The 267,991-nt window shown below is 42.3% G+C and overlaps 2 protein-coding genes, 1 long non-coding RNA gene and 1 pseudogene across 10 annotated transcripts; 1 reads left to right on the forward strand and 3 right to left on the reverse strand.

Annotated features, from left to right (window-relative positions):
- The first annotated feature begins 29,193 nt into the window (after nucleotides 1-29,193).
- On the forward strand, nucleotides 29,194-48,795 carry LOC144323054 (uncharacterized). Its single transcript, XR_013388600.1, has 4 exons — nucleotides 29,194-29,370; nucleotides 37,987-38,130; nucleotides 44,337-44,393; nucleotides 47,182-48,795. It is a non-coding gene; the product is annotated as an uncharacterized LOC144323054 (long non-coding RNA).
- A 40,648-nt stretch (nucleotides 48,796-89,443) lies between these two features.
- On the reverse strand, nucleotides 89,444-133,493 carry IL1RL2 (interleukin 1 receptor like 2). 4 transcript variants are annotated; one of them, XM_077914938.1, is made up of 11 exons: nucleotides 132,966-133,493; nucleotides 132,285-132,353; nucleotides 131,151-131,385; nucleotides 128,468-128,663; nucleotides 120,264-120,423; nucleotides 116,269-116,343; nucleotides 108,836-108,965; nucleotides 107,933-108,069; nucleotides 106,044-106,187; nucleotides 96,974-97,135; nucleotides 89,444-95,392 (listed from the first exon to the last, which is right to left on the reverse strand). In XM_077914938.1, exons 2-11 carry the CDS (start codon nucleotides 132,340-132,342, stop codon nucleotides 95,028-95,030), a joined length of 1,662 nt encoding a protein of 553 aa, XP_077771064.1. In that variant the 5' UTR covers nucleotides 132,343-132,353; nucleotides 132,966-133,493; the 3' UTR covers nucleotides 89,444-95,027. The 4 variants fall into 4 exon arrangements, with proteins under 4 accessions (XP_077771064.1, XP_077771067.1, XP_077771063.1 ...); XM_077914941.1 differs by lacking the exon at nucleotides 132,966-133,493 and adding an exon at nucleotides 132,674-132,890 and having other exon boundaries at nucleotides 116,269-116,340; XM_077914937.1 differs by lacking the exon at nucleotides 132,966-133,493 and adding an exon at nucleotides 132,674-132,890.
- A 9,276-nt stretch (nucleotides 133,494-142,769) lies between these two features.
- Nucleotides 142,770-214,697, reverse strand: IL1R1 (interleukin 1 receptor type 1). 5 transcript variants are annotated; one of them, XM_077914944.1, is made up of 13 exons: nucleotides 214,368-214,697; nucleotides 210,649-210,743; nucleotides 210,430-210,491; nucleotides 163,707-163,773; nucleotides 160,592-160,826; nucleotides 160,296-160,485; nucleotides 159,124-159,292; nucleotides 156,804-156,869; nucleotides 151,645-151,762; nucleotides 150,739-150,890; nucleotides 147,961-148,104; nucleotides 146,861-147,028; nucleotides 142,770-146,092 (listed from the first exon to the last, which is right to left on the reverse strand). In XM_077914944.1, the coding sequence occupies exons 4-13, from the start codon at nucleotides 163,765-163,767 to the stop codon at nucleotides 145,677-145,679; spliced, it is 1,719 nt and encodes a 572-aa protein (XP_077771070.1). In that variant the 5' UTR covers nucleotides 163,768-163,773; nucleotides 210,430-210,491; nucleotides 210,649-210,743; nucleotides 214,368-214,697; the 3' UTR covers nucleotides 142,770-145,676. The 5 variants fall into 5 exon arrangements, with proteins under 5 accessions (XP_077771070.1, XP_077771071.1, XP_077771069.1 ...); XM_077914945.1 differs by lacking the exon at nucleotides 210,430-210,491; XM_077914943.1 differs by lacking the exons at nucleotides 210,430-210,491; nucleotides 210,649-210,743; nucleotides 214,368-214,697 and adding exons at nucleotides 177,586-177,964; nucleotides 178,417-178,435.
- On the reverse strand, nucleotides 153,675-154,900 carry LOC144323956 (small ubiquitin-related modifier 1 pseudogene; annotated as a pseudogene).
- Nucleotides 214,698-267,991: the final 53,294 nt, after the last annotated feature.

Here is a 267,991-nt window from a genome sequence, read left to right on the forward strand (position 1 = left end):
CGAGGGAGAATGATTCCAGGAACAAGTTGTCCAGAACAAATTCTGTGGTCTTTTTCTAAAAAAAAAAATAAAAAAAAAAAAAAAAATAAAAAAAAAAAAACACTTTTAGGTAAATTTTCTCTCTGAATTTATTTTAATTTTTCTATCTAAGATTTTAACCAACCAGCTAGGCTTATTGGTCATGTCTTAGGTGAGAGCAAAGGTGATGCTTGAAATATTTGACAGAAGCAACATCACATAGGCACTGACCAGCTGCAAGGACACCCGCCACTGCAAAGGAACTGGACTTAACCCTGTGGTTTCTAGATTATGGGGAGGCCCCAGGGAGTACAGCAGAGGGTGTTATGGGGACTGGGATGCTGAGGTAGGGGCTACTGACTCATCAGTAAGAAAATATTTCAGTGTTTTAATAATTAGCATGGTCCTGTATACCGATTCTGCATCAACAGGGCTTGGAAGAGCAGAATGCTGAACCCAGACCTCCCAGTGAGGGCCTCTTAGATGTCTGTCAACTGCTTCAGATACTAGGGGTATCTAGTATACCAAATGCAGCAGACAAAGACATGCAAAAATAACTGCCCACATGGAATTTACATCCTGGCAGAGAAGAAAGATGACAGACAATATAAATAGTAAAAAAAAAATTATAAAAGATTTTAGATGGTGTTACCATTAGAAAAGGAAAGCAGAGGAGGGAAGGAAAGAGAGTTGGAGAAATGGAATTTTAAGTAGAGGGCCTGGGAAGGACAACAGGAAAGGGGACATGTGATATATAGGCAGAAGGGGCAGGCAATGTGGAGGCCCCAGCACAGCAGGCCTGGTGTGTCAGAGGGGCAGCAGGGAGCCATGTGGCTTGAGTGGAGTAAGAAATGATAGAGGTCTGGCAACCAAATCCTGCAAAGCTCCATGAGTCATCTTGAGTACTCGAACTTTTACTCAGTGAGAGGGAAATTGTTAGAGGGTTTTAAGTCAAGGAATGGCATGGGTGCTGAAAATACCCTTAAGGAGGACAAAGGATGAGGGAGGAGAACAAGTCAGGAGGCTCTATGATCATCCAGATGCGAGGCAGATGGGAGTGTAGGTGGTGAGAAAAGATTGGATTTTGGATATATGTTGACCCATTGCAGACAGGATTTCTTGATGGATAGGATCTGGGATGTGAGAGAAAGAGAGCAGCCAAAGGTGACTCCAAGGTGTGGCCTGAGCAACTGGACAAAGGGGTTACTATTCATTGAGACGGGGAGACTGCAGGTGGAACAGATTTTGGAATAAGATTAGCTCGGTATAGGACATATTCAGCTTGACATACAACTATTAGATATACGACTGAAGATGGCAAGTCAATACTGGGTTACTTGCTCCTGAAGTTCAGGAAACACTTTCAGGCTAAGGATATAAATTTGGGAGTTGTCAGCATATAGATGAAATTAAGCCTGTGAGACGGAGATCTTCAAGAGCGCAAGTAGATAAACCATAAGTGAGCAAAAAGAGCAACTTATTTTCACCATGGACTTCCCTGCGGAGAGTTATTCACCTTTCCCTAAAAGATAAATTTGGATCTTTCTGTGTAAAACACTGGGGAAGTGTTGAGAATTCAGCATAAGTTTAATAAGTTCTTAACTTAGAATTATTTCTTTGTTTCTTTTTCTTGTTTGGTTAGTTTGCTTGGTTGTTTTGTAAACAACTCGATAGAATCTGAACCCATTTTGGGAACACTGCATTACTTGTTCCTTTAAATTTCAATTTGTTAATAAATAGGTGAGATGGTAAAGGCATTATGCTATTGTCATTGTCAGTGAATACCCCCATGTCCTTGCTGAAGCCAGATGGTCTCAACACTACTTGCTCTCTCCAGTGTATGCCCTTGGAGCAGCCTTAGAGAAAGCAAACAGAACCCACATTCCAAGGAAAGGGGAAGAGGTGAGGAGCCTTTGACTTACAGCTTGATTGTCAAGCAGCAGTCACATTCTCTCCATGACCTCCCGAACAGTGTCCTACTTTCAAACATCACCTATACACTGATGATATGCTGGTAATCATTCTCCACCACCCCCCCACCCCAAAATTAACAATTTTCCCTACAGATCATTTATTTTAGGAAGTTTGATGACGAAGCACTGGCAAAGCCTCCAGTGGATTACATATGTGGGAGAATATGACTTTATTTTATTTTACTTTTTTTTTTTTTACTGTGAAATAACTAACACTCCATTAAAACCACAGGTCTAAATGTTGAATTTGATTTAATGATTATTCTCACTCATGTAATTACCATCCCAATACCATAAGAAAGCATTTCTTTTTTTTTTTTTTAAGAAAGCATTTCTTCCCAGAAAGTTCCTACCCACACTTTTCCCATCAAATTCCTACAGTCTCAAACACATGGTTTATGATTCCCAGCATAAGTTACTTAGCCAACTATTGAGCTTCATAGAAGTGTAATGTGTAATATGTACTCTTCTGTGTTTCATTTCTTCTGCTTGGCATAATTTGGTGGGGAATGGGCAGGGCTTTATTATTTTCCCCAACACATTCCTTCTAATCCATCAGCAAGTCCTGATGAATCTACTTTACAGGTATCTTCAGGGCCCAAGCATGTGACCCCATGACAAGGGGGTCATGGTCCTCGCCAGTAGTGCAGGCCATCCCCAATTCTTGCCTGCAGTTTTGCAGTTGCCTCCAAATTTATCTCTTTGGTCCTTCCCTTGGCTCTTAAAATCTATTTTCGGAGCAGAAACCATCATGGACACTTCTCAAAACTCCACTTCTCAAAACTTCTCTTTCATTCAATGAAAGCCAAGTTCTTTGTAATGGATAAATGGCCCTCCGTGGTATACCACCCTTTACACTTCTCTGATTTGGGTTCTTCCATGTTCCCTACCCTCATTCCACTCCGTGCACAACTTTCTCCTCCCTCTTCCTTGAACACCCCACACTTGCCACCACCTCCGAGCATTTGTACCACCTGATTCCTCTATTTTCGATTCCCTTAAACCAGGCATCTATCCACTCATTCCCTCACTTTCTCCTTAATGAGGTCTACCTTCTGCTTCCATTAATCCTACATTCCCAGTCTCCTTATTCTGTTCTATTTTTTCCATGGCTTTTATGACCTTCTCACACACAATATCCTTGACTTATACATCACATATATTTTTTTTTCTGTTTTGTTCCCTTACATATCCCAGAGTAGTTACTCAATAAATAGCTTTTGATTGAACAAATGAACAGACATAGTTAGGTAAGCATGAAGATTAATTTCCTCTCCAAATAGATTGATACTAAATTAAACCCTTTTATTTGTAAAGATGTCATATTTAAGGATGTTTTCATTATAGAGGTGGAAGTAGAAATAGGGAGTGGGGGGATGCCTGGGTGGCTCAGTGGTTGAACATCTGCCTTTGGCTCAGATCGTGATCCCGCGGTCCTGGGATCGAGTTCTGTATCAGGCTCCCCAAAGGGAGCCTGCTTCTCCCTCTGCTTATGTCTCTGCCTCTCTCTGTGTCTCTCATGAACAAATAAATAAAATATTTTTTTAAAAATAGGAGGTATGTGAATTAGCTCTGCATTTGGCTCAGAGGCCAGGGATGGCACAAACCCTAAGAAATTGAAGGAAGGGAGAATTAAAGTGGGAACACACATATACCAAAGGACAGAGCAAAAAGAAAAGCCAAGAGATTCATGTTTGAATTCAACCTCTGATTGGTTCAAAATAGTCCTTAATGATGGCAGGAGGCAAAGTCATTCTAAGGTCATTTGTTTGGCCACCATGATTTATTTTAAAACGTCTTTGTTTTATAAAGCTTAATGTTGATCACATTTGGAAAACGTTAATCTTTTGTTTTATCTTTAGAAAAGTAATTTCTCCGATGTCCTTTAAAAGTTGATATTTATGTTAGCAATGACCTAACAGAGACTTGTTGATCGTAACATGCTTAAATTTCCAGGAAACAATGCCTACCTCCTGCCACCCACCCCCCACCTCAAAAAAAATCAAAATGCAAAAAGATAAGGCACTTTTGAACATTCCAGCCCAGAAACTCTCAGAGCCCTGCACAAAGGGAGAAAAAAAGATGAGGGAATTCACAACTGAACACTTTGTCTTTACTTCTCTGCTTACCATTCCTACAGAGTAGTAAAATCCAAGGAAACTTGTCTCTCTTGAACTCAGGGTTCAAGAGACTGGTATTTTTTAGCATTGAAGCTTACCGCTCTGTTGGTGAATTGAAGACTTCTGCTTCCAGCAGAGAGTGTCTGATATTTTCTGGCCAACTAAGGACCCGGGGTGTGAAGAGGACTTTAGAAAGTGCTGGTTGGTCTGGAGTGGGCCAAGAGCATGAGGAGCACAGAGAGGGACCAGCAACCTCAGATGCATTCACATCACCTCATTTCCTTTCCTTGGGGATAAGCCTCCACCCTGAGATCCTCAGTTGCGTGAGTAGGGCTGAGAGTGTGGAGGCTCCAGTGCACAGAGGAGTCCAGTCCCTTTAACACCTTGACCACAGGGCTTCTGAGAGGAACATGGGAGGAAGTCTGGATTGCCAGCTTACAGTGGGCTCACATTGGCACCTAATATCCACACTGGAATCACTTTAAGGAAGTTGTCATAAGTAGTCTTGGGTAGGGTCTGCAGTTATTGACATTCAAAGTTATCCATCCATCCAGAAAATAAGGTATAAGGTCTTGTTTATATCTCAGTTACATTGTGGTGCACACCAACCAACTTTATGTAGTTTTTCCATCAGGGCACTGACCCGTTTCACCCGGGGCTGGGCCACACATGACTCCAGAGCCAATCCCACAGACTCAACCCAACCCTTTTTGTGCTCATATTCAGTCTTGCTGCAGTGAGCCCAAGCTCTCACCATCATTCACAGGGCATGGGAGTTGAACACACAGGATCTGAATCAGCCAGAGCTAGGTTTCTCCCCTACTTCACAGAACAATTATAAGGACAACAGGATATGGTACATGAAGAGCACTTGGCTCAGGCCCTGGCACAGAGCAAATACTCAATATATTATTATTGTTGCTGCTTCTGCTATGCTATTACAAGTGTGCTAAACACAACTATGTCCCAGACAAGCTGGAGCTTCCCCACCCCCTGACCCAGCTCCCTTTCATCACCTCACATCTCCAATCCCCACCCCCAGAGTCTGCACTCAGTTTTCGGGAAAGCTCCTAAAAGAAAATGCAAGGGGAAAGCTTTATGACATTGGTCTTGGCTAATGATTCCATGGATAAGACACCAAAAGCATAGTAATATAGACAAAAATCGAGAGAAAAACAGAGGGACTACACTGAACTAAAAACTTCTGCAGAGGGATCCCTGGGTGGCGCAGCGGTTTGGCGCCTGCCTTTGGCCCAGGGCGCGATCCTGGAGACCCGGGATCGAATCCCACATTGGGCTCCCGGTGCATGGAGCCTGCTTCTCCCTCTGACTATGTCTCTGCCTCTCTCTCTCTCTCTCTCTCTCTGTGACTATCATAAATAAATAAAAATTTTAAAAAAAAATTAAAAAAAAAAAAACTTCTGCATAGCAAAGGAAATGATCAACAGAATGAAATGGCAACCTATGGGATGGAGGAAAACATTTGCAAATCATATGTTTGATTTGCAAATGTTGGAATTGATTCCCAAAATATATAAGGAGCTCTTCCAATTCAATAGTAAGAAAGACTAACCCAATTAAAACATAGGCTAATGACTTGAATAGACATCTATCCAAAGACCTACAGATGGCTAACAGGTACATGAAAAGATGCCCAACATCGCTAACCATCAAGGAAGTGTAAACCCAAACTACGATGAGATAGCACCTCCCACCTGTCAGTATGGTTATTATCAAAGAAACAAAAGATAAGGATTGGAAAGCATGTGGAGAAATTGGAATCCTTGTACCCTGCTGGTGGGAAGGCAAAATGGTACGGTTGCTAAGGATAACATGAAGGTTCCTGAACAAGTTAAAAACAGAAAACAGAACTAGTGATCCAGCAATCCCATTTCTGGGTATTTATTATTTATCAGGATGTCAAAGAGATATTAGCCCTCCCATGTTCATTGCAGCACTACTCACAAGAGCCAGTGTATGGAAACAATGTAAGTTCATAGGGGGATGAACGGGTAATCAAAGTGTGGTGTGTACATACAATGGAATAATACTCAGCCCGAACCTTATGAGAAGTGAAATGAACCAGTCACAGAAGAACAGATATTACATGATTCCAGTGATGTATATAGTCAGATACATAGACTCGAAGAGTGGAATGGTGTTTCCTGGAGCTCAGGAGAGGGGGAAAAGATCGGAGTTAGTACTCAATAGGCATAAGTTTTCAGTTAAACTAGATGAATAGTGTCTAGAGATCTACTGAACGATATTGTGCTTTTAGTCAACAATATCGGATTGCACACTTAAAACTTCATTAAAATGGTGGGTCTCACATTAAAGATTTTTACTACATAAAATTAGAAAAAAAAAAAGAATTAAAGGCCCCTGTTTAGAATCCAGACAGCCCAGCTGGCCCTTTCCCTTCTTCTTTCTGAAACCTGGACTTGGTGGCTGTCAGAGTTTTGATCCAGACAAGAGGGCCTTTCTCCCCTTCACCCTGAACAAGCACCTGACTACCTGCACACACATACACACACGGGCTACACTCACACAGTTTCAGCATTCCCCTGCTGGGAGACTCCTGCCTTGTTGCCTACCCACCGCAGTGCATTTGTGTTTATATATCAATGTCACCTAGAACTTTGGAGACTCTCTCTTTTGAAGCTGTCCATCTCTGCATTCACAAAAAACTGGGAAGGGTGGAGGGGTGAGCAGAAAAAGACAGACCCTCCCAATCATAGGATGAGTATTTTGGAGGATGTAGATGAAGAGCTCCTTTCCCAGAGAAGCATGTGTCTGAAAACCAGACACCCAGGTCCCCTTGAGCTATTGGCCCATGTCTCCAAAATAGAGGCATCAGTTAGGAAGATACTTTGGGACCAATCACCGCATCTAAACAACCAGTTATTAAGAACAGAAAGAACCTGATGACTTGCTGGGGATTCTGTAAAGCCCAAATCAGCATCCCTGGCAGCTGGTCTGTAGGACATAGACATAAGAGATCCCAGAGTGGAAAAGGAAAACAAATAATGATGATGATGGGGGTTGACATTTACCCAGTTTTTACTGTCAGCTAGGTACTGAACTTAAGTACTCTGCATCCATTTAATCTTTAGAAACTACCCTCAGAGTCTGACAATAGTACTAATATGATCGTTTCATAGGTAAGGACTATAAAAATGAAAACAAGTTGGATGATTTGCTTAGAGTCATGCATCACATTAAGTGTAAGAACAGGGATTAAATCCAATTCTGTGCAACCCCAGAGCTTTACGTCTCAGATACTCTACATAGAATAGCAAAAATGGAATAACAATGTTCATACTGATATTTGGGGGACAATGACACACAGACAGTTTGACCTCCGAAGCTGGTAAAAGAACCGGCGCTGCCATGGGGAAACCCACCTCCCACGTCTCTGCTCCTGGAGGAAATTATTAGGAAAAGCTGACACTCGGTGGGTAAAACTTTAAAGGCCAGCTCTGCCATTTTTGGATCTACACACTTGGTTGGGCAGCCTTCGGTGAGAAAGACAATGGAGCCACCAAGCAAGTCCTCCAAACAGGCACCACTGATAATTGTGAACTGAAATCAGTTATTCACCCCTGCCCTCCTCCTTGTATCCACCACCACTTGTTTTCCAGGCTGTGTTTCCTTCACCCTGATGGCTGACTTCGCCTCCCACACCGTGTGTCTCTCCCTCACCCCCACGGCCCTAGAGCTCCTTCCTCCCTGAGTTCTTTCCCCTGTCACCATCAGACAAGATTCCACATCTGGATTTTCATGTACTCCAGAAAGAATAGCTGATATATGCACATTCTGTGTGTACACTGCAAGGCTCCCTTTGCTCTCCCACCCTCCACCAGAACTTTCCAACAAATGAGGCCAAAGTTCCATATTATACAAACAAGACTACCAAAGACTCTGTCGATCTCTAGCTTGATTTTCCTCATTGGTAACACTATTTTTCTTATAAACAAAAAATATGGATAGCAATTATTATTTTTAACGTAAATTTTTGCTTTAAAATGTCATTCCCTTTGAGATGAAAGTATTTAAAAAACAACCCAAGGGCACTTACCATCAACGAGTCGTACTCAAGATCTTTCTTTCCCCAACTTTCTCCCAACAGACTTTAACTCTGAACAATTTGTCTAATAGACCTCTGTTTAACACAATAGCCACTTTTCTTTAAAAATCTCCATTTTCTTTATCATTGAAGACATAGGAACCAGGTTCTTGATAAGCTAAAATTCATGAATAGTGCTGTTAACAAATGCACTACAGTTTTCACCACATCTCTGTTTTTCAAAGATCTCTGACGATGCTCCCCTCTTGATGTTAACACTATCTCTGTTGATGGTTACATTTCACCTTAAGTAGACTTTGCTTCCCTTGTGCGTGACTTTCTCAGCAAAACCTCCTATCTCCAAGTAGGTGGCAGGTCATTCAGTGCCTTGAAAGTGAGTTGGCAGCTGTAACTTCCTGAAAGCTGCAGGTCCAAAAGCAACTGTGCATGTTCCTGCAGCAAGTTTTGCTGCTGGTGCCTCGGTGTGAATGGCTTGAAAACTCTAAAACAGGAGCCCTGGATGGCTCAGCCAGTTAAGTGTCTGCCTTCAGCTCAGGTCATGACCGCAGCATCCTGGGATCCAGCCTCACATTGGGCTCCCTGCTCAGTGAGGAATCTGCTTCTCCCTCTGCCTCTGCCCCTTCCCCCACCCCCCGCTCATGCTCTCTCTCTCTCTCTCAAATAAATAAATAAAATCTTTAAAAAAAAAGAAAACTTTAATGTATATCAGGTACTTAAGTGTGCGCCTGTTTCTGTGTGCAGGCACTTTACACATGCAATCCCATGCATTTCTCACAGCGTTATTAGAGGCCAGAAAGGCTGAGGATTACTTTACCCAAGGCAACAGGCTCTACAAGGAAAACCCAGAATCCAAAGCCTCCACCATTGAACTTCTTCCCTGTGCCACCAGGGAATCAGGATAATCAGGATGTATCATCTACTAAGGAATTCTCTGCTATGGCAGAGAGAGCATGAGCTTTAGATACGTACTGGGTTTCCTCTTACCAGCAGTAAGATTTTGGGTAAATTCCTTACTCTCTCTAAAACTTTTGTGCAAAGGGTATTGTTATCAATATGAAGTGAAAAATCTGTAAAAAGGGTCAGTGATATTAATGGATACCAATGGCTTCCTGCCCTATCATGGACTCAACCTATTCCCACCACAAGTATACTAAGCACATGTGTGCACATGCACTCGTGCACACACACACTTCAAAATTTGTTTACTTTTTTTCATCCTTGCTTCAAGAACCCAGTCTCAACAAGGGAGTCAGAGTACCTCTTATCCTTACCTATGGTTACTATACATAAAAGATGAAAATTGACAGCAGCACTTAATTTCACACTACATAATCTTTATATGGAACATGCTTTTTACATGAGGTCATCTATTATTTCTTGGCCCCTGCTTGAGACCTGGGGAAAATATGCTCAAACAAGAAACCAAACAGTCCTTACTGACACACTCAACATGGTGTTGGGCACTGTGAAAGATGTAAGAGAACTGTAAGACTCACTCATGACCCTAAAGAAGTAAACTCTCGAAAGAAAAAATAAGGTGTGTGGGGGGGGAACGTAGCATTTTACAAATCTGAAAATTCTGAGCTTAAATTGGACACAAATTTGCAACAATCTGGATATATTTTAAAAATAGGGTAGGTTATTGAGAGACTAGCAAGCCACCTTAGGAGTGGAATTCTAAAAATCCTTCTGGCATGGTTGAGCTACTGGCTTCCCCTAACTCTAGATCTCTTGATATCCTTTACCATCACATGAGTGTTGAAACAGCTTTGTTAAGAAACTTGGGCCAACTCTGCTGTGGAATTTATCTTTCAAAGATCTCTCAGCATTGCTTACATATTTTAATATTATCAAGATGATTGATGGCATTTTCAATGTTTCTATCAACAGTTTAAGCAATTTGAAGTTCAAGGAGACCAATGTCTCTCAAGATGCAACACGTTTATGTGAAGGAAGATAGAGGGGTCTCACAGCCATGGCAGCTTCATAAAACTTCTCTTTAACCATCCATCTAGCTGCAAGGGCTCGGAAAAATGAGGCATTCGGAGATTCCTGTTGATGCCCTCAACTGACAGGGAAAGACTAGGAGACTGGGAAAGGCAAGAGCCCAATCCCCTCTAGACTCTCTTCCCCGGCCTGAAGATGGTGCACTCCAAGTATGGTTTTCCCACAGGCCACACTCACTAAAACTGACTGGACTCCTTGGAGGTAACTGCCCTAAACAGAAGCACCCCAGAACCAACAGAAGGCAGTGCTTCTCTAAGAGAAAGCAGAGCAACATCTGTGGCAACTCGCCACTCTAGGACATGAAAGGAAAGATAAAAATTGGCCAAACCCATTCTCTGAAAGCAGAACAGATTGGCACTGCCGGAAGAGCAGCAACGTGTTCGTTGCTTGTGGGTGTGCATGTGTGCGCACATGTGCATGTGCACACAGGTGTGCCAGTGCTTGTTTGTGTGTTTGTGGGTGGGTTTTGTCCACATGGAGGGGACATCTTTGCTCTACACCCAAACCAAAATGAGCTTTCAGATGTCAAAATCTCACCAAATGGCCCAAACCCAGAGGTTAGCTGGTCTTCCTTGCACCTTGGAGTCCAAGGAATAATTGGCTCAGACCCACTGCCAATTCCATAACCAAATGACAACCCAAGTCCTCCCTGTGATGTCCACTAATTCCTGGGCTCATTATGTCAAGGTTCCCCCTGTCCCTAACATGGGTCCCATCTCTGTTCTGCTCAGCAGCCTAGAACTAGTTCCTTTTCCAGTATGGACCCAAGAAATCCATTTATACCAAACAATTCTAAAATGCGGCACACCAAGCTAAGAAGATACCATGGCGTCCTCCCATGCTGGGGTTCTTTTCATCCTCCTCTCTCACATCTGTTCATCACCACCTCTTCCCTCCCAGAGGAGCTCAGAAGCCTTTCCCTTCTGCACACCCCAAATCCACCAAGGTGCTAGGCAGCTAAAAAGGCTGCATTCCCTTTTAGAAAGAAACGGAAGCTAGCTATAGATTGCCAATTCATTTTCTCTGTCACATCCCCCTTTGGTTTACCTTTCCCTCCTCATGAATACCCTTTCCCTCCTTCTCGCACCTTCTCACCTCTTACCTGCTTGCTACAACCCACTGAATATATTGACTGGTGAGCCTTGCTGCTTTATTCTCCCAAGGAGTAGAGAATTACTTGAAAAGTAGGAAAATCTTATAAATGCAAAATCCAACTAACTTATAAAGTAATCTCAGAATCTATGGGAAAAAAAACCCAGAAAACTGTAGGAGTAGTATTTTAACTCAGAAAACTCAAATCAAATTAAATATATAATCTGAAACTTTACTTCCTGATCAAACTAGCCTGGGTGTCTCTATCTCACCCTTCATTCACCCTGTATCCCTGTTCTCCTCCTCCTATTTAAGAGGAAATAAAAACTCAACCTTAATTCATAGTAACACTATACTAAGTTCTTTCAGATCTTTTATTTATTTATTTTTTTAATGATAGTCACACACACACACACACACACACACACAGAGAGAGAGAGAGAAAGAGGCAGAGGGAGAAGCAGGCTCCATGCACCGGGAGCGCGATGTGGGATTCGATCCCGGGTCTCTGGGCCAAAGGCAGGCGCCAAACCGCTGTGCCACCCAGGGATCCCTCTTTCAGATCTTTTATGATTTTGTATGTAGGTAAAAATTTTCTTATCTTCAGGACTTTAATTGGCTATTCATGATTTTATTGAAGCAATTACCCTTAATAATTGGCTCCCACTTATCCTTATATAATCTATGTAGGTCAGAAGCTTTGGGTCACAGTACTCTTTATCTCTTTCTTTCACATTAAAAAAGTAAAACCAAGCATGCAAGTGCCCCCACTATCGCCTTACTCCTATTCCAATGTTTTTAAAAAGTCCTGTTTGGCTGAGTTAACAGAGGTACTTCACTTGGGAATTGAGCAATGGGAGTTATGATGAAGCCGTATGTTCGACTGGAAGAAAAAACAATCTTGAGCTGAAAGATTCGATTTTTATATTCTCTCTCTGTCTCTTTGCCTCTGTTTCTCTCTCTCTCTCTCTCTGTTACACACACACACACACACACACACACACACACACACACATCCCCTACTTCTCCAAAAGAAAAAAATGAAAGATGTTTAGTCAATGACTTCTATAAAATACATTTAGATTGCTCCACACTTTAACAAGGTTCATGTGTTCCCTGTTGGACTTGAGTAGTTTAAACAAAAGGATGAGAAGTTAGGTAGCTAGAAATTGTGAGGGTCCAAGAAAATGCATCCTCAGTGGGTGTGGCAGCCAGCATCCAAGATGGTCCCTGAAGAGGTCTACCTCCCTTGTGTAGTCCTTGCCCACACTGTACCAGGTAGGTCTACATGGCCAATAAAATATGGGACAAGTGAGCACTTGCCACTTTCAAGATTAGGTTAGGGATCTCTGTCCAATCTCTCACTCTATGAGAAACTGTGCAGTGAACAGCCCAGGGAGTGGTGTATATGGAAAGATCACAAAGCCTCCTGCCAACAAGTCACAAGAGTGAGTTTGAGGGAAATCTTTCAGGCCCAGTCAAGTCTTGAGAGAAATGACAACTTCTGGTTGGTGGGTTGACCTCAACTTTATGAAAGACCCTAAAGTAAAACCACCCAGCTAAGGCACTCTCAGATTCTGGATCCTCAGGAAACGTGCGAGATGACAATAGTTTATGGTGTAAGCTACCAAATTTTAGAATAATTTATTATACAATAGTAGATAACTATTTGTTGACAATAACATGTCTACAACTATTTTCCTTCTGGTTCTATCAATGAGAAGATAGAAGTCGGGGTCCTGTTAGAATGAAATGACTTGATCTTCATAGATTTTTGCATTGTATTTCCCTTAAAAAGTATCAAAAATTCAACTCCTACTCCTACTTAAAGACTTTCTGCTCTCTGCATTATCAGACTTCCTGTCTGAGAGATTGTGCCACAGTTCTTGAATGCACTTCTCTCCTAGTCTTATCAGATCAACTACATCATCATCTATGTATTAAACAGATCTTTGCCCACTTACCAGAAGGAAACAAATTCTTTTTTTAAGCTTTATGTATTTATTTTAGAGAGAAAGTGCATGTGAGTGGGGGAGAGGCAGAGAAAGAGGGACAGAGAATCTGAAGCCGACTCCACGCTGAGCATGGCACTCATGGGGCTCTATCTCACCACCCTGAGACCAGGACCTGAGCCAAAAGCAATAGTCAGGCACTTAAGCAACTGCACAGGTGCCCCATGATGGAAACAAATTTGTTTTATCATAGAAAGCAATATTGCATGGTGATTTCCTCAAACTCTAGGGTCTATACCATGTCTGTACAGGTCAGCAAAGACATCTGAGAGGCCTCAGGGGACAGGTCTCTAAGGAAAGTGAGATGACCCATGAGGGTTACCAAGAGCACAGCCAGGGGCAGCATAAGTTGCAATAGGAAAGGCAGGGGTTGGCAAGAGCAGTGGGTGGGAGCCGCAGCCAGGTCTTGCAAAGGGGTTCTGTGATCGTGGACAGTCTTTGTCTTGATCAGAAATGTTCTTACCATGATGTGATGCCTTCCTCTTATGGTAGCCTTTGCTCCCTGGAATCTCAAGCAAATGCCTTGGCTTCTCACACAGTGATTGTGTAAGAGGAAAACCCAATCTATAGGTCATGTCCTCCATCTTTCCCTTGTGTGGAGGCCCTTGCTCTTTGATGTCTCAGTCACTTCTCATATCTTTTCATGTTGTAAGAGCATAAGAGGAAGGCCAACCTATAGTCATCTTCTCATTCTTTCCTCTCATCTAAATAAATGTCAATATTTTCCTTCATGATCCTAGGTGTCCTAAACCTAGAAACCCAGAAGCAAACTTCTATCTAGGACTCGTGAAAGCTTAAGCATGGACTTTATTTGCTGAAATTCTTCACTCCTGTCGATATTCATAACAAGTCCAGGTAATTTGAAGCATCCCAAGAGAATTTAGGTTTGAAAGATTAAGAAAGGAAAGAAGGGGATTTCAACAGAGACCATCCACATGCATTTTTAGGAAGTCACTTTACTTATCCACTCAAGAAAGTTTCTCTGCAGGATCCTGTCCTTTGCCTCCTGGTAAGTGGGTAAAGATTCTCCCAAAATTAACTTTCTTCATTGATTACATGTTTTAAAAAATATATATATATTGTTATGTTATTATGATTTATTATTATCTCTTCTAAAAATACAACAACTTCTCTTTTCCCTTTTTTTTGTCTCTTTCATGTCTTTTGGTCATGTATATATATATACATAATATTTATACATAATTATGTATATCTTGCACAATTATATTCATACACACTCTTAGAAGTAGGGCTTAGAAATATATGAACATGTTGGAAATTATTTTCTGAGTATTAGGGATAACACTCAGAAATACTCAAAATGTCTTCTCTGAACATCATTTAACATAGAAATACATGATTTTAATACTCTGTTGTTTTGGGCTTTAGACATAACCACAGTACCTGTTAGATGTTATGAGTTCTGTGTTATGCAAGTACGTTGGCAAATATATATATTTTTAAAAACATGAATTAACCAATTTATAAGTTTCTTTTTGTTATCATTGATAGGAAAGAAGCATCTTGGACATGAGATTGTTAAGCTGTCTCTGAGAAATTTCAGAACTTACTAGGTTGGCAGCAGAGGGGTAGAAGGAAGTATAGAGGGAGAGTTGTATGCAGATGTTTTCATATTTACATTTTAATGATAACTGTTAACGTGTATTAGTCTCTTTGGCTACAGGAATACATTAAGTGATTCAATGGAAACATACCTCCTTGCTAATTGAATATTATAGATTGGATGATGAATTCTTTTAGAAGCATTATATGTTGTGTACTCTGTTACTTTATGTCTCAGTTTTAATTGAACATTAAGGGAATGCAGTATTTTAATTGTAACTCTGCCAATATCTTTATCTAGAGGCCTGTTGCCATTTTTGTCACCAAGAAAGGCAGGATTAAAAATTTTTTTTTCAGATGGAGTTGGTGTAGTGTATTCTTGGTTATCAAAATACTCATAGTTTGGGGACTTTGACATGATAAATATTCCTGGTGTGTAAAAGCATGATATATAACTGTACAATCTTACATTAAAATGCTTACTTCTGTAGATAGATTTACACACGAGACCTAGAAGTCAAACTGTAAACTGCTTGTGATTATGGATGATTTTGTTCTTTGCTTCTTGTGTTTTTCAGTTTCCTTTTATGCACATATTAACTTTTAAAAAATAAATTTTTAAAAAACCAAAAAAAAATAACAATGTAAATCACAATAAAAATCACAATGAATTTTGTTGGACTTTGGCAAAATAATTCTAAAATTAAATTGGAAAATAAATAAAAATAGCAAAACTAATGTTTTATGAAGTTCTCATGTTTTCTTTTTTTTTTTTTTTTTTTTTTTTAAATTTTTTTTTGTTTTTATTTATTTATGATAGGCACACAGTGAGAGAGAGAGAGGCAGAGACACAGGCAGAGGGAGAAGCAGGCTCCATGCACCGGGAGCCTGACGTGGGATTCGATCCCGGGTCTCCAGGATCGCGCCCTGGGCCAAAGGCAGGCGCCAAACCGCTGCGCCACCCAGGGATCCCAAGTTCTCATGTTTTCTAGGTATTGGTTCCAGCCACCATACCTATGGTCACCATATGACCAATCATTGTCATAATAAACTTATCGAGTAAGGACTATTAGTACCCCTACTTTGTAGATAAGGAACCTGGGCCATGAAGAAGTGATTAATTTGTTGGGTCAGTTGGGGAGCTGATTTGAACCCAGGAAAGTGAAGCCTATACTCTACCCAATATCTGTGCTGCTTCTCAATTTTTCAGGAATACTTGAGAAAACGAATAGCATTCTCTAGGAAAATGTTAAAAATAATAAAATAATAATAAAAGGTTGAGAGAATGAGTGATTTATCTTTTCAAATATTTTTTCATGGGCCTACTGTTGTCCAATAAAGTCTCAGTAATTAAAATAATATGGAATAACTATAGGAGGAGACAAATTGCTTGATGGAATAGAATAAAAAATCTAGAAGCAGCTCTAAACATTCAGAACTTATCATGACATGACCAAAAACAGCCTAACAAATGTGAAGACAAGAATAGATTTTAAATAAATAGTGTTAAAGGCATTTAAATTTACCTAAGTAAGGTAAATGTTTTAATATAAGCATTATAAAATACAAGCAGTAGAAAAATAAAGTTCAATTGATGAAACAATTAAGTTCCAAATGAATTAAAGGTTGAAAAGAAAGAAAGAAAGAAAGAAAGAAAGAAAGAAAGAAAGAAAGAAAAGAAAGGAAGAAAAAAAGATATTTTAGGCTTTGAACACATAGAATGAAATATTAACTTGGTTCTGAGGTAGGAGTAATATTTGGCTTTCTGAGGCACAATGATAAAGACAGAAATCATAGTGGCAAAGGTCAAATTGATTTCATTACATCTGAATATACCATGATGGCAAGCAAAAGCCTGGGGAAATCTTCAAACTGTATATATTTATATATAGCTTATATAGTTTGTGTGTGTGTATTTAAAGAACAAGTCTTGTGATTTCCACTTCCAGACAAGATGGAATAACAGGGACTAGATTTATCCTTCTTCCTAAAACAACTCAAAACTGGACAAAGTGTAGGAGCCAACAACTCTCAAGATACCCTTATCAGGCAATGAGCAGCGAAAAACTCTGAGAGATGAGAAGCACACAGAGGAGCCTACGGTCACCCCCCAGCTGATCATCTGGACAGTTTCTGGGCTGTGGCATGGGACTGGGAAAGAGATGGGGCCCAGCAGTGACTCTAAGGTGAAGTATCGGAGCTGGGGCTTTGGGAGGACCAAGGTAACGAGTTCAGGGAGCACTGCATTGAGACTTCTACAGAGGGGCCCTTCCATTACTCAGCAGGGTACTAAACAGCTCACATTTGTGAGGAAATTAGAGAGAATAATCATCACAGCTCATACAGAACCAGAAATAGCAACTTTTCCTACTATCCAGGATGGAAAATGAGATAATTCATGAGTCATCAAATAACTTACTAGAGAGTTCTGTCTCAGCAGTAACGCGAATTAACCTTAGACTAAATATTTCCCTGCTTACACATGAGAAAACTTGAAGACCCAAGAGGATCAAATTGTTTCTGTGCAATTTAACAGTGAGCCAGAGCATAACCAATGGACAGCTACAGAAACACAAAAATATCTAGTACCCAGCAAGGTAAAATTAATGTGGTCTGACATCCAATCAAAAAGTATCAAGACATGAATAAGCTGGAAAATACTATCCCTGATGAAAAGAAAAGAGAGTCTGTTGAAACCTACCCAGGACTGACCCACATGGTAAAAATTGGTAGAAAAGGACATGGAAACTGCTAGTGTATCTGAATTCCATGTGTTTTCAAAAACCACATGAAAGATTGTGTTTAGAAGAGATATAATAGATATTTTTAAAAAATGACTCCTGCAGATAAAAATGAAAATACTTTGGAAAAAAATACATCATATGCGAATACAGATTGTACAAAATAAAACACAGAAAGAAAAAAGGCCAGGAAACAATAGAGCATCAGTGAGTTGTGGGAAAATTTCAACTCATGTATTATAAGTATAATTTGAATCTCTGAAGGAAAGGAGGTAGAAAGGGGATGGAGCGGAAGCAATTTGAAGATATAATGGTCCCCAGATATTCCAAATTTGATGAAAGGTATAGAAAACCCTAAGTCTAAGAAACTCAGTAGAACTCAAACATGAAAAACAATTAAAACTAGCCCAAGGCACATCAGAATCAAATCACTCAAAACCAATGATAAAGAAAAACTCATAAAAGTCATAGGGGAAATAAAGCATATGTTACTACAAAGTAACAAAGCTAAAGATTATATCAGATTTCCTGCAAGAAAGAACACAGTAGAACAGTCTTTAAAGTACTGTAAGAAAAAAATCACCTTAGAAACCTTTACCCTATGAAAACATTGTTCAAAAATGAATGTGAAATATTTTTTCAGACATATAACAGCTGAAAAAATTCATCAATAACAGAATAGTTCTATGAGACATTTCGGTGGAAAGTCCTTCACACAGAAAGAAATGATACCAGATAGAAATCTGAGTCTATATACAGGAATGCAGACAAGAAAACTTAACCATGTGGGTAAATATAAAGCTTATTTCTTACTATTGGAATCACCTAAAACTTAATGTGTTGTTTAAATAAAAAAGAACTATAATGTAGTGTGTACTATTGGAATCACCTAAAACTTAATGTGTTGTTTAAATAAAAAAGAACTATAATGTAGTATTTATAATACATGCAGAAGTGAAATATATGAAAACAATAGCGCAAAAGTCAGGAGATCTAGAGAAATGGAAGTGTCCTGCTGTAAATCTCTCATACTGTAAGTAAACTGGTAACATATCACCTGGAGGTGACTCCTATTTAAAGACGTGTAGTGTACGGGGCATCTGGGTGCTCAGTCCTTTAAGCGCCTGACTTTTAATTTCAGTTCCGGTCATGATCTTAGGGTCATGAGATGGAGCCCCTCATTGGGCTCTGTGCTGGGTGTGGACCCTGCTTGAAAATCTCTCTCCCTCTCCCTCTGCATTCCCTCCATCTGCTCAAGCACACATGTGCACTCTCTCAAAAAAATAAATAAAATAAAAAATAAAATAAAGATGTATACTACAAACCCTCAAAAAGCCACTTAAATAACAACAGAATAACAGTGAAGAGCTTTAAGGGGAGGAAAATTGCTTTCAAAAAAAAGTATGCAACTATCAAAAAAAGAGAAAGGAGAAAAGAACAAAAAAACAGTTGGCTCAAATAGAAAACAAGTAGCAAGATGACAGCTTTATTTTTTTAAAGATATGTATTTACTTATTTGAGACAAAGAGGGAACATGTGTGAGCAAGGGAAGGAGCACAGGGTGGAGGGAGAGTGGGGAAAATCTCAAGCAGACTCGGTGCTGATCGAGGAACCCAGTGCAGGGCTCAGTGTGGGGCTCAATCTCATGACCCTGAGACCATGATCTGAGTCAAAACCAAGAGTCAGACGCAACCTACTGAGCCACCCAGACACCCCCAGAGGAGAGTTTTAAACCCAACCACCTCAATATCCACCTTAAATGAAAATGATCTTAAACACACCAACTATTAGATTGGATTAAAAAATGAAAGCCCAGCAAAAAATACCTGTACAAATCCAATTTTAAAAACAGCACAAATCGGCAAAAAAATAAAAGGCAGAAAAAAGATATACAATACTGTACCATATTATTGCCATGAAAACAAAACTGGGGTGGTAAGCTTAATATCTGGCAAAGTCAATTTTAAGGCAAAAAAATATATATATTACCAGGAATAAGGAAGGTTACTTCATAAGGATATTAAAGTCCGTTCATCAAGAAAATAGAGGAACAGCCCCAGATATTTATGTTTTTAATGATAGAGCTTCAAAATACATGAAAGAAAAACTCATAATCTTGCAAGGAGAAATACAGAAATCCTGAATTAGAGTCCAAGATTTTAACATCCCTATTTTAATAATTTTTACAATAAATAGAACATCAGTGAGCATATAGGAAACTTGAAAAATATTGTCAATAGATTGGACCTAATTGACATCTATAGAACTCTCCACCCAACAGCAGCAAAATATTTATTCTTCTCAAAGTCACACAGGTCATTCACTAGGAAAGTCCATATTCCAGTCTCTAAAGACAAGTTTTAATAAATCTGCAAAGGTTCAAGGCATAAAAGGAAAGTATGTTATCCGACAACAATGGAATTGAATTAGAAATCTACAACAGAGGTATCTAGAAAATCCTCAAATATTTGAAAACTAAATAATACACTTCTAAATAACCCATGGGTCAAATAAATCAAAAGGAAAATTCAAAAGTATTTTGACCGAGTGGAAGCAAAAACACAACATATTAAAATTGGGAAAATGGAGCTCAGTGGCACTGATGGCAAATTTTACAGTACTAAATCAGAAAAGAGTAAAGAATAAAGTCCACCAATCAATAGTCGTGGCTACTACCACACCCCCGCGGGAGGGTGGGGGGGGGAACGAAAAAGAGCAAAGAAACACAAATTAAGCAGAAGAAAGGAAATAGGAAATAACATAAATCAATGCAAAAAAACAAGGAAATAGAACACAGAAAAACAAAAGACAAAAATCAATGAAACCAAAAGCTGGTTTGTTGAGAAAATGAATAAAGTCGCTAAATCTCTAGCCACACCGCCTGGGTGAAAAAAAAAAAATGAAAGAAAGAAGACACAAATTGCAATATCAGGATTATTGAGAGCATTGACATCACTATGAACAATTAAAATAATTTAAAATTTTTAATAAAATAACTTTTTAAAGGAATAATAAATGACAGATTGATACATGCAACAACATAGATGAATTTCAGAATCATTATGCTGAATGAAAGAAGCCAAGATGATTCAATTCATATAATATTCTAGAAAATGCGAACTAATTGATGGGGACCGAACAATCAGTGGATACCTGGGGATGAAGTGAGAGAGGCAGCAGAAAGGGACTTCAAAGGGCATGTGGAAACTTCTAGAGGTAGAGAATATGTTAATTCTTCTGATTGCAGTAATGGTTTCAAAGGTTTATCCATACGTCAAAACTTATCAGATTGTACAATTTCAATATGAGAAATGTACTATATGTTGATTATATCTCAATAAAGCTCTAAAAAAGGTTTCAAATGGAATGTAAGTTATGACCTCAATTTTTAATAACATGCGCATTTGCAAGTACAGATGCACACGTACATGCACGTATATAAGCGCACACACACACACACACACACACAGAGACAAAGCTCCATGAGACAATAACTTACACTCTTGGCAATGATTATCTGCATGAGTAGGAGGGTAAATGATTTTTGTTTTCCTCTCTTCCTCTCTGAATTTCTACTTTCCTACAGTGAAATGTATTATTTGTGAACTATATTATAGCAAATGTGTTTCTGACTTTAACTTGTGAATTTTTAAATTACATTTCTATATATTATGTCTACATAAGAGTGATGACGAAGAACTTTAGTCTCCACTCTAGGAAAATACACTTCGATGCCTGCAAAAGCAGACCCTAGGGTATACACAAATCCAAAAGTTTGTGCTGTTCAAAAGTCAAAGATATAGCTGTGGATCAAGGATATTACATGAGTTAAAAGGTGATTCAAGATCACATACTCTAAAGCAAAAGATAACCCTAGATATCCCTATTTACATCAGGGGGGCTCCTGTTTCACATACACACACACATTTTTATGATATTCTCAATGAAGGGGCATTGGCAAATTTCTGAATTTTGGCTCCGAGATGTGGAAGGTCCACAGGAGGGCATGTTCCAGATAAACATAAGAGGATATTCAATCCTTCTTCTAAATCCAGGCAAAATAATACCTAGACTAAATTCAGACAACAAATCTCCTTATTATAAAGACTCAAGATGAGGAAATTATGGCATAACAGATACCTCAGTAATGGCAGATGGGGTTTATTATCTGTCTCTGGGAAATTCCTCCGGTAACCTTCTGTCATCATTTTAAATCAGTTTACAAACTCTGTTCTCCAGTCTGCACGTATAATTTAAACCTGACGGCCAGTGGTCAACCACCTCTATTCCTGGTGGTCCAAGCCCACTTTGTTCAATACAAGGATGAACATGGATCCTAATTATTCAATCACTGCTAAAGTGACTCAGGAGACCATATGCAAATAGGACAATTGTTTCTCATGCACCTTCTATTTATTTACTAGACCAACTTTTACTATGCGTGTTCTATATATTTTAGGTCATTATTAGGTATGAAAAGAATAAGATGGTATAACAGGCATTTGCTATCTTCATGGAGACATATCTAGACTAGTAACCGTATAAAATGCACAAGAAAGCATCAGGGAACAGATATAGCTATAATCATAAAATTTTTAAATTGTATATGTCAATAAAACCTTAGGAATAGTGATATCTCCCCAAATTTCAGGCTTTCTGGGATGAAAATGTTAACTCTTTGTCATCTGCAATTTAAATAAATACATAAATCTTGAAACACATAAAAGGCAAATGAAAAACTGGAAGATAAAAAGATTCATTTTCCCTTTTTAAAATATTTTATTTATTTATTTGAGGGAGAGAGTGAGTGAGAGAGAGAACACCAGCAGTGAGGCTGGTAGTAGGGGCAGAGGGAGTCAGGCTCCTGATGTTGGGCTAAATCCCAGGACCCTGGGATCATGACTTGAGCTGAAGGCAGATGCTTAACCGACTGAGCCACCCAGGTGCTCCAAAAAAGATTAATTTTCTATGTCAGTCTTTACTGTCCTTAGTAAGAGATGTTACCATGACCAATAAGTGCATATAAATGTCTTGAGGCATCATATGAAAAATATAATTTAAATAATTACTGCATTTTTTTAATCTACCTGTGAGATAACAGAAAATATATATTTTGGTCTCTGCTCCTGGTTTCTGGCACAGAGTTCCTAAAACCCTCATAATTTCCTAAGTGAAAAGAACAGTAGGAGCATCTTCTGTTCTGTTGAGGTGGCTCTGAGTGGGCTCCAGGACGGGGACTGGTCATCAGAAAGATCAAGCAATGATCAGAAGTTTCGAATCTTCAGTCTCACCCTCTCCCCACATCCTTTAGAGAAGGGACAGGGGCTGGAAATGGAGCCTCCATAAAATCCTACTAATAGGTGGTTCAGAGAGCTTCTAGGTTGGTGACTACATGGAGTTTCAGGGTCAGTGGTGCACTCAGAGAGCATAGAAGCTCCTAGCCCTGTCCCCATGCATCGCTTCCATCTGACTGTCCTTGTCGTATATCTTTTTGTGATGAACCTATAACCTAGTAAGTAAAATGCTTCTGTGAGCCACTCTAGCAAATTAATCAAACCCAAAGAGGGGATCATTAGAACCTCTAATCTATAGCCAGTTGGTCAGAAGCACAAGGGACACCTACCTGGATTTGCAACTGGTGCTTGAGGGGCTGGTGGGTAGGGGTGAGGGCAGCCTTGTGGGACTGGGCTGTGTGATCTGCCACTATCTAAGAATCTTTTGTTGGTGTGGGAACCACCCCCCCACCCCCCTACACACACATATAGTGGTATTGGATACAGAATCTTGATCACTACCAGAACATTTTACTACCAAATTGATAAAGGTCAGACATTTTTTTAAATGTTCGGCTTAAGAGTAAAGTCCTTAGCTCTCCAGGACCCGTAAGTTGGTTAGAGGGCCAAATCAGAGAGGAAGCCCAGTATTTCCTTCACCAAAGCCCCCATCAGCCAAGTGACATTAGGGAAGAGACCTTCTGAGTTTTTCAACAGCCTCCTTTTACACTTCACATCGAAAGGACAACTGTAAAAACGAAACAGGAGGTTCTGAACACTGTTCAAAAAAAGCTGCCAAAAAGAAAACATTGCACTTTCAGAAACTCAGCTAAAGTGTCATCAGATAACCTTCTTGGTAAAATGGATTGTATCAGTTAGCATTTGCTCAAAATACTCAGTAGAAGTCAAAGGTGAGAAAATGGAGTAGAAATCTTGAACAGAAGATAATTCAAAGAATATCTACACCCAACTCTCTCTTTTATAATGAAGCCTGATGATGTGATAGGATGTGTCCAAGACCATATGCAACTACTTTGTGGCCAGTTCAAAGACAGACCCAACAATGCCACTGAGCCTGAGCTCTTTACTCAAAGTAGTTGACACATGTCTTTGACTTTCCCTTTCTCCTTAGGACCACTGCTCCACCCAGGAAGCTTCTAACCATCTATTCTGGAGGAAGTCATCTAAATTCCAATATAAGTCACAAATGCGCATCTATAAAAAGAATATGGTACCAAGCTGTTGGATGGTGTAAATAAGATAACGTGGAAAAAGCTAGCAGTGTCTGGCAATAGTAGAAACTTAACTGTAAGTTTCCTTTCCAACCCTAAAGACTTTATTCCCAAGTGACTGTAGACTAACCACTTTGGAGCAGAGATTATACGTTAGTAATTACATGCACTCACACCATTGGAGTGATAATGGAGAGAATTGAACACACAGTTAATGGTGGAAATTCATATGGAGGGGCTATTTTAAGGAAGAAACCACTTCTTGGTGTCCTCTCCAATTATGACACACAGATAGATACATGCTTTGCCTCAATATAGGATAATTCCTGTTTCTACAAGCTAAGCTTCCATCCTGATGCTTAAACAGTAGCAGAATAAAATTTTAAGTGAGATATTTCTATAGAAAGACAGGTCATATTATCTATAAAGTAAATACCAAGGTTCTTGGCTAACTTCTGTATGACAAACATCTGTTATCCATATCACAAGTTGAACAGAAACAGTATATATTCTCCTTTAGATGCGCTACAGAATCAGGGGCAAATCAGTTTCCTCCATGGGGATGAGGACTAGACCCTCTGGAGTGACGAGGCTGTCAGCTAGATAGAATCCAGGATTCTGAACGACTTCCTGAAGCAGATCCATCTTCAAGCCCCAGAGCACCTCGCTACCCATACTCAGTTATGTGAGATAGGAATAAATGTGCGTTTTGTTTGAGTCACTCTATTTTGGGAGCTCATTTTTCCATCTTGACTAATGCAAATAAATCATGTACACAGAGTGAGTAAGTCATGTTGATTGTGACTAACAATATGCAGCATAGCTTGCTTGGCAATGTTTACAGTCTCTTCCCCCAGACTAAAGATAAGGAGAGAGATAAAGGAGATGATCACAACAGAGAATTAAAACTACTTTTAAGATCTCTAATTTTCTTTTTTTTTAATTTATTTTTTATTGGTGTTCAATTTGCCAACATATAGCATAACACCCAGTGCTCATCCCATCAAGTGCCCCCCCTCAGTGCCTGTCACCCAGTCACCCCCATCCCCCACCCACCTCCCTTTCTACCACTCCTTGTTCGTTTCCCAGAGTTAGGAGTTTCTCATGTTCTGTCTCCCTTTCTGATATTTCCCACTCATTTTTTCTCCTTTTCTAGTTCAATTCCTGTTCAGTCTGTTCTTTTGCAACTAGCTTTTTGAACACCTGTTACTTACCAGAATCTCAGATGCCTTTAGAGATTATTTCATTTAATCCTTACCATAAAAATCTGAATTCTTTTTTATTAGAGAGGGGAGCTTGTAACACTCTAGACATCACTTTGCAAGGGAGACTGCTTGCCTCATTTTGCTTGCTCTGGGCATTGAGCATGGTGACCTTAAGATGTGAATACCATTGTGGCAGTACTAAGTGTCACTATGTAGCCATCATGGCTTCTCTAGGTCAAGACCTTGCATAGAATTCAAATAGATTCATTAACAAAATCTGAACACACATGCTGAAATGACAAGTATATGCCATATATTTTGTGTATTTTTTTATTTTGTGTATTTTTTATACAATTTGTCAATAGAATGTGGGACCATGTATCAAGGCACATCCATAAAGCGTAGCGTAAATAACTAGGTTGCTTTTTAATAATCATTAAGTTTTGAGGCACTAGAAACCCACCTCTGTGTTGGGTTCATCGGTATTTAGACCTGGGGAGGAAGATTCGCACAATGTCTATGTAATAAGAATCATACATATATAGTTTGTGTGGTAAGGAATCCGCATGCTTGAGATTATGTACTTTTAATCCTAAAAAATCAACCTATTGGAATGATGACCCTATAACTCCATTTTAAAAGATATAATTGAGGGGCACCTGGCTGGCTCAGTTGGCAGAGCTCATACCTCTTGATCTCTGGGTCCTGATTTAAATTTCATGTTGGGCATAGAGTTTACTGAAGAAAAAAGAAAAAGAAGAGAAAAGACAAGAAAAGGAGAGAAGAGAAAAAGGCATAATTGAGCAATGATTTAGACTAGCAATTTTAGGTAGAATCCTTACTAAACTTATTTATACATAACATTTAAGTTTATATGTAGTATTAGAAGCCGTGAGAGAGAAATTAAGAAATATTTCTTAATTAATTCTTCTATGTTTAAGTTCTCTCAGGGCTTCCAATACTACATATAAACTTAAATGTTATGTATAAATAAGTTTAGTAAGGATTCTATTTTCTTAATTAAGAAATATTTCTTAATTTCTCTCTCACGGCTTCCAATACTATATATAAACTTAAATGTTATGTATAAATAAGTTTAGTAAGGATTCTACTTAAAATTGCAAGACTCCTAACTCTGGGAAACGAAATAGGTGTAGTGGAAGGGGAGGTGGGTGGGGGGTGGGGGTGATTGGGTGACGGGCACTGAGGGGGGCACTTGATGGGATGAGCACTGGGTGTTATTCTATATGTTGGCAAATTGAACACCAATAAAAAATAAATTTATAAAAAAATAAAAATTTCCATATCACTCTAAAAATAAATAAATAAATAAATAAATAAATAAATAAATAAATAAATAAAATATTTAGAAAGATTTTAGTCAGAGAAAAGAAAGCAAGAAAATCAAATACATTAAATTTATAAATGCAGTTTGAAAATATTTGAAGATATTTAGTTTACTAAATTTGTAAATGGATTAACCTGGTGTTAATGTTTATTAAAATGTGCTAGACTCATAAATGGCATTATGTGATTTTTAAGCTGAACTCCACCCATAATAAAGTAGATTTTTAAAAAATTTCTAACTTTGACAAATTGAATATTAGTTTTAAAACCAAAAGCAACTTCCCAATAGACTTTATGCCCAAAACCACCTGCCCTCAAAGGCACTTGGAAAAGCACATCTGACAGAGTTGTAAAGGACGCACTTCCCATCACTAAGAATACGAAGATCAACCTAAGTCACCAGTATTTACCAGTGGGGCTGCTTTGCCAGTGCTGACAACTCAGCAATGCCCCTTTGTTCCTTCTTAACCATAGAGAACAAATGGATGGTTCCCAGAGAGGAGGCTAGTGGGGGGAAGGAGAAGGGGCAAATGGGTGATGGGGATTAAGGAGGGCACTTGCGATGAGTCCACCACAGCATTGTACAGCAGTGTGGAGCCACTCAAATTGTACAGTCGAGACTAATATTGCACTGCGTGTTAACTAGTGGAATTTAAATAAAACTTAAAAAATAAAAATAAAGCATTGCTACTAGTCTCAGTGAGGAATCTTTCACTGTTGACTCTGGTGGAAGTCTGTGTACACCGTACTTCTAAGTAGATACTATTTCTGTTCAGACTGCAGGGACCTGCTTTGATGACACATTCTGCAAGGAATACTACAAAGAGGGTCCTGAAGTCTTTTTGGACGAGAAGTGCCTCCTGCTGATGGCATCCATCACAGCTGCAAAGGCGCAGCACCTCACATTTCCCATATCACACCCCACCCTCATGTAACTACTTGCCCCAAGAGGCAGTTAAACCGTTAGGGTCATCCACTTAGAAACCCTCCACCTGCCATCGGGCAGGTACACCTCCTGGCCCCCTCCTGGAAGAAATCACTCCTCTTTCCTGGCTCCCTCCCTTCTTTTTCTTTCTCCTCCTTCCCACACTCCTCCTACTGTGATCTTTTCCTCCCTCTGACATCTTTAGAACTCCTTCTCTCCACTCCCAGACCTGCCAGCTGTGCTACTTGGCTCCTCTCATTCAAGTTCAAGTCTCACCCTCTTTAATGAGGAAAACCACGGGCATATTTTCCTAATAGAAACAAACGTGTTCTTTCTCAACATGAACCCAGACAACTGCAACAAATTTAGCTAGATGTTTACAAACCCTGGGAATATGACGCTCTCCTGTGGAACAGAAGATATCTGACAGGTTAAGTGGTGGCCTGGGGAGCACTCTGATGGAGGACTGGTCTGAAGAAGGCTTTGCGGGGGTCAGCTGTGATGTCAGGGGTCACTGTGAGACACCAGACAGATTTGAGGCTAAAATGAGAAGACAGGAGTTTGGGTTCTAACTTTACCACTTAGAGCAAACGGTCTTGCGAATAATCATGGTACTAATAGAATTGTTGGAGGATTTAGTGTGAACACTTTGAAATTACAGAGCTATGCAGTCCTAAAATGTGGTTTCTGTCTCAGGGATCTATTATGTGGCTCGATGCTCATTAAAAGACTTGTAAATCCACAAAGAATGTTGCTTTTTCTTTTTTAAGGAATGTGTAGTAGAAAAGCCTTTACACAGATAAACTCTTTAGAGTCAAGAGAACATTTACTCATTCATCATTTATAGAACACATCCCATTCGTTATGAGGACATGTTTCCTTATAGTCCTCTGCCATATGATGTGAATTCACAGAACGTGGGAAGACACCCCATCACCACTGCCATTCCTGTGAGTTAAATATGTGTCCCTGCTAAGACGTAACTGCATCCTGAGATACAGGAGGCTGAACACAATAATTTCTTATTAGCCACTCACATTCTAGTATGAATCAGTACAGTTTCCTTTCCCTGCCTGATACATAGGTGAGAGGGGTTTTAGCTGGAATGTGTGCTTACAGCAGTATTTCTCAATTGTGATTCCCACATATAATTAACTAGAATTTCCTGGACTATCTGTAAAAAAGAGATTCCTGGAAAACTTCTGCTTTGCAACCTTGCCTCAAGCCAGTCCCATACTTCTATTTCCAGGGTGAAAACAGTCCCATCAGAAACAAATAGAAATCATAACCCTAGGAGATTTAAGACTTTCCAAATGAAACATTAATTTGAATAAACAAACAAGAAGCTCTGAGGCCAAATCAACTTCCTCTCTTCAGAAATTTCCAGCCTTTCTGCCCATGCTGCTTAATTGGGAAGCACAGTCATTTTCCCCCACTGGAGTATGGGGGTTATGTGGGGTTTGGGGTTTATGGGTGCTGTAGACACAACAGACTTCTATTTCTGGTAAATGTCAGCTGGAAAAGCAACTTTATATCCCAGACACTCCCCCTGCCCCAACCACTGCCCAGAGAGTTCTCCCTGAGAGAAGCTGAATCACAAGAGAATGGAGGCTCCTTCCCTGACTCCAGCCAAAGGTTCCCTGTCCCCAACAGGCCTTCAGATGCTCTGGGTTTCAGGAACTGGCTGCAGAACCGCCGTTTGTTAGTGATGCCCACCTTGACCCTTGACAGGACTCTCACAAGGTGACTCCGGTCTGGACACCCCCATGCTATGGGTGAGTACTGGGCCCAGGGACTTGCTGACTCACTTCTCTTGCTTCTGTTTCTCTGCCTTTACTTCCCACCTGGAAGTTCCTACAGATTGACCCAAGTTCACCTCCAATGTGGCTGAGGCAGAGACATACCTTGGAACTGATCTTGACTGATCATCCTTGGACTTAAAACTTGATCTTAGGGATGCCGGTGGGGCTCAGTGGTTGAGCATCTGCCTTTGGCTCAGAGCGTGATCCTGGGGTCCCAGGATAGAGTCCTGCATCAGGCTCCCTGCAGGGAGCCTGCTTCTCCCTCTGCCTGTGTCTCTGCTTCTCTCTCTGTGTCTCTCATGAATAAATAAAATTGTTAAAAAAAAAAAAAAACCCTTGATTTTAGACCCCTTCCAATCTGCCACATGCCTTACTCTTCCCAAAGCTGCCATTGACCTGACCTTGGCCCTTCCCTTCCTCAGCCCGGTTCCTGGTTACACAGGCCATGTCACCTCTCCTTCCTTCCCACTCAGCCCTACACCTGCTTCCCAGCTCTTGCATGGTCTCCTTATCAGATTCTCCCCACTTGCATCCACACCATGCAGCTCCCAGCTCCCTGGAGGGCACACCCCACTCCCACAGTCTCTGCAGACCAGCTTATCACCCCCTTGACTCTGATAGACAGAGATATATAGTTCACTGCACTTTTCTTCAACTCAAACTCCCTTTATCTTCTTCCATTTGTCTCCTTCTTCCCTCCTTCTGCTGTGGAAAGGAAGTTTCCCTCCACCCACTATGTTTTCATCTCTTTGAAATCTTATGCCAGCTCTCACCCCCTCTTGCCTCTATTAGGCTCTTCCTCTCGGTCTACAAGCTTATCTCAGTCTTCCCTGCTCTAGAAAAGCCAGCACGAAGAAGAATGTTCCCCAGCCTTGCCACTCCCTGATCCCTTGAACTTTTCAAGACCCCACTCGCTGTTTAACCCTGAAATAGATTACCCCCACCTGCTTGTCTCTTAAGACTGTTCTCATTGAAGGTTGCAACGCCCTAAGTACAAAATCCAGGGGACTCTTCCCAGTCTCCATGCTCCTGAATCTGTCCTTGCCACATCATCCTTTGGAGCTTTCCTTGCATGTAGAGGAGCCCATGACTCTTCGAGAATAATGTTGCTGCTGAGTGACCCCTGTATTGCTATTATGTGGCAGGCACTGCCCTGAACATTTACAGTCTTTCTTAATCCTCATGATGATCCAGGGCAGGAGCTATTACTTCCCCATCTTATTAGAGAGGGAACAGGCATGGAGAGATGATGTGACTTGTCAAGGCATACACAGGGAGCCAAAAGGTAAACCCTAACCTATAGGAGTCCAGTGCCATGCTCCAGACCATCAGACAAGGGCACCCCAAGTCAAGTTGCTGCCTTTTCCTGGCTCTCTTACTCCCTCCACTGATCCCTCCTTCCTGGTCTCACTCTCTTTCCCTGCCCGTACGTGCAGAAGGTTTCTGTTTTCATTAATGGGCCCGCTGGCTCAGCACGTTGGAACTCTCTCCCTCACTCTCCATGTTCAACCAGGTGCCAAACCTTATCGATTCTAACAACACAGTATCTTTCTCATATGTCCTTTCACTTTCCACCACCAACATCTCCTCAGGCACTGGTCGTCCATCACCTGGGCCATCTCTGGGGCCTTCTCTTGTTTCCTGTATACCCTCTGCTCAGCTGACTAGTTTCCCCAACACAATCATTCTAGGGAGCACCAAAGACAAAAGACAAAGCTGAGTTGGAGATCCCCAATCTGAAATCAACATAAGGTTGACTGATGTTGGGGATCCCTGGGTGGCGCAGCGGTTTGGCGCCTGCCTTTGGCCCAGGGCACGATCCTGGAGACCCGGGATCGAATCCCACGTCGGGCTCCCAGTGTATGGAGCCTGCTTCTCCCTCTGTCTGTGTCTCTGCCTCTCTCTCTCTCTCACTGTGTGCTTATCATAAATAAAATAAAATTAAAAAAAAAAAGGTTGACTGATGTTTAAGATATATTGAAAATAATGTAAAAAAAAATAGTAGGACATTTTCTAACAAGCCAGTCTGGAAATCATCATATTCTTTCAAAAAATGTAATTTTGACTTCAAATTGGTTAGAGCCCAGCTATTTTGCAACTCTCTAAAGTAAGAGATTACTTTGCAGAAAAATGATAAGTAGGATGAGTGTTTGTTCCTATCTGGTATGTAAGATAACGTAATAAAAAAAATTTAAGCAATTTTGTATCCAGCTCACCAATATTATCTCAACATTCCAGCTTCTCATAACCTCAAGGAATTAATCCCGATGTTCTGTTGTTTCCCCCGTTAATTAAAATTTGACAGATATACCTACTTATACAAGAATTAAGACTTTTGCAATCTGACAATTACACTTTCATATTGGGCACCTACTTTCAAAAGCATTCTCACCACCCAAACTGCCAGCCATGGAAGAGAACTAAAAAGTCTGTTCGGATATTAAAAAGTACGACAGAAGCCATGAGAAACAACAGGATCTACTACTCAAGTGTCCCTGGTGTCTGCCAAACAGTCCTCATCTCCCCAGGACCCTGCCCGAGTGTTGGATACTTACATAAAAACACCTCAACTACATATTTTGAGAAATCATTCACATACTATTCTGGAACATTTCTCAAATACACCAGACTTTATACAAATTCATCTCTAAGAAGCCAATTTCACCTCTTCGTGTACTCTTTGACTGAAAGAAACTTCCTAAGCCTAAATATTTTTATATACAGAATATATTGTATTGAGTCACAATTTATATACATTCACAGATGTTAATCATATGATGCTATGAGTTTTTTCCACATATATATTAACCTGTATAACCAATGCCTCAGTGAAGGTATAGAACATGTCCGTTCCCCCTAAAAGCTCCCCTATGCCCACCTGTACTAGTCACGTCTCGTCTTGTTCAATAACAAGCTACCCCCTAAAACTTAGCAATGTAAAACAACAAGCTTTCTGTTTTATTGTCTCACATGGTTGCTGAGGGTCAGGAGTCTGGGTGTGGCTTGGCTGGGTGGTTCTGACTCAGCTTTATCGTGAAGCTTCAGTCAAGCTGGGGACAGGACCACAGGCTCTGGGGAACTTGACTGGTGCTGAAGGATTCACTTCCAAGCTCACTTAGTTATTGGCAAGAAGTTAGTTTCTTACCATGTGGGCCTCTCCTTAGGGATGTTCATGACATGATCCAGAGTAGTGGAGAGAACGAGAGAGAGGGAGATGGAGGGAGAAAGAGAGAGAGAGAGAGAGAGAGAGAATGAACATAAGGCTGAAGCTACAATGTCTGTAACCTAATCTCAGAAGAAGCGTACCATGCCTTCACTTTTGCCTTATTCTATTGGTCACCCAGGCCAAGCCTGGTATGATGAGGGAGGGAATTATACAACATTGCGAACATCAGGAGAAGAAATCATCCAGTGCCATCTTGGAGGCTGGCTACCATACCACCTCAGTCAATCTCCACCACTCTCACCCCCTCGCCCTAAGATGGAAATCATGGCTCAGATTTCTTTCACCATAGATTCAACTTGCCTATTCTAGGACTTCATATAAACAAAAAACAAATATCCAGTACTCTTTTTTGCATGCTTTCTTTTACTTAGCATAACCTTCCTGAGGTGTCTCCATGTTGTTATGGATTTCAAGTAGTTCATTCATATTTATTGCTGAGTAATAGTTCATTTTATGGATTTCCATCAGTTTGTTCCTTTGTTCCCCTGTTGATAAAGTTTGAATTGTTTCTAATTTAGGGCCACTATGAAAAAGGCAGCTAAAAATATTCTTGTACAAGTTTATTTGTGAATATATGCTCTCATTTCTCTTGAGTACACACCTAGAAATGGAACTATGGGGTCATAGGGAACATATGTATTTTGGATATACATTTTTTTCTGGATAAAAGAACTTTGTCAAATATAAATTTTGGTGAATATTTTTCCTGTTCTGTAGTTTGCCTATCCACTTTCTTTTTAAAAAATATATTTTTAAATTTATTTATTTGACAAAAAGAGAGAAAGTAAGTGAGTGCACAAGCAGAGGGGAACAGCAGAGGAAGGGAGAGGGAGGGAGAGGGAGAAGCAGACTCCCTGCTGAGCAGGGAGCGAGATGCGGGGCTTGATCCCAGGACCCCAAGATCATGACCTGAGCCGAAGGCAGTTGCTTAACTGATGGAGCCACCCAGGCACCCTGCCTATCCATTTTCTTAATGCTGTCTTCCTGTTTGAGCAGAAGTTTGTTTGTTTGTTTGTTTGTTTGTTTGTCTATTATCTGCTGGATCCAAATGGTTCTCTAAGAATGGGCACAACTAAGCTAGATAGGTCTGTGGGTCCAGATCTATGAACTGGATCTTAAAGGGTACAGGAGAGGCCAAGTCGGCTGCCCCAATAAGGGATGAAGGTATTTTGGCAGCACCTTCCTAATCCCAGGCTCATTTGGCTAGGGCTCTACCATTCCTGAGAAAGACCCAGAGATCCAAATACCTCCTAGAGACTCTGCAGGCAGGTAAAGGCTCTCAACACAGCACACCCATTTCACCCCAGGTGCTCCCCAGCTCACATTTGAGCCCTTAGCATGGATACCTCATGCGGGACACCTGGACAAGGCTGACAGAGATGTCGCCATACTCAGGGTCACCCCAATGTGACATGAAAACAGTGATGAGGATGAGGAGTACACCAAATCCTCTTCCCTGTATACTTAACCTTGAGTCTATACTTTAAATTTGCTTTTATTGAGTTGGCAGTAAAATCAAATTCAGTGAGGAGCCCTTTTCCTCATTTGTTCCAATATTTGAACCTGTTTCCAGACTTGAATCTTCTTATGGAAAGTGGTGTTTTTGTCCCATTGTATTTGTCCGTTACTACAGCAGTAACTTTCTGTTTAATACATAGGTGTATTTAATAGGAAAGATAAATTTTAGAGTCAAGTCCCTAGGTTTCATTTTTTAAAGTCTTTAGTATTTAAAAATAAAATAAATAAAGTCTTTAGTATTTTGATGTGGTTTATGGATTGACTTAGTGAGAAGGGCTATCTTTACAATGATGAGAGTCCTTTTCCAAATACTTGACATGCCATTCCACGCATTGTCCTCTTTTGTGCTTTTTAAGAAAGGTTTTATAGATTTAGAGATTTTAATCACAGAAGTCTCTCAGACCTCTTGTTCAAGCATTCGATGTGTATTTATATTTCATTGTTATCAATAACATCTTTTTTGTTTACCCCCAAAGTCATTGTTTTTTTTAAAAAAATATGTTTAATTTTTAAATAGGTTATACAATGCCAACTGTAAACATTTTAAGGAGTGCTTCCATTTATATCTTTTGTTCTATCTTTTCATTTCTTTCTTCTAACTCACTGTTTATACAGTTTTGAAGGATTTTTAACAATTGCATTGAGGAATAATTTAATTCCACAAAATTCACTTATTTTAAGTGTATAATCAAATGATTTTCAGTGAAGTTAGCAAGTTGTGCCACCCTCATCATAATCCAGTTTTAGGATATTCTCATCACTCCAACAAGACAGTTGAGGCCCATTTACAGAGTGAACCACTCTTCCCACTCTTGGTGCCAGCAACCACATCTGCTTTCTGTCTCTGTAGATTTGTCTGCTATAATATTTCATGCAACTGGAAGCACTCTGTGGTCTTTGTGCCTGACTTCTTTCACTCAGTAGGATGTTTGGGAAGCTTTTTCATGTTTACTGTGTATCAGAACCTCACCTTTTCTTACTGCTGAGTGGTATTCCATTTTAGGGTTAGACCACATTTTGTTACCATTCACCAGGTGATGGGCCTTTGGGTTGTTTCCACTTTGGGCTATTATAAACAATGATGCTGAGTGAATATTCATGGGCAGAAGTTTTTCATTTTGAAGAAGTCTAACATATTTTTTTCTCTCTAAGTTAATGCTTTTGGGGTCCTTTTAAAGAAATCTTTGCTTACTCCAAGATTGTAGAGTGAATTTTTTTCCTGTTTTCTTACAGAAGTATTGTATTTTTAATTTTTACCTTTAATCTCTAATCCATTGTAAAGTTTTTATGCAATGTAATATATGAATGTAGGTAGTTTTTTTATAGAGACTTGTAGCTCTTATATTCCTATTTCTTAAAACAATCTTTTTCTCAATAAAGTATTTTGGTGTCTTAATCAAAACTATATACATGTGGGTTTATTTCTGGACTCTATTTCATCATTCATTTGTTTGCCTATCTTTATGTTGGTATTACACAGTCTTGATTACCATAGCTTTATAGCGAGTACTAAAATCAGGTGTTTATGAGTCTCCCAACTTTTCCTTCTTCAAAATTATTTTGGCTTATTCTATGTTCTTTATGTTTTATATAAGTTATAGAATCAGGTTGGCAATTTCTGCAAAGGAAAAACATCTTCCAGAATTTTGATTGGAATTACATTGAATCAGTAGATCAGTTTGAAGGGAATTAACATTTTATAATTATTTAGACTTTCAACTCAAACATGTTCTATATCTCTTCTTTTATTTATACCTACTTTAATTTCTCTCAGCAGTGTTTTGTAGTTTGAAATGTAAAGAAAGGTTTTACACATACCATAATTTTTTATTTTCTAACTATTCATATATGATAGTATAGGAGAACAATGATTTCCATATATTGATCTTATATCTTACAACCTTATGAATTCACTTATTAGTGCTAGAAGCTTTTATGTTTTAGATTCCTTTGAGTGATTTTTTGCATACAGACTTATTTCTTTGAGAAACAGAGATAATTTTATTTTTCCTTTCCAATATTTATGTCTTTTATCTCTTATCTTATTATACAGGCTAAGGCCTCTAGTATAATATTGAATAGGAATGGGAAAAGCAGATATCTTGGTTGTTCTTAAGGAGAAAATATTCAGCTTTTTGCCTTTAGGTTTAAAGTTTGTGTTTGATTACAGTTGACCTTTGAACAATGCAGGAGTTAGAGACAATATATTTAGAGTTCTATGTTTTTATTACAAGAAAGCATGTATAAATGAACCCAGGCAGTTCAAATTTGTATTGTTCTTTTTCTATCTTCCTTAAGATAGATGTTCATTCAGTGATTTTAATCCTTCCTTATCTTCTACTATAACTCATGAGTACTATAAATCAGAGCTATGTATATCTCTTAAGGGCGCTTTAATTTTGTCACACAAATATATACATATAAACACAGGGATCCCTGGGTGGCGCAGGGGTTTGGCGCCTACCTTTGGCCCAGGGTGCGATCCTGGAGACCCGGAATCGAATCCCACATAGGGCTCCCGGTGCATGGAGCCTGCTTCTCCCTCTGCCTGTGTCTCTGCCTCTCTCTCTCTCTGTGACTATCATAAATAAATAAAAATTAAAAAAATAAAAAATAAAAAAAATAAACACACACACCTGAACACATTCTATTCCCTGTATGGTCTAATTTCTCATGTAACTTTTTCTTTGATCCATTGATCATATAAAAATGCATTATTTAATATCCATACAATTTAGGAATTTTTCAGATTACTTTTTGTTATTGAATTCCAATTTAATCCTCTCTTGGTCAGATAATTCACTCTGTATGATTTTAATACTTTTAAACCATTGAGATTTGCTTTAGGATGTAAAATATAGTCTATCATGGTGAATGGTCCATATGTACTTGAAAAGAATATTGATTCTGTGGTTATTGGGTGAAATGTTTGTTAATGACAGGTAGTTTGAGTGAATCACTTGTGTTTATCAAGCTTTTTATATCATAAAGAGGCTGGGGTGTTTTGGGTCTGTTTTACAGCTAAGAGTACATTACTAAAAGAAAATCAAAGCAATTTCCAACTATGTGTGTGGATTTGGTGATTTCTCACTTCAGCTCTGGCAATTTTTATTTACTGTGTTCTGAAACTCAGTTGTTGGGTGCATATACTTTTATAATTACTTTCTTTGATGAATTGCCTTTTTTAAAAACTATTATGAAATGTCTTTCTTGGCAGTACTCCTGGTCTTAAAACCTACGTTGCCTGATATTAATAGAGCCACTTCAGCATTCTGATAGAGTACATGATATACTTGTGTCTTTTTACTGAATGTGTGCCTTGTAAACAGCATATACTTGGGCTTTGCTTTAATAATCCCGACTGATGCTTTCTGTCTTAAATTGGGGCATTTAGTCCATTTACTTTCTTTTTTTTTAACTGCTCTAAAATTCTATGATTCTGTAGTATAATTTACTTTATCTTGAGTAGATCTGGATCCCACTCATTGGTAATGTTAAGAATATCTTAGACTCTCACAAGTCGATGTTGTATTTGCTTCATGCACACAGTGAACTGAATTCCCATTAGTTTCCTCCCATTACCATAAGCTTTTCTTTTTCCAGAAACTAGCTCCACATTATTGAGTCAACTAAGAATGTTTATTCAGGTTGTACTCAAAATGATTACCTTTATCAGATAAATATCTATAATTTACAACATCTCTTAAATTTGTTTGTTTTCCCAATGTTTCTATAGCCAAATGCTTTGTTTTATATATTCTCATTACTCTGAAACATTATTTCAAAACAGATGTGATAGCTACATGGAATTATAGACATTTCTAATTTTTTTCAAATATTTGCAGAATTGAATTACACAAGATTGGTTTTGAATTTGCAAGTTCCTATTTGCAGTAGAAGAAATCAAAAGCATTGTTAGCACAGAGATTTTCTTATTCAAGAGAAGCACTGTACAAGATGATAAGTGCCACCATGATTTGACTTACTTGGTAAGTAGCCAAATATTATCTGAATGACACCAGAAATTGATATTATTGGTATTGGTATTATTTATTATTTATTACCCAGTCTAACAATTTCTGTCTTTAGAGAATTAAATATTTTAATGTAAATACTAATATTGGTTTTGTGTCTACCATCTTGCTACTTGTTTGCTATTTGTTTATTACTCTTAATTCATCATTTTCTGGCATCTTTTGGATTATTTTAATGTTGTATTTTTTAAAGATGTTATTTATTTATTCATGAGAGACACACAAAGAAAGGCAGAGACACAGGCAGAGGGAGAAGCAGGCTCCCTGTGAGAAGCCCAATGCAGGATTCAATCCTAAGACCCCAGGATCACAATCTGAGCTGAAGGCAGATGCTCAACCACTGAGCTACCCAGGTGTCCCAATACTGCATCTTTTTCCCTTTTGGCTCCTTACCTCAAAGTCTTTGTTTTATTTTTATTGTTGCTACTGGTTTCTAGGGTTTACAATATGCCTTTTAACTTTTCATAGTCTACCTTCCAGTAGTTTATACCATATCAATAAAATGAAAGAACATTAAAGCAATATATTTTCTCTTCCTTTAGGCTATTGCTGTGATACATATTACTTGTACATGAATTAAAGCCTTAAATACATGGTTAGTCATTTTTTACTTTAACCAGTAAATTATGTCTTAAACCCACTATCAAACAAAGAAATTATTTTGTATTTCCCCACATAATTACCATTTTTCTACACTCCTCATTCCTTCATTAAGTTTGTTTCTACCTGGCATCACATTTATTTACCCTGAAGAACTGCCTTTAACTTGCCTTTTTCATGGAAGTCTGCTGGTAATACATTTTCTCAGCTTTGCTTTGCATACAAATTTTTTTATTTCACTTTCCTGTATAAAAGGTATCCATGAATATAAAACTCTAGGTTAACTGGGTTTTTTTTTTTTTCTGTCAGCATTTTACAGATGTTGTTTCATTATTTTTGACCTGGCTTTCAGGTCGAAAATATTTGACCTATTTATTGCTGGTTTTCAACAATTTGATTATGCATGCCATTGCTTTGTATTTATTCTATTTGTGGTCGTTGAGCTTCTTAGAATTGTGTATTTATTTTTTTCATCAAATTTTGAAATTTTCTCATGATTATTTCATTAAATATTTTTTGTATACAAATTTATTTCTTCCTTCTAAGACTCTTATCCTACAAGTCTCTGAATCTCTTTTCTTTCTTTTTTCCACCTTTTCTCCCTCTTTCTATGCTATAGTCTGTTTCTATTACCCTGTTTTCAAGTCCCTTTATTTTTTTCTTCTGCACAGTTAAATCTATTGTTAAGCCTACCGAGAGACTTTGCCAATGCAGATATTGTATGTTTTTTAGTTATAGGATTTCCATTTTTTTCTTTTTTATTGCCATTTCCTTATTTAGATGTCCTATTTGGTCCTTTACTGTGGTCCTATTTTCTTTAAAGTTTTGAAAGGAATTAAAATAGCTATTTAAAAGCCCTTTGTCATCTAATTCAATCATCTCTCTCATATCTGTTTCTATTTCTCTTGATCTGGGGGTCACATTTTCCTGCTATTCTGCATGTCTTGTAATTTTTTTATTGTATGTTGGATATTTGGGATGCTATGCTGTTGTGTCTGTATTTTATTATTTTCCTTAGATTATTTCAAACAATGTGAATCTCATTCTAGGAAGAAGTAATTTACTTGTGGATCTGCTTGATTATAAAGCTTTACTTGGGGGATGGGGGTTGTCTAGCATAGCCTTTACTCTTGGTGGATTAGCTCTACCTACTTCTCAGAGTTTCAACAAGATCTCTCCACTTTGACTTGGAGATACAATAAAGTATCTCCAAGTAGGAGTAAAATATCTCCTACCTCTTAGAGAGATTTGGACCTCATTTTTAGCTCATAGCTTCCTAGTAGATGTTCTTTGCTCGTTCTGTATTTATGTAGCTTAGTATTTAGCCAAATCCCCAAAGGACTCCCTTGCAGATTCCTGATGCTTCTCTATATAGTTTCCTTTCCTTTTGTATTCTTTTCCCATCTAGACATCTCCAAACTCAGATCACTAAGTATGACCACAGTAATGCTTGTGTTCTCTACCTTGCACCATAGTTCAGAAAGTGCCTGCAAGCAGAAATCTCAGATAATAAGGGAATTCCCTAAATAGCTTTCCTTCTTTAAAGTTATACAGTGCCTGCTGTCCAAAGTTTGGATGATATTTTTTCATAGGTATTGTCTAGTTCTCTAATTATTTGTGGTAAGAAAGCTAGTCCAACACCACTCTGTCATGATACTGAAAAACCAATTTTGATTACAGCAGTCTCCTGCACATCTTTTGGTAGATCACCACTATTTACAGAATAAACTCAAAATGCCTTAGCCTGAAAATCTGATTCAATTTACTTTATTTCCCACCTCTGTTCTTAAAATATTTTCTACCAAGAAAAATCTCATACTTTCAACCTAGTTTTTAGGATCAGAGCCTTTGGTTCAAATCCTGCCTGAGCTTTGGTTCTCTGATCTGTAAAATAAGGATAAGAACCATATGTACCCCATAGGAGTGGTGAAGAATAAATACCAGGATTTATATAAAGTAACCAGCATAGTGTCTGTCTTATAATAAAAGCTCAACCATCAGAGGTGTTGATGTACATATCCTTGTAATGCATCTCTCCCCAAGTAAACTGTAACTTCCTGAAGAACAGGCTTATAACTACTTCATCTCTTTACTCTTCCCATAACTTAAAGCTGTGCCATAAACCATAATGGTTAAAAACATTGACCTTGTAACTAAACCCCCAAGGTTTATTCATTCATCTTGCAAGCATCTACTCAGTGCTATATAAATTAAAGACCAAAGATCCATACAAAGCAGCAAGAATACCACTGCAAGCAAAAACAGACATGGTCTCTGCCCCAGTCAAGCTGACAGTCTAATGCAAGAAACAGACACCAATGAAATATTTACCAAAAACAAAAACAAACAACCACAACAAAATATGAAAAATGTATCCATGCTTCACTTAAATATATTTTACATCTCATTGCCAATTGCTTAAAATCATTCAGTGGCTTCCTACTGCCTTCCAAAGAAAGTGCAAACTCTCTGACAGTGGTAACTGTCCTGCCGAGAGGTACGTGGGATCAGTGAAAGCATGCAATGAGGAAATGTGACCTAGAGTTGTGCAGCCAAGGGAGGTCTCCCTGAGGAAGCATGACTGCTATGTGACAGACAGCATGAATTGCCCTTTTCTGGTGAAGAGAGGGAGGAAGAATAGAGCAGGCAAAGGAAACTGAACAGAGGCACCATGGCAGGAAGGAGGGTGGGGAACATAGAGAACCGAAAACAGAAGACAGAGGCTGTGTGTGCGCCACAAGATGAGGGTGGAGATGCCGGGTTCCGTCCTTGAGGTCACATTAAGAGTTTCCATCTTTAGGAGTGGCCAGGTGATTCCACCAGTGAACCAGGTGACTCCTGATTCTGGTTCAGGTCATGATCTCAGAGTCCTGGGATCGAGCCCCACATCAGGCGTTGTGCTTAGCAGGGAGACTACCTGCAGACTCTCTCCCTCCCTCTCCCTCCCCATCACTGGTTCACACACTCTTGCTCCTCTCTTTCTCTAAAATAAATAAATAAATCTTAAAAGCCAAAGAAGAATTTCCATCTTTAGCCTAAGAGCAGTGAGACACAGCAGTTTTAAGTAAGGAGACCAGTGTGGTTCTGCAATGTCAAGAGCAAAGTAGCAAAGTGCAGGCACAGATGGGATATCTCAGTGTTTCAGTTACTATTGCTGCTCAACAAAGTACCCCCAAATTTCTCAGCTTTTTTTAATCAAAATATAATTGACACATAACATTAGTTTTAGGTGAACAACATGGTGATTTGATAAGTCTGTACATGAGGCTACACTCCCGACATCTCTTACCAATAATGTGATTATGATGCCATTGACTATATTCCCTATGTTGTCCCTTTCATGCCTTAGAACAATCTTTTTATTATGCTGATTGACTTAGTGCTTCTACAACTTGGACAGATAGGGGTGAGGTGGAAGGTGGAGAGGGTAGAAGGCAAAGGAAGGACAGGCATGACTTGCCACTATTCTATGTGGCCTAGGATTTTTGCTGGAAAGACTGAAAACTGGGAGTGAATTGATGGCCAGGGTCTAGAACCATCTAAATGACTTGATTGCTCACTTGTCTAGGCTTTAGCTGAGATAGCACAGAAATTAGAACTGGCAACCAAAATGCCTACATATGGCTTGATTTCCTAAAAGCATGGGGATCTGAGCATCTCAGGGCTCTAACATGAGCATTCTAGCAAGCAAGATAAAGTTGCACTGCCTTTTAGGACTCGACTCTGATGTAACACAGTGCTATTTTAATGAGACTTTATTGGTCAGGGCAGTCCCTAGTGCAGCCAATTTCAACGGCACAGAACATAGACTTCACTTGTCAATAGGAGATATATCGAAGAGCTTCAGATAGAGGAAATGTTTAAAATAGTGAAATCAAAAATAACACCATTTCAGTAGAGATAGTGGCAGATGAGGGTAGCTTAAACTGATGTGGTGGTAGCTGAGGTAGAGAAAAGTACTAAAGAGGTTACATTAGCAGAACCTGGTGATTGAATGGATATGAAGAAAAAGTAGAGGCTTCTAGATTGTGCAGCAGAACAGATGGTGGTGCCACTTACTAAGCTGTGGAACACAGGAAAAGGACTGGGACATCCATAATCTGGTTTGTGGGGTAGAGAACTTGAATCTGGTTTTGGAAATGCTGGGTTGGGAGGGACTTTGAGACATTCATATGAAAGTCAAGTAAGCAGCTAAATGCATGGACTCAACAGAGATACTGGGACTGGCTATGCGAGTTGTTACCATTTCAGTGGTCACTGAAATCATAGATGCAGGTGGGATCAGAGAGGGACTATCCAGTGAAAAGGAAAGAGAGACAAGCATAAATCTTTGAGCAACTTTAGCGTTAGCAGCGCGAAGAGGAGACAGGAGAGCAGTTCCGGAGTTAATAGAAAACAAAGAGTAGCTTGCACAGCAAAATCGCAGAAAAGAGAGGAGTTAGGAAAGGTGAGTGGTCAACAGTGTCAGATGCTGATGACAGACTAGATGAGAAGAGGTCTGAGGATCTAGTGCAGGGAGGTGATTATTGTCGATCATGAGATCTTTTTTCCATAGAGTCATGGGTGCATTGTGGGAAAAAGCCTGTCTGAAATGGAGGTGGAAAGAGACCCGAGACTTTCATTCTGCAGTCACCGATGACCTCAGTGTGTTCAAAGCCAGTGAGTGAGTGCCACTACTGGCACTTTTAATCACTCTGCCTCTATAATTTCTCTTACTAAAGAGAGGCACCTCTTTGTTTACATTTTATGTTTCTCAGCAAACATATACCTCTCAGAAAACCCTCTTCTGTGCTTAATTTAACGGTCTTCCTCCACCCACCACCCACCTGCGGGCATCCTCCTGACTCAGTCTGGGCCCTCTGTCTCCCTCACAGCCTCGCTTACCTCGAGATTGCACACCTGCCCGTAGGATGGCGGCCTACATGCACATCTCCATCCCAGGTGTTTCTTCCTGTGCCCAAGGATTTCTGGCTGTTTCCGAGGCCAAATGCAGATGAGCTTGTTGCTGAAGCAAACAATGTCCCATACCCAAAGTTAAATTAAATTTGTCCTATATACTCTTCTTGCCACCGGCTCTTCTCTATTTCTAGTTCCCTATATCTCAAATTCTGACGTCACCTTCTGCTTTTTTGCTATCTTCTGGCTTCCTGCACTTATCTCTGCCTTTTTGCTTCTCATGGGCACATGCTTCCAAGGCAGTCTCCTGCATTCACCTGGATAGCATGAATCTCCATTTTCACAGCAATAACCCAGATCCAAGGATACACCTGTGTGGATCTAGGACCCACACATCAGGCTTCCTGATAATAGTTCTCCGAAGTCATCTTCTTGATGTGTTACTATCCTGCAATGTGATAGGCTGATTAAAATAGAAAGGGGAAGACTCTAGAAAATTAAGAATGACTAATAGATTCCAACTTGTTATCAAATCTGATCCTTTGGTGGTTCCCTAGACTGCTGTGTTAAGAAGAATTCTGAATCTCCATCCGGATTCTTGCAGGAATTCAGAGGTTGATTGGTGCTATTTGCTATTTTGTCATTTGTTTTGTTCTTTGTTACAGGATAGAATTAGCAGCCCTAATTGCAGGTCGAATCTTGGTAAGAACATTGGATGAAATGTAAGTAGGCCTATAATTTAATCTCAGTGAAATCATTAGGATATTCCATACAAATTCCAAAATTTCTACAAAATATGACTTACTAATAATGTATGTTAGAAGGTGATATGGTCCAACTTTTGCTCCTTTGCATCTTTTACATTATTAGTTTCATGTAGGTAGTTATCTCTTAGAGACCTATTTGTTACAAAGAGCTCTCAAAAGGAATGCCTGACCCAGAACATTTTAATGTATGGATCAATTAAGACCCACCAACACCTCCTCAGGTTGTGACACATAGCCCTGCCACTTTGCCTGTGCATTAAACAATATGGAGATGTAGCATCTGTCAAAAGAAGGCCCACCTTGGGAAAACACAACCTTGTTTTCTCTATATAGCTTTATATAGCTCCTAACACTTTCAGAGGTGATCATGTTCATGCACAAAATGGGCAAGACCAGGATGTACCACCATTAGACATTCTGAGAAAGTTGTTTCTGGTGATTGTCATATTTGCAGTATCATTGTGAATGCAACACGGACGCTACTGCATGGTGATATTATAGACTCAAATTTGGCTATAAAAACATTCCACATAAATTTTTAAAGATTTAAAATTAAGGTGAATGGTCCTACTGTGCATTTGCTCATTGTATAAGGATTAACTCAACTGCCATTGCCAGTGAAGCAATGGCTACTTTGGGGGGGAAAAAACATGTGCCATTAATGAAACCATATATTGACCTCTTGGTTTGACCCACCAGCCATTGGAGTTATTGGAATAATTTACCTATGGAAACTTTCAACAGATTTTCCAAAGTATTATATGAAGACTATATCAAGCACATATTGTCTGGCACATAGTAGATGCCCAAAATAGTTGTGCAAAAAACAAGCATGCTTTTTCAAAAAAAAAAAACCTTTGTCATTTACTGAAGATAGAACCATTCATCAGTTGCTTTCCTCTGATGAGAAGATGTCAAGAAGAGTTACCTGTTCTGCTTAAACATACTAATAAGAGCTACACGTAGGAGCAGTTGCTATGGGGCAGACACTTTGCTGAGCACTTTATAGCTATTATACATTTCTTTTCAAAGCAGCCGTAGGAGGTAGGCACTACAAGCACTTCATAGGATGAGGAATCTGAAACAGAAGTTAAAGAATTTCCCCAAAGTCACAGAAAGAAAAAGGAAAGAATCTCTAGCAGGCTAGTAAAAACTAGAGCTGGGACATGATCCCGGGCAGCCTGCTCCCAAGCTTCATTTAAATGCACCACTTCAAAACAGTCACATGTATCCAATGACTTGCACAGATTGTCTCAGTTAAGTGCTGATGGTGAGTAGAATCAGACTGAAACCAAAGGGTGAGGATGACACAGTAGAGGCAGATGCTTAGGTAAGAAAGTAAAGAGACACCTTCAGAATTGCATTCCCTTTGATTGAAAAGGGCTGAAATGTATGTAAAAAGCAGCCATAGCCAGACATGACAGGAACAAAGGGATAGCTTATGGATAGTAGTGAACAAGAGGCTTCCAGAATGTTCTAGAAGATTTTTTCCAGGCTTACTGAAATATAATTAACATGTAATATTATGTACATTTAGGGTGTACAACATGCTGATTTGTACACATATCTACTGCTCAGTGATTACCACAAGGTTACTACAAGAGCACATCCATCACCTCACATAATTACCTTCTTCTTTTGTGTGTATATAGTGAGAACAATTGAAATTTACTTTCTTGCCCACTTTCAATTATACACTACAGTATTTTTAAAAAGGTTATATATATATATATATATATTTATGTTATATATATATATATATATATATTTATGAGAAAGAGAGAGAGAGAATGAGAAGAGGGAGGGGCAGAAGGAGAAAGAATCTCCAGCAGACTCTACATTGAGCACAGAGCCCAGTGTGGGGCTTGATCCCACAACCCTGAGATCATGACCTGAGCCGAAACCAAGAGTTGGACACTCAGTGGATTGAGCCCCTACAATGTGGTATTTTTAACTATAGTCACCATGTGGTATATTATTAGACCCCCAGAATTTCTTAATTTTATATCTGGAAGTTTGTACTCTGACCAATGTCTCCTCATTTCCCTCAGGCTCTGGAAACTACCATTCTAATCCATTTCTATGAATTCAACATTTTTAGATTCTACATACGAATGATATCGTACAGTATTTATTTTTCTCTGTTTGACTTGTTTCACTAAGCAAAATGCCTCAAGGTCCAACCATGTTGTTACAAATGGCAGCATCACCTTCCTTCTGTGGCTGTATGTGTGATACATATACCACATATTTTTTTTATCTGTTCATCCAGATACATGGATGCTTAGGTTGTTTCCACACCTTGGCTATTGTAAATAATGCTGCAATGAAGATGAGGGTGCAGGAATCTTTTAAAGGTAGTGATTTCATTTCCTTTAAATATCTACCCAGATGTGGGATTGTGGTATCATATGGTTATTCCATTTTTAACTTTTTGAAGAAGCTCCATACTATTTTCCACAGTGGATGCACCAATTTACACTCCCACCAACAGTGCTTGAGGGCTCCCTCTTCTCCACATCCTCAGCAACACTTGTTCTCTCTTGTCTCTTTAATAATAGTTACTCTTCCAGGTGTGAGGTGGTTTTGATTTGCATTTCCTTGATGATTAGTGATATTGAGCATGTTTTCATGTACTATTGGCCATTCATATGTCTTCTTTAGGAAAAAAAAATCTGTTCTGCTCCTCTGGCCATTTTTAATTCAATTACTATTGTTTTTTCTATTTCTCTTCCCTAACAAGGAGGATCTGAAAATCTCCTCTGTCCCTGTGTACAGTGAGTCTGCCAAGGGGAGCAGCTCTTTGCACATCTTTGCACATGTGAGTTTGAACTCCTGCAGGATCACACCCCTCACCGCACCGGCAGGATGGAGGGAAACCTCACCTCCTCAGATCTCCTCTTCAGATGTATCCTCAACTGCACCAATGGCCAAGGAGTCTGAGCCTCACTTTGTTGTCGAGCCCCTTCTTCTATGTTGTTTCTTAGTTGTCAGATGTCTATGAATCACTAAACCAGATGCCCACTTGGAGAAAACAAAGCAGCAGTACGAGTTCTGAAACTGATCCACCTCTTCTGCTGGTCAGATTCTTTGTGAATTAAATCACATACAGATTGAACTTGAATGCCCTCTACACCTTTGACCAGTGATATTAGACTCCTCAGACCATTTTTGGATTTTTGTTTTTAAGATGTGCTTATTTATTTGAGAGAGAGTGTGTGTGTGTGTATACACATGAGCAGGGGGGAAGGGCAGAGGGAGAGAGAGAATCTCAAGTAGACTCCCCACTGAGTGTGGAGCCCAACTTGAGGCTCGGTCTCATGCCCCCCAGATCATGACCAGAGCCAAAACCAAGAGTCTGATGCTTAACCAACTGAGCCACCCAGGAACTCCCTCAGACCACCTTTGGAGTCATTGCCTGACATCACAGTTCGGACTCAACCTTATGCTCCTTCTTGATGAGGTTTCCAGGATACTAATCCTCTCTGGGTTCTAGTCATTGATGAATACATACAAGACATCTGCTATGGACCACGATATATAGCCATCCTTAACAGTAAATCTGGATTAGAGAAAAAAAATAGAACCTCTTACCTCCTTCCTTAACACAAGTCTTGGAACCATAAGACTCTGATTTACCCTCCTGACTCTGTGAGCAAGGAAAGCCTGTGTCTGCTATCTAAAAAGATGGAAAGAATTAAGGATAAGAAGGAGGGAACAGATGGGAGATAAAGAGTAATCCCACCTGATAGAATTTCAGGGCCACAGGTCCATCCTCTCAGTAAGGGGCTGCGTGAAAGTCAGACTCCAGTCTCATCAGTAACAGAAGCCCCTTAAGGGGAACATGAAGAAGGGAGGATAGAGAATTTCCAACCTTCCCTGGTTATGAGTTTCTCTTAACTCCTCAGACTTAGCAAGCAAGCACGTGACTTACACTTTTGATATCTTCTTGGGAAGAAGAGATATGTGGTTGATCAGGGAAGTGTTGCTTCCTGTTTTGAGACTGTTCCAGTACACTCTGTTCTTAGGAGAAAGAAGATCGGTTTGGGCACTCAAATAGGATAGGGGTCGGCACAATACATCAAATACATTTCTCAACCGAGGACAAAAACTCATGGCGTAACTTAATCTCCTTCTAGCCTTATGTTAGGCCAAATACAAGATCCATATAGATCAGAAGAAATACTCAGTAAGTCAGAATGATAATACAACAATATCCTAACTCCAACAACCAAAAAAGTTCCCAATTTATACTGGTTTCCATTATTACGATCTCAAGAAGAAATTGACCTTCAGGTCAATTTACCCTGAATTAAAGACCAAAAATCCAAATCATTTTTTACTTACTTTTTTTTTATCCTGATACTTAGCCAGGGAGCCCTGGATTCCTATAGTATGCATTTGGTTCTTTCCTATCTGATACCCCCCACACACACACACACACATACACATACACACAATTTATTTCATCCAGTGGTATCCTTTATGCATTCTATTTTCCCAAAATGCACTTAGGCCATATAGCATTTTTACATCACCAACCCCACTGATATCATAAAATTTAAAAAACAAATCTCAGCCACTACAACTCATATCCCAATCAAATACAAATGATTTTCATTATTCCCAGTAATTATGTTCTATCAAGTCACTGCAAGCACTGGTTTGCAAACACTTCTTGTGCCAGGACACTAGCCAACTTCAACATCAGGCTTAGAGGTCAATTTAAGCCATGAAATCACCAACAAAAAGCACAAAAATGTAAAAAATCTTGGCACTACCCTAGACCGCCAAAAGGACCCTTGTGTACAATAAGAATTGAAAGAAGGCAGAGCATTGCCTTGTTCCACATCAAGTGGGAACATGCACATTGGATGAATCAGATTTGTGCTGCTCTGTGCATGTCCACGAATTCTGCTACAGCACCAGGAGTATTGGGTTCAGGGTTGCAAATAAAGTTTAGCGAATAGGGAAAAAACACAAATCCAGGATCAGTGAATAAGGAGGATGAAGTGCATGTTCTCAGAGCTCAGCTCTCATGGTACATTATAGACCAATGTCACGTCACCTTGCAAAGACCCCAGAAGATAGCTAATTGGCCTGGAGGAAGAAACATAGATAAAGAAATGCGAAGAAAAGGAGAAAATCTTTTGTTAGCCTCACCAAGAGGCCTACTAGTCTGTGACTCTTTCTCAGCATCCTCGGTCCTCACATGTGATTGGAAGCTTTCCTCTAAATGGTAACTGGCACTGTGCTCACCATGTACTGGAGGAAAAGATACCCTCCTCTGAACCCAGCCTTCTCGCCGAGAGAGCTTTGGGTCGTTGGCGTCTTGTTATCCACCACATAGAACCTACCTAGGAGGAGGCCTGTGGGATAACATTCCCAAATGTCCAGCACATACTGTGTTTTTCAGGAAACTACCAGGCTAGCAGCAGTAGTGACATCTGAGAGGCAAAGTCCAACACCAAGAAACCAAACCCCCAGACTTCTGGCGGCAGCCACTTGGCTTCAGCATTCAGCTGAGCGGATTCCGGGTGCTCTGGATAGGTGGATTCCTGGAAATCTGATCCTTTAGCAAGACCTCACCTCTCAACTTCAGGTGAATCTGCAGGCTCCAAAAACAGTGTGATGGGTGGGTGCCTTAAAGACTAGGGCCCCTAGAGACTGGAAGGCCATGACTAGGAGATCTCAAGTGTGTGGGACTTTAGGCAGAAACCCATCTATTTTCCTCCCCTTCATTCTGTTTCAAATCTAGAAGTATAAATTGAAAACGTTCCAGGGCACATGTGCCTGAGACTTTTTGTTCTGGGATCATTACTAGGACAGGGCAGGGGGTGGGCAGTGGGAATACTAGATTTGCTACCCACGTTCTGTTCCTTTTTATAAAATACATGCAGAACTTTCTGATGACCGGGCTACCTTCAGGTTCGAGAGGCCTGCGCACGAGCCCTGAAGCATAAAGACCCTCTGCTTCAAAGCTTTATGTTCATTCTGGATCCACAGTTGCACAGAGTCTGATGAAGTTTGTGGGACCCAGGCCATAGGCTCAACCACTAGCGGTGGCTGGTTTTTATCAGAAAATTTTCATAAAAAGGATGAGTGATCTTATCACATAGTAAGTCAGCCACCTTTTTGAATTGAGATTAAAACAAACAGACAAACAAAACTTTCACAAGAACCTAAAGGACATCTCAAAAGATTTGCTGTTGACGTGGCACTGAAGAAGAATGGTGTTTGTTTCTTGAACAAACACCATTTGTTTGTCTTGAAATAAACAAACAAAACAAACAAACAAAAAAAACAAGTGTTGGTTCTGTAAGTCATAAGGGTAGTGTTCAAACGTTTGTTTTTTAGATGAAGGAGGACATATGAATATCAAGCTGGAGAAGAGAGGAATTTTGCTAGGAAGTAATGACCTTAAAGGAGAGGATAGACCTTTATAAAAGGGAAGGGAGATGCACTGGATCTAACTATTCCTGAAGACCAGGACATGCCCTTGACCCAGAGACAACTATGAAGGGGAGAAATGCAGGATCCAGGAGTAGACTAGGATGGCCACCTGGGAGGGATCCCAGAGTTCAGAACTGCCAGGAAGTGCTCTCTTAAACTCAAGATGGGGACCACGTCACATCTGGGAAATCCTCACCTAGATACAGACAACATGGTTTACACACATGTAGACAGATCTGGGGGTCAGAGAATATTTTAAATTTTTTTGAAGGGTTTCATGGTACCAGAGAACACAGAAACAGTCGTGGAATGTCCTCCTGGTAAGCATGCCAAGAGGATAGTGGGATGACGTCTTCAAAGAAAGATCCAGGGATGAGGAAATGAATCCCCAAGAGGTCCCAGCACGCCACACAGATGATACTGCTGCCCTGGAGAGCGTCCATCTACAAAGTAACTCCAGGAAGGTTAGTCTGTTTTAGCACAATATGTACTTGCGTGAAGAAGAAGAAACTCCTTAGATTACACCATCAGCCCCTTCAAATACAAGAATTCCATGATGCATGCACTCCAAAAATAAAACAAGAATTTATAGAGGTGTTTTTTTTTAGGATTTTATTTCTTTATTCATGAGAGACAGAGAGAGAGGCAGAGATGTAGGCAGAGGGAGAAGCAGGCTCCCCGCAGGGACCCCGATGCAGGACTCAATCCCAGGACCCTGGGATTACACCCTGAGCCAAAGGCAGATGCTTGACCACGGAGCCACCCAGGTGCTCCAAAACAAGAACTTTAAACCCCACTGGGGCTATTTGACTCTCTCTCTCTCTCTCTCTTTCTGTATGTGTAAATAAATAAATATAGATAGATAGATAGATAGATAGATAGATATATGGATATCTATATCTTTCCTTTCCTAGTAAAGAAGAGGGCTTTTAGGAATTGATCTCATCTAATAGTGATTTAAACTCTGTCACTGAACTTAAGAATGGACACAAAGCCCTCTTACACGAATGTGTCCTCTTGCAAGGCCAAGGCACTAGATGTAGTGCCAGCTATGTGAGCTGGTAATGATGCTTCTGTTATGTTTACCAAACAAGAAATTCCAAGACAATTCCAAGCTGTTTTACTAATACAGTTAAAACTTCTTTTAGAGCTTATTTTTTTTTGGCTTTTTTTTCCCTTTTCGGATTTTTTTAAATGTCCCCACCATCTATGCAAATTACATTATATCACATCCCCTGATCACATCATATCAGCAAACTGCCCAACCGATTTGTTACCTCGAAGGAGAGCATACCCTGCAAAATCTAACAGGAAATGTCTTAAGGAACTCAAGGCCTCAGATGACCACATAAGGACCCAGAAACCAGATAAGCACAGCGGTTAGGAACAGACTTTTGAGGCCAGACAACCCGTACATGAAACTCCCCTACTGCTTACCAGCAATATAATCTTGGGCAAGTTATTTAGCATCTCCAAACCTCAGATATTTAACATCTCAAAACCTCAGTTTCCTTATCTGTAAGATGGAGGTAACTATTACAATTTCCTAAGGTTATTGTAATATTGCATGAGAAAATATAAATATAAAATGCTTGGCCCATAATAAAAGTACCACAAATAGTAACTACTCTTTTATATGTAATAGTATATGGCTTGCTTTCTTTCTTTCTTTCTTTCTTTCTTTCTTTCTTTCTTTCTTTCTTTCTTTCTTACTTTTTTAATTCCCAAGATGTTTCCAGTCCCACTTCCTCCAGAAAATGAGTAGTTATCTTGGAACAGACTTTTTTTTTTCTTGAGTGAGGTCACTTGAGTGTACTCTGAGGTATGAAACCTAGATGAGTTGGCAGTCACTGTCTTCACAGAATAATATGATTGAAACTTTTAAAAAAGATTTAAATGGACAAAAAGGCTGCCCTCATTTCTTAATTTCCAACAGAGCACCTCATGTTCAACTAGAGGAGTCAGTTTTAGAGATTTACTACTAGGTCAATCTTTCAACGGATTCCATCTTATCTGAGAACTTGCAAAGAAGAGAAGTCTGAGGAGTATAGATGTCTCTCATGTCTACTTTCCAATCTCCACACCTATGGAAGTAGTCTTTCCAAGAACTAGGGAATTGAATTGAACTAGGGAATTGAACGAGTGACTTCCTGCTACCTTCTTTAGAGTCAGAAAGCCTATGATATGAAGACAAGAGTTTAGCTGATATGCGGTGCCATCAGCACATTGATCACCATGACATATGCCTTCCAGGGAAAGTTGAGAAGATCCACAGCCATTGGGAGCATCTCCTATAGAACCAGATATGTTGGCTCTTAAGCTACACCTGAGTATTCAACAGAGCCCCAAGGGAGGAATTAACATTTTCACTGTGATCACACCGTAGCTGTTGAAATCAATGCACTCGATATTTCTACATATGCTAGTTAAACACAAAGAGAATTCTGCAGCTTCTTACAAAAGAAATCAATGGAGAAAGAGGATGTTAACAGTTGCCTGAGAGTGGCTGCCATTTTTTTGAAAACTTTCTATGTTCCAGACCCTGAGCTAAGTCTTTATAATATATTAGCACATTTGTATGCTAAAGACAATTCTGAGATTAAGAAACAGAGATTAACACCATTCTGGTGTAGGAAACTGAGGCACTTAGAGGTAGCAGTCACATCATTAAGTAGAAAAGCAAGGATTGAGCCAAAGCTCAATCATCTGGACTCCAAATTCTGCTCTTGTGATTGACACTGTCTCCCAAATCTTTGTGTTTACTGTCTACTTCTCACCTGTCTTTTAAGTAAGTGCCTTTGGTTATAGAATAAGGAAATAGGGTATTGATTGTCTAATCAGTAACATTATCTGCACCATGTTGGCCTTATGTTTGTAACTGATGCCCAGTAACCCTGAGTAGATCACCGATCTAGACATGTTATGAAAATACACCACATGCAAGTTTCCTGCTCTCTAGAACTTTCTGTGCCAAGACAGATGTATTGACAGCATTTGCAGAGACAGATAAGATGTCTGAAGAAAAACACCTATGCTTAGAGAAGTATAAATATGTACCCCACAGAATAGACTATTCAAGAAATGCTTTTGGAAGCAAAAAGTTAACATGTTTCTGGAAATGACAGAGGGTCTCAGAGTTCTGTAGGTCAGCATTTTCTGAATTTTCTTCAACACAAAATGCTTGAAAATAATAATACATTGACCCAATGCTGTAAGGAGATATTTTACATGCTTAGAATAAAGTACAAAGCAAAGAAGATGTTACAGATGAATTAATTACTGAAAGAAATGTTGAAAAATTAATTTACTGTTTTTTAAAACAAAATTTAAAACTTAGTTGAATTGTCATCTTTTGTTAAAATAACAAAACATCATAACTAAATATAGAAAGTATGTGACAAAGAATACAACATAAAAAGATACAAGAAGAAAATAGTATATTGGGAATGAGGCAGGTAGCAATTTGAGCGCTCTTACCTGATAGCATCCTCAAATAAAATTCTAGCATGTTCAGGAATGGCTCCCAATTCTTTAAAAGTAGGTTATCTAAAGACTAATTTTTTTAAAGATTTTTAAAATTTTATTTAAAAGAAAGATGGTGAACATGAGACAGAGAGAGAATGAGCAGGGGAGAGGGGTTGAGGGAGAAGCAGACTCCCCACTTAGTGGGGATCCTGACGCAGGACTCAATCTCAGGATCCTGGGATCATGACCTAAGCTGAAGGCAGATACTTAACTGACTGAGCCACCCAGGTGCCCTAAACATAGGTTTTCTAAGAGAAATACATAAACAGAATTTAAGCTTTTTCCTTTTAATTTGATTTTAAATGTTTTACAGAGGGTACATATCTATTGCATTATTTATTTCTGTGTTTATTCTACTCAGTAGAATATTCAAGGAATAACAGTGACCCAAGGGATTATAGTTGAAGAGAAAGAGGTGTGCAGGGACAGTTGAATGTCTGTCCTTGGCTCAGGGTGTGATCCTGGAGTCCTGGGATCAAGTCCCTCATTGGGTGGGCTCCCTGAATGGAGCCTGCTTCTCCCTCTGCCTGTGTCTCTGCCTCTCTCTCTCTCTCTCTCTTCCCATCTCTCATTTCCCGTCTCTCTCTTCCCGTCTCTTTTATTTAAGAAATAAAAAGAAAGAAAGAAGTGTGCAGAGGGAATAAATGTAGATAAAGAAAAGAGAAATAGGGAAGAGTTCTCACTTCATCCATAGTGCTAAGAAACCAATCTTCATTGTAATTAAATACAAGTGTCAGTTTAGGTTCTAATTTTTTATGGTTAACAGCATAAAGGATCAGAGGTGACCAATGAGAAGGAGAGATACCAGTTAGAAGGCTCCTACAATCACTCCCACCAAGTAGTAGAAAAGGCTCAAATGTATAAAATGAGTTTTAGAATGGAGTAAGAAGGAGGAGAACGTTTAAGAGCAGAATCAATTAGGTTTATTTATTTATTTTGCATTGGAAGGAAAAGAGGGGAGGAGTTTGGGGGATACCCCTCAAGCAAGGTGGAATGGTGGAGAACTATTCACAGAGATACCAAATATTGGAAGAAGACCAGTTAGTGGAAAGGAATGGTAGTTTCACCTTTGGACGTGCTAATTTTGAGGTGCTGTCTTGACATGGAGATGTTAGAAATATAAATCAGTGAAATTATGGGCTAGATCTCTGAACTTGGATTTTCTTGAAATACAAATTGTAGTCAAGTCATGGGGATGATTGGGGTCACTCAGGAAGAGAGCACAGAGCAAGAATGCAAAGGCAAAGACAGAGCCCTGGGGAGCTTGAACTCCTTCCTGGTGGGCAAGAGGGGGAATGGCACTTACACAGGGAGGGAAAGATGGAGAAGGATGGGGAGGTTTCCATCAGCCACCACTGTAGTCACTAATGACATTATTGAAAGTGATTTCAGAGGTGTTGAGGATGGCATGGGCAGCACACTGCGGGCTGGAAAGAAATGCTAGGAGAAGTGAGAATGCTCAGTTTGACTTGTGGTTGGTTGCTTGCAAACAGCAATTGCCATTTGAATACAAAAGACCACCATCTTCTCCTCTTAGAGACATGAAAAGGGGAAGATGAAGAAGCCCCCACAAGAGACAGGGTGTATTCAGAGGAAATAAGTATAGGTATAAGCTATAAGGTATAAGCTAAGTCCAAGAACTATAAATAATGTTCTCTGAAGAATTCAGGGGTGAAGGCAGTGTATCAACAGTGGAACAGTAACCACTCTTTCTGTCCTCTCTCCCATTCCCCCAGCACCTCACAACTAGGTCCTTCCTCGGATCCTTAGCATTCAGCTTAAATGATTTCCAGAGGAATCAAGACTCAGACTATTTCCTTTTCTGTATAGCTTGGGATATTTTCCCTATTCCATCACCCTTCAAATGCATAATTTGTTCAAAATCTGTTTTTTCTAGACTGAGAGCTCCAAGAGGCTAGGAACTGTATGTCATATCTTCATTATTGTAACCCCACACAATAGGAGCTCAATAGATAATGTGTGGGATGAATGAATGAATGAGTCATTCTCTGGACAGAGATCCAGAGCTCACAGTGAAAAGGGCTGGCCTGGGGAAGGGGGTAGCAGTGGGAGAAAAAGTGAGCAGGGAGGTAAAATAAGGAAGTAGCAGGTGACTCAGAGGTATGTGAATCTTGGTTTGTGAAGGACTTGGATGAGGGGCAAAGAGGCAATAACTATTTTCAGGACTCTGCCTGTGATTCCAGCCTAAAGAAATTTCTGTTTTGATACTTAATTAGTAGCATTCCACTAATCATGGTGCAGGTAGCATCCTTAACCTTTGTTCAAGTGTCCAAACAAAAAGCTGGTGATGAAGTTCAGATCTGGTGCATGGGTAGCAAGTTAATGACCATCCATCCATCCATCCATCTATCCATCCATCTTTCTACCTATTCATTCATCAAAACTTACTGAAGGCCAGGCACCATTCTAGGGTGTGTCTAGTGAATAAGACACAAACCCCTCCACCCTCACAGATTAGTGGAAACCATGAATAAATAAGATAATTGGATTTTGGAAAGTGATGAGTACTAAGGAGTGAAATGAGAATTAAGCAGTGAAAAAGAATATTTTTCCATCTCTTTGTGTCTTCCTCAATTTCTTTCAGAAGTGTTCTATAGTTTTGAGGGTATAGATCCTTTACATCTTTCGTTAGGTTTATTCCTAGGTATCTTATGCTTTTGGGTGCAATTGTAAATGGGATTGACTCCTTAATTTCTCTTTCTTCAGTCTCATTGTTAGTGTATAGAAATGCCACTGATTTCTGGGCATTGATTTTGTATCCTGCCACGCTACCGAATTGCTGTATGAGTTCTAGCAATCTTGGGGTGGAGACTTTTGGGTTTTCTATGTAGAGTATCATGTCATCGGCGAAGAGGGAGAGTTTGACTTCTTCTTTGCCAATTTGAATGCCTTTAATGTCTTTTTGTTGTAGGATTGCTGAGGCTAGGACTTCCAGTACTATGTTGAATAGCAGTGGTGAGAGTGGACATCCCTGTTTTGTTCCTGATCTTAGGGGAAAGGCTCCTAGTGCTTCCCCATTGAGAATGATATTTGCTGTGGGCTTTTCATAGATGGCTTTTAAGATGTCGAGGAATGTTCCCTCTATCCCTACACTCTGAAGAGTTTTGATCAGAAATGGATGCTGTATTTTGTCAAATGCTTTCTCTGCATCCAATGAGAGGATCATATGGTTCTTGGTTTTTCTCTTGCTGATATGATGAATCACATTGATTGTTTTATGGGTGTTGAACCAGCCTTGTGTCCCAGGGATAAATCCTACTTGGTCATGGTGAATAATTTTCTTAATGTACTGTTGGATCCTATTGGCCAGTATCTTGTTGAGAATTTTTGCATCCATGTTCATCAGGGATATTGGTCTGTAATTCTCCTTTTTGGTGGGGTCTTTGTCTGGTTTTGGAATTAAGGTGATGCTGGCCTCATAGAACGAATTTGGAAGTACTCCATCTCTTTCTATCTTTCCAAACAGCTTTAGGAGAATAGGTATGGTTTCTTCTTTAAATGTTTGATAAAATTCCCCTGGGAAGCCATCTGGCCCTGGACTCTTGTGTCTTGGGAGGGTTTTGATGACTGCTTCAATTTCCTCCCTGGCTATTGGCCTGTTCAGGTTTTCTATTTCTTCCTGTTCCAGTTTTGGTAGTTTGTGGCTTTCCAGGAATGCGTCCACTTCTTCTAGATTGCCTAATTTATTGGCGTATAGCTGTTCATAATATGTTTTTAAAATCGTTTGTATTTCCTTGGTGTTGGTAATGATCTCTCCTTTCTCATTCATGATTTTATTAATTTGAGTCTTCTCTCTCTTCTTTTTAATAAGGCTGGCTAATGGTTTATCTATCTTATTAATTCTTTCAAAGAACCAACTCCTGGTTCTGTTGATCTGTTCCACAGTTCTTCTGGTCTCGATTTCGTTGAGTTCTGCTCGAATCTTTATTAACTCCCTTCTTCTCTTGGGTGTAGGATCTATTTGCTGTTTTTTCTCTAGCTCCTTTATGTGTAAGGTTAGCTTTTGTATTTGAGTTCTTTCCAGTTTTTGAATGGATGCTTGTATTGCGATGTATTTCCCCCTTAGGACTGCTTTTGCTGCATCCCAAAGATTTTGAACGGTTGTATCTTCATTCTCATTCCATGCTCATGGATTGGCAGAATTAATATTGTGAAAATGTCAATGTTACCCAGGGCAATATACACGTTTAATGCAATCCCTATCAAAATACCATGGACTTTCTTCAGAGAGTTAGAACAAATTATTTTAAGATTTGTGTGGAATCAGAAAAGACCCCAAATAGCCAGGGAAATTTTAAAAAAGAAAACCATATCTGGGGGCATCACAATGCCAGATTTCAGGTTGTACTACAAAGCTGTGGTCATCAAGACAGTGTGGTACTGGCACAAAAACAGACACATAGATCAATGGAACAGAATAAAGAACCCAGAAGTGGACCCTCAACTTTATGGTCAACTAATATTCGATAAAGGAGGAAAGACTATCCATTGGAAGAAAGACAGTCTCTTCAATAAATGGTGCTGGGAAAATTGGACATCCACATGCAGAAGAATGAAACTAGACCACTCTCTTTCACCATACACAAAGATAAACTCAAAATGGATGAAAGATCTAAATGTGAGACAAGATTCCATCAAAATCCTAGAGAAGAACACAGGCAACACCCTTTTTGAACTCGGCCACAGTAACTTCTTGCAAGATACATCCACGAAGGCAAAAGAAACAAAAGCAAAAATGAACTATTGGGACTTCATCAAGATAAGAAGCTTTTGCACAGCAAAGGATACAGTCAACAAAACTCAAAGACAACCTACAGAATGGGAGAAGATATTTGCAAATGACATATCAGATAAAGGGCTAGTTTCCAAGATCTATAAAGAACTTCTTAAACTCAACACCAAAGAAACAAACAATCCAATCATGAAATGGGCAAAAGATATGAAGAGAAATCTCACAGAGGAAGACATAGACATGGCCAACATGCATATGAGAAAATGCTCTGCATCACTTGCCATCAGGGAAATACAAATCAAAACCACAATGAGATACCACCTCACACCGGTGAGAATGGGGCAAATTAAAAAGGCAGGAAACAACAAATGTTGGAGGGGATGCAGAGAAAAGGGAACCCTCTTACACTGTTGGTGGGAATGTGAACTGGTGCAGCCACTCTGGAAAACTGTGTGGAGGTTCCTCAAACAGTTAAAAATATACCTGCCCTACGACCCAGCAATTGCACTGTTGGGGATTTACCCCAAAGATACAGATGCAGTGAAACGCCGGGACACCTGCACCCCGATGTTTATAGCAGCAATGGCCACGATAGCCAAACTGTGGAAGGAGCCTCGGTGTCCAACGAAAGATGAATGGATAAAGAAGATGTGGTTTATGTATACAATGGAATATTACTCAGCTATTAGAAATGACAAATACCCACCATTTGCTTCAACGTGGATGGAACTGGAGGGTATTATGCTGAGTGAAGTAAGTCAGTCGGAGAAGGACAAACATTATATGTTCTCATTCATTTGGGGAATATAAATAATAGTGAAAGGGAATATAAGGGAAGGGAGAAGAAATGTGTGGGAAATATCAGAAAGGGAGACAGAACGTAAAGACTGCTAACTCTGGGAAACGAACTAGGGGTGGTAGAAGGGGAGGAGGGCGGAGGGTGGGAGTGAATGGGTGACGGGCACTGGGGGTTATTCTGTATGTTAGTAAATTGAACACTAATAAAAAATAAATTTAAAAAAAAGCAGTAAAAAAGAAATAGGGAGTGTGTGTGTGTGTGTGTTGAACCTAGGGGAAGATGATTCATTTTAGATACAAGAGCCAGAGGAGACCCCACTGAGAAGATGACATTTGAGGGAGACCAGAGAAAATAAGGAAGTAAGCCACAAGGATAACGGGGTGAATAGCACTCCAGGCAGGAGGAACAGCATATGCAAAAGCCTTGATGCTAGGGGACTCAGAATGTTCAAGCCACAGGGAGGAGTCCAGTGAGGCTGGAGCAGAAAGGAAGGGGGGCAGGGAGGAAGAGAAAAGCAGGAAGTGTATCACAAGCTGACCGAAGCACAATGGGAGGTCTTGCTGGCTACCCTAAGGACTTCATTTAGCTTTTACGGTTGGGACGGCAAGCCTTTAGAGGCTTGAGGAGTGTTATCTAAAATCTCAACCAGCAAATAAATAAATAAATAAATAAATAAATAAATAAATAACATCTCAACCAGGTATTAAAATTGCTACTTTGGCTCATAGCTTAGGGAGGGGTCAAGAGTGGAAGCAGGACCAGCAGCGGGGACTGTAGTCATCTAGATGGCAGACTGGGATCTGGGTGATGTGGTGGGGATCACGAGAAGTGGTTCCATTCCAGATAGAACTTGAAAGTAAACCAACAAGATATGCCATTGGATTGGGTCTGAGTGTGAGGGCAAGAAAGAAGGGAAGGGAGACACTACACTCTTAGCCTGAGCACTTGAAAAGATGGAACAGCCTCCAAGGAGGTAAGAAGGGCTGTAGGGAGGGGAGATTTGGAGAGGGGCTGTTCTAAATATGTTAAGTCTGAAGTATTAATTAAATATCAAGTGGTGAGACACCTGGGTGGCTCAGTGGTTGAGCATCTGCCTTTGGCTCAGGGTGTGATCCCAGGCTCACACTTTGGGCTCCCCACAAGGAGCCTGCTTTGCCCTTTGCCTATATCTCTGCCTCGCCTCTCTCTGTATGTCTGTCATGAATAAATAAATAAAATCTTTAAAAATAAATAAATATCCAAGTGGCAATGTTGAGTAGACAGTTTGGATCTCAGGGGAGAAGTCCAGGCCAGAAATATAAATTTAGAGGAGTTTATCAGCGTATTGACTTGACCTAAGGCTTGAAACTATTTTTAATTCTGGAACTTTCATTCCATTTTCCACAGTGGCCTTATACCATCTCACATTCCCACCAATAGGCATGGGGTTCCAATTTATGCCAACACACATCATTTTTTTTGTTGTTGTTTTGGGTAGTGGTCATCACAGTAGGAGTGAGGTGATAGCTCAACATGGTTTTGATTTGCATCTTCCGGCTGGTTAGTGAGATCACAGAGGAGCTTCTGAGCCAGGGTACATCATTGAGCATGAGAAAGCCTCTTTGCTGCATCCAACTCTAGTCACAGAATCTTCTCCTGGGCCCGTGTGTACACTGCCCTGTGAAATCCAGTTTTAGCAAGAACCCAGCTTTCTCAATTTAACAAGAAACCCCCTGCCTTCAATATCTGACCACCTCAAAATCTATCCAGGTTGGCCACCCTGCACTCTTCCCAGAATGCTGACTGAGCCCCCTTAGGCCTGCCTTCAACAAGATTAGCCAGAACCCCCCTGGATCCTGAAATTTCCTCTTAATAATTTTCCACCCACTGACCTCTACCCTACTCCCTGACTCTAAGGCCCCACTTACCCTTGCTGTGTTAGAGGCTGAACGCCATCTACTCCCCCACTGCAGACAGTCCTGAATTAAGTCTGCCTTACCATCTTGAACAAGTGACATTCAATCATTTTTTTCTTTAACAGAGATGAAGATGAGTTCCAGAGAAACCAGGAAAGGTCTTCAAGGGTTAAGGAGGGGCAAGAGAAAGCAACAGAATTGAAGATTCATGGGGTTTGGGGAAGCATGGGTAGCAGACTGTGGGAAACAGGGAGATCTGGGGTATGTGGTATTCCAGCAACTGACTCAGGTCGGGGTGAAAGCATGAGAGGCTGAGACTTGGGGTCTCAAGGCAGTGGATGGAGGTGAGGCCTTGAACTAGGGAGATGGGAAAGCTGGGAGCCAGGCCAAGAGGCGTGGAGGCAGGGGAAGAGATGGTCTTACTCCAAACACATGGGTCCCCTCCTCATCCCTGGCAGTGGAAGTCAATGGACCTGGGAAAGGCCTCTTACCCTGAGGTACTGAAGCCACTCCTGACCCAAGGAGGACAGGAGGCCGGAAGGCCTGCAAGACCTGCCCAGTCATGCTGTGCAGATGCTGTCAGGGTCTCTGTTAGGTGTGGTATTTGGGGTTCAGTCCCAAATGCAGCCTCCTAGAGTCTCTACTAAAGCAATTGTCCTTATAGTCCCAGCCAGGTTACCTGGTCCAAAAACGTTAATAAGGAAAATGTGAATGAAGTGTGAAGCCAGAGGCATCAACAAGCCTAAAGCAGTGGACAGATGAGAGAAGGCAGGGTAAGCAGGGCCGAGAAACCTGGAGATTCCCCTGGACCAGCCAATCTGCGACCAGTGAGCAGAGCTGGGCTCAGCATGCCCTGAATGGAAGCTGGAAATTTGGATGGACCCGAGCACTGCAGGGAGGAACCAGCGGCCAGTGCTTACCTAGGTTCCCCACAGCGGTGCCAACTCTTATGAAGACAAACAGTGAGACAGATCTCAGAAAAGCCTGACTCTGCAACCCGGCCCCCATTCGTCTTCCCCCAGAATGGTCGGCCTCTGGAATAACAATCCTCAAACTTTATTTTTCACTTTTAAACGTCTTATTGCTCTTTTTCTATTTTCCTTCCCCCCCCCCTTTTAAAATTTAAACATATGGGTGGCCAAAAGAATTTAAATCCTCAAGCTTTGGTACAGATGCTCTTTGGTACAGAAATCTACAGATTTCTAAACTCGTGTTTAGAAATCACTCCTCTAGCACCAAGGGGAAGCTCTGGGCTGCATTCTTACTATGAGCAATTAAATATTATTATATCCCAATAAATGTCTAAGAGGGAATTGTGTCCAGGCCCTGGGCCAGCTTTTAGGGAACTCTGGATGAGGTGACAGTAACAGGCATCCGCTTAGGCCTGGGATAACAAAACAGCTCAGGGTTCAAGTTGTGCGCTACCCCAGGGTGGGGGAGCAGGAGAGCCAGGCCCAGGTCTGGGCTGATGAGGTGCTCCAAAGGCCCCGTTTGCTGGCAGGATGCCCGGCCTGAGGCCGAGGTTCCATGTATGACCAGCCTCCAGACTGGCCTAGCAGCCAGCAGCAGGGCCAGGGCTTTCAAGGATCTACCCCAAGCTGTGATAGTAGCCAGAAGCTGAGAAACAAGACAAGGACTGACAGTGTTTTTGTGATTCTAGCATGTTCTTCCTGCATCTGCTTAACTTGACTGCACGCATGAAGAAATATCGAGAATGCTGAAAATATGACTCCCTTGAAACTCTCTGGAGGGCCTTCCAGGCCTAGAGGCTTCAGTCTCTGAGCGCACGTGGTGCTTGCTCACTGACCCCATCTTGAAGCAAATCACTCAAAAGGAAATCCTGCCATACCCTGGAACATCGAATTTTCTATTTTTCTATTATTGTAACTATTATTAGCTGTCACCTGCTGACTGCTCATTATGTGACAAAGGCTTTACTAACCCCTTACCTTATCTCCCTTATCAGACAGTAGGAAATATTATCCTGCTTTTGTAGGTCAAAAAACTATAGCTTGGGGACACCTGGGCAGCTCAGTGGTTGAGCATCTGTCTGCCTCAGACAGATGGGCATGATCCTGGGGTCCTGGGATCAAGGCCCACATCGGGCTCCCCACAGGGAGTCTGCTTTCTCTCTGCCTGTGTCTCTGCCTCTCTGTGTCTCTCATGAATAAATAAATAAATAAAAATCTTTAAAAATAAATAAATACATAAATTGCAGCTTGATACAGTAAAATAATGGTCGGGGCAGGAGTGGGGCAGAGGCTACAGGTGCTGAAATCCTGGTCGCCTCGGCTCACGCTGTTTTTCTTGTTATTGTGATAAAATATGCATAAAGTAAAATTTCCCATTTGAGCTTCTTTCGGGTATACAGTTCAGTGGTATTAAGTACTTTCATGCTATTGTACCACCATCACCACCATCCATCTCCCGGAATTATTTTACCTCCAGACTCTGTACCCATTAGATAATAACTTCCTGTTCACCTTCCCTGTGCCCAGCAACCACTGTTCTAATTTCTATCTCTATGCAACTGACACTTCTAGGTCCCTCATATAAGTGGGATCATATAGTTTTTGTCCTTTCATGACTGGTTTGTTTCACTCAGCTTCCAGTCCTCAAGGTAAAGCGGAACCATAGCAGAGGGTGGTTTCAATCTCTTAACCCCTGGGTTCGCCTTTTACCCCCACTGTGCCACTCTGCTACGTATGTCCATCTTCTTGATTCTGCTAATAGATGGCATTCTGGTTGAGGCATCCGGGTGGCTCAGTGGTTGAGCATCTGCCTTTGGCTCAGGACGTGATCCTAGAGTTCCGGGATCGAGTCCCACATCGGGCTCCTGCTTGGAGCCTGCTTCCCCCTCTGCCTGTGTCTCTGCCTCTCTCTCTCTCTCTCTGTCTCTCATGAATAAATAAATAAATAAAACCTTAAAAAAAAAAAAAGGATGGTATTCTGGTTAAACTTTGCCCCCCCACAATTCATAGGTTGAAATCCTACCCCCAGGACACCTTGGAATGTGACAGTATTTGGAAACAGGACCTTGAAAGGGGTAATTAAGATTAAATGATGTCATGTGGCTGGGCCCCAACCCAATATGACTAAATGTGACCATTAGGAGAGAGACATCAGGAATGGGTGCATGCCGAGGAAAAGCCACGTGAGAACATGAGGACACGGTGGGAAGGGGGCCATCTGCAGGTCAAGGAGATCGGCTTCTGGAGAAACCAAAGCAGCCAGCATCTTGATCTTGGCCTTGCAGTCGCCAGGACTGTCCAAAAATAAAAGTCTGTTTATAGATAAACAGACCACCCGGTCTGCAGTATTTTGTTACGGCAGCCAGAGCTGACTAATACAGACGTGGCTGGCTGTGTTGGCAGACTTGAAGGGCTGGGGTCACACAGTGGCCTCCTCCAGCTGGCAGCAGCCACCACCCCGCTCCGTCTGACTTGGGGCCATGGAGCACAGTGGTTATTTGATCTACACTATGTATCATACCGAGAGGGATGTGGTTTCTGAGTCGGCCCGGGAGCCGGCAGTGGATGACCTTTCAACACTACGTCTCTAACACTGCACCTGGCTTCCATGGCAGTGGTTTCGCCCGCCCAGCAGGCTGATTTTCACCGAGGGCCACACGTCCCCAAGGCCAGCAGCACCACAGAGACGTCACGGCTTCACCAACTCTGAATCATTCCGCTCCAGCCACCTTGGGACGGTAGGAGGGGCAGAAAGAAACCCCACAGAGAAAGTCATGTAGCTGGAGAAATGAACCCCCACCTCCCGAAAGGAAAGTTACTAATCTCCATAATAAAACTACCAGACTCTTTGGTCTCAAATCCAGAGTCATTCTCCTACACTGTTCAATACCCTGTGTTTGAAATTGTCACTTTCTGGTGCCGTCATCTGTGTGTCATTTGGCTTTTCAGCCAAAGAAATAGAATTTGGGCGGGGGGGGAGAGGAAGGGGGAGATTCCAAGACATATAAATTCTAAAATGCAGCCTCCAGATAGTCCAGAGAAGCTGGTGGCCCCGAGAGAAGTTTCGAAGGGTAGAGAGAGCTGGGGGCGGAAGTGTGAGTTCAGGAGCTGGAAAGACAACCAGAGATCTTATCCAGAGAAGGTGCTACGGGAAGCAAGCAGTTGCTGGAAGAGTGTCACTGGGGACCACCCAGGAAATTCAATGAGGAAGATAACACCCCGCAACTGGTCTTGGAAATGTGTGATCCAACACAGGGAAAATGAGTAAGAGTGAGAACACCCATTACTAAAAATGAGATTCATGAATTGTCATGTTAGAAGAGCGCAAGACCCACCTTGTGAGGTCATGGGTTTCAAAACAGAGGTTTCAGCCAGAAGCCAAAGAGGGTAAAGACATATTCCAGGCGGGGAAGAGGTCTTCAGCCTTCAAAGAGAAGAAGAGAGGAACACCTGGGTGGCTCAGTGGTTGAGCATCTGCCTTCGACTCAGGGGCGTGATCCCGGGGTCCTGGGATCGAGTCCCTCATCGGGCTCCCCACAGGGAGCCTGCTTCTCCCTCTGCCTGTGTCTCTGCCTCTCTCAGCATCTCTCATGAATAAATAAATAAAATCTTTTTAAAAATTTAAAAATAAAAATAAATAAAAAGGAAAAAGAGGAGAAGTGAAGTGGCGGCAGAGTTTGGGGAGTAGTGAGGAGGCTAAAGAGAACAGACCGGTGTGGAATTGGAGGGCAGAAATGAAAAGTGAACCAAAAAAAAAAAAAAAAATCAAAAGGGAAAATCTTAGGGCAAAAAGATCCAGCCCGGGGCAGCAGCCACAGCCTCCGAGGAAGAGCAATCACAGAGCTGGGGTGGCCGAGTTCCAGGAGGCCTGGATCGAGGCCAGCCCCAGGTCCCCTGTACTTGTCAGGCATCGCCTGCGTGACAGGTGTCATCGGGGATCGTCGGGATCGTCCTCCCGCGGCTGGTGGCTGTGCTCGTGGACCAGCTGGAGACGAGGAGGGACGCAGAGAGGGCAAAGTGACGAATCTCCATGTGCCCTGGGCGAGAGGAGCCCTCTGGGATCATTTGGGGGTGACGGGGGAGGCCGGTGGGCACCCACACCCGCAGCCAGGGGACCCAGGGCGGCTCCCAGGTGCCCCCCTCCGCCCGCTCCCCAAACCCGTTTTCTCCACCGGTGACTGGGCCACGCGGGGGCACAACACTCATTGGCACATCGGGCCGCTCCTGCCATTTCACGGCCCAGACACCTTGGCGGGCACCTGCTGCGGCCGGGGCCTCCCAGCCCGAGGGGCGCTGGAAATGGAAGGGTAAGAGGAACAGAAGCTTCTCTTTACCAACCACAAAAAAGCAGTTCACTCTTCAGGTCTTGCATTCACAGGGCCACATTACCCAGCTGCAGGGGACGCCTGCCAGGTCCCCACGGACCCTTCTCCGCCACCCCCCACTCGTGGCCCTTATGTTCCCACAGCGTCTTCCTGGACCTGCCATTTGGCTGGAAAATCCATCTTGGAATCTCTCAGTCCACGTCACTGGTCCCCTTTCCTCACCTCTGAGGAAGCAGACACCATCTGAAGGGCCACTACCCCCCTGTCTTTCCCAAAGCAAAATTTCCAGGATTTTCACCCATGTTCTCCCTCCCCCAACCCCACTAATCCTCCCTGAGAAGGGTGTTTTTTCCTTTCTACCTATAGAAAAAGATGCTGGGTGTGAGCCCTCCATCCCTCCAGCCCTGAGTGCAGTCTTACCTCTTAAAGGCTTCGGCCTCGTCTCATTTGTATGGGCCTACGGGCTCCCCCAGCGGTCTCCATAGAGGCCCTAATGGAAGCCTCCCCCTACATTCACTTTCCTGTGCAGCTGCCCCCCTCCACCTCCCCTTCCTTTCTGCCCAAAGGCCCAAGTCCAGCCTTTGCCACCCCCACTGCACACCCACTCCTTGGACGCTTCAGTTCTGATTTCCAGAGCCCTACTTGAGCTGCTAATTAAAAGGTAACTGAAAGACCTTTCAAGTGGCATGCTCTCAATCCTCATCTGCCCTCCACTGGGACCATTTGACGCTGTGACCACTTCCTCTTCAAAACTCCAACCCACACCCTACTCCCTTCTTGCCCAGCCTCCCACCACCAGTGGCTCTTTTTGGATTTCCACTCTGACCCTCCTCTCCTCCTACAGCTCAAATGCAGGCATGCTCTCCAGACCTACCATCACTTCTCTCTCCAGGGACTCTCATGGGTTCCCACAACTGCAACCAACAGCACTAACCTGCGGCTTTCAGGCCTACATTCAGGTGGGCTTTTTTTCTCAGCCCACCCTGCTTCACCTAACTTACAAATCCTTGCATGCCTCCTACATAATAGGCATTGTGCTCACCCACTCCTTTTAGTACTCCACTGACGTTACCCCAATTCAGGCTTTTGTCATCTCACCAGGACTGCTGCAATGGCTTCCTAATTATTCTCCATGTTTGCCATAGTCATAGGGCATTCAATTTAGTTTCCTTCTAGAAAATCAACGATGATTGACACAGTCCATAAAATAATGTCCAAATTCGTTGCTTAAGAATCTTCACTCTGGATACATATCCCTGCTCCTAATGAAGCTGCGGGACTGTGGAGAAATTAGTTGCTTCCTTTGAACCTCACAGTGTTGCTATAGGAACAGTTGCTTAGGTTGTATACACTGCACAAGTGCGCCCAGGTGATGGAACAAGTTGAAACTAAAATCCAACTCATGCTCCAATCACCAGATCAGTCATCTAGGCTGAGTCTCAGTCTGGTCAGAGTGGGAAGAAGCCTTTCCCTAATTTCCCCAAACATTCAGTAAGGACTGGGACCTCCCAGATTTCTCTGCAATACATACATATTCCTGTTGCTACTCAACACTGGGACTCAAATCTTTTATTTTTCCCAAATATACCAGGTACTTGAACAGCCCCGTGTGTGCCTCCATCATCTCTGCAGCAATTTGTCCCCCCATCATGTACCTAGGGAATGCTTTTTCTCCAATGCCCCTCTGTCTGAGAAGGCTCTGTGCATCCTGCCCACTTGGAATTTCCTTTCAGCCACATCCTGGTAATACAGTTATTGAGGACCATGTCACTCTGGCTTGGATTGTGCTTGTGGTTGGGAATCTATCTCCTTCACTTGTATCTGGGTGACCTGAGAGCAAAACCCAGAGCGGAGCCCATTCACATTTGCTGTTTTGAACTCAGTATTCTGGGCAAACCTGAATTTATAGATAAGCACTATTGGGTTACAATCTGGAAAGCAAAAGGATAGAGCATGGTTTAAGGAGTAAACGTATATTTTGCGGGAGCCAGTTTAGAGAATTATTTTAAAATAGCTTTTTAAATTAAGGCAATCACACACAATGGCCCTAGGAAAAACACAGATATGTGAAACAAAACCAAAATCCCTTCTAATTCCTCCAGCCAGAGATGACTATTGTCCTCACTTTGCTCTATAATTTTATAAATGGTATTATATATTGGTGATTTCCCCCCAAAATGAGATTTATGTATTACCTGCTTCTTTGCTTAGCATATCATGAGCATTTTCTGATGACATAAAATATTTTCTTTTTTTTTTTTACATAAAGTATTCCTATGGAAATAATATTTTTAATGTCTTCATAATAGTCTGCTTGGTAATGGTACCATAATTTATTTAAATATTCCCTAAATAGGTAGACTCACACTTTTCTCTATTTCAAGTAATACTGCAGTCAACATCCTTGTACCTAACTATTTGATACAACATAAGTTCTCTTAAGAATAAATGTCTAGAGGGCAGCCCGGGTGGCTCAGCAGTTTAGCGCCGCCTTCAGCCCAGGGCGTGATCCTGGAGACCAGGGATCGAGTCCCGTCAGGCTCCCTGAATGGAGCCTGCTTCTCCCTCTGCCTGTGTCTCTGCTTTTCTCCCTCTTTCTCTCTCTTTCTCTCTCTCTCATGAATAAATAAATAAAATAGAAAGAAAAAGAAGAAATGCCTAGAGGCAAAAAAAAAAAAAAAGACACATAGATCAATGGAACAGAGAAGAGAACTCAGAAAGACCCTCAACTCTATGGTCAACTCATCTTCGACAAAGCAAAAAGGACAGCCTCTTTAATAAGTGGTGTTGGGAAAATTGGACAGCCATGTGCAGAAGAATGAAACTAGACCATTCTCTTACACCATACACAAAGATAAACTTAAAATGGTTTAAAGATCTAAATGTGAGACAAGAATCCTTCATAATCCTAGAGGAGAACACAGGCAGCAACTTTTTGAACTTGGCCACAGCAACTTCTCACAAGATACATCTATGAAAGCAAGGGAAACAAAAGCAAAAATGAATTATTGGGACTTAATCAGGATAAAAAGCTTCTGCACAGTGAAGGAAACAATCAGCAAAACTAAAAGACAACCTACAGAATGGGAGAAGATATTTGCAAATGACATATCAGATAAAAGGCTAGTATCCAAGATCTATAAAGAACTTATCGAACTCAACACTCAAGAAACAAACAATCCAATCATGAAATGGGCAGAAGACATGAACAGAAATGTCACCAAGGAAGACATACACATGGCCAACAAGCACATGAGAAAATGCTCCGCATCACTTGCCATCAGGGAAATACAAATCAAAACCACAATGAGATACCACCTTACACCAGTGAGAATGGGGAAAATTAAGAAGACAGTAACAAATGTTGGAGAGGATGTGGATAAAGGGGAGCCCTCTTGCACTGTTGGTGTGAATGTGAACTGGTGCAGCCACTCTGGAAAACTGTGTGGAGGTTCCTCAAAGAGTTAAAATAATAGCTACCCTACGACCCAGCAATTGCACTGCTGGGGATTTACCCCCAAAGATAGAGACGCAGTGAAACACCAGGACACCTGCACCCCAGTGTTCACAGCAGCAATGTCCACAATAGCCAAACTGTGGAAGGAGCCTCGGTGTCCATCGAAAGATGAATGGATAAAGAAGATGTGGTCTATGTATACAATGGAATATTCCTCAGCCATTAGAAACCACGAATACCCACCATTTGCTTCGATGTGGATGGAACTGGAGGATATTATACTGGGTGAAGTAAGTCAACTGGAGGACAATCAACATATGGTTTCACTCATATGTGGAATATAAGAAATAGTGAAAAGGACCATAAGGGAAAGGAGAGAAACTGAGTGGGCAAAATTAGAGAGGAAAACAAACCATGAGAGACTCCTAACTCTGGGAAACAAAGGGTTGCAGAAGGGGAGGTGGGTGGGGGGATGGGGTAACTGGGTGACGGGCACTTGATGGGATGAGCACTGGGTGTTATATACTAAATGTTGGCAAATTGAATTTAAATAAAATAAATTTAAATAAAATAAATTTAAATAAAATTCTTTTAAAGTAAAATGTCATGGTGAATAATTTTCTTAATGTACTGTTGGATCCTATTGGCCAGTATCTTGTTGAGAATAAAAAAAAATAATAATAATAAATAAATAAATAAATCCTCCAGGAAGACCAAAAAAAAAAAAAAGTAAAATGTCTATTTTTATTTATTCATGAGAGACAGAGAAAGAGAGAGAGACAGAGAGAGAGAGAGAGACACACAGGCAGAAAGAGAAGCAGGTTCCATGCAGGGAGCCCGATGTGCGACTTGACCCCAGGACTCCAGGACCACACCCTGAGCTGAAGGCAGGCTCCAAACCGCTGAGTCAAGGGATCCCAAAGTAAAATGTTCTAATGGATTTTTTTTTAAAGGGTAAATGCCTAGAGGACACCTGGGTGGCTCAGTAGTTGAATATCTGCTTTTGGCTCTGGGCATGATTCCAGAGTCCTGGGATCGAGTCCCACATCGGGCTCCCCACAGGGAGCCTGCTTCTCCCTTTGCCTATGTCTCTGCCTCTCTCTGTATGTCTCTCATAAATAATAAATAAAAATCTTTTGAGAAAAAGAATAAATGCCTAGAAACAGAAACACTGGGTCAAAAGCCAGGTACATGTTTAGGGCTTTGGATATCTGTAACTAAACTGGCCCTGAGCATCACAATACCAACCTCACCTTCTCTTGAGATCAGTGACTTCCCAATTTCACCACCCTCACCAAAATGGGTGTTTCAGATCACAGAGTTTTGAAGCTGAAAAATAATCTAAGAGATGATCCTCGGACAGGGTCTCATCCCTATCTGACACTGGAATCACTGGGGGTCCGGGTGGGGCATTATCTGCTCCCCAGGTGACTCTTTTGTGCAGCCAGGTTGAGAACCACTCATGGCGTGTGCAGAAACTAAGGGCCAGAGAAAATGTGTAACTGTTTTAAGTTGACCCATTGGCGGAACGAAAATGAAAGTGATCCGAAAAGATAAAGAAAAAGAAAAATGATGCTTTTAGATGGGAAATGAAGTGATCATTGTTTGTCGTTAATTATGGATAAGAGAAGCAGTAGTGACTCTGGGTTTATATTAGAAATCTCATTCTAAGTCTGCAGACTGCTTAAGAGCATAGAGTAGAAGGACTGCTAAGCTTTCTTCCATTCCGTGGAGAAACCATTCTCACAAAATCCGTTCATCACCATTTGCTCTTTTTAAAATCTGCATTTTTAAGAGTCTATCCTTAAAGGAAAGAGCATAGACTCCTATAGATAAACCCCGCGTGAATTTATTTTTACAAAGCAAATAGAGTTTATTTTTACAAAAGTTCCAACAAGTAAATTTGTTTGTGTCAAGACGAAGAAAAAGAAAGGCATAAAAACGCGTTTTTAAACAAAGACCAAACCCTGATAGTAGAAGTTAAGTAACTGTTCCTTTATTGGGAAAACAAAACAAAAACAGAACAAAACAAAAACATGCCCTTGCAAATGAAAACACTTCGCAAGAGGGAAAAAATACCGTAGCTTGGAGCCCAGAAGTCTCCAAGAGTCTTCTGCGAAAGGCAGTAGGGCATTTGGATTGTGTATTTGTTTTAGGTTACATTTGACTGAAGTTTAAGAACTGTCATTCCTGTGACTTGTCATTGCTGCAGATGTGAGCACGTGGAGAATTGTGAACGCGTGTGTGCGGATGTGTGTGTGCGTGTGTGCGTGCGTGTGTGTGTGTGTGTGGACAGGAGAAGCTGAGGAATCGTGCCTGACACGCATTATCTTTTAGAGACCAGCTGAATTAGCAGTTGTGACCAGTGGCTGCTCCCAGTCACCACTTTACAAGAAAGTGATTGTAGCACCTTTTTTTTTTTTTTCTGAGAAAGGAAATATTCTCAGAAAGGAAAAGAAAAGGGCTTTTTTTTTTTTTTTTTTTTTTTTTGCTTTGTTATTTACTGCTCTCAGGAGGTACACAGCTTGCGGTTTTGAAAGTTTGAGTTGCCTGTCACCATATCCACCTTACCACACCCACCAGAGAAATGGAAAGAGTTCTGTCTTTAGTATTGATCAATCGGTAAACAGCTTTGTAAATGAGCACCCCCTCTCCTGCCTTGCCAAGAGTGGCCCCACACAGGGCCTGGGACCCCAGGGAGCTTAGGCTACAGGATGGGGAGGAACGGTGGGGTCACTTCTCAGCCAGCAGGCAGGATTCTCACTTCCCTTAAGCTTTGCATCGGGGACAAAAAACAGGGACATTCCCAAAAGCCATTGGCTTGCTGGTGCAATTAGGCCAAAGGACAAAACAGCCAAGTGTCTGGAGAAACCAGAACATCTTCATCCAGGGGACGATCTTTTCCCATCCTTGGAGAGTTAAGATAAATCCTGGGCACATCGGGGTCCTTGGGTGACCGCACCTGGAGGACACTCCCCAGGTGGTTCTGATGGCTTCTTGATCTCAGTACAATTGACACGGGGGCCTGGTAGTGCTTCGGTGGGGGCTCTGTCCTGGACAATGCACGGTGTTCAGTAGCCTCCCTGAGCCCTCTAGGCACCGGCAGGTGAGGAAAGCATCAGAGGGGAGCACCTATGAAAGGCATAGACTGGAGAACAGGGCGGTTGTCTGTGGTCTTAGGAGGAGAGCAGGCTGGTAATAACTCCACAAGGAGCTACGGTGAGATTAGTGTGCCCCCAGGTCGGGGAGGCATTATTCTATCTCAAGGATCAGAATTTAAAAAGGCTAAGCTGTATTCTTTTTTTTTTTTTTTTTTTTTTTGCTAAGCTGTATTCTTAAGGTCACCCAGCCACTGTGTCACCAGGTTGGGACCTGAACCAGGTCACTCATGCTCTTTCATTACTTTATTAACAAGGTAGAGAACTAATGATCAGCTGTGGAATTTTGTCGTGTTTTGGTTTTAAAAGATTTTATTTATTTATTTGACAGAGAGGAGTGAGAGCACAAAGCAGGGGGAGCAGCAGGCAGAGGGAGAGGGAGAAGCAGGCTCCCTGCTGACAAAGGATTCCCAACTCGGGGCTCCATCCTAGGACTCCGGGATCATGACCTGAGCCGAAGGCAGATGCTTAACTGACTGAGCCACCCAGGCGCCTGTCAACTGTGGAATTTTGAGCAAAACAAGGTAAAATGGGGTCACACGAGAAAGGGCCCAGATTTTAGTATATGTGCCGCCAAAGTGAGCATGAAGGTGCCTACATTACCAAAATGAGCAATTGATTTTTTCAATGCAAGTGACATCCTTCTCACTAATCTTGACTACAATTTTTCGTAGGCAGTGGATGTCAGCTTTGGACAAAAATGGAAATTTTAGGGGAAAAATGTTCAGGGAAACATTTTTATTGGCTGGGCCCAGACAGTATGAATGGATAGCAGAGTCATAACAAAGCAACTAGTTACGGTCCAACTAGAAGCTTAAAGATATCAATTCGAGAAATTTTTAGAAGAGAGAAAATAGAAATTCAGTAGCCCTACCAGAGGGACACCCAACCAGAAATTAAACTTGGGTCTCTGTGCAAAGAATTGTTCTCTTAGCTGAGACACATTTCCACTCTGTCGTAATGTAAGTGAGGATAAGAAATCACTTGCGATTCCCTGTGAGGCCATAGTCATTTAGGAAGTCCTATCACCTTTCACTCACTAACAGTGTCTTCCCTTAGAAGAGTAGGTCCCAGGGAAAAAAATAAAAAGAAGAAGAAATAAACCATTTTCTTGGGGGTGGGAAGGTGATCGCACTTGGGAGAATGACTTATGGCCAAAGAGACCAGAGCACAGGGCGGCCCTGGTGCACAGAGTGGCATGCACGAGCAGGACACCTGATGCGCTGTCCATTGGAGCTGCCAGGACACTGATCACACCGTCACCCACGATGTTCTGGGTGCACACAGCTTTGCTTATGTGGGGAGCTTCTCACCTCCAGGCAAGGCTGTCCCTGGGTCTTCCACCATCCAATTGTCCCAGCCACCTTGTACTCACTCCAGACCCCAAAATGCCAGTTTACCTTCACCATCTCATGCCCCGGAGGTGACAGCACACCTACCAGTGCCCACTGGGCTGCGAAGGGCGGCTGAGGGTCCCTTCACATTTGGCCTCTGGCACCGGGTATGCTAACTCCACTTTGAGCCTGAGCCCCAGCGATGTCTGGCTGGGCATGGTACGGTAGACTTAACAACTGTGAGGAAAGGGATTCGAGAATGTGCAAATTGGACACTAACGTTGTCACAGGAAAACTATCATCTTGCTTCTCGGAATTACGGAACTCGGGTGATGAGTGCCCAGAGATTATTTAACGGGATATTAACACATTTTTCTGGCCAGAATGCACCAGAGCTAGGAATGATTAACAAAGTTGCATGCAAGGAAACTGAACCACTAAGGAAAAAAGAAAGGCGACCCCGTGGATCAAATGAAAATCAAAATTCAAACATCCCCAGATGAGTACAGTCATAACCAGAAGAACGTCACATATCAAATGTCTGGAATGCAGCCAAAGCAGAAAAACAAACAGAAGTGTGGTGACCTGTATACCTCCTGTATACATGGGAGGTACCAGGAAACTGAGTAAAACTCCCTGAAACAGCCCAAGGCCGTCTCCAGCTAAAGACAAAAGAAAGATGTTGGGGTCTGGGTGAGAGGGCAAGGGATGTGGTTATAGGAGGTTAGGAGAAAGTACAGAAAACAAGGGTAGGTGGCCTTGCAGACTCTGATAGGGTGTCTCCTCTCCTGGTGAGTGTTTCTGGTGATTTAGAGTCTCCTTCCTCTTCCTGGTACAGAGAGGGAGACTGACAGATGAAGATTCCCCCTAGAAACATAAATACTCCACACAGAAGGAGAACTTCTCCTGGGTTCAGGGCTTCTGTCATTTCTTAAAAATAATCAGCTCAAATAATTCTGGTGCCCAAGAAGCATGTTTGGGGTGGCCCATTCTACAAGCCCTCAGTCCTTAGCCTTTAGACCAGTTTATTGACCTCAACTCAAAATGCCTTTTAAACACAATGTGGTTCTACTACTAGGGATGTTTAATGTTCATAGTTTTGCTCTTCGGGTCCGATTCCATCAGTCCGCTTGAATATGGGCACAAAGAAACTTAAAATATGGAGATTTTTCAAAAGTCTTTGTAAGTCGGTCGTCTGTTTAGATTTCTAAGGCACAGCGGGTTCGTGATAGTGGCCTTCGCTAGAATTTCTTGTTTTATTGTTCAGAATACTCTGTGGCCCCTGCCCTTCAGCTTATCTCTAGCATCAGTGATCCAAATCTCTTTCTGACCTCTCTGATCTTCAACGGTTTCCTCTAAACTCCCCCCAAGGGGTACCTCGTGATTCTTCTTTCTCCTCTACAATATCTGCTCATCGACTTTAATTTTTATTTTCCTTTTGTTAAAGGCAGGGGACAGCTAATGAGTGAGCCCAGTGGTTTGCAACCACTGAAAAAATCAGCTCGTTTGTTCAGGAAAGACCAAGAGTAAACAAACTTACCTCTTCACATGTGAATTCACACATGGTAATGGTGGTAACGTAGTAAGCAAATCAGGGCTTCCGGGCCAGAACAAACAAGTGCATATCATCAGCAGAATTTTCTTGTCATGTTTCTATAATCGATCCTACATGTCTTCCACAGCAATATGAAACCAGGTGAGGAAGAAGGAGAGAGAGAGAGAAAGCAAACAAGCAGGCAAGCAAGACATGGCCATGCACCGATCATTCCAGCTCATGCTTCTAGCTACAGTAAATGGCACAATTCTCACCACTGACCCAGAAGGCCACTCCCCTAGGCTCCCTCCTTTCTAACACCAGAGAAAAACCCAAAGACCAAGCCACCACCACAATCAGAATTGGCCTCATTATGGAAAGCTGTTGTTGCATAATGCCACATCTAAATTCATCCCTGTAGAGTGATTCAAGCTTTGTAAGGGCAGAAAATGCTTTGCTTCTTCCTAAGTTTGTTGGCTGATGTGATAATGACACTGACATAAGACAGAGCCCCAGGAGAAAAGTAAATTGAATTTCATATGTGCAGGAGCCCCACAAAAATATGAGAACCGAAGAGGTGATCAAAGTAGGCAAGCAGCTTTTCTACCTTTTAGACCAACCATCACTCTGTGAAGAGCTGACAAGACAAAGGCATTTGGGCTTGGAGTGTAAAGCAGTGGAGAGGTAACAAGGCTTGTCGACACAGCCTTCTCAGCGGCGAATTCCCTACCTCTGGTGATAAGGATGCCTTCTAAAACCCTCCTACCTTTCATGGGGAACTTATTTCTCACTTTCAGGGGAACAAAGGAGGGTCAGAGTGTCCTCCTTACACTGGCTGTTTCTCAAGGATCTTTAATTTAAAATCATCGATATGGCAAAAATGGCATACTTGGGGATGGTACATTCTTCTCTCCTTTAGTAGTCTTTAAACCAGCTACTGGAGAAAAGGAAAGTGACTTCTCTTCCTTTGGATGTGTCAGATATAAAAAGAAAAACCTAAAAACATTCCTTCCCCCACCCCATCCTAGTTGGTACCAAGATGGGCTATGCTCACCATCTGGACATTCCACTTCTGGACAGATGAAGGTAGGAGGCAGTGATAGCAACCCTCCTTCACACCAATGTGTGCCTGTGCTCACCCCCATTTTTGTGGCTGCTTGGCTTGTTCCTCTAAGAAAGTTATTTGTGACTTGAAGCATTATTCCAAGAATCTAAATATGCTGTTCCCTACTCTCTCGCGGAGCCCACCGTCCTCAGAAGAGACCCACTGATAACTCGCCAGTCTCCTCCAAGCTGCTCCACTGGAAGCAGGGATCAGCTCTTTCTCTTTCATTTATTCTCAAAATTTGTGGAGGGAGGGGATCATGAGGGAGGGATAGGGAAGCATGACATTGTTGGTTCAACTTTAATTTTATTTTACTGAGTATTAAAAGCATGTATTTGACTAGGCTACATGAAATAGGTATATAAAAATTTGCTATTGTTGAATTATGTGCAGACCATACCGTGTTAGGACTGATAGAGCCTGGGTCATGGACCATGGCGTCCATATGTATATAAGAAGTAGTTTCCTAAAGGAATCAAAAGAAGGATAGAAAAATGTATGGATCGGGCCCAAAGTGTAGCCTACCGCAAGCCTAGACTTTGTCAAGGAATAAACAAAAATAGGAAGAAAACCATCACTTAAGGGCATCATGGCATATTGAATTTTGGGGTTGGCTAACCCAATATTCAATTCGTATGGTATATTTGGGAAAGGCACTTAAACTCTCTGAAGCTCCACTTATCTATCCACAAAATGTACCTCAGAAGGGTGGTGTGGGGAGTTGTATGCTAAGTGCCTGGCACGTAGTAGATGCTCAACCAAATGTTAATCCCTATAATCATCGGCAGTGCCATTTGAGACACCAGGTGTAAATTTCCTGTGACATGCTCACGTGTTTGTGCAAAGCACCTACGTTTAACCAATCTTGTCCTGCTCTCTCTTTATTTCAAAGAGTACATACACTGCCTCCAGTGTGGTACCCACTACTACCCTCTCCCCACAGCAGCCCATATTAAATGTCAGCTCTTTGTTCTTTTCCTGTAACAAAGCTTCCATGTCACCTCTCTGTTCTGTCTCAGCTACCCATCACATTGCAGTGTAATCAACTGAGTTGACGCCTGCAAGTGTGCGAACGTAGTTGTTGGAGATCTTTTCATTTAAAAACAAAACAAGGGATCCCTGGGTGGCGCAGCAGTTTGGCGCCTGCCTTTGGCCCAGGGCGCGATCCTGGAGACCCGGGATCGAATCCCATGTCGGGCTCCCGGTGCATGGGGCCTGCTTCTCCCTCTGCCTGTGTCTCTGCCTCTCCCTCTCTCTCTCTCTCTCTCTGTGACTATCATAAATAAAAAAAATTAAAAACAAAATAAAATAAAAAAAATAAAAACAAAACAAAACTGTACCCTTGTTGATATTGCATGCACCTACTCTTGTTTTCATTTAATTCCAGGAAGGTATGTGGTAGCAGACTGATGGAGAAGTTTTTGGAGCAACATAGCATTCTTAGAATCGCTAAAATGTTCCGAGGGAGCTAGTCTCCTGTGCAGAAAGCCAGATCTAACTGACACACAGGATTAAGTAATAGGCAACAAGAACATCCAAGAACCAAAGGTTTCTGGTGTCCACTGACATGCTGTTATCATAAGCTTGAGCCCACAAGGACATATGATGATCAAAAGATCCTCCCTGAGGGCTCAAGATGGATAAGATTATGATAAGCTCACAACTAAGGCTACCCTCTGCTTTGTTTCATCCACATACTATAGGAATGCCAGAACCATAGAGAGTCAGACCAATTTCAAGTTTTTCATTATGGTAACATGTACATGTGGGGTTTGCCGTTCTTAAGCATGCAGTTCTGTGGCACCAGGTATGTTTGCATCATTGTGCAGCCACCATCACCATCCATCCTGAACTTCTTCATCTTCCCCAGCTGAAACTCTGCACCCTTTCAAATCTAGTTTAATAATAAGTGTTTCATGCACATGAAAATACATAGAATAATATCATGAACATACATGCACCCGCCACTCAGCTTCCCCAAATTTTAGTTTGTCACGTTTGTTCCAGATCTCCTTCTCCTTCTTTATTTTTAACAAATGGAACATTTGTTGATACCACCAGACACTCCCATGTGGTGCACTCAGGCCAACTTCACTGTCTCCCACCACCAAGATAGCAACTATGTTCATAATTTCATAACATTTGTGCATAGTTGTAAATAATCTCTCTCACTGTTGTGTATGTTATTGTATCTTTACTAGGTCTAACTAGTATCACTAGGGTAGATATCCTTCTGAAACTTTCCATCAACATTGCTTTGAAAACTCTTGACTATGGGAAACAAACTGAGGGTCGCTAGAAGGGGGAATGGGTGGGGGGATGGGGTAACTGGGTGATAGGCATTAAGGAGGGCACACTATATAATAAGCATAGGGTGTTATATGCAACTGATGAACAGCTGAAACTAATCTAAATCTACATCTGAAACTAATGATGTAGTTTCATCATTAGTATATATACTAATATATATATATATATATATACTGGCTAATTGAATTTAAATTTAAAAAAAGGGGGAAAAACACCATTGCTTTGAATTTTACCCATGTCAGGGCTTCCCCCCAAATCCAGCTTCAACTCTCATGGTCCTTTTCATCTCCTTTCTTGTCCTGATACTAATTTGTAGGGGGGTAGGGTCAGAGTTCAGTGAACAGTGGGGGAAGAGAAACCATCTCTAGCCCTGTGCTTCCCTAGGTGATACCACAAAACACACTGGATCAAGGAACCTAACTCTCATATCATGGAATGCCAACCATGTCACTTAAAATCTTCTGTTCTTCTGTTCTTCTTCATCTGAAGATCTGGGAACAAGGTACCCAAGCAAGATTTTTTTGTCTTGTTCCTGATTTTCAGCTGAGGGTGAGACTGAGAATGTACTTAGTTCCCCATAACCTGAATACAAACTGCTCCAGCCAAAGGCCCACAGAGGGATCCCTGGGTGGCGCAGCGGTTTGGCGCCTGCCTTTGGCCCAGGGCATGATCCTGGAGACCCGGGATCGAATCCCACATCAGGGTCCTGGTGCATGGAGCCTGCTTCTCCCTCTGCCTGTGTCTCTGCCTCTCTCTCTCTCTCTCTCTCTCTCTCTCTCTGTGACTATCATAAATAAAAAAAAAAAAAAAAAAAAAAAAAGGTGGTAGTGTTAAAAAAAAAAAAAAAGGCCCACAGAGAAAGATATTGGAAAGGAATTGGTCCTATCCCCTCGCCACCCCCCAGCACCTCACCCCTCATCAAAAAACAACCCACTCCACATCTGCAGAGAGGTCAGGGGATGGGATTTCAACTCCTGCTGTGTCTGCTTAGCTGGTAGATTTATACAACTGCCCCTGTGCCTCTGAACTAGGGAAAAGTAGATCTGAGAAGAGGTGGTTTGGGGAGCACCAGGGCAGGTAGAGCAGAGCATGGATGCATGCCCCTCTCCTACTCCCACATAAACACAGGTCACCAGAGGTTGTGGTTTCTAAGAAGTAAGAACAAAGGATCCGCATGAACCTGCTGCCCTGAGCCTAGCCTGTGGCATGAAGCCAAGGTGGGAGCTTCATGGGTACACGGTACAAGGTCTCCACTGCTCATCCATAGGAAAAATAGCCAGATGTGAATTCCTGGTAGGTAGGATGTTGGAGTGTCACCATTCCCCCACCTAAGGCCCATGGGCAATGAGCGAGGACAGCAGTTGAGATGTCCCAGGAAGGGAACTACCACCATGTGCAGTCAAAGACGTAGACATCTTTCTTTTCCGTCTCTCGCTGCTCTGATTAGGGCCAGAGAGACAGAACAAGGACACAGATGCATGACAGCACCCCACATCCCGCTTCACTCCAGACACCAGAGGCTCATCTCCCATCTCTCCTCAGAGAGCAAAAGGAAAAGAAAGGCTTTGAATCAAATGACTCATATTTTAATATGGACTAGACCTGCATCCTATAAACCCAGATGACTCCAAAATACCAAAAGTGACTACGATGCTATAAAATCTAGCCAAGTTATCATTAAGGGAAAAGGGGAAAGGGGGCTCAGCATTGGGAGGAAAATATATTTGTACCACACTCACTGATCTCAGTTACCTGGATACACCTGCCTTGGACCTGCCGCGACAGTCTTACTTGGTGGTTGGGATGATAAAGTGAGGCTTCGTTTTACACTTTCCATTCCTTGATGAGACAGCTCCAGAACAGTCTTAGAGCAAGATACTTACCCGTTCACTCATACAAGAAGCCCCAGGCTGCATGTTTCCGAGGCAAGAAGAAGGAATGCAGGATCAGCGTGCCAATCTACTCCCCGTACGTTAGTCACCACTAGAGATTTCTATTGCTTTGTGTCAAGTCAGTTTTATTTAGAAGCCCTTTGAAATAGAAGGAAAAAAATGCTAGGACGCCCTCTGCAGGACACTTGGAGCAATCGCGGGCGTCTCTCAGGCAGCCTCCAGCCTCCTGGAGTTTAAGGGTTTGGGACCTCCTCGAGGCTCACCTGCAGGGGGGTTTAAGGACTTCCAGGAACTTAAGCAAAGCACATTTTTTGGATTCTCTGTCTCAGGCCACACCCTTGAGATGTGCGGAAGGCACAGCCCCAGTGTTGGGCTGCCCCCCTGCTCTCCCCGGAGCCCCCTGCACCAAGTCCTGATACCAGGTAGCGCAGCAGTAGAATAGAAGTCTGCTTCCCCTTTGACATTTGTCCTTCAAACCCCAATCTCAGAGTATAGATACAAATAAAATCAGGCCAAGTTTTCCTCACTTTGCATGGAAGCCATTATGCAGATTCACAAATCAAACTTGTACAAGAACGAGACCGGGATCCAATGTCACAGATGCTCCTGGGCCCCATGTTCCCATTATTCTTTCTTTTGGCAGACCCCTGTGAGGTCCTACTGCGGGGGGGCAGGGCGGGGGGGGACTATGCAGGGGCAGGACCTCAACTCCAGACAAGGCAATGGCTGTACCTGTTGGGACACAAACAGGCTCTTGTCAGAATTGAGAGATATGATGCTTTATTTTCACCTTGAAGAAGATAGACAAAGCCTATCATTCGCAGTCATTTGTGGGGATTTTCAAAGGTAGCTGGTATTGCTTGAAACAGAAAAGTTGGAAAACAGTAGGGAACTGATTTTCAGGCATGGAGGTAGGGGTGAAGGTGAACTTCCAGCTCTTGTCCACCCACCCTTAATAAGATATTTGGTTTTGTTGACTTACTTCGAGTAAGTAAGTCAACTCGATGGCCTTCGAGACATCGAGTGCCTACTAAGAAGACCTTCTCAGTGCCTCAAATATCTCTTCCCAAGAGTTTCTGTGTCCTGGGGGCACCTGGCTGGCTCAGTTGGAAGAGCATGCAACTCTTGACCTCGGGTCGTGAGTTGGAGGCCCATGCTGGGTGCAAAGATACTTAAAAAAAGTAAATGAACTTAAAAAAAAAAATCTGCATCCTGTCAGTTGTGGTATGGGAAGCGAAATCAAGAGGATGACATCAGGGCCAGGAACATCCTAAAACCCCAAGCCCTCTCTTAGGTTGAGGGGATCGACCTCCCCAGAGAAGAGCATCTCTCCAACGCCCCCTGCCTGCCTCAGATGGGACCTCTGTCCTTTTCCTCTCTGGAAAGAGAGGTCTTCCTCACTGGGTCTTTAATGCAAAAGACCCCAAAACATAACATGAAACTTTTTTTGCCCTGGGTGGGGTTTTGTCATCACTGTTGTTGAAGTAACTTCTGCTACCAGAGTAGTTAGTGGGAGGCTAGATGTTTCTCTCTTTCCATGTGGAATCCTGAGTTGTTCCTCACCCCTGTAGAATGGCCCTTCAAGTTTTTAAGATTCCCTCAACTGGCTGGAGGAGTAGCAGACCCCAAACCTGCAGGAGCACCCCAGCCACCATAATGAAGCCCTGCTAGAGAAGATACCTAATAGGGGTCACCAGGGACCGAGCATGCACATCTGACAGGTGCACTAGAGGGAGACAGGCCTGGGAATTACACAACCACACCCCAGCACAGAGACCAGAGATGGTGTTACTGGGTGCCACCATTTCAAAAACATCTTCCCGCCATCTTGCCGATCGTTTCTTCGAAATGTACAAAAACATATAAATTGAGAAGTTTCCCATTGTGGTTACCAAAATAAGAACTCAAGCATAAGCCTGAAATTCTTCACTGAGATACCTTAGATTATTTCACCTTCTGCCATCTTTAATCAACATGGTGTGAGTCACAACTAGTACAAGGTCTCTGGAGGGGAATTTGGAAGGATATACCAGATGTCTTAATCTGGAAATTCTATTCCCGGCAATTTATTCAAGACAAATCATCAGATGAATGCACCTTGTTTGCCAAAGTTACAAATGAGAAACAACCTAAACATCCACAAATCAAGGATTAACTAAAGTTAATATGTCGGTCCAATGGAATCCTATTAAAGTGATGTATGGTGATGATAGTTAATACAAACATATATCTGAAAGCTGCTAAGAGAGTAAATCCTAAAATTTCTCATCACAAGAAAAAAAATCATAACCTTGTATGGTGACAGATGTTGACTTATTATAGGGATCGTTTTATAGTATATACAAATATCAAATCATTATGTGGTACATTTGAAACTAATACAATGTTATATGTCAGTTATACCTCAATAAAAAGTGTAGTTCTAGGTTTCTTAGTTTATAACTATGTCTGTGTTATGCTGCTATGTTGGCATATTAGTATGTTACTGGAGAACAATTTGGTATATATTACAAGATAAAATCTTTGTATATATTCATATATACACTAAAAAGCTAATAAATATGGGTTTTAAATAATTTCCTGCTTTATGAGTTTTTCCAGTGAGCAGAAAATCATGAAAAAAAAAAGCTGTCTATATTTTCAAAACAAAACAAAACAAAACCCAGTGCCTCCTTCCCTAGCTTCATCTTACCCTATAGGACAGTGACAGGCAAATTTGCTCGAGTGTCTTAGAGTTGGGTTTTTGTTTTTTAATTTTTAAAATTTTTTAATAAAAAAAATGTTTTGAGAGAGAGTGCACAAGAGCATGAGTGGGCGGAGGGGCAGAGGGAGAGGGAGAGAGAATCTCATGCAGAGTCCCCAGTGAGTGCAAAGCCCGATGCGGGGCTAGATCCCGGGACCCTGAGATCATGACCTGAGCCAAAACCAAGAATTGGATGCTTAACTGATTGAACCACTCAGGCACCCTGGGTTTTTGTTTTTTAAAAAAATATCTTCTTTTTAACTACTTTATTTTTCAAACTTATTTTGGAGAAAATTTCAAACATATACAAAAATAGAGAAAATAGTATGCTGGACCCCCATGAACCTCATTCATGGCCATCTGGTTTCATCAATTCTCCCACACTCTCCACACCTCCTTGTATTGGATTATCTTGAGACAAATCTCAGACATCATGGTATTTAATCCTAAGTGTTTCAGCATATCACTTCTGAAACACAAGAACTCTTTTGGAAGCATAAAAATGGTACCATTATCATACCAAAAGCTTAACGGTAATGCTCCAGTATTATAAAACAATCAATGATAAATTTCCCTGGGGCCATTTCTTACAACTGTGTTACCCTGGGTGGGTTACCTACTCTCTTACATCTTTAATTTCTTTATTTTTAAAAAAGAGAAAGTATAGGCTAATTGAGAGTAGTGAATGAGATAATATACTTAAAGAGGTTAGCATGGAATCTGGCACATTCTGAACATCATTAACTAGTAGCATTGTATGCCTTGTGATGTTATACACTTTCTCACTCACTAGGCATTTATATGAATTAGTCCTAATGTTGTAAATGTCCTGTTCATTTCTTTTGGCTCTTTTTCTAGTGGGCATTAAGGATATTAATCTGTAACTTTATACTTCTGCATACAGTGTCTCAGGTTATTCAAAGCTTTTTTATTTTATATATGATTATGTAGTAAAATATGTCCATCTTTCCTTTCCTTTGTTTTGAGTCAATATAAAATATATCTATATTTTTTTGTATTTTGTATTTTCCTGGTTTTTTTATTTGGCACATATAAACATAAGGTGGAACTACTCTATAATTAACTCTACAAAGTATGTAAGATAATTTTAGGCTCGCCATATTCACAGCAATACCAACAACCAGTTTTTGTCTAGGGCTCAAAGTGCTTTTCACATATATTGGTAACCACACTACCAGGGAAATGTTATTCTCCTCTGGATTCTGGAACCGAAACACTGTGGCTGATGGAGCAGAGAGATCAGATCCCTTGAACCCATAGTCTGCCTCTCTTTTCTCCTCTGCAAAGTGGATCAACGCCTGCGAAGCATGTAGTGCTCCACAAATTAACCATCATCATCATGAGCATTAATGCAGTCATGACAATAAATAAGTGCAAAATAATAATTACAGTAAAAACGACACTACGGCTAAGAGGGTATTATTATTACAATGTAATAAGAGCCAATGTTCATTGAAGTCTTACTGGGTGCCAATAAGCATTTTAGTTGTTGGTTATCCTATAGCGTAGGTACTTTGATTCCCCCTTTTTACACACAAAGCTACTGAGGCACAGAGTTTGTGACTTGCCTGAGGGAATCGCCCATCTCCCAGGTGTACTCAGTTAGTAGGTGGTGGAGTTGTGACTGCGGCCCAGGCAGTCTAAGGTCGGGGCAACTTTCCGGAACCACCACGCTTAGACCCCTGGCTCTTGGACACAGAAGAAGGAGGACCTCCCCCCACCCCCGGCCCCCCACTCTGGGACAGGCTGCTGCTGTCCCAGAAGCCCAAAGGAGCGCAGTGACAAAGAAAATGGCCCTATCACAATTCCCACGGCTGAAGAAGAAGAAAGATATTCTTGGCCTTAAATTAGAGACCCTGGGGAAGCCCACGGAGTTCCCTTGCGTGCCCACCTGTGAACCCCCATTTCTGCCTCTGCAGGTGGGCTGAGCGAGTGGAGGGCATTGCCTCGGCCGCCAGCAGAGGGCGCACTGGCGCCGTGTGCGGTGGAGGGGAGGTGAGCTGTCTCCTTATTTTTTCGTTTTCTTTCTTTTTTCTTTTTTTCTTTTTTGGCCAGGTTAAGGCATGCGTTTCACTTTCTCCTTGTGTCTCTTGAGAAGACATGCTTTTCTCTTTCTCAGGGTTTGTCACCCAAGGGGCTGCTTTCTTTTCCTCTTGGTGTCATCCTTTTACACAGGCAGGAAATTATGTTCATTTCCAACTGCTGCTGGGGAGAGACTTCTGCTGTCCTGCAGTCGTTTAAAATAACAAACAAAGCTAATTGACCTGGAAGTTAGATAATCAAAGAAGAGCCATGATAAGTTCTCGATGAAGTCTTGTTGATTAAAAAAAAAGCAGAATGTCATGATTGACCGGGTCACCAACAGTCGGGGCAGCTGGAGCCACGTTTTACAAATTGCTTTGGAAACACAGAAGTCGGTCATTAAACAAGTTGGTGGGCTGTGACTTGCATTTCGAAAAACTGAACCAGACTAGAACAAAATAGAATTGAACCCAGAACAAGAAACAGAGTTTCTTTTCCATTCTATGTATATGTGTGTGTGTGTGTGTGTGCTGAGTTACAGTATAAAATGTTAATAATCCTGTAGTTTCCTGTAGTTTTCAATTCTCAAAATATTTGGTAGCATATGCCAGCATTTCACCTATAACCTAAGTTTAAGGACTCCAAGTTATGCACCTCTGGCCTGTCTTGCACGTGGCTCTGTCTGCAAAATGGTGAGAATAAAAGGTGAGTCGTTGTTCTGGCCACCTTTGATAGATGTATCGAAAAATCATCCACGGATACCTGGGTGGCTCAGCGGTTGAGCGTCTGCCTTCAGCTCAGGGCATGATCCTGGGTCCTGGGATCAAGTCCTACATCAGGCCTCCCACAGGGAACCTGCTTCTCCCTCTGCCTGTGTCTCTGCCTCTGTCTCTCTCATGAATAAATAAATAAAATCTTTTTTAAAAAAGAAAAAGAAAAATCATCTAGCCCATGTCCAAGCCTCATGTCTTACAAATATTTTCATTTTCTAGAAAGATGCTAACCAGAGTGGGGGTGGTGGTGATAAGGAGAAGGCAAGTACATCCCGCCGATAACATAGAAGGTAGGAAATAGGGAGCAAGGAGGGTCAGAGAAATGAGGGTGTGATGAACCACCACAACGAAACCTTTGGTCTCCAGGGTTCTCCAAATAAGTTCAAGGGCAATGTGAATAAATCAAATAAAACAGTAGGCGTCAGTGACTCAGATTAAGAAGTAATACAGCTACTGAATAAGACAAGGGAAAGTCACTATGCATCATTCTCACGTTTTTCTGTAACTATAATTACAGCTTGGGATTCACCCCGCTTTTCAGCTGGCACAACCACCAGGGTAGTATAATCAAGTTAGAAATATTTGAATGGTGACAAACAGGTTACTTGGTTGTAGTAGAAAAGGGTTTTTAATTTCTAGATTGATTTTGTTTAAATGTCATTTTCATATGAGTTCTAAACAAATAAAACTATGATTTGTATTTCAAAGGTGAGAATGAAATTCACTTGATGGACTTCTGATAGTTCCGAGACTTACAGCTTAGTGTCTTCATGTGGGCAGACAGGGGAAGGGGTATACACTGTACCAGTACAGGCTTCGGATAGGATTGAGCCTCCCATGGCCCATAGTGATGCCCCACCAGCTCTGACCACATCCAGGTCTCCCCCCAGGACTGAGCTACTAGAATCCCCACACCAGCCCCACTGCTCAGCAAGAAATTGGCATCACGTAGGAGAGAAGAAACAGAGCAAAACACAGCATACTCCGGGAAAACGCTTTGGAGCAAGGTCTTTCAGCTGAGTGGGAGAGTGCACTCCTGTCTCCCTTGAGCCCATTCTGGGCCTGAATTGGAAAAGATGTGCTTTCTCCTCTTCTGAAGTGGTGGGAGGTGAGGGCTGAGTAGTCTGATGGAGACAAGAAAACCTCCATCTTATAGTCCAAACCATCTGATGCTGTATCCCTGTGGATTCCATTCTTCTGTTATCCCTTCTCCTCCTGTACAAACTTTTGAGGCCTTGGCAGATGTCAGCTGTGCTCATAGGAATTAGTCAAGGGTCGATAGGCCAGAGCATCCAAGGTGGGCAAGTGGCAACTGTTGTTAATAGGAGAGCCTCTGAAGGACAAGAGCCGGGGCTACAAGATCTAATTTCCCTTCTTAAGGGGAAAATCTTTCTCTCTCTTTCTCTCTCGTCTCTCTCTTTCTGTCTCTCAGATGATCAGGGTTTGATTTTATTAAAGCAAATGACAGGATGCCTGGGTGGCTCAGTGGTCGAGCATCTGCCTTTGACTCAGGTCATGATCCCAGGGTGCTAGGATCAAGTCCCACATCAGGATCCCCAAAGAAAGCTCCTCCCTCTGCCTGTGTCTCTGCCTCTGTGTCTCTCATGAATAAATAAATAAAATCTTTAAAAAATAAAATAAAGCAAATGGCAGCACCCCTTCGAAGCTAGCTGGGTATGGAGGGAAGAAGGGTTCCCATCTGTCAAGGGCCCCAGAAGAATTCCATCTGAGATAGGTGGCCTCCAGCCATTCAGACCCAATGCTCTGCAGCTGTGAGAGCCAGTGCGCATCTCCTCCCTCACCCCCGACACTTACGCTAGATGTCATGGATTTGCCATTGATAGAAGACTCTTTAATTCTAAGGAAACCAGGGTAAATTTTTCTACTTTCTTAATTTTCCAGACATAGCCCTGGATAAATCAACCCAACAAAGTGTGTGTTGAAGGAAAGTTTATTGAAAAATGAATCGGCATCAAGAGCCAAGGAAAGGTCAATGGATTCCAAAGGCTCTGAGGGACAGTGGCCCCCAACCCCATGTAGGTCAGATGGCTCCTTATAGTTCTGTGAGGCACGCCGAGCACTTTCGCCTCTGTGTCTTCATCTTGTTTGACCTTCTGGGAAAAGACCAGACCTTCCTGGACCCTTATTTGATGCGACCCAGTCTTCACTCAGGACTTTCTCATGAATAGACTCATGGTATTTGAGGGGAGAAACCAAAGGAAGTGGGTTCTGGGCTGACTCAGTCATTATAGGAAGGTGAGCCAAAAGGTGACTGAGGGGTTTGGCACCTGTACTTCATATTTTCTCTGACCCATTCACCTCTCACCCCTGCCCCCAAGATAGCCTGAGGAGAACTGGGGCCCACACCCAAAGAATGGGGATAAGGCCCCATTTACCTCAGCCCCACCGTAGAAACATGAGAGAATTAGTGGAGGCCTTCAGCTTTCATATAATCCACCTTTTGTCAGTTATCCACAGACATCTAACCTTCTTTCTTATGCAGACTTAGACATGAGTCCATCAGCTGGCAAATGTGTCTTAACCTTCGAAACACCATTTCAATGGCAAAGCCGAGCTAATTCAGTTATTTATATTTTTACCACACGGTATCCCGTTATCCATTAAAAACTAGTAGAAATTAACAATGGAATGGTTGAAACAAGTAAACTAATACTAATAAAATTGAGGATGAGATGGGCATCACTGAGTATTCAGAATGGCAAATATTTAGTATGAGGCTTAACACTTCTTGATTACACAGCCTAATTATGTATCTAAATACTGAGACTAAATGTCAAAGAACACCTACAAAGCAGTGGAAATGCACATTTTGGGGACTGATTATGGATGAGATGGAGGAACCTCCGTGGAATTCCAGCACCCCTTCCCTGAAGTCTCCAATTGGAATCATCCCATTATCTGACATGAGTAATTAATGGTTTCTCCATTTTTGGCCAAGGCCCAGCTACACAAACGCTACTTCAAGCCCTTCTCTCTCACCACCACCACCCCAACTGACAAGTGCCTCTGAACCTCTGCTACAGAAATTCTGGAAGGCTCTGAAGGAAACAGTCTTCAGGACAAGTTGTCAAGTCTCATTTGAGGAGTGTTCGGATGAAATTATGGCAAGAAGTGAACAGTCCCAAGTACCATAACAGAGTGCTTGGAATCACAGCTGCTGAGTGTCTGAGGAAGAATTGAACATGGTCTGAGACATGATTGGACTGGCATGTGGCCAGGGGAGGAGTAACAGTGCTGTCCTCCGGAAGCCCAGGATAGGGACAGTATTATCAGTTGGGTCTCCTCAGCTCAGGTATTTCCTTCAAATACTCCTCTGGCCTGAGATACTGTGTGGTAGAATGAGTATGGCTAAAGGTTCCTGGCACCCACCTCCCAGGACCGGGCTTCAAAACTCTCTGAGCTCCCCACAATCAAAGCCAAGCAGTGAGTAAGGACAATAATCAAAAACTCCATTGGAATAGATATCCTGTGTGAATACCCAAGGATCAGGAAGGCTAGAGGTCCCTGAAAACATGGATGAGGATACATGGAAGAGGATACCAGCCAGCAGACAGGGCAGGGTGGTCTGGAAAGTTACTCCAGCCGAGTCCCCACAGCATGGGACATAGTCATAGACCCCAAAGATGCCAATATGGAGCACCCTGTCTCCAGGGGTATTTTTTTTGTGTGTGACTTTAAGAAGCTAGTAGAAAATTTAAGATGTTCCAAAACCATGAGCTCCCTAATGCAAAACATTCAGTGCCAATTGATTTTTTCCCCTTCAATTAAACCTCTTCCCCTGAATATCATGGCCAGAGTACTTTCAAGTATGTCCAATCTGTTCATAAATAACAACTATTTATCATACCCATACTCACATATGTTACATCTTTTATCCTCGTGTCATCCCTGAATGATGACAAGCTCAGAGAGGTTGACCAGATTCTCAAAAGCCCCACAGACAGTGGAAAAGTTGAGTTTCAAACACAAGCTTTTCCCCACGAGGCAGAGCCCCAGATCCCCAGATTCCCAAGTAGTGAGGCTCTGGGTAAGAGATGAAATTCAGTGAAATCCAATGCTAGATGTGATAAAGCTTTCCCAGGAAGGGACATAATATCCTCCATTGATGTCTCTCATCTAAAACCTCCAGCCAATCAGAAGGATCCATTCAAGAAAGGTAAAAGTTATTGAAGGAATTCTTAATCTTGAATGTTAAATTTCATGTGAATTTAAATGCTACAGCTTTGCTACCTGCTGAGCAAAAACAAGACCAAACAATGGGATGCCTGGGTGGCTCAGCAGTTAAGCATCTGCCTTTGCCTCAGGGCATGATCCTGGAGTCCCAGGATTGAGTCCCACATCAGGCTCCCTACAGCGAGCCTGCTTCTCCCTCTGCCTGTGTCACTGCCACTCTCTTTCTGTGTCTCTCATGAATAAATAAATAAAATCTTAAAAAAAAATACCAAATAAAACAAAAATATGTGCCCTCCTGACAAAGCCTTGAGTAAATCAAGGGAAATCACTCAGAAGTGATTATGTGTACTTCTAAAAGTCCATTCCCAGGTTTCTAGAAGTTAGTTCCAAAGAGTGGCAGTTGTCACAGGACTGAGAGGGTCAGAAAAGTTGCTGTAGGGTAAGAGCCACAGCACAGTGAAAAGGCAGAGTCATCTGTCCCAACTCTGCCCTCAAGTATTTAGTTTACTCCTTTCACTTTTCGGGATCCCATCTGACTAGGATCTGTTTCCCAATCTTTCTCACATCACAGAGCACAGACCGATAAGGCCTACAGCTCCAGACACACTGTGAGGAAATATCTCAAGAGTAACTGTCCTTGAAGACCTGCAACTCATTTGTGGAGGACCAGTAAGGCAGCCCTGGGCTACATGATGACTAAAATAGGATGAAAATCTCAAATCTGTGTTACTTTCCAAACAACTTTCAGGAGGACCCCAAAAGGCTCACTCAGTACATTTATCACTGGACCTCTACATAGAGTCCCATAAAATTCTGAGATCACATCTTATAAGTACAGAAGTGAAAGTCCCTCTGGGGAAGGGGTCCTTTTCTCAGGGCCTGTGGACCTTTTTCTCCATTGAGGAGTTTGAAAAATTCTGTCAACCTTCTCAAAACGCAGTCAAAATTTCATGTGTATGTGCATTTTTTTTCTAGGGAGATATACACATCATTATATCAAATTATCAGAAAGGGCCACTATTTAAAAGGACAGAATTTACCAAGATAAGGCAAGCCTTATCCGTCTTTTAATACATGTGGCTGTATTGTACAAATCCTGATTCAGAGCACATGGTCTGTCACTAAGAGAATATAGAATATATTCAAGCCTGAGAACACCAGCACCATGTCCAAATACATAAAATTCACTTGTTTTTCCACCTGTAGGTGTTTCCAACCTACATATGTAGGTTCCATAAAAGGCTGGAACCCTTGAGAAAAGAAGCTTCTTCCATAGGACACAAAACATATTTGATAACAATAAAATTGCAATGTGCTGATTTAATTCATTAATGTTATCATGTTAATACACTTTGGCATGCTTTTAAACAAAAAGAAACATAGGGCACATACTGGAGAGGAAGGAAGTTTTTGACTTAAAAAATAATTCCAATTAAAAAAAATTCACCAATACTGCTGGCCTCCCATCTGCCATAGATTTTTTTTTAAGACTTTATTTATTTATTCATGAGAGAGAGAGAGAGAGACAGAGACACAGGCAGAGGGAGAAGCAGGCTCCAGGCAGGGAGCCCAATGTGGGACTCGATCTGGAGTCTCTAGGATCAGGCCTTGGGCTGAGCCATCTGGGTTGCCCTGCCATAGATTTTCAGAAAATATCTTTGCCTCTGATGGAATGGCTTTTTTTTTTTTTCTGATAGCCTCAACTTGTGTAGATATAGTCATTTGTTTATAAAATGTTAGTCACTGGAGAATCCTGGAGAACCTTTTCCTAAAATTCATAGGCATGCTGGGATGGCCTGACAGAGGACACATTCTATGGTCTCACCCTGTCTCCTGACTCATGGGGCTGCTCTGCCTCTCTTCATCCTCTGGAGAGAAAGGGCTTGGAAAGAAGGGGGAGGCTGTAGGGGATGGTTTCCACATAAGACAAAGTGAAGAGCAAAGTGCCTTCTCCAACATCAACAGCGATCTCCAGGTACTAAGCAGAGAAGAGAAATCTGAGGGGTGAGGGGGAACAGAATGAGGAACACATCAGAGGCCTATAAAGGAGGACACAGAGCTAACTGTTTCTGTTCCCTTCCCCCCCCCCCCGCCCCACACACTACTCTTTCCTGCATGCTGGGGTCTCTGTTCTCCCAACTCATTCCTCCTGCTCCTCTTCTCCCTTCCCCATCTCCTATCTTGCCCATTGGTCGACCCCCATCCAGCCTCCATGGACACTTCATCAGGGCCATGCTTTAGTTTGGGCCACCATCATGAGATACCACAGGCTGAGTGGCTTATAAATAACAGAAATGGTAAGGGACTTCTTGGGGTATCTTCCATGAGAGTACTATTCATGAAATTTCCACCCTTCTGACCCGATCGCCTCCCGAAGGCCCCAGCTCCCAAAACCATGACATTGGGTGTTAGGATCGCAACATGTGAATTTGCAGGACACAAACATTTTGACCACAGCAGGCCACTTGTTAGGGCTTGATATCATCAACCACAGAACAAGAGACTTGGACTCTTATCTAAGCTCCTCAGGTCAGAGTCTTTGAAAGTCATAATGAGTTTACAGCTAATTTTTAGCATCAAAAATCCTTGGGCCTTGTTTGCTAAGCCATAAATTGACTTGTGATGAGGGGATGCTGAAAGATTAATTTGTTTCACATGGCCTAGAATTGCATCATGTCCAGGTGCTAACTGTGTCTCTCACATGTTGCTCAGAATCCTGGCGTTCATAGGCCAGCTGGAAAAACAAGTGAAATGTTACTTATTTTGATTTGACAGATAAAGTCTTTCAAGGGGGCCCAATGGGAAGGTAGTTAATGGGCAATCCCAGTGGGGCCACACTTGTATGACCTCTAAGTGACTTCCAGTATCAGTGTACTAAGATTGTGGTCATGAAAAAAGTGCTGTTCTCCCTGCCAACCCTCCCTAGGACCACACATTGCCTCCTGCCATCCCTTGGCTTCCCTATCTGGCCCCATGGGTGTCACACTGTGCACCAAACTTCTTGACATCTCAACTGCCACTCTATAATCCTCCCTGTCCCATCCCCCAGGGGCTCACATGCTATATCTACTTTGTGTTCAGGGAGGGTTCATCAGACCCCATAAGTGAATGAGGGCCTCTTGGAAAGGTGACATCTTCCCCTAAGGAGCTCTGATTAAAACGAGCAACAGACAGAGGCCCTGTTGCAACAAGTACACAATGGCAAGGTTCAAGTCGTCGGCCCAAATGCAATGCATCCTTGTCCAACCGTGAGCCACTCCATGCTGCCAACACCATCATGGGTAACCAACCCCACACCGGCCCCCCACTAGCCAGTCATGAGGTGTCAGGACGTGTGCTTCAGCAGCTGGGCAGAAGATGGTGGAAGCCTCTTGGGTGGCATGTGATACCTCACTTTTTTCCAGAACTTGGTCTTTGCACACTGTGACTGTTGGGTGATGTCCCCACTCCACTGGATGGCCCCGTGCTTCTGCTTGATGTACTGAATTGACTCCGGCATGGCTGTGTAGTCCTTGACTTTCTCCAGTTCAATCAGAATGACTTTCATCCCATCCTGGATGAGTGCGTTGTAGACTGCAATTTGTTCTTCTGACATGTTCTTTAACAAGTCAAAGCTCAGGGATTCGGGAACTAAGATGATGATCAGTCTCCTGCACAACTTGATATTTTCATCGATGACATTGGCCACAGCTGGAAATAAAGAAGATGTATACTATCTCATGAGTGAAACAGCCTCAATTCATCTCTGAGAATATTAGAAATGGGCCCTGGAAAGACAACATGGACTTCAGAATAAATGTGACTTAGGAATGGAGGACAAAAGCATTTTTTTTTTAACATTTATCATATCCTCTATGAAACCTTCCTGATTTTCCCTGAAGAATTGGTCCTTTGTGTTCGTAAGTCATATTTTTTGGTAGTTATTGACAGGTCACTTTCCTCTGCTCACTGGCTCCACCTCCAGACCACGACCTACTCAGAACAAGGATCTTATCATGCCTAACTTTGTGTCACCAACCTAACTAAAGGTCTAGTATATATTAAATAATGAGCACATTTTTTAAATAGATTTTAACAGGGAAAATATAGATAGCTCCAATGTTGTATTAATCTTATTTTGTGTTTTCCTCTTGTACTTTGTAGCTACTTAAATGCCCAAGATTTATAGGACTAATTTGAAACTAAATAACATTCCCTGAGAGTTCTTAAAATACCCAGCTATGGACAAAACTTGGTCTTTTTTAGCAATAAAGATTAACTTTTACTTCCTCCTTATTCTTCGAATACAAGACTAGACTGTGACCTCCCCAAGATCATGTTCTTCTCTTTGGTTTATTTTTACATTTTTAGTGCCTAGAATATTACCTGGCGCATAGCAGGTGCTCATTAAATATTTGCTGAATAAGTGAGTGAAAGAATATGCTGATGAAATGTGAGCTCTTCCACCTGTTTATGGCGAGCACTAGATCCAATTTTCATTTCCTAATGGAGGCTGATTTTATAACTTGAAAAGATGCGGGCTGAGATATAGTTGTCGCTCCCCGTGGATATGAGCAACCTACAAATCCAGCAACCTTTACAAATGACCCAGAACAGACCACTCTCAAATGTTGTACTCATGGTGTCCTCTTGACTAGTGGAGGATATTTATTTCAAATTTCAGCCATTTGTTGTATGGCATTCCAAGAAAGAAAACATGTAGGCCAAGAGGGAAACTTTATCTGTAGAATATCTGATATCCACTAAGCTCCATACTGGTCCCTGCTCAGGATTTACCTCATTTCATTCTCCCGCCCAGGTCAGGGAAGCATTCTCCTCCCCATTTGACAGATGAGACAACTGAGGTTCAGAGATGTTACCTGCATTGCCCAAAGCTGCACTCCTGTTCAGCAGGAGACGTAAATAAATAAACTCTATTTTATTTAGGTAGGAGAAGCCTGGGCAGTCAAGGTTTATAAAATCAGCATTAAACATGAGCTGATTTACATATTCAAACGGATGGAGAATAATCAGCTGTTAGTCTCAAAGACATGAGAGCAAATGACCTCTTTTCTCCTTTTGGTCTCTCAGCCAAGGCTGTCATCCGCCACCTGCTAATGTTACTCACAGTGAGAATCACATTATTTCAACCAGGAATCCCAGTTATCCTGTTACAGGCCTGAGTCTCAGGGACTGTGGGCTGAGCCCCCCACCCCACCATTTGTAAAGTGAAGGAAAAAAGAATTTCCCTTTCTTTTTATTTGCTGTTCTTCCATCTCACTCAAAGCATACCTTGTCCAGGAAACTCATCCCTGCCAAATATGAATAACTTATATCCACACTGCCTCTCCAGCACCTCGGGCAGGATCTTCAACACCAGCGTGTCCACATCATGGCTCTGGATTTCTCCTTGAGGCTTGGGGTATAAGACATAGGCATCATACAGCTTGCCATCTGAAAAGGAGAAGGCATTATTCCTAGCAAATTATCTTATTTTAACAGAGCACAACTGAGTGGCTACCGTGATGTCCTCCTCCCTTGGGTTCAATGACTTCAGAGCGCCCGGTGGGCTGACCTGGTGCCAAGCATTGCCACACCAGGCTTCTCATTTTCTCAACACTGAATATTTCACTTCCTGCTCTTCTGCTTGCGTGGTTGGTCTTTTTTAGCAATAAAGATTATTGCTGGGGGACAAGCTGAATGCAATTCACATCTTTGTATCTCGATAGGTAAGGTGTTATTTTTTCCCTCCCTTTGGCTTCTTTGAGGATTTTTTCCCTTATCTTCGATTCTTTTGTAGTTTGAAAATGATATGCCTAGGTTTTTGTTTGTTTCTCCTGTTTGGTATTCTCTGAGCTTCCTGGATTGCGGTTTGGTGTCTGACATTAATTCGTGGAAATTCTCAGTCATTAGTGTTTCAGATACTTTGTTCCTTTCTCTCTTTCTTCTCCTTTGGTGTTCCCATCACACTTATGTTACACCTTCTGTGGTTGTCCTACACTCATTGGACACTTTGTTCTCCCCCCCCCCCCCAGTCTTTGTTCTCTTTCTTTACATTTTTGGAGGTTTCTAGTGTAATATCCTCAAGCCCAGAGAGTCTCTGCTCAGCCAGGTCCACCCCACTAACAAACCCATCACAGGCAGTCTTCATTTTTGTTACAGTTTTTTTTTAATTGCTAGCTTTCTTTTTAGATCTTTTTAGGATTTTCATCTCTCTGCTTATATCACCCATCTGTTGTTGTATACTGTCTGCTTGTATGCATTAGATCTCTTGGCATACTTACTGATCATGGATGCTTTAAATTTCCAGTCTGATCATTCCAACATCCCTGCCATTTCTGGCTCTGATGTTTGCTCTGTCTCTTCAAATTGTGCATTTGCCTTTTAATATGCCTTATACTTTTTCCTGATAGCTGGATAGAATGTACTGGCAAAAGAAAGTATATGGATGCCGATACTTGGTGTCCCTGTGCCTGATTCAGCGGTTGAGCATCTGCCTTTGGTTCAGGGAGTGATCCTGGGGTCCTGGGATCGAGTCCTGCATCAGACTCCCTGTGGGGAGCCTGCTTCTCCCTCTGAATGTGCCTCTGCCTCTCTGTCTCTTATGAATAAGTAAATAAAATCTTTAAAAAGAAAGAAGAAAGTATAAACTGGCCTTTAGTAACATGGTGATGAGGTGTGTGGGAAGGGGAGGGTATGGTCCTGTGATTGGCTCTTTTAGTGACTCTGAACTATGAACATCACAAGCATTTCCCAGTTTTTTATCCCCACTTAGGTGGGGCAGGATGGCCAGATTGGGCTGGAGTTGGGTATTTCCCTCTGCACAGGTCATTTAGGCTCTGATAATACACTAGTGGGCAAGGCTTTCATTAACTAGTTTATCCTAAGGGCAGACCTTGTTAATAAGAACAATGCTCTAGGTAGGGTATTTCAGAATGATTTTTCTACTCCCTCTGCTGGAAGCACAAGGAAATTTTTCTTTTCTTTTTCTTTCTTTTTTTCTTTTAGATTTTATTTATTTATTCATAAAAGGCAGACACACAGGAAGAGGGAGAAGCAGGCTCCCTATGGGGAACCCAATGTGAGACTCGATCCCAGGACCCTGGGATCACACCTGAGCCAAAGGCAGACGCTCAGCCACTGAGCCACCCAGGTGTCCCCAAGGAGACTTTTCTTTGATATTTATGGTCAGAATCAGGTCAGGCTTCTAGGGGTAAAACTCATAAAGTGTGGTTTTTGACCCCTTCTAACTAGGTCCCCCTAAAGATTTTAAGTCTCAGATTTGTCTACATTGAGCCTCCAATGATTTGTCAGTTATGGTTGATTTTCCTGCCCCTTCATCTTTGACCTATGAGGAAGATGGTCCTATCCCTGTTACATAAGAAACACGTCTCCAAAGTCACACAGCCCCAAGTCTAACCTGACTCCTTTGACTCTAAGTCCACCCCTCCACATGGTGAAAATGAGAATTGAAAGCAGGAGTCTCCATCCATGTCGCTCTTGATGGGTCCTGTGCAAAGGACTGTCATAACTGCACCAGGCAAAATGGGCCAAGTCTCTCGTGATTCAGACCACCCATGAATTTCATCAGTGCAGTTGCACACAGCATTGTAGAGACCAAGCCTCTTAGCAAACTCCAGGAATCTGCTGTGCAGTACAGTGAGGTCCAACACAACAGCCCATTTCGTCATCACCAAAATGATCCAAGCACTCATTGAGCAACCCACCACATGTAACAGTCACTGTGCTCACCCCTGTACAGATGAACAGGACTCAAGGTCTAACTGGAAAGACCATTCAGAGACTTGGAAGTAAAAACACGGGGTGCTACAAAGATAACAAGTGGCTGAATGAACCGGAGAGACAGAAAGAATCCGAATTCGCTGAAGCTCTTGAGGAAAATTCACAAAGGATGGAGGCACCTCCTGGATTTTAAAGGGTTTGGGGGGAAATGAGACACTAGAAATGGAGGGTAAAGAGGCCAACAAAGAGAAGAGCTTGGATAGGGAATGCTTATACTCTGCTCCGGGGTCATAGAATGAGTAAGAAGCTGTAGCAGGGCTCAAAGGTTTGAGTGAGCCTCTATTAGAAAATGTGACCTAAAAAAAAAAAAAAAAAAAAAAAGAAAAGAAAATGTGATCTTTTTTGAGCTCCAAGCTATTTGAAAATTCACAGCCAACCTAATGGGACTCAAGAGGGAGCCATTCCTTTCTATTCCCTTTTTCTGAAAGTTTGTTTGATTGACCAGACCTGAAAAGAGGGCTGGCTCTGAACCCTACCACCCCCTGCCCCAAAGAAAAAAAGTAAAATCTTGTATACTTCTAGTTTTTGTCTAAATAATAGTACAGATGGTCCCCAACTTCAGATGGTTAGACTTAACAATTTTTTGCCTTTATGATGGTACAAAAGTAATACACATTCAGGAGAAACTGCACTTCACATTTTGAATTTTGATCTTTCCCACATGAGTGATGTGCAGTCCTATCCTCTCTCTGATGCTGGGCAGCACAAAAAGCCACACCTCCGACTCAGCCAGGCAATCTCGAGGGTCAACAATCGATATACAGACAACCATCCTGTACCCACACAGCATGCTGTTTCCCACCTTCAGGGCAGTATTCAATCAATCGCATGAGACAGTCAACACTTCATTAAAAAATAGGCTCTGATTAGAGATTTTGCCCAACTGTAGGCTAATGTAAGTATTCGGAGCACATGTAAGCCAGGCTGGGCTAGGCTGTGATGTTCTCTGAGTTACCTGCATTGAATGCATCTTAAACTTAGGAAATTTTTAAACGTATGATGGGGTTATCAGGATATAACCCCATCATAAGTCAGGGAACACCTGTAGTTATATATGTACAGAACTTCAGAGTTTATGTGTAGCCTTTTCTCATTCCGTAAATTCTCACACCAACCACCACTGACAACTTTTGAGTCTCTGCCCACCATTCCTGGCCATCCTATGGGAAATGGCAATGCACACACATGCGCACACATGCACACCCTTCCTCAGTCTCCCCACCCCCTATCATGACAGGAAGCCATGTGGGAATGGGGGCTCTTTTTGGAGTGGTTCCACCCTCAGTGCAGAGCAGGACCTGAGACAGAGGAGGTTCTATCGGTAGTTGCCAAATGTCTGAAAGGAGCTTGATTTTAAGAGGCTCAAAGAGGTTGTTATATCTACATGGGAAAGAGAGAAGTTTTAGACCACATGCAAATTCAGCTTTTTAATAAATTAGGGTCAGAAGGCAGGTACCAAAGGGATGATCGTTAATTTGGGTCTAAACTCCTTCTGTAACATCGTCAATGTGACTAGTCCATACTGCCACTCCGTAAGTGGATATTCTTCTGAATTAAATTTCATGTCATACACATGACTTTCTAAAGCCAAGGGAAACACGAAAAATACTTTTTTAAGATTTCATAAAGGTTTTGTTTTTAAACATTTGAGAAAAATTAAATTTCCTCACTTAAAAATATGATGATATTTATCCTTTTATGATAAAAGGTTGGTTGAGCTGGTACTCTCCCTGCCACATAGCAAAGCCTCCCCAGTAAGTACAGTATTTCTTGGTCTATAAACTATAGCAAGCATCCGTGTTCATCACCACCTCTGTCTGAAACCCTGCCATTGGTATCTCTCTTCTCTCAAGCTGTTTCTGTTTCTCATTAAAAAAAAAAAAAAAAAAAAAAAAAAGGAGGGGGGAAGGAACGTTTGTTGAGTGAATTTTCCCTTTTGACAGTGTTCCATGTTCTCTGTTTTTAAACAGGGTGTCTGAAAATAGAGGTGCTCCATGGTGTGCAAATGCAGACTCCGAGACAGAAGAGATTTGAGTAGCAAGGGATTCTCAAACCTTTTAGAAAATCAAACTATAAAATGTTCCCAATTGTTTGGTCATCTTTTTTTTTCTTTCTATGCTCTGGAGTAGAAATGTTACCTTTGTGGCTTGTTCTCAAAATGCAGTGGGTTCTCGCCAACTTGCAAATGATCAATTCCTCCTTTATTGACCAATAGAGAAAAAAAAAAAACAAGCTATGGCCATTTAGCTTTTTGAGTCGGCCTGTGGTTTGGAAGGGCGTTCTAAGACAACTGCCTGCCAGCACATCACGGCTCTGCCTGTCACGATCACGGTGAGTGTCACATTTGTACCATCGAATCACATGTAAGGAACTTGAGGCAGACAAGGCTGTGCTATTTCTCTGGTCTTGCAGCTGCCAAGTGCACAGCCTTGGTGCAGACCCAAGTCCACCACTCCCTGTGGTGTGGCTGAGATGAAAATCGGGAGGAGGAAACTTCACAAAGTGTGTATCCTTGATTAGTCCTGTGCAAGTGTGTTAGACGGCATTTAAAAAAAAAAAATAGCCTCAGCAGTATTTCCAGTTCCACATGCTCTTTCAGAAGTGACCACACCCCCCTCCACACACACACACATACACACAAAGAGGTGGAATCTATTTCCACTCCCTTAAAATTGTCTAGGACTCTGTAGCTGCCCTGACCAGTAGAACTGACATTAGAAATTTAGGATCTGAGTCATAAGAAAAAATACTGCTTTTCCTGGCTCTCTTGTTCTTGGAACGCTAGCGCTTGGAAGCCAATCAACCTGCCATGAAGAAGCCCAACATAGCCCACACAGAGACCGCATGGAGTGCTGCTGGGGAAACTGAGGCCATCAACTGATAGGCAAAATCAACTGCCTGTCCTCCACCTGGGTTCCCAGACATCATGGAGCTGGGACAAGCCATCCCCACTGTGACTGTCCACATCCTGACCCACAGAACCCACCAGCAAAATAAATGGTTGCTCTATGCTACAAAGCTTATAGGTAATTTGCTTCCTGGCCATAGTAACTACAAGAGCAATTGGGAAGGTAACAATGAATGGCATAGATAATGATGAGCTTGACATGCCCCCCAACTGTCTATTTCACCCAGAAAACTGTAGAAATGTAGCCCTACTAGGAAGTTCTTTGAGGAAATGGCCTGGGGGCAGATACTCCCACAGCCTGCCTCTATCTAGCAGTGGGGTGAGGTTTATCTAGGTTCTAGCCAAGCTCCTTCTATTTCCTGAGGGGATTCAGTCCTATTTTTGATAAAACATCTGCATATGCCTTTATTGGCCATTGGCAGAAATACAATGTATTGTATATGTTAAGGTTTATGAGAGATTGCTTTTAAAGATTATTCTATCCCCTCTTACTTTCTTTTCTTAGGTTATTGCTAAATTTCAAAAGTAGTCAAATCGGACCAATGGAAAAATCAAACAAAATCAATTTGGCCTTCACATGTTTTTGTTTTGTTTTGTTTTGTTTTGTTTTTTTACCTCAACTGCACGAAGTTTGGCATTTTAGCCCTAACATGGAAGACACTAGAAGAAAAGCCACATTAAACACGCTATACATTTACCACAGGAATGTTGTTGTAGACAAGATTCATTATATTCATTACACCCTTTAAACATAAACTTTTCCTTGGAAAATTGTCCCAGAAAACGCCATGTGCTGTCATGAGTAATTAAAGGGTATTTGTGAACAGCACACAACACATCCTGTCATTGCTTTTGCCTTTACTTCTAAAGCCAATTCATCTCGAAAAAGTGTCCAAGATTTGTGCTTAGTCCTATCTCCAAGCTTCATTTCACCATTTTACCTTCTGTTCACTCCACCTTCTTTTTGTTTTTCATCGTTCCATTCTAGAGGCATGTTCTCCACAAACCTGTTCGGAAGGTAGTGAGACATATGCAAATCTCCCCAGGAGATGTGCAAGCTCACCCTTGTATTTTGGGACACACAAGCATACCTAGAAGGAGAATTTTTAAAGTAGCTCCTATAATTTACTGGAGAACATACAGAACTCGTGGAGTAGGACTGTCAGTGACTCAACAAAACTGTGAGCTATTGTATCCACCTATTACTCATGTTACAAAGCATAACTAATCCAGTTGGAGAAATGATTTACCATAAGAAGGACACAATTGATCGATTTCCTCATTCGTATTTGCCACCCCTTGCTCCACAGTTTCCCCAATAAGCCAGGAAATATCCCCCAGGGTCACAAGGCTGGAAATAGCACCCGGGACAGATCTTAAGTCTCATCGCTAGCTCATTGTCAAAGCCAACACTCAGACAGGAATTACGGGGTAGTTCTCTAGGTGAAGCTGCAGAGATTTAGTCATAAAGTACGCAAGTACTTATCTGAATTAAGGGGGAAAAAAAGAGGAACCCTGGCTGACTGTGAGCCCCTATGTCCAAATTCGCAGCCTGAATTTGGGCTGGAGCCTGGTCTCAGCAGAGGGTGGGGCTCCCTGTGTCTCTCATCTGCTCAGCTCTGCTGCTCACCCCCTGCTTTGGGGTGAATCACTATTCCTTCTTTCTCTTCCTGCTAAACTCGACCTCACCAGCAAGCAGCTGCACAGGCCCTTGGCTCTCATGCTCCTGGGAGTCATGGTGAGTCAGGGAGTGAGACACGCACCAGGACCAGAGATCTGGGAACACCACTCACGCCCCTGCAGGTTCCAGTCAGTTGATAAGCAGAAAGCCGGCGGATTGCTCACACGCTTGTGTCAGAAAAGATAAGTGGTGGTGCACTGGCCTCCTCTGCCACAGATGCAGGTGGGAGCATAGCCACGGGGAGGCTCTGCGGGGACCCCCGCCCCAAAGACAGACCCCCACACACACCCAGCTGACTGTCCACAGCACTAGGCTGCTTCACGTTGCACTTGATGTGCAGTCGGGTTTCCACGACTGAATTTTGCCCTCAAAAAAGAACGCGTTGCCTCCTACATTGCTCAATGACTGCCAATTTTGAATTCTGAAATTGAACTTAAAAATAAAGCCCAAGTTAGGGCATCTGCTGCAATTTGCACTGTGTGTTATATATGCAAACCTGGCACCTGACGTGAATAATACCCTTCTTAGTGGTAGGTACTAATAAAACGTGTTTGGACACCCACTTCTCTGAATTCTAGCTCTTGTCCACATTGCTAGTCTCTGGATTTGAATGGCGTAAATGAATTTCCATGCACATGAAATGCATAGACTTCTCTCAGCCATGTATTAATTTTCCATCCAATCAGGGGACATTAAAGCAGACATAATACTTTTTTCAAGGCCTTAATAGATCACACCATTCTGAGACAACAAGAAAATAGCACAGACTTTTAAAAACCACCATGGTTGGCAGGGGTGGTGGCTCAGTGGGTTAAGTGTCCGACTCCTGATCTCAGCTCAGGTCTTGATCTCAGGGTCGTGAGTTCAAGCCCTGCATCGGGGCTTGAAAAACCCCACCACCTTGATGGGAAGTGCCTATTCCTCAGTTTCAGGATCACACTCAGGCATTTGTGTGTTCAGACGTGCTGCCAGGACGTCTGCTGAACAGACCACACTGAAACCTGGGGCAGAGTGGCAGAGGCAGCTGGCTCTGGCCCTCAGACAACAAGATGCCCCTTGTGCCCCAGGTCCTTGCTCAGGGTGTTCCTGGACTTCAACTCAATTGTGGCTACAAAACTCTGTGAGGCAGGGTCTGGTCATTTTCTACCCCCCACCCCTTTCCTCTGTCCCCTCTTCTCTTCCTCCCTTTCCTTCCCTCCTTCTTTCCTCCCCACCCTCCTCCCTTCTCTTCTTTCTTCCTTGTTTTTTTCTTTCATTCTATAGCCAATACTTCCTAAGATCATATGGAAGTAAGTGGAGAACCAGACGCAAACCCCAAGTTTCTCTCCAGCCTTGGGAGTCAGGGACTTAAATCTTCCAGGCAGAGATGCCTGAGTGGCTCTGTGGTTGAGCACCTTCCTTAGGTGCAGGGCATGATCCCGGGGTCCTGGGATCGAGTCCCATATCGGGCTCCCTGGAGAGAGCCTGCTTCTCCCTCTGCCTGTGTCTCTCATGAATAAATGAATAAAATTTAAAATCAATCAATCATTCCGTCAGGCATCGAGTACCCAGTCTAGAAAGAGCTGAGCCACAGGCAGCTCATCACTCTCCATACCATAAACTCTGCTTCTACGCCCACGGTGTTGAATATGTATTGCAGATGGAGAGCACACTGTTGCTCTAGGAGAAGCTGTCTTCTTTGGCAAACAGCAGAAGATGTGAGAACCTCTCTGAAATGGTCACAGTGGGACCCAGAAGATGATGTGCTCCTGCTACTTAGCAAAGATTTGCTCAGCCACGATTAGCCCACAAGCCTCATTTGACTAAACGATCCTGGTGACCGTGGAGATGTTCCAGGGAGAGCCCTTCTTCCAAATTTGCCAACAACTCGAAAGGCAAGCTAGTAAAATAGGATCAAGTGTATTTACAATGGTTATATAGATGAGCAGATGCCAAGTAGGAGGCATTCTTCAGTGGCTCCCCACGCTTACCTTCTTTGGTCCCAGGAGAATGGCAGGCACTCCGATACCAGAGTACAATGTCAATCTTAAAAATGTTGTAGATGTACGTGACAGACACCGCTGCACCTACCAAGGCGAGAAGCCCTCCTATCAAGTAGGCTCGAACATCTGGAGCTACAAAAGACAGCAAATAAATATATAAATAATCAAATGATAATTATAGTACAAAGAGTCAATTACATACTTTACTTTTTACAGATCACGTTACAAACGCCAAATGGAAACATATTAGAGGTCAATGAGGATACTGCTTACATTTTTTTTTTCTGGCAGTTAAATATGATAGGTACATGGGAATAGAATAATCTGGTGTGGCCCATGAATTTTAGGAAGCAAATGTGCCCTTGGGAACCTGGGGAGGGCAATTCTGCAGAACCCCAGCTCCCGGGGGTGGCTACGGCGTGACTCCGGTGCATGAGGACCGCTCACCAAACGCCCACGGCCAGGTCTCACTTAGCCAACATTGGACACTCTAAGGGTAAAACCTGAACACACTTATTGGAAGGCCCTCCCCGGTGGCTCTGTGGCACAATCCTGATTATTCCACTGTCATAACTGCTCTCACGGGCACTCAGAATTGAGCAGCAGGATGCCCGTCATAAATAAAGAGCCATCAGCTGCCTCCCCTGAAAGCCAACTCTGTCTTCTCCATCAGACCAGCCGCAAGCCAGGGTCCCCCCTCATTCTCTTTGTGCCAATAAGGTCTCAAAGTCCAGGCCAGACGCCTGTCTGCAAGGCACAGCCTCAGAAAGGGAGTCTCCTCTGCTCTGCTTTGCAAACACTTTGTGGAGTGATTATGGCAAAAGCAATGGGTGGGAGATGACCAAGAAGCAGAACCGGTTCCTCTGGAATGTCAAGTCCCAGCAAACAGGCTCCTACGGGTCCCATGGAGGAACAACACAGCTTTCTCCCTTGCCGCAGCCCAAACCGGTCAGGCCATGGAAGGAGGCTCTAGAACTTGAAAAGTGGAAGAAGAACAGAGGAAGAGAAAGTCTCTCCATTCTTAGAACCCACTGCACACACCACTTCCTTCATCAGCCCCTTCCCAATGCTTTAGTCTCCACTAGAAGGTGTCTATGAATGGGGGTGTGGTGGGAGTGGGGGTGGAGAGAAGGGGAAATTCTCTTTTCTTTGAAACTCCCCAGAGCACATTCACTTACAAAAAAAAAAAAAAACAACTCCCTAAAGAGTTTATCAGAACCTGCCCTAAGTCACATCATGTGGCAAATGGTTTGAGGTCAAAGATATCCCTATGCACTTACTGCACATCTTTAAATGAATGGCATGAAAAAGCATAATAACTAAAACACATTCTGGGTCAACAGAAATAGCAATCTGTTGATTAAGTCCCAGCACTACTCCGCAGATCTGCTCTGCTCTTCTCTGCGTGCGGGTGTCCAATCCCATCCTGACCACCTGTTCGAACCTCTAGCTTCTCACTGTTAGATGGATCTGCCCTTCCCTCCCATCCTCCACTTCTCTTTGTCCTTCTCCAGTTCTTGGAACCACAATGCCATCTATCCCTTGGGGAAGATGTGGGTCTGGGAACCTGTAACATAGAGACTTCAGGGATCTTGGGAATGCAATGGTCACGATAAGAAGACCGTGTCATGCAATATTTATGAGACTCATAAAGCCCCTGGTAAGTAGACAGGAGTGATGGCTGGAAATTCTTGAGTTGGTCATTCATTGCCTTCCGGAGCATGCCCCCTCACCCCCTGCCTCTGCAAATGAGCTTAAAACCATCAAATTCCAAACAAGAAACTCATGCCTGAATATCACCTTCCTGCCTCACCCCCAATGTCTCCTTGTCATCATTTTGAACCCTCTGAACGGCATGTACCCCACCAAACCACTACCTGGGAGTTTTAAGATAAAGTATGCTGCTGACACTCCAGCATGACAGATGAAAGGGTGGCCATAATCTTCCATTTTCACTTCCAAGAAGGTTATGTTCACTGTGTAAAAAATATGTTTCTGAAAAGGAATGTGGGATCTGTAAAAAAGAGAAGCCAATCAATTATATGTGAGTCACAGTTACCCAACACAGTGTATCATCTTCAGTCTTGAGAATAAAATTCTCTCTCCAGGGAACACTTGGGGCCATCCTGTTACCCTGAGAAGGCTTCACACTCTAGCTCAGCGAGGTGCATGGATTGTGCCGTTCCAGATCTTTATTTTCTTCTGGACTGTGACAGACGGCATCCTCAGCCTTCCAGAGCTTTCTCCTGCTCCTCTCTACTAATCCTCACTACCTTGCGGGACTCAGCACAAATTCTTCCACCCTCTGGCCTCACTGGTCTTGCTTTACGCCACCCAATTCGTGCCACCACAGATTGGCTTTCTACCATGCCAGTAGCCAATGATGAAATCCTGTCTCCCCGCAAAGCCCCCAGGCTGCTGCCTGCTTCACTACTGAAGTCTTGAAGATCTATGGCTCATGATAAAACCAAACAGGAGTGAGGCTGGTTTTGCGGAGTAGCTGTGAGTAATGGATTTTGGTGTGTGAAGGCCATGCTTGATGCTTTGCCTTCTCTGTCTAACTAGGATGTAGGAAGGATTGAGAACATGAGCACCTCACACTTCTCTGAACCAGGTGCTCTGCCCCGCATAGCCCTGAGGAGATCTTAGAGAGACAAAGCCAAAAGAAGTTAGGAGGCGTCAGTGAGAAGCATTTTTAAAAAGCAGGACTAGCACCAATGTAATATAAGTGAAGGAATTCTTGCCAGCTTTTAGGGAAGCCTGAAAAACCCAACACCTACTCAGATCCTTCTCTGATCCGTTTGGATTCATTGTAGTAATCATCCACTAAGGTGTTATTGACTCTCCAGCATCGGAGATTTGTGTTATCCCTTGTGTCTGTGATGTTGCAGTCCACAGTAAGGGCGGAGCCTATAAGAACGAATTCATAAATGTTACATGAAAAGCCTACAAAAAAAGCAATTGATTAAATAATATTCTGAATATCTTTTGATTATTAAAAATTCCCCCTGGAGGTCAGTGCTCCTCTATTTTATTCTTTCCCTGGACACAGATCATAAGGGACAAATGACCTTCCAGGGTGTGTATCTGTAAAGAGATATCCACATGCTGCCAAATATCACCAGCTTCTGGCCGATGACCTCTACAATATCAGGAACACAAATACTCCTACCAGTCTTAGGAAACTTAGCAAAGAACTTTGCAAAGTATTTCACACACATCATCTCCTTCAGTCTTTTAATCTTCAAAACAGTCCTATAATCAGGAAAGAGGAGGTGCAGCAGTGTCCATGTTACAGATGAGAACACTGAAGTTCAGACAGATTGGTAACTTGCCCAAGGTCACACATTTGAGAAGGAAATGAGACATGAACCCTGGTTTTCTATTTCTAAATCCAGTGAAATTTCAACTTCACCAATTGTGACTCCTATCCTGACTCCATCACACACATTCACAAATTATATTTAATAATTTTATATTTTTATATTTATTTATTTTCTATTTTATTTTGCTCCATGGGCCCAATATATTCCATCTATTTACTCTACCTTAAAAAAATACTGTATTTCTACACAGTATACTTCGTGTTTCTTTATTCTAGGTGGAAATAAGGTGTTTTTTTTTTTAAATCGTAAACTATGACACATATGTACTAAAAAAAGTATAGAAGATAAATGTAAAAGACACATCCACACCACCTTCAGCCCAAGAAAACAGTATATTGCCAGAACTCCAGAAGCCTCTCACCAGTCCCTTGCCTACTTTATACTTTATCGCTTACCCACTCATACTTGAACTGTAGCTTCCATTGCCTCACATTTTGTTTGTGATGCTCACCCATGCCGCTGCACGTACATGTGCTCCAGTCAGAGAAGAGAATATATTAGTATTTATTTGGCTGCCGCTAGGCACACATCTGCATCGTTGTAGTGTTTGCCTCAACGAGTAAGATTGCTAGGAGCTCCCTCCTGCGTGCCTCCTGAGGCTCTAGTGAACACCTTTCACGTTTACACACCCGTGTACATGACGGGTACACACACCTATCTACCGGTAAAATTGGTAGATCATAGATGACACACGTACCTTCAACTTTAAAAGAGAGGCCGAATTGCTTTCCAACGCAGTTGTACCAATTTACACTTCCACCAGCAGTATGGGTGAGTGCTGGTTACTTTACACACTCAACAGTGTGTAGTGTGGTCAGTCTATTTTTGTCATCTCGATGTATGTGTGGAGACATCACAAAGTGAATTGAATTTGCATTTCCCTAGATTGCACCTGGTCGAGCACTTTTTTATACTTTCCATGGCCATGTTGATACCCTCTGTTGTAAACTGTCACAGCGTGAAGTTTTTTTTTTTTCTAGAAATGCATCGTTTGGACTTCCATATTTAGATCTATAACTCACTTGAAATAATTTTTATAAGTAGTGTGAGAAGGGAGTCAATTTTTCTTTTATTTTGTATTCCCTCCCATTGTCAAGTTCCATTTATTGAAAAGATCACACCTTGCCTGGAGCAGCATTTGCTTTGCCAAAATCAAGTGCGTTATATGGTGGATCTATTTCTGGGCCTTCAATTCTAACCAATGTCTATCCTTGTGTCAAAACTACACTGTCTAAACTATGGTAGCCTTTTAATAAATTTTGAAAGCTGGTGGTACAGATACCCTCAGCTAGTTCTTTGTCATTAAAAATGTCTTGACTGTTATTCAGTCTTTTTTTTTTTTTAATTTTTATTTATTTATGATAGTCACAGAGAGGGAGAGAGAGAGGCAGAGGGAGAAGCAGGCTCCATGCACCGGGAGCCTGACGTGGGATTCGATCCCGGGTCTCCAGGATCGCGCCCTGGGCCAAAGGCAGGTGCTAAACCACTGCGCCACCCAGGGATCCCTGTTATTCAGTCTTTACCTTTCCATACCAACATTATAATCGACTTATCAAATTCAGCAAAAAATAAAATCTGTTGAGATTTTGGCTCTCCTTCAAAACAAAGGAAATATGTTTAATAATTCAGTCTTGAGTATGCTGTTTCTTCTATAGGCTTCTAAAGATAAATTTTTAAAAATCTGATGAAAGACATTCTCTTCAATTCCTAGTTTTAAAAGTTCTTTTTTTTTTAATAATAAATTCCTTGTTCAGGTGTTTGAAATGACTTTTTGGTATCTACAAGTGTATTATTTTTTCTCCATTAGTTTATTAATGTAAAATAAAAGGATGACTTACCTAATGTGAAGCAATTTGGCATTGCTTCAGGTATGCCCAACTTAACTGCAATGTATCACCCTTTGGGTTTGCTGTCAAATAAATATGCTAATAATGTGCTTAAATTTTTTCATCTATGTTGATGAATGAGATTGGCCGGAAACTTCCTTTGTAACAACATTTTTGTTGGTTTGAGTGTCAAGATTTTCCTGACCTAATAAAATGAGTTAACGGCGGCTGTTTCTTCTTTTTCTATGCTGTGAAACAATTTGTTTAAATATGTCAAATTTCTTTATTAAATGCTTTGCAGAATTCACCAGGAAAGCCAAGTGGATCTAGAATTGTTTGTGACAAGATTTTACATTTACAGTCATATGCCTATTCTGGAATCTGTATGTTCCTGTGCCAGATCCTATGCACTGGTTTTTAGGGAAAATAGCCCACTTCTTTTTAGATTTTCAAATTGTTTGGCGCTAGGTTTTCCAGAACATTCTTTTATGATCTTTCTCAACTGTATATGATCGATGGTGATGGCCTCTTTTTCCTTCAGATTGTGCCTTCCTCCCTTTCTTAATCATTCAGGGGGTTGGCAAATACATTCCACTTTTCAAAAAAACAACATCTTTCTCTGTTCATCATTCAATTGCATGTTCATTTCCTATCTCACTATTTTCTGCTATTACTCCTCACTTTGTTTCTTCCATTTCTGTTGGATTTATGTGCTTCTCCTTTTCTGTCTTCAGGGGTGAGCGTGCAGCTCATGGATATTTCAACTAACTTACTTTTCTAATTGAGACTATCAATCATGCTCTGAGCAAATCTTTGTATCCCACCAACCTTGGTGTAATCCTTTCATGAGTATTCATTCTCAAATTATTTTCTGATTTCTATTTTTATACATGGGCTAGAGGGTTTTTTATATGATTGCTCTCCAACCTATACAGTTATTCTAATTGTCTTTTTATTACATATTTCCAACGTCAGTGTCTTATGTCTGAGAATATATAGTTTACATGATTTCAATCAGTTGGATTTTTGCAAATCAATCTTTACAGCCAATACATGGTCAATTTTATTAAACATTTCTCCTTTCTTTTTCTTTTTTCTTTTTAAAGATTTTATTTATTTGAGAGAGAGAGAGAGCACAAGCTCGAGGCTCCATCCCAAGACCCTGGGATCATGACCTGAGCTGAAGGCAGATGCTTAACTGACTGAGCCACCTAGATGCTCCTTATTAAACATTTCATTGTACTTAGAAAAAATGTGTAATCTATAGTCATTGGCCTCAGGGCTCTAGAATATGAACATTAGGCCATTTGTTGGGCACATTTTGTTTGTCATGATAGGGTGTCTTGTTTGCTTTGTTCTACCAGCTATCTTACAAACTGCCATTATTATTATTCCATTATTGGTGTGGACTTAATTTCTCCCTGTAATCCTGACCTAACTCTCTCTCTGCATGTGTACACACACACACACGAAACACACACACACACTTTTAAGGCCAAGTTATTATGTGTCTACAGGTTCACAATTGACTTCTAATCATTATTAAGCATCTCTGTTTACCTCTAATAATGCATTCTACCTTCAGATCTACTTTGATATTAGCATAATTATGCCAAAGTTATTTTGGTTAGTGTTTATACCATATATCATTTTCTAATCTTTTCTCTTCCAGCATCTATAAACAGCCCAGAGTTATGATTTCTTCTTTCAAATCCAGTATGACAATCTTCATTCGGAGCATTTGGTCCATTGTGCAATCGGTAACAAATGTACACTTAAATCAACTATCTTAAATATTTTTTTATTTGTAGCATCTGTCCTGTATCAGTCTTTTTTTTCCTGCTGTCTTTTTATTCCTTCTTATCTTCCTCTTGATTATTTTTCATTGTTCCATATAATGCTGTATTTTTCAAATTATTACTATTTTAGGGTTACTGTAAATATTAAAACATAGATCTTTGAACTTATCAAAGTCTGATATTATTGATATTTATATTCTTTTCTCTAAGAGAATCTAAAGTCTTTGGATGCAATAGCAATTAACTTTCTTCCAGCATACAGGCAAATGTGGTTGTGAATTCCAATTTCATATATATTTTAAATTCCATAAACAGTCGTCATCATTATTGCCTTATGCATCCAAGATTCATTTGGATTTTTTCATATTTACGCCAACATTTGCTCCTTCCTTCCTTCCTACGCAGCTGATTCACAATCTGGAATCATTTCCTCTTGCTTAAAGAACACTGGAGTAGCTCCTTTAGTGTAAGACTGTGGTTGGCAAATTTTGCCACTTTTAGTTTGTCATATGTTCACTCACTATAAAATTAGCAGTATTTTTTTTTTCAGCTGACAACCTCCATTATTTCATGAAAAATTCCAACAGTGGGCGTATTGTTGTGCACAAAGGGCTTTTTTCCCTCTTTTTTCCCCCAACTCTTAAGATATTTTTCCTTTGTTTTTGTTTGCAGTTTCACTATGGTATTTCAAGGTGTAGCTCTGGTCTTATTTGTCCTGTTGAGTCTCCTTAGCTTCCGGGGCCTTTACATGAACATGTCTACATTTTGGAACATTCTGAGATTATCACCTAAATAATATTGCCTCTCCTCCCATTTTCTCTCTCTTTCTTCTGGGATTGCAATTATATTCATGTTAGCTCTGTGTAACCTCTCTAACTTCTGGTCTCTTGTCTCTCTGTGCTTAAGCCATTTTCTCTTGACCTATATTCTCACTCGGTAATTCTTTTTCAGATGTCTCATATGCTACTAAAGCTTTCACTGAGTTTTGGTTTTAGTTACCTGTTCCTTTCCAAACTTAATATTCTTTTTTTTAAAGTTTACAGTTGTCTTTTGAAAATTGCAATCATATATTTTCTTTTTTTTTTTAAGATTTTATTTATTTACTCATGAGAGACATACAGCGAGAGGCAGGGACATAGGCAGAGGGAGAAGCAGGCTCTCTGTGGGTAGCCTGACAAGGGACTCAATCCCAGGACCCCAGGATCATGATCTGAGCCAAAGGTAGATGCTCAACCACTGAGCCACCCAGGTGCCCCAATCATCTCTTTTCCTTCCTTGAACATAATAAGCACAATTAATATCTATCTATCTATCTATCTGTCTATCTATCTATCTATCATCTATCTATCTGTCATCTATCATCTATCTATCTATACCTGGGGCCCTGGGGATCTGTTTCTGTTGTATATGGCTTACCATCTAGAATTTACCACCTAGAATTTACATCACAAAAGTTATACATATTTGTGAAGGTTCTGAATACATACTGGCATTTCCTTCTACATAGTTTATACCAGTCCATTCATTTATTTATCTCACAACTATTTCTTGAACATGTTCTAGAAATTTTTCTGAGCACTGGTGATATAGGAAGGAACAAACCAGAGAAAAAGCCAGCTCCTAAGGAACACTGATTTAAATAGAATTAGAGATACCAAAACAAAATAGGTGAAGTAGTGAAAAGTACTTTACAAAAAATAGAGAAAGGTCAGGGGATAGAGCATAACGGTGAGTGATGTGTGCTATTTTTTTTTTTTAAGGATTTTATCTATTTATTTGAGAGAGAACAAGAAAGAGAGCATGAGCAGGGGGAGGCACAGAAGGAGAAATAGGCTCCTCACTCAGCTCAGCATGGGGCTCAATGTGAGGCTCAATATCAGGACCCCGAGATCATGAACTGAGCCGAAGACAGACTCTTAACTGACAGAGCACCCCAGGCGCCCCAGAGGTGTGCTATTTTAATGTGGTGGTCAAGTGAGATGCCATTCATCAATGATCTGATGGAAGTGAAGGAAGAGACCACGAAGCTGTGTGAGGAAGAGCATTTCAAGTAGAGGGAACAGCAAGTGCAAAGTCTCTGAGGTAGAACTGTGCTTGAGATGGTCAAGGAACAGCAGGTATGCCAGGGCAATCAAGTGTGAGCTTACCAATGTAAGCACTGGCAAGGGGAAGTCAGCCATGGAGAGCCATGTTGGGAATGCAAGGATTTTGAATTTTACTCTGTGTGAGACAGAAAATCTTTGGAAAGCTTTAAACACAAATGGTTTAAAGGGATTGCTCATATTCATGGCCAGTAATGTATTAGAATACCCTCTATATTATCCTTGGTAATATTTGGTATTATACATTTTTTAATCCTTACCAATTTCACAGATATCATTGTTTTAGTGCATGTTTCTTTTATTGTAGATGACTATATTCTCATATTTCGTTAGTCTTTTTTCTTTTTGGTCCTGTGAATTATTCATTTATCTCATTTAGCTTATTCCTATTCCTTGATTTGTTGGTATTTTTGTACAGAAATGATATTACCTGTTTTTTGATGTCTCTGTTCCAAATATGCTCTCCTAGTTTTTCATTCACATTTTAACTTTACCATTTTTCCTATATACAGACATTTACAGTTTTTATGTTAGTCTAATTTTTAATCTTCTGTGATTTCTTCTATTAATTTTATGTGTAGAAAGAACACCATTCAGAGGTTAGATATAGATTTATCTTAGTTTTTAACGGTACTTTTGTGGGCTTATTTTTATACATAGTTCTTTAATTCATCAAAAATCCATTTTTATGCCTCATATTCTTCACATTTAACAAGTTATACTAATATCACACATAAACTATACTGTTCTCTACACATTTTTAAACCACAAATCTCCTTTATGAGATTTTTGTATATTCTATTCTAGGATCTACTTATTGTTTTCCATTATGTTGTTTTAATCTTTCTATTTGTATGCAAATACCAGTATTTATTTATTGTTGTTTTATAATTAAATACACTTTAATATTTACTAGAAAAGGTCTCTTTATTTCTTCTATGCAATTATTTTCTTGCTAAATTTTTCCAACCTTTTTTACATGAATTTTAAAAATGTTTTATCAAGTTTCAGTACATTCAATGAAATTCAACTGGTTCTATATTAAACATGTATATTAATCTGCCCTTAGTGATTTCAATGACTCCAATAATTTTACTTACCAAGTTGTACTTCAATTGAATTGTTTTTCGGATAAATGATTTTAGGAATTCTTTCTGCATATCCATTTGTTTCTGCTAAGAAATCATATCCACGTGAAATTGCATTAGAATCATGTATGACACATTCCCAACTATTTATACCACAATTGTGTAAAGAAAAACATGACACTGAGCAGGCCTTCAATAAACATTAGTCAAGTAAAGAACAAAACCTATGGTGTGATGAATGACCATCTCATAAATGCATATTTTCAAACCAGAAATAATTAAATTGCTAAGGAAAAACCTAAAAGCTGGGCTACTGGGAGAGTTCACTTCTGGGTTTTATATATAAACTGCTAAGATTGTGTAATAAAATCTCACTACCTAATAATCTAACTATAGTTTGTAAGCAGTGGCCCTAGGCCAAGCTCTGGTCTAGGTCCTAGACAGAGAGAGAGAATGACCCTAATGTTTTATCTTTGCTCCTCACTGCTCCATCCTCCATCCCTTGCTTCTCCATATTCTTTATATCCTGTTCTCTTCTGCTTTTCTTCAGATCCTTCATTCCTCCACTCCGCTGTAGAGCTATCTCCCCTCGTGTTGACTTTCCAGCCCTTTGTTTTTCTACTACTTCCTTTCCCCATTTGCCCACCAACATCTAACAATCAACCACCTCACCCCACATTCTTCCTCTCTACTTGGGATGGGACACAGAGATGTTATCAAAGGGAAGGTTAGAAAAATGAAAAACCTTGTGTCCTTTATAATGACAATACTACTTGCACGTCCTACAAACTATTCAAATTCACTGTGTCCCAGACAGAGGTCATCACCAGCCAGTTAATGTATCACTTTGCACCAGATCACACACAACTAAAATCTGGAAGTCACTCTAGGCAACAGTTCTTCTCTCACCTCTTCAAATCATCAATCAGTAAGTCAGACAAAGTTCATCTCCTAACATGTCTCCATGAGTGCCTCCTTCTTCATGGCTAAACTTTCTATTTTCCACTTTCTAGTCCTTCCTTGGTAGTCTTGTTCATATCCACCTCTTCCATTATCATCTAGGCCAAGTTGCATCTCCAGACCTTTCTCTAGACCATGGCCATGGTCAACTTGACATCTCCATGTGGGCACCTCCAAGTACTCAACATAAACCCATGACCAAACTCATGATCTCACTCTTAAATCCAGTTTCCCTCTAGAGTTATATTATTTCATTGAATTATATCACCATCCAGTCTGCTGCATATGCCAAAAGGCCTAGCTCCCTTGACCTTGCCACATCCCTAATGCCATATTCAATCCAACACTAACCCCTGTGAGGTTGACCTCCTCAGATACCTTGAACCCATCCACATGTCTCCATCTTCAGTGCCACCATGTAGCCTGTGCCTACCTGATATCTTACCTGCATTTCTGTACCTGTCTCCTACCTGCCACTCCTGTTCTATAGGGATCATTCTGGGCACAGGCAGCCATGCTGAGCTTTCAGGCCTGCAAGTCACATGCTACTCCTGCTTGCAACCCCTCTGGCTACTTACCATTGTTTTTAGAATAAACTCCATACTCTCTGCTTTGGATTCCATGTTCCTACCAATTCTTGGTCCTGGATACTTCTCTAACCTCATTATCTAGCATTGCTCCAACCAACCTGCCTCCTTCCTATTATTCACATATACCATGATCTGTTTTTGTCACAGGGCCTTTACTTTGGTTGTTCCCTCAGTCTGGAAAAATCTCACCCACTCCATCACTCAGGTAATGTGTCCTGCCCGTCAGTGTCGCTGTTATCAAGAAGATTTCCCTGACCCTCTGCCTTCTCAATAGGTCCTTGTCTGCTCGATCTCACACTTTCCACTCCTTCATTGCATTAATCTCCTTGGTAATTACACATCTCATGAGCAGACTATCTGATTTATCTCTGCCTCCCTTCCCTGCTCAGACTTCAAAGCTCCATCAGAGCAGCAGTCATGGCTGCTTTCCTTCTTCTCAGGCTGTCTCTACTACGCACAAGATGGTGGCCAGCAAAGAGCCACCAAATTCCTGCCTGAAGAATCGCCTGCTACTTTCACTCAAGTTCAGATTATCAGCACTCTTCTCAATACTGGCTGTTGCAGCAGCTGCCAAAGCGGACTACAGGTTTCAGGACCCTCCTCAACTCTTGCTCAACCATCTCAAGACTGGTCTCATCCATCACAAACAAAGCCCCGTCACTCTTCATCCAAGGGCTCTTCAGCGGCCGCATGGCAAAGCCTCAGTGTAACTGGGCCTCTAAATCCTGACCCTGTTTAACGCCTCAGGTCCCAGCACTCTTTTCCCCATGCTTACGTATGCTCTAATAAAATTAGCTTTAAATCCAATGCAAACTATGCTGGTAGACACTTCTATGCTTTGTTATACTATACTCTCTGCCCTGCCTCTCACACTTTACTTTTATAAACTTGACTCCTTCAAAATTCAGACCGTTTCCTTGCCACTCTTGTGGCTATTCCTGATTCTTTTCCTGTTCCCCCAGACACTATCTACAACTCTATCTATAACTCTATCCCTACTACATAATGTGAAATGATGATTCATTTATATCTTTAGCTCCACTACCACCAAGCTGAGAGCTTCTCAAAAGAAGAAACAATGGTTTTGGTTTTGGTTTGGTTTAGTTTGGTTTAATTAACAGGTTCTAACAATTGGGGCATGAACTAGGTCATAAATAAGTGTTTACAGCAATAACATGAAATATAGACTATTTGAAATTCAATGACCTCTTGACGTAGTCTTCATTCTGTCTTTCAAAGAATTCCTTCAGCTACCAATGTAAAACTAAGCATGATAGTCAAGAAGAAAATCTTTTGTGCATATATTTGGAGAGATAACAGGTAACACAAAACTCAAGAGCATAGAAGTCATAAAATGTAATACAATTAATTTTCTTAATTAAAGGGTTCCAGGTGAGAAGTAGGAAGCCACTCATGCTGAACACATGCCCCAAGAGAGCCACACCACCAAGAAATTGCGAGGTACCACCCAGTATTATGAAGTCTGATAGAAATTAGTGACAGACAGGATGATCCCAGTTAAAGAAATACTCAGTCTTCAGTTCTTTCCATTTAGATGAGTAAACAGAAAAGACAGTTGTCTACTAACAAAGAGCAAAAGGCAACATAGCAAGAACTCCTCACTGAATGTGTTGAGAAGAAACAGTGCTCATCTGGGCACCAAAAGCCTCCATCCTTGTCCTGTTTCTTCACTGACCAGCTTTGTAATCTTCATAAGTCACCCCCTCCTGAGACTATAAAATTCATGGCTTAATGGGGCACCTGGGTGGCTCAGTGGTTGAACGTCTACGTTCAGCTCAGGGTGTGATCCCAGGGTCCTGGGATCAAGTCCTGCATCAGGCTCCCTGCAGGGAACCTGCCTCTCCCTCTGTCTATGTCTCTGCCTTTCTCTGTTTCTCTCAAGAAAAAATAAATAAAACCTTTAAAAAAAAATAACGGCTTAAGTTAAATTATCTTTAGGATTTCTTTTACCCTAAAGATTCTGTTTTCAAATCTCCAGGTCATATGTTTGAGCAAACTGGCTGCTCTGGGTTGAGAACGGACACTTCATGAGCATCAGGTATCCTGGAGCTCTGCATACCCCAGGCAGGGGAGGCCAAAGCTGGAATGGCCCAGCAAAGTGGTCATACCAGTGACAGCTGAGGAAAATAAGAGGAACAGTAATATCTACCACCTCCTGAACACCTACACTTTGCCAGGCACCCCAGTACCCACTTTACATACATGCTGTCATTTAATTTTCATACCAAGAGGGTTGAGTGTTGTTTTTCCAGATAAGGAGACTAAACTGCTCATGCCCTCTGCCCTCTTCTTTCTACCCTCTGATTCTAACATGGTAAGTTTGAGAGCCCACTAACCTTCAAGAAAATCAAGATTAAGAATTACCATTGCCCGAGAAGCCAGCCATCTCACACAAAGCCAAGAAGAAGCCAAGGCAATGGATATGAGCATACTTACTGATACGCACAGTGATGCTGTTTAAAACAGTGTAGTGTTTCCCTGTGTGTGTCAGTCGGGCTTGGCATGCATAGTTCCCTCCATCTTCTGCTGAAACATTGCTCACCGAAAGCTTTATTCCCCAGCGAATAAACCGTCCTTCTTTAATCTCTTTACAGTCCTAAATATAAATGTATATATACACGTATATTTTAATTCAAAGAGTATTTTGTGTATCAGTTATATTTCTAGTTAGCACCATCCTATGAATTGCAGGGAGATGCAAGAAACAAACATATGTGATCCCTAGGTCTTGGGTAATTTATAATCTAACTGAAGACAATATCTGTATCTAGATAGATAGGTAGATAGATAGATAGATAGATAGATAGATAGATGATAGATAAAAAGATATCTGCGGATTCGACAAAGGATATGCTACAGGCTACAGTGAGTGCTGTAAATATTAAGTCTAATGGAAGTTGGGAAGATAGAGGCATAGGTGAGCTAGAAGGGAGACCGCATGGAGGAGGACTACATGGGGCCCACAGAGGGGTGCGGTAGGAGGGTGTGAACAGGCAGGAATGCCCTCCACCCACAGAGGCCCATATCTCCCAGTGGACCACCATCTCATGGCGCCAAGCCCCTATGCCAAGATCGCAAGCCCACTTGATTATTGACTGCTTCCACTGCTTTCCAGGCCCAAATACACCTTCTTCACCTATTGGGTTGGACTTTACAGAGGTCCAAAATAACTCTTCAAGAACATTCTGCTTGAAGGCTTGAACAATAATAGTCAAAGTATGTCACTAGGCTTATGAGCAGATATCATGTAACTTGTTACATCATCTGTGCTTCCACCCCAATAACAAGAACACCAAATCAACTTGAGGCCTGATTAGTCTCAGGAATGCCTTTCTCATTTGTCATTCTCAGCAACCACCCACAGGGCAGGCCTCAACATCCATCTGTCCTGTCAGAACTCACATTCTCATGCTAATCGCCACTTCTTGCATCCCACAGACCCACTCTGAACTCTCCCAAAACTTTTCTCCTTTCCTCAGAAAGTGCCACTCTACTCAGTGAGTTCTTGGGTTAGAAGTCCATTTTATTCGTTCAAGCATTCAGGTTCCTGCTCTTTGCTAGGCTGTGAGAGGCCCTGTCATGCAGGAATAAGATGTGGTCTATGTCCTTAGAAGCTCACAATCATAATATAGAGACAAACTTATAACCCCTAATAAAAATTTAATTGTCCAACTGTCCAGCTCTCTCGTCACTGAGTCAGCTATAGCTAGCTCAGCATCAGAGCCCATTCTTCACCTTGGAATGGTGTGAATGGATCCATCTTGGAAGAGGAAACTCATTCATGCCAGAATGAGCATTTATTTACAATTCGAAATTCTAGGAGTCTTACATCATTCCCTATTTGGGAAACCCAATTATAATTAGACAATTGCTTACCAAATAGAATGGGAATTACTAGTAAGAATCAGATGGGTAAAGGCATCTGATTCCAATACTGTGATGCCACCTTCTTTAGAGTAGAGACAAACAAAAAGCATTAAGTCCTTTGACTATGAAAACTTCTTAAACTTCTTCTTTAGAGTGAGAGCTCATATAATAGCAATCTCTGAACCCCCCTTTCTATGTTTCTATCATTGATCAGTCCCTTTCTAATCAACTCCTTCTTTCTTTCAAGATGTACAAATACTTCATCATATTAAAACGCGGCCTTGATAGCTTAAGAGCCATTCTCTTCCTTCATGGTAACACAGGACTGCTTCTACTGTAATCCACCATGTGTCACTTCAGAATTTAAATTCTCAGAAGGCCTCGATGTTTATTTAAAAATTTGTGGGCAACATCCTATTAATAAGATTTAAACTTAAAATATTAATAATAATAGCAGCAAACATTTGAATGCATTTTGTCTTTCAAGCACCAAGAAGGACCACCTTTAACCCAATCTGTACAATGATTGGAAACATAAAGTGGCCCCAGAGCATTCTGGCTGACATGCAGTGCCTACAGAACTGGTTAGGCAACCAGCAGCTCAATAACAGAAAACCATGAAGAAGGGGATGAACGTTGAAGGTTTCCCAGCAAGGGAATAACATGATTATATTTGTCTTTGAGAATGATCTCAGCAAACATAGAATTAGCACAGTGGTGGAGCAGAAATCATTGTATTGAGAGGTAATTTGGAATAAAAAAAAAAAAATACTATTCCAAATGTGAACACTTCACTACCTCTGAGAATGGATATTTTAATACCTGAACCTTTCCCTCTATAACATCTCAATTTCAAGGACCACCTCTACTCCTCTCGGTCTTCAACTCTCCCAGCTACAAGCTGGACTTTTTCATTATCCAGAACCACTATGTCTCTGAATTCCTAAAAACAAATATACCATTCTGATGATAATTTCTTATTATTCCATCTCTTCCATGCCCTCATTTTAACCAAAGAATAATATCTGATATTTATTTATCAAGTAAGCACTATGTGCCCACACTGAACTAAGTGCCCAATGGATAAGTTATTTCACTAACTCTCCAAAACAAACCTAGAAGGCCATTTTCCTCAGACTGAATTTAGTTGCAGAAAACAAAAAACATTCCACCTGTTTCAGGTGGGAAAGGGATTTAAAGCAGCATGTTAGGGGCTTACAAAATTTTCAGAGGTATTCAGGGAGTGAGATCTAAGTCAGAATTTCACTGCAGACTTAAGCTCACAGGACACCTGCTGCCTCCACCACAGCTGTAAGGTGGAAATCAAGACTTGAAACACACCACACTCCAAGTCAGGGACCAGGGGTCGCCACTATGCAACTGTAGTGTGCAAAGTCATGCCACTTCTATAGGAGCCACACCAATAAACCCATCGGAAGCCATATGCACTGCCTCTCCACTCCCACAGAGCCAGACTCTGGGCCCTGGGACACGGCCACAGAAAATCCCCACATGCGTGCTCTGGGGCAGAAAAAGCAGGAAGATCTACCATACTCACGCAAGCCCTTCAAGGGAAGCCAGCTGAAGAAACTGACTCACATCCACAGCCTGAGCTGTAGGGAACTCTGGGAAAGCACAGGTGGTGTTTGAGTTGCTTTGTTCTTTTTTTGTTCTATTATTTATAGCTGCCCTGATTTAAAGAGGCTCACCATGGATAGTGAGCAGCTAGCCACCATATTCATTATGGACTTTTCTACCTGAACTTTCTATCAGACTCATTTTTCTGTCACCTTGAACCAGTCCCCTTAATCCCTGTCTTTTGTTTGAATTACCACTTTCCCTCAAGCCTTCCTTTCTTTCCCATCATGTGGCCATTACTTTGCTCCCCCCTTTCAGTTCCTCAGTACAGTCACCCTTGATTCTTCCAGTATATTAAGCCTACAAAACCCCATCTGTGTCAGTTCCATCACCCCCGCCTCCATGCCTACAGCCCGATGAGCACTACAGGAGACAATCCCATCAACATTCACCTTGGCATCTCAACAAGTTCATGATCTTCACCCTAGAAATTCTTTGCTTTTGACTCTCTCATTCACTTATTTACCTACGCTGTTTTTTCTAAATTTCCCCCTAACATCCCCTTCCAACTGGTGGAGAAAAGAGGGTCCACCAGGAATAAGTTCCCTCCACATACTCTCCCCTCCTTTCCCCTCACTCCATCACTTCTACATCATACACTCTCCTACATTGAGGCCATGTAGTCACTAAATTTCTGAAATAGCCTTAATGATCCACATGCCACCATTTGTAAACCCTTCTAATGTATTCATAGCAGTGACGACCTGAGGAGCTTAGCCTACAAGATCTACTTCCTAACATCACCATACTCCACTCTGACACGGAACCCAAACTCTAACCAATGCCCCCAAACACCATTCTCTCTCACCTCTCACCTGATACCTTTGCAACTGTTGCTTTTTTTTTTTTTTTTTAATTGCCATCCTTCCCTCTGCTCCCCACTGGCTTCATTACTATCTAGTCTTTTTTTTTTTTTTTTTTTTTACTATCCAGTCTTTAAGGGCACAACAGTCACCTCCTCCAGGAAGCATTTCCTGGCACAGATCCAGGCAGATAATAGGCTCTAAATACTTTCATTTGACAGAATAAAACACTGCAGCCCAAATAGCGACTCAACATCTGACAACTAGATCGTAACAAAAACAGAGCCCTAACTGATGTCACTGAATCTGGATAGGTTGGACAATTTCAGAATCTCTCCTCTTTATATTGCTTGGCTCCTAGCCTCTTGTCTTCTCAAGCTGAGCAGTTATTTTATTTTTTTTAAGATTCATTCATTTATTTGAGGTAGGGTGAGAAGGAGGGAGGAAGGAAGAGGGAGAAAATCTCAAGCAGAGTCCTCCCTGAGTACAGAACCTAAGATGGCCTGATCTTATGACCCTGAGATCATGACCTGATGCTCAATCAACTGAGCTACCCAGGGCCCCTGAGCAGTTATTTTAAAAATAAAAATGCCGGGCAGCACCGGTGGCACAGGGGTTTGGCGCCGCCTGCAGCCCAGGGCATGATCCTGGAGACCCTGGATCGAGTCCCACGTCGGGCTCTCTGTATGATGCCTGCTTCTCCCTCTGCCTGTGTCTCTATGAATAAATAAATAAAATCTTTTAAAAAAAAGATTTAAAAATAAAAATGCCTGAACTTCATCCGTGGATAATCTGATTCAGTGAGTAGAAGATTAGTCCAAGCAAGTGCTTTTAAAAAAGGCAAAAAAAAAAAAAAAAAAAAAAATCCATTCCTCTTAACACTGAGGTAGTAACAAAGTTGGTTCTAAAAATCTACCTCTCAGGGCACCTGGGTGGCTCACTGGTTGAGCATCTGCCTTTGGCTCAGGTCATGATGCCGTGATCCCAGGATTGAGTTTCTCATCAGGCTCCCTGCAGAAACCTGATGAAGTTTGCTTCTTCTGCTGCCTATGTCTCTGCCTCTCTCTCTGTGTCTCTCATGAATAAATAAATAAATAAAATCATTTTTTAAAAATTTACTTCTCTACAAATGTCAAATGCTTTCAAATCTATGACCACAACAGGTTTAGGCCAGGAAGAAAAAATTCCAGAAGAGTCCTACTGTCAAGAGGGTCCATTGCCAGGAGGTAAGGATGGCAAGGCTGCAAGGTGGGAGACAGGATGCTTGAGGAAGAGTCTACAGAAGCCACAGAGAAGAACTAAGACTCACCATAATCAGAGAAAGCCAAAGCAGGACTTGGAAAAAGGGTAATGTTCCAGTCAGAGCCAACTGAAGCTGAGGGGACTGTAGCCTGGAAGTCAACACCCTCTGAACAGAACAAGAATACTTTGAGGAAAAATTCTTTTTTCAAGTAGACTCCATGCCCAACATGTGGCTTGAGCTCAAAACCCTGAGATCAAGAGTCATATTCCACCAACTGAGCCAACCAGACGCCACATTGAACAGGATTATTGTTAATAATTAAATTGTGGTCAGAGCCAAGGCTAATAGGAGGGTAATGAGAGAGAGTATGCAGAGTGTTTACGATATATCTTGACACACATTAAAGGAATACCTGTGTAATTTTTCCACTGGCCCAATAGTTGATACATAAGGAAGTGTTGGGGGAAAAAGGTTATATTGACTCCTACAAATATAATTGTAAAGTGAATTTTTGCTCAAGTAAAAAGTGAAAAATACTGGAGGTAGAAAGAACTCAGAAGCCATCCACCTATTCACTAGAAACTTACTGAACTAAAGCTAATACCTAAGGGACAGGTATTATTAGCCTTGCAAGTGGAGAAGGCACAGGTGGTAACTACAAAGTCTATGAAGATGAACTTTTCATTAATGGAACAGTAGGTATTTAGAACTAACTCTCCCCAGTGATTCTGAAGGTGATGGCGGACAGACTGATCAGACCAGGCTTTTGACAGATCTATGGTGTGTCAGGGACAAAAGCTAGAGCCAGGGCTCCACAATGAGGAGCATCCTCACCAAACTCTCAAGTGGTCAACTGGGATGTGAAAGGGCCACGTGGTTTGGTCGAACCACTAAAAGCACGGCCCTAAAAAAATGATCAAACGAATTCTAACTTCAAATGATGATTTTCACAAATTTACTACAGAGCCAAGCAAGCCAGACACAAAATGCTACAAACAACAGGATTCAATTTCAATAAAGTTCATAAGCTAGCAAAATTAATCTGTGCTATTGTAAGTCAGGGAGGTTGGGAGGCATTGTTTTTGGAAGATGGCAGAAGTGAGCCTTCTGGTGGTATTTTAGTTCTTGACCTTGATCTTTGGAAGGCGTAGCCACAGGTATGTTCACCTTCTGATTAACCATCAAGCTTGGCCATTTTTGTTTTATGCATTTTCTATGTATATGCTATACTGCAATGAAAATGTTCATGCATTCCAAATATTGGTGCCCAGGATACACAAATATATAAAATCTCCTGTGAGTCGGTGATGAAATGGTAAGAAAAGTGAAAAAAAATAAGTAGGGCGGAAGATAAGAGTCAGAAGTTCAGAGGAGGATTCAAAAATGGTCAGTAAACATGAAAAAGTTGATCAATCTCAGTAATAATTAATGGAATTAATTAAGAAATTAATTAAGAAATTAATTAAGAAAAATTAAGAAATTTTTTAAGGAAAAGCAATTTAAAACAACAATAAGGTAACAATTGTACCCATCAAACTGATTTTTAAAAATACAAACCTTATAATGCAAAGTTCTACATAAGGTGTTAGGGAGCCCAGAATATTGCAGGAAGAGTATAAGCTGATATAAAATATTGTCAAGTAACTTGGTAGCATCAATAAAATTGAATACTTCATTCATATACATACCCTACAGTCTAACAGTCAGAAGGCTAAGCAATATGTACCCTAAAAAACTCTTACATTGGCAGATGTGCATTAAAAGACAGGAATAAAGGGTGCCTGGGTGGCTCAGTTGACTAAAGGACCAACTCTTGATTTCAGCTCAGGTCATGATCTCAGGATCCTGGGATTGAGCTCACCATCAGGCTCCCTGCTCAGCATGGAGTCTGTTTGAGGATTCCTTCTCTCCCCTTCTGCCACCCCTCCCTGCGCACTCTCTCTCTCTCTCTCTCTCCCAAATAAATAAATAAATCTTAAAAAATTTAAAAAGACAGGGATAAGGATACTCATTGCCATGGTTCTGTGAGACAGGAAAGTGGAAACAAAGTAAATGAACATGAAGCATACAATAGGATGCATAAGGCCAAAATTTGATTCTTTGAAAATAAATAATAGAACTGACAACTCTCTTATGAGACTAATCAAGTGAAGAGAGAGAAATACATTGTAATAGGGATTAAAAGAAGAATCTTACCTGCAGAAACAGACATGAAAAGAGCAATGATAATAAAAGTTGTATGCCGGAGTATCTGAAATCTTTAATGAAATGAGTGATTTCCTACCAAAAAAGGAATCTTACCAAAACTCCTTCTGGAAGAAATAAATTGGCATAAGCCTATCTCCATTAATGAAATTGAATCGGTAGATAAAAGCTTTCCACAGAGGAACCTCACCACCCAGATGGTTGTATGGGCAAGTGCTAACAAGCAGAGTGACAGGAAAACGAATCCAATCTGTAATAACCAGCCTGTGCTCCTCCGTGCCTAGGATTATGTCTTAGACACTATCATCTGCCAGTAGAGCCAAGAAAAGAGAATGTTTGAAGGTGAAAATCCAAGGTGCAGAAAGGTAGGTTTAGGGTTCTCTGTGTAAAACTAGAAGGACAAGGACACAGTTTCACTGCTTGTACAGCATTATACAAAAATAATGCAGAGAATGCAAGCACCTATTAACAGTGGCCATGTGTTAGGAGAGGTGTGATGGGTTCAGGGCAAATAGAGCTCAGAAGCGGGAAGGACACTTGCCACACTTTTATACTTTCTGATTATTAAATCATGGGCATGTAGCACCCATACAAACAAACTAATTAATCTATTCAGAAAAAAAAATAACTGAGGATGGTCTGAAAACTGTAATTGTGGAGAGGAGCTGAATACAAGTAACAAAATATCATAAAACTGTAATAACCACAAATTCTAAAATCAATAATTAGCAGAGTAAAATTATCACAATCACCTAACAAATATGTCTCAGATACACAAATCTCTTTACCAGTTCTGCCTTAAGAGATACGACTTAAAACTAAAAAGCAAGTGAGTTTTAAGGAAGAAGAAAAATACCAAGAGGAAAGTTATTTTGTTTCTTTACCTTATACCACGTTATTGAATCCAAAACACAACTCTGTGGGAAGTTCAGATGACACGTAAGACTATCGTCCCTTCCGGCATGTAATATTTGTTTGTATTCGTCTGATAAAATCAGTTGACCATTTCCAGAAATATCACACCAGTATTTTCGTAACACAGTTAGGTTTACGTGTATTCTGTGACAGGTGTTTGTACTGCTGTAAGAAAATGGCAAATTGAAACCTCATGAACTCAACCACAAAGTCAAATGAAGCCGTTCATTCTCAAACACGGCCACATCATCATCAAGATACGGTGAGAATGTTCTACCTCAAGCAAGGCAGGATGCCATCTCACACATCATTAATTACAAAAGGAATAAAAACAATATTTCTGTCACGGAAATGCTGGACCACACCTTAGCCAAGTGGTCAGGCTAAACACCACCAGTGAGGAGCAAATGGACACCGTGAGCCTCATGGTTTTCCAGCTGAGAAGGTTCAATCTCAACCTACTCATGAAGAGGTATCCGGCAAACCCAAATCAAGGGATAGAATATAAAACAATTGCCCATATCCCTTAAAAATGTCAATGTCTTGAAGAATGGACTAAGGAACCGTTCCAGATGGAAAGAGAATGGAAGTACCTGATAGCCAAATGTAATCTATGAGGCCAGATTGGCCCCCTTACCAGAAAGGAAAGAAAAAAACATTGATAAAGAAAAATCAAGACAATTGACAAAATTAGCATATGAGTGGAGAATTGACAAAAAATATTGTATGACAGTTAAATTTCCCAAATATCATAACTCTAATGCAATTCTGTAAGAGAACATTCTTATTGATAGCAAGTACCCATCAAACCACTCCAGGCAAAAGGAACATGATGCATGCAACTTACATGTTTTGGAAAAAATGGTTCAAAAAATATTGCATGTAAATCTACATATACAGTTGAGCCTTGAACAATGTAAGTATTAGGGGCTCTGGATCCCTTACACCAGTGAAAATCTGCATAGAACTTTTGATTCCCCCCAAACCAAACTACTAATAGCTCTCTGTTGGCCAGAAGCCTTCCTGATTACATAAACAATGGATGAACACATATTCTCAACGTTATGCACATTATATACTGTATTCTTATGATAAAGTAAGCTGGAGGGGAAAAAATGTTAAGAAAACCAAGAAGAAGAGAAAATACATTTATAGTAATGTACTGTATGTAAGTGGACCTGTGCAGTTCAAATCCACGTTGCTCAGGGGTCAGTCACATATGGAGAGAGAGAGAGAATTTTAAGGTAAATGTGGCAAAATGTTAAACAGTAAGGGAATCTAGATAAAGAGTAGATGAGACTTCTTTATTCTTGCAAATTTTGTGTGAATTTGAAATTAATTCAAAGTAAAAATATGCAGTTTACTAAGTATGCATCGATCTGTATGTCAAAGATTTGTGAGAATCCGTGTTTCTTCCATGACAGACAGCATCTATGTCTACTTTCTATGAAAGGCTTTCTTTCCTGGTTTCACAGCTCCCAGATTTAAGTATTTTAAATGCAGCCTAGACATCCAGATGAATTTGCGTGCCATACCATCTCAAGCTCTCGTAATCTAGAGTCAAACAGGACTGCAGACCTCCACAAGACATCAGCATCCTGATCCATATGGTGAGTGGAATTGTGCAGAGGAGCCAGGAAACAGGGGTTCGCAACCATGCTCCCTCGTGAACCACGGAGAGTCAGAGGCAAACCCCATGGAGACAAAGCAGCGGGGAGAGAGCAAGATCCCCTTTCTGGAGTACCAATTTCATACATCATCTCAGCCAACTGTCCCTTCAACCCTATCAGGCTGGCAATACTTCCATTTTACAGATAGGAAAACCAAGGTTCAGAGTTATCAAATAATTTGCCAAGGATGAGCACATCAGTAAGGGAGGGTAACAAAACTGAGGCCCTCAGCCAGAATTTGTCCACAGATGTGTTTTATTTAAGCCACACACACAAAGCTTACTGAAAAGTTACACACACACAGACACACACACACACACACACACACACACAATTTCCAGGTTCCCTTGAAAAATTAGAAAACGGGCTTGAGCGGAACAGACCACTGGTGAGGCATGTGCTTTCTGGCTCACCACAGCCCCCACCAGCCTCACCTGTCTCCCACCAGACCTGTGCTCCTCACTTACACTGCTTCCTAGCACAGGGCTTAGCAAGGGGGCTGGAACATAGCTGATGCTTAGTCGCTGTTAAATTCCTATCACAGAACCCTTACAAAAAAAGGTGCTCAAAAAAAAAAAAAAAAAAGGTGCTCAAAAGAGGTTTATTCCTATCTAGTTGCACGACTCACACACACTTCTGGCATTCCAAGAAGGAAGGCAGCAATAACACTGGGAGAAACAGGTTTGCAAGCCAGTCTGGCTTGTGGCCTCATTTTAATGGGAAAAGATGCTTCTCCTGTTCCAACAACTGATTTACAAATCTGTTCTAAAACATGTTCACTAGCTATCGTCTGGTAACAATTATAAAACTCTATTTTAATCTTCTCATTGAGTTGTCTATGTTTATTAAGAATTCTCCTAAAAGAATTGTATATGTATATAATCATAACATTATACATTTATATGAATATGTATACATTATACATATTCATATACATATATGAAACAGAGAGACAGAGTTTTATTTTAAATGAGAAACTTACTTTATAACACATTGGTAGATCCCTGAGTCTTCCAGGGTCAGGGGGAGAAACAAAATCCAGTTTTGCTCCTGGTGAATTCTAGACTGTGTGTTTTTGGATATTGGGATTCTGCTAGGATACTTGTACCATGTCACATGTACCTTCCCAGACGTCAGCGGAGGGTATGTACAATTAAAAGCAAAAGGCTGGCCTGCGGAAGGTGCCTCGTTTTGCATACTAACATTCTTGCACGCGTCTAGAGGAAGAAAGAGGGAAAATCAGGAACGAGAACTCTAGTGTTACTGATGATTAGTCTTAACAAATGCCTCCTTAATTTTCTAGCCAATTTGAAATTTTATTGGGGAGTTTTCTCAGAGTGGGAATTGCCTGAAATAGTCTGCTGATGTGAAAGCATAATTGGAAGGCCTTCAAATGTGTTCATAAAACACGCTGACTCATCCTCCCCACTTGGAATGATTTCTCTCCTGCCCGTCCTCCCTAGAAGCCCAAACCCCTTCATCCTTCCCTGTCAGAGTAAACGCTCCTGTTCTGAACCCTGTCCTGTTTCTTTCTGCTCTGCTCTCACTGTCTTTTTTTTTAAGGTTTTATTTATGTATTCGTGAGAGACACACACAGAGGGGGAGAGAGGCAGAGACCCAGGCAGAGGGAGAGCAGCCTCCACGCAGGGATCCCGACGTGGGACTCGATCCCGGGGATCCCGGGATCACGCCCTGAGCCGAAGGCGGCCCTAAACCGCTGAGCCGCCCGAGCTGCCCTATTTCACCCTGTCTTGACTATAAGGTGTTAAGTCCCCCGTCCCGAAAAGGAGCGTCAGACAATCGGCTCATTTTGAAGTTCGCTTCTCCGGGATTGCCTAGCATCGCACTGCCCTGCGCATCTTCTCGGAAGAAACCTGTTGCGCGATGGTTTCTTGGTTTTTACCCTGGGGCGTAAAATGACCTCCGGCCACAGATAAAGTAGTGTTCTGGCCGTCCGGGCATCCAGACCTGCCTCTTCGCACCCCCGCCCGCACCCCGCCAAGTCACCTCGGAACCCCACGGTGACGCCTGAGGCCCGCATCCGACGCCGGGCACCGAACCCGCATCGGGGCGGGCGACCGCGGGCGGCCTCGGGGCCGGGGGCAGCCGAACCTACCTGCTCGGACAAAGGACGGAAGCGCGACGGACACGCCGCAGAGCAGCAGGGCCAGCATCCCCCGTCGGGCTACAAGGGAGAGAGAAGGAGCGACAGGAGGCGGCGCGGCGGGGCGGGCGACCAGGCCTGTCCCGGGGGCGAGCCCACCGGAGCCTCCCCTCTGGGTGGGGAGCCCTCCGACCTGGGCCGCACACTCCCCCGACGCGTCCCCGAGGGGGAGCCCCAGAATCCCGCCTGGAGAGGGATGGGGGGGGGGCGGGGTGCAGAGCGGCCCGGGAGGGCGGGAGGGCGGCTGGGCCCGGGGTGCGCCCCGACCCCGCCGCGCCGCAGCGCACCCGGTGGCAGGCGCGCCCCTCGCCCCGGGGTCCGCTGCCGCCGCCGCCGCTCACCTGCAAGAAGCCAGCTTCAGCCTACCTGGCGGAGGCCGGCGGGAGAAGAGGGGGGGAGCGGGAGCGCCGCGGGCCGGGCAGGTGGGCCGAGCTGCGCACCTTCGCCGGGAGAGGGAATCCGCCCCCCGCCCCCTCCCCAAGGTCTCCCGGGCCGGCCCGGGGCGCCCCGCAGTCCCGATCCCTGGCCTCCGGGTCGCGCACACGTTTGCCCGCCGCCTCTTTCCCTCCACGCCCCCCGGAGGGTGGGCGCCCCGCCCGCTCGGCTCAGCCCACGCTCCCAGCAGGTGCCTACCTGCCCGGCGGGCCGGAGCGCGCAGGATCCCGAGCAGAGGCAGAAGCCGGCGCACAGGCCTGAACCCAGGCGTGCAGGCTGCTTCCTTGCCGCCGTGGGCAGGGCGAGCGTGGGAAGGAGCGGTGGCATCACACGAAGAAGTGGCTTTAGAGGCGTGTTACCTGGGTTTCTGGCGCCTCACAGGTCTTCCGTGGGCAGTCATGTCCGCATGCATCTATTCCGAAGAGTCCCCGTAGATGAATTCTTTCCTTTCCAAACCCCATTTGAGCAGTTATTGCGTGCCCTGCGCGCCCTGTACAGGATGCCCCGAAGTGGAAGCCGTCCCAAATGACTTCCAAGGAGCAGCGTGCATCTGCCTGAGTCGTGCTGTTCACTCCTGTAAAGCAGACGTCCCAGTGTGATCCTGAAACACCTGGAGCCCAAAGTCTGGTCCTGTCTGAAATTTCCAAATACGATGATATCAACCAGGACTGTTGCCCTGGCCATCGGGAAACACCCCCAGAGAGATCCCAGGGCCATACTGGGACTTAGAAAAAATGTATAACATGTGATCTCCATTCCGCACATTCCCAGTCAAGCTGTATCTGGTGGTGGTGGTGGTGGTGGTGGTGGTGGTGGTGGTGGTGGTGGTGGTGGTGGTTTTAGAGACGGTGAGACAGAAGCAACTGCAGAAATAGGACAGGAGTTCAGCGACTGCATTACTAGCAGAGCCCTCTGTGACAGGCTCGAGGCCAGTGGTTTGTTTGTACATTTCTCGGCTCTTAAACATTACTGGGGATTCCAAAGTGCTTGTTTATGTGGCTTGTATCTGTCAATATTTACTATATTAGAAATTAAAATGGAGAGCATTTGGAACGTTTATTTTCTTACTTATTTTAAATAACAACAATAAACTTAACATAAATGTTGCTGTAAGTAGTGTACGTTTTATGTAAAACAACTGACCTTTCCAAAACAAACAGAACTATTGAGAAAAGGGATATTTTTCTACATGCTACCACATACCCCTACTTAGTGTTTGCAAATCTCTTTGATGTGTAACGTAATAGAAGACAGATTCTCATACCTCCTTTTGTATCAAAGCTCTTACCGAAATAACATGTCAGGAAAAGTCCACTCTACTCAGGTGAGAGAATGAGAATTAAAAAGACAAGTAAGGTCTGAATATTACTGTGAAAATTGTTTTGATTTCACAGATCTTGAGGATCCTTGGAGCTCTCACACTTTGAGGACCCCTTTGTTAAGCTATAAATGGAGATCTTTATTATTTTCCGCTAATATCTGCATTCAATGAGGTTCCTCTGTACGGACACATTTTGCAAGGTTCATGCCCCCACCCAAAACAAAACAAAGGTGTGACTATAAAAACTGACAAGTGACACATATGGAACTATTGTTACAAGCAGTGTTAAGAGTTTATTTGCAAATTTTTCTTAATTTTCATTGTTTCAGTTTCTACCTTATGAACAAATTTGTGTCATATCTTATTTTTTTAATAGTTTGAGTATAGGCATGAGTGCCAAGTCCAATCAGTATAGTTGCCCCAAAGCTTATGAAGTTTCAATGGGCTGCCCAGGCCCCTGCAGTGCCTCTTTTTTGTTTGTTTGTTTTTAAGATTTTATTTATTTGAGAGAGAGAGAGCAGAAGCAAGGGGAGCGGCAGAGGGAGAGGAAGAAGCCAGCTCCCCACTGAGCAGGGGGCCCCATGCAGGGCTCCTGGATCCCAGGGTCCTGGGAACATGACCTGAGCTGAAGGCAGAAGTTAAACCAACTGAGCCACCCGTGCGCCCCCCTCGAAGCATCTTTCATGGGACATTTCTGGCATTTCCTTTTGCTGCTGAGGCTCTGGATGGAAACTTACACTTTCGGGGACGGTTTCTATGCCAACTGTGTTTCCTGATATAGGGAGAATGAACCTCATGGCTTTGAAGGCAGAACTGATGCGGGCAGGATTACAAACTTCACAATTAAAAACAATGGAAAACCAAAACACATATCTAGGATCTCAATTACCTTAAAAGCTTGGAGAAACTCCAGAATATTGTTCGCTAATGAGAAAGGGGGAGGAAGAAATGCAAACTATTTATTTATGGAGCTTTTAAGCTTGCTTTGTTACAGCCATGAGAAAATTGCTGTTTTATGCAGGAACTTCCTGAATTCAATCACTTGATTATTCTACTCTGATTTTCACATTTAAAATGTTCCTTTTAAATGTGCATCATGCAACAGTTAACAGCTAAGTAATTCAAAACAAGTCATAAGTCGTGTGAGCAAGACCCAGCCTCAGAAATCACAGTGACCAAGTTTCCTGTATACGTGTCTCTCCCACCACCCAAAAATTCATTATCCTATTTTGCGCTTACCATTCTGATGTGTGTGTGTGAGTGTGTACCCCTTAAGCAATATAAAGTACGACATGCAAATGTTTTGAGAAGTGTAGCTCTAGTTCATGCAAAGCCACTACTGTATGATACTCCATTGTATGAATGTACTGCAACTTATGTTTCAAACCATACCTTTGGGTACGGTTTCAAATTTATATTTGGTCTTAAAAATAGTGTTGTGGTCAGGCCCCTGGTGGCTCAGTCAGTTAGGCATCAGACTAGGGACTTTGGGATTTTGGCTCAGGTCATGATCTCAGGGCTGTGAGATGAAGCCCAGAGACAGGATCTACACAGGGCAGGCGTCTGCTTAAGAGTTTTTGTCTCTCTCCCTCTCCCTTTGCCTCCCCCCCTCTAAAAAAAAATAGTGCCGTGGTAAAGATTTTTGTAATGTTCTCGTGTGTCGACTCTTGAGAAGTTATCTAGCGAGTTAAAATTGCAGCATCATTGGGTAGATGCATCTTTGGCTATATTAGAAAAATCCTTCATTTTATCCACATTAGCATTCTTCAGAAGATAAAGTTCTCGTTCTTTCAATGTTCTTGTCAGTAGTTGATAATGTCAGGCTGCCTTTTCCATGTTGCCAGTTTTGCCAGTCCAATGATGTAGAAGCTCTCTTGTGATTTTATTTTACATTTCTCTAATCATTAGTAAGATGGGACATCTTTGCCTATGTTCATTGGCCATTTGTGTGTCTTTCTAGGAAACTTCTTTTTGTGTGTGCTGCCCTTTTACCCCCCCTCGTTGTTGATCTTCCTCTTGTGGATTTCAGAGAACTCAATAAATCCCACCTCTGGTGTCTCCTGCAGTTGCCTTCAAAAGGAGGCACAGGGGATCCCTGGGTGGTGCAGTGGTTTAGCGCCTGCCTTTGGCCCAGGGCGCGATCCTGGAGACCCGGGATCGAATCCCACGTCGGGCTCCCGGTGCATGGAGCCTGCTTCTCCCTCTGCCTGTGTCTCTGCTTCTCTCTCTCTCTCTCTCTGTGTGACTATCATAAATAAATAAATAAATAAATAAATAAATAAATAAATAAATAAAACAAAAAACAAAAGGAGGCACAGATGTACCTCACTGCCCTCTTCTTGAACCAAAATTCAAACCCCAGCAGCGCCCCTTATCTGGAAGGTAGGAATGATGAGACCCCCCCCCCCCCTTTGCAGAGGTAACATTTATAAAAACCTCCTTGCAGAGTGCCTGACAGCAACAGATACTTGATGAGCACGGAGTTTATCCTCATCCTCCCAGTGACTCCTCCTCTTTCCAGGCTTTTCCAATTGCAATGGGAACATTCTTGGAAGTTTATGCCATTAAGCACAAGCCATGAGTAATGGACTCTTTTCAATTGTTTTGTTGTTTGGTTTCGTTTGGTTTGGTTTGTTCTTTTGTTTTGTGGAGGCCGAGAAAAATTAAGGCCATTCCACCTCAAGTTTAGCATTAGCACAAGTACAGCCATCTTAGGACCCTGGGAATAAGAGCTGAACTTTACAGGAAAAGCTCAGAATGCCCTCGGCAGTGAATCCCATATCAGATCTTAAGAAAGCCTCCTACCCTTTCCCCCATATTGGAATGGAAAAAATTCCTCCACTCCTTCTGAAAATCCCCTAGACCAGCCCATAAAAAACCCAGCTGTAACCCACTTCGGGGTCCAAGCCCCTGCTCTACTGTATGGAGTATACTTGGACCCAAGCTCGAGCTTGTAAATAAACACTCGTGTACTTGCATCGGTGTCAACTCCTTGGTGGTTTCTCAGATTCACAATCTTGAGCACAACAGTTTGGTGAAGTGAAAAAATTCCTCCACAGATTCATTGCCTCATCCTGAGAACAGGTGTAGAGCAACAATCTATGGGTGATGGAGGCACTGCTGAGCCCAGATTGGTTGAGTTTCACCTTCTGTCTATTTGCTCCTCAGGCAAGGATATGATGTGTATTCAGAAGAGTAGCAGAGCAATGGTTTTTATTAAAAGGTCTCATATATAAATGCATATTTTATATAATGTCCAGTGGCTTTTCTGTGGTCTAGTTAAATATCTGATGATTTCCCTCCCACTCAACCTAACATGCACAGAAGGTTTCCCAGTGAGAACGAAGCGGAAATATGTTCACGTGTAATGGGCAAATGCTCTGGATTAGGCTGGGATGAGGGGGTGGAGGTGCTCCCAAGATCTTTATACATTTAAAGTTCTCAAAAAAAAAAAAAAAAAAAAACAAAGTTCTCAGATTCTCACATGTGTCCTCTCTGGGAGACTTGAAATGTGCAGCAGCAATTCTGTGAGAGGCTTTTGTGGCTGGGATGACATGAACCCCCAGAGATGGAAGGAGCAGCAGCCTTTGGCTTCCTGAGGTCCTGCACCTGCTGTCTCCCGCTCAGCTCCACGATCAGTCTGTTCACTCACCCGCTGAGTATCCACACAGCCCCTGCGCCCCTGCTGCACACCGGGTGACCTCCTGCGTGCTCGAAACAGCCGTAGAGAAGACAGATCCTCTCAGAGTTTACAGTCCAGTGGCTGGTATGTGGAGTGGAGGGACCAGAGATTGGGAGAAACACTGAGTAAGAGACGGTTTCAGGCTCATGAGAACCATATGAGGGTATGAAATATGGTGAAATGATAGGGTGTTGGGAAAGGCTTCACTAGGGAAGGGACCCCATAGCTGAGACCTGAGTGATGACAAGCATCAGGCTTCCTGGTTCTCAGGGAGTCTGCTTCTCCCTCTGCCTCTGCCCCTCCCCCTGCTTATTCTTTTTTCTCTCTCAAATAAACACTTTTTTAAAAAGTTAGTAATTATTTTTAAGTTGTACGGTTACGAGTGACTTTTTTTCTTACTTGTACTTTTTAGAAATTTCTGCATTCTCTCAAACCAATATTGTTTCCATAACACAAAAAGATTTTTTTAATTCATTTAAGAAAAGTGGTTCTTATACCATCAACTCTCAGAGGGATTAACTGTCCCCACTTGCTGACAGCCTCCCTAAACTTTTACTCCCTAAATGCCCTGCATCATCATGTCTCCCAGCCAACTTACTTTATGCCTCATGTCCTCCCATCCCAAATCTCAGATAGCTCCCCTATACCAACTCTGAATGATAAAGAGTAGGTATTTTACTCAGGGATTTAAGACCTTCTACAGCATGAGTTCATTCCCTGAAGTACTCTCTCTTCACTCTGTTCTCTGTGGCTAGAGTTAAGTGTTTTCTGACTTTGAGATTTTTTGTTTAGTATGGCATGAGGCACATAATTAGCACTTTTACAACAATCCAAAAGTAAACTTGAAAGCAAACATATTTCCCCCATGTTTGGGAATTTGAGGGAAGACATGGGGTCCAGGTTTAGGAAACAAGAAATTCGAGGAAGGCAGGATTATGGGATGTTCTCTAACAATCGTGTTCAAACAGATGGCCACTGGGCACAGCCCTGCAGGCGACGAGAAGCAGGAGACTGTCAGGCTAAGCAGGACCAGTGATGTAAGATGGCTGAGGAGAGAAAAAGGAGCCACAGCCTGGCGGGACTGACCACAGGGTGAAAGTGGAAGTGGGTTCCCACGGGAGCTGTTACACATGCAATGCCCCACCCCCGCCCCAGCCTGGCCCCAAAGAAGTCCCAAGAGTCTCACTCTCAGAATGTATTTAGTGAAAGGAAAACCAGGGAACCCTGTGGAATGGGGTCAGTGCAGCCCATCCCAGATCCAGAAGGGTGAACTAAGTGACACTTGGGATCACTCCCAGTCAACCGTTCTGAGGAAAACAAGCTTTGTCGACTTTCACTCTGGGTAAACTAATCTCCCAACTCCCAGCACAGGCCTAGAGAAGTCAACAGCATCCTGTGGGGCTAGACTCAGTGGTACAGGCTCAACTGGTCTCATAGCTCCAAATTTTCCTGACTGCTGTGTTAATGTTTGGGCTGCAGAAATAAGGTGAACGCACAGGGTCTCTGCACTTTCATCAGCCAAAACCTGAGCAATATGTGTTAGGATGAGCATGTTTTTGTTTTGAAAGGTTAATACTCACTTTAGATAACGTCCTGTTTCCTGTAATTCTTCCTCTCCCTGAAACTAATATGTGCATGTGCACGCACACACACACACTCATCTTTTGGGTGTAAAATAAATGTTGGTACATCAAAAAGAGGTCCCTCTCATCTGTCTCCCACGTACATTGTTTATGAGTAGTCTATTTTTGCTATTTTGTGAATTTTGGCTCCTGTTGTGATCCATTTGTGCAACTTATCTTGGCAAAAAAGGAACGAACTGCCCATTCCAACTCCGGAACATTCTCTCACCACCCGCTACCTCTCTGTGGCTTTCACATGAAGCCCTACTCACCGCACTCACAGATTCTAGCCTCAAAAGTGAAAAGATTTTCTTCTGACAATCTGATTTTATAACTCTATGGTACTTATATTTAAAAGTCCCTCGATTAGTATCTGAGAAACCTGCTACAGTTGATCCTGGAACCCCGCACAGTTCAAACCTGTGTTATTCCAGGGTCAATGTACATTAAAAATAACAAGCAGGGCAGCGGGATCCCTGGGTGGCGCAGCGGTTTGGCGCCTGCCTTTGGCCCAGGGCGCGATCCTGGAGACCCGGGATCAAATCCCACGTCAGGCTCCCGGTGCATGGAGCCTCCTTCTCCCTCTGCCTGTGTCTCTGCCTTTCTCTCTGTGTGTGTGTGTGTGACTATCATAAATAAATAAAAAATTTAAAAAATAATAAAATAAAATAAAAAAAAACAAGCAGGGCAGCCCCAGTGGCACAGCGGTTTAGCGCCGCCTGAAGCCAGGGGTGTGATCCTGGAGACCCGGGATCGAGTCCCACCTCGGGTTCCCTGCATGGAGCCTGCTTCTCCCTCTGCCTATGTCTCTGCCTCTCTCTCTCTCTGTGTGTCTCTATGAATAAATAAATAAATCTTAAAAAAAAAATGACAAGCAGATTCTGACTTGCTAAAATTGGAGTAAACAAAAACTATTTTCATTTCTAGAAGTTAACTCCAAGATGATCTGTCTTCCTCCCTGCTCAGTGGGGAGCCTGCTTCTCCCCCTCCCTCTGACCTGCACCCCCCTGCTGGTGCGCATGCAAATAAACAAATAAAATAAAATAAATAAAATCTTAAAGGAAAAAAAAAAAGATGATATGCCTTCCTCTCCCTCCATGCCCAAAGCCCCAGAATCTGAAAAAGATACATTTTGGATAAATGAATTTCTTGGTTTTATCTGATCAAAAGGCAATTTTATTTATTTTTTATTTTTTTAAGGCAAAATTTTTAAAATATATATTCTGAGATTCTCTCTCAGATACTGGACAGAGGCTTTCCGCACATAAAAACTTTGAAACAAAAAAAAAAAAAAAAAACTTTGAAACACAGTAAGTCTTATTTCATAGATGAGAAAATGGAGATAGGAAACAGCCAGGTGTTTTGCTCTAGCTTAAAAACTGTGACAGTACAGGAATTTATACTCAGGATTTTCCCCACCAGATAGCATCCTGACTGAGAAACATTTCCAAAGACCAAAAAACAAACAAACAAAAAAACAAAATGAACCCCCATTTCGAGGAAGCTATTTGGTAAAGAGTATAAAAATCCTCCTGACGAAAAAAGAAAAAAAAACACTTTTAAATGTTTTTTTAAAATGGTTGTTAGCACTGACTTTGTTTGCTAATACATATATATATACAGAATATATACATATGTATATATTTATATTTATATCACTTTATATATATATAAAGTGATTTATATATATATATAAAATGATAAAAATAACCAAAGTATGGCTCTTTGAATTTTTCCAGCGACAAATTCTGTATAAGCAAGTTTTCTGGATAGCTGATCCTGAAATTTTCAGGGGTTCTTGCATTTTTTTCATTTTTATTGAAAATCCCATCAGGAACCTGTTAAATCCCTTTCTTTAGAAACTAGGCATCCTTTGAGACAGCTGGGTGGCTCAGGGCATGATCCCGGGGTCCCAGGATGGAGTCTTGCATTAGGCTCCCTGGGAGGAGCCTGCTTCTCCCTCCGCCTGTGTCTCTGCCTCTCTCTCTGTCTCTCTCGTGAATAAATAAATAAAATCTAAAAAAAAAAAAAAGAAAAGAAAAAGGAGCTAGGTATCCCTTCAAGTCCCCCCGCCAACAGAGAGTCAGTGTGAATGAACATCAGTCCCTGGCCCTCGGGGACACAGGGCTCCTGGCCCCGTGTCACACAGCTTCATCTGGGCATTGACACTGTATTTTTCCAATTGCTTTACTTCCCCCCTCCGTGTCAGTTGCACTTCTGGTTTATTATTACTCTTCCCTTTGCATTCTATTTGCAGATTCTAGTATGCCCAAGCTTATTCACAGAATTGCTACAACCAATCTCCCGTTCTGGAAGGCCCGCTGTATGCTGGGCACCATGCCTGTCGGAATGTACCCCATCTTTCTAATTCTTACACAGCTCTACGAATTAGATAGTAGGCCCATTTTATAGATGAGGGAACTGGAGCTCAAATAGTTCGTCCCAGTTTGCACACCAAGTAGGAGGCAGGATCTAGGGTGGGCCCTCAGGCTCCCAGCAGACCTACCTCATCTGGTGTGCCCTCTGGGTGCTGCCAAAGCCACCTGCTTGTGGGAATAGCTCGGAGGGAGGTCAGAACAGAGCAGCGCTGACCGGGCAGGCCTCCCTCACCACTGGAGTTGGTGAGCACTGTGGACGCCACAGTCTGCTAATTTCATTCACCTCCTGGGTCAAAGGAGAAAATTCATGGAAACCTTTTCTAAAATGTAAAAAAGTTCATACAAATGTTGCCCTTATCTGGTAAAGGGTTAATCACAATAATAATAAACCTTCACATTTTAAAAGCAAGCAAACAAGTGGAGCATAGTTGAGGCTACAGATGGGATTCAGGGCTCAATGGTTGGCCAATGGCCTCTGAATTCCCCAGGCAGAAGGGGTCCTCACCTACATCAGAGCTGGGAGTGTGGCCTGGTAAGCCCAGGGCAGGGTCAATGCAGAAACAGATTTTTTTTTTTTAAGATTTTATTGATTTATTTATTCATGAGAGACACAGAGAGAGAGGCAGAGACACAGGCAGAGGAAGAAGCAGGCTCCCCGGGGGGGACTCGACCCCAGGACTCGATCCCAGGACCTGGGATCACTGCCTGAGCTAAAGGTAGATGCTCAACCACTGAGCCACCCAGGTACCCCCATGCAGAAACAGATTTTTTTTTTTGAGATTTTTTATTCATTTATTCATGAGAGACACGGGGTGGGGGAGGGGGGAAAGGAGAGAGAGAGGCAGAGACACAGGCAGAGGGAGAAGCAGGCTCCATGCAGGGAGCCCGACGTGGGACTCCATCCCTGGTTTCCAGGATCACGCCCTGGGCTGAAGGTGGCGCTAAACCGCTGAGCCACCCAGGAGTCCCAGAAACAGATTTTAATGAGAATACTCAATACCAGGTTTTGCCAATTTTATTGGAAAACTAAGTTCAGTCCATTGATTAGTGATACATGCTGTACATGAATCTGGTGTTTTACTATACAAAAATACTTGCTATCTGCTCAGAAGTATACAAACAAGTTTCTAAAATTCTTCATCATGAATCAGTAAAAATATAATTTATCAAAAATACCACCGGGAAAAAAAATGGCTCAATACCTTTTCTCTCCTCACAAATACACAAAGAGAGGTGGAAGAAGGAAAATACAAATTCTGCTAAGCCAGCTTTAAGAACTGGGAGTGAAATGCTTTGTGGCAAACTTCCCTTCAAACACTTAGGCGGACCAAAAAAAAAAAATCACCATCAGATAATGTGGTGAAATCTAATTAATGGGGAAGGCCTGAAAGGAAGGGCTTAAAGGAGGTTTTCAGGGAAAACAATAAAACAAAGGAAGTTCCCAGAGAACCAGGAGTGTAGCTCCTTCCTCTGGAATCCTCCCCTGGGAAATGGGAGTGACACCCGGACATGCACTTTCCGGTTGGGGTTCCTCCTGGCCCAGGACCCATCCCTTGACTCTTCTCCCTCCCTAAATTCCAAGTGCAATGCCACCAGTAATTCTGGAATGTTTTCCCCACTCCTTACTTTCTGGCCAACTTTGCTGCTAATTCTAAGTTTCAGAATTGGCTTTCTTGGCCTACACTTGCAAGTGTATTTTACAGATGACAGACTAAAAATCGTCAGCAACATATGTTTTGAGCATCTGATAGGTCTTTGGGGGGCATCACAGCCCCCCCACCTCCGCCCCAGCCCCGTGTGTTCTGCCAAATAAAAATAAGGCACTTTTTTTTTTTTTTTTTAAACAGCAGTTCCAAAACAGAGCCATTACTCAATGTTACCAGATCTGATCCAGGAAAAAGCAGGTGGTAAGAGAAGAGGCAGAGAATTCAACTGTTTTTGTCTAGCTCCAATCATTTTGGGGAGAAAAAAATATACTGTATAAGTCTGTGTTCACTCATAACATTAATCATTAAAAATATAAAGAACACAGGGCCTGCCCATGTTCGTTGCCATTTAAAATAGGGCACGTGGCCCGCAGCAAGGGGTTTCTTTCCAGGGTTTCTCTAACGACTATCATCAAGTTTAAAAAAAAAAAATTTCTTATACCAAAAAAACCAATTTGGTTTCATTTGTAATTCCCTAAGAAATATCTACCTTTCAGGGAAAGAAGATATGAAAGCAGAGACGTTTTTCATAAAAACAACATAATTTTCGTAAATTCCAACACACTAAAGTTTAGAATTTGCTTTCTTAAGTGAGAGCCTTCCTAGACTCAGCCACCATCCTAGGAAACAATCATTTCTTCTCACAAAAGCGCTGGGGGTAGGGCTGAAGGGGACATGGATTGACCTGAAGTCGAATGTTGAAGTCACCGCACCACAAGTCAGCAACTCAGTTCTAAGCCCTGCTCCGACCTCACGAAGAATAGAATTAAAAAAAAAAAAAAAAAAAAAAAGTCACTTACTTTATCAAATTACGATGATTGCAAAACTTAAAGAATGACAATCTGTGAACATTTTTCAACAAGAAAGCCCTACCCAAATCTCTGTCAGGTGGGCACACTCCTTGCAAAGGCACCCAGACCAAGGGACACACCCGCGGCCTCCGCGTGGAGAGCAAGGCTTCTGGCTGGAAGCAGAACAGCCTTCTCCTGAGTGGCTGCCAGCAGACCAAGTGCTACCAGACTAAGAGGAGAGAGCAGGTGCCTTAGGGCAGTTTCTTGGGGAGAGCTCTTGGAGAAACAAGAGTTGGAGTAAATTTTGAATTTCATAAAGCTCTGGTCGGCTAGAGAAAATTCGAGAAGGCGTTCTGGTCAGAGGAGACAGGAAGGAGAAGCAGTGGCGTAGGAGCACTGGGGGCAGGATGAAGGAGCACAGAGCTGGCCTGGGGATTCCCAGCATGGGCAGTGAGGGGACAGCTGTGCACACACACTGGGGGTGTGGGGCAGTGGTGGTGACATGTAAGTGGGGCATCTCGGGCTTTCGCTCCTCAACCAGGAGGAGCCCTGCCCAGGCAGGAGGCGCTTAGAGCAGCACTTTTTGAAGGGCGGCTAATCCGTGGGCCAGGTGTGTGACGGAGAGGAAGGAGGAAGTGACTTGGAAATTGTGCTTCAGAAAAAGCCATGAGTCAAGTGGAATGCAGAAGAGGAGGGTAGAACGGGATGATCACTGCAGGGGGAAGGCAGGCCGAGGTGGATCAAGCCTCTGCTACTCCCGCTTTTGAAATTCCCTCTCTCCAGCAGAAAGCTGAGGTTATTTCAAACACATGTAATCCTGACGAATCCCTTTTGCCCCTGAAATGGGAATTTTAAAGGTCTGTAAAATGAAATTCGGTCTCTGGAAACTGATGGCTGGCTGTCGATGCATATGGAAAGTGCAAAGCCGATGGAAAGTTCTCCAAGAATACTTCTCTACCTTCCTCTGTGAAATAACCAGTCTCACTTTGCAGGCAGCACCCCCGAGGGGAGCCACTGAGGCCAGGGGCTGTGCCATCCTCGGACTGCGCCACGGCCCCATCTGTGGACTGTAGACAACTTCGTAAAACCGTTTATAGATGCTAAATATTTCCTGCCTGTTCATTCCTCTCATTTTCTGTCCTGGCGCCTGTTCCCGGCAGGCAGTTCAAGCATTCAGACAGGGCATCTGTTGCCTTCTGAAAGGACTTCCAAGCCCTTGGTTCTGAATTGTGCTGACCTGCTACTGTCACCACATCCTGCTCCCTTAACAATCCGATTTCAGGTGACCTCAGGGGTAAGCGCCGCTACAGGTGGCATTTTACGACTATACAGTCAATGGGGGCACAGCCCAGCCTGCAGTGCTAGAAGACAAGAGTCACCCAAGGAACTCTTGGCCAAGCTTCTCCCTGCTACCCGAGAGGCACCTGCACCTCCCTCTGCAGCATCTTCGAGTCTGGCCTGGTGGCCAAGGACAGAGACTGGTGTTTGGATGAAGGTGGCTGCCGCTGGACCGGCATGTGGTACCTGACGTTCTTCCAGAACCTTGTCTTTGCAGATTGCAATCCCTCGCTAAAGTCCCCTGACCAGCGGATGGCCCCATGTTTCTGCTTAATGAATTTAATGGTTTCTGGCATTTTCTCATAGTCTTGGATTTTCTCCAGTTCAAGCAGGACAACTTTAATTCCATCCTGAACAAAAGCATTGTACATTGCTATCTGCTCTTCAGAAGAATTCCCCAGGCAGCCCAATCCTGATGTTTCTGGGACCAAAATGATGATCAGTCTTCTGCTTTTCCTTATGTTTTCATTAGCTACCTCAACAATGTCTGAAAAAGACAAAGCAGAGTAAGAGTAAGTAAAATTTCAATTAACAATCATTTTCTCCCAAACCAAAACCCCACAAGGTTCTTCCCATCCCATCTTTTTTGTGTTCTAATGCACTTTTTTTTATCATCTTTTTTTAAAGATTTATGAGAGAGAGAGAGAGAAAGAAAGAGCGAACACATGAACACGAGCAGGGGTAGGGGCAGAGGAAGCAGATTCCCCGCTGAGCAGGAAGCCTGACTTGGAGCTCCATCCCAACACCCCAAGATCATGACCTGGGCCCAAGGCAGACACTTAACTGACTGAGCCACCCAGGTGCCCCTTCTTTTATCTCATCTGAATTAAGATGAAAAAATTTCCAATTGTATAGACCAGCTCAAAACCTGACCTACAAGAGTTGAATATCTCATTTAGGACTCAGAATACTTCAGGTGGAAATTTTAAAACATTAAACCATTTGTTCTCTTCCACTCCCATTCCACTCTCTTGCTCTCTCAGTTGTAAAGAGAGAAAGTTGTTACTATTGGATCTAATGAGTTGTGAAGTTTTCCAAAACAAAATAAAACTTAGTTAATTCTTGCACCAACAAAATATGAGTAAAAGTAAGTACTTTGCATTTAATAGATGTGAAAATCTTCATCACGCCCCACAGAGGGGGTTCTTAACACTGCCACGTCTGAATACATCAAAATTCTTCTAGAAAGGTGAAACCTAACTTTAGCAATTATTTTCACAACAAAGACTTTTACTTTTTTCCATGACACACATACCTTCCCCAACATAGGCATCCCTTCCATAAATGAACAGCTTATATCCACACTGTTCTTCCAAGACCTCAGGCAAGACTTTAAACACAAAAATATCTGAGTTAGAGGTGGACCCTTCCCCAAGGGTCTTTGGGTATAGTATGTATGCATCATAGGTCTTTCCATCTGAAGCTAGAGGTGAAAACATAAAATATTTAGGTCCAAAAAAGAAGAGATTTGGTAAAGTCAGTATCCCAAACATGCATTTCAGGATGAATTATTAATTTTTGTGTGTGAGTATGAATGAAGCAGCAATACCAAAAATACAGTAACTTTTTAAAATGTTACTCTCCTACAAGTTTCTATTTATTACGTTTTACTGTGAAGGTATTCTTATATTACTGAATGGCCACCTCATGTGCAGAGATTCTTTTTTTTTTTTTTTAAGATTTCATTTATTTATTCGTGAGAAACACAGAGAGGCAGAGACATACAGAGAGGGAGAATCAGGCTTCCTCTGTGGAGCCTGTTGCAGGACTTGATCCCAGGACCCCAGGATCACGACCTGGGAGCCAAAGGCAGACAGCCACTGACCCACCCAGGTGACCTGTGCAGAGATTCTTTACCTCTTGCTCTGGGAACTACATCTCACTCCCTGGTCTTATCTTCTCCCCCGGTGTCTCAGCCCTGCAGTCTATCCATTCTTTCTTTTATTTATAATTGTAGTATTAATTTTTTTTTTTGCAAAGTTGAAACAAAAGAGAAAGGGAGAGTTTCCCTGATGCATGAAAATAGTCATTTCTTTCCTCTGAAAGCAGATCATGGGGTCATCCATGTCCTAACCAGCATGGAGCAGGCCCTCAATAATGCACATTGGATTTGTAAACAGACACTGTAAATGCCTGTTTATCCCACCGTTACGAACACTAAAGCAGCAACTTGGAAAACAATGCCATGCAGTCTATTCAGTCCCCAAACTCCAATTACATACAAGAATAACTACTATTCGTGTATATGCCATATTTCATTTTAAAATTTAAGTATAAACCCTCAGTTATCTTCTACATCCCTTAACTATCCCCTCTCTCCAACAAAGAATTATTGCATAGAATACAACATTGTACCTTTTTTGGGGAGAAACTCATAGCAACAATCCCTGTACCAAAGCACAATGTCAACCTTGAAGATTTTGTAGATGAAAACAGAGCATGTAATCACTACTGTTAACATGACAAATACACCAATCATGTGCTTCTTGAAATCAGGCACTATAGCGGAAAAGAGGAAAAAATATATTAGAACCAAAAGAATTAAAAATTGGGGCATACCAAATTAAATATTATTATCCCAGAGAAACTATTTGGGATTGGTCTGCAATCTCAAATCCCAGATAGTATCAACCTATTCATTATCATCACTTAATAAAGCATAGTAATGCACAGAGCCATTTAGAATTGATACCACATAAAACTGAATGAAGTGCACTGTATTAAATTTCCACCTAAATATTATAACACAGTTGACCCTTGAACAATATAGGTTTGAGCTGCATGGGTCCATTTATATGTAGTTTCTTTTTATAACAGTTACTATAAATGTATTTTCTCTTCCTTATGATTTTCTTTTTTTAAAAAAAATTATTGATTTATTCTTGAGAGACATAGAGAAAGAGGCAGAGACACAGGCAGAGTGAGAAACAGGCTCCCCGCAGGGAGCCCGATGCAGGACTTGGTCCCACAATCCCAGGATCATAACCTGAGCCAAAGGCAGATGCTCAACCGCTGAGCCACCCAGGTGTCCTTCCTTATGATTTTCTTAATAACATTTTCTTTTTTCTAGCTTACTTTATTTTAAGAGCACAGTATATAATACACATAATATACAAAATATGTGTTAACTGTTTATGTTATCAGTAATGTTTCTGGTCAACAGTAGTTTATCCATAGTAAAGTTTGGGGGGACTCAAGTTATACTCGAATTTTTGACTGGGAGTGGGGGTGATGGTTCTTCTAACCCTCATGTTGTTCAAGGGTCCACCGTATACAATGAACAGAAAAAAATGCCAAAGACTATAGGATAGAGCACTTCAGAATAAAGCAAGTCAAACTCACTCAAAAGCCTACAAAAGAAAAAAAGAAAAAGAAGAAAAAAAGCCTACAAAAGTTTCTGGAAGCAGAAGAGTCAGGTGGTGGAAGTTGAAGTCTAGGGAAAAGGAAAGAAGGCGTTTAGGGATGCCATACAGAATGTTTCACTCTTCCACATTCTCCTACCTTCACTCCCTAATCATTCACCCAATGATTGCAGTGGAGGAAGGGCAGAGAAGCAAGGTGAAGAAGAGGTAAGGGGGTATGGTGTAGAGAGAAAAAAAAAGAAAAAGTGCCTTCTAAATGTCAGGGGCCATGTAGGCACCCAGAAGAGAGAATCTAAAAGCTCTATTATTTTAATTTCCCAATCTGGGTCTTTGATCCATCTGCAGATTATTTGGGTATGAAATAGAAATGAAGATATATGCCATTTTCCAAACCAATATCCAATTGGCCCAATGGATAGTTCACCTTTATAGTCTTGATTATGGCAGTTTCACACAAGATCATGATATCTGTAGTGTAAATCTTCCAGATTTATTGTTTTTATTCAAGACTACCTTGATTATCCTTATCCCTTTCTTTTTTTAAGATTTTATTTATTTATTTGACAGAGAGATAAAGACAACACAAGCAGGAGGAGCAGATAGAGAGGGAGAAGCAGGCTCCCCGCTGAGCAGAAAGCCCTACAAGGCTCCAGCCCAGGAACCTGAGATCATGACCTGAGCCAAAGGCAGATGCCTGACTGAGCCACACAGGTGCCTCATCCATTTACATTTCCAGATACTTTTAGAATAAACCTGCCTACAACAATGCACCCACACAAACACATACCCCCACTTGCACAAATACTGTTGAAATTCATTTGAATTTTTTTGAATTTACACATTCATTTGGGGAGAACTGACATCTTTATAATATGGAGTTATTCAATCTATAAACATTATATATCCTTACACCTATTTAACTCTTCTCTAATTTATTTCGGTAATCTTTTTTTAGTTTGTATCATGGAGGTCTTGAAGAGCCTTTGCTAGATTTCTTCCTAAGTATTTGACAATTTTTGATACTACTGTAAATGTAATCTTTTAAATTTAATTTCTATTTATTGTTGGTATTTTATAGACATACATAGAAACACTGTATACATATATATATATATGTTTACATGTAGAGAGACTAGTGATCTTGCTAAATTTGTTTACTAATTCTCATAGTTTGTCTCTAGGTTTTAAAATTTTCTTCCATGTACACATCCATAAGGACCCTATATTTAATTCAATTACAAGTAATCACATTATTTAACAAATATTTTCAATATTGTGTCTGATTATATACTTGAAGAAAACCAATAACTTCTGACATCCCCTCTGGAATGTAGATATTTAGGCTTCTCCTGTACATCCATTATACTGTCATTTACCAAAAAATATTCATTAAATACCTATGATATAGCAGACTTAAGTCACTACTAGCTCTGGAAATAGGATGATTGGTAAGATAAATGGTCAGCACCATCACAGAATTTAAGTCAAGTAAAGAAAACTAAGTATGAAAAATATTGTGACAGGGACATAGAGTTCTCTGAAAGTATATAACAGAGGCAATAATCTCATCTGTGTGGTCAGAGAGTTTGTTAAGGGCAGGCAAGAGGACAGAAAGCTTCCTAGCAGAAGAAACAGTCCAGCTGACAAGTGAAAGAATAGAAGTTTGCCAGGTTAAGAGGAATTCAAGTGTTCCAGGCAAAGAAAACACTATATACCTAACGGTCATTGCAACAGTGAACCATAAATACATTTCAAATATTCTGTTGTTTACCTGGATGTATTAATTGGATATATGCTGTACTTATACCATCTGTATTCTTCGCTACACAGGTAAAGGGATATTGATAAAATCTACTTTCCACTTCTAAAATATTAAGCATGGTGATGATTGTACTCTTTCTTTTTTTTGAAGGATTTTCCACTCTGTTCAAAAGAGAGAGAATAAATAAAGTTATTTAAGTAAAACTACAACTGAGACACATATACATGGTTCATCTCTTTATCCACCACATGAATTATGGCAGAAATTATCACCAGCCCTATGCACAGGGATAATAATCAGGCTGTTAGCTATCCTGATCTGAGATTTCATAGCCCAAAGATCACTGTCAGTAAAAGGCCCAGTAGCAGAGATCAAAATAAAATTACCAGCCTCCGAGAAGAAAAAAGATGGATGGGCATTCTGGTTGTCATGGGGGCACAGAGAATACATGAAACAAGAGGAGACTGGAGCAGATGACCAAGGAGAATGCTAAGGAGTCAGGAGTTGATCCCTAGAGAGGAAACAGAAAGCCACTAGAGACTTGAGAGGTGGAGTGCCAGATTCTCCATCCCACTTAATGAGTCTTTCCTAAACTGCTTAAAAAACAGAATAACATGAAGGGTAATTCAGGAAAGTTGCTTCATTGGGATATTGTAACATACCTATCTAAATTCAACAGAAAGCCTTCCAAGTGGTCCGGAATTTACACCACAATGTCATGTATTTTTACCTTAAGTGTTTAAGAACTTATAAATCCTGTTTAGCTCAGCAAAACTCAATATGGGCAGTAAAGGATCAAGGGCCAATCAACTAACTTTTGCTATTCAATTAAACCATCAAGGCTGTATAAATTTCATGACATGAAATTTAATACCAAAATACCTCTGTTGTGTGAGTGGCTTTTAGCATACTTACGGTATATAATCCTCCTCCAGCACTGAGTCCTCTATATCAATTGATGACCCATTCCACGTCCAGTAGACAAAGTCACTAAAGTGGCCACTGACGTTGCACAGCAATTGTAGCTTGGATCCTGCGAAGCAATGTATTTTTAATCATAGCAATTGATTTTTAGCTGATCTACCTAGATTAATAAGAGGCTATTGAATAAAAATTTTAAATTATAAAAAAAAAAAAATTTTAAATTATAGAAAAGTACAAAGAAAACAAAAATTGCCCTTAAACCCACCTCTTGGAGAAAACCATGATTAGCAAACTTATGTATCTTATTCCTTATCTTCTCTATGTACACATGCAATTTTTTCTTCACATGCAATTTTTAAATGAAGTGTTGTCTACTATTTGTAAATATTGTATATTGGGAATTCCAGCTTACTTGACCAGCCTTCCAAAACAGGCCATTTCATGGCTGCTTAGTATTCCATAATACAGATATACTATGATTAACAATTTTTCTATTGCTAAACATAATTTGTTTCTAAGTTTTTCATTATTAGGATTAATATTCTAATGACCATTCTTGTACATCATCAATACTATACATATCCTGAAGTACTACTTTGAATCTGGAAGTAGAATTGAGTGAGATACATATTTAAAAAGCCAAATGAGGCTGTACATGCCCACACTTTGTCCAGTAGTGTATGTGATTGTCTTCTAACCCCCAAATCTCCAGATTCCAATTATTTTTGTCATTGCCCAAAAAGAGAAGGAAAATTTCCATTTAAATTTTCATCTGCATTTCTTGAAATCACAGTGAACGTGTCTTTTATAAGTTTGGTATTCATTTGCCTTTACGAATTGCTTATTATACCCACTGTCTATTATTTAGTTGATTCTCATTTAACTTCACTGCCGTGTGGGAGCTCTTTATTCATCGAGGATATTAACTCTTTATCATGCATGAAAACTATTCCAAATACCACTCAGAGTTCATTGCTTTCATTTTCATTTTTGTTTAGGGAAATTCTTTGGTGTAGATATTTTTATTTTTTTATTCAGTCAAATTTCTGTTTTATCTGTTCTCACAGTTTTTTTCTAAAGCTCTACCACCAAATCAGAAAAATATCCATGTATGTTTCACTGAGATATATAAAATGTTCCCCTTTGTTTTATTGTTTTGATTGTTTTAGTTCTTTACTCTGTCTAGAATATAAATGGGTATGGTGTGAGGGAGAGATTTAACTTAATGTTTTTATCCAAATAGCTGATTGATCCTTTCAGAACCACTTACTGAGTAACAATTTGTAATGCCACTTTTATCAGAAAATAAATTATTTATTTGTGACTTTCTTGGTTGATCTGAATGTATACACTGATTCCAATTGTACTAAAATCTTAATTATTTCAGCTTTGGGGTAAATGTTAGTATTACTTAGAGCTCTTCTTCCAAATATTGTTTTAATAATCTCATCATTTTAATCCTCTGGGTGATTTTTAGAATCTCTCGCCAACTTTTGAGCCCATTCATATTTTTATTGGAATTCCATCAGAACTATAATTTTAAGTCTCTGTCTTTACAATTTCCAGTTTTCCCTATAAGAAAAAACATACACTTCTATTACAGTTTTCCTTAAATTAGTGTTGATCAAGATTGTATTCATTATTGTTCCCTTTGGAGACTTTTAAGACATTTTTATCCTAATTGCCTCCCTCCCCCATGAATTTTTAATACCACAGACAAACAGTATATTGCTTTAGGTTTTTTTCCACTAAGAACCAATTTTCTCCCCATTGGAAACAACATAGCTCCCACTCCTCATCAATATATATGATTTAAATCTCAATTTTCCTGAGATATAGGTCAGAATTTGGGGAGGGGGTTTCTCCTCTATAAATTTTATATATTTTTGAAAGATTTTGCTAAGAAATGTTATAGACATCTCTATGACATGTTGCAAATAGGAGCTCTTTCCCCATTATGTTTTCTAGCTGGTTACTGCCGAACAAGTTTACCATTTTAGAATGGTAATTAATTTTACTCATTTGTTTGCTGTTACAAATATTTTGTTTATTTTAATGAAGTTGGCTTAGACAATGTACATTTAAAACCCACATCCCCAGATGAAAAAGAAGTACAAATAAAATTTAAAAAAGCAGTGTTCTGTTGCATATACTTCTGCATGAATAACTTTATTAACTGCTTATGAAAATCAGGAGTTTTCAGAGATCTTCTGAGAAGATTTTTCTTTAATCTTAATGTTTTCTCTTCAGTGAAGCCATCACTGGAGTCAGTCCCTATTCTCACCATCTTTCTGCCACCTCGACTCCAATCTGATATTCCTTTTCTTTGGGGCCAGACCCTCAGGTTTTAAAAGCAGCTTTAAGTCAAGCAAAGGCCATTTTTCCACAGGTCAGTTCTCTGAGGAACTTCCATCTCCCACCGAGAGCCATAAGTTCAGGAGGGAAGCGGTCAGGTATCAGATTGCCGTCAGGGCCAGTTAGGAAGCCATGATGAGCACTAGCACTGGTGGGTCTTATTTACCACAAGCCTGAAGACACATAGTCCTGGAAAAGGCGGCCCCTCTGTGCACACACGTAATTTGTAAAAAGGAGTGGGCAACAGGAAGGGTATTGAGGTTTCATCACCAACACTCAGCACCATGAAAACAAATTCTAATGACTGATGGACACCGGAATTCAAATCACCAGATGTTTTAAGGAGGTGAGGTGCCAGTCTTTAATTGTATCTTGAATAGCACATGACAAAAGAACTATTTTTAAAAATTAAAAAAAAAGGACCAAGGGGAAAGAAGAAAAGATAAAAACAATATCTAAACTCATGGGATGACCCCATTTGTTCCTGACAAACTTCCATCACATCTTCCTCCGCTCCAAACTCCCTTGGACTGTGATTCTCAGCAATCCTCTGACCTTCAAAGAGAAACCTGAGTGAATTCACTGGAACATCCAGTCTTTGACAGGATGGTTCTTTGAGTTTCTGGAGATGTGTCGTCTGCCATCCTCACTTCAAAGTGAATCTCACTGCCATCATGTCCGATGACTCTGAGTTTAATGCATGCTCTTTCCTTCTTATCCCTTAAATCCCCATTTGAAGGTTCTGCCTCCTGGTCAGACATGGTGATGATGGCTTCACCCAGAGTCTCATCCGCACAGCAGTGGCCTCGGGGAGGCAGGACCTCGCTCGGAGATTTACAAATCCATCTCTTCCCCACAGCACGCCACCACAGCCGGAGGGACTTCCACTACACCTAGAATATTAATTTTGTATCTGGCCCATTAATAATATACTAACCCTAACTTCTCCCCCGTAATGCTCTTGAGGGTAATACATACATTATGTGATCTGAAAATAATAATAAAGTCCTTTACAGTAGGCCTGCCTTGGTTCTTTCATGTATGACTGTATTAAGTGGGTGTTTCTAGAATATGTTAAGTAAAGTTATTTGGGCATCTTTGTCTTGCTCTTGGCTTCGGCAAGAGGGTCTATGCCTGTAGAAGGTCTAACACTATAGTGGTTTATCATTAAGAATGCTAGTGACTATTGGTTTCAATCGATGCTCTTTATTAACTTAAGGAAGTATCCCCCAGCTCCTATTGTTCTAAGTTATTTTATTGGTAATTGGCATTGAATCTTAGCAAATGCCTGTTTGAAACCCTTCAGGAGAATCATATGACAGGGTGATGTGTGCATCTCACCAACATGATATATTGAAATAATTGTTTTCTTATATGAAGCTATTTTTTTAGATTTAGAGATCACTGCCCCCTGAACTTGAGAGCTCCAAACCGTGTACCTCTAGAACATGAATTCTTAATAGAAGCTACAGCCAACAGGGCAAAAAGTGGTTCTTGGGGAAAGGGCAAGAAAATCCTAGATCTTGCAAAGGTTTGTGGCCCTTCCAAGTGCCACGATACATCAACAGATATCTATCTGGGCATTACAACTGAGGAAGGAGGAAGGGAAGAGGATTGGGGGAGGTAAGTGCCTTGTTAGGCTCTACAGGGGAGCATTAATGAGGAAGAAAAGGGTTGAGAAACACTACTCTAGATTCTATTGGTCTATATTTAATTGTGAGTTTTCACATCTTTGTTCATATCTACGAATGTCTTTATATTCCCTTCCACCAGGAATAACAACTTGGCCAAGTACAGAATCCACTCGTCACAAACTTCTACCTTCTAATCTCTGTACAATCATTCAAGGTATTCATGCAGGTACTTTTACAGAAGAGAACTTTGTATTCCAGCCTGGCTTTTGGTCCTCCAATAGGAAAATCTGTTTTTATGTTTGGACCAATGGTTTTTAATAGAATTTTCAGTGGAGGCAGAAATGTTCTATATTTGTGCTAATACAGAACTCACTGGCCACATATGGCTATTAAGCCCTTGAGATATGGCTAATGTGACTGAAGAGCTAATTTTTAATTGAACTAATTAATTTACTCAACTTAAATTTACATGTACATAGCCACATACAGCTATTGGCTATTGCATTATATAGTGTAGGTCTGGATGCTTCTAAGATTGTGCCTTTGTTCCTGAAATAAAAAAATTCACTGACTTGATGGTCATTCCAGAAAAATACTTTTCCTTTTTGGTCTGTTATTGTACACTTCTGTCTAAAAGCCTAACTCTGGTCTTAAGAAATCCATTCTGGGGATGCATGGGTTGCTCAGTGGTTGAGTATCTGCCTTTGGCTCAGGCTATGATCCCAGGGTTCTGGGATCGAGTCCCACATCAGGCTCCCTGCAGGGAGCCTGTTTCTCCCTCTGCCTATATCTCTGCCTCTCTATGTGTGTTTCTCATGAATAAATATATAAAATCTTTTTTTAAAAAAAGAAAGAAATCCATCCTGTGCCACTCAGATAAATTACATTTTTCATTTCTAGTTCTGTTGAACTTAGCCTTTGGCTGATGCTTTTATAAGGACCCACAGGAAAGTGAGGGTGGACAAATCAGACATGGTTAGATTTCTGCCATGAGAGGCAGGAAATCCAAAGAAAAATTTTAAGATATAATCTGTGCCACTTGCCCACTAATTATAGATCTATTTGGTAAACGGTTTCGGTTATGTGAAGTAAACGTAGAGTTTATCTTAATCATGAGTTCAAAATAATGATTTCAGCGTATCCTGACTGGAGCCCACTTACCCAAACTTGCTTCCACTGTCTCATTAGCTGGACTCACAATTATAGGCCTCACAGGTTTGTGTTCTTCTGAAAGACAAACATTCGCAGGGCTTCTTAGTCTGTTACAGATCAGAATCTCGACTGGTGACAACTGTTAGCAAAATATACCACATGGCATCTGGCCAGATATTCCCGCAAGTCCCCAAGGCATAGACAGTAGGAGGCAGAAGGTAAGAGTTGTGAAGGAAGGAGACCAACACAGGCGACAGCAAAACCACAAATACATGCTACCCAGCCTGGTGGGCTCTGCTGAGCCTGTCGAATATGGTGCTACAAACACACACCTCACCATGATTCCAGAAACAAGTGCCTCTCTTAAAGCAAATCAGGAAAAACAAATAGCTGTGGAAAGGTACCTCTGTGGATGAAGCATTCACTGGACGAACCATCCAGTGATATACCTGCTTGTATTTAGTAATTGTAGTAATGACCTAAGAGTGGAATGTCCAGCAATTTGGCATAATTTATGAAAATGGGCAGAAAAGTATCAAGGAGTTCCAGAAATTCATTTAAGTTTTATTTACAAGAAGATTGACTTCAAAGGTAGATCTGTGGCCAAGCCTGAGAAATTATGAACTGGAATGCCCAGTATTCCATCAGAGTCAAGAAAGAAAAGAAAGAAAAAAAGAAAAGAAAAGAAAGAAAAGAAAAAAGAAGAAAGGTAAAGGGAAAAGGAAAAGAAAAAGAAAAAGGAAAAGAAAAAGAAAAAAGTAAGTTCCATCAGAATGGGATACTGTCTCTTTTGTTCCCTAATGTATACCTAGAACAGTGCCAGGTGCATAGTAAATGCTCAATTAATATTTTAAAATTCCTTTATATTTGTTTTACAAAAACAAAATATGTTTTGTTTCCAATGTTCTAATACTCTCTTTTGTGATTAAATATATTATTTCTACAAAAGGGACCAAAAAAGAAGACAGAGAGTATTTAAAACATATTTGACCTATTAAAAAAATTCCCTGGGCAGCCCGGGTGGCTCAGCGCCACCTTCAGCCCAGGGCGTGATCCTGGAGTCCTGGGATCGAGTCCCACATGGCGCTTCCTGCATGGAGCCTGCTTCTCCCACCTGTGTCTCTGCCTCTCTCTCTCTCTCTCTCTCTCTCTCTCTCTGTCTTTCATGAATAAATAAATAAATATTTTTTAAAATAAAAATTAAAAAAATTCCCTAGTTCTCTCTAAAATTCTGTCTGCTGCTCTGGTTGCTGTATGTCAAGACAGACCAAGAAGAGGTACCCAATGGTCAGAGAGAAGCTGCTAAAAACTCAGGATGGTAGTGATATAAGGACTGTGGAAAATTATAATTCACTGATGCTTGCAAGACCCAGGCAAGGAGTTAATTTTGATTCAATAAAATTAATGTTTGCAAAATATAAATTATTAGACAATTGAGAAAACATAGCTATACATAGGGTGATCGTATTTTGGGTTTACCTGAGGCAGTCCCCATTTATACCTGTTGTCTCAGGATAGTTACTAATAAGGTCCCCTTTAACTTTTAAAGTTCTAGTTAAAGCAACTCTTCTATTACTGAAAGCTTACAAAATCTAATATTTACAGAAAGGCTGAGCATTTTGCCCATCCCCAGGTAATTTGTAGGAGGGCATTTTCTTATAAAATAGCTTTTAAGGTGAAACATAGTTAATAGAGAACTGAAAGCCTCAGGAATATTTACAAGAATAATTATCATATGTTTATTTCTTTCTTTTCTGTTTTGCACCAGGCACATGATCACAAGCTGAGCATACTTGATCTCTAATCTGTCCAATAACCTCGGAAGGTTGTATCATCTTAGAGGAGGAAACAGGCTTAGAGAAGTAAAGTAACTGAGCTAACATGAAACTAATAAGAGATAGAGTGCACTCTGGGAATGCAACATATTCCAAAGCCCATTAGTGTCCACCCCATCAAGTCAGTGTTCCTTACTGCTAGATACTCAGTCCTCCCAAGTGAAAGTGCTCAAAATTGCTCTTCGTCTTATACCAGCCACAGGGAACCCCAGAGCTCTCTGGAAGAACCATCGTTAGCCATACCAAAGAAAAAGGCTCTTACTTCAGTTGGAAAACACAGGTCCTAATGTTTGTCTAATCAGCTCTGCATCTGAAGCAAGAATGCAAAACATGCATATAATATTAGCAACAAAAAAGCTAAAGCCATGTGACCTTTGGCAAGTCATCGAGCCCCTCTTGGGTTTGGTTCCTCCCTGAACAATGAAGGTAATATTAGAATCATGGTTTCCAGGCCTTCCCAGATTCAAACTCCTATGATTGGAGTTATGACTTACCTATAGTAGTAAGTTCTATAACCCGGGTAATACGATATTGCTTTCCGGAGTATGTATAAAATGCTCCACAAGTATATTTCCCATTATGCGCCGTAGTCACATTCGCTATGATGAGTCTATCTGTCAGTCCAATAAAGTTTATATTGTCAAGAAGCAGAGGTTTGCAATCCTAGATGGAGGGAGAGGAAAGACATAATTAAAGCCAATTAATGATTTTCCCCAGCCTACCAGGAAAAGAAACTCCATTTTTTCACACTGGCAAATGTTTTATGTGGGTAGTGTGTGTAGGTGGTGTGTTCAGATACAGATATATATATATGTACATATATTCATATAAATCCAAACATATATGAATCAAAATCCTCAGGGGAATTTACAAGAATAATCCTCATACATCTGTTTATTTCTCCTCTATTTTGCACAGACACATGATCACAAGCTCAGTACATACAGGAATATATGACTATGTTTCTTGCGTACAAGTTTTAATACAGCATTTTTTTTGGCAATAGTCACAATTATATTCCCAGGATATTACATTCTTATGCCTATGAGACTTGCACTTTGAAGACAAGTGAAGACAAATTTACTTTGCAAGGAAAACATATTTGAGGGCAGAATGCTAATACCAGTTTCTTAGTAATGCTGTACTTCCTTTCTGCATTGATATTATTTATTTTGTATCTCTTTACCTCTACCAGATGATTCCCCATGTAAGCGCCAAAAAACTGGATATATCAAAGGTACCAAAACATGACGTGCTCCATGGACTGCTAGCCAATCCACTTTTAAGACAATTACAGAAACCACTCAGTTACGTAAGGACCATTTAATGTTTTTAACAAAACCAAAAAATAGTATCTTTAATAATAAATAGGGATCTCTCAAAAACTTTAAATTTATAATCAGCCTCATCTTTAAATATCCTTTATTTCTACTATACTTTTTTCGACTTTATCTCATTAAATAAAACTAACAGAAAGTAAGACTTTCCTTAAACTGCAAATTAAATGTACGCCGTCTTACAACCCTAAAAAAAATTCCTGTTAATTTCACCACGCAAAAGAAACAATACATCAAAGTAAAAGTAGTCTGCAGATTCACCTTATTGTCTAAGGCAGAAAGCTATTATTTGCTGCAAAAATAAAATATCATATTTAATATAAAATTACCTTATGCCACTGTATTTTGGGAAGCTCATTTTTTTCATTTTTAAAAGAATCCATATAAGGACACACAAGTTGTCCATCTGCCGCAACAAGTAGTTTCTGTTTAAATACTGCTTCTGTGTTGTAACACAAGTTAGGTTCATGCTGTACAAACTTAGCAGTTATTTTAATTTTGAGGCAGTCAGTTGAATTCCTAAAATAAATCAAAATAGGTGAATTCAGCATAATTAAAGATGTTTCTATCCTTAACTCTTGCAGGCACACAGAACACGTTTGCAATGCATTAATACCTTTCTTACCTTACGACACAATAGTAATGTCCCGAATCCTCCACCTTAGCAGGAACAAACCACAGTTTATCTTTGTGCTGATGAATCCTAGAGTCTACTTCCATAGATATAGGTGTCTTACTGTCATTTTTATACCAAATTATAGTGCCTTTCTCTTCATTTGGGTTTAAAAAACATGCACGGACATCAATTTCAAATGCAGATGAAACTAAAATTACTGGTTCTTCACGTTCCTCACATGTATCTTTAAAAGGAAAAAAGAGAAAGAAGCAACTTCTGTGAAAAATTAATGTAATATCGACATATAAACACAGCAATTATAAAATACATCAATTCATATTATGTATGAGTTTTAACAGCTCTATGATTAAAAGCATCCCTTTGGAAGTCTGAAAGATTTATATTCAATTCCAGTCCCGTCACTCACTATCTGTGTGCCCTTGGGAAAGTTACTTAACCTTTCTATCCCCTCTTTACTCATCTATAAATTGGTGCTAATGTAGCAGGAGAGAAATCTGCTTCAGTACAAAATGGACTGGATTTGCTCTCCCTCCTGAACAACTAAAAAAAGAAAAAATGGACCAAGTACATGAAACAATATTCAAGACATTGAACATCAAAGAACAAAGAACAGAAATACCAGAAAGATGGAAAACAAAGTAGGTGAGCCCTACAATTTTCCCAAATTATTGTCCAGAGAAAGATTCTAGATCATGACATTACAAGGAGGAAACACAGGCAAAGCCCAGTCTTCTCTCTGAATGGAGAAGATAGAGCTGGAAATCCAGGTAAATCACAAGTTTGCAGGTCAGAGTACCAAAGGGATTAGAGCGGTATAGATATATATAGAGAGAGTTTTAGAGATCTATACAGTCTCCCTCAAGGTTTCAGCTGAGTACCAATTAGTATAAGCACATAAGAAAACTACCCCAAGTCAAAGTGAGAATTGCCAAAAGGATTAGAGTGACTATCTGCTGGAGCACATACTGCTGTTCTCAACAGCTAGAATGGAAAACTTATTAATCATGGGACATCAGGGAGAGTACTCAGAGGGTTTTGACCAGCTACTTAGGCCTACAGTAAACCTTTTTCTGACTAATTAAGCTTTAAAGCAAAACCGGAAAGGATCAACTATTTCCAAGTAACAACCCTGTAGCAGAGCAGTTCAAGAACATTTTTAGTAATACAAAAATATCCAGCACCCAAACTGGTAAAATCTTCAATGCCTAGCATTCAATCAAAAATTACTAAGTATGCAAAGAAGCAGGACAATACAATCAATAAGAAGAAAATAATCAGGGCGCCTGGGTAGCCTAGTCAGTGAAGCATCTGTCTTTGGCTCTGGTCATGATCTCAGGGCCCTGGGATTGAGCCCTGACTCAGGCTCCCTGCTCAGGGGAGTCTGCTTCTCTGTCTCTCTATGTCCCTCCTCCAACTCATGCTCATGCTCTCTCTCTCTCTCAAATAAATAAATAAAATCTTAAAAAAAAAAGAAGAAGAAAAAAAATCAAAGCAGACCCAGAAATGACACAGATGATAGAATAGATTGAAAAAGTAAAATAGTTATTACTATGTTCAAATACTATATCAAGCATGATGAGTAGAGATATAAAAGATTTTTTTAAATTTCTAATGATGAAAACTATAATGTTGACTTAAAAAATACATTGGATATGATTAATGGCAGATTTGACACAGTAGAAAAAAGATTAGTGAACTTCAAGGCATAGCATTATTAAATCTCTTTAAAGATAACTGAAAAAAAAAGATAACTGAATGTTTAAAGCAAAAATTTTAAAAGTATTGTGAGATTTATAACATATGGAAAAGTAAGATATATAGGAACAACTGGACAAAGTTCAAGAAGGGAGAAGTGGATTTATATTAAGTTTTTTATGGCATATGTGAAATAGCATAGTATTACCTGAAAGTAGACAGAGGCAAGTTAAAAATGGATATCATAAGCCTGAGGGCAGTAATTTTTTAAAAAGACAAGTTATTAGTATAAGCCAGACAAAACAGATAAAGTGAATTATGACATACGAATGGCAAAAAAAAAAAGCACATGACAAGAAGTTCATTATAACTAACGAGAAAATGGAAGTTAAAACTACAAACAGGGCAGCCTGGGTGGCTCAGCAGTTTAGCGCCGCCTTCAGCCCAGGGCATGATCCTGGGGACCCAGGATTGAGTCCCATATCGGGCTTCCTGCATGGAGCCTGCTTCTCCCTCTGCCTGTGTCTCTGCCTCTCTCTCTGTATCTCTCATGAATAAATAAATAAAATCTTTAAAAAAAATAAAACTACAAACAGATATTATTCCTTTCAGTATTAAAATTTAAAAGGTTGGCAATATCAGGTGTTGGTGACATACTGAACTTTCATTTACTGCTGGTGAGGGTATAAAATAGTATAACCGCTCAGAAGACATTTTAGTAAGTTCTCAAAAAGTTTAATACAAGCCAACCATATAACACAGCCATTCCCCTCCTAGGTATTAACTTAAGAAAAATGAAAATATATGCCCATTCAAAGACCTGAACACTAACTGAATAGCCAAGAACTAGAAATTTCTGAAATTTCCATTAAATGTGAATGGATAAATATATGGTGATATACCCCTATGACAGAAAATTACCACGTAATAAAATAGTAATAATTTATACAATATGAATAGATCTCAAAAATAATTATGATGACTGAAAGAAGCCAGACTAAAAAAAAAAAAACAAAACAAACAAAACTGTCTCTTGACGGTTCTCAGCTGTGGGTTCATAATGACTACATTTAACACCTCTTCTGAATGAAAGTCAGGATCTCCCATCACACTCTTCAGTCAGGAACAAAGTCAGAGGAGGCCCGGCCTTGACATTGGAGGCCTGGATTTTATTTAGCTCCTGCTCTGACACTAGCTACATGAACATGAGTTCTTAGCCTCACTGGGCCTCAGTTCCCCAATCTGTAAATAAGATAATGTACAATACAGTTCTGTGACCAGGGCTCTCTGTTCTGGGATTCAACAGACACAGGTGAGAAAAAAATGACTCTGTCAGGGAAGGTACTTCGTGTATTTTAAACAAAAGAGTTTTTCAGCAAACAAGAACATGAGGAAATGCTTAACTTACCGGCTTCCAGAGAAGAAATGAGTATAGCTATGAAACAAACAAGCCTGAGTAACTCTTTCATATTCTCCTGGAAAAGAGAGGAATGGACATGAAACAAAAATGAAAATGTTACTACTTCAGAAAAATCTCTAAAACCATATACACTAACTCCCACCTGCCTCTACCCTCACCCCCAAGTCACAATGATGGGTTAGTCTCCGTACGTCAATATGATCATGTTTCTGGTCAGAACTGGGGACAAGTTCAAACAATTTAAGATTAACAAAACTTTTTTTTTAAGATTTTATTTATTTATTCATGAGAGACACAGAGAGAGGAAGAGAGACACAGGCAGAGGGAGAAGCAGGCTCCATGCAGGGAGCCGGATGTGGGACTTGATTCTGGGACCCCAGGATCATGCCCTGGGCTGAAGGCAAGCACCAAACTGCTGAGCCACCCAGGGATCCCCAAGATTAACAAAACTTCTATCATCTGTCCCAATATTCATTTCCAATCTTGTTTCCCATTCAAATTTCCCCCAAATCTAATCTACACTATATCCAAATTATCTAAACCAGCTTGCCTCTAACTTGTGTGGATTTATTCTCCAGCTGGAATGCACCCCACTGCTAAGACCCACTTACAAAAAGTCTTTCCATACTTCTAGGTGCAGCTCAAAGATCACACCTTCATTTTATAAGGTAGACAAACTAAATTGTTTGTACCAAATGATTGACAGCTACCTAGAAACACAACAAAGAAGACTAAAAAAAATAATAACAATATATAGAAATTGAATGGTTTTTCCCCCTCTCTGAGGCTTTTTATCTAACATTTCCACAGTGAGCCTGTACTCATCTTATCAAAGAGAACAATCAAAAACAAAGCCTCTCAGCTCCTGAGTGGTTTAGAAGGCCACATCAACATAGCATCAGCCTCAAAAGCTATCAGTCAGCGATAGGGCTATAGATTAAATTGAGGTCCTGGGGGATCTCTGGGTGGCCCAGCGGTTTGGCGCCTGCCTTTGGCCCAGGGCGTGATCCTGGAGACCCAGGATCGAATCCCACATCAGGCTCCCGGTGCATGGAGCCTGTTTCTCCCTCTGCCTGTGTCTCTGCCTCTCTCTCTCTCTGTGACTATCATAAATAAATAAAAATTTAAAAAAAAATAACTAGTTACTTTAAAAAATAAATAAATAAATAAATAAATTGAGGTCCTGGTAATTATGACCAACTGCATAACACTTTGCCCACATACATGGCAGGGGATGTAACCAGATTAGGTACTTGACTGATTCTAGAAGGAAAACGTGCCCATTTCCTATCGATAAAACAATGGCACTAAAATAATATCAATTATTGATGAGAAAAAGAAAAAAAAAATCTCAATTTTGCCTACCCTTCTAAACTGCTCAATCACAAATGAAGTTAAGTTTCAACACAGCCTCATTTTCCTTTGGCAAGTTCCTCGTGAGTGCTCCTGAACAGGGCCCTGACCATGACACGTTGTAAGTTCTGGACTCATACCCCCGGTGACCTTCTGCACAAATTGAGGACCTGTGAATCCCTCCTATTCAGTAGACCCCCAACTAAACTCATCTTCTCCCCACCTCCATGACAGGCACAGCATTGCCCCACCCCAGCCACACACACACACACACCCACACACAAAACAGGAGACCCAGGTTAAGGACCCTGACGCAGCCGCCCCCAGAGCTCCTCTCTTACTCACCCTAGCCAGCATGTGTCAAGTGGCCCGGTTCACTCACACACTGCTGACCCCTCTGGCTCAAGCAATCACCAGCTCTGCCTGGATTAATTATGGCAACAGGCCCCTCACTGGTCTCTTTGCCTGTGGACATACTACTTCCCTCCCATCCAGAGTCTACAGACTCACATTTACCAAATGATCTTTTCAAAACACCTCCACTAGCTCCCCAGCAAATTTCTTAGCCAGAGCATACAGGTTCTATGTACGGAGGCTCTGACTTACTTTGCCAGACTCAAGGCCCTGCCCCGCTGTCCCTCACCCAAGTCTGCAGTCACACTCCCCTTGCCCTGTTCTCCACCTCAGAGCCTCTGCCTTCACTGGTCCCCCTCCCTTCACCTGGCCACCTCCCTTATCTATCAGGTCTCAGCCCCATCACTGTCCTCCCACCCAGACCCGTGGCCCAGCCAGGCCCTCCTCCTAGCCCCTGGAATGTCTCACTGCAGTTATCCCAGGCCAGGAAGCGTCGTGAGGGCAGGCACCGTGACAAGCCTGTCACTGCCACACATGCCACTGCACCTGGAACCAAGCCCATGGGACGACAAATTAACCAAAGAAATGGCTATGCTCTCTAACCCAATCTCGGGGCAATGTCCAGACTAAACAATGTAGTTTCATGTTTTAAAATCACCTGCCCTTTAATTTTTTTTTTTTTGCCCTTTAATTTTTATAGGACATAAAACCTGTTTATATTATCTGTAGCCATAAGTCCATTACAAGCACAAGACATATTTTACTAAGACATCACTAATTCAGACTCTAATGGCGTGCAATCATTTGAGTATTAGCTGTAAAATGTTATAGTTAAGAAGTGGTATTAAAACACATAAAAGATGTCACAATGGGCTTTTTACATAAAGACAGAAAAGAGGAAAAAAAAAGACCTTCGAAGCATGGCAGACATCCCCTTTTATAGTTTCTTCGGTTTGCCCCACGCATGAGGATGAGATCCTTAAGCCTGGCTCAAGCCTTGAAGCCTACCTCAGCAGTAAGACCACATTCCTTAAATATCGTGTAACTCTGACATTTTATTCACATCAATTGGCCTTCTCCCAGGTTCACCCACATTAATTGCATTATTATCACATTTACTTCTAACCTATATTTAGAATATTAAAATAAGTCTAGCAACCTGGCTTACTAGCTCTTTCTGTGACTGTGTGGATGTGTATTTCAAGGCTCCACGAGAGAGAGAGAGGCAGAAAATAAAGGGTTAAAATATTTCCTGATGGCCAGTTCCAGGCCAATCAACTGCTCATGTTAGTTTATCTAAAACAACATAAAGACACCAGGAAACTAACTGAACTGTGCCAGCTGTTCGTTCCTGCAATCACAAGATCGGACTTGTTTGATTACTAAGCATGGGAGAAGAAAAGGAAGGTGCCAGGGTGAGTTTTATACAGATGATATCTGAAGATGTAATTCTGAAGTAATTGTAGGGAAATGCTGATTCGTTACGAGTCCAAGGCTAATGGCCTGCCGCTGCCGGGCAGTGTGATGTTCGACACAACACCTCCCTGGGCCTCAGTTTCCTCATATGTACAGTGGGCAAGGAGTCAGATGATCACTGAGCAATTCCCACTCTGATAGTCTATAAAAAACACAAAAGCCAAGCGCCATGGGTACAGGTTTTATTCCACCTCCCCCCAAACTGCTCTTAGAAAAAGCGGGGGAGAGAGTGGCTCCTTCCTCTCAACAGGGGACCTTCTGAATCTGTTATCAGTTCCCAGGACCTTAGGGCAGGAGATGGGGTCATATGTCCAAGGAAGGACAATGGGAAGGAAGGAGGTAAAGATACATATACCCAAGATCAAACTAGCCACACTCCTGACAAAAACAAACACAAGTCCCATTAGGCACCCCAAACAACACAGAAATTCCAAGGATGATGCCAAACCTGACTAGACTTGTACTGCCAGTAGTTGAAAGGGTGGCCAAGTAAGGAGGTCTCTCAAGAGCATCAGTGTGCTGCCGTATGCCAGGAAGAGTGCCAGTGCCAGAGACAATAATAATAATGACATAAAATAAGGAAATAAGAAGCCACTCTTCAAGATGGCCACAATTTAGGCATAAGCCACATGTGATCACAGATGTATCCCACACACCCCATCACTGGCACACTGGATCAAAGCTCAGCCTCCTTAATTTTAGTTCCGCATTTGACAAGATAGGGATGATGCCAGCAGTATCTGTCACAGACAGCTATTGAGGATGAAATGAGTTGTCACATGTGAGGGTGTAGGACATTGGCAGGTGGTCACACTCAAATGTTAGTGATTATAAATCACCCCTGGTGCTGATAACAAATACAAGTTTTGGTGAAATGTTTTCAGCTACCCATTCATCTCTTTATTCATTCACTGCTGAACTCAACAAATGTGTATTGGATATCTACCACATGCCTGCATCCACACTTGGCCCTGGGAGCAAACAGGAATGACGACCCTGAGTCTGGCTCAAGCAGGTCATTAGCCAGCAGGGAAAGCAGAAACATCCACAGAATTAAACAGTGATGCAGGGGTGGCTATGGGGAGAGGAATGCCCAGGGCCCTAAGTCAGCCTGGAGGAGGACTCCTGGATGAGGTATTACCTCAACCTCATGAGGTGGTGGGGAGCACTTGGGGGAGACCACTCCCCTCCAGTTCTGGAGCATAAACCAAAGATGGGAAGCCAAGAAGCAAAGCTGGGGAGGCTGACAGTGCCCAGATCACAGAGCCTGGCTCTGGAGTTAGGACCGCAATTTGTTTTTGTTTTTGTTTTTGTTTTAGATTTTTTATGTACTTATTCATGAGAGACACAGAGAGAGAGGTAGAGATGCAGGCAGAGGGAGAACCAGGCTCCATGCAGGGAACCTGACATGGGACTCGATCCCGGGTCTCCAGGATCAGGCCCTGGGCTGAAGGCGGTGCTAAACCGCTGAGCCACCCGGGGCTGCCCTAGGACTGCCAATTTGTAGGTAGCAAAAAAAGAAAATCACTTACAGGTGTGAAGCCATAGGGTGGTGTACAATCAGATTCCATTTTTTATAGAAATCTTGGCACCCATGTGGAATATAAATCAGAGACAAGAGGGTAGGCAGGGAGAACAGGCTGCCATGAAAGGGTGTCGAGATGAGGGAAGATGAGACCATGAGCCAGCCTACAGTAAGAGACAGACAAGAAAAGGGGCGTATCTGAGACTCACTCAGAGACCAGCGAGAGGAGGGATGACAGAGGGGGTCTAGGATGCACCAGCCCCGATTCATTCAGGTGGGGACCAGTGAGAGCCAGGCCAGGTAAGGACAGGTTCCAGAACCACAGGCAGCCCAAGGAGATGCCCTGGGTCTGCTGGGGCTAGCTAGCAGGGCTGCCAAATATCAAATACAAGTGTCAGCTGATAGCTGAGTGATGCAGACACTGGAATGTGCTGGAACTGGACAGCACACAGTGCAATGACAGCCATCATCACAGAGGTCACAAACCATAGTAGTAGGTTAGTGACCCCGGGAAAGTGGGTGTGCTGTGGGTCACAGACCTCTTCAGAAATCAGATAAAACCATGGAGCTAGCCCAGAGGAAACTGTATGGACAAACAGAATGTTCTGTACACAACGAGAGATATGCCAGGATCACCTGAAGCTGAGGTTGGAGACTCCACCTATCTGTGAGAAAAGGCCGGCAGGCCCGAGCTGGGGAAGTAGCCCTGTTAGGTTGAAGATGGCCCTTTCTTGTGTGAAGCAGTCCTGCTTCGCAGGATGGAGTCTGCATCTTCAAGGGGACAAGTCCACCTGAGGAAGGAAGTGCACTTGACGGTGTGAGCTGCAATGAAGAAGCTTAAAGTCACTGATCACTGTGCAGACCTCAAAAGGTATCCAAAAAAACCCAAAACAAGCTGACAAAAAGGAGTCACACTTTTAAAGATCAACATGTTCTACTGTCCTCTGAGGCTCAGAAAATCGAGTCACGGGGGTGAGGACTACCAAGAGGTTGATAATCACCATCTCTTTTGGAATAAACACACACGACCCATCACATCCCACTGGGCCCAGGGATGCAGAAAGGCTGAATCGCCTATGGGCAGCTCACCACTTTATGCACTTGGAGAACAGAGCTCAGAGCTCAGAGAGAAATAGATGCCAGGAAAAAATGAACAGGCCCTTTTTAAGAACAGGTCCACTGTGAGTCCTCAGGCTTCCTTATACCACACTTATCAATACACCGGCCTTCCCAGTTACAGAATTGGAAACTTCCAAAAAGCTGAGCTGTGACTGCCCTACCTGTCATGTCCTGCAGACATTCCACCATTCATTCCCTGGTTTTACAGTTTACTTTTAATATTTTGGAGCCTGTGGTTTTTTCCAGGTCTGATTCATTTCCTTGGGTCTTTGAAATGCTGGTAAGGCTGAAGCATAACGCCTTTTAATGTTCAATCAATAAAACAGCCTAAGACAACACCAACACTCTGCTTAGATTAAATGGATTAATTACCACCTGATTGTTCATGTTAGATTGATGGGAAGGTACACAGCATAACATGAGGGGGTCAGAGGCATAGTGGCTTATCTACAGGAATCATAACACAAAGTCAAAGACTCCCTGATGTTCCGGGGTTCCTGGCCCCTGTCCTAGGCACAGCGCCCTCCCCACCTCCATTAGCATGGCTGAGGAAGGAGTGCAGCCTGGGGGTGGGAAGGTATAGGGGATGGCAGAGAAATTAAGAGGGGGGGGGGATGGGGGAAGGATGACACGAAATGAAATTACTTGGAAAGTCCAGGAAACGCTTTGCAGAGTTGACTTCCCAAGCCCCCTAAACCACTTCATTTTCTCTATTCCTCTTTGCCCCAGAAAGTTTTTAAAAGAATTTTTATATTCACTGTCTCTTCTTCCTGTCCTCTGTTACTTGAGTCACGGGTTCTTCTCCTTGCCCAACTGCAAGCACTCTGCCATTCTGCCTCCATGGTGCCTCCATGGTGCTTCCCGGGGCCGTCACTTGGTTCTTCCATCTGAGTCAGCCTGCTTCTTCTGGGACTTCTGACTAGCTGTAAGCAGATTCTGATCAGAGGCCTCTCCCGGGGTGCCTGGAGACACCCTCTTCCTCCAGAGCCAGGAGCATCAAGTCACATAGGTTCTCCCTGGCACAGGGCCCCTTGCCTCAGACCTCTGGCTCTGAGACTCAGGGTTCGGGCAGTGGCTGTGGCTCTCCTAGTTGCTGGTCTTCTCTACTTGGGCCAGAAGAGAAAGATACAGAGAAGATCCTCTCCCTCTCCCATGCTCCAGTGAAGAGGGCCCCAACCTACTCATTGTGCATGTGGTAAGAGCTCAGGAAGGAAGGGAGGGAAGGGGGATTCATCTCTCCAACATCTTCACATCAGACAACACATGGACAAAAATCTGGCTTCGAATCCAGAGAGGAGGAAAGGATGGAATACGGGTACTGAGTGTGAGTCAGAGAAGAGAAATGCAAGGGCAACCATTATGAGGCTGGGAAGCACATTGGAAAAGGAAGATTACTACTTCAGGGGTTTCACAAGGGTGCACAGCCAGGAAGCCAGGGAGGACACTGAGGGAGAACAGAAGGAGGGAGAGCAGACGCTGGGAGCGACTCTCCCTGGCAGGGACACTGGCTAAGCTAAGTCAACCTCCCTTGTTCGGAGGCAACTGAGCAAAACCTGCTGTGATTTTTGAAAGTGGTTTCTGAGTAAAATTCAAAATATTTTTAGAAAGTATTAACAATCAAAAATGTCACAGATTTGGATGAATTTCCCTGCATAAAATAAAAGGATTAAGGAAGGGGAGAGGACCAATGCTCTCAGCAAATTAGCAAGCCCTAACACACTGCTCCTTTCCCACCCTGAGGTGCGGTGATGTCTGTTTTACATATGAAATTTCCCGCCCTGCCTACCATCTCCTCCATAGCAGATTCCAGCCCTTGTGTAGAGGCTTGGCGGCAGCGCCTTGAGGTATTGATGCCCAGTGAGGGCAGTCAGCCAGGGTCTGGCATGACAGGCGGCCTCGACTGGTCACCCCTGCCCCTTGTCCCTAGAGGCCTGGTCCACTCACTGCCGTGCTCTGGGGTGTGGAGACAGGAAGCACAGCTTTCTATGACAATCACATGAAAAGAGCTGGCCAATGTGAACTTCCTGAGTACAGTTCCCCTTGCTTTTCAGTGATTACAACACATCTGGAAACCAGTACATCACACCATGACTCTGTGGCACATGGAGAACCCTGCGAAGCTACTTGTCTGTTGAAAATAAAATGGAAATGCGAATGGGAGGCGTACAGCAATGTCCTACTAGACCTGGGATGACCTACTTCGACATGTACTAAATTACAGAAGCAGAGGTGAAGTCTAAGAATGAACAGTGAACACACAGGCCTCCAACAGAAGCCGCTTCCAGGAAGGGCTAGCTTCATCTGCTAGCTGTCCTGTCAGTCTGCAAGGAAGTCTATGCCCGGTGCAGACACAGGAAAAGTGACAGCTGGGGGGTGGGGGAGAGGGCTGCAGAGGGACAGTCACCAGAACCCATGTGGCTTCCACAAGGCCCAGGGCCCCAGGGAAGAGGGAAGAGGTGTTTATGCCCACTTTGTGGCCACACAGCATCTATTAACGCCTTCTTATTCTTGAAGAATTTCCTACAACCTTGAGGAATTTCCTTCTGATTCCTGAGGAATTCCCCCACATTGTGCAGCTTGCCTTCCAGGACAGCAGCCAGGCACAGGACAGAGGTGGCACGCATCAGACACACCCCACACATCAGGCACTGTCCCATACAGCATCTGCATGGAGCAGCCCCTGGCATGGCCCGTGCTCTTTCCGTCGACATTAATCTCCAAGCTGGACTCCCTGGATTGCCCCTGGCTTGGCCACACATCATGAGGGGCCCTGGGCACACATGCAGGCAGACAGCCCAGCCCACACATCCAAGGCTGAAGTCTGTCCTCCCCCCACCTGCACAGCCAGGGCCAGTCGGACCAGGGAGGCACACTGGCTGTGGCATTCATAGGGGCATGGCCTAAGAAAGAGGCCTGTATATGCTTTGCCCAGGCTGTTAGGCCAACGAATTTCGGGGACCCTAGGTACCTGGACCGTGGCCATGCTGATGGGCACAGGTCCCACGCAGGCACATCCCTTTAGCCCTACAGACTCCTGGCCGTGCTGAGGCATGCAACTGGCCAGGAGGCAGAGCAGAACCCTCCAAAGTACAGGGTCTGGACAGGACCTCTCTTGCCTGGCTCTAAGGGAAGTCCTGCAGCAGCCAAACTTGTAGAAACCCAAGAAGAAAGAGAACACAGCAGCAGAAGCCACCTCTTCCACCTTCCAGGGACTTGACGGGACTCACATCCGAAATTTAAACAGAAATCCTAATGGTACTTTCCACATCTCCATCTAATACCAGCTCACTCTTCACACTTACAAATATATACACAACATTGTTTAATACGACTTCTCATCCCGAACATTATTCAACATGTATGTAAGTGTATATTTGACACAGCAGAGAAATATTCAGAGAATCTGGCTCCAACTACTTGACTATAACTGAGAAGGGACTGTGGATAGTCCCTGGAAGAAGCAAAGACTAACGCAGGCTCCTCAGCTCATGAATCGTCACAATCTCCTTGTTCTACCGAGAACCACCGTGAACACGTAGGGGGAACGGGGCATGGCATTAAAATCAAGCCTGGAATTATGATCTTCACCTCTTATAAGGACTCAAACAGCAACTAAACAGTCTCCAATGCTGTTAAGACCAAAAATGTTAGTTTTAAAGACAAGGCATAAAGGAACTTACTCATAAAGCCATAGAACCACATGCTTGTAGAAAATACTTTAGAATTCTGGACTTACCACGAGTCCCAGTTTCTTAATCTAGAATCTGCAAATCCCCAGAAGCTGTAGCCAGCGAAGGAACTCAGAGTCCAACTTTCTGGTGTACTGATTTGACTCAAGGATTTTTCTGGGTGGAGTTATCTTTATATTAGAGAAAACGCAGCTATATTACAAAATGGAAAGAAAAATCTCCAAGATGTAAAACATGAGTCATCAAAGAAATAGCTCTTCAGGTGAGCCACTCTGGAGTGCTAGATGGAGCATTTTACTCTTCATTTCTCAAGAGGAGTCCTTTGGTGGTAAAATCTGAGAGGCACTGCCTTACATAAGCACCCACAACCATCTCTATCCGGTCCCGCGCATGGGAAACGGAACCATGAGGGCCACCCAAAGTCACACCTACAAAGGACACAAAAGAGCGCTCTAACCCTAACATTACTGAGCAGAGCCCCTAGGATGGTTCCACACTTGAGACAGGGAAGGCAGAACAAGGACGTGGCACAGTCTGGGGTTGACCACGGTATGATACGACTGTTTCTGTTCTACAGAGATGAGCGACGGACACCCCACCACACTTCGACATCCTACAACCCAACTGTGTGTTCAGCGTGGCTATGCCTGATTTTCCCCCAGAGAAAAAGTTATCCAAAACCATGAGTAACCAAAACCACTCCTTCGACAGAGGCAGTAGAAACACTCATCATCTCAGAAAGCCTGAGAAACACTGAAATTTTTGCAATTTTCCTATCAGATGATCCAAAAGCCTGCCTCATAGCAGATTCATCTGGTTTATTTACTCACACAAATGAGGCAAGGGAAATTTTTTAACCATCAAAGCCTATCGTGCACAGGGATTTGAAGATAAAGTAAAAATAGCCCCAGAGGTTTCAGGTGTCGCTATGCAGTCTAAGTTGTTCAGCTATGACAAGGCACAAAGCCACCAGATCGGTGGTTTCATGTGAATTTTCACAGCAGAGGGAAAAATAAGGCACAGAGGGTCAGGATTACCATCACCAGAGGGCCACAAACATGAATGGGCTCGATGGTTGGATTGGATTTTAACACAGTGTCTGTTTTTCCACAACGAACTTGGGACTAGATCTTCTCTAATAAGAATTTTTCTGTCCTCACTCCTCTGAGGTTTTTGTTTTTTTTTTAACCGAGCTATAATACGCATACAGTGCCACACACAGTAAAACCTAAGTGTATAATTCCATTTACTGTGACAACTGAATCCACCAGGAAGACCCCATCGAGACATGGATCATTTCTATCCTTCTCTAAAATTCCTATGTGTCCCTTACTAGCCACCCTTGACTGCACATGGCCCCACCATTCTGGTTTCTATCATCACCAACACAACCCTTTAACAGTTAACATGAGCGCACACGGACGGCTGGCTTACACCCCATCAGTGCCCTGCTATGCCAGCGCCCACTTGGCATTATGACCAAGTGATATGGGGAATGCACTGGTTCTCAAAGGGGTCAGTCTGGCTGCTAAGGGAGCACTTGTGAAAGTATGGAGAAGGGGATACTTTGGATGATCAAAATGAAGCATTTGGTGGTAGACTGACTTTCAGTACAATGCAAAGCAGTTCTGCAAAGTAAAGACTGTGCATGACTTCCAAGCCTCCATGCCCTTTATCACTGGGGAGCCTAGCGCCTAACTCTATCCTACGCTTACATAAAACATATATACTGGCACACTTTTCATATATACTGGATTTTCCAGGAATGTGATTACTGTGAAAACAGACAAGACTACCTTTGACTACCATTTGGACCTTAGACCGTGAGCAAAAGTCACTCATCACTCAGTGGTACTTGGATCCCCACCAAGATGCCTCTGTTCCAGACCACACTTGGAGCCATTCCCTGTGACCCTACATTCTAGTCTATATAGCACATTTAGCAGCCACACTGGGTTCCAGTTTAGCTCTGCCTAAGCATCCATCCACACTGTGATTCTTTACTACATCGAGCTAGTATACTGATTCGTTGGAAATTACGTTGCAGGTAAGTTTCATTATATCATTTTAGAATTGCAAGTATTTGCATTAAAGGGGGTAAGGGGTTCTGAATGAGCTGACAAGCACTGATCTAAGTGACAGCATGTAACTCTTGATTTAACTCAGGGTCAGCAGTCATGGGCTGTATCTGCTGGGGTCCTTACCTTCTCTGGTTTGGGAAGCCATATGTGCAGAACTTGGGGTGCACAGGCCACCTCCCCCACCTCCTACTAGCACCCTAAGTCCAGCTGAAACTCCGTTACCCGACTGCACTTGCAATGGGGAATCATTTCAAGAGACAGCCTAAAATTGCCCTTGCACCTCCTGAAAGGGGATCTGCACCACAGGAAAGGTCCCACTTTTCTCCATACCAGGAATTCTTTTTACTTCTCCTGAGCACTTCTTTGTGTCTTGAAGACACAGACAGCTATGCCCCACCAGGTTTCCTTTCTCTCACCACTGAAAGGAAAGTACATCAGTGTTGTCAACCTTGGCTACACGTGAGAACCACCTGGGGGCTTTAAAAACACCAGTGCCTGGGCGCATCCCCAGCGACGCTAGTTTGTTTGCTCTGTCTGTGGTCAAGTCCTGCCATTTGTCATCAGAGCGCCTCAGGCGATGCTATGGTGCAGGCAAGGCTGCAGCACCCGCTTACTGCCGCACCTGCAGCCCCACTTGGCAACTTTGCAAATCTAGAGTTCATGAAGGTTTACGTTTGACACCTTGCTAGGCTCATTGAGGGCGCCACTTCATCTCCACTCTTGGTTTTCTTTCATCCTATTTTTAATTTATGGCATCTTATAAATCCTTTCTGGAACAGGAGGAATGGGGTGGAGGAGGAAGCCTCCACTACTCTGCCTCGTGTAAGAGAAGGGGAGACAGTGCAGAGTTCAAAGGTATGTAGGTGACCAGGGACCTTCCGGAACCCCAGCCCCTTTCAACACGTGGTGAGATCACCCTGGTACCAGGGCTCCTCCACATACTCCCAAGTGCTGAGCGTGACCAGGAGGCTTTGGCAGCATTTCCTGAGGTCACAGCAGGCAAGGGCAGGGTGGAGGGAGGGAGGAACAAAGCTGCTGACAGCACAGATCCTGTGAGCCCTCCTGACAACCTCAAAGAAAGGAAAACACAAACCCAGTTCCTGCACGCAGCAGCAGACAGGGAACATCACTGGGGGGGGGGGGGTGAACAGCCTATGAGCGCCCCCCCCATGACCACTGTCCTTCAACTGACAAGTTCACAGTGGGTCCGTCATGTAACATAATCTCTGCACTTCCCCACCCCCTGTGCAATGGTAGTTCACTGCAATTGTCCAGCTTTGCCACGCTGGTTAATAAGATGCTCTGTTTACAACATCTCTACCTGTTTCCAGGTGGACGCGCCATATTCCACTGATGCATCCCAACTACACGTTCTCCATCTTCCCTCCAAGTGCACAGCCAAGCCCTAGGGTATATCTCAGCACCCCTACCAATCCTTCGGAACCACGGAGCTGTCTCTGTGTCCGTTACCTTCCTGCCCTCTCCACTGGAGACCCTGAATGGTGTCCTGCCTGTGGGCAGCCGGGGTGACCACACTCTATTCAATGAGACAAAGTTCAAAGACCCCCCTCTTATGCAAAAAGACAGCAGTTGTCCTGGGACTTCAACCAAAAAGATTCATATCCATTAGAGGACAGGGTTTTTAACCTATCCCATTCACGGCTCTACCCTCAGTACTTGGAACAGTACCAGGCACATAGTAGACATTCAATAAGCATTTGTTAAATAAATAAGTGTATCTAACAGTGTTTAACCAACAGTAAAAGAATTACTCAAAAGATACTATCTTAAAAAAAGCCATAAAGAAAGCCTTGCCACATTATGCCCCACAGGGCTGAGCAGAGCCTATTTAAAAAGAAAGGTTTAGTTTGGCCATGCCAAGGTCATGTGAGAATTCAGGTCAAATATCTTTCCGGAACTACACGGAGGCTACCCCAGGGTGGACAGGTGCAAGTGATGCTCCACACGTAGTACAGTGGCAGCTAGCCAAATAAGACTGAAAACAAATAAGGGGTTCCACATCCCAAAGGCCCTGCCTTTTTGTCTAGCATAAAACAAAATACAGGATGTGAACATAGAATAGTAAATGAAATATTAAATAGGACTCTAAATAAGAAATTAAAAGCAGTCAAGAGAGAAAAAGATGCCCACAGTACACAGTAAGCTGGTGGGAAAAGGGGCAGCAGACTTCCCCAGCACTCCCCTCACCCCGCATCCCCCGGCTCTCCGCATTTCACCAATAATCATGGAATTCCATTTTATATACTCACCTTCCAGAAGTTTGGTGCCAAGCCAGGGTAACCCAGAGAGCACCTTCCAATGATGGATGGATCTCGGCTCACCTTTTTCTCCATGGTATCAGTGGCCCAGACGTCCCTTACTGGGTTCCTACGCTGTGAGGCTAAAACCCTGGGACATGCCCATCTGCTGAGCATCTCCTGCCACCAAGAATCACAGCGGACAGATGCCGGGGGCGGGAATCCACACCACCTCCGCAGCACAGGCGAGAGAGCCCTGGTAGGCACTGACCATGGGAGCCATCCTGCCCTAAAGCAGAGGCATAGGTTTGGAGTCCAGAGGGGTCGCCCTCCTTCTGGGTGCCAGTCCCCCAGGTCAGTAACCCCGTCTACGCCTCCGCTTCACTCTGCCCTGAAAGGGAAGTCATAATAGCATGTGTCTCCCAAGACGGCAGGGAGGATAAAAGGGAAACGGAGAGGGCCTTTTAAACTGCGAAGTACTGGACCTGCCTGTTGTGCACGAGTGTCCTCTTGGCGTCTGTTCGTAGCTACACTCAGGGCAGCCTTGGGGGGGGGAGGGGCAAGTCAGCTCCCCCACTCTATAGACCCTCCAGGGTCCCTCATCTTGTTGACCAGACTGACCCCTCGGAGCCTAAACCCCCGAGCGGGGCCCTCCCGAACCAGCTGAACTTGGCCAGATTCCAAAGCATGGAAGCAAGTCACACACACACACACACACACACACACACACGCACGCACACACACACGCACACCCTGGAACTACCCTCCAGGACCACCAGCAAGTTCCCCCCAAAAGGATCTGAACAACCCTTATTCCGGCTTCACGCGGGAATAAAAACACACCAAATCCCCGCAGATGTCACCGCCGCCACCTCCTTCCACAACAAACTGACACGCAGGGGTGACTGGGGAAGGGCGCTTTCTGCGCGGGGGGCGCGGCGGGGCCTCCTACCTGGGCGGGGCCCGGCGGGGGCGGCGGGGGCGCGCTCCGGGGGGGCGCTCCGGGGGCGGGGGGCGCTCCGGGCGGCGCGGCGGAGGGGGCGCGGCGGTCACATGCCCGCGCTCCGGCTGGGCTCCGGGGTCCGCGCGGGGCCGGAGCAGGAGCCGCGCCGCCCTGGCGCCGGGGGACTGCGGGCGCGGCCCCTGCAGCGCGGCGGCTCCGCTCGGCTCTGCTCCGGCTCCGGCTCCGGCTCGGGCTCCGGCTCGGGCTCGGGCGCCGCGGGCGGGGACGGACGGACGGGGGCGGGCGGAGACGCCGGGGCGGGCCGGGCCGGGCCGGGCGCGGGCGGGAGCGAGCTGGCCGGGTGCCCCGCGCCCTACCCAGGGGAGCCGGGACGCCGCCCTGCCCCGCGCATCCTCGGCGGGCCCGGGGCGCCCCGCACCGCGGAGCGGCGGCCCCACCCGGAGTGACCCGGGACGCCCCCTGGACCCGCGGCCGGACTCCCCACCGACTGCGGGGCCCCGGGCACGAGTTGGCGATTGCAGCTCGCGCCCCGCCCCTGAGCTCTCGGCCCCGCTCCCCAGCCTAGGGCAGGACGGTGTCGGTCGGTCGGTCAGCCCCCCGAGCCCCCCGAGCCCCCGGAGCCCCCCGGAGCCCCCCGAGGCCCCGGAGCCCCGGCCGGCCCTCCCTGGCCTGCCAACCTGCCGCACCCACTACCTTCCCGGTACCTTCGTTTCTTCTTCTGTGAAAAGGGGTCAGAGCAGCACCCATCTCGTGGGCAGGGGACAGATACTAATGCCGTAAGCCAGCGCCAGGCCCCGGTTTGATACGACACGGGGTCCCCCGCTATTATATCGCTACTGCTATGTGCCCGGGTGCAGAAGCAGCTCACAGGTGGTACCATCGTGATACCAGGCTTCTCGGCCACACCAGGTATCCTTTTCAGCGTAAAACCCACTTACTCCCATCCGCTCGTTTTGCACCTGAGGCCTGGCCCTCGGGGAAACTGAGTGAATGGCCAGGATCCCACGTGGACCTTGGTGCGGGGAGGGAAGGACGCTGGGTACCGGCAGCAGCCAGGGGCTTGCAAGCTGCTCCTCCCTTTCCACGCCGCCGTACCTCCAGCAAGCGACCGGACCCTGACTTGCTTTGAGCGCCTAATGAGCCATCCTCCTCCGAGGACACGTTGAGTAAATGATGATTGCTTCCTTCCTAACAGAACTCGCACACCCCCTTCCTGTATCCCTTCCAGGCTGGGCAGGTCCTGGTTTCCCTAACCCATCCCTTGATAGCCGTGGTCAGAACCCCAAGAATTGAGATAACCCTGGCCTCAGGTGGCCCAGATAGAGAAATTACCAGCAATAATTCATCAATCCTAATGCTGCCTTGTGGATTGATATGATGACAATTTCTCTATTTTTTTTTTAATTTATCTGGTTCCAGTGTTTGCATCTGGTTCCTCTTTCTCCAAGGAACACACTCAACTCTGGGACCAGTAACATGGTATTGTGAGAATTCATCAGCTCTCCCCCATCTCTTTAGTATTCCTTTTTAGGGTGGTGGTTCTTGAAACCTTAGAATCACCAGGAGAGAAATCTGAACCAGTGATGTCCAGATCCATCACACAAAAATCTTTGAGGCTGAGGCCCGAGTGTCAGTGTTATCAAAACTCCCAGGTGATTCCACTGTGCAGCCAGGCTTGGGAACAACTGTCCCTTCAAGCCCCCATAGTGATGCCCTTTCTGTGAATCCTCCACCTGAAGCTACTTCGGCTCCTGTGTCCCCAGTGGTAATCAAAGCTAAAACAAGCCAGCCAGGCTGAGTGCTGTGGAACGAGCATTGTTGGTGAACATAAACATATCTTGCCATTTATATAGTAAAGGTTTTTAAACAGTTTACAAAAAGAGAGTAAAATTGGTCTGTGCAATAATGTAGAAATTAAAATTACACTTTTCCTTGAGTTTTTTTTTTTCTTTATATTCTGATGCTTCCCACCCACCACTACCCCAACCATCCTGCTACACACATGGGCCCATAGACTCGGAGAAGACACTCAAATACTCCTCTATACTATGAGGATGGGTTTTTGAAGACCTTCTCTTCTCAACTATAACCACGGTCCCATCTAGCACCTTAAATTCACCTCCTCCCTCACTCAGCCGTGCTGACTACTTTCCCTGACTTGCCTCTTCCCTTTGTTTCATTTCCTAGGTAGCTCATGTGTCCACCTGTCCTGCTTCATCCCAGAGTTGAAGACCCATGAGGTGGAGGTTGTCAGGCCTACATACTCTGGTCTCAACACCACACAGATGCTCTGAATGCAAGGGTGTACCTGCATGTGAGCCATATCCCTTCAGGAAGGTGATGACAGATGTGTTTGACAAAAATTAATGAGAAACAAAAATAACATCCAGAGTCTCGTGACACCTTCTGGAGTGTGTCTCCCTCCCTACCCTCCCGTCTCTGAGACTGCTGTCATTTGGAAGACTTGACTGTCTGCCACCCCCAGACAACCTTTCTTGGGAGACCATATCCCCCCAACGGTTTGGAGGCCCCTGGGTGGCTCAGTCAGTTAAGTGTCTGACTCTTAATCTCACCTCAGGTCTTGATCAATCTCAGGGTCATAAATTCAAGCCCCGCATAGGGCACACTGGACCACAGTGGAGCCTACTTTAAAAAGAGATAGAGAGAGAGAGAGAGAGAGAGAGAGAGAGAGAGAGATTGTATCCCATGAGGATTTTCAGTGTGTGCCCCTCTTGTCAAGCTGCTCAAATCATAGGACCTTCTTTAAGAAGAGTATCTAATGATGCACAAGAAACAAAGACCTGGAGATCATCAGTGTCATAGCAAAGCCATGTGTCCAGAGTGGTCTGTGCCAAGGGGCAGCTGTCACCGTAGAACTGCCTGGGTCAGAGGATGGGCTGTTTCACAAATGGTGACGCAACACCCCCATTGTGTTCAGAGTCCCCAGCCGCTCGAAAGGGACTGCTAAGGGGTAAGAAGGCCACCAGTGAGAGCAGCCCTTGCAGCTGGGGACATCGGGATAAACATGATCCAAGCTGGGGTCGTTAAGTCCAGAGGATGACCTTTAGACAGAAACCCTCCCCAGAGGAGCCATGAGCAGCCCACGTCCTTCACCTCCACCGCCCCCAAAGAACCCCAGTTACTCTTCAAAGGACAAAAGGGGTTGGCGAAGGAAAGAATTCTGAATGGAGGAGATGGAGTCTTGAGCCAGTGGAGACGAGGCAACTCTGCTGGAGAGATTTTTTTCTGGCGCTAGAGATGGAAACAAGGATCCGTGAGCTAAATTGACTTCCGTTGTGGAAAATAAAATTACATCTTTGCACACAGGGCCTCTGTGATTCTTGCTACGCCTATTTTGTGTTATTTATAGAACTGCCAGTAACTGCTCACAGAACCACAGTGTTCCCTGAGAGAGATTTAAAAACCACTGTCCTACATGGACTTCCTTCTACAACCTCGTTTTTCGTTCCTTTCACACATTTTCCACCTCCTGACCTCCAAATAACCACTCTTTCAATCTGTGTCTCTTATTACCACCCATCCACTTCTCTAAGTCCACTTCTCTAAGCAGTTTTATGTGAGTTTCTCTGATCATCTTTCCATTCAGATTCCTCCGATTTTACAAGACTTTTACCAGTCAGAAAGCTGCATGTAAACTAGAGATAGGAGTGGAAGAGAAAGTGTAGAATATCATAAAATTGCCTCGGGCAAGAAACTATTTCTTAACTTCCTTTATAAGAGGAGGCCAAAGAGATGGACGAGGAAGGCAGCCCTGCCAACTTCTTGTTCTAATGCAGCTTTAATCTTGCTCAGTGAAAGCCATTGAGTGCAAGAAATTTCTTGCACCTGGTTTTTTTCCATGCTAACAGCACAGAAACAGCACAGCAAGTTCCAGAGACCCAAAGATGTAGCGGCTTCTAAGAAGAGCTGCGCCTAAAGAAACCAGACCAGTGGCCTCTTTCTCATGAGCCAGATCTTGATTTGATGGTTGGTGCAACACATGAAAGTCAAAGCACCAATAACCAAATCAGCCATCATCATCCAAAATGCAGCGGTTACCAAATTCCCCACATTATCCAAGAAGGGCCCCTTAGAGCCTTCCTCCTCAGTCATGGACATGTGACATGTGACATGGACATGTGACAAAAGCAATGCTTTCCTTAAACTCATCTTTAAACATAACAAAAGTACTAGCTGCCTTAAACGTATTTCCTGGTATTTCCTACCCAGTCCCACCACCTTTGGTTCTCTGCAAGTTTCTGTAATTGGTCTCTGTGTTTTGTCAAGCACCACAAGCACCTTCCAAAATCCAGCGTTCGTATTGCAGCCTTTCAATTCTTCTCGATCTTTCCAAACATTACTGGCAATTTGTTTTCTCTAAATGGTTCCCTTTTAATATGATCGCTATAGTAGATTAATGATGGCTACAAATTCTTTGCTTCTCCTCCAATTAAGAAGTAAAGTCTAATTTCCCTCCCCTTGAATCTGGGCTGGTCTGGCTACTTAATCAATAGAATGAAGCGGAATTGACTTTCTGGGTCTCCTGAGGCCAGATCATCAAAAACCTTTCAGCTTCTTCTTAGGCTTCTTGAAACACTCACTCATGACCTCTTTATCTGTCAGATAAGAGGTGTTACCATCCTGAGGCTGCCATACTATTAGAAATTCTAAACCACATGGAGGTCACACGGAGACACTCCATCCCAGCTGGCAGCCAGAACCAACTACCACCATGAGAGAGCACCATTTTGGGTGTTAAGCCAGCCAATCCTGGTTAGCCACTATCTGCCTACATCCATTGGACAGTCCCCAAAGGAGAACCATCCAGCTGAGTCCCATCAATGTCAGAACCATGACAAACAAAATAGCACATTGTTGTTTTAAGTCACTGAGTTTGTAGCACAATAATAGGTAAGCAAAGCAATGACCCGACCCAGGAATGTGTCACAACTCTCAGTTGGCCTGTCCCCTACCATACAGAGTCAGCGGAGCATGCAAGGTCTCTTTGAATTAAAAGGATACTATCCTCCCTTCTCTGGCATCACCTCTGGCCACTGCCCAGTTACAGACTTCCTGAAGATTGTGATTATGATTATGTGATTATCTTACCAGCAAATAAAAGGAAATGAGAGTTATGGGATAAACAGGTTTAGCTTTAAATATGCTGTTTTGAGTACAACCTTGTACTTTTCAGCAAGTGCTAACTGCAAGAAGGATGTAGTTTCTAGTATTGTTATTCAATTCAAGAAACAGAGCAGCCCAGGAGAAATATAAGGTTCTAGAGACAAAGGTACTTGAAAAAGTAGAGAGCAGGCCACTACCTCTGACGATACAAGCAAAAGAAAATCTGCCTGGACTCGAGAGCGCTGTATTTGTTGAATCGTTTTCTTAATGTCCCAAGATTATGTTAACATCCATTCCATTCTTTTGTTTTTCTTCACAACAAACAATTTGGTAATAACTCAACAGCAAGTAGATTTATGTCCATCAGTAATTACTGTTACACATGACTGCCCTGAGAGAGGATGGGAGCCAGGAAAATTTTCTGTCCTGGGTCCAAAGGTTGGGAGAAGAGTCCATAATCCCGTTGATTCCTTCTTTGCCTCTTGCATCCTCATAGGAAAATCACTGAATTAAGAGCCTGGGTGGTGAGTGCTGAGCTGTTCCTACTCCGGGATAGTTACACCTGCTGTCCTAATAGGAGGCCAGTGCTACTGGGCTTCGAGTCCTCCTAAGAGTGACAATAGTAGAAGCCTATAATATCATTTCCAAAAAAAATGGCATAAAAGATTTAGGATCCAGACTAAACAAGACATTGGGCAGGAGAAACAGGAGGTTCCTTAAATGTGACTTATGCAAAGTTCTCAGGAGCTGGGTCCTTGTATGCTTCTAGATCTGTGCTGTCCAATACATGTGACCTTTAGAATCATAAAATTATTTAAAATTAAATAAAATTTAAAACTCAGCTCCTCAGTTTCACTAACTATACTTCAGGAGCTCAATAGCCACACATTACTAGCAGCTATCATATTGGACAGGAAGCCACAGAACATTTCCATCACTGCAGAGTGTTCTAGAGTAGCAATGTTGGACATACCATACAGAGTAGCAAAGCTGGACATTGCTACTCTAGAGTCTAGACAATTCAAGGCCTCTGGACCAGGGGCCCTTCTCCTGCAAGCTAGTTTTCATCCAAAATAAACAATCTGCTCATTTTAAATCTATATCTAAGGAAGAATCTTCTTTGTACTTTCCTCTTTCCTTCTGATCAACCACGTCATTATTCAGTCTATCTTCCATTGCTCAGCTAAATCATACTAGATCACGTTTTCTCCATATTTTCTGTGCTCATTTTTTATATTATTGTAATTACTTTACATTCATCAATATAATGCTTTGTCCATAATTGTTTTCCTATCTACATTTTTTATTTTTCTAATAAAAATAAATGTAAGACCTTCCTATCAAGGATAGAAACCATGTATAGGGGGGAGGGGTGGATCTCTCCATCACTTGTCCCAAAATACTCATATACAACCCTGAATGTCAGAAGTAGTCAACTGACCAGGTAAGGAGAAGAGTGCAGAGAGGTTTCTCTATGGTAAATGTCACCTCAGACTTTTGCTGCACTCACAATGATTTTTAGCAGAGGCAACACCATGATCCCCAGTCACAAGGTCATAAAATCAGCAACAGGATATTTATTACTTTTCAATTTAAAAAAAGAGAGAGAGAGAGACCAAAGATTTAAAATACAGTTATGTTAGCACTGTAAAATCTTACCACACTACATTTTTGTCATTCCTTTTTGTTATTCTCTAAGAAAAAAATCATTTATAGTACTTTGCCCTATTGCTTTGACATATTAACTGTGTGCTTATCAAGTAACTTGGTGATTTCCCAATCTGGACATCAAAATAATGACACAGAAAAACAGTCTCAGAGAAGGTGCCCAAGGAGAAGAGGTGTAGGTGGCACCCAGAACCCAGGCTTTCCTAAGAATGAGAAACAGGTCCCAATGCATAAGATTTTGAATACAAAGGAAAGCCCTACGTGTCCTAGGAAGAGTGTTTTTCCCCTGTGCTGTCCCAGGAAAAGGAGAAGTCAGGAATAAAACACAATGCTTAGAAAGTATTGAGCACTTTCTTCACTTTTCCCTGCTCTATGTATGGGAGTAACAAGGTAGATACCTGGAGGACCCGGGAAAAGCCAGCAATTGGGAAAGACTCTGAAATAGTATTTGCAGAAAAAGAAACCCAAGCCAGGCAAGGCAGGGAGAGGAGACCATGGCAAGAACACTGTCAAGCACACTGTGGGCTCGAGGGCAGAACAGCACCCCATCGCTGCCAACTCACACTCTGATCTTGTACATCTTCTTTTCAATTTATCCCAACTTTTTCATATTATTGATATGAAAATAATATCGATAATATTGACATGATATTATTGATTGTAAAGTGTATGGCTTTTCAATCTTGATGCCTGACTATACATTACTAGTATATAGAAATACAACTGATTTTTGCATTTTGATCTTGTGATCCACAAAATTCACTTATTACTTCCAATAGCTTTTTATTAATTTCATAAGATTTTTTATGTCAACCACCATGTTTTCTGCACATAAAGACAGTCTCTTCCTATCTGGATGACTTTTATTTCTTTTCTTGACTTTTGGATCATTTAGTACCATGCTGAATGGAAATGAGGAAAGTGAACATTTTTGCTTTGTTCCTAATCTTAGGGGAAAGCTCTTAGTCTACGATGTTAGCAGTAGATCTTTCACAGGTGCTCTTTATCCTGTTGAGAAAGTGCACTTCTATTCCTAATTTTCTGGGAATTTTTATCAGGAGTAGATGTTGGGTTTTGTCAAATGATTTCTCTGCATCTGTTGAGATCATTACATGGTTTTTCTTTTTTGGTTTTATTAATATAGTAAATTACATTTATTGACTTCCTATTGCTAAGCCAACTTGGCATTTCCGGGATAAAGACTTCTTGGCCATGATGTGTTAGCGTTTTTACATTTGTCGGAATGGGTTTACCAGTACTTGTTTAGGATTTTTATGTCTTTCTCCATAAGGAATATTGGTCTATAGTTATTTTCTCTTGCAATGTCTTATTTGGTTTTGATATCCAAGTAATACTAACCTCAAAAAGTTGGAGAGAACTCATAAGTCGGGAAGTATTTATTCCTCTTCAAATTTCTGGAAAAGTCTGTGCAGAGTTGGTATTATTTCTTCTTTAACTGCTTGGAAGAATTCACCAAAGAAGTTATCGGGGCCTGGAGTTTTCTTTCTGGGAAAATCTTCCAACTACAAATTCAATTCTTTCTTTAATAGATAGGAAGCTATTCAAGTCATCTATTTCTTTTTGAGTGAGGTTGGCAGTTTGTGTCTTTCAAAGGAATTATCCAGTTTATGTGTCAATATTTTTAGCATAATTTTATTCTTAATGTTCTGTCATTAGCTTTTTAATATTTGTAGTGTAATGCAGGGATGTTACCTATGCCCCAATATTGATATTTCTGTCTTCTCTTTTATTCTTGATCATGCTGGCCAGAAGTTTGTTCATTTTACTGCACTCCTCAAAGCATCAGCTCTTGGTCTCATTGATCTCTCCATTATACTTCTGTTTCCTATGCCATCATGCTCTCTGCTTTGATCTTTATTACTTCTGATCTTCTGCTTGCTTTGGGTATAATTTTTTTTCTCTTTCTGGTTACAGTGGAGGCCAAGGTCATGGATTTTACATTTTTCTGCCCATTTATTTATTTATTTCAGAGGGGAGCAGAGCGAGAGGGAGAGAGAGAATCTTAAGCAGGGTCCACACTCAGCACAGAGCTTCAAGCAGGGCTCAATTCCCACAACCCTGAGATCATGACCTGAGCCAAAATCAGAAGTCAGATGCTTAACCAACTAAGCCACCCAGGCACCCCAACACTCTTCTGTCTTTTTCAAAAGGCATTTTGTGCTGAAAATTTCTCCACAAATGAGATTTCATTCCATATGTAAGAACCTTACTTAAAAATAGAACTATCAGGGATCCCTGGGTGGCGCAGTGGTTTAGCGCCTGCCTTTGGCCCAGGGCGCGATCCTGGAGACCCGGGATCGAATCCCACGTCGGGCTCCCGGTGCATGGAGCCTGCTTCTCCCTCTGCCTGTGTCTCTGCCTCTCTCTCTCTCTCTGTGACTATCATAAATAAATAAAAATTAAAAAAAAAATAGAACTATCATATGATCCAGCAATTCTACTTTTGGATATTTATCTGAAGAAAATGAAAACACTAATTTGAAAAAGTTTATGCATCCCTATGTTTACTGCAACATTATTTACAATAGGCAAGATATGGAAACAGCTCAAGTGTCCATTGATAGATGAATGGATAAAAAAGATGTGATATATATATATATATAAATACTACTCAGCCATAAAAATGAATATAATCTTGCCATTTGCAGCAATGTGAGTGGACCTAGAGGATATTATGCTAAGTGAAATAAGTCAGTAAGAGAAAGACAAATACCATAAGATTTCACTTATATGTGAAATCTAAAACACAAAATGAAACAGAAACAGACTCAGAGATATGGAGAACAGACTAATGGTTGTCACAGGGGAGTGGTTGGGGTAGGCAAAACAAGTGAAGGGGAATAAGAGGTACAAATTTCCAATTTGAAATAAATAAGTCATGGGAATGGAAAGTACAACACAGGGTTCATAGTCAATAATATTGTAATAACTTTACATGGTGACAGAGGGTAAAGGTGATCATTTTGTAATGTATAAAATCATTACGCTATATTGTATACCTGAAAGTAATATGATATTGTATGTCGACTCTAATTCAATTTTTAAAAAGAAACTTGCAATACTGTAGTCCCATCTTTTCCTGTCTGGCTTTTTGTGCCATGTGTGTCATTCATTTCACTTTTATATATGTTATAAACCTCACATAGCCCTATCACTACTTCTATTTAAATAATTGATTTTCTTTCAATGAAATTTAAGTCATAATTTCATTGCCATTTCAAGGGCTCTTTATTCCTCTGGATAGCTCCAGATCTCTGTCATTATTTTCCTTCTGCCTAAAGGATTGCCTTTAATATTTTGTGGTATATGTCTGCCAGTGATGAGTTCAAGTTTTGTACATCTGAATCAGTTTAATTTTGCTTTTGTTTTTTGATATTTTCATGGTGTATAGAATTTTTGGTTGATGGTATTTTTTCTTTCAGTACTTTAGAGACAATCCTTCAAAGTCTTCTAGCTTACCTTGTTTCTGTGAGACATCTGCCATCTTATCATCCTTGTTCTCCTTTGTGTTCTTTCACTGACTGCTTTTAAAATTTTATTCTTCACCACTGGTTTCAAGTAACTTATCACAGAACATAATGTATTTTTCTCTGGGTTTCTCAGGGATCAACTTAATCAATGGGTTTGTCATTTTCATCCAACTGGGAAAAGTTCTGGCCATTGTTTTCAAATATTTCTTTCATAACCCCACCTTCTTTTGAGGGACTTCAAATATATGTGATCTGGCTGCTTGGAATCGTCCTACAGTTCACTGATGCTCTGTTCTTTTGTGTGTTTGATGTTTTTGTTTTTTACCCTCTGTGTTTCATTTTGATAGTTTCTATTATTGTGTCTTTAAATTCATTAATCTATTCTTCTATAATGTCCAATCTGATGTTAATCTCATCCAGGATATTTAGATCTCAGCCACTACAGTCTTCATCTCTAGAAGTTAGAGGTGGGTCTTTTTATTTATTTATTTATTTTTAGCATCTTCTACTTCTCTACTTACTGGTTTAGACATATTGAATGCAGGTATAATAACTGTTTGAATGTCTTGGTCTGCTAACTCTAACTTCTGTGTTGGCTTTTAGTTGGTTTTGATTAGTTGATTTTTCTTCTTATTTTTCTATTTCTTGGCAATCTCTGTAATTTCTTATTAGATGCCAAACATCATGAAATTTAACTTGTTGGATGCTGGGTTTTTTGAGTTGGAGGATGCACTGTAGTTCTTGAAAGTGGGTCTTGCCTTTATGACTCCTTAGGCAGGGCTTTACAGCATTCAGCATGGGGCTCATTTCATGCCACTGCTGAAACACTTGATCATCGTCCTCTACCAAATGCCTGCAGGTTATGAGGTTCTCCATTCTGGCTGGTGGGAACAGAAATTATTCTTAGCCTTGTATGCTATCTACTGTTTCATCTACTCCTGTAGGGTGGTTCATTTTCTGGCCTCAGCCAGTTCCCTCACACATATGCTCATCCATACTCTGCTAAATTCTTAAGGGGGACCCCCTGCAGACTTGAAGTTCTTCCTCATTGAAGATCTCCCCTCTCCGGCATCCATCCTGTGAACGATAGCCACCTTGGTGTCCCTTGGCCCTTGGCTCTCTCAATTCAGTTTCCTGGGCAGTTTGTTGAGTTCTGCATGGGTTTCCCTTCCCTATGCAAGTGGCTGGACACTCTTCCATAGCCTGGAAGCTTTCTCACATCAGTAAGCAGGAGCAAACATAGGGCTCATCTCATTTTTCACCCTGTCTCTCAAGGGTCCCTGTCCTTCAATGGCTGATGTCCGATATCTTAAAAATCCTGGTTTTGCGTATTTTATACAGTTTTTTGTTGTTGTTGGCTGTGGTGAGAAGTAAATCCAGACCCTACTCGTCAGTCTTGGCTGGCAATAGAACTTAGGTACACAGTTTCCTGAGTTCATAACTATGGCAGTTGGCCATGAACATGTCTAAAATTCTCTACACAACTCAAAATTTTTTTCTTCCAATTTTGTTTGGAAAAGCTTTTGAAATATTTATAAAACATAACCCAGAATTAATAAATGTTAGCCAAGACCGAGACTTTTGAAGAAGGAACTAAATTGTGAATGATGTCAAGTAAAGGACAGTGTGGCAATTGTCAGAGGCAGAGAGACCAAAGCTGTTCAACAGGGAGAGAAAAGGAAGACTAGTGAAGGGAGGAGGGGGGGAAGAAAGGAAGGATGATAGAAGGAAGGAGGAAGGAAGACATATAAAGTCCCAAGAACCAAGTTATCTACCTCCAGCATTGCCAAACCCAAGAATTTCAAAGGAAGAATTATTAGCAATTGTGATTGGTTGAATACAGGTAACAGGAGGAAGAAGTTGAGAGGAAATTCTATGAGTGTTCCAAAAAAAAATTGTTAAAGAGAAAAAATATTTTACATTAGTGGCTCTCCAAGGTCTCTGAGATCCTTTTAGAGGCCCAGAAGGTCAAAACCACTTTGATAATGATTCAAAGATGGTATGTATCTTCTTCACATACATTCTCTCTTAAGTATACAGGGGTTTTCCAGAAACTATATAATGTATATCTCAAAGAGTGAAAGCAGAATCAGATATGAGAATTCATCTGTTCTCTGTTGCGCCAAGTATTCAGGAGATTTCCACAACAGCATAAAACAATGATATGTTTCCTTTTTCATTTTTTTGTTTTGTTTTGTTTTCAAAATATATTTTTGTAAAAGAAATGTTGTTTGTGTTAATAAGTAATGAATTTATTTTTATTCTTAAATGATCAATAATTTTTTAAAAAATATGTTATTTATTTATTCATGAGAGACACAGAGAGATGCAGAGACATAGGCAGACGGAGAAGCAGGCTCCCTGCAGGGAACCCAATGCCGGACTTAATCCCATGACCCCAGGATCACGACCTGAGCCAAAGGCAGACGCTCAACCACCAAGTCATCCAGTGCCCCAATAAAATTTTATTTTTTAATTTGTTTTAGTTTCTAATAATTTCTAATCAATAGAGTTCACCACATAAACAAATCTCTTTAAAGTTCTCAATAATTTTTCAGAGAACAAAGGGGTTTTTAGCCCACAAATCTGAGAATCTCTGTTCTACCTAAAGCTTTTTCAGCCTTACAGAGACCCCTGTGTACTTCATGGAAGGGTCTTCCCAGGAACAAGGACGAAGGGCAGATCAAGAAGTCAGAAGGGAGAATCACCTCCAACACCACCTGCTTCATCTGTTGCCCAGAATTTGAAATGATAACGCACAGGTCAGCAGTCTCTATAAGCTTCACCCACAAGGAAGGAACTGAGTGTTAACTCATCACTGAGATCTCAACTGCTCTTTTAGGTGGTACAAGTCCCACCCTGAATTTCTTAGAAGGTTTGCAAAATTGCCAGTGCTGTTTCCAATCTACTTCACCATAATGTTCCTCTGCATCTGGCCCATGCCTAATAATTGATTGTTTATGGGACACCTGGGGGGCTTCTGCCTTGGGCTCAGGTAGTGATCCCGGGTCCTGGGATCGAGTTCCACATCGGGCTCCCTATGGGGAGCCTACTTCTCCCTCTGCCTATGTCTCTGCCTCTCTCTGTGTGTCTCTCATGAATAAATAAATAACATTTTTAAAAAGAATAATTGATCATTTATGAAGGAAGGAAATGTGTTAACTATCAGGCTCCTATGACATGTCTGACAGTAAGTTAGATGCTTTAACAGGACATAATGTTTACGCTCACCATACTATGAACATTGTCACTGTCCCCTTGTTTTCTAGACAGAAACAGGAAGCTTAAGGAACTTGCCTAAGATTATCCAGTGAGTGGAATAACCCAACAGGGACTCAATCCACTCTCCAAAGCTGATGGTCTTTGCCATTCACACTATGACCTTTCACTGCCCTGCCATTTGTCACTCTTGTGGTATCATTGCTTATAAAGTAAAAAATGTCCTAAAATATTCTCTCTCTACAACTAGAGGGAGAACAGCTTAGTGGTTACAAGTGTAGACAATGGAGCTGGACTGCCATAGCTTGGATCCCAACTCAATAATGTATTAGCTTTGTGGTGCTGAGCAAATCACTAAACTTCTCTGTTTCCTTGATGGTAAAATAATATTACTAATAGTACCTGCTTTACTGGGTTATTGTGAGGACTGAATAAGTTAATATGTAAAGAACATTTAAATATTGTCTAATATATAGTCAATTGTAGAGATGATCATTATTTCCCATACATTAGTTAAATTTGGGTAACTTACTCAGGATCTTTAAACCTGTGAAATGGGTATAAAATATCTGCCCAGGGACATCTGGGTGGCTCAGCAATTGAGTGTGTCTGCCTTTGGCTCAGGGCATGATCCTGGAGTTCCTGGATCAAGTCCCACAGCAGACTCCCCACAGGGAGCTTTTCCCCTGCTTTTCCCTCTGCCTATGTCTCTGCCTCTCTCTGTGTGTCTTTCATGAATAAATTAATAAAGTCTTTTTTAAAAAAAATAAATGAAATAAAATAAAATACCTGCCCAGTTACACCAGAGAGTTATTGAGAAAATCACAGATAATGAATGTGCCTGATAGTATTTTTAACTGAATAACATGCAAATAAGCAAATATTACAGAAGCTTTATTTGGCATAAATTCCTAATGTGATGTCATTTTTGAATAGGGAGTTTTCTGGTAAAGAGTACATTAGTATTTCTGGTTAAAAGAGTAGGTACTTATCACCACAGCTGATAAATTCCTCATTCCAAAAACACTAACCAAAACCACATTTGAAAAGTCAGATATTTCTGCACAAACACTCAAGTCTAGAGTTACCAAGTGTGAAATGTAGAAGAACTTGGTCCCTGTGTGATAGGATGATGAATTTTGTCAATATCGTGAGGAACTATCAGACACTGAAATCTAAGCAGTCCTCAAAGATAGTGAGGCACTTAAAACAAACAGAAGGTCAGTTTGCAACCAGAAATTTCTCAACATTCCTTACGTAAACTCAGAAATTCAATTATTGCCATGCCAAAGTTGTTCTGTTTCTCTTCATTTTTCATTGTTAAAAAGTTCTACCAAAACTTGAATCATTTCCTGTCTTGACAACCGCAATATCTTTTTCCTCTTCTTTCTACACTACTAAACTCCAAATCACTGTTGCCAAAGAAATTCTTCACCTCATTGCCAAAGAGGTAGCCCAAGCTCTTGGACGTTACATGCATTTGTGCACACACATGAGGATACACATACATCCATCCGTATCCTATCTGACGTCCCTACCGGTGCTTCAGAGCACATACCATCTTACATACTGTTTCTATTTGTGATCTTGTTTCTTAACCATCTATGCCTCTTAGCAATGTAAGCACCATGACGGTAGGGTTTGAGTCTGTTTTGTCCACTGTTGTACTACCATTGCCTAGAAGAAAGCCTAAAGTGTAGTAGGTGCATTTTCAATTATTTACTGAATGAATGAATGAATGAATGAATGAATCACTTAATGCTGCAGGCTCCTGTATGCTTGATTTCAGTATTTTTCATCCCTCTCATTTAACAATATTTTATCTTCATTGCCCTAACTCTTCCACAACAAGTTATAGTTCTCTCAACCATCTTTGTATTGTCTCACCAGGCACTAGCCATGAATATGCAGGTAGTTAGCATGAAGACAACTTATCCATCCTGGATCCTTCTAAGGATAGGTGGGACTCAGCCAATGGGCCTTCACATTATGGAGACCTGGAGCAAAGTGTTTCTCATTTTTGACAAAATCAGGGTGTCTGAACATGGGAATGAGCACAGTAGAGAAGGCTGAAGTCCAAATCATCAATCAACCATCTCCTGAGCTACTGCACATAGGGAAGGACCCAGAAAAGGGATTTCCATAGGAACTTAGACCACCATTCCAATTCAGGGCTTGCATTCGGAATAATAAGTGGGCTGGAAAGAGAACTGATGTTAAAACCCTCCCCCTTTGGGCAGCCCGGGTGGCTCAGCGGTTTAGCGCCACCTTCAGCCCTGGGCGGGATCCTGGAGACCTGGGATCGAGTCCCACGTCGGGCTCCCTGCATGGAGCCTGCTTCTCCCTCTGCCTGTGTCTCTGCCTCTCTCTCTCTCTATGTCTATCAAATTAATTAATTAATTAATTAATTAATTGATTTAAAAAAAAACCCTCCTCCTTCAAACCTAGATATGGGAAAAGGGCCTCATGAATCAGATGGAGAAATGGCTGAGTCAGGGGGCTCCATACCTGGCTGTGCACCAGTGTCTCATGGGCATTCTAGAGCCGTACTTCCTGAGCAGAATCTCACCACAGATAGTGCCTGGAAATCTGTATGACTAAGGATCTACCAACTGCTCCCTAGGTCAACACCTATTAACCAACAATTCCCCCAAGGGCTTTTCCAACCTGCGATTACGAGATAATAGGTCTTTGAAGGGGTGGAGCATGCCCTAGGGGAGTTTTAAGTCTAGGTGGAAGTACTTAGGGTTATCTGTTTGGAAGGATACTTTAGTGGACAGAAGGTGGGGGGATACAGAAGGTTCTGTAACACCCAGGATAGCACCATATAACAGAACATCCTCCATCCTACAAAACTTTCAAATATCCCACCAGAATGTGGGTAAAGTTTGAGTCTGGCGCCTAACTCTGTTTTTCACAGAAACAGAGTAATTTTTGGTGCCATTTTAATATGTGTTGAATTTTCCAGAGATGCAGCTACCACAAAAATCAAGGGGAGCTAGAACTTTATTTTTTTCTGGAACTTGAAAAAAGATGTTTCACCACTGGGAAAATCTCATGATGGAAGGCAATGCATCTAACAATAGGTGAATCTCTGGGGACAGTTTCCACAGACAGGTTCCAGCTGCATTTGCAGCTGCCACATTACAGACATCTCTGTCTCACTGCAGGCATCTTACAGGTCCTTTGTGCCTTCCACTTCAGTCACAGCCATGTACGACACATCTAATTGAATCTGGAATAACTGTGATGTTTCTCCTTCATATTACAATTAGGGTGATCTAGTTAAAAAAATTTTTAAGATTTTATTTATTTATTTATTTATTTATTTGGGAGGGCTACAGGGGAGGCAGAGGGAGATTGAGAAAGAATCTCAAACAGATCCAAGCTGAGCTGGACATGGGGCTCAATCCCATGACCCCAAGATCATGACCTAAGCCCAAATCAAGATTTGGATGCTTAACCGACTGAACCACCCAGGCGCCCCCGCCCCCCATAGTTGAATTTTTATTATCACGTGTAGATAGGATATGTTATCAGTGAATTTTATTGTAGGATAGTAAAGAGGAATTAAAAAATATTTTTTAAGAAAAAGAGCATTAAAAAAAAAAAAAAAGAAAAAGAGCATTAAGTCCGTTGAAGTTAAGAACTACTGATCAAAACCACCTAATTCATCCCTCAAATCAAAGCTACTGGCTGGAGATGACATCACTACAGTCTTTGACTTGTCCTTGGTGTCTCCTTGCTCACCCTTGACTTCATCCCAGTTGGTGGCCTATTCAATGACAAGTCTTCTAGGAAAACCACTTCAAATTCCAAGTTTTGCAGAATCCAAAGCATCACAAAAGAGGTCTTTTTTTTCATGGGCAGCCTCTCACCCCCACCCCCTGAGAGATCCTCTCAGCTTTCCTTGTGAGCCCTATTTTGAAATATTATACCCAAGACCATGAGAAAGTTTTGATCCAACCAGGTTGGCTGAACCTCCTGAGCCATAAATGCCACAGGGAGGCTGAAACTTCTTAACATTTTGTGATTTGCCTTTTTAAACATCTCCCTTATTCTCATTTCTCACCTAAATGCCACCAGGCAGATTCTAGCTGCTAAATGTGACTTAATTCTGAACTCACTTTTGTGACTGCCCCCAACTCCCTTCGCTTTCAATCCAAGAAACAATAATGTTACTGAGACTTATGACCAAGGAAGGATAAAACATTGTGCCAAACTGAATCTCAGCTCAGAATTATTCCCTTATGCAGAGACAATGAAGTTGCAAGGGTAAATCTTCTACTGTGGTTTTCCTATCAAGTTTCTCTGCAGGGAGAACACAACATTTGCTAAGTGATCAGTAGGTTCTAGATAGTTGGGGAGTAGCTGGGAATGAGGCTCCAGGAGATCCTCCCAGCCTCAGCCTCGAGAGCTATGAGGGTGGCCACTCTGCCCTCTCCTGCATCACCCTTGTCAAACCTTTCCCTGCTCAATAGTGGGGGTAGCATCTGAGACTGAGACAACCTCACTCAAAAAGCTCCCCTCTCTCCCCCTCCCCCTCGCCATCCTCTCCCCCAATTTCTCTCCCACTGTAGTTTCTTCCAAGTTCCCTTCCTTGCTCTCTATCAACTAAGAACGATACACATAAAACACTCCACTCATATTTCTATATTTTCTTGGAATTCTATTAGTGCACATTATCTTAAACCGTGACATTTTATTGTTGCATATATGTAAAGTATATGTGGAAAGCACATATGTGAAGTATTTCCCCTGGCCCTTTAATTTACCATTAATTGTGGTAAATGTGCCTTTGATGTACTCAGATTTGCTTTCAGCATGGAATTCTGGGAATACTTCATTCCAAAGAAGCTAAATGTACTTATGAGAAAACTCAGCTTGCTTCTCAAAGTGGGGTTCATAATGCTTTTCTCAACAACACAAAGAACACAACTTGAAATGTAACAAGAGTAGCATGGCATTGGTATATCTGTGGTTTAATGTCTTTGACCTATGAAACTTGACATTATATTATATTATCCTTTGAATCAACACACCTTGGATTGGGACGCAATGCCACCTTAAGAAAATAGACTAAATATACTTGCATACTTAACTCAAGGCTATATTCAGTCTTTCTGTACTTATGTACATGCCTTTAAGTTGGTGTCTACTCAGGGTATAGCATACCCCTGTTTCTCAGGAAAGTAAACCAACTTCTCTGAACCCACCTCCAGCCCATAGGTGTGGGCCTAAGGAAATACTCTTGTCCATGGATGCTTGGGTCGAGAGTATTCACTAAACTCTCTCCCAAGACTTTTGTATCAAGCCTGAAATACACAGAGCTAATTTCTATGTGTCGTGGATGGAGTCAAAACAAAGGTTTTGTTCTCCTTCAGACTCCTTTGGGAGATGCAAAGTGGACACCCTCCAAATGAACCAGAGAAGCAAAGAAATTCAGTTTTCAGAGAAAGAAAAGCGAGCAGTGGAGACAAAAAAAAATGAGAAGGGACTCATTCAGATGCTGGGAGACAAACCCCTCAGGTTGGTTCAGCCCTTCTAGGAGTCAGACTGCTTCCTTGCCCCTAGGTTCCCAGAGGCACTTGTGAATGTTGACTAAATTTCTTCCTTTCTGCTTGAGCAAGTTTAGCTCATTGAAACATGCCAATGGCTCTTGCCGCTGCCAGCTCCTATTGCTTGTAATCAACATCTAGCTGACAGCCCTCATTCTTATCAGATTTTTTTTTCCTTAGAGTCAGTGGTTTTTGCAAGATTTGGCTCTTCTCTATTTCATGCCCACTTGTTCATTATCGTGTGTGTGTGTGTGTGTGTGTCTGTATCTAGATATAGATATATCTAGATATAGAGATAGATGATAGATAGATAGATAGATAGATAGATAGATAATAGATAGATATTCTTGATACTTTGCAAAGAGTTTACCATGCCAGAGTACTGATTTTGATGAAAAACTTCCAGGAAGTAGCAGCTTTGACACTTTTACAAAGTCTTAATAAGTGAGAATAACCCTTGAAACTCAAGTGCTCGGAACAGAGTAAATGTTTTTGCCCAGCAGTGCCCTCTACTAACAAAGGCTATTTCCGAGAAGCCCATATTACACATCCCTGAGAGGCCAAACAGACTTGGACACACATTAAACACGCAATAAGCCTCCTCAAGTGCCCAAGTCACAAAGTGAGACTCACCTACACAAATAAATAAGCAAGGAACATACCAGAGGAAAGTTAGATGGAGATTCAAAGATAGCTTTTTGAGTACAAAAGTAACTGAAGAGAAATGTTGGTGGCTGTTTAACGGTCTGAGAAAGAAGTAATGAACAGTAACCTACACAACCACTTTATTTTGTGATGTGAACAAGACAGTTAAACAAGAAACAACCATGCATGGGGTGCCATAAACAGCATTAACCCACAGATAAGAGAGGCCAAGATGTCTCCATCTCTACTCTTTCCAGATGTGCTACATCAGCTTCAGTGGCCCTTCTATCAAGACTTTGCCAGGATGGCGAAAACACAGATAAAATGTTTATTGTGGTAGTTGGCATGGTAGGTTCTTTGTGTTGCTACTTTGGGTTCCCCAAAGATAAATTGAGAAGGTGCTACGATTTCAAGTGTAGAGTTGGGATGTCTTCCCCATTCAAATTGGACATGTGGTTTGATAAGATATGGGATATTACTGCCCGATATTTAAAACCACAATGTTAAAACTAATATTTACAATTTACAATATTTACTATGTCATGTATCTAAGATTCATATGGAAATAAGCATTGTTTTTTTTAAGTGTTTTTTTCCCCTTCCCTATTTACCACTAGATCCTTTCAAACTGGGTCAAACACTTATTGCAATGGGATAACAAATAAACATGAGAGCAATAAGAAGAAGAACTAGGAAAGTACAGATGTGCAAATTTTATCTAGAAAAATGTAGTCTGTGTAGTCATTGAAACAGGATAGTATGGGCATAAAAACAAACAGATGGAACAGAATGGGAAACCCAGAAATGGACCCATAACACTATGGTCAACTAATCTTTGACAGAGCAGGGAGGAATATCCAATGGAAAAAAGATAGCCTCTTCAACAAATGGTGTTGGGAAAACTGGACAGCCACCTGCAGAAGAATTATATTGGACCATTTCCTTACATCATACACAAAAATAGACTCAAAATAGATGAAAAACCTAAATATGAGTCAGGAAACCTACAAAATCCTAGAGGAGAACACAGGCCACAACCTCTTTGATCTCAGTATTGCAACTTCTTACTAGACATGCCTCCGGAGGTAAGAGAAACAAAAGCAAAAATGAATGTTGGGACTTCATCAAAATAAAAAGCTTTGCACAGCAAAGTAAATAGTTGACAAAACCTTTGCAGTCTGCAGAATGGGAGAAGATATTTGCAAATGACATATCTGATAAAGAGTTAGTATCCAAAATACATATAGAAGCTTATAAAACTCAACACCCAAAAAACAAATAATCCAGTTAAGAAATGGGAAGAAAACATGAACAGACATTTTTTCAAAGATATACAGATGGCCAAAAGACACATGAAAAGATGCTCAACATCACTCATCATCAGAGAAATACAGATCAGAACCACAATGAGATAGAACCTTCACCTATGAGAAAATTAACAAGACAGGAAACAACAGGTGTTGGTGAGGATGCAGAGAAAGGGGAATCCTCTTACGCTGTTGATGGGAATGCAAGCTGGTACAGCCACTCTGTAAAAGGGTATGGAGGTTCCTCAAAAAGTTAAAGATGGAACTACCCTAGGATCCAGCAATCGCACTACTAGATATTTACCCAAAGGATACAAAAGTACAGTTGTGAAGGGGCACATGCACCCTGATGTTTATAGCAGCATTATCAACAATAGCCAAACTACAGAAAGAGTCCAAATGTCTAGTGACTGATGAATGGATAAAGAAGATGTGGTCTATACACTCGATGGAATATTACTTGGCCATCAAAAGGAATGAAATCTTGCCATTTGCAACAATGTGGATGGAGCTAGAGAGTATTATGCAAAGCACAGTAAGTCAGAGAAAGACAAATACATGATTCCACTCATATGTGGAATTTAAGAAACAAAATAGGTGAACATATGAGAAAGAAAAAAGAGAAAGAAAATGAAGGAAACAGAAGAGACTCTTAACTATAGAGAACAAACTGAGGGTTGATGCAGGGAGGTGGGCAAGGGGTGGGCTAAATGGATGATGGGTATTAAGGAGGATACTTGTTATGATGAGCACTGAGTGTTATAGGTAAATGATGAATCACTAAATTCTGCTCCTGAAACCAATATTACACCAAATGTTAATTATCTCGAATTTAAATAAAAATTTGAAACAAACAAGAAAAAGAAAAATGTAGCCTGGTCATAAACAATTTAGGATCAAGTATGTAAAGTCAACTCTCATGATTTCCTGATTTCCCCCATTTCTTCCAGTGGGAGAAAGGGAGAAAAGAGCAAACTCAAGAGGTTTTCAGGACAATGACCATCCCTATTTTATTTTTATTATTATTATTTTTTTGTATCCACCAAAGAGTCTCATACAGTGCAAAGCACTCATGAAACACTGTTGACATCTTACAGTCAGACAAAGTGGTCTCAGCTCCAGGTAGGGTGATGTCTACCCTCATTGCGGCTGAATCACGAGCAGTACTTACAAACTTTATTATAAAAAAAAAATCCCAAAATACACCGAAGAGAATTCAGATGCAAAAAATTAATCCAGAAACATCATTTGCAGAAGTGTGCTGGCCATTTATTCCAAAATCTAGTTTACCTTTATACTTTATTTTTGTATTTTGAAAAGAAGAAGAAAAACAGCAATTGCCATATTTATTTTTTTAAGTCAATGTGGCCCCGCATTGTTAAGTAAATACCATGCTAACCATCAAATCTCTTAATGATCATACCAAATTTTTTTTTCACTGCCAAGGAATTAAATATTAAATATTTAATTTTAATGGTTGGTGTAGAAGTTTGGATTCATATTTCCACAAATGACAAAGAGCTTAAAGTTTATCCCTTCAAGAACAAGGTGTAATGTGATAAAATTCTAATATCGACATTTTATGGAAAGAATATTCTTGGTTATGTCTTTACAAATTGTGGTTTACTTCTTCAAAGTTGGAGCAAATCACAGAAAATAGTCTACCCGAGTCACCTTCACAGGTCATATGCCCCTGTTCTTTCTCCCATCCATTAAACAATGTTAGTTTTTCCCAGAAGCAATACACTCCAAAGAATCTCAAGGGAGGGGCACCCGGGGGGCTCAGTGGTTGACAGTCTGCCTTTGGCCCAGGTCGTGATCCCGGGGTCCTGGGATAGAGCCCCAACATCGGGCCCCCGCAGGGAGTCTGCTTCTCCCTCTGCCTGTGTCTCTGCCTCTCTCTGTGTCAAGAATAAATAAATAAAATCTTTAAAAAAAGTAAAGAATCTCAAGGAAAATATACTTCACCTTTTTACATTCAGAGCTTCACTGTTACTACTTTAGACAAGATTGGGGGCAGAGGGAGTTTCTTAAATTTCTTCCTCAGGAGGACTGGAGAAGAACAAAGGGAGCATTAGAAATCAGAGAAAAGAAGGTTAAGAAGTCTGAACTATCTGACTGCAATACACCCACCTTGTCAATGCTAAACTGGCCCATGTGACCTACGTGGGTTTCTTTTTCACCTCGTCAGAATGGATGGTTAGACCAAAATACATGTTTCTTCCAAACAATCCATGTTAGCTGAGTATGTAATACTAGGCAAGCCCCTACTTGCCCTTTTGCTTCAACATTGGCAGTCAAATCCTGCCATGCAGGGTCCCCTCACTGCCTCTGGGAAGTAGCCAGAGCACTCCATTTGGGGTCACAGACCCACCTTGATCTCCCCTGACTACCTTCTTGCACACATTTGCCTCCTTGCCGGCTTCCCCAGGGGCTACCTCTTTCCCTCCACAGAGAATGTCACCCTTCCTTCTCCAGCTCATGCCCTCCTCCCTACCCTTCCCAACCCTTCCCAATACTGTGCATTCCTTCCAGAAGGCCTTCTAGGGTTTCCCCACTCCTTCGACCAGGGGAAACAGGTGACTCTCACCTCCTCTGCTGAGCCTTGGCTTCACCTCCCCCTCTCTGATGGCACTGGCAACCATCACCTTCATTTGGCATGAGTTCTTCACTCCCCTGACACTCAAATACTTAAAGATAGGCTCTTTCTCTGACTAACTCTAGCTTGAACTGAGTAGCTGTTTACATCTTTGCCAAAGAAATGACAGTGGCTGCATTTACACGAATGCCCACCATGCCTTAGAAGATTCAAACTACACTCACAGGACAGAGAGAACCTTTGATAGCTTCTGGGGACAAGGATTTCTGGGAAATGGACCTAAATTCCCCCCCACAGGCAGGATTTGGCAATCTCCCTGGACAGCCTTGTTCAAGCCAGCTTTTTGTTTACTCAGGTCATTTACTGAATTTATGGCTGTCTACTTCCCAGGTCAGTGGTTCTCAACCCACATTACACTGGCTGCATGGTATGACCATCTGGTGAGTTTTTTTAAATCCCTATGCTGAGACCCAACCCTATCACATCAGATCCTCTAATGGTGGGGCCCAGGCATCAGTATTTTCTTAAGCTCCCCAGGTGATCCCAACTCACAGCCAGGATTCGCGATCACATGCCTAGATCATAGAAGGTGATCCTATTTAGCAGATGTTCCTTCTGTTTGTACAAAACTATGTAGTTCACTCACACAGCAAAACCCATTTTCTATGGGGACCCAGCAGACTGCGGCCAGCCAAAGGAAGAGAGTTCAGCCTCAGGGACTTACATACAACAGGTTTCCCTAAAACAATAATTTATAATTTGGACATCAGATCCAGACCAAAGGAAGTACCGGTCTCTACCACCCCAGTGCCCAGCATTTTTCACTTTCCTGTGAACATAGTTCCTGTACACTTGTCAGTCACATTATCTTACCAATGCTCTTAAAACTTTGAATGCAGAAGAAGTGTAGAACTCTGATCTTGCAGTTACATAAATCTCAGAAATTGAGGTTAATAATACTCGAGCTTGGTGAGTGATGTTGGGTGTAATTTCCCACATTATTAACAATAGCAAAAATATAACCTCCCTCTCTCCTTGTGAGTCAGCTCAGTAACCCACTGTGTTAATCTAGAGAAATACTCGTTGAGGGAAATTTATTCAAAAGAGGTAGTCATGGCAAGTTCACATGAGTTTTTTTTTTTTTTTTAATTATATCACCACTGATTATAATCAAGTATTTTCCTTCCAGGAAGGAAATCTATGAATCTTTGCATTCCCAGCTTCATTCTATCTATGTATATGTATATCAATATAGCATTGTGTAAGTTTAAGGCGTACCAGGTGTTGATCTGATACATTTACGTATTGCAAAATGATTACCACCACAGCCAGAACTAATACTTAACCACCAGACCATGAGTGAACACCTCCAACCCAACACATAATTGCCACTTCTTTTTGTGGTGAGAATGGTGAGAACATTTAAGACCCACTCTCTTAACAAGTTTCAAGTATATAAATACAATATGTTAGCCGTAATCGCCATGCTGTACCTTAGATCCCCAAAATTGTTCATCTCATAACTGGAAGTTTTTATCCTTTGATCAAAATCTCTCCACTTCCCTTGCATTTCCCCTCAGCCCCTGGCAACACGACTCTACTCTGTTGCTCGGAGTTCAGCATTTTTACACTTCACATAGTAGTGATATTATACAGTATTTGTCTTTGTCTGGCTTATTTCTTCTAGCCTAATGCCCTAAAGCTTCATCCATGTTGTTGCATATGGCAGGATTTCCTTCTTTCTCATGGCTGAGTAATATCCCGTTGCACATATATATCACATCTTCTTTATCCATTCACCTGTTGATGAACACGTGGGTTGTGTCCATACATTAGCTACTGTGAATAATGCTGCAATAAACATGGCAGTGCAGATTATCTCCTTAGGATCCTGTTTCTATTTCCTTTGGATATACACCAAGGGGTTGCTGGATCATTTGGTAGTTCTATTTTTAATTTTTTTGAGGAACTTCCATCCTATTTTCAATAGTAACTATACCAATTTACATTCCCACCAACAGTGTACAAGGCTTCCTTTTTCTCTACAATCTTGGCAACACCTGTTATCAGTTACCTTTTTGATATACAGATTATTCTTTAATGGACAGATAATACTATTTATGAAACCAGGTTTCTCCCACCTACTCCAGGCAGGATCTGTTCAATCATGCCAGAGGAATAGCTATAGTCATTGTTAATGTGTACCTTAACAGTTAATGTGTACCTTATTAATATATATATATATTTCATTCGTATTCATTTTAGTTTAAATATTATCTACTGACCATTTCAAAGAGTAGAAAATAACCCTTGCACATAATATTCTTTTTAAAAACTACCTTATAGGGCCACCTGGGTGGCTCAGTGGTTGAGCCTCTGCCTTCAGCTCGGGTTGTGATCCCGGGATCCTGGGATCAAGTCCCACATCGGGGTCCCTGAGGGGAGCCTGCCTCTCCCTCATCCTGTCTCTGCTGCTCTGTATATTTCTCATGAATAAATAAATAAAATATTTTTTAAAAAACTAGCTTACAGATAGCATGTGCCAATTTGGATGATAAATTCCCATTGGAGGTAGAAGGAAGGAGCCTTAACTGCATGCTTCATGTGAACCATCTCTGAAAAATGTCAATGCTCATAAAAACATGACAACTTCAACTACATCTGAAAAAGAATGATGCCATAAATTAGCGTTTCCTTCTTCAAGTTCTCCTATCATTTCAGCACAATGAAATACAAAGTAGTTTGGGAATCCAACGATGCATGTTCATAGCCTGATTCTGTTAATCATCCACTACTATCTTGAGAAACCACCGACTGTCCCCGGGTCTCTGTCTCCCTCGGTCCAAATCTGTGTAAGGGACACAGGTAATGCACCCAGAAATCATGGGGAGGAGACAGTTTGGGGCGGGGCGGCAGGGTGCTGTGCGATGATACTTCCAGGATAGAGCAGCTGCTAGTCAACCTGTAGCAAGGAGATCAAGAGGCCACTAAATGAAGTTGCAGATTATAAAAGATCTAAGAAAAGTTGCCCCAGAATTTCCAGTCAAGTTCTACCCTCTCACTAACTCCGGGAATAGAATTAGGGAAGCCACATCAGTTTGGGGGGCGCCCGCTCATGGCTTTGGAATGTCTTGGTTTTGTGGTCCATGCTGGAATACGCTGTTGGCAAAAATGACTGAGTGACTACAGTCATCAAAAGCACTGCTTACCTCAGCCAAGAAAGGACTCATTGTCAAGAAGTTCAGCATCTTTAGAAACAACACAGGATAATTTATAAGCACATTCACGTCCAGTAATTTCCCCTCAAACTATAAAAAGTGGCAGACTTCCACAAAAGATACAAACATGCGATTCCTTGGTTCTAGAGCAATGCCATTCATTCACTCATTAATTCGTTCCAGGAATGGCTGAAGGCTTCAGACATCAAACTTGCTAAAATATTTTCTGAAATTTTAGTCTTTAAAGCAAACCATGCCATTGTTATGGGCCAACTGAACAGAGATGTAAGAAAACCAAAAGCCTCAAAATCTAGGAAGTCTAAAATATTTATTTCAATCATGATTAGCACAGACACATTTCAAATTTTACAAATATGTTTCTGGACTTTTTTTTGGTAAATATTCCTTTTTGTTGTCATTTTTACCCAACATTCTCACTTAACAATCACCTATCCTACATTGCTTTCAATTGAACAATTCTGTCTGGGTTAAACACCTAGAATTCACCTAAGGACTCCCCTTCTTGTCAGAAGCAAACCCTGCCCTCTTTTCCCTGGACTAAGAGGAGAAGCTTCTTGAGCTTAAGAAACAGACCTCATAGCCTTTCTGCTTCCTACCTACATGTTCCTATGTCCACAGAAACTTGCACCTCTTAGTCCCTCTTCAGGGCCAGCAGCTTCTGGAACCTTCATCCCAGATGCTACACACACACACACACATTAATCCCCACCTTGCTCTGGCCACAAATGACCAGTTGTGCCATGAAGATGGATCTGAGTGTCCACCTAACCATCAACACTTTCTCTTGGTTCCCTGTGTTTCTTCACAAGATAGAAGCACCTCTCAGCTTCAGGCCTTACCATCAGGAACCCGAGGCTGTGGTCCATCCACATCCCTTCTGCAGAGAACCTCCCAGCTCTGCAGACTCATAAGCAAAGCAGCTCCATAAGAATGGAACCAGAGGGACCATAATGAAAGAGGATACAGAGTAGAGAGAAACTCTCTCCCCAGGGACTTCCTCAAATAATAAAACTTAGGAATTTATTCTATTCTGTAGCACAGAAAGTCACGGCCTCAGGGCTTAGGAGACAGTCCCACTCTGCCCCATGCCCACTCAGTGGTCCTGAGGAAAGCTCTCGATTCTTCACCTCTAAAGTTAGAATAACCCTACTTGCGCCTCCAGGGAAGGATGTAGAAGCTCCAGTCCCCAGCGGGCTCCCGAGCACCAAGCAGACCCTCACGCATACAAGTGGCCCACACTGCATGACCAGAGTTCTCATCTGTAACTCACAAGTGGCGGAGTCCTTTGGCTGTTTCTTTCTTGCCTTCCTTTCGGTGTTGACATTTGATTCGGTCTCAAAACTAGACTGTAAGCTGCTGCTCATTTTCTGAATCCTCCTCTTTTTCCCTCCTACCTCCTCTTCCTCTTCCAATCTCAGGGGCACCGAGAAACAGGGCTTAGCCCAGACTGGACACACAATCATGATTCATCAAAAAGGATCAGTTAATTTCGTAAGATAAAAAAATGAAGGAGAAAGATCTTTATAAGCTGAGTTTTATCTCTGGAAGAGATAGAATGTGTTTCTGTGGAACGTTTCCACGGCCATGTTTCGGCTAAGCTTTTGTCACTTGTCACACACACAGAATTCAGGGCTGGGCAAGAGAGCGAAATGTCCTGGGTACCAGTCCTCTACCAGATGTCACCCATGTCACTATCTCTTGTGGCAAATACAATGACTTCTCCGTGTGACATCCATCATCCAGGTGAGCATTTATGGTCAACAGGGAAAGACTTTACAGATCTGTCACCATCTTTCTAGCCCATGACTGAAGACTACCTGAAATTCATAATAAAATCCAATCTCCTGATGGTGACCCCAAATGCCCACAGTGATCTGCTCCCATCCCTGTCTCCAAATTCATCTACAATCCCCCTCGATACAGTTGGCCGGCTCTGTACATCTTCTTCTGGGCTCTACACTGCTGTTCCCTCTGCCCTCTACCTGTGTGCCTCAGACTCAACCTTCCCCCACCAGAGCTCCCACCACCAGGTTAAGGCAGATCTTGGCTCATCAGTCACCAGCTTAGCACCAGCCTGTTTCTTTCACGGTGCTAATTGCTATGGGTGTAATACCTGCTGTTGCCTAGCTGTTTTGTGTGGCCCTTGCTGGCAGCAGCCAGATCACCCTCACCCACTATGGCATCCCACAGCTAGACATCCAGCAAGCCCTCAGAAAACAATCATTGAGTAAACCAGAAGTTATGATCGCAATTTTTAAACTAATCTCAGTGCCACTACAGACCTGTTAGAATGGCCAAAATCCAGAACACTGACAAGATCAAATGCTGGCAAGGATATGGAGCAACAGGAACTCTCATTCATCACTGGTGGGAATGTGACATGGCACAGGCTTTGGTAGACACTTAGGCAGTTTCTTATAAAACTAAAAATAGACTTGCCACACAATCTAGAAACTGTGCCCCTCGGTATTTATGTAAAAGAGTTGAAAATTTACACAAGAACCTAAACATAGCTATTTGTAGGAGCTTTATTCATAATTGCCCAAACTTGGAAGCAACCAACATATTATGGATTAGATGCATGAATAAACTGTGGTACATCCAGACAGTGGAATATTATTCATCACTAAAAAGAAATGAACCATCAAGCCATGAAAAGACATGGAGGAAACCTAAATGCATACTACTAAGTAAAAGATGCCAGTCTGAAAAGACTATACATTGCTTGATTCCAACTATATGACACTCTGGATAAATCAGTAAAAATATCAGTAGTTTCCAGGGGTTGTCAGGTGGGAGTAGGGAGAAAGAATAAGTAGGGCACAGAGGACATTTAGGACAGGAAAACACTCTGTATGATGCCATAATGATAGATGCATGTCATTATATACTTGTCTAAACTCATATAATGCATAATACCAAGAGAACCTTATTATCAACCATGGACTTGGGTGATAATGATGTGACAATGTTGGTTCATCAATTAAAACTAATGTGCCACTCCGGAATAGGGGAACATTTGATAATGGGGAGAAGAACAAATATAGGAAATCTCTATACCTTCCCCTCAATTCTGCTGTGAACCTAAAACTGCTGTCAAAAAATAAAATCTAAATAAAGAAACCTGTATCATGAAATAAGATATGAGAACTTTTTTAAAAAAACGAGTTAACCTCTTTAACCAAAAGACCATGAAAGTTCAATAAAAAACCAGTTGGCCAGCATGCCATGTTGACAAGTACATGGGGAAACATTCTCTCAAACATTCCCAGAAGTATTATTTGGTACAACCGGGTAGGAGGTAAATGGGCAGTTTTGAAATACATATCAAAATCACAAATGCACATGGTCTGTGACCTACAATTCCACTTCTAGGAATTTACCCAATAAATATGCTTGTTTGCACTTCTGCAAAATGACACAGGCAAGGCTGTTATTCATTGCAACACTGGTTGTAATAGCAAAAAAATGCAAACAACCTAAAAGTCCACTGTAAGGTGAAAAATGCACCTCGTTAGATGCAGATATGGAACACGGTACAGGAGAGTGTATACCATTGGTGTGTGTGATGGCTAATTTTATGTGTCCATTTGACTGAGCCCAGATAGCTGGTTAAAGATTATGTTTAGATGTGTCTGTGAAGGTATTTCTGGAAGAGACTGGCCTGCAAACTGAAACTAAAGTGGATGGCTCACTCCAGTGTGGGTGGGCATCATCCAATCCCTTGGAGGTTGAACTAGAACAAAGAGGCAGAGAAAGGTTGAATTCACTCTGCATGACTACTTGAGCTGAGACATCTATTTTCTCTCCATGTTCCTGGTTCTCATGCCTTCAGACCTGAACTAGAATCTACACCTTTGGTTCTACAGCTCTTGGGCCTTGAAACTATGCCACCTGCTTTCCTGGGTCTACAGCTTATAAACAACAGATGCTGGGACTTCTCAGCCTCCATGATCACATAAGCCGATACTTTATCATCTTTTTTCTCCCTCTCTTTATATATATATCTTTCTCTCTCTCTCTCAAAATATACCAATGATATGCCCAATTTTATATATAAAACCTATAGGAGATTGATGTACCTATCTCCTGTTGGTCTTATTTCTCTGGATAACCCTGACTAATACAGCATGGAAAAGGTAGAAATAACTATTAACAATTACTTAGCTACTTGTTGATGAGAGAGAGGGAAAGCGGTATCTGAGAAAAAGGAAGAGAGGAAGGACTTTACTGAATAGGCTTTTAAACTGTGTGTTATCTACTCAAAAGTACACAAACTATATGTTATTTGTTGAAAACAAAATTGTTTAAGCAGTCACCCAACATGGGGCTTGAACTCACAACTGTGAGATCAAGACCTCTACTGAGATCAAGAGTCAAATGCTTAACCAACTGAGCCACCCAACACTCCTTGTTGAAAAAATTGTTTAAATTCCAAAATCTTACTGAAAAGTTTAACAGCAAATTGTGTAAAATACAATTTTAAATTATATTCCTATACCCATATTACTGGAACAACTAAACAAAGAGAAAATAGGTAAGTTGCCTAAGAGAAAACAGAACTGAGTCTCCTCTCCCAAGCTAGCACTTGCCTTACTCGGTCCCAGACTCCTTGGAGATACTCTTTAGACATTCTTGGTGCAGAATTGGGGGCTCATTTGTTAGAACATATAAGGAAAATGTCCCCACATATTAAACACTCAACATGTCTAGGATGAGGTGATAAATTGGATAATCTGCCAGGAAATGTCAGCTTGAAAATCAACTTCAAGTACCATTTCACAATGGCCCACACAAATTCAGAGACCAAGGCAGAGACCCCACCTCCCCACAATACCCAAGTGAAGGGATGAATTGGTTGAGTTTCTAGGCCCAGCACCTCCAAATGGAGAACTGGACTCCGCACCTTTGGATGAAGAACCAAGAACATCAGCACTCAGCTGTCCAGGCCAGTGCAGCACATAGGCTAGGAAGTTTAATAGACTTGGTATAGATTGATGGGCATTCCCTTATCATTAACTCATCACCTCTGGGCCACTTACTGAGTTCAGAGTCTTAGTTGGTTTGGTCCTTGAGCAGGTAAAATGACACCAATCTTGTAAAGCTGTGAACAGATTAGACATAATGATATAAGAACCCAGATCAGCATAAGTTCCTTAGTGGGAATTCAATAAATGGTGACTTATATACCCGAGTGAAACAGCACAAATACCATCAGTGGTCCCAAACCACTGAATTCAGTAACCCCCACCTTCACCAACCTGTGGACTCTAAGTAAGTTTGTGTTGTGAATCCCAGCTGTGCACTGCCTACTGGTGTGACTTTGGCCAAATCACTTGTACTTCAGCTTCTTAATCTGCAAAATAAAATCATAATAATGACTGCCTCATACATGAGGCACTTAGAACCAGATCTCACATATAGTCAAGTACTCTTTAAGTATTGGCCATTGGTATTTTTTATTCAGTACCAAGTTCAAACCATTGCTAAGCATCACTTTGGTCCTTATTTTAACAGCCTAGCACTGAGCTGTTAAGAGTGAAACTCTGTACCCCCCGTAAAGCTTTTCATACTCATACCAACTCCATGAGACTTACACTTACAAGTCTATGATCTCCATTTTCCTGATTCTACCCTTGGCTTGTATTCATTTGCTTAATATCCATTAAGAGCTTTAAAGTGTCACTCAATAAAAATGGAAAACAACCCAAATGAAATTAAACAAAATAATCAATTTGCCCCAGAAAATCTCCATTTTCAAAATCTACGATTTTTTTTGAGATGATTCTTTCCCTGCAGAGTTAGGTAAAAATGCTCCTAGCTCCCTTTTGTTGGCTCATTCAAGAAACAGTCATTGAGCCCCCACAAGGTATCAGATCCCAGACCAGGCCCTACAGAAAGAAACACACATAAAACAAGTCCTGCCTTTGAGAAGGGGAACTGAAGAAAGCAAGTGGTCAATCACAATGCAATATAAGAAAAATGGTGTGCTGTCCTGCATGCAAGTGAGATAAGTAAGCAACAAAATAGAAACCATGTTCAACCTATTGTATGTCCATGCACAGCTAGAACATACCAAACGCTAGCACTAAATCCAAGACTTAAGAAGTATGTTGCAACATGCACACACATTTTCATACACACACACTTTCTAGTCTAGAATTAGAACACCTTGTCAAAATTTCAGCATGCAGTTCTCCAAAACTACATACTTTATAAGGTGACAATATAAACTTCATAATGACAACAATCGTAATTGTACCATTTTGTATTTTTCACCTTTTTTCTTTTCAAAGAACTTTCCTCTGTCTCATCTCTGTTCTCCATATAATCGCTCAGTGGGATGAAAAGTCAACCCTTATCTTTAAATTTTATAGACAAAAAGGAAATAAAATCATAAAGACTGAGTTTTGCCCTGGGTTGTTCAAATGGTAGAAAGTCAGAGCAAAAGCATCTGATTCCCCACATTTTCAGCAGCCCTGCTGAGCGACATCAAATGAGGTCAAAGTCCCCAGAAATTAGGTTGCCATAAGTTACTGTAAGAAATGATTGCTTTGATGTGAGTAACCGAAAAGACAAGAAGCCAAAAGGTTTTACAAAGGGTTTCCTTAAAGCAGATCAAGACAACAAAGTAGCCGTAGCCAGTTATCAGATTAGCACATTTATTTTAAAAATGACAAAACACAGCGTTGGTGAAAGTGTGGGGAAATGGTGTTCATACAGTGCTGGAGGGAGTATAAATTTATAGCACTTTGTTAGATTAATTTAGTAGCAGGGATCAAAAGCTTCAAAAATCCTCAGGTGCTTTGATGCCACAGTTTTCCCTCTGGGACTCTAGTCCAAGGAAATAATCAAGAAGGGACGCAAAGCTTTTATTATAAGTACATCGGTTTTGTAATGTTGATAATGAAAAAGGAAACAATCCAATATCTACCAACATGACTTAATAAATTCTCTGTATAATGTGATCAAACAATTTTTGTAGGAAGAAATTCATTAGTGTGGTGAGATGCTCCAATATATTGTCAAAAGGGAAAAGCCAACACGTACAGCTCAATATGGTTTGTTGTTGTTGTTTTTTTTTTTAATGTAAATGTACTCGGAGAAAAACATACCCACCAAAATGTTGACAGCATTAATCCCACAGTGATAGGTTTTATTTTTCATCTTATTGACTGATCCGTAGTCCTTTGTTTTATTTCTAACCATGAGCACGTGCAATTCATGTCAGTTTTGCAAGGTAGATTTTAGGAGTGAATCTCGGCCTCTGCTAGACCATGCCGGGCAAGGTTTTCCCCTAAGTAAGCAAACAGACATGTGCCCAGAAGGGATTGTGGGATAGAAGATTGATACCCCCATGCTGACTTTGAGAAGGGCCACACGTATCTCCTTAAACTCATCACCAATGAATGGATAAAGAAGATGTGGTCTATGTATACGATGGAATATTACTCAGCCATTAGAAATGACAAATACCCACCATTTGCTTCAACGTGGATGGAACTGGAGGGTATTATGCTGAGTGAAGTAAGTCAATCGGAGAAGGACAAACATTATATGGTCTCATTCCTTTGGGGAATATAAAAAATAGTGAAAGGGAATAAAGGGGAAAGGAGAAAAAATAAGTGGGAAATATCAGAAAGGGAGACAGAACATGAAAGACTCCTAACTCTGGGAAACGAACTAGGGGTGGTGGAAGGGGAGGTGGGCGGGGGGTGGCGGTGACTGGGTGACGGGCACTGAGGTGGGCACTTGACGAGACGAGCACTGGGTGTTACTCTATATGTTGGCAAATCAGACACCAATAAAAAATGGATTAAAAAAATAAAAATAAAATAAATTCATCACCAGAATTAGGAAGATTAAATTCATCTCCAAAAGTGCTCCCTGCTCCTTCTAGACAACATTATTTCCTTCCTTTCCCCAGCAGATCCACACGCTTCCAAAAAGCACACACCCTCCCTTGGCCTCCAGCACACCACGGTGGTCTCCTGCTGCCCGTGCGTGGGTAGCGGGATTCCCAAACCAGCTGCACCATCTGAAGCATCTTTCCTCTACCTGGCTCCCCACGCCCTCCTCCCCACAGCGTCAACTGGCATTTTGCAGAAGAGCAAGGAGTTGTCAGATGAATTGAACTGAATTGAACAGTAAACCTCATTTTGCTCTCCTTTTTGTGTTCTCATTTCCTGTCTTTAACCTTCCAGATTCTTTCCATTTTCTTATTATTCTTTCCCATAACAACGCTACTGATGGGATTATGGAAGTCAAGCATGTCCAATAAAGAAATACCGGACAATGTTTATAATCTTCTCAGAGTTTTTCCTTACAGCTCAGGGTGTAACGTTTGTAAAGCCTTGGAAAGTAACGCTTGTGCTTTTAAGATGACAGTTTAAGCCGTATTGGAGGAAGCGTGTCCGAGCACTGCTACTACAACGCGTTGTAACTTTAACTGCAGCCGATGACACCCACGGTTAATAGTCACGCAATGCCTTGGGTCAAACATCGGGCCAGATTGTGCCCCTCTAAGACTGACAAAGCTTGATGGAAAGTGATAAAATAAGTCTCCGTTCTAAGATCAGCAACAATATTTTTTAAAGATTCTTATCTACAATACCCTCCCCTTGAACCTCACGATTTACCCAAAGTCACGCAACTATTTATGGCTTATAAGTAGTGCACGGCTATAAAATATATTTCCCATATCTTTCATCGTTAATCTTCCATAGAGTAAAACATGCATCATCACAGCTGATCTTTTAATATAACTCACAGACACATCTTAAGGCTGAATATGCCTACAGAGCCGCATAACGCCAAGAAATTCTTAAAATCCTTTTTTCCACAAAGCAGCATAACATTATCAGTTTTTATCAAATTCCATTTGTCTCTCCAAAATACTTCATCCATGTAGAAGTAAACAAAAAAGAGAACGAGGGAAAATTACAGGAACAAAAACCAGAAGTGCAATTAATCATCTTACCATCTCCTTTCTTCGTCGTGGGGACATTTGGGGATGGCTGGCGTCGCGGGAGGCGATGACTCTGAGGGTAAGCCCGCAGCCTTTCTTCCCCCAAATAAGTCAGCTGAGTGGATGTTGGTTCTTAAAAACAAAAGTGCATTCTGAAGTCAGCCCTGGATAGACTTGCTAATTCCTCTTTTCTTTTCCCAAAGAGCTTTGGGTCTGGTCCGTGCAGCAGGAGAGTGTCCCTCACATCTTGTCAACCGACCCAGTTTTACTGAGGCTGAAAGAAGGAGACAGTGAGTGACGTCTGTGTCAGAGCCTATGGGGGCTTTAATCCTCAGCAGTGACACATATGGGGAGCTATGAACAGGAAACTCAGCGCTGGGCAGCCAGCCAGAATCATTCCGAAAACGTGCCAAACTCTTACGAAACACCAACACGCTTTACCGCACACTTGCACCAAATGCTTCACAAGCCTGGGTCTCTATCCCCATGTGACTTCGTGTTAGCCCTCGACAAGGCTTGCCAGCATGTCCAGCCTGGCAGAGGTCCCCATCCGACGAGTCAAGGCCGCCCCCTCAGTTGCCAACCTCCAGGTCCTTCTTGTAACGACAGCCACAGACCCGAGCCTGGAGGACCCTTCGCTTCTTTCCATCTTCCAGCCCTGGGCCTCGGGGGGTGCGCCCGGCGGCCTGCCCCGCGCCCTGGGAACCCCGCCCGGCTCTCTCTTGTCAGCGTCCTGGAGGCGGGGGACCCAGGGCTCAGGTGATGACTGGGCAGGGGCAGGCAGGAGGGGAGATGACGAGAGCCACCTGTCCGGCTGCCCCTTCACTCCCTGTGCTTGGGCCCCTCCTCGGCCCTGCGTTCAGATTCATGTCCTTCACATGACACAGGGTCCAGCTTTGCACAGTGCTGCTCAAAGCCCCGCAGCAAGACCAAACCTCCTATTTTGGCCTTCGGATTCCTCCACCCAGGGCTTCAACATGCCTCTCTGCCTTGTTCCCCCTGCCCTTTGCGAGAACCCCTGCTGCCCGTCTGCGTGACCACCCACCGACTCTGGAAGACACTGCTCGCACCTTTGTTTGCATGTGCTCTGCAGCCACCACCCTCCCACTGGCCCTCCTTATCCCCTTGAGTGTGACGACACCCACATGCACATTTCCCCCTCCTCAGCGCCCACTCTCCTTCCTTCCCATCCTTCCCACCACGCACTCAATCAAACCCCGCCTCCCACTCCATCCTGGGGTGATTTTTCCCACTCGGCACCTGTGTCTTGCCTTCATAATAATAACAGAAGGCAAGAGTGGTCACTGATGTGTTGGGCATTTTTCTAGAAAATTTAAATGTTTCAGAACCCTTCTAGAAAAAAAGTCTAAAGGGACCCCTGGGTGGCTCAGTGGTTGAGCATCTGCCTTCCACTCAGGGCATGATCCTGGGATCCTGGGATCGAGTACCCTGCAGGGAGCTTGCGTCTCCCTCTGCCTGTGTCTCTGAGCCTCTCTGTGTCTCTCAGGAATGGATAAATAAAATCTTAAAAAAAGAAAAGATAAAAGTGTAAAAAAAAAAAGTGTAGAAAAAATAAATACCTTCCTTGAGATCCCTTACGCTGACAGGGTGGAACCCAGATGAGCCCATCTGGCACTGCTCTTCACTTACCCAGAGCCAGTGCTCTCCTCTCTGGGAATATATGGACTCAGGGACAATGCAGTTTCCTCTCACTCAGTATCCTTTCCAGAGTGTGTCCTGGAATGCCTTCTCATTTGAGGTAATTACCAAACAGCCGTGATTAATTGGTAGATTAATGGCATTTAACTGAGATACCAAATGTTCTACTTTAGTCATGGGCAGGGATGTTAGCAACATTAAGAATGAGCAGAATGGTGATGAGGTTTAAGGCAACATTCCTGTAGCAGTTTTGCTGACATGTTTAACCTACCTACAGTGTGAGTGTTCAGGTCTAGGCCATCTGGTAAATCAACAGACTGTTAAAGACAAAACCCCAGGGAGAAAGCTGAGAAGACCCTCAAAGTTCAGATTAAACTCTCCACCTTTCCTCCAATGTGGAGTAGACATGAGCCTTGAGGGACTCACTCCATCCCCAGCTCTAGATTTGGCCCCACTGGTCTGAGCCAACCAGGGTCATCCCACCACTCCTCCCAAAGAGATTGTGGGATGGGCACAACAGGGCAAAGCCAGGTGGCAGAGCATCCTCCTGGCCATAGAAAGGACTCAAGAGTGGGCCAGTCAGAGCAAGGCTCAGGGCTTCCACCTGAGTGGTGGCTGGGGAGCCAGAGGAAAGGCATCTCAGAGGAGGGAGTCTGATCCCCTTACCTCTGCACAAGCAGGTTGCCATCTTTCTGCCTCCAGGTCCTCCCTGCTCCTCCATCTCTTCCCATTCCCCTTCCCCTCCTCGCTTCCCCACCCCCCTTCCCCACCAGTCCTCTCCCTCCTCATCCTTGGCCTCCTTCCCTCTCTTTCTTCTCCTCCCATCCTCCTCCTTCTCCTCTCATCCTCCTCCTTCTCCTCTCACTCCTTCCTCCCGTAAAGAAAGAGAGAACGCCATCAGAGAGACTCTGAGTGCACAAGAAGAGGCCAATAACCAGAGGAGAAGCCACCGTCAGCAGTGGTTTGCAACTTCCAAACAAACACCAGCTCATGGGCTCCCAGACATGGCTGTTTCGGCCCTTTGAAACACACCAGCAGCTTCCAGGGCTGCTAGCCAGGAGTGATGGATGCTGGAAGATGAATGATATTTCATTCCAGAGAAGCTTCCGGCCTCCCACTTGGTGCAAGACCCTCTTCTAAGCATTTTGGAATTAATTAAAAAAAAAAAAAAAAAGACCTTGAAGACCCAGCCTTGTTCTCAAGAAGCTTAGGTAGGCTACAGATGCAACAATGGGCTTAAACTACCCCAGGTATTTGCCTCCCAAAATAGAAGCTCATGACCTGAATTTTTCTCGAATTGGTTTAGTTTATATCATCTTATCTAAACCTCCAGTAAAGGAGAGAGATTTCATTTCAAGGATTTTTCTGACCCTCTTTTCCACTCCAGACAATTACTTCTCCGTCCTCTTTCCGTTTCTCAACAAGGAGAAAAAAACGTCAGGAATCTTCAATGTTTAGTTAATATGTGTGAACACACACACACATGCACATGTGCACACACACACACACACAAACACACACACTTCTGCCTGAGATTTCTCAGTTGTTTAGTTCCTCCACAGAGTTCAAAAAAACAAATAGTCATAGTTGGCAAAAAAAATTCAATACCAGAAGTTAGTGGAAAATCTCCAAACTCCCAGGGCCTTTATAAATGCTGGAGCATAGAACTCGCTGAGCCAGGCCCAGAGCTTTCACTCTTCAAACTATAAGAAACGTCATTATGAGTACACTTTTATCAGCAACATGGTGTCTGTTGAACCCCAGAACATTCTGTATTTATACTTAAGAGATCAGAAACAACTCATATATTTTCCCAGAATATTCTTATGGAAAAATTTACATATTCAGAATCGATTTGCATTTAAGAATATCTTTAATGTGTTTGTAATTCATGTGTTTCCTACACATCACAAATGATGAGAAAGAAGAATATGAAGAAGCACATGCAATCTCTTTGAGCATGAGCATGCATGTGCATGCATGTGTGTGTGCCTGTATGCAAGCATAGGCATACCTGGAATCTAACCTTGGCTCTTCCCCCCCAGATGCTGTGAGTCCTTAAGAAAGGGTAAACCTCTGTTTTACAGTCCAGCAACTTTGCAATTAAATAAACCCTGATCCGGGCCCCACAAGACCTGAATGAAAGAAACTGCTTTAACTTAACCATTGTGGCTTTGGGGAAATCACCTCTCTGTATCTCAGTTTCTATATCTGAAAAAAAAAAACAATGCAGTGTAGTCTAAGCCTTTGTTACATAAAGTGTAGCCATAGGCCAACAGCATCACCAGGGAGCACGTCGGAAATGCAGAATCTCAAAAAATAATAAAAATAAAAATAAAATAAAAATGTAAAAAGAAAAAAAAAGGAAATACAGAATCTCAGGCCCTACCCCAGAACTACTGAGTCAGAATCTACATTTTTAATTAAAGGTACCCAGGTGACTTGTGCACATTTAGGTTTGAGGAGCCCTGGTCTGCATGATCTCTGAAGTACCTTCTCGTGACATGTTCTGTTAGTTTAACCTTTGTTCCTTTAAACAGGAAAATTAAAACTTCATGCCAAATGGCCGCCTCGTAACCTTTGTGGTTAAGCCCTGGGAGAATCTGGTTTGATATTTGCATGTTGATTTCACTCTTGCTCCAGGCAACCGACATATAAACACATCAGATTGTCTCCATGACCCTTCCAGACCACTAAGCCCCATGGTGTCTTCCAGCTTCGTACTAAACCTCTTAGGAGAATGCCATCCTTTAATACTTCATACCTCCAGAGAGCTTCCTCATCTACCACTGGTTCAGCGGGGGTTGGCAAGTACAAATTAGTGAACAGGAAAGATTTTACAGAGCTAGCCTTGTAGCACTTAATGAAGCCATGATCACTAAGGGAAAATATGAATTGACTAAGAATGAGCCCAGCCTGGTGAAGCTCATTCAATCTCTTTGATGGGGTTATAGATGGGGAGATTCTGCAGAACACTGCAGACTCCATGAATTGAGAGCTCATGAAAGCATTTGAGTACCTCTTTCTTGTGAGCCAAATGAAGAATACAATTGGCAGAACTGGGTACTTTCATAAACACCCATGCTCCGTGATAAATGAGTCAATCTAAAGAGTGGTCTCCAAGTGGAAAACCTCAGGTGCCCTATTTGGTCCCTCCTGGGAAAATGGCGGCCATGCTGGGTGAACACATGGTCATGGCTGACTCATCAGTTGTGGTAAGTCAAGAGTAGTGGAGAATGTGGGGAGGGAGGATTGGAAGGAATACATTTCTGCCCAAAAAAGCAAATTCAGGGTTAGAAAGCAGAACTGAAATCTGAAGCCAAAAATATTCTCAAGTGAGTATTGGCAAAAAGATCCAGAGGATGTAGAAGTGGATCTTGGTAATATTTCCAGAGGCCATGTATGAAAGAGAGGAGAGGGTCACAAAGTCAAGTGAGAGGCTGGAGTTGGAGCTGGTGGGCACAGTGCAAGTTCCTGCAGCCTAAGGGCAAAGCTGGCATGTCTACATGATGCAGGCACCCCAAGTTAGAATGGACTGAATATTCTCTGGGTGAGCAAATCAGAATCCCAACAGATCCCATTAGGAGGGAACCATAGGCCCAATCTCACAAAACAAAATTTAACAGAGACAAATGTAAAACCCCCCTCTCTCTTCTCAAACCTAATTTTGTAATTACAGGCAGGGCACACAAAAAAACAGCAGCATTGATGGAAAACAAAACCAAACAAATGTGAGGGATCTCGATTGACTAAGATGTCCTCAATGAACCCCAAATGCGACCAGAAACTGCATGCTTAGCTGCCCTGGTAGAAGTGTGACTTCTATGATACAAGGGAGGATAGTCACTCCCAAGACAACACTCCAGAACAGTGTTTTCTAAACATGTTTCCCTTGTGACACTCTGAGGAAATGATAATGAGGGATTTACTGGCCTGAGAAGACCACCCTGGTTCTCCTGTTGCCCCATAAACCAAGGGGATTGATATCTGCACACCTGGAAACCATCAGGCCATGCCAGGGGCCAAAGTATCCTACCTCAGAGATGGAACTAGAACAATGGGGCAGAAAGTTCTAGAAACCAGTCTAAGACCTTTGTAGCAATAGAGCTCTCAGCAACAAAATGGGCCAAATCCCAAGATGATGTGTTTGCCCCATCCCTGAAGTATTCAGACAAAGGCCACTTGGGGTGGGCATGAACATCTAACAGGAATCCCTTCCACCATCTCTTCTTGGCCTTCTGATTTTTCTTTAGTATGTGGGTTGTTTTGTTCTGCTTTCATGGCAAATCATTGTCAGGCAGGGCATTTTCTCGCCATTCACAAATTGAAATAAGAAACTGAGGCTAAAAAAAAAAAAAAAAAGAAAAGAAACTGAGGCTAGTAATGGCAAATCCAAGTCTAGAATTTATTTTTTTAATTAATTGATTTATTTTAGAGAAATAGAGAGTGCACACGAGCAGGGGGAGGGGCAGAGAGAGAGAAGCAGACTCACTGCTGAGCACAGAGCCCAACTCCGGGCAAATCCTGATGTGAGCCAAAGTCAAGAGTCAGACGCTTAACCAACTGAGGCACCCAGGTGCCGCCCCTCCCAAGTCTAGAATTTAGATCTATAAACCTCAACCCCTTTCCTTGTTTTCTCTCTGGCTGTCCACTTCTGTGAACTTGGGGTACAGTTTTCAGTTCTTCCAGTGAATAAGGAATTCACTGTCCTTAATAAGGTAAGGTGATCTATTGTACTCGTTATATGTCAAGTTCTAAATGAGGCCCAGGCCAGTAAAAGTATCTGACTTCCTGTGCCATTAAACATTAGGTATAACTAGTTGGTCCTCAGTTGTTCTTCAATAGAAGGAAATACTGTTACTAAATCTATGGGAAGGTTCAAAAGGTTCTGATTACTACAGATTTTTTTAAAGTAATTTTGTTATTTAAAAAATACAACCACAAAAAAAAAAAAAATACAACCACAATACAGAAGACAGGAAAAATAAAGTTTTAAAAGTCCTTCATGATCTTGCCACCTATTTGCTGATAACTGTTAGCATTTTGGAATATTTCCACTTATTCTTTTTTCCCATGCACATATATCTTGGTAATCTCTCTTTCTCTCTCTCTCTCTGTAACCTGTGCCCAATGTGGGATTTGGCATGACCCTGAGATAGAGAGTCACATGTTTGACCAACTGAGCCAGCCAGGTGCTCCTCTTTGTAATCTCCTTTGATTTAACATCACATCACAAGCAGTTTTTTGTGCTATTACATGGCTTTCATAATTATTATCTTTGGCACAAAATTATCACATATTGCATACCACCTCCTAACCTGACACATTTTCCCTTCTCTTAAGTCTTAGTTCCTTTTATGACTTTTGTTTTACATTTAAAAATTAAACATATTTTATTCACACACTACATTTTAAAAGTCTGGGTGGATGGACACCTCCACGTCATTCACAGTGGTTCTTTGGGAAGCAAGGAATTGTCAATAATCCAAGATTCCGTGGCAGCTGGGTGGTTCAGTGGTTGAGCATCTGCCTTCTGCTCAGGTGGTGATCCTGGGGTCCTGGGATCGAGTCCCACATCAGGTGCACTCCACCTGCCTGTGTCTCTGCCTCTCTCATGAATAAATAAATAAAATCTTTTTTTAAAAAATCCAGTATTGTTTTGCTCTTCATATTTGTCTGTCTGTTGTAGATGTCTTACCAAAAGTCTGTAATAGTTATAACAGAAACTTAAAAAATCTCTAGAATATGAAAGGCTCAGTCGCTACAAATGGAACCCTCGCGTGCTCCTGCCCTGCCTGTAGCTGATACTTATACCATTGCACTCAGTACAAGGAAGTCAGTAGACCATGTATTATTTTAACTCACTTAATGTCAGAAACCATGATGAAGTACCTTGGGAGGTGAGGGGGGGTGTGGCTGGAAACTATTGTGTTTATTATTCCTATATCCTCATAGATGAAAATTTCATGAGCAAAAACACATTCATTCTCCAGCTTACTGCCAACGTGGTTTCAGTCATAGAAATCACAATAATAAAGAGGTCCAAACTTACCTGTTGGATAACAGAAGGCTGCGGCACTATACTCAGTTCTTGACTCAGTTTCAAACCCTGTGGTTCTTGTAAAAAGTAGTTCTCCTTGAAAAATCAGTTCAATTTCATTACTTCATCTCCAACTCCCCCAGTGTGAAGGAATCCTAAGTAATCGTGTTCCCTTTCCCTAAAGTCGTTATAAGTAATTCTTCCTTTAAAAATATTCTTTCCACTTCCCTTCAAACCTCCTCTCTGAGAAATTCAAGCACTAAGTGCCTAGAGGGATGATTCTTAATAAGACCTTCTCATGATACTCTCTCCTACTATTGCCAAAGGAGAAAAGGCCCTTACCTGGGAGGAGAAATCCAGGTTCTAGCTGCAATCCTGAAGTGGGAAGGGGCTGAGGCATGTGGAAAACCTTAAAGACATTGATAATGTTCTATTTCTCAGGTTACTTGGTGGGTTCTTGGGTGCAGGGTTTTTAAGTCAAGGCCTTTTTCATTACATCTAGCCCTTTGTAAACTTCGAGTATTTTGTAATTTAAAAATAATAAATGCCCCTCTCTTGCTGGCTTCCTTTTATTTTTTTAAGGCTTTATTTATTTATTTGACAGAGAGAGCACGAGCATAAGCAGGGGGAGTGGGAGAGGGAGAAGCAGACTCCCCACTGAGCCGAAAGCCCTATGTAGGGCTCCATCCCAGGACCCCGGGATCATGACCTGAGCCAAAAGGCAGACACTTAACTGACTGAGCCACCCAGGCACCCCTTGCATTCTTGCTTTTATGGAAAAAGAAAACAATGTTGAAGTGAAACCTCATCAGATAAAACAGAATTTATAAGCAAGCAGAATTTTTCTTCCTCACATATAGGTTGTGTCCTTTCCTGCATTCCTTATCATCACCGCGACCTCATTTTAACCCAGAAATTGTATTTTCCCCTATTATTACTACCAAAAAACTGGCATCATCTGCTTTCCATGCAGGAATTGTATGTATGTGACTCTCAGACGAAATCACTGGTTCAATGATGTGGAAGGAAGGACACTGTGGTAGAGTAAGGAGGTAAAATCCAAAGGGTAAATTCTTGGGAAATGCTGCAAAGTGGACCTTGGTTAGGTTTTGACATACGTATAAAGCTATGAAATCATCATTACAATCAGGACAGTCAATATACTCATCATCCCTAAAATTTTCTAAAACCCTTTTGTAAATTCATCCCTCGTGTCCCTCCCCAGGCCACTGTTGATCTGCCTTTCTGTTACTACTGATTAGTTGGTATTTCCTAGAATTTCATATGAATCGAATCTTACAGTATATCTTTTTGTCTATCTCTCATCACTCTGCATAATTGTTTTAAGATTCATCTATACTGTAGTCTGTATCAGGGGTTGGTTCCCTTTTGTTGCTACATAGTATTCCATTGGATGGATCCACCACTGTTTTTATCTATTCCATTGTTGATGGACGTTTGGGTGGTTTCTGGTTTAAGGCTATTATAAGTAAAACTGCTATTGAACATTTGTCTACAAATCTTTGTGGGCTTTCACTTCTATTGGGTAAATACTTAGGAATGAAATACCTGAATCAGATAGTAGGTATATTTTGAATTTGAGGGGAAACTACCAAATCGTTTCCCAAAGCAGTTGTACCATTGCAAATGCTTGCCAGTGGTATTTAAGAGTTCTGTTTCTTCCACATTCTCACCAGTACTTATTATGATCAGTCTTTTTAATTTTAACCATTCTAACAGATATTTCCCGAAGAACTAATGATACGGGACATCTTTTCAGGTGTTTTTTTTTTTTTTTTCAGCCATATATCTTCTCTGATGAAGCATCTGTTTAAACCTCTTGCCCATTTTCTAGTTGGATTATTTGTTTTTTTACTATTGCATCTTGAGAGTTCTTTATATATTCTGGATACAGTCCTTTATCAGACAAGAGATTTGCAAATGTTTTCTCTGGCTCACCTTTTCTTTCTCTTGAGTAGCTTTAAAAGAGCAGAAAATGTTTAATTATGATAAAGCCCAATTTATCAATTTTTTTCTTTTATGGATTGTGCTTTGGTCATATATATCTTTGCCTAACCCATGATCACCAACATTTTCTCATATTTTCTTCTAGAAAGAAAGAAAATATGAAAAATTTTTTTAGGTTTTACATTTAGTTCTATAATACATTTTAAGATAATGTTTGTAGTGGTATGAAATGGGGATCGATATTGCTTTGTTTTTTGGCGTGTGGGCTTTCATCTCAAATATGGATGTCTAATCATTCCAGCACCACTTGTTGAGAAAATTATCCTGTCTCCAATACCTTTATAAGTTTTGTCAGAAATCAGTCGTCTATATGTGTGTACTTCTAGTTTTGCACTCTCTATTCTGTTCCATTGATCTATTTATCTGCATTTATACCAATATCATATTGTCTCGATTATTGTAGTTTTATGATAAATCTTAAAAACGAGCAGTTCCTGATATGGTGATGAGAAAGGGCTCTGGCATAGGGAGAGGAAGTGAAGTTCAAAGGTTAGGCTCTTAGTTCCTCTGCCTAGCATGTGTGTGTGTGTGTGAATATATGTGTGTGTATCTGGGTATCAGAGGACTACTTCTTTGCTAAATAAAAATTTTGCAATTTTCCCAATTTTGCAATTTCCTTCTACATATCTCCACTGTTAGTATTTAATAGCTGTTTCCATAAAATCAATCAAGTCTAAAAAGTGTGCCACCTTCATCCTTTTGTTAAGTGTAAATGCAGCATCTCCTAACAGACATAAACTGATTTGCATTCATGTGTCCAGCTCCTAGATTCTTATCTCTGAATATAGTAATAATGCAGCCATTTCCTAGATTCAATATCCAGTACCAATGAACGTTCAAAAGTTTGATAGGAATGGGTTCACAGCTTTTCTTGGGTAACCATGTGGCAAACCAGGAGGCCTAGTTGATTAATTGCTCTAGCCATAGAGCATGCATTATCTTGCATAATGGTTTCTGTTTGTTTGCAAATGACTGATCAAGAGTTAGTATCCAAAATCTATAAAGAACTTATAAAAGCCAACACCCAAAAAACAAATAATCCAGTTAAAAAAAATAAGCAGAAGACATGAATGGGCATTTTTCCAAAGAAGACGTGCAGAAGGCCAGCAGACACATGAAAAGATGCTTAACATCATTCATCATCAGGGAAATGCAAATCAAAAGTACAATGAGATGTTATCTCACACCTGCCAGAATCAACAACACAAGAAACGACAGGTGTTGGCGAGGATGTGGAGAAAAGGGGAACCCTTCTTATACTGTTGGTGGGAATGCACACTGGTGTAGTCACTCTGGAAAACAGTATGGAGATCCCCCCAAAAGTTAAAAATAGAACTACCCTATGAGCCAGCAATTGCATTACTAGGTATTTACGCAAAGAATACAAATGTACTAATTCAAAGCAATACATGCACCCTGGTGTTTACAGCAGCATTATCAACAATAGCCAAATTATGGAAAGAGCCCAAATGTCCATTGACTGATGAATGGATAAAGAAGATGTACTATATATGCATATATAGTGGAATATTACACAGGCATAAAAATGAAAGAAATCTTGTCATTTGCAATGACATGGATGGAACTAGAGAGTATTATGCCAAGCAAAATAAGGCAGTCAGAGAAAGACAAATACCATACGTTTTGCAAGATCATGTGTGGAATTTAAGAAACAAAACAAACAAACATAGGGGGCTGGAAAGAGAGGAAAACCAAGAAATAGATTCTTAACTAGAGACAACAAACTGATGGTCACCAGAGGGGAGGTGGGTAGGGGGATGGGTGAAACAGATGATAGGCACTTGTGATGAGCAGGGGATGTTGCATGGAAGTGATAAATTCTTCATCTGAAACTAATACTACGCTGTATGATAACTAACTGGAATTTCAATAAAAACTTGGAAAGTTTTGGAACTTGGAAAAAGAGGTTTTTGTTTGTCTTCTTGCTTTATTCAGTTTTCTTCTTTTGTTCTGCAAAAGGGTTTAACAGGGTTTTGCTAGTTTTCTTAGTAAGATGAGTTAGATTGGGGGCATTTTCTTTTCTGTCCCTTAAAATAACTGCTCTCTCTTTTTTTTTTTTTCATTTGGTCTTCAACTCAGTCTTCCCTTCCCTGACCACATTTAACACCCACCTGTCTTGGGCAGTTGGGGTCACAGAAACCTAAATCCCTGCATAGGTTCTACATTTCATTACTGGAATCACAAGTCTGTCATACCAAATATTATTTTCTCATCAACCTCTTTGTGAATAAAAGGTGGAAACCAACTACTGCAGCCTCTCATTCCAAAAGGCTCTCATTCTAAGATGTATCACGGAGAGATTTCAACCTCCTCTTGCTTCCCTTTATGTGCCCCCATTATTCAGATAAACCCAGACCTATAAAGCGAGACCTCCAGTTCTACAAGAACTGGTCCTGCAGGTGTGCTTCCTTGTGCTCTGTTCTCGAAGTTCATATGTGGTGTGCAAAGTAGAATTGCCAAGGCCATTTTTAGCACAGGTCAAAATGCTATTTAATTCATTAATGAGGATATGAATAAGGAAGACCAAAAAAAGAGCGTTAAGAACACCGAGAAACACTGGGTTTATGTAATCAGTTGGAAATGAATATCAAGATGACATTGCCAAGAACTTCTGCTTCTAGGAAGGATGTGCTAGATGAAAGATACACTGGATCTTGCCACAGTAATTGGGCAAATATGGATATGCTTAAGTAGCTGTATTTTGGAAAACATCAGAGTTGTGAAATCAATAGGAAGTCAAAAACACTTTCAGGGAATAGAGAACAATTTGAATATGAGCTTATGTTTTGCAGAACCAGCAGTTCCAGCCAAGGAGTAGCTCAACTAGGTGTCTCACCAGACAGCTCCTTACGCAAGCCAGTTTGAGTTAGACTGGAGCTGGGGACCTGCACAGAAGCCCCCCTGAGTTGTTCCGAAGTGATCTTCAATTTATTGTAATACAAAGATCTCCACCTATGGGCAGAGCTTTCTCCTATTTTTTTTTTTAACACACGATGTAGGCACTAGCATGTTGATATGGGAGACACACAACTGACTCAAAAGTGCCATGCAAGCCTCCTACCACTCCCCCCTAAAAACACTGAATATGGCTGCATGAACTAATCACAGGGAGATGGTCCTTGGAGATCTATCCCCTCCCCCTCCTTACTTCTATAATGAGTAATAAAAAATTCTTTGCTCTCCGCATTTCCTTGGTTCAATTGGATGCACCCCAAGTGGTGAGCGCCTGGAGATCGGTTATAGCAATGGCCCCAAATTTTCTGAAATTGTTGAACCTCATATTCATGAGGCTGAGCAAGTTCACTCTTCTGTAACCATTACTCTCCTGTAACATCAATGGGCTGTGTTTCATTTAACTGGTCTTCATTTCAAGAGGCTTTCCTGATCAGGGTTTTTCTAAGGCTTTCCTCTTGAGCCCCAGGCACCAGCCTACATACAGTTGTTTTTAAATAACCAGTAACTTTGGTTTCAGGTACTTGAGGAAAATGCTTAAAAAATGAATCATCAGCAGAGTTCAGACCTATTCAACTGCTCTGATATTTCCTACAGACATTGGATCAGAGCAGCCCGAGATGGAGGAGCCCCTGTGCTTGTGTCAAGACCAGCTCAGGGTTTACCCTTGACCACTCAGAACCTCCAACTCTTCGATGGAAAAGGCACAGTAAGGATCACACACAAGGAGATGATATCGCTCCAGACTGCAGCACCTTGGACACCGAAGCAACTGGGGAGAGGGTGGTACTCCCCCAAAAGAAAAAAAGACTCTATTCTAGGAACCCTCAGTATAAGTCAGCAGCTGACAGGTAGGAAAGTTAGATCTATTCTGCATTTTCTTTCCGAGCACCCACTGAAAGAAAGCGTTCTCTGACTCGTGGAAATGAGTCAGCAGGTGAAGCCTACTCTCCTGATGCAGCTGCAGAACTTCTTGGAGTCCAGGGCAGGACTAGATGTCCCGAGAAAGCAGTCAGCATTTACGGCCAGGCTAAGTCATGCGCCTGCCCCACAGCAGCTCATGGTCCCAGGGGAGCAGCCCCCGCTGGGCCTCCGGATGCTTCTGACATCATTCCTGTTCTCCCCTGAAGCTGGCGCAGGTTCAAGCCCAACCCCTGACCGCAGCTCATGCAAAGCTCCAGTTCGTCACATGGTTAGTTATTAAAGACATTGGAAAGCACTAACAATCTCCAAAGGCCAGACAACTTTTTAGCCTGGACCATTAGCTTTTACTTGCACCTATCAAACAACATCTCCCGGCACTAAATCTCTGAAAGACAGAGCCCGACTGATGGCGTGCTCACTCAAAGCATGTCGGGAGGGAGAAATAGAAATGGTATTGCAAGGAAGGCTAGGACTCTGTCTCCAGGGGCAGAGACTCTGACTCCTTTGGTCAGAGAAGGTTGAAGAGGAAAAAGCAGGAAAACCAAGGCCTCTGTTATCACCTCCTGTTGCTGAGTGTGTTGGCCCCATTTCTTTAGTCTACTCTGATTCCAAAGCTTTACATCAAGTGAATCAACAGTGTCTGAAAACTTCAAGAATGCACTTTGATCCAAAGCATTCCGGATGCACTGCACATCCTTGGCTTCAAAACAAACAAGGCAACCGTTTTCGAGAAGATACGGTTAGTGTATTTTTTTCTCTCGTGTTTTCCACCAGAACGGAGATTGGGAAAAGAAATTTTCCAGAAATAGCATTCAAATTGAAGGATTGGATATAAAATGTCATGGAGGCAATATAAAGGAGAGGGAACCAGAAACAAAGATAATTATAAAACCAAAAAGAAATGGAAGAGGGTTGGAAGAAGGAACCGAAGGAGGAGAAAAAGAAGACAATGTGCGTGTAAAAAGACACGTGTGTATAAATGTGTGGGTAAATGGTGGGCTACCTGGCCCGCATCTACTGATTCAGAAACTCTGGAAGGGGCAGGGGCTGGGGGTCGGGTGGACCAGGAAATCTGTGCTTTCCAGTGGTTCTTTTCTTTTCTTTTTTTTTTTAAAGGATTTTATTTCATTTATTCATGAGAGACACACAGAGAGAGGCAGAGACAGAGGCTCCTCCACAGGGAGCTTGATGTGAGCCGAAGGCAGAGATGCTCAACTGCTGTGCCACCAAGGTGTCCCTCCAGTGATTCTGAGACAGGCTGAAGTTTGAAAAACACTGACCTGGAACATTCTGTGACCCACATTTTAGCTTCTTTAAAGGTGGGGCTGCGTTTTCTCTGTCTCGTGCATTCCCACAGTATCCCAGGAAAGTGAGCCTTTAATAACCATGAGTGACTGGGTGGGCAGTTCCTATTATAGTCACGGAGGTAACCAGGACAGGAGCCCCTGGAACCACCCCTGGCCAGTGAGCCCAAATCCACCAACAACCTGACACCCCTACTACAACTCCCAGGGTAGCAGTGGCTTCCAACACAAGTATTCAGGCAGGCCCACTCGGGTTTTCACAGGAGAATCAAGGTGTCATTCACATCCAATTAGCCCTGGGCTTCTAATCAGGGTGGCAAGATCTCTGGGTTTCTTCCTTGGCAGGAAGCTGGATTACTCATTGGCAGGGGAGGTGCTTCCCAAACCTCTGACCCAAGATTGAGGAGGGCCCTGTTATTTCCTGTCCCTGGGTACAGGAGGTGAGTCTAAGTCAGTCTTTTTATTCTGCTATGAAAAACTTGATCATTTGCAGGGCAGTGGCTGAAATCATTGCATAGCCAGACTAACAGACACTCTAGCATGTTGTAGGGTAGATTTTATTTTTGGTTCTTGGGAGAGGGCCAGAGAGGCCTTTGGATACTGTTCCGATTCTCCCAATCAGTTTCGATGAATTCTGCTTATTTCTACAGGATTCTTTTAAAACCTCTAATGCAGAGGTTTTAAAATGCAGAAATAGGTATTCTCATATACACGTGGGTTCAGCAAAGCTTTACCAAGCTATAATTCACACACCGTAGAAGTCTCCCTTTTAAAAGTGTATGATTCCATGGGTTTTAGTATATTCATAGAGTTGTGCATCCATCAGCACTACCTAATTTCTGAACGTTTTCGCCGCCCCAAAAAGAAACTTCATGTGCATAGGTAGTCACTCTCCATTCACTTTGCACCAAGCCCTGGCAACCAGAGAACTACTTTGTGTTTCTATGGATTTGCTTATTGCAGACATCCCACATAAGTGGAATTAAACAATACATGTTCTTTTGTGACTGTCTTCTTTCACTTAGCATAATGAGTTCAAAGTTCATCCACGAGGCAGTATGTACCGTAGTACAAATTTCCCTTGCTATCTGAAAGTTCACTTTATACCACTTGGCTTTTACAAAAGACCTACCTTAGCACATATTTTCACTAACTGAAAGATATCTAATAGGGTTTTTCACTTTTACAAAAATGGTAATTGATTCTTCCCCTTACATCATTTCAGCTTACAAAAGGTTTCTTAGGAACACCTGGACTTCATTCCTTTTCATGGCCAAATAGTATTCCACACAAGTATGGATGTACCACCTTGTGTTTGCCCCTTCATCACTGAATGGACATTTGGATTGTTTCTACTTCTTAGCCATAATGCATAATGTTGCTATGAACATTGGTGAATATGTTTGTGTTGTTGATTATGTTAGGTCTATATCTAGGAGTAGAATTATTGAGTCATATGGTAACTCTATATTGAACATTTTAGAGAGCTGCCAAACTATGTTAGCCAGTCTCAGTGAATTCTTGCCAGCAAGGAATGAGTGTTCCAATTTCTCAACATCCTTACCAACATTTTATTATTACCTTTAAAATTTAGTCATCCTAGTGGATACAAGTTGGTATCTTGTTATGTTTTGCTTTACACTCCCCTAATGATTAATGTTGAGCATCTTTTCAAGTGCTTATTGGCTTGTTCAAATAGTTGTTTAATGGTTGTTCAAATCCCTGGTCCATTGTTCAATTGGGTTATTTGTCTTTCTGTGTTAACTTTTAAGAGTTTTTCCTTTTTTAAGATTTTATTTATTTATTCATGAGAGACACAGAGAGGCAGAAACATAGACAGAGGGAGAAGCAGGCTCCCTGCAGAGAATCCAGTGTGGGACTCAATCCGGGGACCCCAGGATCATGACCTGAGCCAAAGGCAGACACTCAATCACTGAGCCACCCAGACATCTAAAGAGGGTTTTTTTTTACATGTATGAATACAAATTTCTTTCTTTCTGTCTTTCTTTCTTTCTTTCTTTCTTTCTTTCTTTCTTTCTTTCTTTCTTTCTTTCTTCTTTCTTGATACAAGTTTCTTATGAGATATGTAATTTGCAAATACTTTATTCCATTCCATGAGTTATGCTTTCACTTTTCAAAAAAGCAACAGGTTTTTTTTTTGTTTGTTTGTTTGTTTGTTTGTTTATGATAGGCACACAGTGAGAGAGAGAGAGGCAGAGACACAGGCAGAGGGAGAAGCAGGCTCCATGCACCGGGAGCCCGACGTGGGATTCGATCCCGGGTCTCCAGGATCGCGCCCTGGGCCAAAGGCAGGCGTCAAATCGCTGCGCCACCCAGGGATCCCGCAACAGGTTTTAATTATGATAAGTACAACTTTTCTATTTTTCTTTTGTTGCTTGGTCTTTTGGTGTCATAGCTTAGACACTATAGCTAAATCCAACTCATAAAGATTTATTCCTATACTTTCTTTTAAGAATTTGGTCATTCTTGCTTCTACATTTAGGTCTATGATCCTTTTGAGTTAATTTTTGTATATGGTGTGAGGTGGAGGTGTAAACTTCTTTCTTTTTCTATGGACATCCACATGTCCCAGGACCATTTTTTGAGAAGATTGCTCTTTCCTCCATTGAATTGTTTTGGCTCTTTTGCTGAAGTCAGTTATAAGCATTTATTTCTGGATCCTCAATTCTCTTTCACTGATTTTTATGCCTAGATTTATGACACCATCACACTGAATATTGTAATTTTGAACTAACTTTTGAAAATTGGGAAATCTAAGTCATTGAACATTGTTTTTGTTTTATTTTCAAGATTGCTTTGGATATTCTGAATCCCTTGCACTTCCGTATGAATTTTATGATTAGCCTCTCAATTTCTGCAATAAAGGCAGCTTGGATTTTCATATATATTGTGATAAATCTGCAGATCAATTTGGGGTCATTGCCATCTTAAAACTGTTAAGTCTTCTGATTTGTGAATATAGGATGTCTTTCCATTTATTTAGGTCTCCTTTAAATTCTTTCAACAATGTTTTGTATTTTTAGTAAATAAGGCTTGTGCTTCTTTTAAGTGTTACTATTTTATTCCTTTATATGCTATTATAAATGGAATTGTTTTCTGATTTCATTTTTAGATTTTTTTAGTGCTACTATATGTAATCTGTTATTTTTGTTTATCAATCTTTTATCTTGTAAACTTGCTGAACTTGGTTATTAGTTCTAACAGTTTCCTGTGGATCCTTTAAAATTATCTGCAAATAGAAATACTTCCTTTCCCATATGAATGCTAATTGGTCTAGGTAGCACTTCCAGTACAATGTTGAATAGAAGTGGTAAAAACAGATACCCTTCTGTTCCTGATCTTAGGGGTGGATATGTCATTAAGTATAATGTCAGTTGTGAGTTTTTCAAGGATGCACAGTATCAACCTAAGGACATTCCCATCTATTACTAGTCTGTTGATTTTTCTTTATATTATGAAAGGTTGTTGTCTTTTGTCAAATGCTTTGTCTGCATCTATTGAAATGATCATGTGGTTTTATCCTTTATTCCATTAGTGCATTGTATTACATCGATTGAGTTTCAGGCGTTGAAACAATCTTGCATTGTTAGAATAAATCCCCTTTGGTCATGGTATATAATTCTTTTATATGTTGCTCTACTTGGTTTTCTAGTTTTTGCTGAGGATTTTGCTGTCTGTATGTACAAGTGATATTGATCTTCACTTCGCTTTTCTTATCATGTCTTTGGTTTTTGTATCAGGGTAATATGGGCTTCACAGAATGAGCTGTCAAGTGTTTCTTCGTCTTCTGTTCTTCAAAAGAGTTTTTTGAAGGATTGGCACTAATTCCTCTTTGAATATTTGGTAGAAATGAATATCCACTGGAACACCAGTAAACCATCTGGGCCAGAGCTTTTCTTTGCAGGAATTTTTTTTTTTCCTTTCTTGCTGAGCTGGTTTTGGTAATGCCTTCCTAGGAATTTGTCCATTTAATCTAGGTTCTTTAATTTACTGGCATACAACTGTTCAAAATATTCCCTTGTAATACTTTTTGTGTCTGTGAGGTCCCTGGTAAAGTCTCCTCTTTCATTCTCGATTTTAACAATTTAAGACTCTCTTTTTTTTCTTGGTCAACCTAACCAAAAGTTTGCTCATTTTTCAGGAAACCGACTTTTGGTCTTGTCAATATTCTCTATTTAATTTTCTATTTCATTTATTTCTATTCTAACTTTTATTATGTACTTCCCTCTGCTTGCTTTAGATTCTATGTTCTCTTCATTTTCTAGTTTCTTAGGGTGGAAAAACAGGTGATTTATGTGAGAATTTTTAAAATATAGTCATTTACATTCCTATATTTCTATGTACTGCTTTAGTTATATCTCTTAAGTCTGGTATATTGTGTTTTCAATTTTTTGCACCTTAAAGTATTTTCGGATTTCTCTTTTAATTTCTTCTTTAATTCACTATTTAGGATTGTGATGTTTAATTTCCACACATTTGTGAGTTTCTAAATTTCTTTCTCCTATCCATCTTTCATTTTGCCTTGTTGCAATTGGAGAACATACTCTGTATCACTTCGATCTTTTTAAATGCATAGATTACTTTATGACCTAATGTAGAGTTATTGTGGAGAATGTTCCATGTGCAGTTGAGAAGAATGTATATTTTGCTGTCATTCGGAAGAGAATTTCATATATGTCTGTTAGGTCTAACCCACCAAGGAAAATTCACAAAGTCTACCATCCAATCAAAAACTACCAGGTGGTGGGATCCCTGGGTGGCGCAGCAGTTTGGCGCCTGCCTTTGGCCCAGGGCGCGATCCTGGAGACCCGGGATCGAATCCCACATGGGGCTCCCGGTGCATCGAGCCTGCTTCTCCCTCTGCCTGTGTCTCTGCCTCTCTCTCTCTCTCTCTCTCTCTCTCTTTCTCTCTGTGTGACTATCATAAATAAAAAAAGAATTTAAAAAAATTTAAAAGTCTTTAAAAAAAAAAAAAAACTACCAGGTGGGACGCCTTGGGTAGCTCATTGGTTGAGTGTCTGGCTTTGGCTCAGGGTGTGATCCCAGGATCCTGCAGGGAGCCTCTTTCTCCCTCTGCCTATATCTCTGCCTCTCTGTGTGTCTCTTATGAATAAATAAATTAAAGCCTTAAAAAAAAACTACCAAGCATAGGGGATGTAGTCAATATATTTTAATAGCATTGTATGGTGATGGATGATAGCTACACTTGTGATGAGCAGAGCATCTTTATAGAGAAATTGAATCACTATTTGGTACACCTGACACTAATGATGTAGCCTCATGTGTCAATTATACTCAAAAAGAAAATTTAACTACTAAGCATGCAAAGAAGCAAAAGAACATAACCCATAATGAGAAGAAATATGATCAATCAAAACTATCAGAAATAGACAGATGATAGAATTAATAAACAAGGATATTAAAACAGTTATTATGACTGTATTCCACATGTCTGAGATGTGAAAGTAAAGATCAAACAGGTAGCAGAAATGTGAAAGATATTTTTAAAGATACAAATCACACTTAATGAAATGAAAACTACCACATCTGAAATTCCTTTAATGAATGGGATTAATGGCAGATACAATACTGCAAAAGAAGTGTGTAAGAAACTTCAAGATATAGAAATAGAAATTATTCAAAATAAAACAGGGAGAAAAGTTTGAATTAAAGTGAATAAAGCAGTGATGAATTGTGGAACAATTAAAAGTATCCAAGTACATGTGTAATTGTAGTCTCCAGCATGGGTAGCAGGGAAGTGAGGCAGGATGAGGCAATAGAAAAAAATACTTGAAGAAATAATGGCCCAAAATTTTCCAAATATGATAGAAACTATAAACCCACATATCCAAGAAATGCAATAAACCCCTACTCAAGAAACCTAAAAAAGACTACACCAAGGCACATCATAATCAAGTTGTTTAAGATCTGCGATAAAAAGGAAACTTTAAAAGTTGCCAGAGGAACAGAGATAAAAATGATGTAGATTTCTTATCAAAAATGATGCAAAGTAGAAGACCCTGGATGAATGTCTTTAAAGCATTAAAAGAAATAACAAACTGTCAACCTACACTTTTTTATGCAGTGAAAACATCTTTTGAAAGTGAAGGGGAGGGATCCCTGGGTGGCGCAGCGGTTTGGCGCCTGCCTTTGGCCCAGGGCGCGGTCCTGGATATCCGGGATCGAATCCCACGTCAGGCTCCTGGTGCATGGAGCCTGCTTCTCCCTCTGCCTGTGTCTCTGCCTCTCTCTCTCTCTCTCACTGTGTGCCTATCATAAATAAATAAAAGTTTAAAAAAAAAAGTGAAGGGGAAATGAAGCTGTTTTTGGACACACAAAAGCTAACAGAATTCATCACCATCAGACCTACACTTGAAATGTCAAAGAAAGTCCTCCAGACAAAAGGAAAATTGTACCAATAGAAACCTGGATCTACACAGAAGAATAAAAAGTAATAGAAATGATAACTCCAAGGGAATATACATAAGATTTTTTTATTATTTAAAATCTGTTTTTAAAAATTTTGTTTATTTATTTGAGAGAGGGAAAGCATGAGCAGTGGGGAGAGGCAGACTCCCCGCTGAGCAGGGGGCCCGATGCGGGACTTGATCCCAGGACCCTGGGATCATGACCTGAGCCGAAGGCAGACGCTTAACTGACTGAGCCACCCAGGTGCCCCTATTTAAATCTCTATAAAAGATCATTGTTCGAGGGGCACCTGGGTGGCTCAGTGGTTGAGTGTCCACCTTCGGCTTAGGTCATGATCCCAGGGTCCTGGGATCAAGTCCCGCATCGGGCCCCCTGCTCAGCGGGGAGTCTGCTTCTCCCTCTGCCTGTGTCTCTGCCTCTCTCTGTGTGTCTCTCATGAATAAATAAATAAATTTTTTAAAAAAAAAGATAATTGTTTGAACCAAAATAACAGCAATGTATAATGGGGCTTGTAACATGTGGAAGAAAAATCTGTGATACTAATAGCACAAAGGCCAGGTAGAGAGAAATGAAAGTGTTATATAAGGTTCATATACATGAAGCAGTATAACTGTCTTGAAATTAGGCTGTAATAAGTTTAAGGCACGCTTGATAAATCCTTTCATGGCACAGATTGTAACTGAGATGATTGGGCACCTGTCATACCCTGCCAGGAGATTGATCTTCCTCAAGTTAATTGTATCAACTCTTTGCTGATAAAAATTTAATTTAAATGGCTCTGATAATCTCCTCCAATAAATTCTAAAGGCTAAAGCCTATCTTTCCATTCTTACCTGCCAAGATATCCCTTACATACCCTGTGAAGGAATAGGTCTATGGCATCCAGGCCTCCTCGAGACACTTCTGGAAACTCTAGTAGACAGTTAGCAATGTGTGAGATGGTTTTGCACTAAAATTTTGCCCCCGGGGAGTAGCTAAACGTGTAGTGAGTCTCCGACAGTCATGCGGGAAGAGATCCAGGAAGGTATCAATCCTTTTGTGGATGGCAAAGAGCTCATGCCAGCAGAATCTTTAAATAGAAGAGGATAAAAAAGAAAAGAAAGGAAAGGAAAGAGCTGCTCCAAACTAGCAAATACGGTGGAAGACCAGGTAGAGAGGCCCTTAGACTACATGGAGAACAGAGGCCCAGTCGGGAGCTGTCCTCACTAAGATGCCTTCCATGTGAGGGAACCACAAGGAACTCCTAACAGCCCAAGTCAGCCCCCACATATGTGCAGCCCCAGTTGACCTCATGTGGAGCAGAACTGCCTGACCCCAGCCCACCCACAACATCAGGCAAGAAAACAAAATGGTGGTTGTTTTACAGGACCTGGGGGAGAGGGTACAGGAGAGGGCAGTCTCACAGCAATAGATAATTGAGACTGCTAATAATAATCTTAATGTTTGAGCCTCTTTGCAAATTACCAAAACTATATTTAAAAACGAAATCTCAAGTCTTATGGTGAAGCTGAAGACCAAGTGCTGGTTAACACTGATGAAATAAAAAGAGCATGGGGCTGAAAGTGGGGACAGCTGGGTTGCGAATTGACTGAGCTACTTAAAAGGTATTTGACTTTGATAAGTCACTTGACCTTTTGCTCCTCCCATCTTCTCATCATACAGTTAACAACTATTTTAGGGGATTCTGAAGAAGGCCGAATGAAACCATTAAAAAAAAAAAAAACTTTTTACTGGGTAAGGTAGGATTGCATGTTGCCTCTCCTCTTTTCTTTGAGCTCAGAGGTTTGTTGACCATGAATCATGCCTTTTCAAAAGGGAGGGGGATCCCTGGGTGGCGCAGCAGTTTAGCGCCTGCCTTTGGCCCAGGACGCGATCCTGGAGACCCGGGATCGAATCCCACGTCAGGCTCCCAGTGCATGGAGCCTGCTTCTCCCTCTGCCTGTGTCTCTGCCTCTCTCTCTCTCTCTGTGTGTGTGACTATCATAAATAAATAAAAATTAAAAGGAAAAAAAAAAAGGGAGCACTGTTGTCTCCTGCCTTGGAAAAGTAAGAGGAAGTGAGATCTAGGCTATTGAAGAGGTAATATTTTATCCATTTGACATCCAAAAAAGAGTCCTGAGAATGGCTCTTAGGTGCTCAGAATTTTAAGCCACTTCACTGACATTCTGCAAAAATTCTAAGTAGGGGGTGACAAGAGCAGTGGAGGAGGAGTCACACCATGAACTTCTGAGAAATCCACCACACTTCCCTTTTGCATCATTACCAGTCTGCTATAAACTGTCAATACCTGGGGGTGGAGGCTGGAAGGGAGAGAAGGAACTAATAGAGAGTTTTCAGTGATTGGATTCTTGCTTTCATTCTAATTTCTCCATCCCAACATTTGCAGAAGCTTCATGTTGCCCAATAGACCGTTTCAGTGCCCAGATGAGTTTTTGTTTATTTATTTGCTTATGAACTATCTCCCCCACTAGGATGTCAGCTGAGAACAGAAATCTATTTACTCTGTTCACATATTTTAACCATGGCTCTGAGAACAGTGCTCTGAACACTCATGAAATACCTGTGCAATGAATGTCACAGTCTATCCCAGCTGCTATGACAAAACTCCCACAGACTGAGTGGCTTATGAACAACAGAAATGTATTTCTCACAGTTCTAGAAGCTGAAAGTCTGAGGTCAGAGTGTCCACAAGGTCAGGTAAGGGCTCTCTTCTGAGTTGCAAACTTCTCATTGTATCCTCACCTTTTAGAAGGAGCATGGAGCTTTCTGGGCTCTCTCACAGGCGCTCATCCCATTGATGAGGATTGCACCCTCATGATCTCATCATCTTCCAAAGGCCCCACCTGCTAATATCATCATCTTCAGGAGCTAGTATGTTAGCATGTGAGTTTTGGAAAGACACAAACATTCGGGCCGTAGCAAAGAAGAAATACAGAGTCTCTCATGCTTTGGCCCTGACCCACTGCAACAGAAATGGGCCCCTGGGAATCTGCCTCTCACTGAGTTTTCTAAGTGGTTAATTCTCACATACCCTGAAGATTGAGAACCACTGGACCTAATGTCTGGATCAAATGAGAACATTTAGAAAAAAATCTCAAGGAGATTGAAAAGGTTTCATGATATTCCAGACCAAGAAGAAAAATGGAAGTTTTATACCTACTGCCCCAGAGTGGTTTCCAAATAGACCAATCACCCATTTTACTTGGTTCAAGCTCAAAATGGGAAGTATATTCCCTCAGTCCTTGCACTGTGAGAACATCCTCCTGACAGCTCTTTGACACTATTCTAGGCACATCCATGGCTAAATGATAAGCCCCGATCTTGTTCTGATATGGAGTGTGCATGTGGCTCTGGGGTTAATCTGTTGGAAGGCAAAGCCAACAAGGAGACCCAAGTCCTGCTTGTCTGAAGGGGGCAGGCAGTGAGGGGGGCCTGGCTTCAAGGCCAGACAGACAAAGGTTCAAATCCAGCTTCTAATCTCATTCTTTACAACAAACATATTTTAGATAGATCAGATATTGAAATTAAAAACTTAAAGAGAAAATGTAGGAGGCAATTTTTACAATCATCAACAGAGGAAGGACTTAGCATGACCTAAAATGTGGAGGCTATTGAAGGAAAATAATATATAATTTCAGCCACATAAAAGTGAAATCCTTTCATCTAGAAAAGACATTGAAGAAAAATTTAAGTTTACCAAACAAATTAAAGCTTGGGGGGAAATGTTAGCAGCATGCATTATCCACAAAGGGTTAATGCTCATAAGAAATGAATAATTCCCACGAATCCAAGACAAAACTCGGCAAAGCCTATGAATACCCAATCTACAGAAGTGGAGAAGCAGACCATGAACATTAAAACTATGTTCAAGATTACTAAAAATGAAAGAAATATTAATTATGTCAATTCATTTCCTATTATGCTAATAGGAAAATAACCTGTTTTGGCAAAGACCAAAAGATTTCTAAGAAGTATGTGAGATAAAACAGGCACAGTTATTATAAACATAACTTGTTAAAATCTTTTTTGGAGCATAAAGTGTCAATGCCAAGCAAAAGTTAAAAGTTGCATTCCGTTTCACCCAGCAATTTAATTTCTCAAAGGTAATCCTAAACTAGCCATGACAAGTAAACAAGCCCTGGGTGTACAGTACAAAGCTTTGGGGTTTTTTTTTTTTAACAGTATTTCCAATCTTGAAAAATTTGGACTGACTCTAAGAGTCCATTTTGGAGGATGTATGGCCCAAATGCTTCCATGAAAGAGGACCACTGGCCAGTCCTTGGCCATTGGCCAGGGGACAGGTGCATCAAGGACTCCAACGGGATGAATCACAAGACTCTCGCTTGGCATGTGAGACAGCAGTGTTTCTCTCTCATCACCCTGATGAGAGACTATAAAGCTGAGTGCTGCTACAACAGCCAGTTGCCACCATGAGAGGAAGCAACCTTCTAGAAAAACCAGCTTGCAGAGGAGGGCACATCAGAGGACTTCCCAGAGGTAACAAGACCAACAACCAGTGAAGCTAGACTACTGGATTAAACCCATCTTGAAGCTACCTTTTCCATAGACTTCAGTTACAAGGGCCAATAAATTTCTTCATTGGCCAGTCTGAGTCACTTTCTGATACCACAGCCAAAAAAACCTCATGATAGAGCCATCGTTAGGGAAGTGGTTAAGGAAATCATGGCCCAACCATGTGCGAAAATACTGTGCACAGGATAGGAGGTATTGATTAGCTGTCTAAGTGGTGTTGTACACAGATTTCCACTAATAAGGAAAATGCTAGGGAATTGTATTCATGGTATCACCCCACTTAGGTAAAAAAATAAATTAAGCTATAGAGGGAAATAAAGATTAAAATCAGAGAGGAAGAGGAAGATTCATTTCTACCATTATGAACTGATTTTTTTAAGGCTCTAGCAATAAATATGTTACTTTTAATGTATGTGTATATGCATAAATATAGAGCTCTGAAGTGTTCTAGATACCATCATGAAAGAAGCTATGGTCTAACAGATACTAAGAGTGTAGTCTCCAAATAGCTTAATTTTTACGTAAGATCAAATTGCATAACCCTACACCTATTTAGCTTTTGATCGCTTTCTCCAGTTCCTTGCCTGCCTTGAAATAGCTAGCATGTGTGTCTTGATCTCCAAAATAGTAAAAATAAATAGAAATTCCTTCACAGGCCCTGGCACCAAATGGCCAATCAATGCTAGCTCTCATTATTTCATTTTTCTGAAAGTAAAGGCAGCCCTTCGTGAAATTTATCTATTTTTAAAAATTTTATGTATTTATTCATGAGAGGCACAGAGAGAGAAGCAAGAGACACAGGCAGAGGGAGAAGCAGGCTCCCTGTAAGGGAGCCCGATCCCCGGTCCAGGATCACGCCCTGAGCCAAAGGCAGACACTCAACCACTGAACCACCCAGGCGCCCCTCCTGAAATTTGTTTTTTGCTTGGAGCTCTGACATTACATGTCTTCAAACACCCTAGAAGCAGCAACAGTTCCCGGATTTCAGCTCAGGAGCTGTGCGGGGCCTCCCGACCCTGGAAATGACATGATCACAGACACAGCCCCAGGGAAACCGGGAAGAGCTCTTTATGGGAACCTTAGACTCACTGACCCAATCAGCTGAAAAGGAGCCTTGGAGAAGTCATCTGGCTTCCCTGCTCATTTTTCAGAGGATTAATCAAGATAAATCCCTTGGAACTTTCCTTGACTGGATGTCGCCTCCTGTTCTCAATAGGAAAAAATACAAGTGAAGAGCTGTCAGCAAGTCTTGAGCCACACCCTCAGGATACTGGGGCCGGGTTTTCCTTCCCCAAGGGTGGGAGAATTGAGAAGCAGGGCAGTAAGGGCTGCAATCTCTCCCAAAAACCAGCAGCCTGGGGCTCTAAGCCCGGTTTTGAAGTTTCCTTCCATCCCAGCTCACAGCTCTGCTTCATTTTGCAATGATGAATGTTCACACACACACACTTTGAGGTTTTTTTTTTTTTTAAGGGCCTTCAATAGAGCTTTAAATTGTTCTCAGTTATTGTTGGTTATCAGGATAGCAGTTCTTCTAAACGAAATGTTAAGCCAGGCCTGGCTTTGAAGCTGCCTTATGCAGACATATATCCATCTGTGTAGGCACATGTAATTTCAGAAATCTTCCCAAGCATGTTATGTGTGCTATGGAGATGGAGGAAAGATATCAAAATCCATGCAGATTTTCACATAAGGAGGCAATGTCTGATGTGAGTTTTGCACAAAGTGCAAAAGAAGCCAAAGTTCATGGTGCTCATACCTGGCACACAGGGCCGGCCACTCAGCAAGTATTCCTGGGATGGCTGAGTGACTTTGCCCTGGGACCTGACGCAGATGACTTGCCTCTGTTGGGCCCCCGTTTCCTCTCTACAGATGGAAATAATCTCATCTGCTCTGTGGGATGGTGGTGAAGGCTGAGGTGAAATGCTTTGTCAAGGAAAGGCATGCTGTGACTTAAGACACTAGGAATGGAGGGGTGGCCAACTGTGGTGTCCAGCTATGCGTATCAGAAACCAGTGGGTAATCTGAGGTGAACCTCCTGAGGAACTGTACAAACACCCTCTTCCCTCTTATCTCCCCTAAAATGCACATCCTCCCTGCAGTCAGGCCACCTTATCAGTGCTCCCACATGGCAGGCCCAGCCAGCCTTGTGCTTTGGTCCAAGCCAGGCTCCTTCTCTGAAATGAGTTTCTAGGCCCATCACCCATTTGGCACAGTTTGCCCTCCCTTTAAAGTTCAAACTTCAGTTTCATCTTTCCAAGAAGCCTTCAAACCAACCTCCAGAGCCACCTCTCTCTCCTGCCCTCTCCTGTGCTCACCACATTTCCTATAAGACAGCAGGCAACTTTCCCTGGGTGCCACCCTAACAGAGGGAAGGTGCCAATAAGGCCACCAGGCTGATTGTCAAGGTGCTCATCTTAAAAGCCTTGACAAAAGCACTTTTTTTTTTGGCTTTTATTTGTTGTAGCTCAAGAAACATATCCTTGTATATCAAGAGCCCAAAAGCCAGAGGCCTGGGGCATAGAGCTTATATCATAGACCAGAGAGGGAGTAAACACTGGAACCAGCATATAACACCAGAAGTATGAGGGAGTATGACTAGGTTTGGGAGCTTCAGTGGGAGTGGGGTGGAAGGGACCCAAGACAAGGAGGCATCTGTGTCTGGATTTCGAGGCAAACCTTGTATTGACACCCCTCCTCCTCCAACATGGGCCTGTGGCCCAGGAGCAAGGGAACTGGAATGAAGCAGGCAGGATGAAGGTCGGAGGGAGGCCTCAGGGTTTCAGTGGCCTCCGGGAGCTACAGGAGGGCTCGGACAGGTTCCTTGGCTACCCACCCTCCCTGACAAAGCACATGCCTTATGAGACCAGTGACAAGGCAGGACACAGTGCCCAACGACCAGGCCAATGGGCATCACAAGGCAGCTCCCAATGAGAAGGGGCGGGCAGAAAATCTTGGACCAATCTCAGTGCTTGAGAAAACACCTAAGACTGAGAGGGCCCGAGTTCACTTGAACTGAAAAGACAACATTTCTCTACCCTCTTCACAAGAAAGAACCATTTGAGTGTATTTGTGATCAAACGTCACATCTGCCCACATCCCCTGGGTGACCAACCATCCAACCAGGATGCCCTGGCTGCAGCATCACGGGGCAGGACCGACATGCTGGCCTGAGAACTTCCTCAGTCCTGGGCCTAAAGTCCCCTCTTCTCAGGACCCAGTTTGAGTGAAGAGCAGAGATTGTGTCCATAGTCACACTTGTTCACTCACCCAGTAGAGCTGAATGTAGCTGTCCCTGCACTGAAGTCAGATGGGAGAGAGTGACTCTCAAATAATTAAAATACAGCGTGATAAGGGGAAATATAAAGTAATGCAACAAGATAGCACTGCACACCTACCAGCATGGCTAAAATCGAAAAGATTGACAACAAAGACGTTGACGCCAAGATGGCACTCTGGGAGCCTCATAAGTGCTGGGGGGAACATAAGTGATGAACTGTTTTGGGGAAAAGTGATGCTTTTTTGATAAAACTATATATATGCCTACCCTTTAACCCAGTGAGTCCAATCCTAGATGGTTTCCCAGAGTAAATAAAAAGCACGTGTCCACAAAAGACCTGTACTTTTTTTAAAAAAGATTTTATTTATTCATGAGAGACACACACAGAGAGAGATAGAGAGAGAGGCAGAGACACAGGCAGAGGAGAAGCAGGCTCCATGCAGGGAGCCGATGTGGGATTTGATCCCGGGACTCCAGGATCTCACCCTGGGCCAAAGGCAGGCTCCAAACCACTAAGCCACCCGGAGGTCCCAAGACCTGCACCTCATGGCAAACTCAGTCACAACAGCCCAGAGCTCGGGAAAGCTGGCAAACGAATGATGGCATATTCGTAGGATGGAAGAGGGCTCGTGGAAAGGAATGACCTACACACACGAGGATGAATCCCAGCACCTTCCGCCCAGTGAAAGCAGCTCATCACAGACGAGCACAAACCCCATGCTCTGTGTACATGAAATGCCCGAAAGGACAAAGCCAACCTGCGATGCTAGACATCGGATCAGGGGCTTCCCGGGGCTGGGGTGGGCGGCGATGACCAGGCAGGGGCACGAGGGAACCTTTCACAGTGTGGGAACTATCCTATTATCTCGCCCGTGGTGGTGGTTAACACAGGTGCCTAGGTTTGTCAAAACTTAGCAAGCTGCACACTTAAAATGGGTGCATTTTCCTGTTTGTAAATTAGACCTTAAGAAAGCTGATTTTTTTTTAAATCAGAACCAGAAAATGTAATATGAGGTGAGAACACACTGTAACAAGGATGCACACAAAACACGATGGGGATGAAGGAAGCCCTGGCCACTGGGCAGAGTGGAGACGAAGAGGAAGCGACCCCCTCCACCCCCACCCTGCAGAGACCGCCCATCTGCACAAAGAAGAACACGGCGGGACTGTGGGCTGCAGGAATGGCACAGAAGGGTGGGGAAATGAGAATTGAAAGGGAGGCCCTGGAGAGCTTGCGAAAGACCTCCTGGACTCTACCTCTGGGCTAGTGTTGCCCAATTGCGGTGCCCAGACTCATGGAGAGAGCAGCTGGGCGGTGTGGGGGAAGTAACATGTTGCTAATTAGGACTCACTCAAGGGGATCCCTGCAATCCTGCAATCCCTCCCCTCACGTGAGGCTGCTGTGCTTCCTTAAGGGAGGGAGGAGGAGAGCACCCTGTTGGAGTGGGACTGTCGCCAAGTGCAGGGTAACAGTCAGGGGCCATGCTGTTGGTAACGGCTGAGATGTCTGTGCTTCAGGAGGATGCCCTGGCTGCAGCATCACGGGAGGATTGGAGCGATGAGGGGAAAGCAGAAGGGAGACCAGTTAGCAGGCTGGGACTATGGTCCCCCAACTCCCAGGTATGGCGTTGTTTGGGTTACAGCAGTGGAGACATAGGGAAGAACATAAATATATGTTTTGGCAGCAGATGCAGCAGCACTTTGTAAGGTTAACAGCACTGAGTGGAGTTGGGGGGGCGGGGCTTGCGCACCTACCTGGGTGTCTCAGTTGGGCGGGTGTCCGACTCTGAACTCAGGTCAGGTCTTAATCTCCTGGTTGTGAATTGGGGCCCTGCATTAGGCTCCATGCTGGGTGTGGAGGAAAGAGGAAGAAGGGAGGAAGGAAGGAAGGAAGGAAGGAAGGAAGGAAGGAAGGAAGGAAGGAAGGAAGGAAGGAAAGGAAGGAAGGAAGGAAAGAAAGAAGGAAGAAAGAAAGAGAAAGAAAGAAAGAAAGAAAGAAAGAAAGAAAGAAAGAAAGGAAGGAAGGAAGAAAGGAGAAAGGAAGGAAGGAAGAGGAAGAAAGAAAGAGAGATAGAGAAAGAAGGAAGGAAGGAAAGAAAGAAAAAGGAAGGAAGGAAGGATAGAAAAAGGAAGGAAAAGAAAGAAAGAAAGAAAAAGAAAGAAAGAAAGAAAGATGAGGAAGGAAGGAAGGAAGGAAAAGGAAGAAAGAAAGAAAGAAAGAAAGGGAAGGAAGGAAGGAAGGAAGGAAGGAAAAGGAAAGAAAGAAAGAAAGAAAGAAAGAAAGAAAGAAAGAAAGAAAGAAAGAAAGAAAGAAGGAGGAGGAGGGAAGGAAGGAGAAAGAAAGAAAGAAAGAAAGAAAGAAAGAAAGAAAGAAAGAAAGAAAGAGGAAGGAAGGAAGGAAGGAAAAGGAAGAAGAAAGAAAGAAAGAAAGAAAGAAAGAAAGAAAGAAGAGGAAGGAAGGAAGGAAGGAAGGAAAAGGAAGAAGAAAGAAAGAAAGAAAGAAAGAAAGAAAGAAAGAAAGAAAGAAAAAGAAAGAAAGAAAGAAAAAGAAGGAAGGAAGGAAGGAAGGAAGGAAAAGGAAAGAAAGAAAGAAAGAAAGAAAGAAAGAAAGAAAGAAAGAAAGAAAGAAAGAAAGAAAAAAGAAAAGAAAAGAAGAAAAGAAAAGAAAAGAAAAGAAAAGAAAAGAAAAAAGAAAAAGGAAAAGAAAAGAAAAGAGGAAGGAAAGGAAAGAAAGGCGGCAGGGAAGCTGGGTGAAGCAGCCTGCTGAGCGCCGGGGCCTCCCTGGGGCGAGATGGAGACGAGGGGGCCTCGGGGGGCCTCGGGGGGCGAGTGGTCCTGCGTGGGTGGCGCTTCGACAGCAGCCCGTCGTGGTCACCAGTCCCAGCAAGGCCGTCGGGGGGCTGTCGGCGGGCACGCGGGCTCCACGGCCGGCTCCCCGGAGGCACGACCCCCGCCTACGTCCGCGCCGAGGCGGGAGCGCAGCGCGGGGCCAGGGGCGCCCTCCGGCGGCTCGCGCGTCCCGTCCCGCAGCCTCGCATCGCCCCCCGCCCCCCGCCGACAGGGAGGCGCCCGCGAGCCGGACCCGCGCCCCGCAGGCCGCCGAACGCCGCCCGGAAATCCAGCGGCAAGGCCCAGCCTGGCTGAGAGGCGACGGGTCCCCAGGGTGAGAAACGAGCTGCCCCGCAGGAGGTGGCACCGCACGGTGCGAGAAGAAAGCCTGGCCCACTGGGGAGTTTGCCATCAGATTCTCCCAGGGCCGAGCTGTCTGGAAGCGGGTTCAGGGTCCGCCGCGTTGTACCACCGCCCCGACGGGCGAGCCCGGCTTCCTTGCGGAGAGGTTAAGAACCCGCGCAGTCCCGAGGCGCTGATCGCGTGTGATGTTAGCGGTGCATTTGCAGCAAAACCAGGCAGCAACAGAGGCTCGGGCTCAGAATCACAGTCTAGAGAGATCTCGGGAGAGCGTGTTTGTGTTTGGGGAACGCACGCCCAGCCGTGCTCCTGGTACACAACCGAGAGGGAGAGGGGTTCAGGGCAGAGGGAGCAGCTGCAAGACAGGGCTGCCATCCTAGGCCCTGAAACCTCGGGTGGCAGTGTGTCCTCACACAGGGCCAGGGTGAGCCACGTGCTCCGCTTCCCAGAAAGAAGTGGCTCTTCGGCCCTGTGACTCGACCTCCCCCTCTGTGAGCAGGCCTCCCACCCCTGGAGGAGCTGCCACCCCGGGAGCTCCTCACCCCACTGTCCCCCCACGCCCTCCCCCTGCAGAGCTCAGGCCCTGCCAGCCGGCCAGGAGCCCCCACTCGCTGCTGTGCATGTCCACACCGTGCCAGGGCCCCCACCCTGGCCAGATGCCCGGGAGGGAGAAGCTGTGGCCACCCCTCTGCCGGGGGAGGGTGCCTAAGTCCCCCTTTGCAGCATTGGTGCTTCCTGCGCCTTTCCTTTCGCTGTGGCTGGATCAGAAGCCATCAGAGGCGGGGAGCCTGTCAAACCCCAGGGGTGACAGCTCCGCCATGGAATCAGCGACAGCCGCAGGCCTGGGATTTGGGCTGTGACTCTAGAAAGAAAGGGCACTACAAACTTTCTGGGGCTACCAATTTTGTTTGTTGAAAACTAATAGCTGGGCTCATAGCATCAGGAAGGTGAAAGGAAATAACATTCCTTAGGTAATCAGGGCTTGGTTTCTTACCAGCCAATTCTTTTTTTTAAATGTGATTACGGTTTCCTGGACCAGACACACTCGGGAGCCAGAGCTCCTCCGGGCAGTGGGAGTGATGGAGTCAGGAAGCAGGGTGCAAGGGACAAGACCTGGGGCCCAGCCGGAGCTGCCACACTCCGGGGACTCTGGGCAAACTACTTAGCCTTTCTGTGCCTCAGTTTCCCCACCTGTAAATGAATAGTGATGGAACCTAAGGCACAGGATTCCTGCAGGGACCTCTTGCTCACGCATGCACAAGCACCTACAGTGTTCAGTCCCAGTTCTAGAGGGATTGTACCGTGTTGGGCAGTAAAACAGACATAGATGCTAGTCCTTGTGGAGAAGGAAGGGGAACAAAACGGAGAGTGGTCGGCGGAGTGGGGCAGAGACCTGGGAGAGACAAACAGGTACCTGCCCAGGGCCAGAAACTGAGGATGGCACGCACACTTGCGGGTACTTGCAAGGCCCGGAGAGTAAGTGCCTCCTTAAATGGTGTGCCCTGGGTGCCCGGGACTAGGTGGGGTGCAGGAAAGGGTCAATCAAAGCTGGCAAAGTTCCTTGGAAAGCCCTTAGTCAGCTGCTCTGAAATGAAAATAGAAATTCTTAAAAGTTTCAAGAGGATCAGGCTATTTAGTGTTGGAGCAAATAGCTGGACACACCTCAAAGCAGGGGTCCCCAGTTCTAGCTGCATTTGAGAGAGGCCAAAGGCAGTGGGGGGGGGGGCGGGGGGAAAAAGGCAGAGACGCAAACAAATCAAAACAAAAGCATTAATGCTGAAGCACAAGCAACCCCAGAGGTTCGATTCAGTTGCTCCGGGGTGGGGCTCCAGCACTCTCAAAGCTCCCCCAGGGGATCCCTGGGTGGCGCAGCAGTTTAGCGCCTGCCTTTGGCCCAGGGTGCGATCCTGGAGACCCGGGATCGAATCCCACGTCGGGCTCCCGGTGCATGGAGCCTGCTTCTCCCTCTGCCTATGTCTCTGCCTCTCTCTCTCTCTCTCTCTCTGTGACTATCATAAATAAATTTTAAAAAATAAGAATAAAAAAATAAAAGCTCCCCCAGGGGCCCTAGCGCACAGCCCGCGTTGAGAACTACGACCCCACGACCCCACGTGGGACGATGTTTTTGGATCCTAACATCAGTCACCCAGCGGGAGCACACTACGTGCCAATCACCTTGCCAAAGGCTTTCCGAGAATTTTCTCATTTCGCCCTCACCTGATTCTACTGGGTCAGTCACAGTATCGTCCCCATTGTACAGATAAGGAAACAGAAACTTCAAGGTTTTATGCAAATCTCTCAAAGTCATGCAGTTCACCTTACGCTGCCTTTCCGTCACAGCCCGGATTACTAATGTTTTTCATGAGTCTACTAAGTTTTCAGGGAAGGACTAAATGTGCAAGGGGCTCAGCTTAAGACGACAAGGCAAGGTGTCACTTACTTTACAACGATTATCATGCAAAATAGTTACAAGTTTCCAAAGTCGGGCGTTCGGAGCAGTGAGTCTGATTCCCAGAAAATCCACTTCAGAGCACACATTCCTGGATGATGCCTCGTAAGTGAGATGTGTCTGCTCCGTGGGGATGACTCAGGGGCGGGCACGAGGCAGGGGGCTTGTCAACTCTGACACACCAGAAGTTGAGCAGGACACCACTTAAAAACAGTGGTCTCCTCCCTGAACCACAAAGTGAAGTTGAAGAGGAAACCTAAATTTCCGGAGGGGAATTAGCCAAGTCACAAAGGAACCACTAAATCTGGGAGACCACACAGGAAAGAAAATGCCCGACAGATAGAAGCTTCTGGCCATGGTGCCCCGATGTCGGACCATGATAATTACAGAGAAACCTTGGCGGCCACCCCAGCGCAGGCTCAGGAGGAGAGACATGAGACAGCTGCCCTGCGGTTCTGGGGCAAGGGTGGTCCCTGGGGAAGCTGAGGCTGGGGTGCCAACACACTGCCAGCATGGCAGGAAGTCAACTCTGTGGTCTAGTCTCTTCTCCTGCCAAACCATCGCTGCAAAATCCCAGTCTGCCACTTACTAGCTGTGTGACCCTGGGCCAGTTTCTTAACCTTTCTGAGCCACAATAAGTGATGGTTAATACTACTGTTTATTATTATTAAAAGTGGATGAGTCTTGAGGCACCTGGGTGGCTCTGTCGGTTGAGCATCCGACTCTGGATTTTGGGTTGGGTCACAATCTCAGGGTCATGAGTACGGGGTCCAAGCTCAGAGGGGAGTCTGCTTCTCCCTCTCTCTCTGCCCCTGCCCCTGCTTACACTCTCTCTCTCTCTCAAATAAATAAATAAGATCTTTTTAAAGATTATTTGATTTTTTAAAAAGCAGATGAGTTTTTGTAGGATTATGTCATGCACCTCCCCTCAGCAGATAGCACTGTGTTGGGCAAATTTTTCCAATAAAATACCAGATAGAAAAAGAAATATTTCAGACACTGTGGACCGAGAAGCAATTATATATTTGCCCTGGGTGGTAGGCACATTTTGGACCCAGGTGGGTCTGTTGGAGACAGTCTCAGGACTAAGAGCAACCAGCAGGCCAGATCACCATGATGGGTAATTACAGGGGGCCAAGCCCCCACAGTCAATTCTCTTTGCCAACAGACACCCAGACCCTCTCCTCCCAGAGAGCATGAGTGTCTGCCCGCAGGTGGCCCACCAGAAGTGAGGTCACCGAAGTTCCAGCTCCAGACTGGGAGCCTGCAGCACAGTCAATGCCCAGCAAGTGTAGGAACAGAGTGAGGAAGAGCGTAGCAGGGGACACACCAGCTTAGGTTCACAGTGCTCGCCCAGTACCCCTGAGTGGGCCATACAAAAACAGGTGATAGGTGGCACTTGGCCTGGGGGCTGCTGTTTGTTGACCCTTGATGTAGCAGGAGAAGCTTAAAGCTAACCCCATGTGGGCTCGGAGGAATGACCAGTGAGCCCACCTTCACCAGCATTCTCCGGAGCAGGACCCCATTAATGGGTTAGGAAAACACTTTGGTGGATCACGACCGGCTTTTTTTCTTTTTAATGTAAGAAAGAATGGAGTATATCCGGGTTTCTCATTGCATCCATATATAGGGATGTATGTTTGGGGTGTAATGTCAAATGTGTCTCTTACTGAGGATTGGACTTTAGCCATATTTTTTGTCTTCTGTATACCTCAAAAGAGGTTATCACATCTATTCATCAAATACACATGGAACACTTACTATGAAAGCTTAGTGATAAGTTCTTGGAGGAAAGGGATCAAGTCATAAAGTCTGTTTACCCTGCAACCTACCACCTTAGCTGGTGGGTAAGTGAAGAGAGGAAAGGAATTTGCTGGGATGTGGGGCTAATGTCTAGTCCTGAGAGGACTGTGGTGAGGAGCAGGTCTTTGCTAGCAACCCCCACCATAGGCCTTGCAGGCTCTTCCAACGGGAACTTCATAAAGCCGCCAGTCCAGAGGTCCTCAGACTGTGCTCAGAGGAACCCTAGGGTTCCTTGATGTGCCTTGGGGGTCCCCAGGACCACAGGTTCTTGCCTTCCCTCTGTGATTGCAACTGGAGTAGCCTTGCATTTTCTTTCTGTATTTTGAGGTGACCTGCATATCTCTTCGGACCAAAGGGCTCCAGCCTGGAACATTAAACACCAACCTGCTCATAGACACACACTCACATGTACCCGAAGCCAAGAATCACCTACTGCCAACCTTCCAGTAATTGCTCTGTGACCCACAGGGGAGGGAAGGCCTTGCATTCACAAGTAAACAAACTTCAAAGAGCTGTTTAAAAGGGAAAACTGATGGTGTGTTCCTAAAAAGAGGTCAAAGAACATTTGATAACAGGGGGAGTGATTATTTATTCAGAAGTACACAAGGGAGTGTGACACAGAGGATCTGTAGGAGGTTATGAAGTCTGTTCAAGCAAATAAAACTGCAAGGTCTCTTTGGTCAGGTGAATTTTTAAAGGTTAGGATGGGTGGGACCCAGTTCTGGTGACTATGGGAGGTCTGGTTTCCTAAAAAGGATATGAAAATAAGTCCATTGAGTTGATGGAGCCCCTTGATGAAGAAATCTCTGGAATCTTGGAAATAGTTGGAAGAGTAACGGCCAAAGCAACCATTATGTGTACATCATATGTCCAGTTTAAAGAAGATAACCATCCTTTCGATCATGGCCTTTACAATGAAGCTGTGAAAATTACCCATGAGTTTCCTCAGTTTTTTCCTTTGGCGGTTGTGCAATATGATTGATCTTGATGAGCACGTTGAAGACTGTCATAGGAAACCCCTGATATTTGAGGGAGATTTCTGTGATTTTTAATATTTAACTTGTTCTCTTTTTTATTTCATTTACCTAACCTTATGAGATACTGCAATATCCCACTTTTGATGAAACCTGTCTGTATATTGAAACTTAAGTCCGCCTAAAGAATCCCGTCTCCAGTAATATGGTCAGATCAGATGCAAGAACAAAGCAGTTGCCTTGAATTTAGTTTTCTGTTTTACTAATAAAAGCTGAAATGGTTAAAAAAAAAAAAAAAAAAGGGATCCCTGGGTGGCGCAGTGGTTTAGCGCCTGCCTTTGGCCCAGGGCGTGATCCTGGTAGACCCGGGATCGAATCCCACGTCGGGCTTCCGGTGCTTGGAGCCTGCTTCTCCCTCTGCCTATGTCTCTGCCTCTCTCTCTCTCTCTCTGTGACTTTCATAAAAAAATAAAAAAATAAAAATAAAAATTAAAAAATAAGCTTTGCAACCAAAGCTGTCTGCCACCATGTCTGAGCTTGTGAGACCCAGAGAAGGAGTCGGGGTTCCCACTGGGGCCCAACTAGCATGTGACATTGGACAAGTGACTCAGGTGACATCCCAGCTTCTCCACACGCAAACCCAGGGCAAGCCCTCCTCTCTGCCTCTCCAAGTAAGACGACGCAGATGGAACCATTTCAGGGCTTTCAATATTTACAGTGTCATGTTATTCATTTTCCCCCAGTTATTTGTTTCCGGGTCTTGAAGGAAAATCTCACAAGAAGGGGAATTTTAATTAATATCAATTCACTGAGCTCTCGGCACAACCTGAGAAAATGGTGACTCGTTTCAGTTCTCAAGGGGCTTTCCTAGCAAGGGAGGTGTCCCTGGTGATTCCACACCCTCATCTCTGAAGAGGAAAAAGAATTACTTTCCACCGCAGCCACTGCATTGGACAAACCATTCATCGAAACAGCATGATGTTGAGCATAAGTCAAAACATGCAAATGATCACCATGTTTGGTTTGAACACACCAGCCCTGGCTCTTGACCAATGAGACATACACTGCGAGGCTTTGTGATTTTTCAAGAATAAATTCCGAGCTTTTCATTTCGAACTAATTTTATGCCTTGGGCTCTGGGTGCAATTAACCGTAGGCACTAAAAATCTCAGGAAAGGAGAAAACTTCCTGGAAATCCTGAGAGGAGAAGAGGTAAGGACCAGATTCTGGGTCTGCATAAGTTTACCACCAGCCAGCATCTTATTGACGCCACATGTGTCCATGCTCACCTGTGATTATAATGCAATGCTATCATCCCTGAAAGATTAAGCACGTAATGGAAAGTAGTCACCAGGCAATGTATTGACATGACAGCCTTAAGAAACAAACTGAAAGAATATTCTTCTCACTATGTTTAGAAATGAGGAAACGGGGGCACCTGAGTGGCTCGGTTGGTTAAGTGAGGTCATGATCCCGGGGTCCTGGGATCAAGTCCTGAGGGGGGCTCTCTGCTCATCCAGGAGCCTTCTTTTCCCTCTCCCTCTGTCCCCCTACTCATACTCTCACTCATACTCTATTTTTTTAAATAGAATAAATAAGGAAACAGTGATACAAAGACAGAATCCCCCCCAAAAAAAGACAGAAGCCCACTATATGAGTTGTAGAATGAATGAGGACATGTCACCCAGTCCTGATCAATCAGATGGTGTCATGCTCATGGCTACAGTGAGCAGACCAGCTCCAGAGAGGAGAGTAGGACATAGCTGAACAGAAATATCTGAGAAGATAATTTTTTCTCATGTAGGTTGGTGCACAAATATAAGGTACACCTTGAGATACCAGTGGCTAATATTGCTTACCACGTGAAGAGAACCCATTAAAGAGACAACGATAAGGCACCCTGATGGTCCCTGGATCATCAGCCATGCTGAAGCCACCTTGTTACCGGGTTTTATTTAACATTACTGTCTTTTGAGCTGACAGATTCTCTCTCTCTCTCTCTCTCTCTCTCTCTCTATCTATCTCTATCTCTCTCTCCTTCATATGCTAGTTTGAGATGGGTTGTCACTTGCAAATACAAAAAAAAAATAGTAGTATAAGTACTTAGTTATAAGGAGTGAGATTATATGCGAAAGGTTTTTGTTTTTTTTAAGATTTTATTTACTCATGAGAGACACAAAGAGAGAGGCAGAGACACAGGCAGAGGGAGAAGCAGGCTCCTTGCAGGGAGCCCGATGTGGGAATCGATCCCGGATCTCAGGATCACACGCTGAACTGAAGGCTGACGCTCAACCGCTGAGCCACCCGAGCATCCCTATATGCAAAAGTTTTATATTTTTATTCATTTTACATTTTAACCATGATTCAAAAAAGAAAACCCCAAAAGTGATCTAAGTGAAAAACATAAATTCAAAATCTTGAAATATTATCCCTACAAATACGTCAATGAGAGAAGTTGCCTGCTCATTTAATACAAATATGAAGTTAATCCTTAGTTGAATAGTCAAAATGGGGACTTTCCAAATTAGGATTTATAATAGGATTTTGCTGCTTTGAATGCCATCCAAAGGAAACACTTCCAAAACACAGACTGCTCAGTGGACCCACTCAGCTTTTCAATTCAAGACAAAAATGTTTATAGCTGTGAAGCTATTAAAAACACTTCCAAGAAACTAGTCAAATGTTTTCTGGAAAACCAATTTGCTTCTTTGCACTCACTAAGATGTTTTATTAAGAAAATGGCTCTGAGTTCTGGCCTGCTGTTGCCAGTGGGTCAGGATTCTCATCCTCGCTCACTACGAAGTCTGTGAGATGTTCTCACTGTCTCGGGGTGAACAGCCACTGCCAGAGGCACAGTCCAGACTCTGACCTAGCAAGAGACATACTTGGCTAGAGAAACCCCAGAAGGCAAATGTCATGTAGTTCTGTGCCCAAGATCAGAGAGCTGGAGGAGCCAGAATTAGAGATCCTAGTGGGATGTCCCTGGCCACACTCACTGTGGGTCTCATTTGGAAATGATGAGGAAAATCCATTTGGCAAGTGTATCAACCCCAAATCACTGCCATCCTCACCTCTGCATGTCAGAATAGAACCAAGGTCACCTGATCATCCTCCCCGGTGCCAATATACTTGGGCCCCTGAGATGACACGTGGCCCATGACCACAGTCCTCAGATTCTACTGCCTTATGACTGTAAGTCGAGGAATGATAGTTCTGCAAGGAGCTCGTGGGTCACTTAGGGGTACACAGGGGGAAACAGAGGCCCAGAGAGAGGAAGTGATGTGTCCGAGATCACACAGGCACGTCTGGGGAAAGAGCGTAGATGCAAACCCAGATCACACTCACCTGCCAGAGCCTCTGGCCTCTTGAACTTTCTTATCTTCGCACATGCTTGCCTTCCACCTGGTGCCCAACCTGGCTCATGGTTAATCCCATAGGGTGACAGATGTGCAGGCTTTGCCTGACCCCAGCTTCCCCAAACTCTGGCGACATTCGTTGTACCAGTAAAACAGGGACTTTTGTTTTCATTTTCTTTTTGTTTTAAAAATCGGCTTTAACGTTTTAATAAGCAATTCTAAAACTGTCATTTTAGAATGACAGAAAGCAGAGCTTGAATTATCTCATTTTGATTCATTTGTGTGTATGCATATAAATAAGTGCATATATGGACAGACTTAGCTGCACGCGGACCTATGAGTGCATGCAGGGCCACATATATAAGTACATGCAGGGAAGGGAAGGAGGAGAAAGGGAGAGGAGATCATATCCCACAAAGTAGTAGCCAAGACTCTGCCCCTGTCTCCACCCCACCCCAGCCTCCACCCTGGTCGAGCTTTAAGCATTGCTCACATCCCTGTCTGTGACTGAAACCGAAGATGTGGTGCCCCTTTGCTCAGTGTGGCTCCCAGAACCACCTCCAGAGGTAGCCCACAGCAGCTAAGCCCAAACCAGCCAGACTCCCAGAATCCCCTTCAGCTGCTTGGCCTGTTGGCTGTACTCTCTCAAATGATTCCAAGTTCATAATAATTGAAAGAGGCAAACAGGAAAGAAAAAGCAGGGAGATTGCATCATGGCTTCGGGTGCAAAGTTGCAGAGGTTGGGACTGTCGGATCCAAGTGGCAAAAGGGGACTCATCACTGTAGGACCAGAAGGCGAGCACCTGCGACATGGCTGTCCTTGTGGAGCTCAGGGACAAAGAATGGCCGGATCTTCCATAGCAGGGCAGTCAGAGGGCATGAGGTCAGGAGGGAGAGCGACAGTCCTGAAGTGGCTTGGGGCCGCGTGTGAGATGCACGCCCACGAGGGTGCAGGAATGACTCCCCACCTCAAACTCCAGAGTGGAAGATTCCCACCGAACCCCTGAGTCAAGCTGGCTGCTCGTGGATGACAGAGCACAGACACGGACTGTGCGGGGCAGTCAGAGGACGTGCTCCGGTGAAGAGGGTTTGCCTGGATGCCCGGGTCAGAGCAAGACGCCAAAAAATGTGAAGTTTCCCTGTCCCCATCATATGTGGCTGGGTAACCAACTGCCTTTTAGGTTCACACCAGGTTCTCTGATGTGAAAGCCTGAAAGGGTGTTAGGGAGTCATATGCTGTCACAGACCAGACACACGGGGCCTCCCAGTAACAGGGGGGTCTATGGTCTATGTGATAAAGCCGCCCCTACCCCTTCCCGGTGCGCCTACTCTGAACCGGGAATTAAGCATGATAATTAAATAGTTCATTTCTTTTCCCCTTAGAAGAGCTCTCTTTGGGGAATTAGGAGATTTAAAAAACTGATCTGGGGTGTGGCATAAAGACAGCCTGGGGAGCTGGATGGGGAAGGCCTAGAAAACCTTCCTTCCTTTGGCCAAAGAGAAGCAAGGTGAGTACTCACTCACACCTTCATTAGGGTTCAAACTGAGGAGGAAACTAATGATTCTGGACCAGCAGGTCACCACCACCCTCACACATACACACACAGACACACACACACACAGGAGAAGACTACACAATTGACCTATCAATTCAGAGTGACTTCTTAGAGTCCACATCAAAGCAGACCCTCATAGCCACCCCAGGGTTGACAATCTGGATGGTCCTGAAGGCTCCTTTCCGTCCACTGGCAGCTAAGCTATGAGCTGACTTCACAGGTCTGAGTTGGCGAAATGGAAGATCAAGCTGTCATCACCCCCCTGAGTTCTAAAGGCCTCCCCTCTCCTTCTAGGTCACTTCTCTGAGCAGAGAGCATCCACTTTCACATGGTCACATAGTCTCTGTCCCCAGTCCCCCTATAGAGCTTTATGAGCAGGGGGTCCCTCTAGTAGACCAGACTTTCTGTGCCCAGCCCCAAAAGCAGGGTAATGACCACACCAGGCTCATATGGGCTCTTAACCAAGAACACATGAGACAGCCTGCCCTGACTCTGTGAACATCCCCAGAGGCATGCACTTTCTAAGTATTTACTTCTGCTTTGTCTCCTATTTCTGTTTCCTCAATCTCTTTCAGTGGACCCTTCACGTTACTGTCACGCTACCTGCTTCCAGCAGCCACTCCCCCTTTTAAAAGAGCTAATTCGATGCAGCAAAACGGCAGGACACCTGCACCCCGATGTTTATAGCAGCAATGTCCACAATAGCCAAACTGTGGAAGGAGCCTCGGTGTCCAACAAAAGATGAATGGATAAAGAAGGTGTGCTCTATATATACAATGGGGTATTACTCAGCCATCAGAAAAGACAAATACCCATTTGCTTCCACGTGGATGGAACTGGAGGGTATTATGCTGAGTGAAGTAAGTCAATCGGAGAAGGACAAACATTATATGGTCTCATTCTTTTGGGGAAAATAAAAAATAGTGAAAGGGAATAAAGGGGAAAGGAGAGAAAATGAGTGGAAAAAATTAGAGAAGGTGACAAAACATGAGAGACTCCTAACTCTGGGAAACGAACAAGGGGTAATGGAAGGGGAGGTGGGTGGGAGGATGGGGTGACTGGGTGACAGGCACTGAGGGGGGCACCTGACGGGATGACCACTGGGTGATATATGTTGGCAAATCGAACTCCAATAAAAATAAATGGAAAAAAAACTACAATAAGAAGGACCTTTCCAGGGGATCCATTTGATAGAGTTGGCCTGGAAATCATTGTTCTCCACCCACAATGAGAGCCATCTCTCAAATCTGGTCCCACTGTGCTGCAGGCAGCTTTCTCTGGCACTTTGTAGACGGATGCTTGGCAGAAGCCAGTAGCAGAGCCTCCCCTAGTGAAAGAGCACCCAGCCTTTGAGCATTTGAGTCCTGCGATGTCTGACCCCTCGCACAATAGCCAACCAGAGAGCAAAGCGCTTCACACCAGCCCCGCACAGAGTGCACACATGGTCACAGTTGAATGTGTGAAAGAATGAGTGAGTGAGCGAATGAGAATACAAGGATCTAGCACTAGAAACACAGTTCATGAAGCTCGTGGGACTCTGCCAGTAGGACTTGGTCCTTTAAAGATGATCTTTAGCAATACAGAGAATCTTTCCAACTGCCATGTCAGTTGAATTAAAATTGAGAAATACAATGGACTGAGTGGGATGCAGAAGTCATCAAAGGTCAACCAGTAAAGAGGATCAGGGGTAGGACAGACACATTGCCATAGGTCTCTAGGGCAGTGACTGTGGCCAGTTCTACAACAAGGAAGTATCAGTGGTTGACATCATCAGGACAATACTGTGTATAATCTTGTGTGGTATGCTGAATCAGATGTACACATATTCATGTGGACTTCTGACTGTCTGGATTTAGTCATCAAAGACTCTTTTTTGTGGTTATTATAAAGTCCCGAGTCCAAGGACCTTTCTGGGCATTGGTGCAGAGATGTAGCTGAACCATGTGGTGGCAACATCTACAGGCTCATGGCACAGAGAGGGCAATGTTCACAAAAATAAGGCATGAATAGGTCCGATTTGGGTCTGCAGGTGTCACATCTTACCCAGGGATGTTATAATATCAGCAGTAGCCAGCCTCCAAGATGACCCTCTCTGGACGATCCTCACTTTCTAGTAGCCATGCCCTGGTACCTTAACTATTAAATCAGGACTGACCTGCAGAAATAACAGTAGGGTCATAAACAGCATTATTGCTTCCACAATGGCATTTAGGACGACACACTCCAAGGGCAGCCAGCGCATGTTGTGAAGACACTTAAGCTGCCCAGTGGGGAGTGTGCACGGCAGGTAACTGAGGTCCCCTGGCAGCAGCCAGCATCACTTGGTCAGCCACGAGATTTTTGGAAGCAGAACTCCATGGCCAGTCTAGCCTTCAAATGATGGCAGCCTGTGACGGCATCTTGATCACCTTGTGAAGGTCCTGAGCCAGAACACAGCCAAGCCAGCACTCCTCAGTCACTAGTCCTCAGAGACTGTGAGATAATAAATGATTATCTGTGTTCAAGCAAGGGAAATGTATTAAACAGCAACAGATAACTAATACACTGTCTATTTCTGCTGCACAGAAGGTATTTTTCACTTAATTCCAAATTCAACTCTATTAACTGAGTAATTGAGAGTGGCAAATATATGGTCCATGTACCCACTACCCCAATCCTCCTTCTATTCAGAAAATACAGGAGACAATTTTGAGAGATAAAATGTAAAAACTCAACAACATATGTGTGTGTACATATGTATATATACATGCATGTATATATACACACTCACATATATATACGTATGTGTACTATCTCTGCCTATCTCTCTCTCTCTCTCTCTCTCTCTCTCTCACACACACACACACACACACACACACACAATGGTAGCACAGAATGAGAACCCTGGGTTTTTGGATTTACTTTGACCTACGTAAAATGGGTAAAATTTGATGCATGAAAGGCACTCTAAGGGAAAGGAGTGTACCCCAGCCAGGAGAGCATTCATCAATGTTAAGTGTGTGTTGATTACATATCTAGAAGGGATATGTTCAGGAGCAAAACCAGGGAAATCAGGTGACCCAGGAACACAAGGTGCCGTGAATTTAGCCAGGCTTACTCCTAACATTTCTGAGGCTTAAAATGAGACTCCAAAGAGAGGCCACATACCATGGGTCTGGATATTTCTAAGGTATTTAATATACAATTAGGAATGCTAAGTCTGAATCTCTACCTGTTTGTGTCCAGGTCCTATGGCCGCAACCAAGTGATTCCCTGACCCTAAAACTATAGGGGATTCCCCTCCATCCCCACCAAGCCACACCTTACTCTTCTGACTCAGGATTTCTAAGCAGTGCTAAAACCACATCCTCCCAGCCAAAGGGTGGCAGGAACTATAATTATTCAGGGAGCCGAGCTCCTGCCTAGACACCCACTTTTAGCAACTGGGGGCAGCCAACTTTAAACAAAAGCAGCAACTGTCTCTGGGTCCTCAGAGCAGACCTGTGATTTTCTCCTCTTCCCACACAAACCCAGCGCTCCCACCCCATATCCTTAGGCTCAGAGGAGTCCAGTTTGGTTCAAGCAATTTTCCTGCATAATTCCTTTTTGCCCAGTTTTTGGCCAAACCTTCAAAAAAATTTCTTAGGAGACTGAAATTAAATTTAAAAAGAAGTCTTTGGGATTTGTTGCTTATTTGTCTAAAAGTGTGCGGTCTAGGGCACGGCCATCTTACAGATCTAAGGGCAGCTCTGACCCTGGCCGCCATGGATGCCATCACTGAAGGCTACTCTTAGTGAAGGCCAGTTCAGGACTCACCACACTCCTCCTTGGATGGACCACTGTTGAGTGGATAGAAACAGAAACATCTGATAGTTGACCACGAAGATCCCTTTTAGTGGAGACTCCATCCTTCATGATTCTTTAATATCCCTCACTGGCAGCTCATGCTTGGGTAGGACTTTATGTCCCTCTTTCCTCTTAAGTGAACATAGCGGATTCTTGCTTTCCGTGTGAGCACTGAGCTGCTCAGTGTTGAGGAAAAAGCACTAAAGGTCATGGGAATCCAATTTTGCCAACTTCACACTATGAGAATGGGTTCCTTAGTCTCCCCATCCGCCCTTCCAATGTCCCAAAGAATGGGAGGGTTATTACCTTAAGGATAAAGACTAAACAATCCTCTTCTTGGACCCTTGCCCACATTTGGTAATTCCACCTGGGGCTCCAGTATCACAGGGATTCTACAGATGAGGGGTCAGTAGACCAAGCCCAAGGACAGAATCTTGCCCACTCCCTATTTTCACAGCTGTGTCCATTTCTTTACCTATTGCCTATGGCTGTTTTGAGCTGTAATAGCAGAATCAAGTGGTTGAGATAGAGACCATATGGCCAGCAAAGCCTGAAATATTACCGTCTGACTCTTCATCTTCACAGAAAGAATTTGCCAACCCCTCCTCTGAATGATGACACCCATGAATGCTTCTAGTGCTTACTATGTACTGGCCATTGTTCTAGATGCCATACATGTCACATCTCATCCTTATGCCAAACTTTGAAAACATCCAATGAAATTATACCAGTTTCACAGATAAGGAAACAGAAGCAGAGAAAGAACTTAAGGAAACTTCTCCAATGTCACCAACCTAATAGGAGCTGGGACTCAGTCCCGGCCAATCTGGGTACTATACTACCTGTAAATTCCATCAGGAAAATTCTACCTACATTTCCAGTGGCATTGATTTCACGCAGCCTTCAGCTTCCAAATTCTAGCCTTCTGGTTCCCTCCATAAACCACTAGGAAGAGACACATTAAGTATAATGAACAAATGGACATTCTGGAATTCAATAGCTTCTTAAATTTGGTTAGAATGACTCATCCGTGGGAGCCTGAACATCACTGAGCACCAACAAAATGGAGTTTCTGTCTGTGGTGCAAACCTTCCTGAAGACCTCAGTGGTTTCACACGCACACAAGAGCAATGGTCCCAGTAAAGTCTTTCCTGAGCCACCAGCCAGGTCCATCAGTGTACACCAAATCAGTCACCCCAGGGACACAATTCTGAGGAAGCCAAGCTTTGCCTTAGCACATCAGCAACCCTTCCCAGAAGTGACCCCGTTTTATCAGTTTGCCTCAAACAAATGTTAACAGTAAATTCCAGCCTATTAAAGTCCCCCACTGAGGGAAGAAAAGACTGTGTATTTAAGCTCATTGGCTTTAGTAAAGCATGATGATTTCCATCCTGGAACTGTTTTTATGAAGAATGCCAACCAGCCATGATTCAATAGCAGCTTTCAAAGGACTGCTTGGTATCAATGAGCAGCAAGAGGAAAGCTTCTGAAAACAAGGCCATTTGATGGAAGATCCTAGAAGATTTCATGCATCTTGATCAAATAGGCTACTGGCTTCCTCCAGCCATTGGCCTAAATCCCAGTTTTTGGCTTGACTTGAAAGGATTTTAATAACTCCACCCGTCCACACAAACAGGAAGATCTGTTGCATCTATTGGATCTACTGGAAGTGATACACGCTCTCCCTTTCTGGCCACGTTAGGAGACAGGAGGCATGTGTGATTGACCTTAGACATCTGCATTGTCTTGGCGCTCTGTGGAGCAGGATTGGCTAGGTTGCAAAACACCATGCAGGCGTCGTGGCCAACTTAAACATCTCAGCTGAAAAGTGTTTTTAGGTACAACCAACTTCCTAAAGTACTTCAGTCTTAAAATGAATCCTTAGAAGGGGCTAGAAAAGATGTTAAAAGGTCTCTAACTCAACTTGTTTGTTCTGCAAATAAGAAACACAAAATTCAGCGATGTTTGGTGGTATGTGGCTAAGATCACACCAGTAGCCCTAATACCGCTAGAGAAAACTAGCCTGATTAACGAAATGGAAGAGGAATATGTGCACTAGTAAGCAATGCTTTGAAAAGTGGTGTTGTTTCCATCCCGGAATATCTGTCCTTCTCCTCAGAGTCAACTACATTTACCGTTGTTCGATGCACCCCTTCAGAAACATTGCAGACTGAGACAGCATCATCAGTATATATGCAGATAAACTTCTCTTCCACAAATCAGCAAGTATGTATGTAATCACTCTGGGTCTTGCCCCCCAAATAATCCCCACCTGTAAAAGTTGCCACAAGCACAATGAAGACTATATTGATGAGACTCCACCAGGCCCACACCCACTTCAAATATTCATCACCCACCAAGTCCTTCTGGAGCACCCTCCAGGCTCATTCCTGTCCATGGAATACAGCCCCAGCTGGCAGTCCACACGCTGCCCACCTAAAATTAAGTTAAATGGCTTAAATACAAAACCCCTGAATCCTGACTGGGCATTAGTGATGTCACCTGTAATGGACATGTATCATGGCACTTGGTGTTTCACCAGATTGGACACTATTCCAGAAGTTAATTCTCCTGCCAGAGTTGGAAACACCCCTCCATCGAGAGCAGCAAGCCCGCAGAAGCAAGACACGGAGCTCTAGAGTAGGTAGAGAATGGAGACCCGGCAGCCACCACGGGAAGACCACCTCCTGGCCACATGAACAAAGCAGCCCGAGTTCTACAGAGCTGGAAAAAACTACACCATTGGCAAACCCTGCTAGCCACCACCACTTCATCATTTAATTGGCTTCCTGGACAATCAGCGAAAATTGAGCCATCTTAAGTCAAAGTCTTTTTCCACAGTGATTTGTCATTCTGCTCTTGGAAACTCACATCATGCAATAAAACAATGCCAAAACTAGTAACTAAAATACAAACACACATCTGTGCCTTTACCGTTATTTAAAATTTATCTGTTTGAGAAAGAGAGTACACAGGGGGAGGAACAGAGGGAGAGAGAGTCTCAAGCAGACTCCCTGCTGAGCAAGGAGCCCCACGCAGGGCCCAATCCCAGAACCTTGAGATCACGACCTGAGCCAAAATCAAGAGGTCACCCAGGTGCTCCTCTTTTACTACTATTTAAATCAAACCCAACTTAAAAGCAACCTGGGGTCTCCTTGCCTGGTTGGCTCAATAGGAAGAGTGTGTGGCTCTTGATCCCAGGGTTCAAGCCCCATGTTGGATATAGAGGTCACAAAAATAAATTATAATTAATTAATTAATTAATTGCAACCTAATAGTGTGTCTTTAGGAGGATTCCCCTGCCAGGTTGGACATACTGCAGTTTCTTGTAAGTCTAGTGACTCCTGCACTAAAGCCATTTACTTCATCGTTTCCATTTTATCTTCCTATAGTTATCTCCCTGGAATTCACATTCAGAATCTAGGTCAGCTGCCTCAAATATTTTATTTCTATCTGATGCTACCAAAAAAAAAAAAAAAACTTTGAATAATATATGTGAGAGGATGGGGGCATTTCCATGGTAACATCTACTTTCACTTGATCTGCCCTCTCAAACCATCACCTAAACCTCCTGCAAGGTGAGCAAATAGTCTTGTGATGTGAAAGGCTAAAGAAAATTCCCCCAAATCTCTCTCTCTCATGACCACACCACATTGTGAAAAATTCTACCACCAGCAGTTATTGAAGACACCTGTCTGAAGGTAAATGCTCTCTATGAGGGTGATCCATGAATTCACCAGTTAGTAAAATATCAGCACATCTCAAGTTGGAACTCATGGTAAAATGCAAAGAAAATGAGGATATGGGGACATTAGTCCTCTGAACTATTCAAAACTCAATTAAATGGATACAGCTAGAAGCTGCCTTGCCATTCCCACAGGTTGTTGCAAGGATGAAAGGAGTTCAGTATAAACCATATAGAAGTATGAGCTCATGATTCTCTTGTCCATAACCAGACTTTTGGAAAGAAGAAAAGGAAAAACCAAGAATGAGGGGGCTTACCAGCTAGACCCTAAGGTTCCAAGAAGAAGAGATGCTCAGGGATGAGGTGAAGTGGCCTGAGGAGGGCTTGTCTGCAGTGCACAAGGACAAGACTGTGACACTAGAGTGATTATTTTCCCTGAGGGCAACCTCAAAAGGTTCAGGATGTTCCCACTGATTTCTGGGCACACATTATTATGACACTCTCTTAACAACTTCTTCTAGATCCTTGGCAAAACCCCATCTTCAGTTTGTGTCTCCTCTGGGGACAACATTTTCCATGAACTGACTCCCTGCTCTGTGAGGGCATGTATTTGTGTGTGTGTGTGTGTGTGTGTGTGTGTGTAATTTTCCATGCATCGCCAGGCATGCTCTTCTTCTGCTCCAGAAACAGGTGGGCAAAGTCCATTTGCAGTCTAAAGGTATCTTTCTTTAATAGTTTTACAGATTTTTATTCTCCAGGCTGTCCAATCCCAACCACTGAGCCTGCCCCCAGTGCACCCTCCCTGATTTGTTCAGCTGGTAAAAACCACCTTCGGTTTGCAACTGAGGTTATTGTAAGCAAGGCTTGGGTTTGGGTGGCACACATCAGTGTCTGCTGTTGTGCCTGGAAGGGAGCTTCAGGCCAGGCAGGATATGAGGGGAAACAAAGGGAATGATAATGCCCCAGTAATCTAGGAAATCAATCAGCAATCGGAGAAATCACTATAATCCAAACCCCCCACCCCACCCCCAGAACCTAAGCTTAGAGAGACTGGGAGTTGGAAATTATGATCAATGTCATCTGATGATTACAACGATAGCATTTATTCTATGACTCCCTGTTACCAATATTACTTCATTTAATTTAATCCCTAAAGCCACGTTATGAGATAGGCATTAACCTCCTAGTTTAGAGATATTTTAAGGAATATGTTCAGTGTCACACAGCGAGCAATTGGCTGAGCTGGGATTTGAACCAGGCTAGCCTAGTGCTTGTTTAGCCACCATGTTATTACAGTGCCTCCCAGTCTGAGGCATTCTGCAGAGGTCCAGAAAGGAGGTGGGACAGCCAGAGGTGAAGGACCATTCTGAGGCTAAAATTTGTGGCCAGATTTTTAAAATATAAAATGAATTAGGGTAGGAAGAAGAGGTTGTCAAAAAAAGACTGTTGTGGAAATGCAAAAAAAAAACAAAAACAAAAACAACAACAACAAAAAACACCCTTCATCCTTGGTATCTCTAATGTCCCATCTTACAGGCGTTCTGGTCAGCCACTCTAGATAAATGTTTGCTATAAAAAATTGATATCAAAAATAATTTTAAATTATAAAATAAAAAAAAATTATAAAATCAATAATTTGCACTTGAGTTATTCCGAGATTTGAGAGCTGTCCCTAGTCACGTAAGAATGTGTTGCTTACCTGCCTGTGTATTGCCAGGATCCTGAAGAACTGACTCTAGAATGACCTGTCTGCCCAAACCCTGACCATCCTGGGCAGACAAGGCTCACAGAACCCCAGGGCAGCATCCATCAGGGCCATGTTCCAAGGCCCCCCTCAGTAAGTGGAGCCCAGTTCTAAACTCACAGGCTGAGGATTCCCAGGCGGTTGGCAACACCAAATGACATCATAGCCACAGCCATTAAATAGCTGATTCCAAACTTTGGACATATTCCATCTACACGTTTGATGTGAAAAAGCAAACACCAGAAATTAAGGGGGAATGAGGATATCATCTACCTCTCTGTTCGAAGTATGCATTCTGAAAAGTACTTATTCCACCTCCTGGACTTAATGGCTCATTGACCTTGAATTTCTCTAAAAGAAAAATATCTTCCTGGCAGTGTCAACACGGGGACACCTGGCACCTCCACCGCTGCTGGTGACAATGTAAGTATGTAGTACCTTTCTAAGGATATTTTACTTAAAGCCCTTGGAATGAACATCCCTTGGGCTCAGCAGATTCATTCCTGGGAATTTACCAGAAGGAACTAGTAGATAGGCGTCGGCAGTCAAGGATGTTTATTGTGGCACTGTTTATAACAACTAAACATTAGAAACAGCTTAATGGCCTGTGGTAGAATTGGTTAAATAATTTTTACAATGTTGACTCAAAGGAATATCATTCCTACCATTAAAAATTATCTTGCAGGGGGCACCTGGGTGGCTAAAATTTGTGGCCAGCATCTGCTGTGCACCCTCCCTGATTTGTTCAGGGTTGAGCGTCTGCCTTTGGCTCAGGTCATGATCCCTGGGTCCTGGGATCAAGTCCTGCATCAGGCTTCTGACAGGAAGCCTGCTTCTCCTTCTGCCTGTGTCTCTTCCCATCCTTCTGTGTCTCTTATGAATAAATAAATAAAATCTTTAAGAAAATTCTCTTGCAGATATGCATTTATTGATGTGACAATATTCAACCATACTTGAATCTATTGGGATTTTAGTAGATGCCACCTCTTCAAGAATGACTTCCATCTATTTCTTTAATGATATTTAAATAGCCATTTCATTGTCCTTGTCCCAGTCAAACATCAAGCGGCACCCTCTAGTATGTTCTAGAATGTTGATTAAATCTGATTTAAATTACCTCATGATTGTACAAGCTTATGGTGCCAATTCTTGACTTGCCTGAGTGGAAATCCCAGGTTTGATAAATGACCTCATCTGGAAGTCATTGTTTCCTCTGGATTCTGGTCCTACTTCAGACCTGCCCCAAACCTAACCTGACAACTTCAAACTACAGCCAGTAGAAAAGCAGGTATTTATCATGATAGACAGGACATGTGAAGACCAAAACCAACTTTTGAGATAAATGAATACTTCAACATGATCCAAAACAAGGGAGTACACAAAAAAATCTATAACTTTGCAAATGACTCAGTTCTTCCAAGTGAAAAAATGGCAAGCTGCTGACTTTCAAAAAGATCTGGAAAAAAAAAATGAGTAGTGAGCAGGAATCTATAGCTGTGCTTCTCTGGGAGTATTTATGATTATACTTTTCCTTAAAATGACTTCCAGAAAAGTCACCTCTATGATATTTATAAGATAAAGAGGTCAGCCTATCCATAATAACCCTGAGAAGAAATACAGCCATTCACTGTGGCCATTTGTTGGCAACATTCACCCATTGCCCCCACTGAGTCAAAGGGTAGCAAAGCCACCGCTGTCAGAGTTGGACATAGTGTGTTTTTCCAAAACCAAGTTTCGGCTGTATTTGGAAAAGTGTGTGAACTTTGGGTTACCACATCCTTTTTTTATAAAAAATATTTATTTATTTATTTATTTGTTTATTTATTTATTCATGAAAGACACACAGAGAGAGGCAGAGACTCAGGCA

Source organism: Canis aureus, chromosome 11 (assembly GCF_053574225.1).
Source record: "Canis aureus isolate CA01 chromosome 11, VMU_Caureus_v.1.0, whole genome shotgun sequence".
In the NCBI taxonomy this organism is placed as follows: Eukaryota; Metazoa; Chordata; class Mammalia; order Carnivora; family Canidae; genus Canis; species Canis aureus.

Coding starts and splice junctions, on each gene's coding strand:
- IL1RL2 (XM_077914938.1), bottom strand. CDS start 132,342: ATGCTGGCCCTGCTGCTCTGCGGCGTGTCCGTCGCGCTTCCGTCCTTT. Junction 128,664..131,150: donor ATCTACCAATGTGTTATAAA/GTAAGTTTCTCA, acceptor ATTTTCTTACAG/CAGTACAAACACCTGTCACA. Junction 108,966..116,268: donor TTCAATTGAAGTACAACTTG/GTAAGTAAAATT, acceptor TCGTTCTTATAG/GCTCCGCCCTTACTGTGGAC.
- IL1R1 (XM_077914943.1), bottom strand. CDS start 177,750: ATGCTCAGCAGATGGGCATGTCCCAGGGTTTTAGCCTCACAGCGTAGG. Junction 163,774..177,585: donor TGGCACCAAACTTCTGGAAG/GTGAGTATATAA, acceptor TCTCTTTTCCAG/GAGAATATGAAAGAGTTACT. Junction 150,891..151,644: donor CTGGAGGAGGATTATATACC/GTAAGTATGCTA, acceptor TCTTTTGAACAG/AGTGGAAAATCCTTCAAAAA.